Source organism: Mastigoproctus giganteus, chromosome 2 (genome assembly GCF_048544385.1).
Source record: "Mastigoproctus giganteus isolate SK-2022 chromosome 2, ASM4854438v1, whole genome shotgun sequence".
In the NCBI taxonomy this organism is placed as follows: Eukaryota; Metazoa; Arthropoda; class Arachnida; order Uropygi; family Thelyphonidae; genus Mastigoproctus; species Mastigoproctus giganteus.
In genome coordinates this window covers 184,773,386-185,046,574 of record NC_143576.1, presented here as the reverse complement: position 1 = coordinate 185,046,574, position 273,189 = coordinate 184,773,386, and the positions used below count along the sequence as shown (strand labels likewise).

Sequence of the window (273,189 nt, the reverse complement as noted above, 5' to 3'; positions counted from 1 at the left end):
TAATCTGGCGAGAGGTTGGCACACGGTATCACCCCGCAAACATCACTGAAAGGAATCGATATGGCGGTCGAGGTGTTCTCGTCTGGAAGGCGTTATCTTGGATGTACGTACAGAACTCCAGATATTGGAAGGCGGTACTGTACCCGCTGCACGCTACTGTACTGATGCAATCCTTCTTCATGTGCGTCTGTTCCGAGGTGCCATTGGCCCCGAGTTCATGTTAATGGATGATAATGCCACACCCCATCGCACTGCAGCTGTTGATATACTTTTGGAAAGTGAGGACATTGTCCGTATGGATTGGCCTGCCCGTTCAGTCGATCTAAATCCCATCGAACACTCTAGGGAGACACCTAGCGGCACGTCCACACCACCATAAAATGTTCACCACTGAATATGGCGCTGACAGAGAAATGGACGATATTACTGCAAGAACTTATCAACAACATTGTTCTAAGTATAAACAGGCAGTGCAAAGCCTGCATCGACATAAAGGATGGCCATATCTCTTACTGAGGACCACCTCTTCCCTTTGGTCCAACTTTGGCAGTGATGCATCTGTATCATGGCAACCAGTGCTATGTTGCCATTTTTGAATAAAGTCCCTCTGTACCGTTTTGTTTCCGTTGTTGTTTCCTTCATCATTTCTGTACCTCATGAGGTTCCTTTGGTATGCTTTTCCCAAATCCAGGCCACTCCTATGAGAAGCTACAGGCGAAAATCTGACTGGTCATTAAATTTTGCAAACCAGTGTATGTCCATAAATTGCATGTGTTCTTTTGTCGATTTGCCTGTTTTGCTGGACAAAAATTCCGACTTTTAGGAGGGCCTTGCTGTCCAAGAGACCAACAACTCATCCACGGAGGAATAAGCCCGTGACAGTTCCTCGCGTCATTGATGGTATTAGAACCAGCAAGCGTCTTCCACCAGGTGGACAGGACAGTGATTAAGCAACTAAGAATATGAGGCGTTATTATATTGTTTCTGTAATTTGTTTTTTCTATGATTGATTGGGTGGAGCAAAAATCGAGCTTCCAGGGGAAAAAAAACCATGCATCACTCTTCAGAGACCGACTAACTCAGCCACGTTATGAAAAAAGCAGGGGCTCACACCTGGTGAGTATGGGCTTGGCACGCCCATGGTCCTGAGCTGGATATCATCATTCTTCTCTTCTTGGTGATTCCCTTCTTCTTTTGACTCTCTCAAATATAATCACTGTCAGTTTTGACTCTCTGGATTTAATCACCGTCAGTGTGGGCTGACGGTGATTATATCCACTTTGCTATGCGCGAGGGCCCCCCAGTATTGCTGTGCTTGAGCCCATAGTAAACACATCTTCTTGTCTCTTGGCGACAGGAGTGGGAACCGGTTTGGTCATCTGCTTACGATACCCCAATCGTGACAGCGACGAGTTGTACGTTTTGAAATGCCTCTTCGGTTACCACTGTTGTATCGGATTGCGATTTGACTAACTGCAACCTCTCTGTTATTATGCATGAGTCTTGTTAGCCTCCATTGTTCTCCTGCATCGATGAGCTGTCTCCGACAAAGAATAAGCCGTTGTCTCGATGTTATTTAAATTTTAAATTTTCTGTTTATACTCTGGGACGACCAAAAGGTCACAGGAGTTCAAAAGATAGACAGAATGTCTATCTTTAGATATCTGTCTAAAGATAGATACCACGGTCTTGAACCCCGGTTTTGAACCCCGGTTACTCAAGGCACGCGTACTTATGCACCCGGACGCTTGACCACTCGGCTACGGGGGCCTTGGTCATTGCACCAATCGCAATATACTCAAACTATTATATTAGGACCACCCATAATTTCTTATATACGAGAGTAATTCAAAAAATAAGTTACACTTGACCATTGTAGCCCAAGAGACCTTTGTTGAGGTATGTTACGTTATGCAAAAGAAAGCACATACCTTACACTACTTTTCCACATAGGCATCGAGTTGGGGGAAACACTTCTCAGAACTTGTGACTAAAAACGTTCGATGCCCTGATGATAGAAATCCACACCTTGTTCATTCAGTCACCGTCGAACTACTGTTTGCACCTGTTCGTCGTTTGCAACTCGTTGTCCCCCTAGATGTTCTTTCAGCTTGCCGAAGATGTGATAGTCACAAGGCGAAAGATCGGAACTGTATGGCGGATGTTGCCATAACTCCCATCCAAAACTTTGGAGCGAGTGTCGTGCTGTGCGTGCGTTGTGTGGCGTGGCGTTGTCCTGAATGAGAAGTACACCTTTGCTTAACTTTCGAGGCCTGTTGTTTTTCATGGCTGTTCGCAAAGACCGTAATGTTTGGCAGTATGACGCAGCATTAATTGTTGTGTCTTTTGCCATAAATTCTGTGTAAACAACTCCTTCACAGCCGAAAAACACAGTGGCCATGACCTTTTCTGCTGATGGTGCAACTTTGAATTTTCTTCCGCACAGGCGATGCTACGTGTCTCTATTCCATAGACGCTTTCTTCGTTTCTGTGATGAAATGGTGCACCCACGTTCCATCGCTAGTGTTCATGCGGCGTAAGAAGTCATGGCCTTTCACAGAATAGCGTTGAAGGAAGGCTAGAGAAGACCAAAAATGTTGACCTTTGTGTTCGTCTGTCAGTGAGGACGTCACCGTCTTCCCCACACCGGGTGGAAAAGGCCAGGATTCGAATCCTGTCGATGATACGAGGAACTTTAGTGGATTTTTTTCACTACGTGGCTGAGTTAGTCGGTCTCAGGCGTAGATAGCAAGGTTTTTTCCCCATTAACTGGGGTTTTTTCGTCCATCAGAACAGGCAAATCAACCAGAGAACACACGCAATTTACAGACACGAATACGGGTTAATGTAGTCATTTACGGGTAACCCTAATATAATAATTTGGTTGTTTTTTTTTTTTTTTTGAACGAGAAACCTATTGTACACACAATTTGCGATAATCAAGATGTTCACGGACGATGGAATGAACACTGCCTATCGAAATAGCCAACTCCTTTGCCATTTCTGCGACTGTCAGTGTTCGATTATTGCGAATCATTTCATCAACCTGCATCACGTTGTTGGCAGTGGTCGACGTTGATGGCCTTCCTTTTCTATCAGCATCCGTTAAATCTGTGCGACCACTTTCAAACTGCTGGCACCACTTCACTATGGCTGGACGCGACATTGCATTTTCCCCATACACCGCCGTTATTTCAAGATGAATCTCGGAACAATTAACTACAAAAGATGTTTCGCCCACAAAAATCGTACTGTTCCGCGTACCTCGAACTTGGAGTAACATTCTAGCTAACATGCCATTATGAACGCTTGCTCCTACACAACTGTTACCGCTACGCCAACGAAACTCACCCACCAGGAGGGCACAATTATACCAAGAGATGGCGGCAGGTGTAACTTATTTTTTGAATGCCCCTCGTATGTCCACGTGGATATTATGTCTGTGAATTGCATGGGTTCTCTGTTTGATTTGCCTGTTTCGCTGAACGAAATAACCCAGTTTATGGGGGGAGAGAACCTTGCAATCTACGCCTGAGACCAACTAACTCAGCCACGGAGTGAAAAAGGCCCATTTAAGTTCCTCGCGTCATCGACGGGATTCGAACCCGGGCCTTTTCCACCTGGAGTGAAGAAGAAGGCGAGGATACCACTGTGCACGCGCAGACAATATCGATACACTGAAAAAAGTCATGCGTTTATGATGTAATGAAACTGATGAAAAAAAGCCGTGAATTAGGGTTGAAATTGAAAGTGTCTGCAATTCTGCCCAGACACGATAGGAGGGAGTATATGATGAGAGCCCTGTCAATCAATTCGGCCCTGGAAAGATTGTGCAGGGCTCAAGGGGTAGAATTTTTTTCAGCCTGGTCTGTACTTGTTAACAGGAGAGACTGCTTCTACAGGGATGGGATACACTTAAATAGAAAGGGTGCAAGAATGTTTGCTGATGCTATCGAGGCAATGTTAGGTGGGTCGGAAAACTGCTAGATTGGGGGGATACAAGGACTAATAGATTAACAGTAGCCACTGGCAGAGGTGAAAGTGATTCTTGCACTGCTTCTATTGGAATGAGCCGCAGCCTGGAAAATAAGATGCAGGATATTTCAGAGACTGCTGGGAATCATTGGGGTACAAGTAAACACATGGGTTGTGTTAGGGTAGCTAAGAAAAAGAACAGGTGCATGTATACTTGTGTGTACACCAATGCTAGGAGTTTAGTAAATAAATTTGATGAATTTGAGGTATTGCTCAAAACATCAAAGGCAGATATTGTGGGGATTTCAGAGACGTGGTGTCACACAGATATAAGAAATGCAGAACTGGAATTTGGGGAGTACAATGTCTACAGAAAGGATAGACAGGATAGGAAGGGAGGAGGGGTTATGCTATTAGTTAAAAAACACATAAAATCCAAGGAAGTGAAGCCAGTCGACATCGCTGGACAGTGCAGTGTCGAGTCAGTTTGGTGTGACATAAGCATTGGGAGATCAAAATTGAGAGTAGGAGTGTGCTATAGGCCTAATGACTCTGATGAGTATAATAAGAAACTGTTCGGAGAAATAGAGTGGGCCAGTAAATCAGAGAGTCTTATAATGGGGGATTTTAATTTCCCAGATATTGACTGGAATTTGGGGCCTGGTCACTCACACAGTAGCAAGGCTTTTGTGGATTTATTGGATGATTGTTTTCTACATCAGCATGTTCGGGAGACAACTAGAGGGAGTAATACTCTTGATTTGATTATCAGTAGTGATTCTTCATGCATTAAGAATCTGCAGATAAATGAACCACTTGGTGGCAGTGATCACAGTGTGCTGAAGTGGGAGTTACTCAAAGAGGTAACTACCATTAGGGGTAAAGGGAAGGGGTATTGCTTTCGTAAAGGCGACTACAATGGACTGAGACAGTATTTAAATTCTATACAGTGGGATCAACTGATGATATTGCCAACAGCAAATTCAAAATGGGAACCATTCAAAGAACTTATTGTGGAAGCTACTAGGCTTTACATACCAACTAAGAAATATTGTTCAAGGTTTAGGCCTAAATGGTTGTCAGATGAACTAATAAGGCATATGGCAGAGAAGAAAAATGCATGGGATACATACAAATTAACACGTGACACGGACGCCTATGATAGATACAAGTTGATCTGTAACCAAGTTACAAAGGAGGTTAGGCAGGCGAAGGCAGATTACGAGAGATCCTTGGCAAGGGATGCGAAGAAAAACAGCAAAGAGTTCTTTACTTATGTAAACTCTAGAAGGAAGGGGATGAATCAGATTGGTCCACTTGAGATCGATGGGTCAACTGTTGATGACCCTGCTCGGGTAGCTAACAAACTAAATGAATATTTTGCATCGACATTCACACATGAGGAGTTATTCAGCGAGGGGAATGCCAGAGGTGTATTCAACTCTAGCAGTAAGCTAGAGAATCTTGTAATAACTGAGAGCAAAGTGGAGGAGAAATTGTTGAAGATAAACACAAGAAAGGCACCTGGGGTGGATGGGATCTATCCAGTTATATTAAAGGAGGCAGCAAAGGAGGTAAGCAAACCCTTAGCCATAATTATGAGAGCTTCCTTGGACTCAGGGGAGGTACCCATTGACTGGAGATGTGCAAATGTGACCCCAATTCACAAAGGGGGATCAAAGGCTGACACAAGTAATTATAGACCTGTGAGTTTAACTTCTGTTCCCGGAAAATTAATGGAGGCACTGGTGAAAGAAGCACTGCAGGATCATCTAGACAAGACTTCAGTTATAGCTAGGACACAGCCTGGTTTTGTTAAGGGGAAGTCTTGCCTGACCAATTTGATTGGATACTATGATGCAGTCACAAAAGAACTGGATGCAGGGAATAACTTTGATATTATATACTTGGATCTTAGAAAGGCTTTTGATACTGTTGCACATGGAAGACTGCTGCACAAATTGGAGCAGTGTGGCATTGGAGGCAAGTTGCTGCTATGGATAAAGGGGTGGTTGAGGGGGAGAAGACAGAGAGTGGTAATCAATGGACACTGCTCATCGTGGACTAATGTTATTAGTGGAGTCCCTCAGGGTTCAGTATTGGGGCCTTTATTGTTTTCTGTATTTATAAATGATATTGATGATGGTATATCAGGCTTAATGTCCAAGTTTGCAGACGATACGAAGGTTGGCAGGGTTGTCAAGGACACTACTGACACTATGCTGCTGCAACAGGATTTGGAAAGGTTGAGCAGATGGGCTTCGAGGTGGCAAATGAAGTTTAACATTGACAAATGTAAAGTACTACATATGGGAAACAGCAACCCCAGAGCAACGTATCAACTCTGTGGTACTACACTGACAGTGGTAGAGAATGAAAGGGACCTGGGGGTGGTGGTGCAGGCAGATATGAAGTTCTCTGAGCAGTGAAGACGAGCTGCAAGAGTAGCTCATGGTGTATTGTCAATGATATATAGGAATTTTTCTAGCAGGGATAAGGAGGTGATTATTCCCTTGTATAAGGCAATGGTCAGGCCACACCTAGAGTACTGTATACAGGCCTGGAGGCCTCATTTCAGGAAGGATGTAGAGTTGCTGGAACGAGTACAGAGAAGGGCAACTAGATTGGTGAATGGGACAAAGGGGTTCTCTTACGAAGAAAGGCTTAAGTTTTGCAATTTACAGTGTCTGGAAACTAGGTACCAGCGGGGTGATCTGATAGAGGTGTACAAAGCCTTGAATGGTTTGAGCATGCTCAATGCTGATGGGATTCTTCCTCTAGCTCAGAAAAATCACCTGAGAGGGCATAAATTCAAATTGAGGAAAGACAGATGTAGGATAGATGTGCGGAAATTTGCCTTTAGCCAGCGGGTGGTTGGTGGGTGGAACAGACTTCCATCCCTTGTCGTGGAAGTTGATAGCCTAAATAAGTTTAAGGCTCAGCTGGACAGGTATTTTGAACGAACAGAGGGGTGAAGTGGAAGTGGTTATTTTTATTTATTTATGTTACGTTTTTTTTTTTTTTTTGGCTGATGCTGCATAAGCTTGCTTTCTTGCATCAAATGCCTCTACTAATGCTAATGCTAATGCTAATGCTAATGCTGTATGGGTGCATCCAGGAGGAGCTGCTAGGCTTTCCCATCCCCCCCCCCCTGTAGAGCAACTCGATCAAAATGAAAAAAAAAAAAAAAACAGTTATTTTCTCTATGCTATATTAAAGAGAATACTTCTTACCCCCCCCCCCCCCCCGTGGGTAGCACAATGAACACCTTTTGGAAAAGATTTGAGTTCGAGTTTCGTCGATGATGTGAGTAGTTTTTATGGGCCTTTTTCACAACGTGGCTGAGTTAGTCGGTCTCAGACAAGGATGGTATGGTTTTATCACCCGGAGGCGGGTGAGAAGAATCAAAATTTAAAAAAATCGTCGTATATATTGTGAATGCCCGTTATTATTATGCTGTTTATATGGGTGATTGGAACTTTTTGTCTCACTCACTGATCATGTGCATAATTATTTACGAAATTTGTGCAGTCGTTTTGAATTATTAAGATTGAGTAAAAGGAAATGTATTTTATATATATATATATATGTTGTTGGTTTATTTTCGTAATCTTTGTTCCTATCATTTTAGTTTCAGAGTACGAGACTTTGCTTTAAATCCGAATAGTAGGTTTATTTTCACGTGTTTGGGTAGTGAAGTAATTCTACTGTTATTTTCTCTCTTTTTTTTAAAATGTATTATTATTTCTTTAATATATATATATATATATATATAACTCTGACGGTTCTACTGTTGTTGAGACTAAATTAAAACAGCTGTTGAAGACACTTATTTTAATTCGGGAAATAATCCATCACTTTTCTAAAACTTTTACTGAAGTGAACATTGTCATGGCTGACGCCGGGTTAATTTGTAGGATAGGGCCGTCTATTTTAAATGCTGATTTATCTGATATAGCCACTGAATGTCAAAGAATGTTAGATAATGGTGCAGATTATCTACATCTTGACGTGATGGATGGTCACTTTGTGCCTAATCTTACTTTCGGTCATCCTGTTGTAAAATGTTTGAGACACAGAATTCCGAATGCCTTTTTTGATATGCACATGATGGTTGCCGATCCCGAAAAGGTGAGTTATTGTGTAATTCAGGTTACAGTCGTAAGTACACCACGAGGGATGGCTGAATATGACCATAAATCCCCTTCCCACCCAAAGAACGTTTTGTTTATATTTTATAATGTACCATCGCGTGTTGATGTTTATAAAAACGACCAATGTGCAACGTTTGAATCCCATAAAAAATGCCCTTGGAAAAAACATTCCCAGAGGAGAAAAAACACTAATAAAACTGCACTTGGAGACTAATAAATGAAACTGAATGGACAGTCAGTTATTTTATTGAGTTGAAATTTAAATTGCGAATGTGTGCCGAAATAAAGGATTGTGCAAGGCTCAAGGGGTAGAATTTTTTTCAGCCTGGTCCGTACTTGTTAACAGGAGAGACTGCTTCTACAGGGATGGGATACACTTAAATAGAAAGGGTGCAAGAATGTTTGCTGATGCTATCGAGGCAGTGTTAGGTGGGTCGGAAAACTGCTAGATTGGGGGGATACAAGGAATAATAGATTAACAGTAGCCACTGGCAGAGGTGAAAGTGATTCTTGCACTGCTTCTATTGAAATGAGCCGCAGCCTGGAAAATAAGATGCAGGATAGTTCAGAGACTGCTGGGAATCATTGGGGTACAAATAAACACATAGGTTGTGTTAGGGTAGCTAAGAAAAAGAACAGGTGCATGTATACTTGCGTGTACACCAATGCTAGGAGTTTAGTAAATAAATTTGAAGTATTGCTCAAAACATCAAAGGCAGATATTGTGGGGATTTCAGAGATGTGGTGTCACACAGATATAAGGAATGCAGAACTGGAATTTGGGGAGTACAATGTCTACAGAAAGGATAGACAGGGTAGGAAGGGAGGAGGGGTTATGCTATTAGTTAAGAAATACATAAAATCCAAGGAAGTGAAGCCAGTCGACATTGCTAGACAGTGCAGTGTCGAGTCAGTTTGGTGTGACATAAGCATTGGGAGATCAAAATTGAGAGTAGGAGTGTGCTATAGGCCTAATGACTCTGATGAGTATAATAAGAAACTGTACGGGGAAATAGAGTGGGCCAGTAAATCAGAGAGTCTTATAATGGGGGATTTTAATTTCCCAGATATTGACTGGAATTTGGGGGCTGGTCAATCACACACTAGCAAGGCTTTTGTGGATTTATTGGATGATTGTTTTCTACATCAGCATGTTCGGGAGACAACTAGAGGGAGTAATACTCTTGATTTGATTATCAGTAGTGATTCTTCATGCATTAAGAATCTGCAGGTAAATGAACCACTAGGTGGCAGTGATCACAGTGTGCTGAAGTGGGATTTACTCAAAGAGGTAACTACCATTAGGGGTAAAGGGAAGGGTTATTGCTTTCGTAAAGGTGACTACAATGGACTGAGACAGTATTTAAATTCTATACAGTGGGACCAACTGATGATGTTACCAACAGCAAATTCAAAATGGGAAGCATTCAAAGAACTTATCTTAGAAGCTACTAGGCTTTACATACCAACTAAGAAATATTGTTCAAGGTTTAGGCCTAAGTGGATGTCAGATGAACTAATGAGACATATGGCAGAGAAGAAAAATGCATGGGATACATACAAATTAACACATGAGACAGAAGCCTATGATAGATACAAGTTGATATGCAACCAAGTTACAAAGGAAGTTAGCCAGGCGAAGGCAGATTACGAGAAATCCTTGGCAAGGTATGCAAAGAAAAACAGCAAAGAGTTCTTTACTTATGTAAACTCTAGAAGGAAGGGGATGAATCAGATTGGTCCACTTCATATTGATGGGTCAACTGTTGATGATCCTGCTCAGGTAGCTAACAAACTAAATGAATATTTTGCATCGACATTCACACATGAGGAGTTATTCAGCGAGGGGAATGCCAGAGGTGTATTCAACTCTAGCAGTAAGCTACAGAATCTTGTAATAACTGAGAGTAAAGTGGAGGAGAAATTGTTGAAGATAAATACAAGAAAGGCACCTGGGGTGGATGGGATCTATCCAGTTATATTAAAGGAGGCAGCAAAGGAAGTAAGCAAACCCTTAGCCATAATTATGAGAGCTTCCTTGGACTACCCATGGACTGGAGATGTGCAAATGTGACCCCAATTCACAAAGGAGGATCAAAGGGCGACACAAATAATTATAGACCTGTTAGTTTAACTTCTGTTCCTGGAAAATTAATGGAGGCACTGGTTAAAGAAGCACTGCAGGATCATCTAGACAAGACTTCAGTCATAGCTCAGACACAGCATGGTTTTGTTAAGGGGAAGTCTTGCCTGACCAATTTGATTGGATATTATGATGCAGTCACAAAAGAACTGGATGCAGGGAATAACTTTGATATTATATACTTGGATCTTAGAAAGGCTTTTGATACTGTTGCACATGGAAGACTGCTGCACAAATTGGAGCAGTGTGGCATTGGAGGCAAATTGCTGCTATGGATAAAGGGGTGGTTGAGGGGGAGAAGACAGAGTGGTAATCAATAGACACTGCTCATCGTGGACTAATGTTATTAGTGGAGTCCCCCAGGGTTCAGTATTGGGTCCATTATTGTTTTCTGTATTTATAAATGATATTGATGATGGTATATCAAGCTTAATGTCCAAGTTTGCAGACGATACGAAGGTTGGCCGGGTTGTCAAGGACACTACTGACACTATGCTGCTGCAACAGGATCTGGAAAGGTTGAGCAGATGGGCTGAGAGGTGGCAAATGAAGTTTAACATTGACAAATGTAAAGTACTACATATGGGAAACAGCAACCCCAGAGCAACGTATGAACTCTGTGGTACTACACTGACAGTGATAGAGAATGAAAGGGACCTGGGGGTGGTTGTGCAGGCAGATATAAAGTTTTCTGGGCAGTGCAGACGGGCTGCAAGAGTAGCTCATGGTGTATTGTCGATGATATATAGGAATGTTTCTAGCAGGGATAAGGAGGTGATTATTCCCTTGTATAAGGCAATGGTCAGACCACACCTAGAGTACTGTATACAGGTCTGGAGGCCTCATTTCAAGAAGGATGTAGAGATGGTGGAACGAGTACAGAGAAGGGCAACAAGATTAGTGAATGGAACAAAGGGGTGCTCTTACGAAGAAAGGCTTAAGTTTTGCAAATTACAGTGTCTGGAGACTAGGCACCGGCGAGGTGATCTGATAGAGGTGTATAAAGCTTTGAATGGTTTGAGCATGCTCAATGCTGATGGGATTCTTCCTCTTGCTCAGAATAATCACCTGAGAGGGCATAATTGAAATTGAGAAAAGACAGATGTAGGATAGACGTGAGGAAATTTGCCTTTAGCCAGCGGGTGGTTGGCTGGTGGAATAGACTTCCATCCCTTGTCGTGGAAGTTGATAGCCTAAATAAGTTTAAGGCTCAGCTGGACAGGTATTTCGAACGAACAGATGGGATTCTTCCTCTTGCTCAGAATAATCACCCGAGAGGGCATAATTGAAATTGAGAAAAGACAGATGTAGGATAGACGTGAGGAAATTTGCCTTTAGCCAGCGAGTGGTTGGCTGGTGGAATAGACTTCCATCCCTTGTCGTGGAAGTTGATAGCCTAAATAAGTTTAAGGCTCAGCTGGACAGGTATTTCGAACGAACAGAGGGGTGAAGTGGAAGTGGTTATTTTTTATTTTTTATTTTTTTTATTTATTTTTTTTTTTTGGCTGATGCTGCATATGCTTGCTTTCTTGCATCAAATGCCTCTACTAATGCTAATGCTAATAATCTTTAAAATTCGAAAATTCACATTTCAATACACCTTTTCATTATTTTTGGCACTGAATTTTTAATCAAACTTGTAATGTTTCATATTGGTCTTCATTTTGTTATACAGGATACATTAATAGTATCCTGTATTGAACCAGTTTCATAACTGTGATTCCAATCAGGTCAGCCCCAAAATTTATGGGGCTCGTCAAGAAGAATTACTTGCGGGCCTTGAGCAAGTATAAAATAAAAATTACATTTTTAAATAACGTTCCATGTTGATATCAAACAAAGCATACACATTGAGAATGAAGTATATGCTCTACTTCTAGCAGTTTTCAAATTGACTTGCACAACTGCTCTTGGAGTGACGATAATATGGATAAGTAGATATTAAGACACTGGTAGGCTTGTTGATAGAAATGTGGAAAAGACGCAAATGATATTATTAAGACCATTTGAGCGCAGGGGCCATTTTCATAGGAGCTGGTTGAAATGTGGCTGGCCCTGGTTCCAATTTTCAGTTTGGTGATCTGTGTGATCTTTGTTTTCTAGTGTTGTTTCAAGTACATTATTGTTCTTCCGTTTCCTTTTTGGGGTAGGCAACATAGGAGCAGTTCTTTATGACCAAGTTATCCCATTATTGCTGTCTACTCTTAAGTGGCAGAAAAATATATGCTGTTGAAATAGTTTAAAGTTTTTCCATCTCCAACAAGAATATTTTAATTATAGTAATAAATATGCACATCCAGAGTGCTGGTAAAGCTGCCCAATATATTTTGTTTTATATGGGGAACCACTTGGTGGCAGTGATCAAAGTATATTGATGTGGGAGTCACTGAAAGATGTAACGACTCTCAAGGGCAAAAGGAAGGGCTTTTGTAAAGGTGACTACGATGGTCTCAGACAGCTTTTACAATCTACCCAGGGGACCAATTGGTGATATTAGCAACAGCAAATTGTAAATGGAAAGCAGTCACAGAAGTAATTGTAACAGCCACTAAACTTTTTATTTCAACTGAGAGATACTGTTTAAGGTTTGGACTTAAAATGGATGTCAGATGACTTGATGAGACTAGTGGAAGAAAATAAAAATGCATGGAATGCATATAAATTGTGAGAAGATACATAAACTCAATAGGTATAAACTAGTTTACAGTCAAATCACAAAATGGGTTAGGCAGGCTAAGACATATTAAGAGAAGCAAAGAACCTTTTGCTTATGTTAACATTAAAAGAAAAGGGAGGACCATATTGTCTCACTAGTTATGAACAGCATGACTTGGTGATCCTGCCCAAGTTCCCTGAAAAACTGAATAGATATTTCGCATCTATATTCAAGTGTGAGTGCACATACACACGAGAGAAATTTAAGGATAGGGAGCTGAATGATTTTTTTTTATAACTGAGCTTTAAACTGTGCTGAGGAAAGCATTGAAACTAAATATAAAAAAGGCACCTGTAGCAGTTGGGATTTCTCCAGTTATATTGAGAGAGGCAGCAAAAGAGGTCGAACACCTTTAGCCATAATTATGAGAGCATCCTTGGATTCAGGGGATGACCCTATGGACTAGAGATGTCTGAATTTTTCTACAATTCACGAAGGAAGATCACGTGGGTGAAGTGAATAATTCCAGACATAAGTTTGACTTCTGTTCCAAAGAAAATAAGGGATTCACTAGTTAAAGTAGTAATGTGGGATCACCTAGACTGCAGCCATGGCCACCAGAAGCATGGTGCAAGGTGGTGCAAGAGCACCACCTTTGGATTTCAAAGTACTACACAATTTTTAATATTTTCATTAATTTACTGAAACATAAGATATTGCATGTATTCAAAAATTTATTGAACAAAAAATTTATTCCCACATGCGCCACCTTACAAAATATCCAGCCAGCACCCATGACCACAGCATTAATTTGTTAAGGGGTGATCTTGTATAATTGCCCCATAACAAATTAATGGTAAAAGAGGAACTCAATGCAAAAAAATAATTTTGGCATCATATTCTTGCATTTCAGAAAAGCTTTTGATACACTTCCATATAAAAGACTCCTGTATAAATTGAAGCAATACGGCATTAGAGGCAAGTTACTGCTATGGATAAAAGGATGATTTTGCAGCACAATATAGTGAGTGGTTATCAATATGCACTGCTCTTGGACTAATATTATTGGTAGTGACACCCAGGATTCAGTGCTGGGCTCATTTTTGTTGTCAGTATTTAAATGATATTAATGAAGGCATATCACACTTAATGTCTAAGTTTGCAGATAATACAATGGTAGGATGGTTAATCACAGTAATCAGGGTATGCTATTGCAACAAGATCTAGAAAGGTTGGCAGGAGGGCAGAGAAGTGGTGTCTGAGAGTAGTTGAAAATGAAACAGGTTTGGGGATAATTGTGCTATCAGGCATGAAGATCTCTGAGCAGTGCATTCGGTTTTTGTCAGTTATATACAGGAATTTTGCTGCAAGCAGGTAAGTTTTCTGTTGTATAAGGCAGTTGCCAGGCCACATTTTGGGTATTGCAAACTGGGCTGGAAGCCTTTTTAGGAAGTATATGGTTCTGTTGGAACAGGTGCATAGAAGGCCAATGAGATTAGTGAGGAGAATAAACAGATATTCTTACCAAAAAAGGCTTCAGTTCTGCAAATTGCAGCATCTGGAAACTAGGTACCAGCAAGGAGACCTTATTGAGTTTTTTAAGACTTTAAATGGATTGAATAAATTAAATGCTGATAGCAGCCACGCCTTTCTCAAATGACATACATAAGGGGAATTAAATTTAAATTGAAAACTGTTGGTTGCAGGATATACATGCAAAAATTTGTTTTCAGCCAGTGTGATTGATTGTTGGAACAAAATTCCATTGTAGCTTTTTTAGGCTAAATTACTTTTTACTGCTCTGTAACTTTTGCATGCTATCTTTTGCTCTTTTAAACTGGTTAGCCCATTTATTTGCCTCAGTGTGCTATATATGGTAACAATACAAGAAAAGAGATGAACCACATTGATTCATTACATATAAACAACATAACTATTGATGATCTTATTCATAGTAGCCATCTCTATAGATGACTGCCACTCATTTTGCATTACGATTTGCAGAACCCAAGCCTCTTGCCGGGAGGGGCTTGGGTTCTGCAAATTGAGGCTCCTGGAGGCTAGGCACTTGCGAGGTGATCTGACTGAGTTATTTAAGGCTTTGAGTGGTGTGAGCAAGCTCAGTACTGATGGGATTCTTCCTCTTGCTCAGATTATGCACTTTAGGGGGTATAAATTCAAATTGAGGAAAGACCGTTGTAGAATAGATATGCAGAAATTTGTCAAAATGGCGAGTGATTGCTGGAACAAACTTCCATCTGTCATTGTGGAAGTTGATAGAGTAAATAAATTCAAGGAAGAACTGGTCAAACTTTTGGGGAAAATGGATAGGTGAAATGAGAAGGGAATATTCATAATAACTGCACAATTCTACGCCAACCATTATTAAATAAAATAAATAAATAGCATTGTGTTATATTAAAATAATAATGATGCAAATAAATGAAATAAATAGAATAATATAATTCCACCGGATAAAACTGATAAAAAGGTAACTGTCTGTACAATAAAATATGAAATTTTAAACTGCAATGAATAAATTATAATAAACAGTGTAGATAAAACACAGGATAATAAAAGCGCTAAAACACCGTAGCTTTCAGAGGCATCCACCTCCTTTTTCAACATACTACCCATGCTCCTGTAGAAACACGTGCTGAGAACCATGAGCCTGCTGATATTTAAGGACGTGTTGTACTATAAACCTCTGTTGAAAAAAGAGGCAGATGCCTCTGAAAGCTACGGTGTTTTAGTGCTTTTATCGGTTTTATTATCCTGTGTTTTATCTACATTATTTATTGTAATTTATTCATTGCAGTTTAAAATTTCATATTTTATTGTACAGACAGTTACCTTTTTATCAGTTTTATCCGATGTTTTTATCCGATATTTATTTCATTTATTTGCATCATTATTATTTTAATATAATGCAACGCTATTTATTTATTTTATTTAATAACGGTTGGTGAAATATTATGAATATTTCCTGCATCATATGCCACTACTAATCCTAATTTTATTCTTCCACTCGTTCAGACAGCATATGAAGGGACATGAATTCAAGTTGAGAAAGGATGGTTGCAGGATAGATGTGCAGAAGTTTGCCTTCAGCTAGTGGGTGGTTGATTATTGGAACAGGCTTCCATCTGTTGTTGTGGAAGTGGATGCATTGAATAAATTCATGAGAGAACTAGACAAATTCTTGGACGGTACGGATGAGTAAACTTTTTTTTTTTTTAATTTTTTTGGCTAATGCTATATAAGTTTGCTTTCTTGCATCATTTGCAATTACTACTACTACTACTTGTCTTTAAAGTAGTAGTAGGCATTTTTATATGTACAATAATTTTTAAAATCAATACATGGGGGAAGGTGTATCCTTTCAACAAGATTGAAGACAATTTGAGCTTAATAAACTAAAATTGAAGAAATTCGCTGAATAGCCATCCAAAAGTTGATAAAAGTGAATTAAATAATAGATATATAAATGTAGAGGATATTACGGCATAGAAAAAAAAAAGTAATAATTATGAGTTTCTATTTTTTTTATGATCTTTGTATATTTTAAAAGCATTAATGTACATTTTTTTTTTCAATTTTTCAAACTTTCAAATTAGCTACCATGTGTTACTAGCAAAGGTTACTAGAAGCAAAACTAATTTTGATATACTAAGATTTTAGTAAAGCTTTTAATACTATTACACATGAATCAATGTGGAATTATGGGCAAGTTGCTGCTATGGATAAAGGGTTGGTTGAATGGCAAGAGACAGAGCAGTAATTAATGGCCAAAAAAGTGTAAAGTGTATTCGTGTCTAGCGGCACCGGAGGTTTCCCCCAACTCCGCATTGCTTTCATTGTAGGTGTAACAGTTCACTGTAAAGGCCAGAGATTTAAAAGTGTATGGATTTTGTAAGTTTAGTGTTGTGTATCGTTGTTCTTCTGGCCATTTAGCCTCTAGACCCCTGCTGGGGCCCAACGTTGTCCACACTTAGCCTCGTGGAGGCAGACCAGGTACCCAGTAGTTGATATTTTACTCTGGCAGGCCCTGCCACCTAGTTTCCTGAGATTTCAGTGGCTAGGGCCTAAAAAAAAAAAAAAAAAAAAAAATAATAAAATAATCGCTGAAAAAGGTTTAAGCCGAAAGAGTTTTGCGTGCGCGGTTTCAATTTGGACATATTTTAATTTTTTAACATTGTGTGGGACGTTCGCTGGTGTATAGACAGAGTAGGGGAGGGAGACTAAAGACTGGGGGGAAAAGCCAGAAGTATGGGGACAATAGAGTAGGTGTCCCCAAAAGCAGTGGGGTAGGCCCATGCCCCACCAGAGGTAGAGAAGCGGGGAGTGGCAGGGGGAAAACAGGAAACCGTCTCCCCCCTGCCTGGGGATTGGGAATTAAAGGTGAATAGGACTAGGGAGTCCTATTCAGACCGCCATATGGCGTAATGCAAGTAGTTCCTGCATTTATGTCCAGTCCGGGCTTTTTGTCACTTGGTTTGTTTGCATGTACTCATCTTCGTCGGTTAGTTCCTATGGCTGTGTCTGACCAGGTTTCTTGTCACTTTGCTATTTTCTTGATCTTTGTAGGGTCCTGTTGGGTCCTTTGATCCATTTATGGCCTCACTTTGGTCGGGGTTGTCTTCTTCCACGCTCATTTTGATTTCCTCTAACTCTTTGCAGTCTTGTGGGGTGGTCGATTTTCTTCGAGCATGTAATTTACTTTCACTTATTGTGAATGGCAATTTCCGTTCTTCTTCGGTCGAAGACTTCTCGTGCAAATTGGCTGAAAGCCGCGTAGTCGTCTTCTGTGTCCAAGAGATGGTGTTCTTTATTTTTTGGTATGTACTGTATTTTAGTTATTAGCAGGCTTCTCTGTTCCTCATAGCACTCACAGTCGTGCATTATATGATGCCATGTTTCAGGCTCACCACAGGTGCAAGTTAGCTCCTCCGTTATACCCAGCATGTTCAATTTTGCCTTGAATGGGCCATGGCCCGTTAGTAAGTACGTTGCATTTAACCCCGGGTTAAACCACAGGGGGGCTTTTGGATACGTCTTGGCAACCAGTGGTATGAATCTCTTCGTCACTTCGCCTTTATTTGATGCTGTCCATCTGTCCTGCCACAGCTGTAGCAGGTGAGCCACGATTCTATGCTTTTCTGCTTTGCGGTTGTTGTTTGGTTCTAGGGTGAGTCCATAGATGGTAGTGGGTGTTCCCTTAGACAGGTGGTACATGAGCCCGCAGCGAGTCACCTCCAGGTCCAGTGGGAGGACTCCTGTCAAGACCTGGAGGGCGTGCGTGCTCACTGTTCTGCATGCACGAGAGATGATGAGCATAATGCTACGCTGGATTGTGTCCAGGTGTCTTCTATTTACTACTGTTCCTGCTTTTTTGTACCATATCGGGGATCCGTAGGTAATGGCTGGGATGAAAATTGCTTTGTAATACAGGGACAGGGTTTTTCTGTTTAATCCCCAGTCCCTGCGTGAGACTCTTGCTATTAATGCTGTGTAATTCCTTAGTTTTTCTTTCAGGTGGATGATGTGAGGGGTGAAGGATAAATTACTGTCGATTGTAATTCCTAAGTATCGTATTTGTTTTGCAAGTTTGATGGTTGCTCCTGCTATCTTTATTTGCGGTGGTCTGTGGATGTCAAGCACTCCTTTCAGTAGAACAGAGTTCGTCTTCGTGGGTGAGATCTTCAACATGTGTAGCTTTGCCCAATCCTGTAACACCTGTATTGCCTGGTTTGCATGAGTCTCCAGGCCCGATCTGGAGTCCGCCTCCACCATCAGGACCAAATCGTCAGCAAAGGCCTGGCAGCTCACTTCGCCCAAGTCCTGAGCCAGGAAGTCATCAAAGACAAAGTTCCACATGAGTGGCCCCAAGACTGAGCCCTGGGGGCAGCCCCTGCGGACCCATCGAGCCACTTTTCGAAAAGGTGTTACCACCTCAATTCTTCGGTCAGTTAGGTAATCCTTTATACACTTGTAGAGGTTTGTTGGGAGCGCTGCCTCCCGGAGCCGGCTGAGGACGCTCGGCCACCACAGGGTGTCGAACGCCCCTGCGAAGTCCACTGCAATGACTAGGAAGTACTTCCTGTCGCATTGGGTTGCTTTGAATATAAGGTTTTGGACTGCTTCTATGGTTGATAATCCCGGTTTGAATCCATATTGTTTTGGTGATTCTAGGTTTGCAGCTTTGTAGTGGTTCATAATTCTTTTGTGTAACAGCCTTTCGTATAGTTTACTCAGGGTAGTCAGTAAAGTTATCGGTCGGTAGGAATCCGGTTGTTCCGGTGGCTTGTTAGGGTTCTTCAGGATGAGTTTCAGATTTGCGGTTTTCCAGGAGGTCGGAAATTTTCCCGCTTGCAGGCAGCAGTTTAGAAGTTTGAGCAGGAGGCCAGGTATGTGTTCCACAGCCTTTTTGATCAGCTCCGGCTCCAGGAGGTCCAGTCCCGGGCATTTCTTATTTCGCATCTGTGCCGCATCATTTTGTAGCTCCTCCATGGTGAAGGGCGGCTCCATTTGTTGCGATGCGTATGCCTCGTAATGGCCACTGCTCTTCATGGCCTAATATTATTATGAAGTTTCTTAGGATTCAGGGATAGACCACTTACTGTTTTCAATATTTATTGTTGAAAGCTAGTTGAATGTCTAAGTTTGCTGATATAAAGGTTGGTAGAGTGGTTAATCATGGATGCTGCTGTTAACAAGCTCTAGAAAAATTAGGCAGACATGCTGAGATGTGGTAGTTGTGGTTTAATATTGATAAATGCAAGGTACTGCATTTGTATAGCAGAAGTTCCCTGTGACATAACTTTGGCACCTCATTAAGTCCATGCCCTGATAAATCCAGGCTGTTCTGAAGGCTAAAGGGACCTACTTGCTATAATCTATTATGTGGGCATCACCTGGCAAGAGTGTCATGAACAGTGGAAATGACATATAGCCTTGCCAATATAATGCAATAAATAACCCCACTATTCTGTATAGTTGGTAATGGGTGTTTTCAGTGGGGAGAAATGGGTTTGTCCACATTTAATGTCAGTCTATTGGACAGATTTTAATGAAATTTGAGGTGGATCAATCCCGCATCACAATAAAAATGTGGTTATATTATAGTCATAAATAAATTAAAAATACTGTATTTCTGTACTGGAATACTTGCAATTACATTGATCTGTGCTTTGTTTAGCACTGTCTTGCAGTAGTCATAGTTAAATTTTCCATTAATTTCTTATCAAATCATATATTATGCTTTAAGTGTAGTTTTAGTTTCAGAGAAAATACTAAAATCAGCATAAAATCAGAGGTTGATGAATGGGGATGAACTATGAGAACAGTTTTGGAAATCACGTATATGCTTATAAGGAAACCAGGACACAGTGTTAAATATACAACTGAGACAGTAATCAAGGTAAGTACCATCAATATTGAAACTTGAAACTGCAAATAAATGGAAAGTTTTTTTTTTTTTTTCTTCTCCCTTTCAAAGTTTAATCACTCCCCATTAGACATGGTTATTCTCACTTCACGAGCCATTGGCAAAATGTTAAGTGAAGTTTCAAAAATAATACTATAGTAAAAAACACTAAAAGTATTAATACAGTCACTCCCCGACTTACGTAAGGGTTGCATTCCATGGAATGCTATATAAGTCAGAATTTCCCTAAATGCTTATGCAGCACTCGCAAATTTGATTGAAGCAAAAAAGAAATGTTCGACGAACGTGTAAATAGAATTATTTATTCAATTTTTTTAACTTGTGCAGGAAAAATTACAAATGTGTACAAAATTAAACAAATTTCAAAATTACAAAAAGAGAGGAGACAGGCATAATGTCAGAAAGTTTTACCTTTCGACCATCATTGCCAGAATTAACTCTCCAGTTGATAAGCATGTTGCTGTGGAAGTGGCAACTTCTGCAGCAACAAAGAATTTAGAAGGGGTTTTTCCAACACATCACAATTTCTCTGCAGCTGCAGAATCGGCACTGGTGACTTCGCCGCATACTTTGGAAACCAGCACGATGCTTGAACCTATTAAACCACGTATTGCTTGCCACCAACTTGGCTTGAGGTTCGCCATACTTATCCTTAATGTCTTCATAAATACTTCTTGCTGTTGCTTGAATGGCCATTGGATCAGGGGAACTTGCTTCTGAATCTAATTTTCCATCCATATTATTAATAGCTTTTCCATCTTCGATATAGCACCTGAATGCTGTTTTGTGATCACTGTTGATCATAAATGTGTTGATCCTTTAATGTGTTCTTTTATACGTGCACTGTCCCTTAAAATAATATATTCACTGTTGAAGCAGCGAGACTTAATTCCGTGCAATAGATGACAACCTTTGTCGTACTTCTTAATTAATCATTTTCATTTCTAAATCAATTTTGTTTCGTTTCCTAGCACTGCCAGCACTTGCATTTCCGTTGGTCCCTTTCCCTTCACAATTGTAATAAGTAAATAGGAATGAAGAGAATATTCTTAAAATTTATTTATGTTTATTATATGATTGAAGATTTCAGTGAAGGGGTACTCATTTCACAATAATACCATAACGTAAAAACCCACAGAATTCCAGTTATCGGTATTATTGCAAATGCAATAAAATCAAGTTTACTACCCATTTTTAATAGATTGTGCTAACAGAAAAGTCCAATAAACCAGAAAGTGCAAATTGTTTTTGTTTTATGGTAGTGACCTCCAGAAATGTGTTTTAGAAAACTACCACAAAGGCATTCAAAATTGATTCTTATAATGGAACATATGATAATGATGAAAGCGTAATGCAATTTCTATTATAACAATTATCTTTTAGAGAGATAAATAGCTTAGTTATATAGCAAAAATTTCAACTTCCAAGGTCTTGGAATGAATTACCGAAAGAAAAAAAAGAAAAAACAAAAAACAATGTGTTATTGGGTTCACATTACGATATTTTAACGATACCTCCATTTATTCCTATGGGATGCAAATACATTTCCACAATTTTTTTTAAGTTTGCACCAGCCGGTAAAACTTACATAAAGTTGAATTTCCGTAAGTCGAGTATTACTTAAGCTGGGGAGTGGCTGTACTAACACTTGGTGGTAGATGACTCATCAACAGATTCATTACCAGCACTTTGCTTATTGGTGGCTTAGAAGTGGTGAGACCCATGTTTAGTCTTCCAGAGCAAACTTTCCAGCATCTGCTCTCCTCTCCCCATCTCCTTCAACTCATGCATGGTACTAAATACTATAGATTTTGATACCTTTCATGTTTGTTTTCAAAAAAATAAAAATAAAAATATATAGTTATTCCAGAATAACATATCAGTTGGATGTTACCATACTCAAAGTTTAAGGGGAAAAAAAAAAAGACCTGGGGTAATTATACAGTCTGACATGAAGTTTACCAAGCAGTGCCGACAGGCTGCTAGAACAGCCTCACAAGGTTCTATGAGTGATATACAGAATTTTGCCAGCCAGAATAAAGAGGTGGTGTATAAATAAAATCTAAGACAAAAGTAAAATCCAAGTAAGAGTAAGTCTAAGTAAAATCCAAGTAAGAGTAAGTCTAAGTAAAATCTAAGACCACAAGTTACAAAATCTTTAAAAAATCACTGTACATGTCAGGCATAGCCTCTTTCTGTACATAGCTATAAGCAAACTGGGTTTGCTATTTCATTGTTCTCATATTGTTAAGGCACTTTTCCACAAGTTGCCATGGTATTGCACTATTCTAAATAAAGGAAACTAATGTGTGTAGAGAGAAGCATATCATTTTATTTAAGGTGTATGTCGCTACCTCGAGATCCAGATTTTGTTTGGTGGGTAGGTAAGAATTGTGAAAGATCTAAACAACCCAGTGATGTTTATATAATGGAATATATTCATATGCAGGATGATGCAGTAAACAGTAGACATAGGTAAACCTAAGGCAAAAGCCCCAATCACCTATGAGATCCCTAAACCTGGATGCCATCAGCATTTAGTTTAATCAATCCATTCAAAGCCTTCAGTCAGCTCTCCTTACAGGTGCCTATGTTCCAGATGCTGCAATTTGCAGAACTGAGGTCTTTCTTGGTGAGGAGATGCTTTTGTTTCCTAACTAATCTCATTACTCTTCTCTGCACCCTTTCCAAAGATCCACATGCTTCCTAAAATGAGGCTTTCCAACTGGTATGCGGTACTCAAGATGCCGCCTAACCATTGCCTTTTACGAATAGAATAATCACTTCCTTGTCCCTGTTGAAAAATTTCTTGTAAATCATTGACAGTCTTACAGTCTCCTAGCAATCTGTTTGCATTGATTAGAGAACAAACATCATGGCTGACTACAATTAATCTCAGGTCTTTTTCTCTACCACCTTGAATGTAGTACCACCCAATTTGTATGATATTCTGGGATTACTGCTACCCTTATGTAGAACTTTGCATTTGTCAAGGTCAAACCTCAACTGCCACTTCTCAGTTCATTTGCCTAATTTTTCTAGATCTTGTTGTATTAGCATACCTGATTCCTGTCATTAACCACCCTGCCAGTATTTGTTATATCGGCAAACTTATTAAACTTGATATGCCTTCATCAGTATTGTTAATAAATATTGAAAACAGTAAGGGTTCCATTATACTGAACCCTGAGAGAATCCACAAATAATGTTCATCCATGAGGAGCAGGTCATTAACAATCATTCAGTCTCCTGCCACTCAACCATTCCTTTATCCTTAGCATTAACTTGCTAGTAGTGCCACATTGTACCAATTTGTACAGCAATCTTCCATATGAAACAGTATAAAAGGTTGTTGTGAAATCTAAGTATATGATATCAAAATTATTTTTTGCATCCGGTTTCTTTGTTACTATGTCATAGTAGTCAATTTTAATGATTAGACAAGGTTATCCCTTAACAAATCTGTGCTGTATAATTACATTCTCTCAAGATGGTTCTGCATTACTTTTTTAACTACAGACTCCACTATTTTCTCTGTAACAGAGTCAAGCTTACAGGTCTTATATTCATAGAAGCCAAATGAATTTACCATATATTCCAGTGGGTAAGTCAGCCTTTGAGGTGCTAAAAATCATCTGAAATTTTAAGGTCAGCTTATATGCTGAGTATAAAATCCTGAACTTGAACTAAAGATCCTTTTTTTTTTTTAAGTAACATATTGTGTATAATCGTAATAATTGTTTGTTATTTAATGTTTTTGTTTGAATATATATGTATATTTTTTCTTTCAGTGGATTAAGCCAATGTCAGATTCTGGAGCAAACCAATATACTTTCCATATAGAAGCTACTGAAGATCCTCTTGACTTAATCCGAAAAATAAAGGAAACAGGAATGAGAGTAAATTTTTTGTTTTATTTCCTTGTGCATTTTTAATTTATAATTAGCATTTACTTAATAGGATCTGTATTACAGAATACTTAGCCTGTTGATCAGGGCTGTGGAGCCAGAACCATGGAGCTGGAGTCATTAAAAAAAAACTGGCTCCTTGGCTCCAACTAACTTGGGCAGTCATAATCATGAGGTTGGCACATATGTTATATGCTTTGATGCTTCATGGTGTAGTTTCATTTCCCTATTGCCGACTGGGCTAGCCAGGTGGGTAAAGTGCCTGCCTGGCAACCCAAAGGTCGTGGGTTCGAATCCCGCCTCGGGCTTGGATCAAAGTACTGCAAAAACCTTGGGAGGTGCATTATGGCCACAGAAGCCGATGCCAACAACTACCAAAAAATAAAAAATAAATTCCCTCTTCTTTTTTTTTTTTTTTTCCTTTGTCTAAACCAGTGAGTGGTTTTCGAATAATGGAAACAGGAATTTTCAGATAATGCACATTTTATATTTTCAGAAATGTCAAATGTGTGTAAGCCCTCAACAAAGGATCTAGAACAAAGTCTAATGTATTCGAATATTTTACGGTCACTGAAGATGATAAATAATATATTTGCACATGCCAAGTGAATGACACTGATGGCGAGATTTTGACTATAACAGATGATGAAGTGAAAGAGATGAATCAAGTGTGAGACTCCAGAATTAGAACCTGATGATGACGTAGAAGCAGAACTGGATTTAAGTGACATCGTGGATGAAATTTAAATCCTCTCGAGAGTCCAGCACGTGCGTTATGGTGATCATACCTTACAGCTGGCAATTCATTATGGCTTAGGAAATAAACATGCAACTGCTCTTGTAAGTAAGGTGAGACAGGTTATACTAGCTGCTAAAAAGCCAAAAATAGAAGCAATAATTAAACGGCGTGCTGGAAAAGTAGCAACTTTGGATCAAGCTACTAGGTGGGGTAGCAGCACATATATGACGATGATGGACCACTTACTGGAACTGAAACTCGTGGCGTGGGCAGGTACTGGGAAGCAGCCTTCCTGGTGATTGCTGCTTCTTGATAGCTAAATGACCAGAAACAACTAAACAACACACACATCACTACACTCGTTTCTGGCCATTTTACAGAGTTTTGTATATCATCACATAGAACCATGGCTGAAATGAACTAACATAATGCCTTACATAAGACACAACACATGTCCACATATATTTATTGATGTGGCCAAATCTGAACTAACACTAACAGAAGTACTGTGGGACCGGTTGCAGAAGCTTAAAAACTTGCTTTATCAACCAACCACATACTACTACAAAGAAAATTCAAGGTGGAGACTTGACTTCTGATCAGTTCTTAAACAAATGGAAGCCTCTGATCTACTGCCTCTCCAAGATATATGGTCCCATAGCTGAAGGTGTCATTGACCTCCATGGAAGTTAAGGAAAAATCTTTATTGGGAAATGATGTAGTATTAGCTAGCGTTTATGCTGATCTCAAGTACAGATGTTTATTAACAGATGGAAAGCAAAGCAAAGGAAGCTTTATGTAGTAGTAGTAGTGGCATGTGATGCAAGAAAGCAAGCGTATGAGCTTATGCAGCATCAGCCAAAAAAAAAAAATTAAAAAACAATCCCCTCTAAATATTTGTCCAGTTCCTCCTTAAATTTATTTAACCTATCAACTTCCACAACAACAGATGGAAGTTTGTTCCAGAAATTAACCACCCACTGCTAAAGGCAAATTTCCGCACATCTATTCTACATCTGTCCTTCCTCAATTTCAATTTATGCTCCCTTAGGTTCGTAATCTGAACAAGTGGAAGAATCCCATCAGAATTCAGCGTGCTTAACCCATTCAAGGCCTTATACACCTCAATCAGATCACCTCACATGTGCCTAGTCTCCAGCTGCTGCAATTTGCAGGACTTAAGCCTCTCCTGGTAAGAGGATCCCTTCATTCTCCTCGCCAATCTTGTTGCCCTTCTCTGTACACACTCAAGCAAATCTACATCCTTCCTAAAATGAGGCCTCCAGATCTGCATGCAGTACTCAAGGCGTGGCCTGACCATTGCCTTATACAGAGGGACAATCACCTCCTTTTCCCTGCTAACAAAATTCCTGTATATCATTGACAACACCTCATGACCTGCCTTGGCAGCCTGTCTGCATTGCTCAGAAAACTTCATATCTGACTGTACAATTACTCCCAGGTCTTTTTCATTTTCTACCTCCTTAAGTGTAGTACCACACAGATGGCATGTTTCTCTGGGGTTACTTCTAACCATATTTGCAGTACTTTTCATTTTTCAGTGTTAAACTTCAGTTGCCACTTCTCAGCCCATCTGCCCAAATTTTCTAGATCCTGTTGCAGTAACACACTGCCATTACTGTCATTAACAACCCTGCCAACCTTTGTATCATCTGCAAACTTCGACACTGAACCTGATATACCTTCATCAATATCATTGATAAAAATTAAAAAAAAACAACAATGGACCGAACCCTGTGGGACATTAGTCCATGAAGAGCAGCACCCATTGATTACCACCCTCTGTCTTCTCCCACTCAACCATCCTTTTATCCACTGTAGCAACTTACCCTTAATACCATTCTGCTCCAATTTGTACAGTAATCTTCCATGCGCAACAATGCCAAAAGCTTTCCTGAAATCCAAGTTAACTGCAGCCATTATCAACCCACTGCAGGATGGAAACCTCCTCAACAATTCATGCTGAGGGAAATGGACCATAATCTTCAATGCTGGTCCAGTGCAGGTTGGCAGATCAACCGTATTTAGCAGTCAGGGGCTTGAACCCCGGTCTACTCAAAGAGCGTGTGCTACTGCACTGCCGCTCCTGACCACTCAGCTACGAAATCCAAGTATATGATATCAAAATTTTTTTCATCCAGTTCCTTTATAACCACACCATAATAACCAATCAAATTTGTCAGACAAGACTTTCCCTTAACAAACCCATGCTGTGTCTGAATTATTGCTGCAGTCTTGTCTAGATAATCCTGCAATACATCTTTAACCAGTGACTCCATTATTTTAACTGGAACAGAAGTTAAACTAACTGGTCTGTAATTACTCGTGTCACCCTTCGATCCCCCTTTGTGAATTGGGGACACATTTGCACATCTCCAGTCCGTGGGGACCTCCCCTGAGTCCAAGGATGCTCTCATAATTATGGCTAAGGGTTTGCTTACTTCCTTTGCCACCTCCTTTAATATAACTGGATAGATCCCATCCACCCCAGGTGCCTTTCTTATGTTTAACTTCAACAATTTCTCCTCCACTTTGTTCTCAGTTATTACAAAATCATTAAGCACCTTGCTACAATTTGATAACCTTCTGCCATTTTCAAACCTTAATAACTCCTCATGTGTGAATGTAGATGCAAAATACTCATTCAGTTTGTTTGCTATCTGAGCAGGATCATCAACAGTCAAAAAACCATTTATCAAGTGGACCAATTAGATTCATCCCATTTCCTTTTAGAGTTTATAGAAGTAAAGAAATCCTTGCTGCTTTTCTTAGCATCCTTTGCCAAAGATTTCTCGTAATCTGCTTTCGCCTGCCTAACCTCCTTTGTGACTTGATTACAGACTAGCTTATATATATCATAGGCTTCTGTGTCGCCTGATAATCTATATGCATCCCATGCATTTTTCTTCTCTGCCACGAGTCTCATTAGTTCATTTGACAACCATTTAGGCCTAAACCTTGAACAATATTTCTTAATAGGTATGAAACGTTTAGTAACTTCCACTATTAATTCCTTGAATACTTCCCACTTAGAATTTGCTGTTGGTAACATCATCAGTTGGTCCCACTGTACAGAATTTATAAATTTGGTTTTTTTTTTAGGAGCATTAGCAACTAAGGCCATATTGCTCGGGAGATATGCGGTGGTCATTCCCTGACCTTTCAGCATCCTCCGTATTTGGTCGGCATGGGCTTGAACCCTGGTCTAATCAAGAAGAGTGTGCTACGCACTGCTGCTCCTGCCCACCTGGCTATGGAAACGCCAATTTATTTAAAAACTGTCTGAGTCCAAATATAGCACTCAGAATAAGAAACCCTCGAGAATGCCCAGCCCCAGTAGATGAAATACAAAGCAATCCATCGTCATCATCTAATACTAATTCTGAAGATGAGTTTGACTTTAAAAAAAAATTATTGAAAAACAGCATAGCTCGAAAGGCTGTCGACTGGAATTAATAAAAGGCATACCACATGTTACTCCTATTAGAAAAAGACTAAATTCAAGTTAGAAGTGTGTCCCTCACTGAAGTTGAAAATATTGATCATCAATCAAAGATGTCAGTAAAAGATGCAATATTGAAATTGAATTGAAATCATGACTCAGACCAGAGCAGCATAGCAAAAGGCTCAAGCTAATGGGAGTGCTGTGGCTCAGGGGAGAAACTGAGAGGGGGGCAGTTGCCCTCTGAATCACAGCCTTTTAGCACTGCTTGCTTGACGTTTGTGGAGCAATCAGGTATGGGACATGATATTGCCAAGGGATATTGAATGTCTTTGTGTGTGTGTGTGTGTGTGTGTGTGTGAGATGTAAGGAGTGTGAGGAAATCAGGCAACAACTCAGTGTTGTTATGGGCCTATATAAGAGCTTGAAGGACAGGATTGATACCCTCAAAGGATCTAAATTGGGGGCCCATCAAGCTCTCAGCTGCCCACATCAAAGCCAGAGCTTGCACTTGATCATCACGCAACACAGCGGCAACCCCCAAGGCAGAATACACTGGTCCCACAGGAATTAGTAGTTGTTGGTGACTCAATTGTCAGGGAAATGGGGAACATGGTATGTAAAAAGGATAGGTGGAACAGGACCAGGGTATGTCTGCCAGGGGCAAAGGTTGATGACGTAGAGAGGATATCATCTTTTAAGGGCACAAAAGGTGATATTGTTGTACACGTTGACACTAATGATATTAACAGTAGGAGACTGGCAGAATTACTTAACAAGTACAGGTCACTGTTGAAAAAAGCCGTGAATTAGGGTTGAATTTGAAAGTGTCTGCAATTCTGCCCAGACACGATAGGAGGGAGTATATGATGACAGCCTTGTTGATCAATTTGGCCCTGGAAAGCTTGTGCAGGGCTCAGGGGTAGAATTTTTTTCAGCCTGGTCTGTACTTGTTAACAGGAGAGACTGCTTCTGCAGGGATGGGATACCCTTAAATAGAAAGGGTGCAAGAATATTTGCTGATGCTATTGAGGCAGTGTTAGGTGGCTCGGAAAACTGCTAGCTTGGGGGGATACAAGGATTAATGGATTAACGGTAGCCACTGGCAGAGGTGAAAGTGATTTTTGCACTGCTTCTATTGGAATGAGCAGCAGCCTGAAAAACAAGATGCAGGGTATTTCAGAGACTGCTAGGAGTCATTGCTGTACAGTTGCCAAGAAGATGTTATCTTGGCAGATGTACATCATGAGGGTGGATTGATGTACTCTTCTAATTTAATATTTTTTGTTATTAAATTAATTTTTTGATAACTGAGTTATCATTAGTAATTTTTCTTCTTAATAATTTTTTCCAAAAAAAAATATTATAATAAAATAAACAAGAAAAAAAATAATAAAAATTTAGTATTAGTAGTGGTGAATGGTGCAAGAACGCAACCTTATAAAGCATCAGCCAGAAAAAAAAAAAATCCCACATCACCTGTCTATTTCCTCCAAGTTGGTCTAGTTCTTCCTTGTATTTATTCAAACTACCCACTTCCACAACAACAGACGAAAGTTTGTTCCTATAATCAACTGCCTGCTGGCAAAGGCAAACTTACACACATCTATTCTGCAACCATCCTTTTTCAGTTTGAATTTATGCTCCATTTTGTGTGTAGTCTGAGCAAGAGGAAGAATTCCATCAGCATTGAGCTTGCTCAGCCCATTCAAAGTCTTAATATATTAAAAAAGCTTTCTTAATCTGTTAGCCTCAACTACCCACTGAAGTAACTTATTCCACTAATTAACAACTACTTTCTAAAAGAAAACTTATTGCAGTCTAGTATAAACCTCTTTACTTGTTATTTGAATTTGTAGTCCCTAATTCTGGGATCATAACAGTCAAAATTTCATTCATCTTACTATCTTTTCCTAGGCCTTTATAGACTTCAATCTGGTTCCCTGCCCCTGTATGGCTCACATATTTAAAGTCTTTCCTCATACAGCCATTATATTCATATATCTTTACCATTTGCAGATCTCATCAAGCTGGTTGCCTGTCTTTGGACCCTTTTGTTGTTATGACTTCTCTATATCTGCAAGAAAATTTAACGTGTGCTCCTATTTGGTTTCTGGATAGGTGATATTTGTTCTACAGGCATTTTCAGCCATTTCATTTTAATATGTGGAGAAACCACTTAATGTTAGGTGAAAAAACAAGTATTATTTTCAGAATTTAGAAACAGATATGTGTTATTTGAATCTCCTTCTGTATTTTGAAATCAGAAAAGAGAAGTATGTTTGCATTTTGCAGTTTGTGCTGATGTGCAACAAGTGTCAAGAAAAGTGTTATTGCCCACCATATTAATTATTATGCACATTTAATTATTAAGTCTTAATTATTACAGTAGAACAAACTTGTCTTTGTTACAAGTTGCGGTATTGCACCACTTTCAACCGATAACTCTAGCATATATTACAACTTTACAATTTGAAATACACCTTCACCTAAAATATTATATGCATCTACTTCTTTGTCTTTACAAATTGTAATGTTAAAATCTTAGTAAAATCAGTTATGGAACTTGCAGTACCATATATAAAATACAGTGTATAATGAAAGCTAGATATAATTGATTTATCTATCAATAAGTGAGCCTTTGTCATGCAGGACAGCTTTTTCAACCAATAAAATTTGTACCAAGACCGAATTGCTGCTAATAGTTTAGTGTATATAATAAATCATCATACTGCATTGTTGTTACAAGTTAAGCCACTGCTTTGCAAGACAGATCATTGTAGTCATTAAACAACAAAATTTGCCATTTAGTCTTGCTGTAGAAGCAAGATTGAGCTGTACGGTACTGGGCACCAGTCTGAATTTTTTAGGTGCCAAAGTGTTCTTTTGTTCAGGATTTTTTCTAGCTCTGCCATAAAGAAAAGTTATTTTTGCTATGTGGATGTTGTTTGTATATCTGTCATATAATTCATATCATGATTTTTGATGTAAAGCCTTTAGAAATTAATGTTCCTGCCTTTATTTGATTTAAGGCTGGTATTGGAATGAAACCGGGCACACCTGTTGACAAAGTGTTGCCCTTCATTAATCATGTGGATCTGATATTGATTATGACAGTTGAACCAGGATTTGGAGGACAGAGTTTCATGGAAGACATGATGTCAAAGGTATTAAATCTATTTTTTAAATGAATTAAAGATATTCATTTTTTGCTAATTTGAAGTTGATTTATTGAATTGGTTTTTCTTCATTTTGCATAAATGCTCACGATATAGTTTTAAAAGGATATTGTGCAGTTATACTACCCGTTGAATAAGAAAACTTTACAGTGTTTCTTATTCAACCACATTTGGGAAATGTTTTAATAAATAAAATATTAAATATCATATTAGAGAGATAATTTTTCAAAGATACCAATGTACATTTTAATGACAAATCAGGTCCTCAGTGGACTAAAACACAGGAGCAAATATTCAGATATCATATGTGAGCATCATGTGCAGATTTTTACAAAATTCATTGTGTTAGCACATCAACATCCACCAATAAATCCCCATCAGACTCTTTACTGTGTTTCATCCAATTATAATCCAGTATTGCAGGGCTTCAAGAGTTGGACCACTGAATTGTTTCCAATTATTTGTTTCCACAATACTCTATTATTTTTCGTAATTATATATTTTTCCATTATGATTAGCTAATTACTTTTGGTGATTTAATAAAAAGTAATTAAGTTATTAAACCATGATAGTGGTGAGTACTGATAAAATTAAGCTATCACTATATAATTTATTTCAGTAAATTCAGACAGTACTTTAACGTTATTAAACTGCCAATTACCTTCTCAGTGAGGGATCATAATGTGTGATATGCTTACACTTTTATGCAGGTTACTATTTCCTCCTTAGTTTTTTACCCCATTTGATGCTGTGGTTAGCATCATAATTTAGTGCCAGGGCACACAGTTCATACTGCACTCATACAACCTGATTTATTTCACTTTGCACTGGAACAGCTGTCCCATTTGTTCATGCTTTGAAACAGCCCTGCAGATGGTATTGTATTGCAGTTGACATAGGAAATGCAAGAAATCCTGTTTTCTGGGTCCATAAATTATATTAAATAACCAATTACCTTCCCATAAATTATATTAAATAACCAATTACCTTCTCAGTGAGAGATCATAATGTGTGATATGCTTACACTTTTATGCAGGTTACTATTTCCTCCTTAGTTTTTTACCCCATTTGATGCTGTGGTTAGCATCATAATTTAGTGCCAGGGCACACAGTTCATACTGCACTCTTACAACCTGATTTATTTCACTTTGCACTGGAACAGCTGTCCCATTTGTTCATGCTTTGAAACAGCCCTGCAGATGGTATTGTATTGCAGTTGACATAGGAAATGCAAGAAATCCTGTTTTCTGGGTCCATAAATTATATTAAATAAAATATATAAATAATGATATTAGTTTTTTTTTTTTTTTTTCCCCTATATAACTTATTTTTGCTTTTATATAATGCTAATAATTCCCAGAATGGACCTTAACGGCCCAATTCCTGTTTGTAGAGAAGTAGTAGTTAATAATTCTAGTATATATATCTTTTTAGACCTGTTGGTGGCATTTGCCACATGTCTGTTTCCAAAAAATAAGTGAGCTTCAAGGTAAAATTCCAATATTATATGTTGTCCTTTTAACAAATCTTTTACATTTATTAATTCAGAACTGAAAGGGTTAAGATTTGTATTAAATATGTGCTTGCTTTCATAAGTAACACTAGTTAGTTAATCATTTTGGCCTTTTTATTTGTTATATACACTAAAATATTCAGCCTCCTCTCAATGAATATTGTGTGCTATGCCAGAAGTCTCTGCATGTGTGTGTATATAGCAGCTCAGGCATACCAATATAAATCTGATAGATTTGCCTGTACAGTAACAGTACATTAGAGAATACCATGGATCACAAATCAGAACTTAGATTTTCAAGATGGGATGGTGGTTGGATGACACATCAGTAACTTTTCTGTGATGTAGTGCAACTGTGACTCATCTGAATCTCTCAAAGTCCACTGGCAGGTGTTATTCAAAGTACATCCAGTAATGTACAAAGACAAAGTTTTATTGGTACACTCCTAAAATTAATGGATGGATTTATCTGAAAATGCATAACTGCATATAGACATAAATAGTTATCATATCAAGCTATTGATGCAGTAGAATGTCCAGTAAAGTGTCTCTCATCATCATAACACAAATTTGAAGGTGCTAAAAAAAATGTATGTAAATGTTAGCAAGCTAACAAAACAGTGAGCAAATGGCCCATGTCTATCTAATAGTGTCTTTAACACACATAAGATGATGTTATGGACAGCTGACAGACTTTGAAAAGGGTTCAAATCATTGGGTTGTCAGAAGCTGGATTTTCAACGAGGCAAATTACTGTAGGATGTGATGCTTGAACAGTTTGTAACAGTGAATTCAGGAAAGTATTTGGACACATTTTGATGTTCTGGTGGCATCAGAAAAATGACAAGATAGGTGGTTTGTTTGTTATTTGGTTTTAGGAGCATTAGTAACTAAGGCCATATTGCTCTGAGGATATGCGGTGGTCATTCCCTGACCTTTCCACATCCACTGTATTTGGTGGGCACGGGCTCGAACCCCGGTCTAATCAAGAAGCGTGTGCTACGCACTGCTGCTCCTGGCTGTGGAAGCACCAAGATAGGAGGATTGACAGATACACCTAAAGATATACTAATGGCTATTTTTCCCTGGTTAAGTCCCTTACCCTAGAAATACTTTGGAATGGGGTGATTTATAAGATTAACTGCTCAAATTGTGATGTGAACTATACTGCCAAAGCAGAAAGATCTCTTAAGGATTGGCTGAGCCACACTCTGCCTCAAAGGTACAAGGAATCTTAGTACAGTTGAACTTGGTTATAACAAGCACGGAAATAAAAAGATCATGGCTATAATGAGCAAAAAGCCATAATGATTTTAATTTACGCATATTCCCATACAATCGCTCACTGTTATAACAAGCGTACTACATGGACATACTGTACAAATTTTGGTAACTTTGCAAACATTCTTAATTGTTCGGTGTCAAAAAAACCCAATTCTTGGAATTAGACAAAAAGAAAAGGGCAACTTAGCTTTTATGACCACCCGCATTGCATCGGATTAGCAGCTGGTTTATTGTATAACCCCATCCCCGAAAGGAGACAGGGGCTAAACAATAATGCATTGGCATTCCGCTTGTCGCATTACCCTATTTACAGATTGTCTTGTATTCACTGAACCATAAATTTATTTTGAGACTTCTAAGAATTTGTATGCATTTTGGGATTTCCAAGAACTTTGTATGCAGATCACTTTATTGTCATTTTAAATAAAATCAGTTAAAAATGAACCCTTCCTTCAGAAACATTTCTACTAACAAAAGAAAGTATCTCTCGATTCATGAAAAATCAAAATTATTCGTGCGTTAGAACGTGGTGCAAAAAATATTGAAGTGTAAAAAGTTTCTTTGTCCTCTTCAACGGTAATGACATTGTGGAAGAATAAACATGTTTACATATCAGCACTGGAAAGGAACATAAAACCGGGGGGGGAGAATTAGAAAGTGCGAGGTTACAAACGTCAATGAAGCATTGCTTCGATGGTTCATTACACAAAGAAGTGCTGGATTTTCAATAGACGACCCGATCTTGAAGGCCCGTGCAGAACAATTTGCTAAACAATTTGGACATGACAGTTTTTTTATCTAACAACGGTTGGCTGGATCAATTTAAAAACCAAATACAAGCAAGTTAATATAAATAATATGTAGGTATATATTAATATTATTTTTCTCTCTCTAATATTTCTTTTGTTTTTTGAATCTATCTTTTTATCAAGTTATTGAGAATTTAAAAAAAATAGGAGGTAGATTTAACTCATCACTGATATAGTGAGTAACAGTTATAATGAAGAAGTTTTGTCGGTCCCTTGATAGCTTTTACACAAAAGTCACAAATCAGTGTGTGTAGAAGAAAATTTACTTTATATTGATGATAAGTATTCTGCCCAATGGCAGGTCCCTAGACATTTTATACACGCTACATGCATTAGTTTCCTATTGTTTTCTATGCCAGTGGGTGCAGGTTTGTAGCTGTATGTGCTCAAGGCTGGTTTTCCTGTTTGTGGGGATGGAATAAATCCTATAATAACTTGTGGGGAAAATTCCACACACTTAAGACTAGCTAATTTGAATCCAAGGGAAAAGGCCATTGGTAATTTCTCCATTCTACCTAAGATTTCAGGTTACACTGGTAGCATGGAAGGTGCTAAAATGAAGTGTGTTATGTGACAATAGTAGGAAAAGTTTGAAATACAATTATGTGGTTGAATCTGCAGCTTAATATCTCTGTTCATTTGGTAGAAAAACCTTATTAGGCATATTCTTGTTATAGTGTTTTCAAAGGGATTGGTACCAAAGAGCACACTGTAAGCAAGATCCTCTTTTTGAAGGGTGTTTTTGATCAATATTTTGGTTGATATCATTGAGTTTTAGCAATTTTTGCAGTGTTTATGAAACATTGATTTATATTAAGTTGAAAATTTGCACACTTAATATATTACATTTGCTGTTCCTGGCATTTTCAACCTGTTTTTTTTTTTTTTTTACAATGAGAAGTTTTAAAAATATTTTAAAATTAAACTAAACATATGGAAATATGTTGAGCATTAAAAAATGTATGATGCTTTGTAAGATTAACTATTAACCTTCATAGGATGGGACCAGAAGAAAAGAGCATTAAAAATGAGACACGGCTATGAGTGGAAGTATGACAGGAGTTTACTGTGTCTATTTTTATTCTAAGCTTCTAAATCCACGTCTCAATTTGTATTTTTTCTTTCTTTCTCTTATTTTTATTTTCTAATTATTACATTAGTTATATATCAATTTCCCTATTTTATATTTTTATTCTTACTAAGTTTAGTTCTCAGGTTTTGCACACATTTGATTGATTGTAATTAAATTACATTATTTAACTACCATTTATGCCTTATATTTCTGAATGGCTCCTTTCATTTCTGTATGCATTTTCCTAAATGTGAATCATTTACCTTAAACCCTCTAACCACAAGTTAAAAACAAAGAACCAGTTCTGTTATTATCATTTCATGTTACATATTGGTGTAAGTTCATGTTAGTATCTATATCTATTTGTTTTAGGTTCAGTTTCTGAGAGCTAGATATAGAGATTTAGACATTGAAGTTGATGGCGGTGTTGGCCCAGACACAATTGGTTCATGTGCAGAGGTATGAATATTTTTTTGTTAGTGCTGTTTTTTGTTTTATATTGGATTTTGAATTAGTATTAAAATAGCATAATGATGCAGAAGAAGCAAACTTACTCTGCATTTGTCAAAAAAAAAAAAAAAAAAACCTCTCTCTCATATTATTCTACTAATCAAAAAGTGCCTGTCCAATTCTTCCATTAAATTTTACCAAACTTTCTGACTTAGCCACCCTTGTAAGTGACTTATTCCAATGTTCCACAACATGTTGCCTGAAAATAAACTTCATAAGACATAGTCTACTGTTCTTCCCTAAAATGTGATAGTTGTGACCTCTGTTCTTGTTTTACCTATCAGTGAGAATAGTCTTCCTTCATTCATTTTACTAATCCTCCTCAAGGCCTTATAACACTACATTCAGATCCCCCTTCCCAAATGTGTCTAGATGCATCTTCAAAGCCATTCCTCATGGGGATAATGCTTACCACTCTTCATCCAATGGATCTTCCCTGGAAGTTCTGTATCTTTAAATGTGCACCTGGATACAGTATTCCAAGTGTGGCTGCACCAGTGTCTGATTGCCATTTCAATCAAAGTTTGACTTATTAATGTAAGTTTTCATGACTACCAATTTTTATTTCCAAAACAACACTTAGTAATCAACTGTCCTGCACTTTAAAACTACTATTTAAGTTTATGGTGTTGTCGTTTATGTCCCATGATAGCTAGCTCCCAAATTTAGCTTATAGCAGTTGTGTCTGCTTTCATGTATGCTGTTAAGCATACATAACAGCAGAAAGTGCATTCTAAAATAATTAAAATATAATTTCAGTATAGAGATTTCTACAAGGGATAATGACCTCCTGTTTGCAAAATTCTGATAAACCATAAATTCCACATGTCCTTCTTACTGTCTGCTTACATTGCATGTTGAATGTCATGTCTTTCTGTATTGTAATCCCCAATTATTCTTTCTCATCCTGAATATACTTTAATTCCACCCCCAACTAATCTGTAAACTACACCTGAGTTTCTGTTCCCAAATGCAATGCCTTTACATTTGGTAGCACTAAACTTTAGCTACTACATGTCAGTATCATTTAAGAAGATAAGAAACAAGAGGAGGTCCAAGCATTGATCCCTGAGAGACTCCACTTGCTGCTCCAGTCCTCTCTGAAGAATATCTATTTATGACCACCTTCTGTCTCCTGTCCTTCAGCCAACCCCTAATTCTCCAATGGATATTCTCTATTATCTTGACTTTCTCCAGTTTGTACAATAAAAAAAAAAAAGTAAAGTGCAGCCATTATCAACCCACTGCAGGATGGAAGCCTCCTCAACAATTCATGCTGAGGGAAATGGACCATAATCTGCCACGCTGGTCCAGCGCGGGTTGGCAGATCGACCGTATTCAGCAGTCAGGGGCTTGAACCCCGGTCTACTCAAGGAGCGTGTGCTACTGCACTCCCGCTCCTGCCCACTCGGCTATGGAAAACCATATCATAAGCATTACTAAGATTCAGTTGAATAATATCAGAGTTGTTCCTAGCATCTGACATCATAATAATTTATCAGATTTTTCAAACATGGTCTTTGCTTCACAAAGCCATGCTGAGACCTATTTGGGACATTATTCTTGATGAGATGGTCTTGTCATCATCAACCATTTTCAATCTGCTGCAGGATGAAGGTCTCTCCAGAAACTTTCCAGTTCCTTCTGTTTTGTGCAATGGCCATCCATTTACTACCCACAAACTCGCGAATTTTATCTGTCCGTCTCCATTGTTGTCTTCTAGGTTTTCTTTTAGCTCCTGTTAGGTACCATTCTGTTATTTTCTTAATTTGTCATCATGTCTTCAAGCTATGTATCCTGCCCAAGACCATTTCAGTTCTTTAGTTTTGACTGATGGTCTTGTATTGTGCCTTCACAATTTTGACTAGATATAGCATTTTGACTTCAGCTTAACCTAAAATAGAATTTTCTGAAGCTACGATTGCAGTTATCTGTTTTCAGTACTAATAAAATCTTTGACATATCACAAACACTGAAAAATATGTTCTGTGATTTCCATCTGAAGGTGACTCTATAGTAGATAGTGATTATGATGCTTGCTGCCTATTTATAAGGGGGTTTGGATTCAAATACTGTTACCAACACAATAAGACTTAAGACTTTTATAATTGGGAATGAGTTAGTCATTCTCCTCAAGAAGAGGAAGAGTATAGTTTTTTCCTGAATTATTCTTCTCCACAAGTTAAATGATCTGGTCTTAGAATACATACTTGTATCTCCTGGCCTGAGCAATTTTGGCATAATACACAAAATTATTATGCAAAGTGTTCCATGACTTGTAATTGGCTATCTTGTGTATATCGCTCATACAAGATTCAGTCAAAAAGTAACACTAGTTTGAGCCATTAAAGTGTTTTACAATAGACTGAAATGTAATTTGATTTTTGGAGTTTTCTCTATACTCTGTGCAATCAGTTTATTAAATTTCTCTCCTATCATCAACCACCCCATCAGAGACAGTGTCCTGTTGCCATACTAGGATTTATAAAGAAAGTAGAGAGAGGGATAGAAAGAGTAGCACAATCTAAGTGACTTCACTGACCTGCTGGTTTGTTAACACAGTAGGATAGCTAAATCGTATGTATAGCTTAGCTTAATTTTCAGCACTCACCTCATAGTAATCCGCTTAGCTGGTGGAGAGTTTTACCACATACATAGTGGTTATAGGATTCTAATAACTTACAGGGATTATGGGTTTAAAACTAAGTTATGGGCTATAAAAAAATTTTTAAGAAAGGAAAGTTCCATTCTATGGTTGCCTAATTAAATTAAATTAAATTAGATTAGATGAAGAAAATAGAAGCTAATAGTCGTGCACGAGCGACTTTCGAGATTCCTCGTCTTCAATTAGCTACAGTGGGGGGTTATATAGTTATTATTATATAACCCCCCTATATAAGTTTTACATACTATATAACTGTATAACCCCCCTATATAAGTTTTACATACTATATAACCCCCCTATATTACTATATAAGTTATAGGTATAGTTATTACATTACAACACATAAGGACTCCTTAAAAAATCAAAAGACACAGTAGGATAGATATTGTGAACTAGAATGTGCTGAAAATGGTCCAACAGTAATCTAGTCAATGCTGCTTTGTGTAATTTGTTCATATAGGTTCAATAATAGGAAATTGTATAAAGAAGCATTTATGATTGGGGAAATAGAAAATAACATAAACAGAACAAGGGGATGCAAACAGACAAAACCAGGTCATCTGACATTGATTGGCTTTAAATGAGTACTCTGACATCCATATATAAGAAAGTCTTGAAAGAAACCCAACAAAAACAGTATTGTAATCAGGCAAAGCCCAGACAATGAGTCAGGAGATCCCAGTGAATAGCCTTGAGGCAGTCTGAAACCTAATCCTGAATCCCCAAGTTCTTTACCAAATCCTACTTAATCCCCAAAGAATTTCACAAAGCAGTCTACAACTTTGGAACCTGGAGATCTTTACCCAACCATTCTTAATTCCTTGGAAAACTGGCCTTGAGCTTCGGGTTGCATATCATACGATTTTCTAGCGACGGCTGACTAACTGAGTTAAAATAAATGTATTGAAATAAATAAATAATATATCCATAAAATACTAAAACAGAGATTAAAATAAAAGCATTAAAATACAATATGGTAGCATTAAAATACACAGTAGCTTTTCATACAAAGTGCCTCTTCATCAGCTTAGTCATGAATGGTGTACTCCAGTTTTGACAATAGCAAAAGTCAGCTGATCAAGATGTATCAAGAGTCTGGTGTCGGTAGAACAGAATTATATATATGCGATGATTGGCAGCACTCATTGCACTACAAAATAGTACTTTCCATAATGGGGTGCAAGTGCACTCCCCTAGTGGAATTCATTGTACTATTACTGCTAGCTATGTGCAGTGCCTCAAACCATGAGTGCTAGCGGTAATCACCTGAATAGTCGACGATTTCAATATCCCGTCAGGGATCAAGATTGTGCTGCTCAACCCAATAATGCTCGCCGACCACAGAACAGTCAAAATTAGTAGTTCGAAGAGCCACCTCATGTTCAGAAACCTGATCTTTCAATCTTCTGCCGGATTCACCTACATAACACCTCCCCCACCACAATCCGGACACGTAATGTGCTGTACTGAACCACTCCATAGGAGAGGAGGAACAGGTGTTTTCACCTTAGAAATAATAAACTCTTAATTTCTTGTAAAGTTGAACACTTCATATATGATGGAGACGCAAAATCATAACAAGATGTTCTGATACACCCAGATAATAGGGGATGTAGGCAGTAGAGATAAATTCATTGACACGAGGAGAGTTAGATTGTGCAACAAAACCGTGAGCCTGAAGCTCACATCTATCTAGAACCTGAGGTGAATAACCACAATTTGAAAGCTCTGCCCTAATTTTGAAAATCTCCAATTGCCTGTCACCAAACGAACTAGAGTGCATCCAAGTGCGGAAGAATAAGGGCTTAATACGATGAGCTTTGCACCGATGTGCAAAGCGCATCTGTGTAAAGTAGAGTGCTCTCTTACCCCTCAGCATGAAGTTTTCAGTCCTTCCTTATAAACCTCCCATCACACATTTGGGTATGGATGTTGAAATATCTCTCGACAAGCTACCTGAAGAGACTGCTAACATAATTCACTTTAAAACAGCTATTTTGCAACATGTCCAGCTTATCACTAATAACCTCAGAAGATGTCAACGAGAAGCTCTTTCTTCTTTGTGCAAAGACAACACTATTATAGTCTTGCCTGCAGATAAGGGATGGTGCACTGTTGTCCTGGACAAGTCCGAGTATATTCATAAAGGCCTCGCCCTATTGCAATGTCAGGAGGTTTATGAAACTGTGCAAGACTGTCCTGTCAAAGTGTTGGAGAAGTTGGAATCTAAAGTTAATAAACTTGTGCATTTTTGGTTTTTAGCTGTCAAGTTACCAGGAATGTTCGCTGGAAGCTTCATGTGATAGGTTGTAGATTCCCACAGTTTTATGGGCTTCCAAAGATCCATAAACCTGATATTCCTTTGTGGCCAGTTGTTTCTTGTTGTAATACACCTACATATGAACTTTCTAAATATGTTGCCAAGTTATTAGCATCCCTTGTTGGGAAAACTGTTTCCAATAGTATGCATTTTTTGCGTATTATTAAAAATTTTACTATTTCTGAGAGCGATATGGTCTCCTTTGATGTGGTTTCTCTGTTCACTTCTGTTTCTGTATAACAGGCTATTGCCTGTGCGAGACATCTTTTGAGCAGGGATATACCACATTGGGAGACAGAACTTTACTCTCTACAGATGACATTTGTACCGCTCTCAGTCTGTGTTTAAAGGGGGGGCGTGATCATGTTCGATGACTCTGTTTCCCCAAATACAGGGCACAGCTATAGGACCCATGTTAGTTCTATCGTGACCAATATCTCCATGGAAGAACACGAAAATCAGATTTTCTTGAACTTACCGGTTCCTATCACTCTTTGGTGTCATTATGTTGATGATATCTTCACCATTGTCCCTCAAGGATCAGAAACTTGACTGCTGCAATATATCAATTCCCCGTCACCTGTCATTCAGTTTACTATTGAACTAGAAGTTGATAATACTTTCCCTTTTTTGGATGTTTTAGTCCAACGCATGGGTTTGTGTTTTGTAACTTCCAATTTGCGCAGGCTAATTTACCAATTATGGGTCTGCGCAGATCCCTGGTCATTTGTGTAGCACTACTCGCAGTTTATTCTCCTGCACTTGGACACACTTGTACCGCTCTCAATCTGTGTTTAACGGCTCTAATCTGTTTAACTAGATTAGAGAAAGAAGATCATTTTCATATGATCTTCTTTCTCTAATCTAGTTCGATTGGTAATAGACAATTGGAGATTGAAAAAATTAGGGCAGAGCTTTCAAATTGTGATTATCCACCACAGGTTCTAGATAGATATGAACGTCAGGCTCACAAATTTGTTGTGCAATGTAACCCTCCTTGCGTCAATGAATTTATCTCTACCCCTTACATCCCGTGTCCGGATTGTGGGGGTATTATGTAGGTGAATCCAGCAGAAGATTTAAAGAGCGGGTTTCTGAACGTGCAACGGCTCTTCAAACCACTAATTTTGAACGCTCTGCGGTCACCGAGCACTATTGAGTTGAACAGCACAATCTTGATCCCGGTTGGGATATTGAAATCATCGACTAATTCACGTGATTACTACCAGCGCTCATGGCTTGAGACACTTCACATAGCTAACAGTAATAATATCATGAATCGCACTAGGGGAGTGCACTTGCACCCCATTATGGAATGTGCTAGTTTGCAGTGTGATAAGCGCTGCCGATCATCACATGTACGTAATTCTGTTCTACCAACACAAGATTCGTGATACGTGATCATGCTCAGCTGACATTTGCTATTGTAACCAACAATATAAACTGGAGTTCACCATTCACCGACTAAGCTGATGAAGAGACAATTCGTCTTGAACGCTAGTGTGTATTTTAACGCTTTTATTTTATTTTATATTTTATCTCTATTTTAGTATTTTATGTATATATTATTTATTTATTTCAATAAATTTATTTTAAATCATTTATTCTGTCGCTAGAAAATTGTATGATTCTTAATTCCTGCTAATTAGTAATTAGCACTGATTAGGTAATCCAAATATAATATAGCTGTAACCATATTACCATATGACATAGTTTGTCAGTTTGGTCCTTTGGTGTTTTTATGATTGTTCCAGCGGGATTATAAGTAAATAACCTCAGTATTAATTTGATTAATATTAAAGATAATTTTTTTTTTAATGAAAACCCTAAACATGACAGGTATTAGAACCTATAGTACTTAGTACCATGCATTGGTTGAAGGGTGAGAAGATAAGAGGGGTATGCAATAAATAATGAACATAATTATTTTTTTTTTTTTCAAAGCATGCCTTTATTAATCATCTGTATTTTGATGGTCCTTTTCAAAGTAGTCCCCTTTGATGAAATACATTTACTCTTAACATTTCTGCCACTCTTCAAAAACATGGTGGAAGCCATTTTTTAACATGCAGAATCAATCAATCAGCAGATATCAAAATTGAGCACGTGATCAATAATCACTGCAAAGAAAATGTCCCTTGGAGACAACTTGTTTTGGCTTCCAGGATGGGCGGAAAAGTATCAACTGAGTTTTACTGCTTCAAATTGTGTGGTTTTACATTTCAAAAATTACAACCACAAAGTAACTTATACCCTAGGAAGGTGAATTAAAGACAGTGAGGGAAGGCTGGATTTATGATCCAGGCAGATATAAAGTTGTCCATGCAGCGTAGAAAACAGCAAGGACAGCATGTAGTTGAGTCCTACTCATGACTTATCAAAACATGTAGCGATAAGGCAGTCATAATCCCACTGTATAAGGCCATGGTAAGATTGCACTTGGAATACTGTGTCGAGATGTGGAGACGGCACCACCTACAAAAGGGTGAAAGATCTGAAGACAATTTGTTTGGTGTGATTGGCTGAATAGTGCACATATGAGGAAAGACTCCATGTGTGTGGATTACAGAGTTCGGTAACTTGGGTACCTTAAAGAGGATCTGATGAGGTCTGTAAGGTTCTGAGAGGGAATAGTGAAATGAATGAAGGTAAAATTTTCATGATTATAAACGATCTTAAAACTAAGAACATTAAAGTAAAATTATGAGGAAGAGATTTAGACTGGATTGTAGGAAGTTTTCTTTTGGCCAGAACAATAAGGTCTACATTGTTCATCTTCTAAAGATATGGACTGTAAATGATTCAGTTATTTGTGCTGCTGATGCATGGCCAAAAATTATTCCAACTGCAATTCATTGGTTGTGGGGAAATTTTTCCAATACAGTAATTTATACCAGATGCAGAACACAGTTAATGAAAACGTTGCACTGAACCAGAGGTTCCCAAACTTTCTCAGTTTGTGGCACCCTTAGTGTCCCAGTAATTTTTTCATGGTGCTCCTAGGCCAAAAGAAATACTTTTTTTGTTGTAATTACTACTTCATTTTTACATTTTGATTATTATCTTTGTTTTTATCTATTAATGATTATTTATTATTATTTTATTTTATTTTTTTATTTTTTTTTTCTATTATAAAACAAAATCACTTGTATAAACAACGAATTGTAAGATTCCTCTGGCTTTCTGTGCAAGGAATCACTATTGTATAAAATTTATGTTAATAAAGAATCTTGTTATTATAGCAGTACTAAATAATCAACTATAGAACACCACAAAATTAAAAATATACGGTACAATAGATACCGTACACCTTTTTATAATGAAATAAATATATAACTTTCAAAATAATAAAATAAGTTGAAGTAACTTAAACCCAAATTACATGGCACCCCTAGAATGTTGCAGCACCCCGGTTGAAAATCACTGCACTAAACTCTCTTCAACTTATAAAAAATGTGGATGAATTGAGGAATTTGAAACAGATCTGGAAGAATAACTTGAGTATTAAACACATGGAACCACTCTGACACTGAGATCATCTTGAAATCATATCAAGTGTTGTAAGAAGCTTCTGAAGTTAATGGAGGGAATCTTCAATTTCATTGGAAAAAATTCGATTTACTCAACTTACAAAGTAACAGATGCAGTACTGAAATTTGTAAAACAATAAGAGCAATCTAAGTTGATCTGCTCCACATGCATAAAATATGTAACTTCATTCAAGCAAGCCGACCGGGCTAGCCGAGTGGGTAAAGTACCTTCCCGGCAACCCAAAGGTCGTGGGTTCGATTCCCGCCTCGGGCTTGGATCAAAGTACTACAAAAACCTTGGGAGGTGCAATATGGCCACAGACGCCGATGCGCCAACAACTACCAAATCAAAAAAAATCAAAATCATTCAAGCAAAATATTAATTTTAAAAAGATAATGTTTAATGACCATCTGTGTTATAATCATTTTCTTGTGAAGCTATTGTATGGTGGTGGTTAAATTTAATTAAATTTATTACAAGGTTCACTGTTTTGTTTTAATTTAATTTAAATGTTGTTATATTTTTAATTTTATAGGTGTTTTTAGCACATTGTGGTAAATAGTTCTTTAAACGTTTTTTTTTTTTTTTTCCACTGTGGTTTTCTCAGTTTATTTCTTATTGGCATATTGCAAGTGAAGTTTGTTTTATAACTGAGTTTCATGGAATTTCAGTTGTGTCAGTTTAATTTGAAACCATTCTGTTCATACAGGAATAATTCTCACTGCTTTCCAAGTTAAATGTTTGCTATTGTTTGTTTATTAAAAATTCTATAGATCTCTGTTAAATAGGATTAAAGTGACCCTCAAAGTGGTTAATACCTTGTGTATGATTGAATGCAGCTACTGGCAGGCTGATCTTTTTAATTGAGTAGGATATTGAATTTTTAATAATTTAAGATGCTTCTCTAAATTTAATACTGCTTCTGGTTGGTGCAATAATGTATATATTTTTTATTATTATTATTTTTCTTTCCCTAAATATATAGGCAGGAGCTAACTTAATAGTTTCAGGAACAGCTATAACAGGAAGTACTAATCCTGGACAGGTGATTACACAACTGCGGCAAGCTGTTGATGAAGCAATTTTAAGAGCTCAGGTTGATCGATAGCACATATTGTTTTAGGAGTCAAGTTTTTCAGAACTTATTTCACAAGTAGGAAGTACTAATCCTGGACAGGTGATTACACAACTGCTTCAAGCTGTTGAAGAAGCAATTTTAAGAGCTCAGATTGATCGATAGCACATGTTTTAGCAGTAGTTTTGCAGAACTTCACAGCAAAAATTTAAATGAGTATTTAAATTCTCTGCTATGAAATGATTTTGCAAAGTTGTCTCCTGATATTTAAGTTTCTTTGTTATATTCATTATAAATCTTGTATGACATAGAAGCTAGTACAATATCATCATTCTATACACAGTAAACCAACTGAAGTTGTGCAGTGGCATCATAACATATAACATCTCATATTTGAATTCCTTCACAAATGAGTTGCCTGTCTCGTTATACCTGAAATAAGTAATGCTTCTCCATTAGAGAATACTATTATTGCTTATTCTCAGTGGGTAGTGCCACCCAGACAGCCGTTGCAATTCCATTTGTTCCCCTCGTTGGTGAGTGGATAGGTACCCAGATGGTATAACAGCTGACAGCCCAGTTGTGAAATAATTCACAACTGGGTTGTGAATTAATTTTGATATGATGAATTAATTGTGAATTAATTTTTTATAATTTTGATATGAATTAATTGTTAAACCCAGTTGTGAATTAATTTCACAACTGGGTTTAACAATTAAAATCAGTTATACTATCTGGGTGCCTACCCACTCATTGATGAGGGGGCCCAAATAGACCTGAAACAGCCACCTGGGTGGTGCCGTGAGAATGAGTAACAATATCTTCTCTGCTGGAGAAGTGTTACTTATTCGAGGTATAACGAGACAGGCAACTTGTGAAGGAATTCACAGTATGAGATGCTATGTAATAATGCATGGCTGCACAACTTTGGTTGTGCAGTTGTATCATTACATTTGGGTTTCTGTGTATAGAAATTATGCTACAGTAAACTCTTTTCAGTCTGAGGCTTTTTTTAGCCCTAAATCATATGTGTATCATCTTGTCTGACATTATTTATTGTAAATATTACAACACCTAATATAAATATGATGTCCAGTTACCATATTTTCTTGAAAATCCAACTCCATTGAATAAACAACATGCTGATTTTTTTTTTTTTTTTTTTTATGATATGAAAAAAAATATATATAATTTTTATGTAAATTCATTGAAGTCTAAAAGTACACATATAGGTAAGTATATGTTAACTATTAATACATAGTGTTCTAATCTCCAAGTAAAACAAAATTAAAAACTCTACTGATACAGTTACTCCTCCACGGGTTTCATCTTTGTCATCAGCTGAACCCGTACAGTTAGAATCACTGTTATACACTAGTATTAGTCTTCAAGCTTATTATATATGCCAAACTTCATAATGCTGTTTCAACCAATTTGAAGAAAGTGCTCACACAAGCAAAGCAGTTCAATCTCCAACACTTGATTTTTCCCTATTGTGTGAACTTGTGCACCCTAGTAGTTATCCGTTGCATATATTGTCCTCTTAATGCCGCTTTAAAAGACTGATTTAGACAAACATCCGGTGGCTGCAGCATCAATGTTAGCCCTCCAGAGATGATAATGGTGGTCAGTATCTGTACTTTTTTGCTAATGCATTTTTCACTTCTGTTGTATGCCTATGGAAGATGTCTAAAACAGTGATTTATTGGTTACCCTCTACCCTTTGATCCAATATATGATCAGAGTGTATTTTGTTTGTCCCCTGATTCTTGTACTTTGAAGAGCACACTTTTCACTTTATCTTTTGGTGATGTTTTTCTTTTTAGGATTGTGTACAATGACAATTTTCTGTGGTCTGCTGTGATTCACAACAGTACAGTTAACTCTTCTTACCAATGGTATTTGCTGTTGTGTCAAGGATTTCAAAATACACGGATGTTTGATCAGCGTTATGAACGTGGAAAAGAATGTTCAAATGCTGCTACAAATTGGTAACATACCTTTGAAAACACAAGACTTCTCTTCATAGGCATTCAGAAGATGCTTATTTTTCTTCTAATGTATATGGTTGCTTAATAGAAACCCTAGTTTGCCTTGAATTCCTATATTCCATTTTCTCTGTCCAATACTGCAGCCTTTGACTCACACAATTTAGTTTAAGCTGCACACCTGAACTGCTACCCCTTGCATATTTGCAAAGCCTTCCTTCTATTTTGTAATATTTCACTTTCTGCGCATGAACCATGAAAAGCCCTCATTTTAACACTGCGTTATGCCATGAACTCTTTCTTCTTTCTCTAATCTGTTACATAACTTTTACTAAAGTCTTATTTTCTACCAGAAGCATTTCTGTTTTTTGTTCTGCCTTTTGACTTGTTTTCAGTTTTTCGCTAACTGATAGATCATAACTGCATATCTTTAGTATTCATGTTTAGCAGAGCATATATACAATACCTTACAGGTTACATTTTCTAGTAGAGATCACCAAACTTAAAAATGAGCTATGTGAAGTGGGCTAGGCAGTTTCTGTCACAAATAAGGGAACGTAACAGGAACGTGTGCCAATATCCAGTGCCTATGGGACTTTGAATATTGCACTACATAAATTATAATCTCTTTCTGAAATGAACGGTTTGGTTGCTTAGTAAATGAACATGATATATTAAAATATCAGGGTCGTGGTTTTTGACAAATGAAAAAGACAACACCAATATCATTTACTGCTTAGTGGAAATGATTCCACTAAGCAGTAAATGATAGTGGTGTTATGTCTGTTTCATTTCTGCCAAAAATCGTGTGATCCTGATATTTGAATGAATCATGTGCATTTACTAGTAAACAAAACTGTTCTTTCAGAAAGAAAACATAACTTATGCGGTGCAACATTCCAAGTCCTAGTTTAATACATGTCAACAATACATCCATACAGGTGAATAAAAATGTTGAAGTTTATAAATATTATTAGTGAAAATGTCAAAGTTATTAAAAATTGCTAGAAAAAACACCAATGTTAATAAAAATACAGCAACTTTATATACTTATCTTGCCATAACAGAAATCCCGAGCATTGGATTTAATTCACAAATAAATTGTGCATTTATTTGAGAATTAAATGTGATTAATTTTTTCAAAAAAAAAGTTAGGAAAAAAGTGACAGGATATTCAAGAAAATATGGTTAATAGCCATTGTGAATATTTTCGTTATTATTTCACTAAAGAGGATATATTTATTAATGATAATTGAATAGTTTGGAAGTAAAGTTCACAATGCACTGGTACGTGTAGAAATTTTAGGCCTTATATTCCTTAAATTTTTAAAGTACTCACTGTTATTCTATAAATTATGAATACAAATTGCATGTTATGGTCAAGTATTTTTTATTAAATTCTAAAAAATTAAATGTTTTGTATTTACCAGTTGTACCGTGATATATTAATGTATGTACTGTTTTTCCAAAATAATACTAATGAAGTGTGCGGATGTTTTGTATTTTTATATTTTTCATTCTATCGCTATTAAAATAATTTGCATTGATTAAATATGATGTTCAAATTAATCTCATATGCAAAATTTGTTATTTTATTAGCAATAAAATGCTTGAATAAAATAAGGGAAATGTGTAGTTTTTTTATTTTCTATGCTTCAGTTGCAATTCATATACAGGGTGTCTCAAAAATATTGGTACAAACGTTTAGGGGAGGTAGGTAACATCTGAAGGAATCTGAATCGCATAGGAACCCATAACCGGAAATGTCACCGTAAGTCGGTACACGGCACTGTTTATCAGTTCGAGAGGGAAAATTTCTAGTTTACTCATTCAAGCAGTAGTCGCTGCATGAAGAGCATGCATCGATATACGAACTATGAGCTGGCAGACATGCACCTGGTGTATGGATTAGCAGAGGGCAGTGGATGAGCCTCTCAACGAATTTATGGAGAACGCTTCCCAGACAGACATGTACCAGACCACCATTTGTTTGCATGTGTGCATCAAAATTTGTGCGATTATGGGTCATTTAGAGGTAACAGGAGTAGTGTGGGCAGACCACGTTTGACGCGAACTCCCGCCATGGTAGAAAGTGTTGAATGCAGTCCAGGATAATCCTACTACCAGCACACGTGCTGTTGCCTCTGCCTTAGGAGTGTCTCGTTGCAGTGTACAGTGTCTGGCACGACGATTCCTTACACCCCTTTCATCTCCAAAGGGTTCAGTTACTGCTCCCCCAAGCTCATCCTGCATGTGGCTTTTGCACAGTGGTTTCTCCAAGAAAGTGTTCGACTTGAATTTTCCAGCCTATGTTTTGTTCATGGATGAGGCTTATTCAATCAGCACAATGCTCATGTGTGAGCTCACAACAACCCACATGGTGTGTGCCTCCATGCGGCACAACATCGCTTCGCAATAAATGTGTGGGCAGGTATGGTCAATGACTGTTTAGTTGGCCCATATCTGTTACCATCCCGCATGAACTCCGCTAAATATCGGATCTTTCTTGAACAAGTTCTACCAGGGTTACTTGACGAAGTTACAGCAAATGTGAGACATTTGGTTTCAACATGACTGGGTGCCTGGCCCCCACGATCACCTGATTTATCGAGCCTTGATTTCTTTCTGTGGGGCCCTCAAATCGTGTATGAATCGCCTGTAGAGACGGAAATGGATCTCGTCTCTGCTGCTGCTACTGTCAAACTCCAGGTGTATTCGACCGTGTCTGCCAATCCATGCATCGCATCTCCTGGTGGAACCTTCAAGCATCTGTTGTAACTTGAAATGCATTCTTCTCATACTCCATTGTTAATATGTCAAATAAATGTTTGCCACTAATTACTGTCTTGTACCTCTGCTACTACTTTCCCATGATGTTTCTGGTTATGGGTTCCTATGCGATTCACATTCCTTGAGATGTTACCTTCGTCCCCTAAACGTTTGTACCAATATTTTTGAGACACCCTGTATATCGTGTGTGGAAGAATAAGAGAAGTTTACCTCAAAATGTAGAACACTTCCGTACGATACTCTCTTGAAATTAAAACGAATAAAAGATTAATGCAAAATGATTACAGTAAAAAATCAATTGAACACAATTCAAAAATTAACCAAAATTCAAAAAACAATTTAAAAAAATTAAGAAATCAATTAAAGTTAAACGGTTTTCCTGAAGCAGACAATCTTTTTTAACCTTGTGTCATGATCATGCGAATGGAAATTACAGTGTGTGAGCCTGAATCTTAAATAGATTATTTGTCCTCACGCATTCGCATGAAATGCAGCGATTATTTGCCTTTGTGCAAAAGACCACAAATCAGAGATGAGATGTGGAGAAATGTTAATAAAATTCTCATTTAATTTAATTTTAACAGTTTCTGCAATTAATAGTCTTGTATAATTATGTTGGATGCTAAGTATTTTGGCCTCTTTAAATTCAAATGTATGTTTTTTGCTAACGGCATGGAAGGCCAATTCTATCCCATTTTCCTCCATGCAGGGACCTGTATATATCTTGTTTGCAAATTTATAAAGTTCTCAGATTTATAAATTTGTTGTAACTAGAAGCAAAAGATTTTTTCAATAGTTGTAGTCTAATTTAAACATTATTTGCAATACCATTCATTAAGTTAATTTTAATTATATGAAACAGATTTTTTATTGCTTTTTATTTAAAGTATATTCCGCTACCCAGATCCAGGTTAAGACAGCGATTGGAGTCTCATCAGTGGGCAGACAGGCATTGTGATGACTTAAGCAACCCATTGACTAGATATATCCACAATATTGCTTGATTTTTGCAAATTACAGTGTCTGGAAACTAGGCACCTGTGAGGTGATCTTATTGAGGTGTATAAAGCCTTGAATGGTTTGAGCATGCTCAATGCTGATGGATTCTTCCTCTTGCTCCGAATAATCGCCTGAGAGGGCATAAATTCAAATAGAGGAAAGATGGTTGTAGGATAAATGTGCGGAAATTTGCCTGTAACCAGTGGGTGGTTGATTGCTGGAACAAACTTCCATCTGTCGTAGAAGTTGATAGCTTAAATAGATTCAAGGCAGAACTTGACAAACATTTGGAACGCGTGGACGGGAGAAATAAGGGGTTTTTTTTTTTTCGGCTGATGCTATATAAACTTGCTTTCTTGCATCATGTGCCTTTGCTAATGCTAAAATGTGTGATGGTGTAGTAAGTAAAGTAAACAAGCTAAGGCGAAAGGCTGAAGCTAAGAAAGCTATATGCAGTCACTGTACCTGTTAGGCATACCTTTTATGTTTATAGCTATGAGAAAAAAATTGGTTTGCTCCTTAGTGCATTGATCTACCATAGCGTGATGACACTTCAATTGATATTAGTAGTGGTAAATGATGCAAGAAAGCAAGCTTATTCAGCCAAAAAAACGAATGCTTCCCATATTACCTGTCCATCCTATCTAACGGTGTTAGTTCTTCCTTGAATTTAATCAAACTACTGTAAGATTAGATGGAAGTTTGTTCCAACAATCACCTATGCACTAGTAGACAAATTTCTCCACATCTATCCTCCAACAGTTTAAATTTATGCCCCATTGTGCATAATCTGAGTATGGGGAAGTATTCCATTAGCTTAATCCATTCAGAGCCTTAACACTTCATTCAGATATTCAGATGACTAGTCTGTCGACACTGTAACTAACAGAACAAGCCTTTCCTGGCAAGAGCACCTATTTTTTCCCGTTACTAATCTTTTTGCTCTTCTTTGCACCTGGTCCACATCCACAAATGAGGCTTCCAGACCTGTATTAGTATTACTTTAGATGTGACCTAATCATTCCCCTATACATTTGGATAATTATCTCCTCATTCCTACTGGCAAAATTCCTGCATACCATTGACAAAACCCCATGGGCTCTCTTGGCAGTCTGTTCACATTGCCTAGAGAACTTCATTTCTAATTTGCAAGAATGTTTGCTGATGCTATCGAGGCAGTGTTAGGTGGGTCGGAAAACTGCTAGATTGGGAGGATACAAGGACTAATAGATTAACAGTAGCCACTGGCAGAGGTGAAAGTGATTCTTGCACTGCTTCTATTGGAATGAGCAGCAGCCTGGAAAATAAGATGCAGGATATTTCAGAGACTGCTGGGAATCATTGGGGTACAAGTAAACACATGGGTTGTGTTAGGGTAGCTAAGAAAAAGAACAGGTGCATGTATACTTGTGTGTACACCAATGCTAGGAATTTAGTAAATAAATTTGAGGTATTGCTCAAAACATCAAAGGCAGATATTGTTGGGATTTCAGAGACGTGGTGTCACACAGATATAAGGAATGCAGAACTGGAATTTGGGGAGTACAATGTCTACAGAAAGGATAGGAAGGGAGGAGGGGTTATGCTATTAGTTAAGAAATACATAAAATCCAAGGAAGTGAAGCCAGTCGACATCGCTGGACAGTGCAGTGTCGAGTCAGTTTGGTGTGACATAAGCATTGGGAGATCAAAATTGAGAGTAGGAGTGTGCTATAGGCGTAATGACTCTGATGAGTATAATAAGAAACTGTACAGGGAAATAGTGTGGGCCAGTAAATCAGAGCGTCTTATAATGGGGGATTTTAATTTCCCAGATATTGACTGGAATTTGGGGGCTGGTCACTCACACACTAGCAAGGCTTTTGTGGATTTATTGGATGATTGTTTTCTACATCAGCATGTTCGGGAGGCAACTACAGGGAGTAATACTCTTGATTTGATTATCAGTAGTGATTCTTCTTGCATTAAGAATCTGTAGATAAATGAACCACTAGGTGGCAGTGATCACAGTGTGCTGAAGTGGGATTTACTCAAAGAGGTAACTACCATTAGGGGTAAAGAGAAGGGTTATTGCTTTCGTAAAGGTGACTACGATGGACTGAGACAGTATTTAAATTCTATACAGTGGGACCAACTGATGATGTTACCAACAGCAAATTCAAAATGGGAAGCATTCAAAGTACTTATCTTGGAAGCTACTAGGCTTTACATACCAACTAAGAAATATTGTTCAAGGTTTAGGCCTAAATGGATGTCAGATGAACTAATGAGACATATGGTAGAGAAGAAAAATGCGTGGGATACATACAAATTAACATGTGACACAGAAGCCTATGATAGGTACAACTTGATCTGTAACCAAGTTACAAAGGAGGTTAGGCAGGCGAAGGCAGATTACGAGATCTCTTTGGCAAGGGATGCAAAGAAAAACAGCAAAGAGTTCTTTACTTATATAAACTCTAGAAGGAAGGGGATGAATCAGATTGGTCCACTTGATATCGATGAGTCAACTGTTGATCCTGCTCAGGTAGCTAACAAACTAAATGAATATTTTGCATCGACATTCACACATGAGGAGTTATTTAGCTAGGGGAATGCCAGAGGTGTATTCAACTCTAGCAGTAAGCTAGAGAATCTTGTAATCTCTGAGAGTAAAGTGGAGGAGAAATTGTTGAACATAAACACAAGAAAGGCACCTGGGGTGGATGGGATCTATCCAGTTATATTAAAGGAGGGAGCAAAAGAAGTAAGCAGACCCTTAGCCATAATTATGGGAGCTTCCTTGGACTCAGTGGAGGTACCCATGGACTGGAGATGTGCAAATGTGACCCCAATTCACAAAGGAGGATCAAAGGCTGACACAAGTAATTATAGACCTGTGAGTTTAACTTCTGTTCCCGGAAAATTAATGGAGGCACAGGTTAGAGAAGCACTGCAGGATCATCTAGACAACACTTCAGTTATAGCTCGGACACAGCATGGTTTAGTTAAGGGGAAGTCTTGCCTGACCAATTTGATTGGATACTATCATGCAGTCACAAAAGAACTGGATGCAGGGAATAACCTTGATTTTATATATTAGGATCTTAGAAAGGCTTTTGATACTGTTGCACATGGAAGATTGCTGCACAAATTGGAGCAGTGTGGCATTGGAGGCAAATTGCTGCTATGGATAAAGGGGTGGTTGAGGGGGAGAAGACAGAGAGTGGTAATCAATGGACACTGCTCATCGTGGACTAATGTTATTAGTGGAGTCCCTCAATGTTCAGTATTGGGTCCATTATTGTTTTCTGTATTTATAAATCATATTGATGATGGTATATCAAGCTTAATGTCCAAGTTTGCAGACGATACGAAGGTTGGCAGGGTTGTCAAGGACACTACTGACACTATGCTGCTGCAACAGGATCTGGAAAGGTTGAGCAGATGGGCTGAGAGGTGGCACATGAAGTTTAACATTGACAAATGTAAAGTACTACATATGGGAAACAGCAACCCTAGAGCAACGTATCAACTCTGTGGTACTACACTGACAGTGTAAGAGAATGAAAAGGACCTGGCGGTGGTTGTGCAGGCAGATATGAAGTTCTCTGAGCAGTGCAGACGTGTGCAAGAGTAGCTCATAGTGTATTGTCAATGATATATAGGAATTTTTCTAGCAGGGATAAGGAGGTGATTATTCCCTTGTATAAGGCAATGGTAAGACCACACCTAGAGTACTGTATACAGGCCTGGAGGCCTCATTTCAAGAAGGATGTAGAGCTGCTGGAACGAGTGCAGAGAAGGGCAACAAGAGTAGTGAATGGAACAAAGGGGTGCTCTTAAGAAGAAAGGCTTAAATTTTGCAAATTACAGTGTCTGGAGACTAGGCACCAGCGAGGTGATCTGATAGAGATGTATAAAGCCTTGAATGATTTGAGCATGCTCAATGCTGATGGGATTGTTCCTCTCGCTCAGAATAATCACCTGAGAGGGCATAAATTCAAATTGAGAAAAGACAGATGTAGGATAGACGTGAGGAAATTTGCCTTTAGCCAGCGGGTGGTTGGTTGGTGGAACAGACTTCCATCCCTTGTCGTGGAAGTTGATAGCCTAAATAAGTTTAAGGCTCAGCTGGACAGGTATTTCGAACGAACAGAGGGGTGAAGTGGAAGTGGTTATTTTTTTATTTATTTATTTATTTTTTTTTTTTGGCTGATGCTGCATAAGCTTGCTTTCTTGCATCAAATGCCTCTACTAATGCTAATGCTAATGCTAACTACGCAGTTACCCCCAGATCTTTTTCGTTCTCCACTACCCTTAAGTGTGGTATCATACAATAAATTAATTTGGGACTTCTGCTACCCATATGCAGTACCTTGCATTTGTCAATGTTAAATTTCAACTGCCAAGAAGCATCAGTCCACCTGCCTAATTTAATTATATCTTATTGCAATAGCATACCCTGATTACTGTCACTAACCACCCTGCCTACATTTACATCTGCAAATTAGTAATATATGATGACCTATAGGATATATTCCTTATTCTTAACCAGAGGAAAAATAAAAAATGAAGGAAAATCATTTGAATTTGTACAGAAAGAAGATATAAAGTAAATCATCAATCAAAATCTTCCATAGGGTAATTTCTTTGGACGTAATTACTCTTAAGACTGAAATCCCTCTTTTGACAAACTTCTCCAAAATGGAATCAACTCTAACCTGCTCAGTAAAAGAGCCCACTCCTCCACAAAACTTCACAAAATGGAACCATGCCTAAATTGTTCCAAAAATAGACCATATCTAAAGTGTTCCAGAACGAATCTGTTCTGGTTAAAAATTTTGGATCTAACCCAGCATTATTTTGTTCTGTATTTGAACCCTGCTATAAGTATTTTGACTTATTATTAGCCATATGGTGCAAGGAAGCCGAAGGCCTATGCTGCAGCAGCCAAAAAAAAATTCCCGAGTTACCCTGAGAGAGAGAGAGAGAGAGAGAGAGAGAGAGAGAGAGAGAGAGAAAAGGAAAGGAATCACCAAGAAAGAGAAGAATAATGATATCCAACTCAGAATCCTGGGTGTGCCAATCCCATACTCACCAGATGTGAGCCTCTGGGAATACTTGTACATGTTTCAAAAAGGATGTAGGAATATGAATTTAAAGGTTTTTCAGAGTATCATTTATGTTCAGGTGTGTCAAGATTGGTGTTTATTATGTTCATCGGCTTATGAATACCAAAGTCCTTTGGTAATCATAAGTCGATGGGTAATTCCAAGATTGAACTAATGAAACAAAATGAAAAAAAAATTCAGTGCTGTTCTGAAAAGCAGCACAGGAGTTAACAATGCATGGTGCTTTGATAGGATTAAAAACAATCTCAGAGTTGCCCTGATTAGCATTAGTAGAGGCATGCGATGCAAGAAAGCAAGCTTATGCAGCATCAGCCAAAAAAAAAAAGAAAGAAAAAAAAAAAAAACACCTCTCAATTCACCCCTCCGTTCCAAATGCCTGTCCAGCTCAATCTTAAATTTATTTAGGGTTACAACTTCCACAACAAAACATGGAATCTGTTCCACCAATCAACTACCCACTGGCTAAAGGCAAATTTGAGCACATCTATTCTACAATTGTCTTTCTCAATTTGAAGCTGTGTCCCCTCAGGTTTTTAATCTGAGCAAGAGGAAGAATCCCACCCGCATTCAGCTTACTCAACCCATTGAAGGCCTTATACACCTCAATCAGATCACCTCGCAGGTCCCTACTCTCCAGGTGCTGCAATTTGCAGAACTTAAGCCTTTTTTGGTAAGATCACCCCTTTGTTCCCCTCAACAATCTTGTTGCATTTCTTTGTACTCGTTCTAGCAACTCTACATCCTTCCTAAAATGGGACCTCTAGACCTGTACACAGTACTCTAGGTGTGGCCTGACCATTGCCTTGTATAACGGGATAATCACATCCCAGTCCCTGCTAGCAAAATTCCTATAAATCGTTGATAAAACTCCATGACCTGCCCTGGCAGCCCATCTACACTGCTCAGCGAACTTCATATTTGACTGCTCAATTACCCTAAGTCCTTTTCACTTTCCATTTCCATGAGTGTAGTACCACACAGTTGGTACGTTTCTCTTCGGTTTTTCCTACCCATATGCAGTACTTTGCATTTGTCAATGTTAAACTTCAGTTGCCACTTCTCAGCCCATTTGCCCAACTTATCTAGATCCAGTTGGAGTAGCATACTGTCTTTACTATCGTTAACAACCCAGCCAACATTTGTATCATCTGCAAACTTGGACGTTAAACCTGATATACCTCCATCAATATCATTGAGAAATATACAAAACAACAATGGACCGAACAGCGAACCCGGCGGAACTCGACTAATAACATTTGTCCACGAAGAGCAGTGTCCATTGATTGCCACACTCTGTTGTCTTCCACTCAACCATCCCTTTATCCATTGTAGCAACTTACCCTTAATGCCATACCTCTTCAATTTGTACAGCAGTCTTCCATGCGCAACAGTATCAAAAGCTTTACTGAAATCCAAGTACTGTATATGATATCAAAATTATTTTTGGCATTCAGTTCCTTTGTGACCACATCATAATATCCAATCAAATTGATCAGACAAGATCTCCCTTTAACAAACCCATACTCTGTCCTAACCATTACTGCAGCCTTGTTTAGATGATCCTACAGTGCTTCTTTAATCAGTGGTTCCATTATTTTCTTTTAATTGGGGATACATTTGCACGTCTGCAGTCCGTGGGGACCTCCCCTGAGTCCAAGGATGCTCTATGCTCTCATAATTATGGCTAAGGATTTGCTTAGTTGCTTTGCCGCCTCCTTTAATATGACTGGATAGATCCCGTCCATCTCTGGTGCCTTTTTTATGTTTAACTTCAACAATTGCTCCTCCACTTTGCTCTCAGTTATTACAAAATCACTTAACTGCCTGTTACAGTTTGATAAACTTCTGGCAACCCCGTCATTGAATAACTCCTCATGTGTGAATGTGCGATGCAAAATACTCATTCAGTTTATCAGCTACCTGAGCATGACCATCAATAGTCAGCCCATCTACGTTAAGTTGTCCAATCTGATTCATCCCTTTTCTCCTAGAGTTTACACAAGTAAAGAACTCTTTGCTCTTTTTCTTAGCATCTTTTGCCAAAGATTTCTCATAAACCGCCTTCGCCTGCCTAATCTCCTTTGTGACATGATTACAGACTAGTTTATATCTGCCATAGGCTTGTGTATGCACCCCATACATTTATCTTCTCTGCCACGAGCCTCATTAATTCATCTGAAATCCATTTAGGCCTAAACCTTGAACAGTGTTCTTAGTTGGAATGAACAGCCTAGTAGCCTCCAAAATTAAGTCCCTGAAGACTTCCCATTTAGAATTCAAGTTGGTAACATCATCATTTGATCCCATTGTACAGGATTTAAAAACTGTCTGAGACCCCTGTAGTCATCTTTACGAAAGCAAAAGCCCCTCCCTTTAGCCTTGATGGTAGTTATATCTTTAAGTAATTCCCATATCAATACATTGTGATCACTGTCATCCAGTGGTTCCTTTATCTGCAAATTATTAATGCATGAATAATCACGGTTGATAATCAGATCAGGAATATTACTCCCTCTGGTTGCCTCTCGAACATGTGGTTGTCTCGAAGGATGTGCCTATCGAACATCTTGTTGCTTCTCGAGGTCTGAGTGAACGTAAAAAAATCTCTTTTGATATTAAATCATATACTGTGCATCACATCGCCCTGCCCCTAGAAAAACAGTTCAGATCCTACTCTACAATAACAATTGCAATGAAGTTTTAACCACTGTACTGCAGTTTGTACATATGAAAAAGGAAAAAATTTGTTTAGGTGCATTTTGTTCAGATGTTTGCTATCCGGACATTATTTATTCATTATTTATTAATAAATATGAAATACGGACCGCAGAAGTCAAAAGATGTTTAATATATTATCCACTTGAAACCACTGGCAATATACTGTGTTTGTACATTGTACTGTTTTTTTTTCGTGCAATAAAGATATTTTATACACAGGGTGATTCACTACCCGGACATTATTTATTCATTATTTATTAATAAATATGAAATACGGACCGCAGAAGTCAAAAGATGTTTAATATATTATCCACTTGAAACCACTGGCAATATACTGTGTTTGTACATTGTACTGTTTTTTTTTCGTGCAATAAAGATATTTTATACACAGGGTGATTCACTACCAGTGCGACAAACTTGCAAGAGGTGTAGGGGGCACAAAGACGAATCGGAATCACATAGCATTGCAGGGTCCGAAATGACTTCGTCATGCGGTAGAGGATGTTGAACGGGAGGTCGCGTGAACAGACATCCCGCTGGAAGTCAGCATTTGCGAACCGGTTCCCGACGCAGTAGGATGGACGAGTATTCAAACGTTGAACTGGCCGACATGTACATCGCGTATGGAGCTGCGGACTGTAACGGGCGTGCCGCTCTGCGCTTGTACCAGGAACGTTTCCCGCACAGGCGTGCTCCTAATCATACGATTTTCGCACGTGTGCACAGAAGGTTACGTGAGACTGGTTGTTTCACCACGAGGTACATGGTACCTCCATGTACCTCGATTCATGGAGGTACCATGAATCGAGAGCGAACGATGAGGACGCCAGACAATGAGGAGAATGTCCTACGTCTTGCAGAAGGCAATCCGAGTATGAGTACTCGAGCGATAGGCCAACGATTGGGTATTTCCCAATCCACTGTATGGAGGATACTGTCAACAAACCAAATGAGTTCATACCATCTGCAACGCGTCCAATCATTGGAGCCTGCGGATTATCCACCCCAGAGTACTTTTGCTACTTGGTTTCTTCAACAGAAACGGTTCGCAAATGCTGACTTCCAGCGGGATCGCTGTTCATGCGACCTCCCGTTCAACGTCCTCTACCGCATGACGAAGGCATTTCGGACACTGCAATGCTATGTGATTCCGATTCGTCTTTGTGCCCCCTACACCTCCTGCAAGTTTGTTGCACTGGTAGTGAATCACCCTGTATATACAGTATACACATGCACATTGAGTTGACTTTGTTCTAGGTACACCTACCTAATATCTCATTGGGCCATCTTTTGCCTGCAATACAATCCATACACATCTCGGCTTTGGCTCTACATAGTGTTGCAGGGTGTTCTGTGGTAATGCTACCGATGCATGGTACAGCATGTCTAGTAATACTTGTATAGTGTCATATGGATTAACATAGCATTGAACGTCCTTTTCCAGTATGTCCCAAATATACATTTAGGTTGAGATCAAGTCAGTTGAGTGGCCATGGAAACTGATAATTATTTGTTGTAGTAGTAGTAAGGTTTCAGTAACTAAGGCTATATTGTTCCGTGTATATTGCCTGTAATTATGTGTGTTCTGAGGTCGATTTTCTATTTGCTGGACGAAAAACCTGAGATTTTGGATAATTATTTGTCTGGTTCCTAAAACCAGTTAGCCAGCTGTCATGCCTTATGCAATGGTGTGTTATCTTGTTGATAGACGCCACAGTTGTCCGGACACACTATCATCCCGACGATGTGCACTTGGTAGTGACAGAAAGCTAGGAATTTCCAACGAGCCATTAATTAACGGTGATCAGAATAGCCAGTCTATGCGACCAAAAACCATAACACTTCCTCCTCCACCTTTCTTAATACCAACAGTGCTTCGAGGTGTCATGGCTTTATGTTGCTTTCTCCGAATGTGGAACCCCCCATCAGCATGATAGAGTTGAAAACTGGATTCAGCAGAACAGTCAACAGAATTCTACTTATAAGGCAATGGTCCTTATAAGTGGAATTCTGGGTGGTCAAGGTGTGGCCTGAGTACTGCATACAGGTCTGGAAGCCTCATTTTAGAAAGGATGTAGAGTTGCTAGAACGAGTACAGAGAAGGGCAACAAGACTGGTGAGAGGAACAAATGGGTGCTCTTACCAAGAGAGGCTTAAATTCTGCAAGTTGCAGCATCTGGAGGCCAGGCACCTTCGAGGTGATCTGATTGAGGAGTATAGGGCCTTGAATGGTTTGAGCTGGCTCAATGCTAATGGATTTCTTCCGCTTGCTCAGAGTAAGAACCAGGGTCATAGATTCAAATTGAGAAAAGTCACTTGTAGAATAAATGTGCAGAAGTTTGCCTTTAGCCAGCGGATAATTGATTGCTGCAACAGACTTCCATTTGTTATTACGGACGTTGATAGCTTAAATAAATTCAAGGCTGAACTAGACAAACATTTGGAGTGACCGGATGGGCTAAATGGGAAGGCTTTTTTTTTTTTTTTTTTTTGGCTGATGCTGTACAAACTTGCTTTCTTGCATCATGTGTCTCTACTAATGCTAATGCTAATATTGGTGTTCCATTTTGATGCTGAAATGCCAATTCCAGTTGCAGTTTCTTGTGTCTCACAGTGAGCATGAGTATCCGTGGTGGCTATCGACTGTCGTAGCCTATACTAGCAAATTGACAAATTGGCCATATGGATAAGTGTAAAGTGTGTAAAGTGTTCATTGTCTAACGGCCCAAGGGGTTTCCCCCATCTCCGTGTTGTGTACTCTGTTTGTGAAACACAAAAAGTGTAAGGTACATGTTTATGTTATGTAGTGTCATGTTGTGTTGTTCCTCTGACCTTTTAGTCGTTGGGCCCCTAGTGGGACCCCCCCCCGTTGCCCACACTTAACCCCGAGGAGGCAGGTCAGGCATAGAGGGATCGCATTAGAAGTAATTACTCTGGCAGGCCCTGTCACCTAATTTCCTAAGATTTCAGTGGCAAGGGCCTAAAAAAAAAAAAAATAAATAAATAAATAAAAAAAAAAAATAAATAAAAAATAAAAATAAATAAATCAATAAATAAAAAAAAAATAATAATAATAATAAATAAATAAAATAATAAAAAAAATTTAAAAAATAAGAAAAAAAAAATAAAAATAAATAAAATACATATTTAGTTAGAGTAGGGGTGAAGACTGAGGAAGGGGGGGGGGACAGATAGAAATATGGGGATGATAGGGAAGGTAGCCGACCGGGCTAGCCGAGTGGGTAAAGTACCTACCCGGCAACCCAAAGGTCGCGGGTTCGATTCCCGCCTCGGGCTTGGATCAAAGTACTGCAAAAACCTTGGGAGGTGCAATATGGCCACAGAAGCCGATGCGCCAATAACTACCAAATCAAAAAAAAAAAAAAAAAAAAAAAGATAGGGAAGGCAACCCCAGAAAGGTCAGTGGGGACTGGCCCCACCAGGTGAAAAAAGGGGGTAGCAGGGAGGGGGAGGAGACAGAAACCCGTCCCCTCCCTCTCCCTACCGGGGGAGGGGGTATTAAAGTGAACCAAGTTAGGGTACCTGGTTCGGAATGCTAGTTGGCCAAGAAAAGCAGTTGACATCTAATGGCACGCCGGTGGCGTTGTCAGTCTTTATCTAGGAGATTGTCTTATTCGTCACATCCGTGAGAGACAAGTCCAGAAGTATAAGAACCTTTTGTCTTTCTTAGATTGTCTTAATTTGTGGGTTGTCTCTATTCAAAGGTAGTTATTTGGTAGTTATCTTTGGTGGGTGACATTTTGGAGAATGTATGGTAGTTCACACCAATGATGGTAATGCTGGTCAAGTTTAGCTGCCTTGTTCCAGTACCATCAGGGTCCCTGGGTTCATTTAGTAGAGGGTTATCATGTTGCTGCAATTAGTTGTCTTCTCCTCAAGAAAAGCTGCTGTGCGTAGTTGGTGAGAGCTTGATACTCTTCCTTAGTATCCAGTAAGTGGTTTTCTTTGCCTTTTGGTATATAAGTCAGCTTTGTGATAAGCTGGCAGCAGAGGTCACCGTAGAGGGGGCACTCGTGCATGAGGTGATCCCAGTCCTCAATTCCTCCACAGGTGCATGTTGGGTCCTCTTCTAGGCCAAAGGTTGTTAGTTTTGCCTTTATTGAACCATGGCCAGTAAGCAAATACGTGGCATACAGGCCTGGAGAAAACCATAATGGGGATTTTGGATAGATTCTGCTAACATCTGGGATGAATCTCCTGGTGATTTTCCCCTTGGTTGAATTTGTCCAGCGGTCCTGCCACACCCGCTGCATGTGTGCTTGAAGTCTCCTCTTCTCAAATTTTTGGTTGTTGGTAAGATTCAGCTCGAATCCCAAGCAGGTCTGAGACACGCCCTTAGAAAGATGATACAACATTCCATTTCTCACCACCTCCAGGTCGAGGGGGAGGGCCCCCACCAGGACCTGGAGGGCGTGAGTACTCACAGTGCAGCAGGCACAAGAGATGGAGAGCAGGACCGTGCGTTGAGTGGAATCCAGGATTCGTCTGTTTACTGCAGTCGTAGCCTTGCCAAACCAAATTCCGGCTGCATACGTAATCACAGGGATGAAGATAGCCTTGTAATACAACGAGAGGGTTCGCTTGCTGAGACCCCAGCCCCGTCGGGATGTCCTAGCAACCATGGCAGTATAGTTTCTCAGTTTGGTTCTGATGTATTTGAGATGAGCTTGGAAGGAGAGTTTTCTGTCCAGTACTATGCCAAGATATTTCAGTTGCTCTGACAACTTTATGGTCTTGTTTCCAATTTTAATCTGTGGTGGTCTTGTAATACAGAGAGTTCCTTTAAGAAGCAGAGAGTTTGTTTTTGATGGTGATATGGTCAAGCAGTGTGTTTTTGCCCAGTCCTGGAGGATTTGGAGTCCATGGTTTGCCAAGGTCTCAAGCTGGGCCCTGGAATTTGCAGTCACCATCAGGATGAGGTCATCAGCAAAGGCTTGTGAACGAACCTCCCCGAGGTCAAGGCATAGAAATTCGTCCATCATCATGTTCCATAAGGTCGGCCCCAGGACCGAGCCCTGGGGGCAGCCACGGTGTATCTGTCTTGTGAGTTTCTGATAAGGTGCATTTACTGTGATCACCCTATTTGAGAGGTAGCTTTTCATGATATTGAACAAATTGTCTGGTACATTTGCTTGCCTGAGTCTGCGGAGGACGCTCGGCCACCAAAGGGTGTCGAACGCTCCCGCGAAATCAATTGTAATCATCAGGAAGTATTGGTCTTGTTGTATCTATATTGTACAGAGTAGTTGCCGGTCCACCATGCTGCATGGTGCCTCCATAATTGTTCCACGTTCGAAGCCGGAAAGACCTTGACATCAACTCTTTCTTCCTTGCATACACTTAAAAACTGTTCACCACATGTGCAACGTGTTCATCAGCCGTTCCAGAATTTTAGCCTTCAAATGTATCATTACCAGTACATTCCTACAAAAGGGTGCGTTGCTAATAAAAATTCAAATTCAAATTATTTTATTACTAGAGTCACCCAGAATTTCTTCTATATATCCATTTGTGTTTGTAAATTACCTGTTTTGCTGGACGTTGAAAACCTCAGTTTCTGTGGGGAAAAACCATGCTATCGACACCTGACACCAACTAACTCAGCCGTGGAGTGAAAAAATTGCGTTAGAATTCCTCGCGTCATCGACAGGATTCGAACCCGGGTCTTTTCCACCCGGTATGGGAGGACAGAGGTTACGATACCACTGTGCTACCGCGCAGACGATGTGTTGGTAATAGCGGAAATTTGGTTCCAGTGGTTTCCCTTAAACCACTCAATAGCAATATGAAGATGAAAGACCAGGGGCTCACATCTGGTGAATATGGGCTTGGCACACCCAGGGTCCTGAGCTGGATATCATCATTCTTCTCTTTCTTGGTGATTCCCTTCTACTTCTGACTCTCTCTCTCTCTCTCTCTCTCGGGGTAACTGGGAATTTTTTTTTTTTTTTGACTGGTGCAGTATAAGCCTCTGGCTTCCTTACACCATATAGCTAATAATAATAATAATAATAATGACTCTGCAAGACACAAGAGTTGGAGATAAGTGTTTGGTGTTGTTTGCGTTCATCTGTTTCCACTTAGTTACTGTAAGGTTCTCTCACCATGGATTAAGCCATTCAGCATCCGTCTACAGGCCGGGACCATAGCGAGATGACTGCTGGGGTATATACAGTCGATTCCGGTTATTTGGGACACATCGGGACTGTGCATTTTGGCCCGATTAAGCGGCTGCCCCAATTATCCGAAGTTTCATGTAAATAGTTAAAAATACAATTTACCCCCCCCCCCCTTTACAATTAGTTCACTGTACAATCAAATCACGTTACGACGAACTCAAAATAGTAAAGTACCGTTCGCTGTACGATGTGCAGTAAGCGCCGGTCATTATGATCACGTTTGTGAATTGAATTTTAATTCTATTAAACAGCGATTCTAATTAGCGAAAATAGGAGGAATATTATCCACAGGCTATAAAAGTAAAGATATATTAAGCACAAATTTACCCTTTATTACCTTACCAATTAAAAAATTAAATGATACGTGATAATCGGAATAATTAATACGTACTGTAATATGTACATACTAACTAAACTAGTTGACATTTCTGTTCACTGACATTTGTTGGTGGGGACTGAAATTTAAAACAATAAAAAGATAAGCAATCAATAACAAAGAACACGGCACACACAAATTGCAAGTAACACAACACGCGCAAGTGAGAACGGAGTAACAAATTAGGAAGCTTTAAAAATAGGAATGAAGAGAAGATTCTGAAAATTATTTTTTTTATATGATTGAAGATTCCATGGAAGTGTAAACACATTTTACCATAATAACCCACAGAATTCCAGCTGCCGGTATTATCGCAAATTCAATAAGATCGAGTTTACTGTCCGTTTATGATAGATTGCACTAACAGAAAAGCCCAAAAACAGGTGACTGCTAATTGTTTTTATTGTTTTATGGTTGTGACCTCCAAAAATCCGACCGAACTACGTGGTACGGTCGGAGACAATCGTAGGGTAATCTCCAGTGCTGAGGTCTCCTGCCCCGATTAAACGGCATTTTGTCCCAATTAAGCGAAGTAAACCCTGGCTATTTTCTCGATTGGTTTTTGTTTTTTAAGATTTGCCCCAAATAAACGGCTGCCCCGATTAACCGGTGGCCCAAATAACCGGAATCCACTGTACTTCTTGCAGAGCAAAAAGGGACCCAAGGAAACCTCTAGTGTTGGGGAAACCTGGAGAAGGATGGGGGTAAGGATTATCTGCGCGGTAGCACAGTGGTATCGTCACCGTCCTCCCCACATCGGATGGAAAAGGTTCGGGTTCGAAGCCAGTCGATGACGCGAGGAACTTTAGTGGGCTTCTTTCACTCCGTGGCTGAGTTGGTCCGTCTCAGGCGTAGATAGCAAGGTTTTTTCCCCCGTCAACTCGGGTTTTTCGTTCATCAAAGAAAGTTACTTTACTGTCTTTACTGCTTACCAGATGAGTAGGTTCTGTTCTGTTGGTGGTAGATTGCTAGATATGAGCAGCTGTTGACATAGGTCTATGTATATTGAACAGTTGCATATGAGAGAGTCCAGTCCTTGGTGGTCCCTGCATGGGCATTTGTCGCAGTAGCCGGGCCTATTTCCTCAAATTTGGCGTTGAGGGATCCATGCCTGGTAATAAGGCATGTCGTTTCAAGGTCGGGTTTGAAGCAGGTCAGAGTGGCTTCAGAAAGATGGTTGATGTCTGGAAAGAATTTCTTGGTAATCATTCCTTTGGATTCCTGGGGCCATCTGGTTTGTAAAAACTTGCATAATTTCTCGAGCCTTTTTCTCGACACCTTAATGTCCTGGTCTATTCTCGTACCAGTTCGTAGGAATTGGTACGAGAATGTGATGGCAATTTAGTCTGGTATTTTCTCTGCGTTATCCTTCCAGTTGATGGTTTCTAGTAATCCATATTAAATGAGAGAGTTAATTATGTCTTGTGTAGACACCTTCTGCCTGATCAGCTTATGAATGAGTCCCAAGGGGTTTTTGTTATATTCACTTTGTATAAGTCTGCACCATGTGTTCTGCTTCTGGTAATATATTTTGTTGACATAATTACATCGAAATTGCTAAAGATGCTGGTCATGTAGGTTGGGTTGACCAGGCTTGCAGCCCTTTGAAGTCGTTTTCCTGATTCTAAGTATGGTAAGTTGTGTTGTTGGCCATAGGACACTTTTCAGGTGCGTTTTATTTTGGTCATTGAGGCTTATAACTCGCGGTGTAGGATCTCAGTGACAAGATTAGCTTTTTGTGTGGCTGAGAGAGTTGATAATTGTTCTTGTTAATTGCTGCTGTAGAACTAGCAGGATGGTTCGAACAAAAATTTGCTAATTTTACAGTGAATCTTGCTTATCATAGTAATGAAGGGAAGAGTAAGTATACATGTACGTATATATACACTTCCCTACCATTAACATCCGGACACTCCTCCATGGATGGGGAAACAGGTCCCATGCAGGCAACATGTCACAGAACCTGATATAAATATGCACACTGGGCTTAGAACAGACAGTTTCAAAAGTGCTCATGTAAGATGACACGTTCAACAGAATTAACTCAACAAATGCTAGACGTCGATTAATATGATGGTGTAAGGAGCACGAATCTTGGACTGTAAAGCAATAGTGGAAAACAGTCCTATAGACAGACGAGTCGAGGTTCGCACTCCACTACTCTGATGGCCTTTCCTGGGTGTGGCGAATGCCTGGGGAACAGTTCCTTCCTGATTGTATCCTCCCAGCAATGAAGTTTGGTAGAGGCAGTGTCATGGTATGGGCTCCTTTCATGGTTTGGCTTGGGCCCATTAGTCGTTATCGACAAAACCACGAATGCTGTGCAGTACCAGGACAATTATGCATTTCCAACATTATGGCAATACATCAGCGAAGACCCATACCTGTATCAGCAAGACAACGCGCCATGCCATACTGCTCGGGCGTAACAGATTGGTTTGAGGACATGGGTGTGGAAAAGTTGGATTGACCAGCCCAGAGTCATGATCTGAACCCTATCGAGCACCTTTGGGATATATTGGATCGTTGGGTACGTGCACGTCGAAATCGCCCAAAGAATAAAGTCGAAGTGCCTTAAAGGTCGCGTGGAGGAACATATAACCTGACATTTATAAAAAGCTGGTTGTGAGTATGCCTCGAAGGTTGAAGACTGTTATAAACGCAAAAGGATTCAGCACAAAATATTAAATGACACAATAAAAGCTCTTTTTTTGTCTAAAGGCAGGTGTCTGGATATTAATGGTGGGGCAGTATATATAGTTAGGGAAGCTCCTAGAACGACCGCTCAAATCTGTCTCGTATCCTTGTAAATTAAACAGACTCTGCAAAACAGGCCAGACATGTAGTAGTGTAAGGTTTGCGTGGTTAATGCATGTTATGTTGTTCTGGCCTCTTGGCTACCCAGAAGCAACAATCACCTGGAGCGCTGCTTCTAAGTACTCGTCTACTCCATGGGAAGGTGGACCAGTTCAAGTTGATCGGAAGATAGGATGCCTAAGATTTCAGAATATGAGACAAAAAAAAAAAAAAAGCTTCAAGGGTCCACTACAGAAGGAAAGAAAAAAATTAGTAGATCTTCTAATTGTACAGCCATTAAAAACAACATCAAAACACATCTATCCCTCTGACCAAATGAATTTTATCAACAATTTACCACTGGAATCTTATTTTCCTTAGTTAAAACACTTCTTTAACAAATAGCTGAAACATTTGAAACTTACTATGGTCTATTAAAAATCTAGCTTCTTGGCCTGGAGCTATATGATTGTTATTTGTATCAACATGTCAGGGATGATACTAGAGAAAAGAATATCCTACACCTCATCATCACCCATGAATCAGAGGACATATCAGAGCTGACAGTAGAGGAACCAGTAGCAGGAAGTGATCACGGAGTTCTACAGTGGATGACGAAGAGAGAGAGGTAGCAGTAAAAAAGGCAAAGGAATGGGTTATAATATCAGAAAAGGTGCTACACGGTCTCTATTAACTGGGTAGATATCGCACAGAGAACGCATACAATTCAACTGTGGTATGCTTTTAAAACATTAATCACAGACGCCTTGAATGCGTACTTACCATTAAAAAAATACTCCACGAGTAGGGTTCCAAGTTGGATGAATATTGAAGTTGCCACATTACTTGAGCATAAAAAGGTGGCATGGAAACGTTACAGAGCAATAAAAAGTACTGAAGCTTATAACAGCTACAATATGATCTGTAATAGAGCCACAGAAAAGGTTCGACAGGCAAAGGCAGTTTATGAGAAATCGCTAGCAAACAGAGCAAAGAGGGGATAAGGAATTCTTCACATATATAAATGCTAAGAAGAGAAGGACAAACCAAATCGGACCTTTACGTAAGGGAAAGAAGATAGTATTAAATACACCAGCTGCCATTGCAGATAAACTCAACAGTTATTTTGCATCGATATTTACAGAAGAAAAACGTTTTGTGGCATTGGAAAATTATGGGAGCGAAGTTGAAAAATATGTAATTAATGATATTGAAATTTCGCAAGATTATTTAATGACAAAACTTTCTAGCCTACAGGCCTGTAAGGCTCTGGGAGTTGATGGAATATACTCTATAATCTTAAGGGTGGCAGCAAGTGAGTGCAATGAACCATTGAGGCTAATTATGCGAGCATCACTAGACTCTGGAGGAGATTCCGCTGGATTGGAAAAGTGCCAATTTATCTCCCATACATAAGGGTGGTTCTAAGAGTGAAATTAACGACCTGTCAGTCTGACTTCAGTGGTAGGGAAAATCATGGAGGTAATGATCAAGGGTGAAAAATAGCATCATTTGGCTCAAGGATACTGAGCATGGTTTTCTTAAGGAAAAATCATGTTTAACAAATCTGGTTCGCTATTTTGAATGGGTTACTCATGAGCTGGATTTAGGGAATAATTTCGACATTGTTTATTTATATTTCAGCAAAGCTTTTGACTCAGTCCCACATGAGCGGTTGCATTACAAGCTGGAAAAGGTTGGAATCACTGGGCAAATCCTGAGATGGAGAGCAGGATGGCTTCAGGGCAGGAGGCAGAGGGTTGTGATATATGGCTATGCCTCAGATTTGGTTGATGTAAGAAGTGGGATTCCCCAAGTATCATTATTAGGACCACTGTTGTTTTTCATTTTCATAAACGACATTGATGAAGGGATAGAGGGCGTGATCTCTAAATTTGTAGATGATGTTAAAATTGGTAGAGTAGTTAATGATCACTGTCATGCTGAGCTTCTTCAGAGAGACCTAGCTAGACTTCAGGAATGGTCAGAAAAATGGCAGCTATGCTTTAATCCAACAAATTGTAAATTATTACAATTTGTTCGATTAAATTGGAGACCAACAAAAATTTGTTGGTCTCCAATCACATAGCACCTGGGAAACAGTAATCCCAAAATAATTTATTCACTTGGTGGAGTTCAACTAACCCAGTACAGGAGGAAAGGGACTTGGGTTACTATAGGGTCGGTTACTATACGGTCGGACATGAAATTCTCTGAGCATTGTAATCAGGTTGCAATGAAGGCCCATGGTGTCCTATCGAGATCTATCGAACTTTTGCAAGCAGAGATAGGACGTGATAATCCCATTATATAAAACTTTTATTAAACCACACTTCGAATACTGTGTTCAAGTATGGAGACCGCACCTAAAGAAAGAAAGACATCGAGCTTATTGCTCTGTAACGTTTTCATGCCACCTTTTTATGCTCAAGTAATGTGGCAACTTCAATATTCATCCAACTTGGAACCCTACTCGTGGAGTATTTTTTTAATGGTAAGTACGCATTCAAGGCGTCTGTGATTAATGTTTTAAAAGCATACCACAGTTGAAAGGGTGCAAAGACGGGTAACTCGCCTGATGAGATCGGCAAAAGGTCGCCCTTATGAAGAAAGACTTCGAATATGTGGGTTGCAGAGTTTGGAAACTAGACACCTTAGAGGAGATTTGATTGAGGTGTTTAAGGCTCTGAGAGGCACCAGTAAAATGAATGAGGGTGAAATTTTCAAGATTATAATTGATGCTAGAACTAGGGGACATAAATTCAAGTTACAGGGGTAGATGTTAGCTTGGACTGCAGGAAGTTTTATTTTAGCCGAATACTGTGAGTTATAAACTACTGGAATAAGTTGCCTACATGGGTGGTAGAGGCTGCCAGTTTGGGCAAATTCAAAGGTCATCTTGATAGTACCTTCGGGTAAGGGAAACGCATAGGATAATAGGTTTAATTTCGTCTTCTTTTATCAATTATTAGTTGTTTTTTTTTATCATTCTTTCATTCCGTTTTTTTTTTTTTTTTGGCTGGTGCAGCATAAGCCATAGGCTTTCTTGCACCATGCAGCTATTACTCATACTAATCCTATACTGTCAAGAGTTTCACTTATTACTCTCCTGGCGTTGTCATATATTCTCCAATCACATAGTATATGTTGCCAGTCTTCCGTGGCCCCACAAAAAAAAAAAAAAAGAACCGCGTTATTCAGTCCTAATGTATATAATTTCTCATTGATTGATCCGTGCCCTGTTAATAAAGATGACGACTGTAAACTAGAAGTAGGTGTAAACCAATTAGCAATTGCTAACACCACGACACATGACTCTATGCCTCAACTGGGAGAAAGAACATCGACACTGTACCTTGAATGATTGGAGACGGGTCTCCTGGTTCGACGATTCCCGTTTCCAGTTATTTCGAGCGTACGGGAGTGTGCGTATCTGGCGGAAACTGCACGAAGCTATGCACTGGTCATCTCAATAAGGAACTGTTCAGGCAAGTGGAGGGCCGGTAATGATCTGGGGCTGCCTTAACTGGCACATGTTTGGATCTCTGGTACGTCTAGACGCATCTCTGAAAGGTTCAGGTTACGTATCCATCCATGCAGACCATTTGCATTCCTTCATGGTCATTGGGCATCCACAGGGAAATGGACTTTTCCAACACTGCGCCTCTGGACAATGCGCCTCTCCACTGAGCCGTGGTGACTAGAACATGATTCGAAGAGCATTCAGCAGATTTTACCACCATGGAATAGCCTCCCAGTTCATCGGACATGAACCCTGTGGAGCATTTTTTAATGCTGTGGAAAGGTCTGTTTGAGCTTTGGATCCTCCACCCAGGAATGCGACAGAATTTAAAACTGTGCTTATCTTCTGTAATGGTATAGCGTATAAATGAAGTAAGAAGTATGGTAATCGCCTGTTTTATTTCTTTCTCCCATTCATTCTTCCTTTATTTTTTTATTTATAATTTTTTCATGGTAGCGCGAGTTCGAAATGTTATGTGTAATTTCACGTGTTATAAGCTGTCACTGTGATTTCAATTTTTCCATGTCACAGTTTCGAACTGTGACATGTTCGGTGCAATGATAAAATCACAGGTTGTGATTTTATGACCTATTCCTTGATTTGGTGCTAACAAGTTAGGCACAGAGTAGTAACATATCTTACTTCTCTGTGACGTTAGGCTACTGGCTGTTGTCTTAGTGTTGTTGAGAACTTTTATTGATTATGGTAACATTTTTATATGATTACAATAGATGTTTGTTTAATTTTTTCTTTTGAAATATAAAGTTTGCCTTTATTTAAATTATATTTTTTTCATTTTCAACAGGCAGTTTTTTCTGAAGAACAGATGACAGGTATGTTTGTATTTATTGTTAGTACACAAATGATGCTCTTCTTTCTGAATTACTAGTTAGCATGTATATATAAAGTGAAGAACTGCACGTTGTTTAACGTATTGTAAATTTATATTAGTGAAAGTTTACGATTGATGTTTTTCTCTAAGACATTCAGTGACGTTTTTAAATGAGATTGATAAACAAGCTCCTTTTGAACTCATTACCAAACATGGTCATGAAAAGGCTTTTTTGTCCTACTTTAAAGCTAACTAAACAGATACTGTTGAAAAATTACGAATGAAAATGGATAGTAATGTAATCGCATTTAAATTATATCGAATTGAATAATTACGAACTATATTTATAAAAACATTAAAATTTTGAAAGGTTATGAAACAATTTATTAAACAAATCTGATTAGGTGATAGAATTAGGTTGTAAGCAGGGTGTGAATGAGGCGGCAACGCCTTTTCAGTTTAAAACAAAGCTAGAGCATTTTATGTGGTAAACGTCCCAACGGTTTTCCAGAAATGGTCATTGTCAATTACAAGTGCGAGCACATAAGTAATTTATCGTGGTGCGATGCAACTACCATAGCGTCGCGTGTGCATGGGGGGGGGGTTATATTTTTCAAAATACAGTAAAACTTCGATTTAATATATTATTATTAGCCATATAGTGCAAGGAAGCCTGAAGCTTATGCTTCAGGCTTCCTTGCACTATATGGCTCTCTCAGGGTACTCAAAAAAAATTTGAGTAGCCTGAGAGTGAGTGAGTGTATATGCATGTGTTTGTTTGTGTGTGTATGTTATTATTATTATTAGCTATATCATGCAAGGAAGCCTGAGGCTTATGCTGCACAAGCCAAAAAATTCCCGAGTTTCCCTGAGAGAGAGAGAGTCAAAAGTAGAAGGGAATCACCAAGAAGAGAAAAATGATGATATCCAGATCAGGACCCTGGGTGTGCCAGGCCCATACTCACCAGATGTGAGTCCCTGGAGATATGTATGAACACTGGGTTTTCTGAAAAGAAAATTCAAAGTTTTATGTGTGAAACAACTGAACTTTATTCCTAATTTTATACAGATATATAATAATAACTTTATTTATCATCAGTTTGCTATACATAGAATGAATAATTTGAAATATGTATACAATTATATATACTAATCGTATGGAAAATAAGTAATATTCTGTAACGAAATTCATTGCGATTCTATCAGTATATTTTTTAAGAAAATAAATACATATTACTTGATACCTTCTGAATGTTGGTGGACCCTCTGGAACTGGTCTACAGACCCCCAAGGGGTCCGTGGATCACAGTTTGGGAAATGCTGATGTAGGGTATGGCCTGTCTGTTAAGCCTGACAGCCCATTTAACTTGAAAGAAATAGATATAGTTATCAAAGTTGTCATTATGCCATTATAAAAAAGAAAAATACAGGGGTTGACAAAATAATGGAAACACCTGCTGTGAATGTAGTAGCACACAGCAGTACAGTATATACATATTTATATGTCGTACAGTAGTATGACATATTCATGAACAGGCAGTGATGATTTTTTTATTTGTTTGTTTCTTGTAGGTAGTACTGTGAAAGAAAGGTGATAAAAGCTGATATTTATTTAAAGGTGATATAAAAAGGTACATGCAGAAAAGGACTGACCTGTCTGAATGAAATCCAAAGAGGTCAAATTGTTGGTGCAGTGCACATTTAGCAGAGGCATTCATGACTAAAACTGCTGATCTGTTTAATGTATCCATATTAACTGAAAGTGGTGCCTGCATTTACCAAATGTGGAAAAACAAAATCTGATAGGACAATTGTGTCAGAAAAATCAGAACTGACTGAAAGAGACTGCTGGACACTGAAAAGGATTGTAGCCTGTGAAATATAAAACTACTGCATGAAAACTAACTGTTGAACTTAATGTCTTAAGCAAAACGGTTCAGCAAGAACTTCATAAAGCTGAAATTTATGGTACAACCACTATTACCAAAGAAAGGGGATGCAATAGTATAGAGACACAAAAACTGGACACATTATGATTGGAAATGTCATGTTTTCGGACAAATTGTCATTCACACTTTTTCCAACACCTGGGAGAGTTTATATTTGGCAAATGCTGCTAAAGGAAGAACATCGTTTTGACTGGAGGAGAATCAATAATAGTTTAGGCTGCAGTATCTTGGTATTCTTTAGGTCCTGTCATCACCCCGAATGGATGAATTTCTCCCGCTGTTTACTGTGATCTTCTGAGTGAGCGGCCAGGTTCATCATCAGCCATTTTAAATCCACTGCAGGATGAAGGCCTCTCCAGCAACTTTCCAGTTCCTTCTGTTTTGAGCACTGGCCATCCATTTACTACTCAAAAACTCATGAATTTCATCCATCCATCTCCGCCTTTGTCTTCCAGGTTTTCTTCTAGCTCCTCTTAGGTACCATTCTGTTATTTTCTTAGTCCATCTGTCATCATGTCTTCTAGCTATGTGTCCTGCCCAAGACCATTTTAGTTCTTTAGTTTTGATAAGAATGTCCTTTACTTGAGTTTGCTGCCTAATCCATGTGTTTCTCTTCTTATCTAACAGTCTGATTCCCAATATAATTCGTTCCATTCTTCGCTGTGTAGTTCTCAGCTTCTCTTCCATTCTTTTGGTGAGTGCCCAAGTTTCACTTCCATAAGTCATGGTGGGGAGTATACATTGGTTCGTTATTTTACGTTTCAGACAAACTGGGATATTGTTCTTCAGTATGTGACTATATTTCCTGAATGCTATCCATCCAAAATTTATTCTTCTCTTGACTTCCAGCCATTTATCATTATTACAGCGCATAACTTGTCCAGGATAAATATATGATTCCACCTTTTCAATTACTGCTCCTTCAATCATTATTTCCCTTTCCGTGGCATACTTGTTCATCATTACTTTTGTTTTAGCCATATTCATCTTTAGTCCAAAATCCTTACTAACTGTGCATAACTGATTAAGATTTTCCTCTAATTCTTTGGGATCGTGGCTTATGACCACAATGTCATCTGCAAATCGTAAATGGTTTAGGTACTCTCCGTTCACATTGACTCCTTTCTGCGACCAGTCTAATCTTCTGAAAGCTTCCTCAAGGGCAGCAGTAAACAGCTTCGGAGATATTGTGTCTCCTTGTCGAACTCCTTTCTCAATTTTAAATTTCCTACTGTCTTTGTCTAGTCTAATAAAGGATGTAGCACTCTCATATATTTTCTTCAAAATCATAATATATGGAGTATCTATGCCTTGTCTTTCCAGTGCCCCAAACATTGCCTTATGCTGTATGGAGTCAAATGCCTTTTCATAATCCACAAATGCCAGGCATAATGGTGTTTTATATTCATTTGCTTTCTCCATTAGCTGTGATATTACGTGAAGGTGATCCATAGTTGAGAATCCTGTCCTAAAGCCAGCTTGCTCTTTCGGTTGATTCTCATCAAGTATTCTTTCTAATCTGTTAGTAATGACCCTTGTGAACAACTTGTAGATATGGGATAACAAGCTAATTGGTCTATAATTTCCAATTTCTGATTTATCTCCTTTCTTATGCAGCAAAACTATGATTGCATTATTCCATTGCTTAGGCATCACACCTTTTCTAATGCACTTTGTGAAGAGCCTTGCCAGTTTTTGTGTTATGTCTCTTCCTCCCAATTTTAACAACTCTACAGTAACTTCATCTTCCTCCGGGGCTTTCTGATTCTTCATTTTCTTCAATGCATGTTCTACCTCATCAGGAAGAATATCGGGTATGTCGTATGTGTTGCTACTTTGCAATCCATCTTCCCCACTGCTGGTATCATTCCCTCGCTCCTTGTATAATTCTCTATAGTAGTCTTCTGCTATTTGAATTATGCCTTCTCTGCTGTTTATAAGTACACCATTGCTATTCTTCAGTTTCAGTATCATTTGTCTTTCTGTATTACTGCTCATGGCTGCTGATTTAAATCCTTTGTTTTCCCTTAATGCTTGTTCTACTTTTCTTGTGTTAAATCTTCTTATGTCCTCTCTGAGTCTCTTTCTAATGGCTTTGCATAACTCAGTATACTCAATTTTCTCCCTGTCAGTGTTTTTCTTGCTCTTCATTTGTCGTCTTTGGTTCATCATGACAAGTGTTTCTTGACTAATGTTTTCTTCTTTGGATTTCTGTTTCCCTATAGGTTTCTTGGGCTTTATCACTTTCAGAAAGTTGTAATATTCCTCTTCGATATCTTGGTCCTGAGCAGTCTGCAGAAGCTCAAACTTGTTCTTCAGTTCCAGTACATACTGCTTTTTCTCCTCCTCTGTTATTTCAAAGACCTTTGTATTATTTACTCGAATCAGTTTTTTCCTTTCCTTTCCTACATCTATATCAAGTGTACATCTTACCATTCTGTGATCACTTCCAACATTTACCTTATTCAGGACGGTAACATCATTCACAATATATCTTCTGTTAGTGAGGATGAAGTCGATTTCATTAGTTGTTAATCCATTTGGACTCTTCCATGTCCACTTTCTGTTCACCCTTTTCTTGAAAAAAGTGTTCATTACTGACATTCCTTGAGATTCTGCAAATTCCACAAGTCTTTCACCCCTTTTATTTCTTTCACCAATTCCAAAATTTCCTATAGTTCCTCTTTCTGCGCTGTTTTGCCTTTTTCCAACCTTAGCATTGAAGTCGCCCATAATAATAGTGTAGTGGGTTTTCTGCTCATCTAGAAGACTCTCAATTTCAGTGTACATTTCTTCAACCTCTTCATCATCATGGCTCGATGTTGGTGCATAAATCATTATAATCTTTAGCTTGTACCTCTTAGAAATCTTGAGTATTAGTCTTGACACCCTTGGTGATGTACTTTTGAATTCCAAAATGTTGTTTTTAAAATCTTTATGGACCAGAAACCCAACTCCACCTTCACTCCTTTCACTGTTTCCATTGGTGTACAGCAGATTTCCACTTGATAAACTTATAAGCGATTCATTTCTTCTTCTTGTTTCAGCCAAACCGATGATATTCCAATTCACATTTTCTAATTCCTTTTCCAGCTCTAATATCCTGTCTTCACCGATGAGTGATCGTACGTTATAACAGGCCAAGTTCAATTTCCGTGCATGGCAGCCTGGTCGTACCCAGAGATTCTTAGCACCCTCTGCTTCCACTCTGATCCTCTCGCTGCCGTAAGAGGGAGAGTGAAAGCTGCTGGGGACTGAGGGCCATTTGTATTGTTGTGCTCTCATTGCTGGAGGGTTTGGTCTTTTCCTCTTCACGCTGACCAGGCGTCTTGAAGAGAACCACTCTACACGTTCGTTGCCACCTAAGTGACGTAACAGGGCTTACCATCGAGAAGGTGTGCATGAGTGGATTTTAGGGAGGCAGGCCAACCGGACTTCTCCTAAATCTTCTGTAATAGAGAGATATTGGATCCATCAGTGTTTTAGGCTGAGTGTCTGATAACACACAGGATACCTGTTCCCCTAAGCCAGGTTCATACCATGGTGCAAATTGTTGTTGTTGTTGTTATTTGGTTTTTAGGAGCATTAGCAACTAAGGCCATATTGCTCCGGGGATATGCGATGGTCATTCCCTGACCTTTCCACATCCTCCATATTTGGTGGCTCACGGGCTCGAACCCCGGTCTAATCAAGAAGCGTGTGCTACGCACTGCCGCTCCTGCCCACCCGGCTACAGAGGCGCCAAGGGCGACTGTGGCACAACGGTTCAAATTGTTTCAAACGATTGAATGCATCTAGCTGAGTGTATTGGAGCATTATCATCCTTCAAGATGATAATGCTCCAATACACTTAGGCAGATGTGTCCAGTCATGGTTTGAGAAGCATAAAACAGACTAAGCATTCTTCTAAATGGACTTAAGTGCATATCTTTTATCAGACTTGAATGTTATTGAGCCACTGTGGTCATATTTGAAGAGGAGAGTGAGAAGCAGATTTCCTCCCCCTTCATCACTCAAGGAGCTTGAAACCTTCTTCCATGAAGAATGATCAAATATTTCTCTTATGACAGTTCGAGATTAAATTGAATTTATTCCATATAATTTATACAAGTTTTAAAACAAATTGCTTTAAAAGCAAAGGGTGGCCCAACACCATATTAGTGTATACTTGTAAATCTTATCACATGTGTTTCCATTATTTTGTTCATCCTCTTGTAAAGGTGCAAAATTTTGTACTACAACACATGATGGCAACTATAGAACACTACTGTAATGGGAAAAACTTTACACCACATGTGTTTTTGGCAAATTTGAATGAATTGCAGTATTTTGGGGGCATCCACTATGGCCAAACAGATAAAAATGCTGAAGTTGAAAGGTTGTAGGCTGTATGGCTTGTTGTGGCAAGTGGGTTGCAGGCCACAAGACAAGTATCTTACCATTAATTGTGCATTTTTCAAAATAGAATTTAAATTTTGTTATCTACATTTCTATTCACATTTTCCTTTTTTATGTTTAATAATTAAATACAAAAATCCATCAATTGTTATATAATACTAATAAACTTCCTGGGCGAAGGTAAAGAAAGCCTGCACGAGAACAACGAGAAACGTCGGATAACTTACGCGGAAAATTAGTTTGCCGATACGGCACTCTAGCGCTGCTCACTCGGTAAACAGACGGTAGGTGTTAACGGTCTGGAGCAAAGTCGAGAACGATATACTGATTGACAGGTAGGCGTGGCAAACGACGTGCTGATTGGTGCGCGAACACAACACACGATAACATCGGTTTAGTATCACTGTAGCAGCACTAATGGTAACTTGTCCTAATCGTACATGCCCTAACATTTACTGTAACGGTGAAAAAAGATCAGGTTACCTCGACTTGAATCCCATGGGAGCTTGAACCCCTCCCGAAGTGGAGGGGGTAACCTAACCTTTTTTCTTTAGAATCAGTCATATTTAGAAATACATTCATAAAAAAATAAATTTTTTTATGACCGTATTTTTATTTTCTTGTTCAATAATATGCCCTAATGGTGAAAATAGGTCAGGTTACCTCCACTTGAATCCCATGGGAGCTTGAACCTCTCCCGAAATGGAGGGGGTAACCTAACCTTTTTTCTTTAGAATCATGAGTGGACTAGCACATAAATTGTTTATTAATAAAATATTAATTTTTTTTATTAATGTACTTTTATTTTTAAAGACACTCATGCGGATACACACGTATCATAACGTCAATCAGCACCTTAATAGCTATTCAGTATACTGTATATATAAAGAATCTTTCTTTCTTTTTCTATTATTTCCCAACCTAACGTTTAAGTTTAGGTCGCGAAATACAAGGAAACCTTCTCTTTTATTTCCTAACCTACCATTTAAACTCAGGTTATGAAATACAACGAAAAACAAAGAAACCTTTTCCTTTTTTCGTAACCAAACCTAAATCAATAATACAGTAAAAGCACTCATCAACTCCAAAAATCTGCTTTTAATATGAGAAAAAAAAAAAAAAAAAAACACAATGAAGAACATAAAATGAACGGAACGAAACTTTCTCAGAAAAAAAATTCATGAGTACAAATCATACAGTTGGACCTGAATAGCTATTCGCAATTTGAGTAACAATATTGTGAAAAGTATCTTCATGATTTTTCCCATAAATTTGACGCCACATATATTCATTAATGTGACCCATCAACATATGTTTACAGCTGCCATTTACTCCTTTAGTTACACTTTTTAGTTTCTTCCACTGGGCTTCGATATTATTCGTATGTGCTCCTGTATGTGGATCTACAAAATGTTCCTTGTGTTTCACCGTTAAATGTTTGTACTTCTTTTTTTCTAAGGCCGTAATACGGCTATATGCACGCCATTCATCTGTTATGATGGTAGTATTTTTCTTCACTACTTTTCTAATAATGCGCAAAAGAGTTTTTGCTTTCCGATTTTTTATCAATTTCATGAAGACGAATTTAGATTCTCTTTCGAACACACCAAACACCCATTTCTTCTTAGCAGTTAAATTTCGTCCTCTGTGATGTTTTGGTTTTACCAGTACAGTTTCGTCTGCTTCTACAATTTTCCCCGATCCACCCAACTTAATGGGTTTTTTTATTAACTGCAATCCGCAAATATCTCTTAGTTTCTTATAAAACTTAATTGCTGTCACTTTCGAAATTTCCAGATGGAATGCTGTCTTAATTACTGGCATGCACGTTGACCAAAAGTATATAATGTACATTATCTTTTTCAATGAAACTTTTGTATTTTCCATAAAACTATGTTTCAATAAAGAAACTTGTGAAGAACATTTTTTGCAAAACCACAACTTTCCACATGACTCTGTTCGTGATTCAATTAGTTTAAAATAATCATTGCACTTAAAACAGTACAATTTCGGTCTTATCAATTTAGTTTTCATCAAAAAATCGAGCAACGTTTCATTTTCCTTGCAAATTTCTTCCATCTTTAAAAGATTCATCGCTACTATTACCTGTTCACCATTTATTACAAAACTATTATGCACCGTTCTTTACTGGTAAATACACATCATAATGCCAACCAATGACTACACAGTACCTTGTCGTCTGTCGCGCCCACCACCGATCATTTCATTGTTTGCCACGCCTACCTGTCAATCAGTATATCGTTCTCGACTTTGCTCCAGTCCGATAACACCTACCGTCTGTTTACCGAGTGAGCAGCGCTAGAGTGCCGTATCGGCAAACTAATTTACCGTGTAAGTTATCCGACGTTTGTCGTCGTTCTCGTGCAGGCTTTCTTTACCCAAGCCACTTCCTGTTCTGAGGAAGTTACATAAAACATGAAAGCAATATAGAACAGGTTAGTTAATGTACACAGTGTGATACATGGCAGGTGCATTAGCAAACAGTAATAATTCATGATTTATAACAAGAAAACAAGCAAAAAGCAACAACTTTTTAGGCACAAAGTAACAAAATTTTGTTTCTGTGCATCTGTCATATTGCCCATTCACTCTTCCAACTAGTTCATAGCAACAAACATAATATCCAAGGCTAAGCTAAAACATAGTTTTAGCCCATGTAATACATGTTAAAAAAATATGTAACAACTTGACTCCCAGTCGATGGATTTTCATTAAATTTTACATTTGGGCATTTTAAGAAGACTTATAGAGCTATCCCAAACTTAATTAAAACTGGAATAATAGAAATCCAACAATTATTACCTTGTCCTCTGTCCTCGCGTAATAACTTGACTCCTAATAGATATGTTTCCTTTTCACGAAATTTTATATTTTGCTCTTTAGAATGATTTGTTGACCATTCCAAATTTTATTAAAATTGAACCAAAAGAAATTTGGACTGGCTCAATAAATCTTTTTTAAAATATCTGAATATAAAATGTTAAAATCTATCCATTGGGAGTAAAGTTGTTACATGCAGATGGAAGACATGGTGAAGATAATAGGTGTATTGTGCATATGTTCTACTGTACTTAAAAATAAGATATTATTAAAAATGGATATTTTCAAAAGTATCTATAATTTGTGACATGCTAGTTTAAAACTTGGGGGTATCATAATACTTAAAGGTAGCCCATGTGGATGTAGGCCACATAGGGTGAAGGAATGGGCCACAAGTTGGGCATCCCTATAGTATTGCATATTAAGTTCACTTGAGAGGAAAAATTTTTCTTTGCATGCTTCAGTTTTGCCCTAAACTGGACATTTTCCCATATTATATGAATTTGGGCTTGTTTATAGTTTCTATATAATAGAAGGAACAGTAGACATAAATTAGATATGCTATTTCAACAAATTACATCAATGGCTATGAAAGAGAGCAGATGCTAAATACTGTATTTTGTTTTTTTTTTTCATCTGATTAGTGGATACTGTACTGGTAATTGAAAGCAAGGCCAGCCACCTCATTAGCTGTAAGTTAAATTGTTTTATTGTGAAAATAATTTAACTTATCGTAAATACCATAAGACTAAAGCAGTTACGTCACTGGGTCCTGTACAAACAAAAGACTTAGTTTTGTGGGTGTTGTCAGTTATTCTAGAGCAGTTATTTTATTTAACTGCTGGCTTAACCTCTGACCATAACCCATCAGTAGTTGCTGGAAAATTTTAAACTGCTCTCTGAGTGCAAAAATTTATAAAGAATATATAAATATATATTCTTTATATATTTATATATTCTTTATATTTCCACCTAGAAATCAGCAAAAAATAATTCAAAATTGTACATTTGTTTTATGCCCCTTATTATTTCAATTTTTTCTGAACACAACTGTGAAAAATCCATGTTCTATATTAAAAACATTTTTGATTAATTTTTGAAAATTAAAACTTACTTTAAACCTGTTGGAGAACCGCAGATTTAAAACTGCACCCTTCATCCTACACTTTGGTTCATGGAGAGTGTGTCAGTAATAAGCTCTCGTTGCATGAAACCTAGTGCACACATAAAGAGTTTGATTCTGGATTTCTAGGTGGTAGATAATTCATAATCTGGTGCAGTGCCACCACTTTGCTCATTGGTGACTTCGAGTGGTGGTTGTGGTTGTTATTTGGTTTTTAGGAGCATTAGCAACTAAGGCCATATTGCTCCGGGGATATGCGGTGGTCATTCCTTGACCTTTCCGCATCCTCCATATTTGGTGGCTCACGGTCTTGAACCCCGGTCTAATCAAGAAGCGTGTGCTACGCATGAAACCTAGTGCACACATAAAGAGTTTGATTCTGGATTTCTAGTTGGTAGATAATTCATAATCTGGTGCAATGCCACCACTTTGCTCATTGGTGACTTCGAGTGGTGGTTGTTGTTGTTGTTATTTGGTTTTTAGGAGCATTAGCAACTAAGGCCGTATTGCTCCGGGGATATGCGGTGGTCATTCCTTGACCTTTCCGCATCCTCCATATTTGGTGGCTCACGGGCTCGAACCCCGGTCTAATCAAGAAGCATGTGCTACGCACTGCTGCTCCTGGCCACCTGGCTACGGAGGCGCCTCTCAAGTGGTGGAACCCATGTTTAGTCTCCAGAGCAAAGCTCCGGCAACCCCCATCCCATCAATTCCATCATGCAGTATGATTGATATCTTTTGAGGTTATAATGGACATCATGGTGAGATTCAATCTTCCTTACATTTCGAGGGTACAGCTCTAAAACAGTGTTCGCAGGCCGGCTGTTAGATAGTTCACCAGACGAAACCTATTGGTAACTCTCTAGGAGGTTTCTGGACCAGCTAGTGTATAATCTCACTGCTTCTATTCTGCCAGGTAGCGACTGGAGGGAGGGGGGGACATGGTCGAGGCAATGTTGTGACAAGGAGTTGGCTATATACTTACCATATGTATACCATATCCAAAAATTTCATTACTTCATACAGCATGTCATCACCACCATCCACCAGGCGCCTCCGTAGCCAGGTGGGAAGGAGCAGTAGTGCGTAGCACACGCTTCTTGATTAGACCGGGGTTCGAGCCCGTCACCACCAAATACGGAGGATGCGGAAAGGTCAGGGAATGACCACCGCATATCTCGGAGCAATATGGCCTTAGTTGCTAATGCTCCTAAAAACCAAATAACTAACAAATAACACCACCATCCACCATTTCTTCTGAATACTTCTGAATTAATTATCAAAATAATGGAACAAACTGATCTGCGAAAAGATCTGAACATCCCAAACACCTAGTTAATTTCACAAATATACATGGTCTCAGTTCTAATCTCAATGTGTCCATTACCACTTACAGTCTGCTAAGCTCCATGTTCCTTTTCTGGCAGAATCTCAGTTATCAGTTGATTCAACAACTGCTCATCTCAGTTCTCCAAATTATTCACTGTATGATTCCTTTTGCTTCGAACGTGGTACTTGTGCATATGTCTGCTCTGATAATCACTGTCAGAGACAGTAATTTGGAATTTCCTCATTTTGATCTTCTCTGGCTTAAAATCTCTTTACCCCATTCTATCAAATTCATCTGTTGCCTCTATTGTTCTCCAACTTCACTAATCATTTGGAACTTTTTGACTTCCTCTCTTTGAAACTTGACTTTCTCCAGTCCTACTTTCATAACAGTAAGGTAATTTTCCTTGATGATTTTAATGTTTACAACTCCAGCTAGCTTCCTTTTTTAAGTTACATGAACACAGCTGGTTGTGATGCTAAAGTTTTGGCAATTACTAATGACCTTGCACAAATTGTTTATTTACCTACCAGAATACCAGACAATCCTAACCACGCTTAATATTTTTTTCACAAACAACCCTAAGTACATGGTCGAAGGAGTGGCCCTCTAGGCACCTCAGATCACAACTTGTGGTGATGGTCTCTTCTCCAGTGGAGCCTTTCTCTCATGGTCATTCTCAGCCTTGTGTTGTTTGGCATTACAAGAATGCGAAATGGGATGATCTGTGATATTTCTTTTCCTTGGTTGGATTACTGCTTCAAATCATCAGATATCAATGTTTGCTCAGATCATCAGTGAAATTATTATTGTAGGGATGAAATCCTTTATTCCACACTCCACCTTAAAATCTTATCCTTTATCTAAATTTTGATTTTCTAATAAATGTGCTAAGGCTGTTCGAGATAAAAATGTTGCATATAGTAATTAATTTGTATCGAAATCTACATGTTCATTTTCTACCTACACAAAAGCTCTCAACATTTGTAAAGCAGTTATTAATCAGTTTGAACAGGCTAAAAGTAGAAAACTTGCTTCTTGTCGTAATGGTAATTGAGTATTCTGGTGTCTTGCCAAAGCTATTGGCCGCAGCTTATGCCCATCTCTGTTGCCACCTCTGTCAGAACCAGATGGTTCTATTGCCACTTCAGCCAAAGGTAAAGCTGTCTTCTAGCATACTATTTTTTTTTAACTCGTATATTGATGATCTTGATAAACCACCTCCCACCATTCCCAGTACACTTCATTCAGTGCCTCCTGTGGTCAAGGATGTCAGAAGGATTTTGAAAGATCTTAATGCTCATAAAAAATCTTCAGGTCCTGATGGTAACACGCACTCACACACAGTGTATAATATATTTTTGTAATATTAACTTGCATGCTTATTCTTTTATTATTCAACCAGTTAATGTAACTGTTTATTTATTTATGATAGTCATTCTGTGAGAGTATGTTTTTTCTTTGAATATAAAAATCAGTTATGTGGAATGTCTCAATATCTATTAATTAATTATTTAATAGATTTTAAAGTGCAGCAACTTGAAGTTTATAAGAGACGTGGGTTTATGTGTTCACAATTCTTGAATTCTAAAAATATGTAAGCTCTCAGTAGCACTCAGTTTTGAAAATATTTATACAACTACTTCTCTATTAATTTTGAAAAATTTGAATAATTGAATAATATACATTAGTATTAGTATTGATTAAAATGATCCAAGAGACAAGCTTATGTAACATTTGAAATTGCATCTTATAATTATGGTCCACAACGTTAGTTTTTGTTTATACTTCAACAAGACCACTAGGACAGAAGAGTTTACATTAATTATTTTGACAATGAACGTGATCATTAATTGCATTTAGCAGTCACAGGAACTCGAACTGTGGTCCACTCAAAGCACATGTGCTTTGCATCCTTGTGCCTAACAACTCAACTACATCCGGCTGAAGTGCAAAAGTTATTATGAAGTGACATAAGTTGCATCTAGTAATATAGCTCTATGCAAAATTACATTTGGAAACTGTAAAGGGGGAAAAATAACATCAAATTGCATTTATTCCGTTTCTAGATTCCCTTCACCATTCAACTTATTTTTTAAGTTGACTGGTGAGGGGAATCTAGAAAGGGAATAGAACCACAGGATATCCTGTGTTTCTATTTCCACAATTATATGGAAATATTTTATTTAACAAAATATTTTGATATCTTTCTGGTTAATTTGTATGCGTGCATGACAATGCTACCCTTGAGTCTATAATGTTGACAGAGCTGATATTCATGTCCCACTTGAGAGTTAAGGATCAAATTTTGACGAATTGTGGTCGTTTTGTGACAAACATATTCTCTGCATTCACCTTTACAGTTTTGGGGCTGCCAGTAATTCAGGATATATTTCAAGGCCTATTAGACTGGACCAGGTGTTCAACAATATGGCAGGAGCTCAAAGTGTGGCACCCAAAATTCTAGATTCCCTTCACACTACACAGAGGAATGGGTCAAAAATTTCATTAATCCATACATGTTCTCTTTTCCCCACCAAAATTTTACCTCAGTACATCATGAATAGTTATACTAATAGAACAAAATTATCTGTGAAAATATATAAACCTCTCAAAAAAAAACTTTAATTCAACAAGTATCTTCTCTCATCTCAACCTTTAACCCATGCACAATACTAAGTATTCTGGGTTTTAGCACCCTTTTTTGTTTAGAGGTTTCATTGAAAAAAAAAAAAAAAAAAAAAAGTTTGAATTCTTATCTTTGTCCATTGCTCCTTATGATCTGCCAAACCCAACTTTTTCTGGCAAACTCAGTTATTCATTGCCTCAACAACTACCCATCTCATTTGTTCTAATTATTTTCTCTGTGGTTTTCCTTTTGCTTCAGAGGTGGTACTTGTGCATATGTCTGCTGTGATATATTTTGTCAAAGACTTCCTAATTTTGCCTTTAGCCAGTGGGTGGTTGATTTTGTTCACAATATTAAATTAATACACCAACCGTTTAAATTAACATAGTTTAATATTTACAAAAATAATGGATATTATAAAATAATCTATTTACAATGACTGACTTACTATACATTATAATAAAATAAATTGCAATAAAATAAAATAAAAGTAAAAAGTTAAAATACAATAAAATATAAATACTTAAAAGCGTTAAAACTGTGCAATTGTAGCTTTTGGGGTGCCTGCCTCCTTTCTCAACAACACAGCACATTAAGCAACACATCCTTAAGTATCAGGTTCATGGCACACGTGGTTGACCAGGCACATGAGCAGTATATTCTTTGTGTGTACTAGAACCGGAAGTGGCTCGGGGGCGTGGAAGGGAGAAACGCTCATCTTTTGCCAAGATTACAGCCTTGAAAAGGGGGTGAAGCCGAACACCCCTATCTCTATTCATAGTATTATTTTCAGATGAACCAATCCACAAACTGTCGAGCCACTTGCGGTCCCAGAATTTATGTGCCCGGTCAAGGATGACAGCATTCTCTGGGGAGACCTGGTGTTGTTTTTCCCAAAAATGCTCAGCAATAGCGGACTTGCTAAACTCTGCGGTCTGTATAGCCCTCGTGTGTTTCCCCAGACGATCTTTGAGCTGCCGTCCTGTTTCCCCCACAATCCAGGCATTTGATCTCGTATGTGACCCCACTGCTGGAATCCCTTGCAATGGGGTCATTAACCTGCGACACTACTGTGTGCAACCTCTGACCTGGAAGCTGCACACAGCGTGCCTGGTAAGTACGGAATATCCTTGCAATACATTCTGAAAGGCCCGGATAGTAGGGAATATAGGCTGTGGTGACTGGAACGGACGGAACTCTATGACCAGGCTCCACACCCCTACTATATTTATCTAAGATCCTCTTAGGGTAACCGCATTTCATAAGATCCGCCAAGATTTGTTCGATTTCTTTTTCTCTTTCCTCAGGGGTACTACAATGCGTCCCAGCCCTATCCAGAAGTGCCTTAGCGACACTGTTCTTACGCTGTAAAGTCTGCACCGACTTGTAATGGGTGTACTGGCTCCTATACATTGGTTTCCTATATACTCTGGTCTTATTTCTAGAGCCTTCTCTGTACACCATTACATCCAGGAATGGGAGGGCACCATCTACTTCTACCTCTGAGGTAAACTTTATGAATGGAGAGAAACCGTTGAGAAAACAAAGCACATCCTCTTCTCTCCCCTTCTGAACAAAGGTGAACGTGTCATCCATGTATCTCTTCCACTTCCGCATAGGGAACTCCAATCTTTCAAAGATTCTATTTTCTAATTCTTCCATAGCTAAGTTCGCAACAATGGTGCTAGTCGGAGAACTCATATCTGTGCCGTGAACCTGCCTGTACATCACCCCTTGAAATACCATAGTGGTACTTGAGAGGAACAATTCTACACCACAACAGATATCCTCCATATTTAAATGAGACCTAGCACTTAAAGTGTCATCTTTCTGCAGGGCCATTTTAACACATTGGACTCCATGATTTATAAGGATACATGTAAATAATGACACTACATCTAATGAAATCATAGTCTCATCATTGGACGCCTCCGTAGCCAGGTGGGAAGGGGGAGCAGTACGTAGCACACACTTCTTGATTAGACCGGGGTTCGAGCCCGTCACCACCAAATACGGAGGATGCGGAAAGGTCAGGGAATGACCACCGCATATTCCCGGAGCAATATGGCCTTAGTTGCTAATGCTCCTAAAAACCAAATAACAACAACAACATAGTCTCATCCCCCCCCCATAGTTTGGCTCTTCACAAAATTAACAAATTCTTTACTATCTTTAACCACACACATAGACCATCCCACTATAGGGGAAATCAGCTTAGCCAGAAATTTAGACATAGCATAGGTAGGGCTACCAATGAAAGAAACAATGAGTCTTAGTGGGACATCCACTTTGTGCATTTTCGGTAGCCCATAAAACCTGGGAAGTTGACACCCCGTAGCATGCATGGACCAAAACATCTCTTTAGAAATCTTCCCTGTTTTCAACCAATGCTGCAAAATCTTGATGTGTCATTCCAGGTTGGCTAATGGATTTCTTTGTAGTACCCCTCAGGAGAGAGAAAAAGAAATCGAACAAATCTTGGCGGATCTTGTGAAATGCGGTTACCCCCAGAGGATCTTAGATAAATATAGGAGGGGTGTGGAGCCTGGTCATAGAGTTCCGTCTGTTCCAGTCACCACAGCCTACATTCCCTACTATCCGGGCCTTTCAGAACGTATTGCAAGGATATTCTGTACTTACCAGGCACGTTGTGTGCATCTTCCGGGTCAGAGGTTGCACACAGTAGTGTCGCAGGTTAAGGACCCCATTGCAGAGGATTCCAGCAGTGGGGTCATATATGAGATCAAATGCCCGGATTGTAGGGGGAAACAGGACAGCGGCTCAAAGATCATCTAGGGGAACACACGAGGGCTATACAGACCGCAGAGTTTAGCAAGTCCGCTATTGTCGAGCATTTTTGGGAAAAACAACAACAGGTCTCCCCAGAGAATGCTGTCATCCTTGACCGGGCACATAAATTCTGGGACCGCAAGTGGCTCGACAGTTTGTGGATTGGTTCATCTGAAGATAATACTATGAAAAGAGATAGGGGTGTTCGGCTTCATCCCCTTTTCGAGGCTGTAATCCTCGCAATAGATGAGCAATTTTGCCTTTCACGCCCCCGAGCCACTTCCGGTTTTTGGTACACATGAAGAATATACTGCTCATGTGCCTGGTCAACCACGTGTGCCATGAACCTGATACTTAAGGATGTGTTGCTTAATGTGCTGTGTTGTTGAGAAAGGAGGCAGGCACCCCCGAAAGCTACAATTGCACAGTTTTAACGCTTTTAAGTATTTATATTTTATTGTATTTTAACTTTTTACTTTTATTTTATTGCATTTTATTTTATTATAATGTATAGTAAGTCAGTCATTGTAAATAGCTTATTTTATAATATCGATTATTTTTGTAAATATTAAACTATGTTAATTTAAACGGTTGGTGTATTAATTTAATATTGTGAACATGAACTTTCCCAACCTTAGAGGCCTTTTTGAAGGGTGGTTGATTGCTGAAACAAACTTCCATCTGTCGTTGTGGAAGTTCACAGCTTAAATAAATTCAAGGCAGAACTAGACAAACATTTGGAATGAATGGGTGGGTGAAATGGTAAGGATTTTTTTTTTTGGCTGATGCTGTATAAGCTTTCTTTCTTGTATCATATGCCTCTACTAATGGTAATATGAAATCTCCTCTCACTTTATCCTCTCAGCTTAAAATCTCTCTACTTCATTCTGTCAAATTCATCTGTTGCCTCTGTCATTCTCCTAACTCTAGAAATCACTCTCAGAAATTTGACTTCCTTTCTTTAAAACTCTGCTTTCTCCAAACTAACTTTTTCTAATAGTGAATTAATCTTTCTTGGTGACTTTAATATCCATAATTCCAGGTAGCTTCAGTTTTCTGCTTGCAGGATCCATCTTGTTGACATGGGGAAGCATTTGTGATTACTATTGACCTTGCACAATTGTCAGGTATTGTAATATGTAAATAAACAATTGTTCATTTACCTATTAGAATCTTTTCTTGGTGCAGTATAACTGCAGTTGATTTTGCACCAGTAAAATCAAAACCAAACCTATTAGAATACCTGACCCAACCTTTTGATCTTTTTTGCACTAACAGCCATCCAAAGTACACAGTTAATGGTCCTCTGGGATCTCAAAAACTTGGTGATAGTTTCTTCTCCAGTGGAGACTCTCTTCCATAGCCATTCTCAACCTAGTACCATTTCACAATACAACAATGCAAAATGGGATGATCTGTATTAGTTTTATTTGATTAGAGATAATGTTAGTGAAACTATTTTTGTAAGAAAGAAATCCGGTATTCCTGATTCCATTCTGAACTATTGCCCTTTTTTGAAACCTTGGTTTTCCAATAAATGTGCTAAGACTGTTCAGACATGACATGTCATGTCATAATTGGCTTATACCCAAATCTCAACCATCACTTTCTGCTAACGCTCTCAACAGTTGTAAAAATTTATTAATCGGTGCAAACCCTATTTCGAACAGGCTAAGAATAAGAAACTAGCTTCATACTCAAATGACTATGGAATCTTCTGATCTCTGGCCAAAACTGTTGGATGAAACTTCTGTCCACCCATACTCCCCCCCCCCGTTATAATCTGCCATAAAAAAAAGAAAAACTCATTCTACTGAATACTTCTGATATGAATCCTAATCTTCAAAGAATCCCAAACAATCTTGCCAAGAGGTCTCCAAGCCTTGATATAATTTCTCCACTTGTTCTCAAAGCCCATTGCTTCAGTGCTTATTCCTGTTTTGTGTTGTCTGTTTTTTACACTTTCTTATTCTACTGATGGTTTTCCTTCTGCATAAAAGTTTGCTTGTGTTCAACCAATTCTTAAAAAAAAAAAAATATCAATCCCATCCAGTTTTTGTCCCATTGCACTTTTCTGTACTGAGTACTAGAAAAGGTCTGTCTGTGGATTTCTATAATACTTTTTAAAATAGTAACTCTTTAAAAAAGTATTATAGAAATCTATAGACTGCCAGTTTTTACATTTCCCTGAAACTGTTCATGATAAATGATTGCCAGTGTGCATTCTTCAGTGTCTACCAGCTGGCGATATCTTGACTTATATTAGTATTAGCTGTACGGTGCAAGGAAGCCCTGTGATTTTGATGTGCCAGTAAAAAAAATAAAATAAAATAAACAAACTACCTATATGTTTCCTTCCTCATGTAAGTATCTATCTAGCTGACCTTTGAATTGCCCAAGCTGCCAGCCTTAGCTACTTACAGAGGTAATTTATTCCAATAATTAACAATTCTCTAACTGAAAGAAAGCTCAATACACTGTGATCTAATACTTTTTCCCCTGTAATTTGAATACATTCCTCCTAATTCTGGAATAATTTATAATGGTGAAAATTTTATATTCATTTTATCCTCTGACAGTCTTATAGATATCACTCAGGACCCTTTAAGGTGGGTTGTCAGTCTTTCTACCCTTTTTTTTTTTTTTTTAGGTGTAATTTTTAAACTTGATCACAGTATTCCATGTGCAATCTTATAATTGCCTTGTATAGTGGGATTATGACCCCCCCAACCCATTGTCTCTCTACAAACAGATGTTTGATACATCATGATAGGATACTGTGTGGCCCTCTTTGTTATCTGTCCATCTGCTTGGAGAATTTCATGTCTGTCCATATCATGACTCTAGAATCCTCTTCCTCTGCTGTTTTAAATTGAATCCCACTAAGTGTACAGGCTATTTTGTATTGCTATTTCAAGTATGAGACTTTGCATTTTGCCCTATTAAAGCATAGCTGCCACTTTTCTGACCATCCTTTAAGCCTATTGAGGTCCTCCTGAAATAGCACTTTTTGGGACTGACCATTAATCCCTCTACTAGTCTTCACATCTGCAAAAATTAACATCATACCCTTTGCACCTTTATCACTGTCATTTATGAAAAGTACAAACAACTGTGGTCCCAGAACTTATCTCAGGAACTGCATTTCTAATGTTAGACCAATCTAAAGAGTAACCATTAACTGCTATCCTCTGCACCCTGCCCTGCAACCATCCTGTGATCCATCTCAGAATCTTATCCACGATCCCATTGCATTTTAGCTTATATGGTAACCTCTTATATGAGGAAATGAGTCAAATGCCAAATGACAGTTCGGTGAAACTCAAGCACTGCTTGCTCTTGGCATTTCTCTTTTGATTGCGTTTTTACAAAACATGATCAAAAGATTTAAAAAGGCCAAGAGCAAGTGCTTAGAGCAGTGTTTCTCAACCTGTGTGCTGCAGAAAATGCAGATTAAAAAAATAATAATAATGAATCCAAGTTTTATAATAAAAATTAATCCAAACAAACAATTCATTTATTTATGCTGTGCCTTCTGGTGGTCAGTGATTTTGATTCCTTATACTAGATCTGTTCACCTATACTATACAAATAAGTGTATTATTAAATATACCCAACAGAAATAACTTCCCATTTGTGAATATATTAATATAGTAGTGATGTAGTGTGCTGCAAAATTTTAGCATCTTTAAAAGTGTGCTGCAGCAATGAAAAAGTTGAGAAACACTGGCTTGGAGCATGATCAGCATCAGTTCACTATGGTATCTCAACGTGTTGAACTAAAACTTGTAGTAGTAGTGGCATGTGATGCAAGAAAGCAAGTGTATGAGCTTATGCAGCATCAGCCAAAAAAAAAAAAAAAATCACACCATTCCCTCCAAATGCCTGTCCAGTTCCTCCTTAAATTTATTTAACCTATCAACTTCCACAACGACAAATGGAAGTTTGTTCCAGCAATTAACCACCCGCTGGCTAAAGGCAAATTTCCGCACATCTATTCTACATATGTCGTTTCTTAATTTGAATTTATGCCCCCTTAGGTTCGCAATCTGAACAACTGGAAGGATCCCATCAGAATTCAGCGTGCTCAACCCATTCAAGGCCTTATACACCTCAATCAGATCACCGCGCAGGTGCCTAGTCTCCAGCCACTGCAATTTGCAGAACTTAAGCTTCTCTTGGTAAGAGGATCCCTTCATTCCCCTCACCAATCTTGTTGCCCTTCTCTGTACACGCTCAAGCAAATCTACATCCTTCCTAAAATGAGGCCTCCAGACCTGTATGCAGTACTCAAGGCGTGGCCTGACCATTGCCTTATACAGAGGGACAATCACCTCCTTTTCCCTGCTAGCAAAATTCCTATATATCATTGACAAAACCCTATGACCTGCCCTGGCAGCCTGTCTGCATTGCTCAGAAAACTTCATATCTGACTGCACAATTACTCCCAGGTCTTTTTCATTTTCTACCACCTTAAGTGTAGTACCACGTTTCTCTGGGGTTACTTCTACCCATATGCAGTACTTTGCATTTGTCAAGGTTAAACTTCAGTTGCCACTTCTTAGCCCATCTGCCCAAATTATCTAGATCCTGTTGCAGTAGCACACCGCAATTACTGTCATTAACAACCATGCCAATTTTTGTATCATCTTCAAACTTCGACACTAAGCCTGATATACCTTCATCAATATCATTGATAAATAAAAAATGGATTAATACAAAACAACAGAGGACCCAACACCGAACCGTGGGACTCCACTAATAACATTAGTCCATGAAGAGCAGCACCCATTAATTACCACCCTCTGTCTTCTTCCACTCAACCATCCTTTTATCGATTGCAGCAACTTATCCGTAATACCATTCTGCTCCAATTTGTACAATAGTCTTCCATGCGCAACAGTGTCAAAACTTTTCCTGAAATCCAAATATATGATATCAAAATTATTTTTTGCATCCAGTTCCTTTGTAACCACATAATAATATCCTATCAGATTTCTCAGACAAGACTTTCCCTTAACAAACCCATGCTGTGTCTGAATTATTGCTGCAGTCCTGTCTAGATGATCCTGCAATGAATCTTTAACTAGTGACTCCATTATTTTACCCGGAACAGAAGTTAAGCTAACTGGTGTGTAATTACTCGTGTCACCCTTCGATCCCTCTTTGTGAATTGGGGACACATTTGCACATCTCCAGTCCGTGGGGACCTTCCCTGAGTCCAAGGATGCTCTCATAATTATGGCCAAGGATTTGCTTACTTCCTTTGCTGCCTCCTTTAATATAACTGGATAGATCCTATCCACCCCAGGTGCCTTTCTTATGGTTAACTTCAACAATTTCTCCTCCACTTTGTTCTCAGTTATTACAAAATCATTAAGCACCCTGGTACAATTTGATAACCTGCCATTTTCAAACCTTAATAACTCCTCATGTGTGAATGTAGATGCAAAATACTCATTCAGTTTGTTTGCTATCTGAGCAGGATCATCAACAGTCGAACCATCAATATCAAGTCTTCTTCAATCCTTTTTTTTTTTTTTCCCCACACAACAAGTGCATCATGACAGAAAAAGGAGACTGCACTGCTTCCTTGATATCACAGAGCTGGTGAGTGTATAAGTGCAATTTAACTCCTTATATGTATGTGTGCTGTGGGTATATGGTAACCTGATAGACCAGATAGACAGATGATAGAGCTTTGTCACATCTGCATTGCTGGACATGATTGAGAGATTGTCTGCATGCATGTGTGATGTGTGACAGGTGTACATGATTTTCTATGTTAGGGGTGTCTGTTCCCACAAAAAAGGATATGAGTGTGCAAGTGTATGTGTATGAAAGTGTTGATGTATATGAATGGGAATACCTGGAAAAAAAAAAATTTATCAGTGCTGTCTTATTCAGGGTACTGTACTCAGTGGAATAAGCATGTGTAAATGATGATTGAATGAGACTGTCATATAAATGTTAACTGTTATGCCCTGAATGTGTCACCTGTGTAAACTTTGTGGTGATTGAGTGAATATTATGGTTAGTATAAAAAAAATTGTGGCCGTCTAATTAGTTGTTTACATTTAGGTGGCACTGGCATCCTGTTTGTGTATAATGATGAACGTTAGATAGTGAATGGGAGAGTGAAAGTGGTGCTATGTGCTGTTTACAGTTTGTCCCCAAATACGTGACATAAAAAAAATTACTTGTGCAAGTGTGCATATGCTAGGTGTCAGATAGACCGAGGGGCAACCTAACTGGAAACCCCTCCTGCCTTGCTGATATCATGTCCCACTTTTGAGGCAAAATATGGGATTAGCTGATGCTGGCTGCAGCTGGTCCATCAGGTGTGGGATCACAAAACAGAAAAGCACTTTCCACAGTATGATCCTCCCACATAGGGTATCTTGATCCTATGACTTCTCATCCTTACAATCCGTGCATCCCCTCCCTCACCTTCCACTCCAAGCCCTTTGCCTAGTGGACTCTGCCACCAGTAATCGTTTACTGCTCTTGACAGCTTTCCCCTGTGGTGGGCAAGCTCCCTCCACAAGAGTGCTCATCTATACCTTTAAGTTACTGCTTCCAGGTGGAAAGCCTTCCTATCATCCACCACTCAGAGTGTGCCCCACCGAGAGTGGGGCAAACCCTGGATGTCTACACTTACTCCCTGCCTACCTCCCCGAGGTATGGACTGGTAACAGGGGATCCCACTAGGAGCCTTGAAACCTGGCATTGTCCTTTCCTCTTTGGCAATGTATGTTCGATCCGGCATTTTTTTCCAATACAGATCAGTCTTGTCAACATTAAAAATTTGCTGTGTTGAATAGTCACCTTCATCAATATTTTTTTCCAACACATCACAAAATTTCTCTGCAGCTGCAGAATTGGCACTGGCAACTTCACTGCATACTTTAACATTGTGGAAACCAGCACGATGCTTGAACCTATTAAACCACCTGTTGCTTGCCACGAACTTGACTTGGTGTTCGCCTTACTTGTCCTTAATATCTTCATAAATACTTCTTATCCCATAGGCGTTCAAAAATTGATTCTTATAACGGAACATATGATAACGATGAAAGCGTAGTGCAATTTCCATTATAAAAATGACCTTTTAGAGAGATAAATAGCTTAGTTATATAGGGCAAATTTCAACTTCCAAGGTCTTGGAATGAATTACCACAAAAAACAATGTGTAATTGGGTTCACATTACGATATTTTCACGATACCTCCATTTATCCCTACAGATGCAAAATATGTTTCCATATTTTTTTCACTTTGCACCGGCCGGCAAAAACTTATGTAAAGTCGAATTTGCATAAGTCGGGGAGGTCCTGTACATGTTTAATGTATGTGGTCTGCATAGTGTAGTGTTGGGTTATGTTGGTCTGTTGTTCTTCCGGCCATTTAGCTATATAGCTCCTAGTGGGATCCCCTGTTACCAGTCCATACATTGGGGGATAGGCAGGGAGTAAGTGTAGACATCCAGGGTTTGCCCCAGAGTGGGGCAAACTCTGCAAAATATCACACTCTTATCTTCTCTAACAGGTCTGCAACCTGTATTTGGAACCTTAGCTTAGGCTAAGGTTCCAAATACAGGACCAAGAGGACTCCCAAGGAGGAGTCCTCTTGGTCCTGTATGGTCTTGGTCCTGTATGACCTCTTGGTCTTGTTTTTCTTGGCCATATTCTTTCCTTTTTAAGTCACTCCAAGTTCAGCTCTTATGCTGATGACATTTTCCCAGATTTTCTGATCCTTTAAGACCAAGTATCTACCATTTGTTCTTTTGACCATTTCCTCTTTCCTACAAGTTAGAATCCAGTCTAAATTAATTCCCCCTGTAAATCAAGTTAAATTTTTACAAGTGCATTGGGATTGCACGTTTTCTCAGTCTCTTGCACGAAGTTTTTGTCTACCATTCTAACAGCATTTTGGTTTATGCAGTGTGAACTTGCTCTCATTCATCTCAATATCTGAAATTCAGGCCATCATGTTGGCCAGATATTTTCTCATTAGATGGTTAACGCCAAGTATTGGTATCCTATTGTGTCATCTTGATATAAAGTGGACCAACTGATTGAAATAGTGCCCATTACTTTTCACTGGCAATACAAAGTGATTCAGTGTTTTGTAACTGTATTTCATTTACTCATATCAAATTCTTAAATTTTTCAGACTTGTTATCTCCAGTTTCATTGAGCTTCTTACATTTTTATTTTATTTCTTCATTAAAGCCAAACTTGCCAATTTCATGTATTGTTATCGTCAGTTGATTTATGTAAACTCCTTTAGCTCGGCTGTACTGGTGTATTGCCCTTACTTTATTAGATGACAATAAATGATTTTTTATATACATATATGTAAAGGTCTTTCTTGTAAAGAAGATTCTATCTAATGGTCTGCTTTTGTTTGTGTTTCAAGTTACCATTAAAAAAATAATAATAGTCTCTGTGGATGATAGCTTTCTAATTGCAGGATTTCAGAACTACAGCTTGAATACAGTTTCATGTTATTATAATGTTATTACAGAATATCAGGATGCCTTCTCCTTATTTGACAGTCGTGGAGATGGAAAAATTGTTGCATCACAGCTGGGCGATGTGCTAAGAGCCATAGGACAGAATCCTACTGAAGCTGAAGTGAAGAAATGTTGCCTCCAGTTAAAGCCAGGTAGAACATTTTCTGTCATCAACTGTATAACTGCATACATCTTTTCTTATTTCACTGTTTACTCATATGTGTATAAATTTTTTTTTCCATCTCTCTCTCAGATGAACGCATAAACTTTGAGGTATTTTTACCAATCCTCCAGACTGTATGTAAAAACAGAAGTACAGATACAGCAGAAGATTTTGTAGAAGGTTTGCGCCATTTTGACAAAGACGGGAATGGGTTTATTAGTTCAGCCGAACTTCGTCATTTATTGACAACATTGGGTGAGTCATTGATAAATCATTTGTATTTTATATCATTATATTAAATTTATAAACATAGCTGTTAAGTTCTGCAGTTTTTTATTGTAGTGCATTTTTTGAAAGTTTTATTTTTTGTTTACCTAATGCCAATATCTGATAGAAAGAATGAAAGAAAGAAAGAAAAATGTTTTAAAGCTTTAAACATAATATAGGAGTTGAGTTTAAAGCTTTAGGAAAAAGAAGGAAATGGAAATAGTTAAATTATTAAACAGTTAAGATAGTAGTTTCCCTCTTAGCATGTATAAGAATGTTTGTTAAAATTACTTATTGGCTGTGCATGTGACATTTAAATTGAATAAAATGTCATGTGCACTGAAGAAAATTAAATGAGCTTTGATTTCTCCTTTAGAGATTTTTTTCTCATTTTCAGTTTTTGTTATGAAATGTATAAGATATACTATCATAATAAGTAATAATACTATAAGTAATAAATAAGATTGGCTATCGTAATAACTGATGCGGCAGTTATTCCAAGCATGGCATATTTTGATTGCAGTCTGTAAAACCAAGAAATTTCATTAAAATTTTTAGATGCTTACTGTCATCATCTTCTTCAGCCATTGTCAATCCACTACAAGACAAAGGCCTCTTCAACACATTTCCAGCAGCTGTGGTCTTGTGCTTTCTGTTGCCATTGTACACCAGTAAATTTCACAATTTCATGAATCCCTCTAATTTGTGGTCTTTTATTTGGGGTTTAGAGTCAAGCAGTATCCATTCCAAAATTTGTTTGGCCCATCTATCATCAGTTCTTCTTGATATGTGACTTGCTGATTTCCATTTTAAGCACTTTTTTCCTTTCAATGTCAAAGACCCTTGTTTGTTGGCAAATCCATGCACATGTTTTTCAGTCATTTGGGTTATGTTCAAAATTTGGCACTCCATACTTTTCTGTGTGACCCTCAATCTTTGTAAAGCTTTGGCATTCAATGACCACATTTCACAACCATATGTTGGACAGGGAGGATACATTGATCAAAAACTTTTATTTTGAGACAGAGTGATAAGTTTGTATTGAAGACTATATTAAGCTTTCCAAATGCTTTCCATCCCAATTTTATGTGCTGTTCAGTTTCCATCTGTTGAAATTTCTTGTCCGAGGTAAACTTACCTTTCCACTTCTAGTTCTTGTCCATCGGCCATTATTTTCTTTGGTCCTGTAAATTTGTTGAACCTAACCTGTGTTTTGATGTTCACCTTCAAACCGAACTTCTTTCTTTCATGCTGCAGTTCTGAATCATTGGTAAAGAGAATGATATCATAATTGTAAGTGATTTAGATAATCTCCATTTATCTTGAGGCATTTATTGTCTAAATTTAGCTTGTAAAAAATTTCTTCTAAACAGGCAGAAAACAGTTTTGGGTAGATTTTGTCTCCTTGTTGGACACCTTTTTTTATGTTTATCTAAACTTTATCATTGTTGACCTTGATGCAGTCACCTTTTTATATATTGATTAGAAAATATTGATGTAAACTCTGTCTACACCTTGGTTGATTACTGCTTGTTTTGTGATTGAGCTGAATGCTTTATCATAGTCAACAAAAGCTATACATAATGGAAGAGTGTATACATTGTGCCATTCTATTAACTTGCTGCACTGTTTGGAAGTGATCCATTATACTGAGTTCACTTCTGAAACCTGGTTGTTCTTTGGGTTGTGTCAAATATTGTGCCTATTCTTGAAAATATCTTTGTGAAAACTTTGTAGATAATTGGCAATAGCCTTATTGGTCATAGTTTTTTAAATCTGCCTTGTCACCTTTTTTGTGCAGTAGGATGGCTTCTGCATTTTTCTATGCTACAAGTACTTGGTTAAGTAAAGGCATTTTGAAAATAGTCTAGCTAGAGCTTTACGTACCAGCTAGCATCCACCTTTCAACATTTTGACAGTGACTATTAGGTCCTGCTGCGCTGCTATTTCTCTTTGATTTTATAGCATCTTCTTCTACTTCTACCAAAATTTCTGATACAGCTTCTGCATCTGGTGTTGGATCCAGTTGTTGTCCTTTATCCTTGTAAAGATTTGAATAAAATTCTTCCATTCATTTTAGTACTTGTGGGATTTTTGTTTTTCTACCATCCTCAAGGTTCAAAGCAAATACTTGGATCCTATGCATAACAATTTTGCTTTCTTTAGCCCTTGATTTTCTTCTAGTGTTCTTCTGATGAGATCAATGTTGAACTTGCACTTTTCTTCTTTTATGTGTTTTCTTATGTTACCACTTTGTTTCATTTCTCGTCACTTTTTCCATCGTGGCATTTGTTTCTTTTGATATTCTATTTGGTTGTTCTTGTTGTACAGTGGGTGCAAGTGCATAGGCAGTGTTTACAATAGTCTTAATGACTGTCATTATTGGTTGAAATATCTATGTATTGAAAAACAGTAAAAACTCTGAACTAGAACTCTCCAATCGTTTTCACATGCTGCAAGACCTTCTTGCAGCATGTGAAAACGATTGGAGAGTTCTAGTTCAGAGTTTTTACTGTTTTTCAATAGTTGGTTAGTGGCGATCTTCTTTACTTTAGTTGACTTGACCCATTTCTTTCATTCTTTCTTACAATCAATTTCGATTTTTGCTCTCAGTAACCGATGGTCGCTTTCAATGTTTAAATTGTTCAAGACTGAGCAGTCAGTGAATATTGTTTGTCAGTATGAAGTCAATTTCACTATTATTTCCAAGATGGCTCTTCCGCATCCATTTTCATTGGGTCTTTTTCATTTAAGAATGAGGTCATGACGAACAAATTTTGACCCTCCACAAATTGTTTACTGTACAATTTCATACATTGGCATAGGATAATCATATCTGCTTAATGTAGCATAACAGTTTTACAGACATAGTCCTCCTGATCTATTCAAAATTTGTCAATCCCTAAGTTTTTTTTTTTAAAGATTCATTTGATGCTAATTAAATTGCGGTCAGTAGAAAAGTCAAAGTGCAGATTTTTCTCCCCTTTTTAACCAACTCTCATTAGTGAAGATTCAATATCTTGTTGAATATTAACTCCAAACATGAAAGGTTTAACCCAGTGCTGGTCATGTAGGAACTGACTGGTCCTCTTTAAAATGTTGTTGTGCATTAACCATTAATTAATGATTAAAATCTGAAAAATTCTTGCTTTCCTACCTTCCTAAATATAGTCAGGATTATTTGAGCAATAGCATCTGCCAGGTCCTGTGTGTGTGTGTGTGTGTGTGTGTGTGTGTGTGTGTGTGTGTGTGTGTGTGTGTGTGTGTGTGTGTGTGTGTGTGTGTGTGTGTGTGTGTGTTGTTTTTGTCTCCCACTTCTACATGCTAATTGCAGTTATAGTATAGGTAAATAGTAGTTGATGGCTGTTGAACAGAAATTAGATGCTCTGTTTTGTGTTTCACTAGTGTATAAAATGTGCTTTTTATCTTGATTCTTATCAACATAAAAAGATGCTAACTTTATTTTGTTTTTTTTTCCCCCAGAGCTCTGCATAGTTGGCAGGTTCAGAAAATTTTCAATAAAAACAGTCTTTGTAGCTTAATATATATTGTTTGATGACTTTTTTTTTTTTTTTTTTTTTAAGATTACAAACTAATTTTGCTTTCTGCTGTGTTACAGGAGAAAAACTAACAGATGATGAAGTAGAACAGCTGCTTGTAGGTCAGGAAGATACTCAAGGAAATGTACATTATGAAGGTAATTTTATGCAGGATGTTCATAATAGAACCAAAACAATGAAAATTTGTTTAGCATTATGTAAAATTTAAGGATGTTTAATTTCCATTTATGTAAAATATTTAGTCTTATTTTAAAACTTTGCCAGCCATGATAAACCAAAATGGATGCAAAATTTTTTATATAATACTTTAAAACTGTATCTGAATAAAAAATAAAACTGAACAAAATTAATAAAATTATTACAAGCATTGCTTATTATTATATACAGAAATTTTATTAGCAGGGATAAGGAGGTGATTATCTCTTTGTACAAGGCCATGGTTAGGGACCACATCTTGAATATTCCCGAGTATTGTATACAGGTCTGGAGGCCTCACTTTAGGTAAGGATGTAGATCTGTTGAATCGGGTGCAGATCCAGTAGATCTATATCCTTCCTAAAGTGAGGCCACCAGAAGAGCAACCAGATTGGTAAAGGGAACAAAAAGAGTGCTCTTATGTAGGAAGGCTTCAGTTCTGCAAATTGCAGCTTCAGGAGACTAGGCACCTGCAGGGCGATCTGATTGAGGTGTTTAAGGTCTTGAATGGATTGAGTAAGCTGAATGTGAATGGCATTCTTTCTCTTGCTGGGACTACACACATGAGGGGGCATAAATTTAAGTTGAGGAAGGAATGTTGCAGGATGGATGTGTGTGGAAGTTTTCCTTCAGCCAGCTGATGGTTGATTGTTGGAAAAGGCTTCCATCTGTTGTTGTGGAAGTGGATGGTTTGAATAAATTCAAGGAAGAACGACAAATTCTTGGAGGGTATGGATGGGAGAAGTGTGTAGGTTTTTTTTTGGCTGGTGATAAATAAGTTTGCTTTCTTGCATAATTTGCCATTACTACTACAGTCAGTTCTGCTGTAATGCGGTACATGTATTCCTAAAAATCTTCATGTTATGGTATTTCACACATTAAAAGCAACAGAGCTTATGGGAAAAATAAGGATAGGGGCAGAGCACTCAAAAAAAAATGTTCAGGCTGGTAAGTAAAACATTAAAAAGGTTAGAGTTTAAGTAAAACATTAAAAATTGTTAACACAGGTTTAAACATCTTAAATTTTTTTTTTTTTTGGATTGTAAAAGATAAGCAATCAATAACGACGAACGCGGCATGCACATATTGCACAAGTTTACAAAGCTTGAAAAACAGGAATGAAGAGAAGAATTTGTTTTTTATATCATTGAAGATTTCATGGAAGGGGAGACACGTTAATACACCATAATAATGTAAAAACCCACAGAATTCCATCTATCTATATTATCGTAAATGCAATAAGATTTGAGTTTCTGTTTGATTATTTGGTTTTTAGGAGCATTAGCAACTAAGACCATATTGCTCCGAGGATATGCGGTGGTCATTCCCTGACCTTTCCGCATCCTCCGTATTTGGTAGTCACGGGCTCGAACCCCGGTCTAATCAAGAAGCGTGTGTGCTACGCACTGTTGCTCCTGGCTACGGAGGCGGCGATTTGAGTTTACTACCCATTTATAATTAGATTGCACTAACAGAAAAGCCCAATAAATCAGGAACTGCAAATTGTTTTTTTATTGTTTTATGGTAGTGACCTCCAGAAATGTGCTCCTCTGCTCACAAAATTTCTTTTCGAACAGAAAAAGGTGAACTCTTGAAAACATGAGTCAGCCTACAATGTCACCTGTTATCTTGTGAATACGGAAAATGACAACTGTGTATCTCCGACCAATACAACTACAATAAGTGGGAAATATATTTTTTAATCTTAACTTGTGTGTGTTGCTACACAGGTCACTACGTTCAGCTTAGTGTCAGGTTTTGCGTTCACCTGATGTTACTTTCAGATGAAATCGCGCATGAGCCAACGCGAAAATCACATTATACTCGCATTGTTCCCTAATCCTAACATATCAGTTGCGTTGGAGCAAATTCACATTGCAAAAATGCACGATATTTTACAACTGGCTGTCCTTACTACTTTTGGTATCATATCCTATAAGGGGGGGGGGGGGGTTCAAAAAAGATTTGTATTTACCCAGAAGTAGTTGCGATAGAAGGTTGAAACAAACACCATATATTACACTTTTTTCAACATAGCCACCAGACAAAATTACATATTTTTGCCACCTATCAATACACTTCAGCAGACCAGTTTTGCAGAAGTCCTCTGACTGTCCTTCAAATCACGACTTGGCAGCAGAAATCCCTCATCAACATCAGCAAAGTGTTTTCCATGAAGAAAGGACTTCAGGCTGGAAAGTGGAAGAAATCTGAAGCTGCAAGTTTGAGGGAATAAGCAGGATGTGGCAGTATTTCAAACCCACATTGGTGAGCACACCTCACTGCAGCATGCAAAGAATGCACAGGGGCATTATTGTGGAGCAGGCACACACCTTTTGACAACTCTCCCTATCTTTTTTCTTTTATAGTAGCATGTAGTTTTATGATGTTTGTTTGTTTGTTTGTTTGTTATTTGGTTTTTAGGAGCATTAGCAACTAAGGCTATATTGCTCCGAGAATATGCGGTGGTCATTCCCTGACCTTTCTGCATCCTCCGTATTTGGTGATGACGGGCTCGAGCACCGGTCTAATCAAGAAGCATGTGTTATGCACTGCTGCTCCTTCCCACCTGGCTACGGAGGCACCAGGTAGTTTTATGAGGAGCATGGAGTAATACTTCACCGTCACAATACAGCCCTTTTGAAGGTAATCTGTTAGTGTTACATTATGCTGATCTGAAAAAAACTGACAGCATCACCTAGCTAGCACTTTGTTGCATCTCTGCCTTTTTTGTGATTCTGTATACTTTCATTGTTTTTACATTTGTTTACTTTTGGGATCGTAGTTATGTATCTATGTTTCATCCATGGTGACTAGCTGTGAAAAAAAAATTCTTGCTTTTCCTGGCACATCAACAGCATTTCATGTGCACATTCTACACCCATCTAGCAAACACTATTCATGTGTAACTGTTGATGGATGATGTTATCCACAGACCCTCTAATTTGGAGCTCAACAGCTAGTTCTTTGATACTAAAATGGTGATCTACCAGGATTAAAGCTTCAATTTTTGCAATACCCCTTTCTGTTATAGCAGCGGTTGGGCATCCTGGGATTTCTTCATCATGCACAGGGGTTCTTCCACATTTTAATTGTTTATACCAACGCAACACCACTAACACTGCAATCTTCTGCATAAACAGTGACCATTTCTTCGGGAATTGTTTTGTGTCTTCCCCCTTGCAGAACGAGTAACCCTATCGCTGATCTGTATTCCATTTTATTCATTATGACACTTCAAACCTGACAGCATCAGTTCAGTTCATTCAGCACTGCAAAGAAAAAAAAAATTAATTGTCAGATTGAAACCAACATTTGTGCGGTTGCTATAGAGATTTCAAGATATTAAAAAAAAAAATCATCTTTCTATCACAACACTGGGTGAATACAAAACTTTTTTGAAACCCTCTTGTATTTCCTTCATTAGTGATGCAAATCACAAGATACGCACCAATCATCAGCCTAGTCAGTTAGGTGCTCTAATGATCCTATTTTATCAATTATTTTTAGTCACTCCCAAGTTCGGAATTTTAAAGGAAGTTGAAGTAATCTGTTTAGCCAACCATACAGTAATTTTTTTTTCTGATTTATCTCTGTGTACAGTGTTGTCCATATATTGTACTTAGTGAAATAAGAAAAGACAAATGATGTGTGTACATATAGGATTTCTCCTTTCCGAGATGATTTATGGCTTTGAGAATGATTGTGACGAGTGCAGGTGTGTGAACAGAAGGGAGAGTGGTACAGGTAACAAAACAAGTTGCATGTTTAAATATGCACTAGGGTAAAAATTTTATTTCTTTTTATTATATCACTATTATTATTCTAATATCTAAACCTGTCAAACATTTCCTCATTTGTTTCACAAATATGTTCAGTTCCAATCTCAATGATGTCCATTTCCACTTGCAGTCTGCCAAGCCCCATGTACTTTTTTGACAGAATCGTAATTATCGGTTAATTCATCCACTGCTCGCCTCAATTGTACTAATTGTTTGCTGTATGATTCCTTTCGTTTCATAGGTGGTACTTGTGCATATGTCTGCTCTGATATTCACTGTCAGACTCTTAGTAATTTGGATTCTCCTCGTTTTAATCTTCCCTGGATTAAAATCTCTCTATCCCATTCTGTCAAATTCATCTGTTGCCTCTACTGTTCTCCCAACTACACTAATCACTCAGAATATTTTGACTTTCTCCAGTCCTACTTTCATAAGATCCAGCTGGTTGAGATGCTGAAACTTTGGCAATTACTGATGACCTTGCACAAATTTTTCATTTACCTACCAGAATGCCAGACAATTCTAACCAGGCTTGATCATTTTTTCACAAACAACCCTTCTAAATACATGGTCGAGGTGAGTGACCCACTAGGCACCTCAGATCACAACTTGTGGTGATGGTCTCTTCTCCAATGGAGTCGTTCTCTCGTGGCCATTCTCAACCTTGTGTTGTTTGGCATTGCAAGAATGCAAAATGGGATGATCTGTGAGATTTCTTTTCCTTGGTTGGATTACTGTTTCAAATCATCAGATATCAATGTTTGCTCAGATCATCAGTGAAATTATTCTTATAGGAATGAAATCCTTTATTCCACTCTTCACCTTAAAATCTTAATCTTTATCTAAATTTTGATTTTCCAGTAAATGTGCTAAGGCTGTTCAAGGTAAGAATGTTGAATATCACAGTTGACTTACATCCAAATCTCCAGGTTCATTTTCTGTTAACGATTGTAACAATTGTAAAGCAGTTATTAATCATTGCCATCTCATCTAAAGATAAAGCTGTCCTGCTAGCATCCTACTTTTTTTTCTAACTTGTGTATTAATGATCTTTTTAAACCACCTCCTACCATTCCCATTACACTCCATTCAGTGCCTCCTACAATCTTCAGTCAGAAGAATTTTGAAGTCTTGGTGCCAAGAAAGTACTAGATCCTGATGGTATTTTCCACATATTCTCAAAACCTGTGCTCCTGAGCTTACTCCTACTGTGTTCCACCAGTGTTTTGCATTCTGCTTGAAAATTTGCTCATATCCAGCCAGTTTCTAAAAAGGGTGACAAATCCCTCCCATTAAATTATTGTCCCATTACACTTACTTTTACTCTTTCTAAAGTAATAGAGAAATTCATTAATTGGCAACTCCCAAAATATCTAGAAACCTTTCATCTAATCAGTGATTGCCAGTATGGATTCCATCAGTGGACCTGGCTGGTTGAGATGCTGAGGCTTTTGTTTATCCTCCCACACACATAGGTTTTTTATTTACCTACCAGAAAACCAGACATTTATAACTATACATCTTTTTATTAAAAACAAGCCTTTCAAAATACACAGTGAGTGGTCCTCTGCACACTTCAGATCACGACTTAGTAATGTTGCTTTTCCAATTGCCTTTAGTTGCTTTTCCATTGGAGCCTTTCTCTCATGGCCATTCTTAGCTTCATATTGTTTGGTATTACAAGAGGGCAAAATGAGATGATGTGCAAGATTTCTGTTCTTTTTATCCTGGTTGAATTACTGTTTTAAATCTTTGGATGTCAGTGCTTGATCAGATTAGTGATTATTTTTGTAGGAATGAAATCTTTTTTTCCACACTCCACCTTAAAACCTTGTTCATTATCTAAATCTTAATTTTTCAATAAATGTGTTAATTCTGGGTTTAATTTTTCACTGAATAAGGGCTACTGTTGTGCAGATTTATTGCATCAATAGGCTGATTATATTTGTCAGCTGCTGTTCAATGTGTTGATTTATGCTATGTACCCACTGATTTTTGCCTTTCTTTCTTTATTTTGTTTTATTGCTTTTTGTTGTTTTTCACAATCTGTTAATTTGTGTATTGTTCAAAATGCAATGTTTCAGCAGGTATTGTTGTCCTGCAGCCATCTGATGAAATAGGGCTGTATGGTTGTTCTGATTTTAATTTTAAGTTGTTTTATTTATTGTCATGTTGTTGGGGGTTGGTTTAAAGTATTAAAGTTGTGATATTTCACATTATTTGGCTTTGGTGTTTTGAGGGAACACCTGTCTAAATTTGTATAATTGGCTTGTAAATTAAATTGTATTGGCTGTTTAAAGTATTCAAAAAATTTTAGGTGTATATTCCTTCCACAACACATTCTTCCTCTCAATTCAGTTACCCTCTCCCCTTCTGTTCTCTGCAGTGTTTTTATATTTAAATACTGGTTTTTGTTGCATTTGCTTCTTACAGAACTTATCCATTCTGCTGACCTATTTTAATTTACATTATGTTTCAGGCAGCATGTTAGTTATGCTATGTACCCACTGATTTTTGCCTTTCTTTCTTTATTTTGTTTTATTGCTTTTTGTTGTTTTTCACAATCTGTTAATTAACTGTACTTTTAATTTATGAGTATATAGGTAATAAATCAATACAGTATATCTTTGTTAATTCAGTATCAGATTATTCAGATTGTTATGTATTTAAAAATTGTTATTGTTCCCCAACTAATGATATAGAGTTTTATATTGCATTTTGTTACAAATAGTTTGAGATACATCTGTGGTGAAACTGGATGTCTGAATTTGGTCCCATAACTTGCAACCCAAAGTTTTTGCCAGTCTTTTCAAATTATTTGTCTAATTTGCAAAGACTAGCAAAGCCAGTTACTGGAAAAAATCGTTATAATGAAATTGAATGTCGGTAATGAAAATTTACTACTGCATGGATGTCATCTTTAGAGTTTACATTTCTATCTACTTCCAAGAATTGCATGCAAAAATATGTGAGGAATTTTTGTACTCTAACTCGCATTACATCCTAAACTATGGTCACTAATGATGCAAAATTTCCTGCCCTGGGTGCTCTCCATATTTGTCACCACATGTATGCTGTCAGTATGAGAGAGATGACAATAAATGTGATTCAAAGAAAAAATACTTTACATTGTGGTTTATTAAAAAAAAAATTACTAGGTTTCTTGAGGAATTCACAATTCCTCAAGAAACTTTTTTATTTCTTAGTTTCTTGTACATAATGATGCTAAGTTTTTTTGTACAGCTTTATATGTATGAGCTTTAAGATTTAATGGTTAAAAAAGGTGTTAAAATAATGTTAACAAGTTCATTCATAATGCTCTATATGTGTGGACTTTTAAAATATTGATTAGTACAGATTCTTCACCACTATCTAATGTCAGAGAATCTTTCCTTTCTCACTTTAAGTTTCATTTTGATGCTGTGGATTAAAACCTTGCATTTCATTGCACTTAATCTTAATTAACCATTTTACAAGCACATATATATATCTACATTTTTCATGTGTGGGATCTTAGGAGTATATACGTAGATCTGTTTTTTAATGGTCATTTCAAGTACATTTCAGATGATTTGTCCATTTATGTATGAATTGTGTTGAAATATGTCCAGTGTGTGCTGTAGTCGCTTATCTCTGTTTTGAACTGATAGACAGTTTTAATAGACAGCAGCACAAAAATATATTTGAAAATCGGCGGAGGACATTTCAGCTGTTGGGCATTATTGTCTAATTTTGGTTTATAAAAGTTGAAATGGAAGAAATTCTCTGGAATTCAGATCTAGTTATAGAAAATTTTCATTGATATAAAAAAAAAAAGTGGGTTAGTCTTTACAACATGGTACTCCTGATCGATTGTTCCAAGTAGCAGTGTGATTGACAGGCCTAGCCTCTCCTACCCATTGCTTTCCTCACAATGATTGGAAGCTCTGATTTCAGTATATGGTACCCATTTTAGTTAGTATGTTTATTCCCCCTTACTGCTGTTTTAAAATTGGAAAATAAGTTCCTGATTTAAAAGAGTGGGGGAGGGGAATTCACTCTAGTGCTAAGTAAAAAGTAACTGGTGGGGGAGGCTAGGCCTGTCAATCATTGCTACTCACAACAATCGATTGGAAGGGGTACTGATTATAAAGACTAACCAAAAAAGTGTTTTTTTTAATAATTTTTTATAGTTTTTTTTTTTTTTTTTTGATATTTTAATATTGTTTCATTTTTGACAATTTTACTCAAATTCTGAACAGTCAAATCAAAAGCAGAAAAAAAATAATATTTTAGAAGCATTTATTTGCAAATTTTTCATTTTATCTAACTTCAAAATTTCATGAAGGAACTCTGTGGAGGCCACCTTATCAAAATTTGACTACCGAGAGCCTACACACATTCACACAACTCATTTGTGAAAGGATTAATATTGCTTAAACAAATCAAATTGTAATCATTGTTTTGATTCTAACACCTTGCTATTGTTTCTTAAACTTCAATTCTTTTTTTTTTTTTTTTTTTCAGATTTTGTAAGAATGGTGATGAGTGGATAAAATGACGGCTTCTACATCACTTATTATCCAGAACACAACCTTACAACTTTTATTTTTATATATTTGTATTTATTAATAGATAATCATGTGCTAAAAATAGATATAAATGTTTTTGAAATGCTTAGTGTAATTTATTTACCACTTATTTTTTGGGGGAAAGAAGGAAAAGAAATAGCTTAAAATGGGGAACTTTAAAATTTTATTCTTAATTCTGACATTATACTATATAAGATAAAAACCGTCATTAAACAAGCCTTGTATCCAATTAAAAATATATTTCATGACAAATTTCATAGTAGTGAAATAGACAAAGGAAGAGAGAAAAAAAAAAAGAGGAAACCAGAACTATGGGAAATCAACAAAGGAATGGGTGGTGTTTTTTTTTTTTTTTTTTTATAAACAGTGCCATAAATAATATTTTTTTTTACATTCTGCTGGCTATCATTTCCTATTAAAAAAGAATTAATGATGCAGATTAAAAGTGACTATCACACTGGAAGAATAAATTCATAATGATGCAGAATAAATTCATAATAATAGATATTTAAACTTATAATTTTTACTTATTTTGGTGATACTAAGTATATCAAGATAACAGCTGGATGGTTAACTATGTACATTGGCAATATGAGGTAAGCCAGTACATAAAGTTTAAAATAATAATTATAGGGAACTTCTTTGAAAATAACTCACTTCAAAATAGTTCCTAAATAATTATTAAAAATGTATTGCATATTTTTTTATACACGGATAAAATAAACAATAATATGCTACAAAATATATAAAAAAATTAATATAAGTACAAATAAATTTAGTTTAACAACCAGTGACTTGTGATGGTTGTCAACATTTTGCTGTTTTACTGGTTTGCTACCACTGTTATGTGGACCATTATCAGAGGGTTCCACTGGCTTTTCCATTGACAGTTTCGACCCAGGATGCAAAACGACGGGATTGATTCAATCTGAATTGGAGAGGGCAGAAAGCAGAAGCATTTTTGGGCCTTCTCACCATGACTGAATTAATCAGCCTCCAGTTAAGGTTGCTTGACAAAAATAACTTGTTTTTCTTCTGTCAGCTTGGAAGAAAATGTTCTTAAAGTACGGTAGGTTTCCCTCCAAGTGAATTCAAATTTGAAGCCATATATTTACATTCAGGAAGCAGTGAACATGTTGAGTTAATTAATTTGTTCAAGTGATATTGCAAAATAATAATAAAAAAAACTACAAGTTTGCAGCACCTGCAACCTAGTAGTTTTAATTTGTAGTTTCTTGTGTGTTAAGCACGTTGAACTTGATTTATTCAAAATTTAACTGTACTACTTTTTTTTTAGAAAAAGCATATCCATGTAAGGTAATAAAACTTTTATTCATTCATCTTGATGTTATCATCTATTTTACATAACTATGTGTATACAGTAGAATCTCAGTTAGGGCTGAGGATGATCAATTTTAAATGCATTCCATCTACAGTATAAAAGATAAGCAGGGGGAAAAAATTAGTGAACAGAAATTACAGTAATTTGCAGTTAACATTATGTAACTGTGCATGTTTATGCACCTTTAAAGTAATTAGGAATATCTTCTTCTTGAAAGATGTCAGTGAGTGGTTTTTCCACTGCTAAATTCTGTATTTTCTTCAGATATTAATTGGTTCTCATTCATTTCTTTTTTTGTGATTCAGTCCTTCAGATTGGAACTTTGAAGGGTGTTAATGCTTCACTAGCTGTTGGTCCCTGTACTATATATTCATCATAATGTCCCTCTTTATTTTCAATTTTTGGCTTATGCAGTTTAGTATTTAATGATGAAACTTTCATCATCCATCATGTGATAGATTGTCTATGCCTTTATTTAGCCATAATTTGTTTAATTATATAAATTGACTATTACATGATTTATTTTCAGTAATTTTTGTACTGGCAAATTTTTAGCCTTTTTTTTTTTTTTACGATGTAAAAAATGTTATGCATTGTATCAGTGTGATTGGCATTATACATGAAATGACACGGATGAGATTTACTCTTCTTTGCTTCATTCATAATGTTCTATATGTGTGGAATCATGATTTTATTATATTTGTGTGAAAGCTTTACCTCTTACAGTTAATTATTAAATGTGTCAATTTCTTGGAGTGAAATTAGAGAGCAATATGAAAGTGAAAAAAATTCAGTTAATTGAAATTTATGTGACTAGTATTTAAATAACTGCAGTTGTGCTGCTTTTCGAATGATATTATAACTCTATAAATATAGAGCTAATATGCTTAAAGTTACATAACAGTTATATACATAAATGATATTTTAGCATTACTTTTATATAACAATATTGTAACATATTCCAGTTTATTCAAAATTAAAATCATTAAAACTTTATTTTTAACTTTCATGACTAATATTTGGATAAATCAGTTTTTGTCTCTGTCTGTAGACTTGATATTCAGATAAAGCATTGGTTATGATATACAAGGTTGAGTATTCATGAAAAAGTTGACTGTTAAATGTTGATTGTTAAATATTCAGAGTTTTTAGCTAACTGTTATTATACCTGAATAAGCTGCATAAAATATTTTTGATAGTTTCAGGCTTGTGATCTGTGAAAAGATTTATGTTTATGAATATGTGGATGACAATGAAGCACCTTGCTACTCTATAAAAATTGGTTATCAGCCAAAACACATTACAAGAATGCAAAAAAAATATATGGTTATTATCAGTAGCATTTTCTAAAATAGAGAAGTGCATTATATACTATATTGTATATACAACATTTGATCAAGAAGTTCAGTGAATGATCTTAAAATTCTGGAACACATAGCAGTAGCTAAAAGGTTAAGCGAAGCATAGAATGAAACCTTTAGAGCATGTTTACAACAATTTTAACTCGTCTTTATGCACTAGTCTAGTGGAACGCTACTCTGAGTGAACACTTAGTTTTGTCATTTGTGTGCACTTAAAATTATGAAATTTAAACAATGTATAAATGCTTGTTTTTGTTGTAAACTTGGAAAGTTAGCCACAGAAATGCATGACATGCTCATATAGTTTATAGAGATGATTCTATTTAAAAAAAAAAAAAGAAAAAATGTGCAGTATTCAAAATCACATGGAAAGTCTTATTGTTTGCATATTTTGACAAGGAGATAAAATTATCAGAATTGGTTTCATGAGGTGACATTGGTAATGTAGCTTAGCTTTCTACCAAGAAGCTTTAAAATAGCTTGGAAGGCACAATCTTTGTAAAAAAAATGACAAAATATCATGGGGGGGCACGATTTGGCATGTGTGACAAATTAAAAAAAAAAACATAGTTTGATCAAAAAATTTGAATGTTGTAAAAAATGTATTTTATTCAGTGGTAAATGTTTGCATTGTTAATAATCTGAAACCACATCTGTTTTCTTTGTGAATGATTTTAGGCAGTCCATTGTGTTTGATTTGATTTCTTTTCTTGAATTCAAATTGTTATCCTCTTATGCCCTGTATTAATTCTGAGAATAGCTAAAAGTCGTGGAGTGCAAAATCAGGTGTGGCAGATGAGTGACGTTTGATACAGCACATTGTCATGGTGAAGGAGTCAACCATTTTAAAACTTCTTGATAGTAGACTGCATTAATCGTAGCACCTCACAGAACTAATTCTAATAACATCCTATCATCAAAAAATGCAATTGGCACAACTTTCATATATAATTTTGACTGCTCTACTTTTTTTTTTTAGGCAATTAGCATGTGTGCATAAAATGCCTATTCTCTTCAGCATGTCCATCCTTCCATGTGTAATAACTCTACTACTATTAGATGGATTTTCATTATTTTTTATAATTACTTTTTTTAGAAATATTTGTTATGCCTTCCTAAGTTTCATTCAAATTGGAAATTTAATGATTATTATTTTGTTGTTTGTTCACATGTAATAGTTTGACTCTGAACTTTGTGAAAATCCATCTTGGTGGATTTTCACTATAACAAGCATTTTTTCCCATTTCTGTGGCTGACTTTCCAAGTTCACAACAAAATGTAATGTTTGCACATTGGTTCTAATTTCATCATTTTCAATGACAAAAGAAAAAACTGTTACCTTAAAAGTGCATGCATAACAATAAATTAAAATTTGGAGTGTGCATGCCTAAAAGAGGCCATAAATTCCATTCACAATCTTTTTAGTTACTGCTACATGTTCAAGAATTATAAGATCATTCACTAAACGTTTTGCTCAAACTTTGCATGTGTATTTTTTTTTTTTTTTGTTTTGAATTCAAAAATTTTATCAGTGTGTATTTGTAACCAATGTTTAGCTTATGAATAATTTTGTTTGATAAAATTCAAACAGCATATAACTAATTTCTTTATAAAGTAAAACTCATAAGTTCCTAACAGGTTGAGTACATTTATTCCCTATATTGTTTGAATATAATTACTTCTTTAATATCTGTAACATTAGAGTTCTGCTATCTGTTATTGAATGTATGAAATTTTAACAAATTGTTATATTATAAAATAAAACTTTCTGTTTACTATTTCTCTAAATCAGTGCTTTAATCTGGCCACAACTTTAAGTGTATAAATAATTTGAAACCATTTTACATACATATATCATCCAGAAATTTCTCTCACATTTAAAAAAAACTAAGCACAGTACATGATTGATTGAATATTTTCCGTTAATTGAGGAAACATACTTGTGCTTATGCTTATCAATTGAACTGTTTCTAATTATGATTAAATATTACTTTAAAATTGAGTTAAACCCTAACTTGCATTTTAATTGTAATAATTACAAATGGTTCAAATGAAGGTTATTTTGCAATTTGCAAAGTTTAACTTTCCAAATTGTGCACTCCTTGTCTCATAAACATTCAATTTCTGTGGCATGCCTTTGCTATAGATACTTCCAAGGGTACTGACCTTCTGAACTGACATCAGTAATCCCTCCCCCACTTTCATCCCATCTAGTGTGAATACATGCCACAACTAGTCAGCATCCATTTGCAGTACAATTGTCAAACAAAAAGAACCAACTTTTTCTCTTCCTTGTTATATCTGTTCTACTTCTGCTTTAATATTAGTAGTAAAAAATTATGCAAGAAAGCAAGCTTATACAGAATCAACTAAAAAAAAAAATTCACACATTATCTGCCCAACCCTCTAATATTTTGTGTAGTTCCTCCCGAATTTCTCCAAACTGCACAACTTGCTCAATTAAACTTTTGCTCCCTCATGTGTGCAGTTTGTTTAAGAAGAAGGATCCTATCAGGATTTAGCTTACACAATCCATTCAAAGCCGTAAACACTTCAGAAATTCCTTGCAGTTGTGTTGTTTCCAGATGATGCAGTTTTCAGAACCGAAAGATGACTTTTTTGGTAAGAGTACCCTTTTCTCCCCCCTCAATAATCTCATTGCCCTTGTCAGCACCCATTCTAGCCTTTATACTTTCTAAAGTGGGACTTGCACACCTGTGAAATACTCAAGATATGGCATAACCATCATTTCCTTATACAGCAGAATAATTGCCTCCTTATCCCTACTACCTTTCCCGTATGTCATTGACAAAACCCCATGAGCTGCCTTGGCAGTCTGTCTTCACTGTTCAGAGAACTTTGTCCAGTTACTCCTGGGTCTTGTTCATTCTTCACTACTCTCAAGGTAATATTTAAGTAGCAGTTATGTCAGAACATCATACCACACAGTTGGTATGATGTTCTGACATAACTGCTACTTAAATGCAGTACCTTGCATTTTTCGATGTTAAGCTTTATCAATTCTCAGTCCATCTGCCTAATTTTCTTAAATCTTGTTGCAGTAGCATACTCTGATTCGCCCTGCTAACCTTTGTATTATCTGAAAACGTAGACTTTGAGTCTGATATATCTTCATCAATATCATTAATATAGAAATCTGGGCTCAGTGCTGAACCCTGGGGGTGTTTCACTAATAACATTAGTTCAAGAAGAATAGTGTCTGTTGATAACCACTCTGCCTTCTGCTACCAAACTTTTCTTTTATTCATAGCAATAATTTGAACCTAATGCCATGCTGCTGTAATTTGTGAGGCAGTGTTTTATGTGGAATGGCTTCAAAAGCTTTTCTTAAATCAAATATATGATGTCAAAATTATTTTCCATCCAGTTCCTTTATTACTGTATCATAGAACCCATTGAGGCTGGTCAGACAAGATAACCCCTTAACAAATCTATGCTGTGACCAATGATTAAAGGAGTATTGTAGGACCTAGGTGGTAAATGCATTTCTGCCTAGATAGTCCTGCAATATTTCTTTAACCAACTCCATTATTTTCCTTGCAACAGAAATCAAACTGACAGGTCGGGAATTACACATTGTGCCCTTTTATCCCCTTTGTGAATTGGGGATACATTTGCACATCTCCAGTACACAGGGATGTCCCCTGAATCTAAACATACTCTCATAATTACGGCTAAGTGTGCTGTACTCTTTTGCTGCTTGTTTTAATGTAATTGGATAGATCCCATCAGCCCTTTGTGATCCTGTCAGATCCCTTCATGCCAACAATGATGTTATGATTCAGAAAGTGCGACCCTTGATGTCATTGGTAGCACAATTCTTTGAAGCAATATGAAGCAGCCTATGTAGGAATGCCTGTGGATGATCAAGACAAATTGGAGCACCTCAGATGCCTGTTCAATTAAAGCAACCACATTTCTCTAATTAGTAAGAATTGCTTCTCTTAGTGAGGGACATATGTCTAACCAAATTCATGCAGAGCTCCTGACAACTGGTTTAAAAACTATGGGACACAAATTAAAAATAAGGATGGCATTTTGCATAGAGTCTGAATTAAGCAGTTTGAAAATAGTTAAGGAAGCTTTAGATTGTTAGGGGAATATATAGATTTTTTTTTTTTTTTTTAGTTGATGCTATACATGTTTGCTTCCTTGCACCATTTGCCACTACTAATACTAATGTTGTTTGTTTGTTATTTGGTTTTTAGGGGCATTAACAACTAAGGCCATATTGCTCTGGGGGGATATGCGGTGGTCATTCCCTGACCTTTCCGTATTTGGTGGTCACGGGCTCGAACCCCGGTCTAATCAAGAAGCTTGTGCTATGCACTGCTGCTCCTGCCCACCTGGCTATGGACGTGCCTAATACTAATGTGTTAGAGAAGATAAAAGTATGACCACTATATATGGGAAGATCAGTACTACAGCAGAAAAGATGGTCTACTTTTATTGAGTTTCAGTCTAGCATGCAATTTAGTAAACAATTCCCTTGGTTCCAAGAAACTTCTTGCTTCCATTACTCTATACCAAGCTGGAATTGATCAATTTGTTAAAGCACTGGATTCTCAAGGTGTGACCTTCAAGCATATACGCAGGAGCTGCTCATTGGTAGGCACTGTAGAACTGCAGCACTCCCAACTTTTTAAATCTAAATATACAGTCAATGGAGTTATAAAATTTTGTGAAGAACAATGCAATGCAATGAATATTTTTATTAACAGGTCCCGCATATAGTGTACTCATCCTCCACTTCCAATAATAAAAATATAATAATTGATTTATTTAATACAAGTATTAAACAGAGCCCGGGCCAACCATAGCCTAAGACCTTTGGTTAATGGGAAAATAACTATTTCCAATAATCACTAATAAACAAATAAAAACAATCTTTTTGAAGTTTTACCATAGGTGGAGCTGCACTAGACAGTTTCACATTTTGGTCCCAGTGGTTGAGTCAATGCCTGGTCAGTGGGTTGCCAATACATGTATATCTGTTAAGTCAATGCTGAACATTCAAAAGTAATTATGTGATTACAGCTTAATTGCAAATTGACATTGAATTTGATAAGTTGAAGTGTTATGAGCAGCACCCCCATACATCAGAGTCACAAGCTGTCACTGCCTATACATTTCCAAAATTGTCCGATACAAAACTGAAAGTTGACACTATTCTACAAGCTCAGAAGAACTAGAAAACAAAATGACATGCTGAGCAAAATGCATGGTAGTCATTTCCTTTTGTAGAGATTGGCTTTCTTAGTAACATGAAGAGTAGATATTAAAAATAACCAATTGACAAGTTATAAAAATAGAGTGCAAAATGTCAAGATCCATTTAGTTGTATTCTCACTTCAATTTTTTTTTCAGTTCAAGTCTGGACAATGTTAGGGAAGAGTATGCTGTGATAGGTGGCAATACTGTATCTTTTTTTGGTTTGGGATGATCATGTTGATCACAAAAAATATATTCGAATCTACATTTGTAATGAATGTTTTGGATTAACATAAAGTTTGGGTATCCACCTAATTGTGATTTTTTTTAGCTTGCTGTTATCTTTGTAGCAGTGATTAATGTTCAGTGCACAGAAGTTAAATATTGTTAATGGCATTGATGAGGAGTACAGGGGAAATTATCAAAATTTATTGATAATTTAAAGGTAGGAAGAATTTAAAAACCAGCCTATTATGCTTCAGGTCAATTTAAATTGGTTGCAGATATGGCAAACAATGTTTAATGTTCCTGAATGTAAGGTTATGCACTTAGAAACAAATAGATACTTATAAGCTTGGGGGAGGTTGGAGAGAAGGAGCTAAAAGTGAAAAGACAGGACTTTGATTCAGACTTGAAATTTTCCATGCAACTAGAAGAGCACCTGCAATCCTGTCTGTGTTAGACGAGGTGCTTTTTTTTTTTTTTTATGAAAACCCCAAACATGAAAGGTATCAAAACCTATAGTACTTAGTACCGTGCATGGGTTGAAGGAGAAGTATGGGGGAAGGGGGATGCCGGAAACTTTGCTCTAGAGACTAAACATGGGTTTCACCACTTCAAGCCTCCAAATAAGCAAAGTGGTGGTATTTCACCCGTTGATGCCCAAAAGTATCTGAAATATATTTATTAGTATTAGTAATGGCCGCATGGTGCAAGAAAGCCTATGGGTTTATGCTGCACCAGCCAAAAAAAAAAAAAAAAAACGAATAAAACAATGATAAAAAAACCAAATTAAACCTATGCATTTCCCTCACCCGAAGGTACTATCCAGATGACCTTTGAATTTCCCCAAACTGTCAGTCTCTACCACCCATGTAGGCAACTTATTTCAGTAATTTATAACTGGCTGGCTAAAATAAGACCCTGCAGTCCAATCTAAACATCTCCCCACCCCCTGTAACTTGAATTTATGTCCCCTAGTTCTAGCATCATTTATAATCTTGAAAATTTTGCCCTCATTCATTTTACTGATGCCTCTCAGAACCTTAAACACCTCAATCAAATCTCCAAGGTGTCTAGTTTCCAAACTCTGCAAGCCACATATTCGAAGTCTGTCTTCATAAGGATGACCTTTTGCCGTTCTCACTAGGCGAGTTACCTTTCTTTGAACCTTTTCAAGAATCTCGTATTTCTTTAGGTGCGGTCTACTTGAACACAATATTCCAAGTGTGGTCTAACAAAAGCCTTATATAATGGGATTATCACGCCCCTATCTCTACTTGCAAAAGTTAAATAGATCATCAATAAGACACCATGGGCCTTCCTTGCAACCTGTTTACAATTCTCAGAGAATTTCATGTCTGACCGTATCGTAACACCCAAGTTCCTTTCCTCCAGTACTGGGTTTAGTTGAACCCCACCAAGTGAATAAGTTATTTTTGGATTACTGTTTCCCAGGTGTAATACCTTACAATTTGTTGGAGTAAAGCATAGCTGCCATTTTTCTGACCATTCTTGAAGTCTATATAGGTCTCTGAAGAAGCTCAGCTTGACAGTGATCATTAACTACTCTACCAATTTTAACATCATCTTAAAATGTAGACATCACGCCCTCTATCCTTAATCGATGTCGTTTAAGAAAATTAAAAACAACAGTGGTCCTAATACTGATCCTTGGGGAACCTCACTTCTTACATCAACCCAATCTGAGGAATAGCCATTTATCACAACCTCCTGCCTTGAAGCCATCCTGCTATCCATCTAAGGATTTTCCCAGTGATTCCAACCTTTTCCAGCTTATAAAGCAACCGATCATGTGGGACTGAGTCAAAAGCTTTGCCGAAATCTGAATAAACAATGTCGAAATTATTCCCTAAATTCAGCTCATGAGTGACCCTTTCAAAATAGCGAACCAGATTTGTTAAACATGATTTTCCCCTTACAAAACTATGCTGAGTATCTTTGAAAATTTCAATTCTATCCAAATGATCCTATTTTTCACCCTTGATCATTGCCTCTATGATTTTCACTACCACTGAAGTCAGACTGACAGGTCGATAATTTTCCACTTTACTCTTAGAACCACCCTTATGTATGGAAGATACATTGGCACTTTTCCAATCCAACGGAATCTCCCCAGAGTCTAGTGATGCTCGCATAATTAGCCTCAATGGTTCAATGCACTCACTTGCCGCCTCCCTTAATAGTATAGGGTATATTCCATCAACTCCAAGGAGCCTTACTGGCCTGTAGGCTCGAAAGTTTTTTCATTAAATAATCTTGCGAAATTTCAATATCATTAATTACACATTTTTCAACTTCGCTTTCACAATTTCCCCATTGCCATAAAAGGTTTTTCTTCTGTAAATATCAATGCAAAATAACTGTTGAGTTCATATGCAACGGCAGCTGGTGTATTTAATGCTATCACCTTTCCCTTACGTAAAGGTCCGATCTGGTTTGTCCTGCTTCTTAGCATTTATATATGTGAAGAATTCCTTATCCCCCGTCTTTGCTCTGTTTGCTAGCGATTTTTCATAAACTGCCTTTGCCTGTCGAACCTTTTCTGTGGCTCTATTACAGATTATCTTGTAGCTGTTATAGTCTTCAGTACTTTTTATTGCTCTTTAACTTTTCCATACCACCATTTTCTGCTCAAGTAATGTGGCAATTTCACTATTTATCCAACTTGGGTATTTTTTTAATGGTAAATACTCATTCAAGGCGTCTGTGTAAAGCATACCACAGTTCAATTGTATTCGTTCCTGTGCGATATCTACCCAGTTAATAGAGGCCATGTAGCACCTTAAGGCTCGTAATTTCCTTTTCTGAAATTATAAACCATCCCTTTGGCTTTTACTACTGCTACCTCTCTCTTCATCATCCACCGTAGAACTCCGTGATCACTTCCTACTACTGGTTCCTCTACTGTCAGCCCTATTGTGTCATCTGATTCATGGGTGATGATGAGGTCTAGGATATTCTTTTCTCTAGTACTTTCCCTGACATGTCGATACAAATAACAGTCATCTATTTGATTTAAAAATTTTGTTCCCCGTGTGAGTTTCCTTCCCGTTTTCTCCAATCAATTAGAGGCAAATTTAAATCACCAATAATAAGACATTGACGCTTACTTGCCCATTCCATTTGCATGTAGAGGCTTTCGTCATAATCTTCACAATCACCTACTCTGTAGATTAGTCCTACTCGCATTATACCTTTTTTTCCAACTATCTCACACCATACAAATTCTATACTGGCACGTGAAACGTCTGAATCCGGGAAAGCTATCGTCGCGCACAGACTGCTTCTGATAAGAAGCATTACCCCATCACCCCTTCTGTCTCCCCTATCCTTCCCAATTACATTATACAAGCCGTACTGAAACTCATCATCCCCTATTTCCGGGTGGCATCATGTTTCCGTAAGCCCTATTATGTCCGCGTTACTTGTTTTAACCAGTAGTTCGAATTCGCTCATTTTATTGACGACACTTATAACATTACAATATAAACACTTAAGAGTTACTGTTCTTGTATATTTAACAACATTAACACAGCCCTTGAAGTTTTTTAGGCTCTCTCCCCTGGAATTAGCTACCTGCTCACTTGAAACCTTTCTGTCCCCTGAACATCTAGATAATATGTCCAGTTGGGGAAACAGATAAGAACTGTTGAGGTATGTGCAAGAGTTAATTTGACCAATATTATCAGATAAACGCGTGTCATTATTACCCCCTAACTAGCAGTTTCCCTGAACTTTTAAGGTATCCTCAATAATACTGGCAAAAACGTTTGCACCACCTTTGTTTAAGTGTATCCCGTCTCTACAAAACAATTTCCTTCTACCTACAAGTGTGGGCCAAGCTGATAGAAATTTCCCCCCAAAAGCCTTGCAGAGTCCTTCAACTCTCGAGTTAATGCACAAGGCTTTTAACATATAATCCCTCCTATCATGTCTGGGCAGAATAGCAGACACATAGAAATTGTGGCCTAGCTCGCGGCATTTCCTCAGTATGGTCCTGTATTTTTCCAACAAATCGTCAGATCGTGTACGTTTAATGTAATTAGTCACCACAATTAGTACCCCCCCGTAAGATCTGACAATCTGTTGGTGACATCATTAATAGTTGCTCCAGGCTGACATACCCTGGTTCTACTCCACCTATCCTTATTACAAAAAATATTCCCCGTTTCGTTTCCCTGAGAATAGAGTCTCCTAATAAAATAAAGTACTTTTGAACCAGAGTAGTTTGCAATTGGTTTTTCTGTTTTGAGCGGGAATCGGGAGTGCATCACTTGGTAGATTGCTGGAGTCTTGAGTCCCTCACGAGCTCCCAGATGCATTATTCTCGAGGGCAAGCACCCGTTTTTTCAGTGACTCAAATTGTTCCATCAGTACACCAAATTGTAATTTAAGATCGGTGCATTCCTTACATCGATCACAAAGAAAAGAATCCCCAGGTGAGCTATGATTATTCACTAGGTCGACCTTGGAAAACATTCCACAGGTTCCACAACGGATTAAATCATGACTCACCCGTAAATCGCCATCGGCTATTTCTGTGTGAGTCACGATACCCTGTGACGTGTTTAAGGCAGATCTCGTAATTACCATTATAAAATTAGCTAAATATCAATGAAAATTAACTTTAAAAAATTATATCTATAATATTATTAAAATCAAACTGTTACAGGAAAACCTATAACAAAATAATCCAACAATATCTAAATAAATCAAATATTTAAAAGCACTAATCAACAGTAGTCCAATCCACTTAACCGAGGAGCCCTGACGAAGCGCATCTGCTCACCTCGAATGCCAACACTTGAATGGGTATGAAATAAAATAAAATAAATTAGACTCACCCTGGGTCTTATTTGCCACTGTCACCTTAGTAGTCCTATTGAGAGTATATTTACTGATCCCAGCACTTCTCCCATGATTTGAATGCGTCCTGAAGGTCCTTCGTCGTAGTGTTCAGCACCTCCTGCGATTCATTTAGATATCCTCTATGCTGTCATATCTTTGCTCCTTCAGCTTGATTTTCATTCTTTGGAAGAAGTGGCAGGGGGCAAAGTCTGCCAAATAAGGAAGGCACGAGTGTTATTGTCATGTTGGATGCCAAAAACTGCGTACAGCGAGGGATGTGCGGGCTGTTATATTGTTATGTTGACGAACCTACTTCTTTGTGCACCACTTCTCTGGACGTTTCTTCCTGATGGCTTCCCTTAACCACCTCAGGACATCACAGTAGAACTTTACATTGATGGTATGGTCAGGAAGGACGAATTCCTTATGGATAATCTCGTCGACGTCCAAAAAAACAGATCAGCATGAACTTCACATTGCTCACTTGTCGGACTTTCTTCAGTCGGCGCGAAAATGGACTCTTCTGCTGGGATGATTGTTGCTTGGTTTCTAGGTTATACCACAATCCTTCTCATGTTCAAATCGTCTGACAAAATTCACTGACATGTGCCGTACGGTAGTCCTACAATGCCACAAATGTGGAAGGTCCGCCTGCGGTCTTCACGGATCGCCATTTGCGACATTTTCCGGGGTGGTGCTCGACGATGGACGCCCAGAGCGATCATTATCATCAGCCGATATTCGACCGTTTTTAAAATGGTTAAACCAGTAGTAGGTCTGCATCTGGCCTAAAGCATTGTCACCAAAAGCTTGTTTCATCTTATGGGTTTCCGCTGTATTGTTAAGAAGGAAACAAAACGATGCATGCACGTTGCTTTCTCACACCAGCTATCGCAAACTGCGCGAAACACCACCAAAGAACCGCATAAATATTCAATGATTCTATCCAGCCCGACGCCACATAGCACTAATTTATAAAGGATGCATGCAGTGTTACCTAACGCTACAAGTCTGTACTAGACGTAGTTCCTGTGCAACATTCAAATTTCGGGAACATTTGGGTATCACTCGTATAGGACTGTCACAGGAAGGGAAAAGTATGTCCGATTTTATAAGACAATGTTGAGACCACATTTAGAATATTGTGTTCAGTTGGGGAAGGCATACCTCAAGATGGTTGTCTTTACCATTACGCCCCATGTCTGTGACCTACAGAGAAAAAACACCCACAAAATTAGAATTCAAATATTATTCCATCAATATAATTTCTCAAATTAATTTTTAAACACATATCCAAGATCAATTCTTCAGCTTTTTCTGTTAGCAGCATCATCAAAGTTTGTATTGCAAATAAGTTGGTAGAATTTATATGGAAATAGTTCCAAACTTAAGTTCATAGAAATGGTTTAGAATTTCTTTAACGACAAAAAAAATAAAAATATATATTTAATGATTTTTAATTACTATAATGATAGATTTTAATGCAAGGACATTTTAATATGTTTGATATAATGGAAGGACTTCATCCTCCCCACACCAGGTGAAAACGACCTGAGTGACCTGAGTGAAAACGCCTTGATGATGTGAAGAATTTTTATGGGCCTTTATCACGGCATGGCTAAGTTATCCAGTCATTCAAGAGTATCATGGCTTTTTCTGCTAGAAACTGGTATTTTCTTCCAGCAAAACCTACTTGCAGTGTGTTCAGGCGTTGTTCTGCTAAAAAATGGTGTTAGGCAGCCCAGTAAGAAATGGGAGAATGTTGAGTTTCAAAATCTCGGTGACAGTAGTGAGCAATCAGATTGCCATTGAGGACTCCAACGATGACAGACTATCAACCTAATCACTCTACGTTATAACAGCGACAGGTCATGCAGTATGGTGTTAAACAATGGCACTAAGCTTATTGTCGTCACCACACAGTTATTCAGAGACTTCATTGGATCCCATGCGGAAGTGGGGTTTATCGCTAAACACGAGGCCATTCTGTATCCCAGGTGGCCCTTAGGCGGCACCATTCCAGATACTGTTGTTGATAGACAGCAATCAATGCGAATCGATGCAATGGTCAGTATGTGCAGTGGTCCTCTTCTGCCAGTCGGTGGGCAATGGTTCGAGCAATGGGGTGACAACCACTTGATGGCATCACAGCTAGGGTTTTAGGTGTGGTGTAAACCTGCCAATGTATAAGATGAGCATCAGGTTCTGTAGTCCGTCATGCTCCATTACCCATTAGACGGGCAGTCGAACCTTCCAGCAGTCACTATTGCCAATGTCTGTGCACTGTGGCATTGTCATAGCTCACACATTCCACTACATGATGAAATGACCATCCAGCCTCTTGAAGGCCAATATTCTGCCCTCTTGAACATGCCAAGTTGGTGATATTAGTAGTAGTAGTGGCATGTGATGCAAGAAAGCAAGCGTATGAGCTTATGCAGCATCAGCAAAAAAAAAAAAAAAAAAAAATTACCAAACAATCCCCTCTAAATATTTGTCCAGTTCCTCCTTAAATTTATTTAACCTATCAACTTCCACAACGACAGATGGAAGTTTGTTCCAGCAATTAACCACCCGCTGGCTAAAGGCAAATTTCCACACATCTATTCTACATCTGCCGTTCCTCAATTTCAATTTATGCCCCCTTAGGTTCGTAATCTGAACAAGTGGAAGAATCCCATCAGAATTCAGCGTGCTCAGCTCATTCAAGGCCTGATACACCTCAATCAAATCACCTCGCAGGTGCCTAGTCTCCAGCTGCTACAATTTGCAGAACTTAAACCTCTCCTGGTAAGAGGATCCCTTCATTCCCCTCACCAATCTTGTTGCCCTTCTCTGTACACGTTTAAGCAAATCTACAACTTTCCTAAAATGAGGCCTCCAGACCTGCACGCAGTACTCAATGCGTGGCCTGACCATTACCTTATACAGAGGGACAATCACCTCCTTTTCCCTGCTAACAAAATTCCTGTATATTATTGACTCCTAGCATTGTCGCTGTTGTGGGTATTATTGCATCAGGCAATCATGTATCCAATCACTGCCTGCAATAAAGACAACACCCCATGATCTGCCCTGGCATCCTGTCTGTGTTGGATGTTGAACTTGAAGTTTCGACATTCTTTACAATCGTCTTGCAATCTGAAGGGGATTTCTGCAAGACAAGCCTGTTAACTGCATCACACACATGTTGCTTTGAACTCCACGATCTCTGTGTTCCTTTTTTATATTAGCCGAAGCTGCCTCCTGATTCATCCCGTATTTTAACCACTTTTTTATATCTTGGAGCAGCTCATCTGCTACTGATTTGCATGCACTTCCAATCATTCCTTCTGGGGTTACTGCAGTTTCAATGTCACATCTTGTATATGAATTAAAAATTTAAAATAGAAGTGTTCCAAAATATAAAACGTTTATACCCATGACAATTGCCATAACTATAAAATTATTTAATTTTTTTAGTAATAAGACTTTAAAATTATTACAACAATAAATAGTAGAGAGATGAACATTACATCTCAGAAGCCATGCTTAAATTAAATTATACTGTACCAGTACACAAGTCGCTTTGTTTAGAAGAAATATCAAGCACTGTATTTTAGCACAGTGACTTTTGTTTGTGTATTGAGAGTGTTTATATACAGGGTGATTCACTACCAGTGCGACAAACTTGCAGGAGGTGTAGGGGGCACAAAGACGAATCGGAATCACATAGCACTGCAGGGTCCGAAATGCCTTCGTCATGCGGTAGAGGACGTTGAACGGGAGGTAGCGTGAACAGACATCCCGCTGGAAGTCAGCATTTGCGAACCGGTTCCCGAGGCAGTAGGATGGACGAGTATTCAAACGTTGAACTGGCCGACATGTACATCGCGTATGGAGCTGCGGACTGTAACGGGCGCGCCGCTCTGCGCTTGTACCAGGAATGTTTCCCGCACAGGCGTGCTCCTCATCATACGATTTTCGTACGTGTGCACAGAAGGTTACGTGAGACTGGTTGTTTCACGAGAGGTACCATGAATCGAGAGCGAACGACGAGGACGCCAGACAATGAGGAGAATGTCCTACGCCTTGCAGAAGGCAATCCGTGTACGAGTACTCGAGCGATAGGCCAACGATTGGGTATTTCCCAATCCACTGTATGGAGGGTACTGTCAACAAACCAAATGAGTTCATACCGTCTATAACGCGTCCAATCATTGGAGCCTGCGGATTATCCACTCCGGAGGACTTTTGCTACTTGGTTTCTTCAACAGAGTGCGGCAGACAGCGCATTTGCTGCGTCCGTATTGTTCACAGATGAGACAAGTTTCACAAGAGAGGGAACCTTCAATCAACATAACGCCCATTTGTGGGCTTTGTAGAACCCCCATGGTACCGGAACACGTGCAACTCAACGCCGTTTCTCTGTCAATGTTTGGGATGGCATTGTTGGAGACCACCTCATTGGACCGTACGTTCTTCCCCCTCGTCTGGACGGTAGGGCATACTTGATCTTTCTACAGCAAGTCCTGCCCGAACTTATTGATGAAGCACATGTTCCTAAGTCGTTGCGCCGCTCAATGTGGTTCCAGCATGATGGGGCTCCCCCACATTACACCAATGACGTCCACCAACACCTAAACGTTACATTTTGACAGCATTGGATAGGTCGTGGTGGTCCAGTTCATTGGCCTGCTAGATCGTGCCTGGACTTCTTCTGCTGGGGTCAAATGAAGACATTGGTGTACGAGACCCCCGTTGATTCAGTTGAAGACCTCGTCGCTCGCATCTCTGTAGCTGCCGGGGAGATTCAAGACACGCCAGGAATCTTCCAGAACGTTAGCGATTCCATGCGGCGGCGCTGTGAAGCCTGTTTGACTGCTTCTGGTCGAACTTTCGAACACCTTCTGTAGCATGGCTTTTTGCCAATGTAAAACTTGTCATTAAAATGATTTCTGTTACACTAACGAGTTGCTGTTTCTGTTCTTTTTCTTTGCTCCTTTGTTCACGCGACCTCCCGCATGACGAAGGCATTTCGGACCCTGCAATGCTATGTGATTCCGATTCGTCTTTGTGCCCCCTACACCTCCTGCAAGTTTGTCGCACTGGTAGTGAATCACCCTGTATAATTTAAATAGAAATAATGGCAGCATAACACTTTTTCATACAGTGTCGCAACATTACTTATTCTGGCTACAATTATTTTATTTTCATTTTGATTCCCTTTCCTCCCTCCCCCTAATGGAAGGTGGGCCCCTACTACTGCAGCACCACTTGAGTGATTGATTATTATTATTATTATTAGCCATATGGTGCAAGGAAGCCCGAGGCTTTTGCTGCACCAACCAAAAAAAATTCTCAGTTACCTGAGAGAGAGAGAGAGAGAGAGAGAGAGAGAGAGAGAGAGAGAGAGAGAGAGAGTCAGAAGTAGAAGAAAATCACCAAGAAAGAGAAGAATGATGATATCCAGCTCAGGACCCTGGGTATGCCAAGTCCATATTCACCAGATGTGAGCCCCTGAGGTAAATATGTCACTGCATGCTTAGAATTAGTCAATCCCCAGCACCCTATGAAAGCATCTGTTTTGTATACTCACTGGCCAAAAAGAGTTAGAAACTGCTATACAATAACTTAAAGGATCGCCTTTTGATCGAATTATAGCCCGTACACCTTGTGGCATGAATTCCACTAGGTGTCTGAGGGAGTCTAGCTCCAGATTTGACAATCCTTTTATTAGAATATTTACAAGTGCTGTATTTAGCAAGTGGTAGATGACTTTCATCAACCGGTGAAATACCACCACTTTGCTTATTGGAGTGGTGAAACCCATGTTTAGTCTCTAGAGCAAAGTTTCCGGCGTCCCCCTCCCCCCATACTTCTCCTTCAACCCATGCACGGTAGTAAGTACTATAGGTTTTGATACCTTTCGTGTTTGGGGTTTTCATAAAAAAAAAAAAAAAAAAAAATTTAAATCAGTAGAGAATTGCTAAGCCGAACTGCTCTTCCCGACATATCCTAGACATTGTCAAATAGATTCCCATCTGGAGAACTAGGCATCCAGGATAGAGTTAGAGATCTTGGGAATGTTTCTCAAACCATTTAGATACAATTTTTCGCATTAGTTGCACTATTATCTTCAAAGAATCCATCGCAATCAAGGTAAAAATGAAGCATTTCAGGGTGAAGTTAGTCCGTTGCGACAGAAAAATATCATGGAGTTAATAAGACCTAACGATATGAGCGCACCCAGTGCGTACTAAACAGAATATACCATGATACCACCAGCTGGCACATTATAGCCATAGTTGCTGTTGCGCCAAAAAAACAAACAAAACCAAAACCCACCTCCAGCCAGTTGAATAATGAACTCGAGATAATGCAGATGAATGGTCTGCGCGGGTAACACAGTGGTATCGTCACCATCCTCCCCACATCGGGTGGAAAAGGGCCGGGATTCAAATCCCGTCACTGACGCGAGGAACGTTTATGGCTTTTTTCACTCCGTGGGTAGGTTAGCCGGTCTCAGGCGTAGATACCAAGGCCCCCCCCCCCCAACTCGGGTTTTTCGTCCAGCAAAACAGGCAAATCGACCATCCAAAGAGACGCAATTTATGGACATAATACACAATCACGGCAGATGAATACAAATATTAGGGTGGCCTAATATGATAATTTAGTCCAGATGAATGACTTCATTAGGTTTTCTTCACATTTTCACCCTACCATTTCTGCAAAAAAGTGTAAATTGAGCGGAGCTTAGTAAGCGGGGCATAGGGGTGCCAACGTCTGGGGACACCGAAATGGAAAATTTTTATTATAATAATATTTAATAAAAGTATCTCAAGTGCACCAAATACATTTCTGCCTATGTGCGCCAAAAACCCTAGGGCTACTTCTAAAATTGAGACTCGCCGGATCACGGATTCTTTTTTCCACTGTTCCACCGTCCAGCCTTGTCTTTAGTGGGACCGCTGCAACCAAGTCTCGATTTTTTACAGAAAATGACTTTTGTATAGGCACACGTGATTTTTTCGCAACGCAGCTGAGTTATTCGGTTTCAGACGAGGGTTTCGTGATTTTTCTTCCAGAATTTCGTATTTTTCGTCCAAATTTTCAGAAGATCTTCCAACAAACAGTAAATCGATCAAAAATCGATCAAATACACGACATAATATACTAGCACCTGATAGCCTTAATTTCTTTGGAACTTAATACTCACCAAAGAGATGCTATTTGATGACTGAGCAATGGTTTGCTTTACACTATACTGTTGTATTCGACGTGGCACCAGTGATCTTAGTTCGAATCCCATCAGTGACGGGAGCCTGATAACATTGGAACTTTTATGGGGCTTTTCCCAACGTGGTTGAGTTAGTCGGACTCAAGCGAGAGTAGCATGGGTTTTTCGCTCCGGTTTTTAAGTCCAGTAAACAGAAAATCGACCACAGAACACACAAACCAAACCAATTTATTATATTAGGGTCGCCCGTTTGATTACATCTACCCATATGTATTTTGTCTGTAAATTGCGTGTGTTCTCTGGTCGATTTGTCTGTTTGCTGCACGAAAATAATCCCCAGTTTCTGGGGGAAAAACCTTGCTATCTACGCCCGAGACCGACTAACTCAGCCACGGAGTGAAAAAAAGCCCATTAAAGTTCCTCGTATCATCGATGGGATTGGAACCCGGGCCTTTTCCGCCTGGTGTGGGAAGGACGGTGACAATACCACTGTGCTACACGTGCAGACCAACAGAACACACAATTTATAAACATTATATACTGCACAACATGGCTTAAGTTGCTAATCCGCCTAAAACTCTACAACAACCCTCGTGGGTAAGATCGCCGTCCTCCTCACACTGGGTGGAAAAGACCTCAGGTCGATGACGGGAGGAATTTTTATGGGTGTTTTTCAACGTGGCTCAGTAAGTCGGTCTCAGGCGACACACAATTTACAGACATTATACACGGAGCAACATGACCTTAGTCGCTGATGCTCCTAAAACCCAATAACAACAATAGAAGAAGAAGAACTCTTTATTGCATACAAAACGCACATGCCGTACACAATACCCTTCACGGCTAAAAGCCAGCGGTTTACAGTAAACTACAATCTACAACAACTGTAACTATTAGCTTGTAAAAACAATATGAAAAAAATGCTAGAGGTTTAAGGAGATAAGTATTTGAAGATAATTGAATTTTGAAGATAATTTTAACGTGAGAACATTTAAACCTTTTAAGAGCAGCTGAGGAAGTCCACAAAGAATCTGGTTCGATTTAATCGTATCTTTAAAAAAAATCTGGCTCATTTCCAGAGAATCTTCTTGGGTCTTTTGCAGAAGGCCTATTATTATTATTATTATTATTATTATTATTATTATTATTATTATTATTATTATTATTATGTCTAAGGTGGCACCTAGACTTCCGTCTATCTCCACCTGATAAAGTTGACTTCGTGCAGAACCTCTGCAAAATAGACCTGTATGGAAGGTCTCTTCGCCATCAGGGAGAAGCTGTCACCTGCACAGCCGCTCCCCGTTGGCGAATAGACCCTAATGGCCGCCGATATTCACTTGGTGCTGGGCCTGGTCTTCTATTTTAAGTGCCTCATGCACAAAAATCCCGCACCCACCGGAAGTAGTGCTATACCGGTGGGTGCCAGCAATCCCGCTCCCAGGCTGCCCACACCTGAGAGCCAGCAAAAAAAAAAAAAAAAAAAAAAGAAAAATAAATAAATAAAATACATATATACAAATACACACACACATAATATAAACAAACTAAAAGAAAAAAAACCACAAATAATCAAAATGTATATAACCAAATCTTAATTAGTAATCATTAGATTATTCCAATGTCTTCTCCGTTGAAAAACAGTTACACAGAACTCTTGCAGTGCTTGAAATTTATCCTGATTAGCAATAAGGGCACTTTCACAGCCTCTAACTAAATTACCAATCTTCACTTTTAGCCTTTCTCTATGTTCAAACATACAAACTACAATCATATAATAAATGACTCCAAGTCTCAGGTTGACCGCAAGTGCATAAAGGAGAGCTGACTAGACCAAAGTAATGTAGTTTAAAATTTAATGAGCCATGGCCAGTTAAAATAAACGATGTTACCATAGAAGGAAAAAATCATTTGTTGTTACTATCATAAGTAAATTTAACTGTTGGAATAAACAATCTAGTCACCTCCCCAGTTGCACTAAGATCCCATCTCTGTTGCCACATACCAATCAACTGTGTTAGAACATTTTTCTTAACTTTAGCTATCTCTATAGTGACATCAGATGTAATATTCATGAAAGAAACCACTATGCCTTTTTTTAAGTAATAACAAAGGGCCCGATACACAATGTACAAGTCTAGAGGCAAATGCCCGGCCAAAACCTGCATAGCATTCGTTGAGACTGTTCTGCACAAATTAGAAATGACATAAAGCATTGAGCGCTGAATCGATAACAATTTCTGTTTAAATTTAACGTTAGTAACTCTGAAGTACCACACTGATGCTCCGTACGCAACTATGGGTAAGAAGACTGCCTTGTAGTATAAATTTAAAACTTTCCTTTTCAACCCCCAATCTGACCGTGTTAATCGAATTATTGCTGCACTAAATTTTTTAATTTTTTCGTGTAAGTAATTTAAATGTGGGAAAAACGATAATCTATCATCAATTCTTATACCTAGATATTTCACCTCAGATACTAGGGGAATCTGCCTCCCCTTATTAAAGCTTTTGGCGGTCGCGCATAATTTAGTTTCCCCTTAAGAAGCATCATAACAGTTTTAGTTGTAGATATCAATAGCTTATGCAGATCAGCCCATAACACTAGACTTTCTAACACCTGGGCCACTCTTATTTCAAGCACAGACCTGGATACACCAGTAACACATGAAACCAAATCATCTGCATAAGCAATCTTATGCAGATTTTCAGCCGATTGTTTCAGCCATAAATTAAGTACTAAGGTCCAAAAAAATTGGCCCGATACAGACCCTTGAGGACACCCTCTCGAAAGATTCCTATTAAACTGTAGATGCTTAGTTTAAGTATAATTTTCCTACCATACAAATACTCTGTATCGTTCTATACAATAAGTCTGGACATTGCATACACCTTAATGCAGACAGAATACTCTCATGCCACACCATGTCAAAAGCTCCAGTAAAATCTATAAAGATGGCTAACACATACTTATCCTCTGCCTGGTTGGTGAAATTCATGAGATCATTAATGGCATCCTCCGTAGAATGCCCTCTCTTGAAACCATACTGATAAGGCAGGGTCAATCCATTTTTATCCATGAGATTGGTTCAATCTTAAAAATAACAATCTTTCAAAAACTTTGCCAAGATTGGCCAATAACGAAATTGGTCTATACCCTCTTGGGTCATTTGGTTTTTTACCCGGCTTAACTAACAGCTTGATCAAACCAACTTTCCAGATCCCAGGAAAGGTACCTTAAAGTAAGCATTTATTATACAAGTTTAACAAGATGTTAGGATAAAGCTCAATCATTTTAAGAACAGCGATATTCTCTACTAAATCGATTCCTGGGGCTTTGGAAATGTTAATTTTCTTAGAAACGGCTCTCAATTCCTCTAAAGTAAATAAGCTAATATCAACAGACCCAAGGTATGTTACATTAGAGTCCTTGATGCCTTCTTGCTCTGTTGTCTCCCCCCCTTCTTCCTCATGAGGAAACAACTCCGATGTTATTGCCTGCACTGTTGTAATCCAATCAGTTGTTTCCACTCCATTGACGATTACAGTATTCATTATCTCTCCAGGTCTTACTTTTTTCATACTTAGTTTATAAATTAATCCCCAAGGATCTGTATTGCCCACACTAGTAACTAGATTTCTCCAAGCCTTTAATTTTCTCTCATAAATAGCCCTATAATAAATTTTCTTTTTATTCCTATAACATGCATGATAAAATTGAGCCTCATTCAGCCCCCACCGCCTATACCTCTGATATGCCTTCCTACATAAAAATACTTCTTTTCTTAACCTGGATAATTCCGCATTCCACCAATTAACAACTCGCCTCTTAACTCGTTGTCTTTTTGAGGCACAACTGAGGGCTCTAAGCAATGAAGACTGAACGAAAGCAGCATACTCACAAGCATTTAAAAAATTCAAATTAACCATATTGTCTCATATTGCAGAAGGCCTGGGAGATTCTTTGGAATTAAACCACATTTTTAATAGATAAAAATAAAAAAGAAAACAGTGATAAAATACACGTACAGGCTGAACCGCCCTTTATCAGGTAAGCAGCAGAATGCCAAGATCGTACGGAAGACGCAATTGTTACAGAACACCTTAAAATGTCAAAAATTTGTGAAAGAATTTTTTTTTATTTGGGGCTGGTGCAGCATAAGCCTCAGGCTTCCTTGCACCATATGGCTAATAATAATAATAATAATAATAAACACAATTTTACGAGATTTTGTGTCTGATCAGGTGTTAAATAGTGTGGAATCCAGCGAGAGAGAGAGAGAGAGAGATGCTAATATCGCTTGAAAGACGCGGTGAAAATTTCGTAGTGGCATAGCGACTGGTCATTACAATTGATCAATTATTATAATCTGGAAACCTTTACTAAACGGTTCACACTTACAGCAAATAACTTAATGGCACTTTCGAACTGCCAGAACAACATACAGGAAGGCCTCGCATAACGCGAGTTCGATTAACGCGAATTTCAGTTAACGCTATTTGAAAAATTATACCACTTTTCACTTTAGACGATGCAAATTTACAGTTAACGCGATCTTTTTTTTTTTATGCGATAGTTGAAAAAGATTTGAATCGCGCGTTAAGCTTACCGCAAGTAGTACGGTCAATAAACAAACGTTTGCCTGCTGCCCGCCTCGGTGTGTTCCATCGGAAGAAGACGTGTTACTTGTTAGTCTCCTGCTAATAAAGTCAATGCACACTTGCATAAAAATTCAAATTTTTAAGTGAGCCAGATGAAAATGTTACCGCGAAGGAGATAACGGTAAAAGAATTAGATGAAATCTTTCGTATCGCATAGAACCTCAAACAAAAGGTTTGAGGTTCTCTGCGATATTTATTTCGCCAGGGCCCAGAGAAGATTGTTGTCGGCTATCGGAAATTGATTGATGAAAAGAGAAAGTCAACACTGTTCAAATATTTCCGCAACAGTCATTTCTTCATTGTGTATTTTATGTCAAAGGTTCCCAAACTTTCTCGGTTCACGGCGCTCTTAGTGTCTCAGTAATTTTTCAAGGCGCACTCAGACCAAAAGAAATACCTAACAGTTCCTCTTAGTAGTTAGGTCCAAACAACTTAATAAGAAATGAAACTGTGAACTACCTCGAGCTAGTAGTTCGCGCGGTGTCCGACAGATGTCGAGTATCGCTGTGTTTCCCTCGAAAATTTAAAATATTCCGCGGCGCGCAGTTTGGGAACCGCTGTTTTACGCAATAAACATTTAATTCCATAATTATTTTTATTATCTTTTACATTGTATACAGTTAAAAAGTTATTTAAAAGGTATTTTTAAAATTCTTTATGGGCATTCCAGAAGGTCAAGGACCAATTATAATTTTTCCTATTGGTTATTATATTCGATTAACGCATTTCCGTTTTGCGCGATGTGCTCGCGGGACGAATTAATCGCGTTAATCGAGGCCCTCCTGTACTACGTATATCTGGCAACTGTGTCAGCATATTCTTGGACATATATTCTCCTGCAACCTATCGGCCATTTGCCGAAACTTGAGTGGCCGTACCGTAACATTGTATAAATCATTAGTCTGTGTACATTCTATGGTAAGCTCGTTTATTTAATCCAGGACACTCTTTCAGTTTACATTTCTAAGTGCGCATGACAGTCTTCCATTACAGTAGTTTATATAGGATCTGCTGTTCCTCACTGTCCCGGTTGAAGAGGTGTGAATTCGAATCCTGTGGGAAACAGGAGGATGTCTTGAAGTTTGAAGCTTGAAACGCAACACAGCGGCAGTCCCCAAGGCAGCATGCGCTGGTCCCAAAGGAACTAGTAGTTGTTGGAGACTCTATTGTCAGGGAAACGGGAAACATGCTTTGTAAAAAGGATAGGTGGAACAGGACCAGGGTATGTCTGCCAGGGGCAAAGGTTGATGACGTTGTAGAGCGGATATCATATTTTAAGGGCACAAAAGGTGATATAGTTGTACACGTTGGCACTAATGATATTAAGAGTAGGAGACCGGCGGAATTACTTAACAAGTACAGGTCACTGTTGAAAAAAAGCCGTGAATTAGGGTTGAATTTGAAAGTGTCTGCAATTCTGCCCAGACACGATAGGAGGGAGTATATGATTAGAGCCCTGTCGATCAATTCGGCCCTGGAAAGACTGTGCAAGGCTCAAGGGGTAGAATTTTTTTCAGCCTGGTCTGTACTTGTTAACAGGAGAGACTGCTTCTACAGGGAGGGGATACACTTAAATAGAAAGGGTGCAAGAATATTTGCTGATGCTATCGAGGCAGTGTTAGGTGGGTCGGAAAACTGCTAGCTTGGGGGGAGACAAAGACTAATAGATTAACAGTAGCCACTGGCAGAGGTGAAAGTGATTCTTGCACTGCTTCTATTGGAATCAGCAGCAGCCTGGAAAATAAGATGCAGGATATTTCAGAGATTGCTGGGAATCATTGGGGTACAAGTCAACACATGGGTTGTGTTAGGGTAGCTAAGAAAAAGAACAGGTGCATGTATACTTGCGTGTACACCAATGCTAGGAGTTTAGTAAATAAATTTGATGAATTTGAGGTATTGCTCAAAACATCAAAGGCAGATATTGTTGGGATTTCAGAGACGTGGTGTCACACAGATATAAGGGATGCAGAACTGGAATTTGGGGAGTACAATGTCTACAAAATGGATAGACAGGATAGGAAGGGAGGAGGGGTTATGCTATTAGTTAAGAAATACATAAAATCCAATGAAGTGAAGCCAGTCGACATTGCTGGACAGTGCAGTGTCGAGTCAGTTTGTTGTGACATAAGCATTGGGAGATCAAAATTGAGAGTAGGAGTGTGCTATAGGCCTAATGACTCTGGTGAGTATAATAAGAAACTGTACAGGGAAATAGTGTGGGCCAGTAAATCAGAGCGTCTTATAATGGGGGATTTTAATTTCCCAGATATTGACTGGAATTTGGAGGCTGGTCACTCACACACTAGCAAGGCTTTTGTGGATTTATTGGATGATTGTTTTCTACATCAGCATGTTCGGGAGGCAACTAGAGGGAGTAATACTCTTGATTTGATTATCAGTAGTGAATCATCATGCATTAAGAATCTGCAGATAAATGAACCACTAGGTGGCAGTGATCACAGTGTGTTGAAGTGGGATTTACTCAAAGAGGTAACTACCATTAGGGGTAAAGGGAAGGGTTATTGCTTTCGTAAAGGTGACTACGATGGACTGAGACAGTATCTAAATTCTATACATTGGGACCAACTGATGATGTTACCAACAGCAAACTCAAAATGGGAAGCATTCAAAAAACTTATCTTGGAAGCTACTAGGCTTTACATACCAACTAAGAAATATTGTTCAAGGTTTAGGCCTAAGTGGATGTCAGATGAACTAATTGAGACATATGGCAGAGAAGAAAAATGCCTGGGATACATACAAATTAACACGTGACACAGAAGTCTACTATAGAACAAGTTGATCTGTAACCAAGTAACAAAGGAGGTTAGGCAGGCGAAGGCAGATTACGAGAAATTTTGGCAAGGGATGCAAAGAAAAACAGAGTTTCTAGAGTTTACTTATGTAAACTCTAGAAGGAAGGGGATGAATCAGATTGGTCCACTTGACATCGATGGGTCAACTGTTGATGATCCTGCTCAGGTAACTAACAAACTAAATGAATATTTTGCATCGACATTCACACATGAGGAGTTAGTTAGCGAGGGGAATGCCAGAGGTGTATTCAACTCTGGCAGTAAGCTAGAGAATCTTGTAATAACTGATAGTAAAGTGCAGGAGAAATTGTTGAAGATAAACACAAGAAAAGGCATCTGGCAAGGATGGGATCTATCCAATTATATTAAAGGAGGCAGCAAAGGAAGTAAGCATACCCTTAGCCATAATTATGAGAGCTTCCTTGGACTCAGGGGAGGTACCCATGGACTGGAGATGTGCAAATGTGACCCCAATTCACAAAGGAGGATCAAAGGCTGACACAAGTAATTATAGACCTGTGAGTTTAACTTCTGTTTCTGGAAAATTAATGGAGGCACTGGTTAAAGAAGCACTGCAGGGTCATCTAGACAAGACTTCAGTTATAGCTCAGACACAGCATGGTTTTGTTAAGGGGAAGTCTTGCCTGACCAATTTGATTGGATACTATGATGCAGTCATAAAAGAACTGGATGCAGGGAATAACTTTGATATTATATAGTTGGATTTTAGAAAGGCTTTTGATACTGTTGCACATGGAAGACTGCTGCACAAATTGGAGCAGTGTCGCATTGGAGGCAAATTGCTGCTATGCATAAAGGGGTGGTTGAGGGGGAGAAGACAGAGAGTGGTAATCAATGGACACTGCTCATCGTGGACTAATGTTATTAGTGGAGTCCCTCAGGGCTCAGTGTTGGGTCCATTATTGTTTTCTGTATTTATAAATGATATTGATGATGGTATATCAAGCTTAATGACAAAGTTTGCAGACGATACGAAGGTTGGCAGGGTTGTCAAGGGCACTACTGACACTATGCTGCTGCAACAGGATCTGGAAAGGTTGAGCAGATGGGCTGAGAGGTGGCAAATGAAGTTTAACATTGACAAATGTAAAGTACTACATATGGGAAACAGCAACCCCAGAGCAACGTATCAACTCTGTGGTACTACACTGACAGTGGTAGAGAATGAAAGGGACTTGGGGGTGGTTGTGCAGGCAGATATGAAGTTCTCTGAGCAGTGCAGACGGGCTGCAAGAGTAGCTCATGGTGTATTGTTAATGATATATAGGAATTTTTCTAGCAGGGATAAGGAGGTGATTATTCCCTTGTATAAGGCAATGGTCAGACCACACCTAGAGTACTGTATACAGGTCTGGAGGCCTCATTTCAAGAAGGATGTAGAGCTGCTGGAACGAGTACAGAGAAGGGCAACAAGATTAGTGAATGGAACAAAGGGGTGCTCTTACGAAAAAAGGCTTAAATTTTGCAAATTACAGTTTCTGGAGACTAGGCACCAGCGAGGTTTGTTTGTTATTTGGTTTTTAGGAGCATTAGCAACTAAGGCCATATTGCTCCGGGATATGCGGTGGTTATTCCCTGAATGACCTTTCCGCATCCTCCGTATTTGGTGGTGACGGGCTCGAACCCCGGTCTAATCAAGAAGCGTGTGTTACGCACTGCTGCTCCTTCACCAGCGAGGTGATCTGATAGAGGTGTATAAAGCCTTGAATGGTTTGAGCATGCTCAATGCTGATGGGATTCTTCCTCTTGCTCAGAATAATCACCTGAGAGGGCATAAATTCAAATTGAGGAAAGACAGATGTAGGATAGACGTGCGGAAATTTGCCTTTAGCCAGCGGGTGGTTGGTTGGTGGAACAGACTTCCCTTACATCCCTTGTCGTGGAATATCCCTTGTCATTGAAATTGATAGCCTAAATAAGTTTAAGGCTCAGCTGGACAGGTATTTCGAACGAACAGAGGGGTGACGTGGAAGTGGTTATTTTTTATTTATTTATTTATTTATTATTATTATTTTTTTGGCTGATGCTGGATAAGCTTGCTTTCTTGCATCAAATGCCTCTACTAATGCTAATGCTAATGCTAAAATTTTGTTCTTGATATAGCCTAGTTGAATTGTAGTTCCTACAGACTGGTTCTGCCCTGAATTATTTCGTGTGTTTCAGCTGCATTACATTCAATCTAACCAAGGGCTCACATCTTGTGAGTATGGATATCCTGAGCTGGATATCATAATTTTTCTCTTTATTGGTGATTCCTTTTTACTTCTGACTCTCTCTCTCTCTCTCTCTCTCTCTCTCTCTCTCTCTCTCTCTCTCTCTCTCTCTCTCTCTCAGGGTTATTCAGAATTTTTTTTTTTTTTTTTTATGGCTGGTGCAAGCCTCAGGTTTCCTTGCACCATATGGCTAATAATAATAATAATAATAATAAAATAATAATAATAATAATAAACTCGGTGTAAACACATAATATAATCTCAAGTGTGTATATAATATGCAAGTGTTTATACAATATAATATAAACTCGTATATAATCGTATATATACTAAAGTATACCTAAATATACTAATATGTATTTACGTATACACGTAAATATATACTAAATCGTATATATACTAAAGATCACATTAGTATCCAACGAATTAGACATACTATGCCCAGAGTAGTCGACGTTCCAATGAATTTCGAGACAAAATTACATGCTTCCTAAAGGATGCGCACAGGGCACACCACCAAAGCGGTTTACATACAACCAAGTATTAAAGCTGTTTTTTTAGTTATTTTTTCCCCATTAAAATACACGGACTTATGTCAGTTACACTCAGTGATCACTGAATTATGATCACCAACCTAATATCGTGTTGGGAATTAGGCAGGTAGTCAGTACACACGCCGTTTGCACTGATAACACTATTTGCATAGGCATTGACTCCTCTAGATGTCTGCAGACGTCTGCCTGCAAGGGTTTCCACAGTATCAAGGCAGATGACGGTTGCATGTCCATACGCCCCAATCCCGCTCCAGTATATCCCACAGGTGTTCAATTGGATTGAGGTCAGGTGAATTTGGAGGCAAATCCAGCTGAGCGATTGTGCAGGCAGATATGTTCTCTGAGCAGTGCAGACGGGCTGCAAGAGTAGCTCATGGTGTCTTGTCAATGATATACAGGAATTTTTCTAGCAGGGATAAGGAGGTAATTATTCCCCTGTATAAGGCAATGGTCAGGCCACACCTTGAGTACTGTATACAGGTCTGGAGGTCTCATTTCAAGAAGGATGTAGAGCTGCTGGAACGAGTACAGAGAAGGGAAACAAGATTAATGAATGGAACAAAGGGTTGCTCTTACGAAGAAAGGCTTACGTTTTGCAAATTACAGTGTCTGGAGACTAGGCACCGGCGAGGTGATCTGATAGATGTGTATAAAACTTTGAATGGTTTGAGCATGCTCAATGCCGATGGGATTCTTCCTCTTTCTCAGAATAATCACCTGAGAGAGCATAAATTAAGATTGAGGAAAGACAGATGTAGGATAGATCTGCAGAAATTTGCCTTTAGTTGGTTGGTGGAACAGACTTCCATCTCTTGTTGTGGAAGTTGATAGTCTAAATAAATTTAAGGCTCAGCTGGACAGGTATTTATAAAGAACGGAGGGGTGAAATGGAAGTGTTTTTTTTTTTTTTTTTTAGCTGATGCTACATAAGCTTGCTTTCTTGCATCATATGCCTATGCTAATGCTAATGCTAATATCTTCACTGTGTTCCTTGAACCGCTCGTGCACAGTGCGGGCCCGATAACATGGCGCATTATCGTCTTGGTGGATCTCGTTTCTGTCCGGAAAAATGCAACGTGTCAGGGTGCACATGGTCTCCCAACAGTTGTCGGTAGACTTCACCAGTTAAACCTTGATCCATATGTATCAGGGGTTCTAGTTCTTTACAGCAAAGCATGCTCCATATCAAGCAACCACCGCCACTTACCTGGATAGAGGACATCATGTATGATGGGTACATGGACTCGTGTAGCTTGCGCCACACACAGAGGCGTCTAATGGCGTGTTACACACACACATAAAAAATAAATAAAATAATAATAATAAAATATATTATATTAGGGTCACCTGCAATTCATTACATTTGTGTCTGTAAATTGCGTGTGTTCTTTGGTCGATTTGCCAATATTTCTGGACTAAAAAATCTTGCTATCTATGCCTCAGACCGACTAACTCAGCCATGGAGTGAAAAAAAACCCATTAAAGTTCCTCGCTCATCAACAGATTCGAATCCGGGCCTTTTCCGCCTGGTGTGGAAAGGATGGTGATGATACCACTTTGCTCCTGTGCAGACGGCATGTTGCACCAAACAAACAAACAAACAAAAAAAAAAAACTATTATTTTTAGGCCACCCAAATAATTAAATTCATCTGCCGTGCTGTGTCTAATGTTTGTTAATCATACCACTTGACCTGCATGTTGTGTTTAGAGGGCTTTGCTTTTACATCCGCATAGTCATTTCTACGGAATTTCAGGGAATCATCGTTTACCCTCAGGCTGATCCCAAAACTGAATGAACCCGATGCTGGAATTTGTTAGTGAACACCTGGCAGAATAGATGGAATTCTACGGAAAAAGGAGCTATTACCAAAAAATTCGTTCCCGACGTAACTGCACTACTTTCATCATCCACCAGAAAATGGTTTTCACCCTCACTGTTTACTCCTACATACTAACTGGACATGGTTCGCTCAACGCAAAACTCTACCAATTCAGAATTTCCAATACAGTCTCCTGTCCATGTGGGCTACCGGAAGATTCTCCTCACGTACTTTTTGAATGCTCCATTTACGAGGATCTAAGATTGGCTCTTAAGGCAATATTCCGGAGGTGAGAAGATACTCATTTCTGTCAACAATTTCCAGGCCCTTCAAACCTTCTGCAATGCTGCTTTTAATCGCAGGAAGGCTTTCAACCTCAATGTTAATTCAAGAAATCAAACTGAAAACACATCATAAATCATAATACAGCCTGTTGCCACGTCTGTCGTCCTGATGACGTCATATAGAAAATTGTTGTGGTTTTCAAGAACACGCAAAGGTTTTAACAGATGCCGCACTTTTCTGACTCATCCATTATCAAGACTCTCTGCAACTAAATCCTTTCTCTACTCATTGATACCCTCATCAACCAGTGACTTCTGATACCACTCAAGATTAACAGAATTATATCTAGAACTTGTTCCTGCTGATCTTGTTTGAATGACATACTACTTTTGTTTGACAGTACACCTTTTCTCTTTGTGGACTACTTTGGGCAGCACTGCATAAAGACGTGGGCAAAAACATGGATAAAGATTTTATTTATTTATATTTTTTATTTATTCATTATTTTTTTTTGGTTTATGCTATTCTCTTCCTTATTTCTTCCTCTTCTGCTGTCTTGTCTCCTGGGAATGACTGTGTGTGTGTGTGTGTGTGTGTGTGTGTGTGTGTGTGTGTGTGTGTGTGTGTGTGTGTGTGTGTGTGTGTGTGTGTGCGTGCGTGCGTGCGTGCCATTCAAAAGAACCCCGTGCGTGCGCGCGCACGGGGTTCTTTTGAATGGCTCCAAACTCTCTTTGGACATTTAGCATTAGTAGAGGCATTTGATGCAAGAAAGCAAGCTTATGCAGCATCAGCCAAAAAAAACCAAAAAAAACCCACTTCACCCCTCTGTTCGTTCAAAATACCTGTCCAGCTGAGCCTTAAACTTATTTAGGCTATCAACTTCCACTACAAGGGATGGAATTCTGTTCCACCAACCAACCACCCGCTGGCTAAAGGCAAATTTCCGCACGTCTATCCTACATCTGTCTTTCCTCAATTTGAATTTATGCCCTCTCTGGTGATTATTCTGAGCTAGAGGAAGAATCCCATCAGCATTGAGCATGCTCAAACCATTCAAGGCTTTATACACCTCTATCAGATCACCTCGCTGGTGCCTAGTCTCCAGACACTGTAATTTGCAAAATTTAAGCCTTTTTTCGTAAGAGCACCCCTTTGTTCCATTCACTAATCTTGTTGCCCTTCTCTGTACTCGTTCCAGCAGCTCTACATCCTTCTTGAAATGAGGCCTCCAGACCTGTATACAGTACTCTAGATGTGGCCTGACCATTGCCTTATACAAGGGAATAATCACCTCCTTATCTCTGCTGGAAAAATTCCTGTATATCATTGACAATACTCCATGAGCTACTCTTGCAGCCCGTCTGCACTGCTCAGAGAACTTCATATCTGCCTGCCTGCACAACCACCGCCAGGTCCTTTTCATTCTCTACCACTGTCAGTGTAGTACCACAGAGTTGATACGTTGCTCTGGGGTTGCTGTTTCCCATGTGTAGTACTTTACATTTGTCAATGTTAAACTTCATTTGCCACCTCTCAGCCCATCTGCTCAACCTTTCCAGATCCTGTTGCAGCAGCATAGTGTCAGTAGTGTCCTTGACAACCCTGCAAACCTTTGTATCGTCTGCAAACTTGGACATTAAGCTTGATATACCATCATCAATATCATTTATAAATACAGAAAACAATAATGGACCCAACACTGAGCCCTGAGGGACTCCACTAATAACATTAGTCCACGATGAGCAGTGTCCATTGATTACCACTCTCTGTCTTCTCCCCCTCAACCACCCCTTTATGCATAGCAGCAATTTGCCTCCAATGTCACACTGCTCCAATTTGTGTAGCAGTCTTCCATGTGCAACAGTATCAAAAGCCTTTCTAAGATCCAAGTATATAATATCAAAGCTATTCCCTGCATCCAGTTGTTTTGTGACTGCATGATAGTATCCAATCAAATTGGTCAGGCAAGACTTCCCCTTAACAAAACCATGCTGTGTCCGAACTATAACTGAAGTCTTGTCTAAATGATCCTGCAGTGCTTCTATAACCAGTACCTCCATTAATTTTCCTGGAACAGAAGTTAAGCTCACAGGTCTATAATTACTTGTGTCAGCCTTTGATCCTCCTTTGTGAATTGGGGTCACATTTGCACATTTCCAGTCTATGGGTACCTCCCCTGAGTCCAAGGAAGCTCTCATAATTATGGCTAAGGGTTTGCTTACTTCCTTTGCTGCCTCCTTTAATATAACTGGATAGATCCCATCCACCCCGGGTGCCTTTCTTGTGTTTATCTTCAACAGTTTCTCCTCCACTTTACTCCCAGTTATTTCAAGATTCTGTAGCTTACTGCTAGAGTTGAATACACCTCTGGCATTCCCCTCGCTGAATAACTCCTCATGTGTGAATGTCGATGCAAAATATTCATTTAGTTTGTTAGCTACCTGAGCAGGATCATCAACAGTTGACCCATCAATATCAAGTGGAACAATCTGATTCATCACCTTCCTTCTAGAGTTTACATAAGTAAAGAACTCTTTGCTGTTTTTCTTTGCATCCCTTGCCAAGGATTTCTCGTAATCTGCCTTCGCCTGCCTAACCTCCTTTGTAACTTGGTTGCATATCAACTTGTATCTATCATATGCTTCTGTGTCATGTGTTAATTTGCAAGTATCCCATGCATTTTTCTTCTCTGCCATATGCCTCAATAGTTCATCTGACATCCATTTTGGCCTAAACCTTGAACAATATTTCTTAGTTGGTATGTAAAGCCTAGTAGCTTCCAAGGTAAGTTCTTTGAATGCTTCCCATTTTGAATTTGCTGTTGGTAACATCATCAGTTGGTCCCACTGTATAGAATTTAAATACTGTCTCAGTCCATCGTAGTCGCCTTTACGGAAGCAATAACCCTTCCCTTTACCCCTAATGGTAGTTACCTCTTTGAGTAAATCCCACCTCATCACAATGTGATCACTGCCACCTAGTGGTCCATTTATCTGCAGATTCTTAATGCATGAAGAATCACTGCTGATAATCAAATCAAGAGTATTACTCCGTCTAGTTGCCTCCCGAACATGCTGATGTAGAAAACAATCATCCAATAAATCCACAAAAGCCCTGCTAGTGTGTGAGTGACCAGCCCCCAAATTCCAGTCAATATCTGGGAAATTAAAATCTCCCATTATAAGACTCTCTGATTTACTGGCCCACTCTATTTCCCTGTACAGTTTCTTATTATACTCATCAGAGTCATTAGGCCTATAGCACACTCCTACTCTCAATTTTGATCTCCCAATGCTTATGTCACACCAAACTGACTCGACACTGCACTGTCCCGCGATGTCGACTGGCTTCACTTCCTTGGTTTTTATGTGTTTCTTAACTAATAGCATAACCCCTCCCCCCTTCCTATCCTGTCTATCCTTTCTGTAGACGTTGTACTCCCCAAATTCCAGTTCTGCATCCCTTATATCTGTGTGACACCACGTCTCTGATATCCCAACAATATCTGCCTTTGATGTTTTGAGCAATACCTCAAATTCATCAAATTTATTTACTAAACTCCTAGCATTGGTGTACACTCAAGTATACCTGCACCTGTTTCTATTCTTAGCTACCCTAACACAACCCATGTGTTTACTTGTACCGCAATGGCTCACAGCAGTCTCTGAAATATCATGCATCTTGTTTTTCAGGCTTTTGCTCATTCTAATAGAAGCAGTGCAAGAATCTCTTTCACCTCTGCCAGTGGCTACTGTCAATCTATTGGTCTTTGTCTCCCCCAAGCTAGCAGTTTTCCGACCCACCTAACACTGCCTCGATAGCATCAGCAAATATTCTTGCACCCTTTCTATTTAAGTGTATCCCATCCCTGTAGAAGCAATCTCTCCTGTTAACAAGTACAGTCCAGGCTGAAAAAAATTCTACCCCTTGAGCCTTGCACAATCTTTCCAGGGCCGAATTGATCGACAAGGCTCTCATCATATACTCCCTCCTATCGTGTCTGGGCAGAATTGCAGACACTTTCAAATTCAACCCTAATTCACGGCTTTTGTTCAACAGTGATCTGTACTTGTTAAGTAATTCTGCCGGTCTCCTACTCTTAATATCATTAGTATCATTTAGTGCGTGACTGTTGAGGTTGGCCATGGTACATGCGTAGTTGTGGCCTACCTCCCCATGGTGTAGACGGACACTGGACAGGCTTTCCAGGTGATCGCCTGCCTGGTAACAAAACGGCTAGAAACAACTAAACAACACAACGACAACAACAACACACTCTGCACGAACATAACATTACACACATTTCTAGCCTGTTACAGTGTTCACGGTGCTCTGTAACCATCACAGTGTAAAAAGACAGTTGAACTTTTGTTCAGATGCTGTTCTACATAAGATACTATACATACATGTCTACATGTCTGTTAATTGCGTGTGTTCTATGGTCGATTTGTCTGTTTGCTGGACGAAAAACCCCAGTTTTCTGGGGAAAAAACCTTGCTATCTACGCCTGAGACTGACTAACGGAGTGGAAAAAGCCCATTAAAGTTCCCCGCGTCATCGACGGGATTCGAACCCCAGTGTTGCACCAGGTGTATGGACTCATCCCACCAATACATTCGTTTCTAGTTCTCTAGTGTCCAACCAGCGTATATTTGTTGACACCACAGCTTTCGCCGTCAACGATCAACGTCAACGTCAACGTGATGAGAGGGTCTCATTTGGGTAGTCTGCTGTGGAACTCAATGCGTCTGAGTGTGCGGCATATCGTCATTTGGGATATTGTTCTTGCATTTCCCATACTGTATTGCGATGTCAACTGTCGCACATTGACCTACCGTTGAACCCATACTACGCGCTAAACCCTTCGCTCACTACGCACATCCACCTTGAGTAATCCTTTACAGTTTTGGAAGCATCGACATGGAAGAGATCCGACGCACGAGTTCCCACAATCATGCCGGTTTGAAAGTCCATGATATTTTTACTATGTTCCAAAACTATTACTTTATCACTTTGATTTGCACGACGAGATGAAAATTACCATTGCCCTAGCGTACGAAGTTGTTTGGCTTTTTATACTGCGAGCTATGCCGTATAGCCCATTTATTATTATTATTATTATTAGCCCTATGGCGCATGGAAGCCTGAGGCTTTAGCTGCACCAGCCAAAAAAAAAAAAAAAATCTTAGTTACCCTGAGAGAGAGAGTCAGAAGTAGAAGGGAACCACAAGGGCAGAGAAGAATGACGATATCCAGCTCAGGACCCTGGGTGTGCCAAGCCCATGCTCACCAGATGTGACCCCCTGGGTGGGGTGGTCATAATTCGGCGATCACTGAGTGTATGTCTTTGTAAGCTATGAGGATATTATTGGCTACCGTAAATTCCGTATTACAAATACGTTCGTATAAAAGTTTGGTTTCCAATATTTGATCGCAAGAGTCACTTTCGGAGGTTGGCGCACATCTGTTAAACAATCATTCAAATGCCAAATTGTAAACCTATCAGTGTAAGCAACAAGTATAGCCATAAGAAATTCTTTATAAATTTTTATTATTTCCCTAGAATTTATTTGTGGTTGTTTAAAACTAAATTTTTTCTCTCCCTTGACTTCACCGTCCCCTTTTATCTGAATTTAAAAACCGGACCGCTAGGTGTAAACGTGGCAGGGAAACACCACGTCGAAACTGTTGATAAAGAATGTGTTCCTTCTTATATTTATTTTTAAAGTATTAATTCGAGGTTTTTTGTAGGAATTTAAGGACACAAAACAATTTCGGATGTCAGTGTGTTTTACTTTAATAACTGTGTGGAGAAATCATATCATTAGATCATCCACGCTTTACAAAAGATATAAGTTTGGCAACATGGAAATACACTCAGAAACTTTTGCACAATCGAAGATACCGAAATTTTTAAGGTAAAGTAATCATAAATATTAAAATTCAATTTTAAAATTTTTATTTTATTTACTTGAAAATTTTTTAAAGTAGGGGAGCGAGAAAATCGACAACTGAACCGCGAATGGAAATAAATCCCTCGTTGATGATTGGTCTTTACATGTATCGTGTGTGTACAACCTTTTTATAGTCCACCAAACGCGTAAGATATTGCAAATACGCATGATCAGTACTATTCAGTTTCCTGGGAACTAATAAACTTTTGATAAGCTAGAGGTTTGGTGTGATGTGTTATTTGATACCTTACAGTAACTAAGTTTTATAAACGTTCATCATTGAGTAGAATTTGGCGCTCGATTAATAAAATTTTTTGTCGAAAAATGATATTATTATTATTGTCATCATCAACCTGGCACATATTCAATTTAATGTGGTTTGAATAGTAAATGCATAAAGTACAGCAAATGTACATAAGCTGCTTACAAGTGTTATATCTGTTTGTTCTTTGGCTGGGACCACTTCTCCGCTTTAGTTGATCTATCAAATTAGTGCCTGTTCGACTAAAGCCTTTTCCCTATATACTTACAAAAAAAAAAAAAAAAAAAATTAATTAATTAAATAAATAATAATAATTCAAAAAAGCCGCATACAGGGCTCTCATGAAGATTAGCACTGTACTATATTAGTGTTAACCACACAGTGCAAGAAAGCCACCGGCTTTGGCTGAACTATCAAAAATAATAAATAATAATAATAAATAAAATAGAAATAATAAATAATTATCTTAAAATAAAATATTTAAAACTTTAATGCTTTAAAAATTAATAAAATATTACTATAAAATGACACTTGTTAATTATTGCTAGTAGTTTTGACATTACCATTCTAGCCACACAGTGGTTAGATTAGGTTACACTTCTTTGGAAGTCGAACCTAACCAGTCTAGAGTGGTGATATCAAAAGTACTTTCAGGAGGATAATTAACAAGTATGGAAATAACGAAATAATTAAAAAAATAAATCATATTAAAAAAAAAAAAAAAAAAAGCCTCTGTTTCCCACCTCACAGCCAGCTGACTTGAATTTCCTCCAACTACTCATAGAGGTAACTTTATTTCAGTAATTAACAACACACCAACTAAAAAAATTTCCTACAATCCAGTCTAAATCTAAAGAGATTTAGACTCTTTAAGACCAAATTTTGAATTCTCTACTCTAAAGCAAATATTCAATAAACCATCGATAGGATACCATGGGTCTTCCTTGCCAGCACTCTGCACTGCTTGGAGAACTTCATGTTTGCCTATATTGTAACTCCCAGAACCCTTTCTTCCTCTACTGTTTTTATTTAAACCCCACCAAGTGTATAAGTTTTGGGTTGTTATTCCCCAAGTTTGCTGCATTAAAACATAGCTGCTGCTTTTTTTGACCATTCATGAAGCTTATCAAAATCATCCTGAAGGAACAATGCTTAACTCTGATCACCACACTCCCAATATTTACATCATTAACAAATTTTGATATGCCTCTTGCATCATTGATATCATTTGTGAAAATCAGAAACAACAGTGGTCCCAGAATCAAACCTGGTTGACTCCACTTCTAATGTTAGATCAGTCTTCAGAGTAACCTTTAATCACAATCCTCTGTTTCCTACACTATAGCCACCCTGTGATTCACCTTTGAATCTTACCTGTGATTCCAACATGTTCCAGCTTATTTATTATTATTATTATTATTATTATTATTGGCCATATGGTGCAAGGAAGCCTCAGGCTTGTGCTGCACCAGCCAAAAAAAAAATTCCCGAGTTACCCTGAGAGACAGAGGGAAGTAGAAAGGAATCACCAAGAAAGAGAAGAATGATGATATGCTTTGCTAAATTACAAATGAACAATGTTAAAATTATTTCCTACATCCAGCTCTTGAGTAACTGTCAAAATAAGTAACTAGGTCAGTTAAACATATTTTTCCTTAACAAAACTTCTTGGAAGAAAACTTTCTTGTTAAATTTTGCTAAAAAATTCACAAATCCTTAGAGGGTATGGATGGGTGAAGTGTGTAGTTTTTTTTTTTTTTTTTTTTTCCGACTTATGCTTTATAAGCTTGCTTTCTTACATTGTTTTCCACTACTAATACTAAACCATGTCTCATGTAGTTCTCCGAATTCCATTTTTGTGTAAATGTCCTTGTATAGCACTCCTCAACACTGCCTCCATAATTTTCCCTACCGCTGAAGTCAGACTGACCAGTCTGTGAATACCTACTTTACTCTGAGGAGCACATTTATGTATGGTAATACACTTACACTTCTTGTATAATCAGTAAACGTAAAAATGTACCAAACTGTCAACTTCAGTAAATTTCTACCCAACCACATGGAACAGCAAGACATTGCTTTTACTGACAACGAGCTGCTTCAAAATTTATTTAGTACCATTTGCAGAAAGCAGACTAAGGGAAAAAGCAGATTTCACTGTTTTTCACAAAATAACTTTTAAAATCCTTTCATGCTGTAGTGTTCTTTTAGAAATATAAATACAGCATGTATGTAAATAAATTTTAATTTTAATTTTTTGAATTAGTTGTAAGTTTGATTATCCTGGAATCATTGGGAGTCTGCTGTACAGATTAGAAATAAACAACACTTCAATCTTTTGTTTCTGTTTGTGTAAAAATGTAACACTAAACAGTCAAGGATTTTGATCCTATCTGAATAACAATATGATGGGGGAGAGGCCCAAGGCTACACTTCCTTGAATGAGTGGAGAATGTTTTCTCCATCTCTTTAGTATACCTAAAAATTTTCATCACTTGAGATCCTTCATCATTTAACTTCTGTGGCGCTTCCGTAGCCAGGTGGGAAGGAGCAGCAGTGTGTAGCACACGCTTCTTGATTAGACCGGGGTTCGAGCCCATCACTACCAAATATGGAGGATGAGGAAAGGTCAGGGAATGACCACCGCATATCCCGGAGCAATATGGCCTTAGTTGCTAATGCTCCTAAAAACCAAATAACAAATTAACTTCTGTGATCACAAAAATCTAATTAAAAGTGGTTTGCCACAGTGGGGCCATATTATCCTCATGTTATCACTAGGTTTTTTCTGGAGATCTCATGGTCTGTCTGGTTGATAACTATAAGTATTGTTACTCATAACTATTGGGATTTCATTTGACTTATCTCTTTGGGGTTATTATTTTTTCATTCCAAGTTTTAATATACTATGTGTTAGAAGATTTACAAGTTTTAAGTTTAAGAATTACAAAAGTTAATGGAACCAGTTAACCAAACAAAAAAACAAAATAAACACACCAACAAACCTAAATTCATTTCACATTTATATGAAGCATGACTATTAAGTAATGGGACTGATTTTTAATAAATATCCCATCGTCCAAATGAATTGGATTTTGGATGATGATAAATGTTATCGTAATCATGCATTAGGAATGTGGGATCAAATTGACCCCACACAATATTTCAGCAATTTGTGCTCTTTATCTACTCCATTCATACAGCTGAAACTACTAATAACTGTTTTTGAAAATGTTCTTTTTGATTTCTCCATTTAAAATTTCAGAAATCTCTATTATTTATAGCACAATTACGAAAAATTCAAGAATTAAGTTAAACTTAATTATATGCATGTGTTGATTGGCATTTGTAAGAGTCAAACTGCTGATGTGCATGCTTCATATTTTATACAGTGGGCACTCCTGTTACTAACAGGCTAGCATCCAATTGTAAGCATTCATTGAAGCATGCAGGGGTTTTTCAGTTTGCATTTTGCTTGCTGATAGGTCTAAAGGGAGTTTTCATTTCAAAAATTATTAAAAATAAATGTTTTTAATATAAAAAATGTTTTTTTCACAGTTGTGTTCAGAAAATATTGAAAATAAAGGCAGCATCAAAAAAGTGAACAATTTTTAATTATTTTTTGTGAATTTTTCAAATGTAGGTGCCTTCAGTGTTTCACTATTGCTCAAAATGTTTGAGCATTAGTGGGCAGAGTAGTGCCACTACTCTGCCCACTACTCTTGCATCACATTCTTTTAAATATCTTCAGTGATGGCTAATCTTAATTTTTGAGGGTAAAGTTGATTTTTTTAGGAAGTAACAATTATTCACATCAATAATGGGTAATATCATTTTTAAAACTGTTTCATAGAAAACAGCGCACTGAGACAAACCATTATCATAGTAATGAAGTTAATTATTGGGCCACAGTTCACTCCTTTTGTATCTCATAAAATCTCTCAAATATTTCAGAATTTCTATATAAGCCTGATTGACTGATCTTGTGGGATAAATTCTTTGGGAATAATGCTGCTTCTCAGTGGTAAAAAAATCATCTGAACTGAAATGATAAGATTCACTTTGCATGGAATTGAAAAAATTAAAAGTAATAACAGTTTATTACTAAAATACAGAATCAGATTGGTCAACTTACCATAGATGGTTCGATTATTGATGATCTTGCTCAGGTAGCTGATAAACTGAATGAATATTTTGCATCTACATTCACACATGAGGAGTTATTCAACGAGGGGAATGCCAGAAGTTTATCAAACTCTAACAGGGAGCTAAGTGATTTTGTAATAACTGAGAGCAAAGTGGAAGGAGAAGTTGTTGAAGTTAAACATAAAAAAGGCACCTGGGGTGGATGGCATATATCCAGTTATATTAAAGGAGGCAGCAAAGGAACTAAGCAAATCCTTAGCCATAATTATGAGAGCATCCTTGGACTCAGGGGAGGTCTCCATGGATTGGAGGTGTGCAAATGTATCCCCAATTCACAAAGGGGGGTTCAAAAGATGATACAAGTAACTATAGACCTGTTAGTTTAACTTGTGGTCTGGGGCAAATAATAGAGTCACTGGTTAAAGAAGCATTGCAGGATCATCTAGACAAGACTGCAGTAATAGTTAAGACACAGCATGGGTTTGTTAAAGGGAGGTCTTGTCTGACCAATTTGATTGGATACGATGATGTGGTCACAAAAGAACTGGATGTACAAAATAATTTTGATATCATTTACTTGGATTTCAGGAAAGCTTTTGATACTGTTGCACATGGAAGACTGCTGTACAAATTGGAGTGGTATGGGATTAAGGGCAAGTTGCTACAATGGATAAAGGATGGTTGAGTGGGAGATCACAGAGAGTGGTAATCAATGGACACCACTGCTCTTCATGGACTAATATTGTTAGTAGAGTTCCCCAAATTTTGGTGCTGGGCCCATTGTTGTTTTGTGTATTCATCAGTGATATTGATGAAGGTATATCAGGCTTAATGTCTAAGTTTACAGAAGATACAAAGGTTGGCAGGGTTGTTAATGACAGTAAAAACAGTATGCTACTGCAACAGGATTTAGATAAGTTGGGCAACTGTAGTTTAACATTGACAAATGCAAAGTACTGCAAATGGGTAGCAGTAAAAAGGTAAACTGCAGCCATTATCAACCCACTGCAAGATGGAGGCCTCCTCAACAATTCATGCTGAGAGAAATGGACCATAATCTGCCACTCTGGTCAGTGCGGGTTGGCAGATCGACAGTATTTAGAAGTCAGGGGCTTGAACCCCAGTCTATTCAAAGAGCGTGTGCTACTGCACTCCCGCTCCTGACCACTTGGCTATGGATGGTTCGATTATTGATGATACGTCTAAAGGGAGTTTTCATTTCAAAAATTATTAAAAATAAATGTTTTTAATATAAAAAATGTTTTTTTCACAGTTGTGTTCAGAAAATATTGAAAATAAAGGCTATGGGTAGCAGTACCCCAAGAGAAACGTAACAACTGTGCCTTGCTACACTCAGGGAGTGAAGAATGAAAACAACCTGGGGGTAATTGGGCAGTCAGATAAGAAGTTTTCTGAGCAGTGCAGACAGGCTCCAAGAGTAGCTCATGGGGTCTTGTCAATCATATACAGGAATTTTGTTAGCAGGTGATTATTCTTTTGTATAAGGCAGTGGTCAAGCCACACCTTGAGTACTGCATACAGGTCTGAAGGCCTCATTTTAGGAAGGATGTAGAGCTGCTGGAATGAGTACAGAGGAGGGAAACAAGATTGGTGAGCACAACATAGGGTTTCATTGGTAATCTCTTAAGAAGAAAGGCTTAAATTTTGCAAGTTTCAGTGTCTGGAGACTAGGCACGTGTGAGGTGATCTGATTGAGTGTATTAAGGGGAAGTCTTGCCTGACCAATTTGATTGGATACTATCATGCAGTCACAAAACAACTGGATGCAGGAAATAACTTTGATATTATATACTTGGATCTTAGAAAGGCTTTTGATACTGTTGCACATGGAAGACTGCTACACAAATTGGAGCAGTGTGACATTGGAGGCAAATTGCTGCTATGCATAAAGGGGTGGTTGAGGGGGAGAAGACAGAGAGTGGTAATCAATGGACACTGCTCATCGTGGACTAATGTTATTAGTGGAGTCCCTCAGGGCTCAGTGTTGGGTCCATTATTGTTTTCTGTATTTATAAATGATATTGATGATGGTATATCAAGCTTAATGTCCAAGTTTGCAGACGATACAAAGGTTGGCAGGGTTGTCAAGGACACTACTGACACTATGCTGCTGCAACAGGATCTGGAAAGGTTGAGCAGATGGGCTGAGAGGTGGCAAATGAAGTTTAACATTGACAAATGTAAAGTACTACACATGGGAAACAGCAACCCCAGAGCAACGTATCAACTCTGTGGTACTACACTGACAGTGGTAGAGAATGAAAGGGACTTGGGGGTGGTTGTGCAGGCAGATATGAAGTTCTCTGAGCAGTGCAGACGGGCTGCAAGAGTAGCTCATGGTGTATTGTCAATGATATATAGGAATTTTTCTAGCAGGGATAAGGAGGTGATTATTCCTTTGTATAAGGCAATGGTCAGGCCACACCTAGAGTACTGTATACAGGTCTGGAGGCCTCATTTCATGAAGAATGTAGGGATGCTGTAACGAGTACAGAGAAGGGCAACAAGATTGGTGAATGGAACAAAGGGGTGCTCTTATGAAGAAAGGCTTAAGATTTGCAAATTACAGTGTCTGGAGACTAGGCACCAGCGAGGTGATCTGATAGAGGTGTATAAAGCCTTGAATGGTTTGAGCATGCTCAATGCTGATGGGATTCTTCCTCTCGCTCAGAATAATCACCTGAGAGGGCATAAATTCAAATTGAGGAAAGACAGATGTAGGATAGACGTGCGGAAATTTGCCTTTAGCCAGCGGGTGGTTGGTTGGTGGAACAGACTTCCATCCCTTGTCGTGGAAGTTGATAGCCTAAATAAGTTTAAGGCTCAGCTGGACAGATATTTTGAACGAACAGAGGGGTGAAGTGGAAGTGGTTTTTTTTTTTTTTTTTGGCTGATGCTGCATAAGCTTGCTTTCTTGCATCAAATGCCTCTACTAATGCTAATGCTAAAAAAATAAGGCCTTGAATGGTTTGAGCAAGTTGAATGCTGATGGGATTCTTTTTCTTGCTCAGATTATGCATCCGAAGGGCTATAAATTGAAATTGAGGGAAGACATTTGTAGAATAGATGTGTGGAAATTTGCCTTCAGCCAGGGAGTGGTTGATTGTTGTAACAAGTTTCCATCTGTCATTGTGGAAGTTGACAGCTTAAATAAATTCAAAGCAGAACTAGACAAACTTTTGGAGTGAATGGATGGGTGAGATAGGAGGTTTTTTTTTTTTATGTAATGTTGTGATAGCTTGCTTTCTTGTATCAAATGCCTCTACTAATGCTAATGCTAAAGACTGCAGTTATACTTCAGATTCAGCATGGGTTTGTTGAGGAGAAATCTTGTGTGAACAACCTGATTGGATTCTGTGATATGGTCACAAAGGAACTGGATGCAAAAAAATAATTTTGATATCATGTATTTGGATTTCAGGAAAGCTTTTGATACAGTTGCAAGTAAAAGAATTGTACAGCTTGCGGTAATGTGGCAGTAAGGGATGTTGCTGCTATGTATGGGATGGTTGTGTGGGAGAAGACAGTGAGTAGTAATCAATGGACACTGCTCTTTGTGGATTAATGACTCAGCATTGGAGTCACCCAGGGTTTGGTGGTGCGCCATTGTGATATCAATGAAGGCATATCAGGTTTAATGTCCAAGTTTGCAGATGATAAAAAGATTGGCAGGGTGGATAATGACAGTGATGTTGGTATGCTACTCTAACAGGATCTAGAAAAGTTAGGCAGATCGGCTGAGAAATGGCAAGTGAAATTTAACATTGACAAATGGAAGGTACTGCATATGAGTATCAGTAATCCCAATGCATGCAGCTGTTCCAGCTGCATACACTGGGAAAATGTTCCAAAAATAGTTCCAGCAGTTTTGCATCCTTCGTAAAATGAAGCTTCCATACCTGTATGCAGTACTCAAGGTGTGGCTTGACCACTGCCTTATACAAGAGGATAATCATTGTGCAGTCAGATATGAAATTCTCTGAGCAGTGCAGACAATCTGCCAGTACAGCTCATTGGGTTTTGTCAATGATATACAGAAACTTTGTTAGCAGGAAGTGATTATCCCTTTGTACAAGGCTATAGTTAGGCCTAGTTAGGCTGCATCTTGAACATTGTATGAAGGTTGTATATCTGCTGGAATGGGTGCAGAGAAGAGCAACCAGATTGGTGAAGGGAACAATATCTTTGGGCGTCTATCACAGTCAGGTATGATTGTCAAACTGGTAGACAATGCGCTGTGACTCATTACACTGAAATACAGCTTTCCATTGGTGTACAGTCCAAGTACAGTTGGCCTTCCACCAAGCTACATGGTGTCTAACATTATTCAGGGTGATTAGTGGCTTGTGAACAGATGCACTTTGTGGTGACTCACATCATGCAGCATCTTATGCACTGTACTGATGATGACATGGTGTCCCAGTCATCCCACTGAAGTATAGGTGCTGTAACAACATTGACCTGTGTTCTGAGCAGACAGTTCTTTGTAGACTCTCCTGTCTTGTTCTGTCAGCTTCGGGTTGTTTTGTGACAATTTCAGCTCCAGTCCACTTCCATTTGGAGATCACATCACCAATCATTGACCTAGAGATCCTCAGTGTCATTGAAATGTCATATACAGTTGATTGCTTATGTAGCACCCTGTTATCATTCCATGCTGGAGTCTCCATTAACTCCATTGATTGCAGCATCTTATATCCACAATGAAAGGCCTATGAGCATATTTATAGTTATGTCTGACACATTGATACATAGTGCTTTGGTAGGACATGACCAACTATCAATGGAGGAGTATCTGGATATTAATGGTGGGGCAGTGTATTTTATGCAGGTTGTAAAGATAGTACTAAATTTCAATTGCCATTAATTTTTTTTTTTTTGAAGTGAACATATCCAGATCATAGTGATTTATAGCATCCTTAGATTTGATATTATTTGAGACCCAGTGGATACTGCAATGTGGTCACAGCATGTAACCACATTGCAGTATCTTAGTTCTCTCTCTCATTTGAGAAGAGGGCTCGGTTATTATCACATTTCAGGGTTATTTTTGTAAAATATAAACTTCCAGAATGCTGAGGAAGTTCCCATAGAAAGAGGGGGAGGGAGATCTGGTAGTCTTCTCCCTGGAAAATTTTTAGAAAATCATGGTGCCAATGCATTAGTAATAATAAATAATTTTTATTTTAAAATAAATATTTTTTAAAATTTAAATATGATTTTTTTTATTTCCACTTTACTTCTGGAATGTTATTCCAGTACATTCCAGCAGGAAAAAAAGCCCTGCTGATAGTAGACTCTAGCACAGCTCCTTGGCCTAGAAACTTCTGTGTCTACATCCACTGTAAAACTTCATCTTAAACAAGCAGGACTTCATGGTCATGTGTCGGTCTGAAAACCCATATTATAACTGGAAAATCAAAAGAAATGGTTGGCTAAGAGCCATCAACATTGGACAATTAAATAGTAGAAAAACATACTGTAGATGGATGAATCCAAATGTGAAATATTTGGATCCAAGCACAAAATTTATGTGAGACAATCAATTGAAGCAAAAATGGTGCCACATTGTTTAGTTCCTACAGTCAAATATGGTGGTGGTGGTTCCATCATGATTTGGAGTTGCTTCTGTTTTTCTGGAGTGGGTGACATCATCAGAATTGAAGGAATTTTAAGAACAGAGCTATAAAACCATTCTTGAACAGAGTGAATTATCCTCTGGACTTTTGACTTTGTGGAAGAAATTTTATATTACAATGAGACAATGACCTGAAACACAGCTCTAAGCTGTGCAGGGACTTTCTAGCAACTAAACAACAGGTGGGAGATATTGAAACTATGGTGTGGTCACCTCAGTTGCCTGACTTAAATCCAATAGAGCTTTTATGGGCTCATCCAGACTGTCAAGCCCATGAAATTTGCCCATCTTCACACAAAATTTATGGGGAACCTTGCAGATCACTTGGAATAACATTAAGACACTAATAAAATTAATTGCCAGAATGCCACAACAGTGATAAAATCTCATGGCGGATATTTTAATGAAAAATCACTATAGTTGTTAATAATTTCAATAATTTTTGCAGAAAATTTGTCAATGTTTAATAAAAAAAAAATCTTAAAATACTTTGTAGTATTGCTACAAAGCTAATTTTAAAAAAATTAACAAAAACTTTGTCATGTGCTGTGATTCCACATTTTTGGGCAGGAGTGTACATACTACTCAATGTTTTCTTTAAATTAGTGATAGCTATTGATTATGTAGTTCAAACTCTTGTTATATGACATTAAAATATTAATCAAGAACAGTAAGGCAATAGAAATATAGATCTAGATAGAGGCAGGCAACCATATTTTGCTACATCCCATTTGTTTAAAAAAGTCTGCATTCCAATTGTGTACTCGGGAGGGGAAATTTTTCTAGTTTTTTTTTTTTTTTTTTGTGAAGCGAAGGTGAAATATTCTTTGACAATTTGACTTCTTGGCACTTTGGGTTTTGCATCCTGCAAACAAGAAAATCCATCTTGGTTTAAACGCCGTGACATATGGTTGCACATACTGTAATATCTTGCCTTTGCGAAACATCTGTTGAGTAGGAACATGTTCTAATAAACAAATAAATATTATTAGTAAGTTCTGAAAACTTTTTCTCTCCAAGAATTTTTCAGAATCGAGGAAGTGCCACCGCGCGAAATTCCAAAGAATTGCTGTACTCTTAGTCTAATTACTTAATTTATGATGCATACTTCAAATAATCCTCAAGACTTTTAGGGTTCATTTTAGTTTTCATTTATGGTGAAGAGGCCATTTTATTTTGCAGACGTCAATCTTTCAAGAGTTATTTGACAAAGCCACAAAGCAAACGAGGCATCTTGTGCCACCTAATATACGTTCCACCTAGCCAGCTACTTGTGACCTGCTTCTTGTGGCTACTATGGTAACCGTGGATCGATATTACCGTTGTGGACGGCATTATTGCAAATTATCGTGCAATATGAAGTATTCATTCTCCTGCATCTTTTAAATAGGTAGCCCGTTTTATGAGTTATTAGCTTCAAAGCAGAGGCAGGGTACTTCTCTGTGGACTGCGTTGTATTTCTCTGCAAGATAGGCAGGAGAATTTTTTATTTTTATTATTTATTATTTTTTTTAACAAAACTGCCTTAACGACCCAATTAATATTTCGTTATAATGATTTATTGAAGTGTCCGTGCGACGCTTTTCACAGGAAAATCCTTTTGATGGTTTCTTTCATTATGGATCCAAAGGAAACCTTGCACGAGAGCTCACAGAAGATGCTAATTTCGCTGTTATTTTTAGAAACAAAATGCAGCTTTAGAAACTATAAGTGGAAGAGCAGCGATTTAAAATGTGATAAAAATTAAACTTTTATTCTCATTTTTATTTTTAGTATATTCGTAAAAGAAACTGGAGCGAAATTTTCTTCCACTGACAACGGAAATTCCACTGAAAATAAAAGTGTAAGCCTCCGACCCCCTTCTATTGTAAAATTGGCCAATTCGGGTTGAAAGTTGGCCAAAAAATAGCACAATAGGGATGCACTCACTCAGAGATGTTCGGGTTAATTTTGTGGATTTTCGATTTTTGTTCAATTGTGCTGAAGTTTTGTTGGCTGTGTGGTACTTTATGATATCTCAACATAATCATTACTGCTGGGAACCACACTATTATCACGTCACGGGACTCTCGTCATATCGCTGTTTAGTGTAAACTGTGAAGTCGGTCGGAGAAGAGCATCACTGTAACGTAGGGTGACCAGATTAAAAATTTGATCTCGGGGTACTCATGCTTATGTTTGGGGTATTCATTCCTCGTTTAGGGGTACTCGCATTATATCTTAAGAAAACCGAACAATTTTAACTGGTTCACCTAGCGCGAAGACACTAAAGTATAATTTGAATTTGGTGCTTTCTACCGAAGTTCATTTCCCCTTGGCGCCATTATTTCTCATATGGTAAAATCAGGGGCTCACATCTGGTGAGTATGGGCTTGGCACACCCAGGGTCCTGACCTGGGTATCATCATTCTTCTCTTTCTTGGTGATTCCCTTCTACTTTTGACTCTCTCTCTCTCTCTCAGGGTAACTCGGGAATTTTTTTTGGCTTAAGCCTCAAGCTTCCTTGCACCATGTAGCTAGTAATAATAATAATAACTGTTTCCTATCGTAATGAGCACAGAGTACGTGCTGTTCTACTCTGTAGTAATGAGCAACTTATCTATGGTTCTGTTACACGGTCGCGTAGCCACGTGGTTCGTATAGTGTTCTTTGCTGTTTTTTCGCCTGTTTCTGACAGTTGTTTTACTGTATTCAGGGGAGAGCCGTCCCGAGGGTGAAGGGCGCACTGCACCCGGGCGTCTGAAAACCTGAAACTTACATACACATAAAAAAAAATTTAAAGGGGCGTAAAATGTCAATTGCCACTTGGGCGCCACAACCCTAGGAACGCCCCTGACTGTATTGTAAAGTACAGTAAACCTCCATTTAACGTATTATTATTATTATTATTAGCTATATGGTGCAAGGAAGCCTGAGGCTTATGCTGCACCAAAAAAAAAAAAAAAAAAAAATTCCCAAGTTACCCTGAGAGAGAGAGAGAGAGAGAGTCAAAAGTCAAAGGGAATCACCAAGAAAGAGAAGAATGATGATATCTATATGGAGATAAAACCAATACGCTTAATCCTGTTATCCGTAGAATAAAAAAGTGCTGTGTACTATGAAATAAAAACGTTAAATGTTGTAATACTTTATTTTACTGCAATTATCAATTGTATGGAGTAAAAGAAGGTAAAAGTCCAAATCTAATAGGACAGTGGAAATTGATTAAAGTTTATTCAGAGTCTGCAATGCTCTGGAATACCTTTGCTGGAGGTTCAACTGACTTCCTGCTGATTTTGGTGCCTTCGGCAGGCTGATAGAAGGCAATGATATGGGGGAAGGGGGAATTTTAACACCATTGCATTCTCTACGAACTGAATCTTGTGAAGGCCTTAGGACATATGAATTTGGCTTTGCTTACAATTTATTCATAACAGCAGTTGTAAATACGACTTAAGTATAGTATTTCAACAACAGGTTACTTCAGTCTTTATAAAAGTTAAAAATACGTACTGTTTAGTTTTTCTATCTGGTTGTCCGATAACTGTATCGATAAATGAAAAAAGACCCGCCTCCTCACTGGCTATGAGTTAATGTTTCGGCTGGTGGTAAATACGATCAGAACGAGACATTTGCTACTGGGTCGCGTTCGGTCAAAAATCCTGATTCATTGGACACTATTAATTATTTCCAAAGTCCGTTAATTCGAAGGTTTGTTGTATTTAAAGATTGAGGATTTAAGCATGGAACAAAAAAAAAAAAAAAAAAAATCACGTCAATGCAAACGAGATGGGCGGGCGTATTTTACATTTTTTTTTCTTCAAAAAAACTAAGCGTCTCAAAAAAAATTCAAACAGATGATGGAGTACGTATTATGCTTATTAGGAACTGAACGATTTTTTTTTTTATGATAAATAAAATTTGAACTACTGAAACGACGCAATTAAGGCGGAAATTTTATATTTACAAAAGCGGATATGGCGCCTCCGTAGCGAGGTGGGCAGGAGCAGCAGTGCGTAGCACACACTTCTTGATTAGACCGGGGTTCGAGCCCGTGCCCACCAAATACGGAGGATGCGGAAAGGTCAGAGAATGACCACCGCATATCCCCGGAGCAATATGGCCTTAGTTGCTAATGCTCCTAAAAACCAAATAACAAACAACACCAACAAATAAAAGCGGATACGTTGTTATAACGCTCCTGCCTTATAACAACGTGTACCACTTTAGATGCCAGATCTGGTATCTTTAGATATGCTAGGTATCTGTAATACATTTGCCACTACATGTACTTTTGAAAAAATTTCTAACACCCTTTTGCAAACATTTTATTCGTCATTATTGACGAATTGTAAACAAAGTAATACAGGGTTATCAAGAAAAAACAATTTGATTGTCTATATTTTTTGATGTACCGTTGGATTTATAATGTATTTTGATGTTTGATAGCACTAAACATGTAAGACTCCCCCCCCAGGTTAACAGTACACCCTAGTGATGAAATTCTGTATAAGTAGCATGTGTTTTGTGTGAATTATTATTTTTTATTTTTTTGTAACGAACTGACTGTTACAGTGCAGCATGAGTTTAAAGTAAGATTTGATTTCAGTAAAGGTCCAGAAAGATGAACAATTTCGAGGTCAGGGCAGTCTAGTTCCGTGATAGTCAGGACAATGAAAAGTGCGAAGGAGGTCCCTGAGAACACTTGAAAATATTGCGCTTGTACAGGATACGATTATTCGCTGCCCAAAGGAATCGATTGTTGCAATAGCTGGGTTTGGACATGTTAGGCACTTCCTTAAAAGGCGCCTCCAGGACCGAAGTCCATATGCGCTAATTTCATTCACGAAACTTATTACTACCGAAGATTATTTATAAATTAAAAAAAAAAAAAAAAATATATATATTTTATTTTATTATTATTTTTTTTTTTTTTGGTCCTTGAGGATGTCGCAGACATTCTCTCAGATACGCCAGACAAGCTGCACTGGCTACCTGGGAGTCTAAAACGCTGATGGAACTGATATTCGGGTGACATTCAAGTCAAGTAGACCCAATTTCGGCGAAGTCCGGACGGTCTGTGACAGCCAAATCCTCTGCTTGCACCTTCACGATGGTGGGACTTTTAGTAATCCTGGGTATAACCTCCAAGCACTAGTACACTGTGGGGTATCCAGGTATGAACCAACCTAAGCAGGGGTCGAGATGTGGTGCCCACACCACGTGGAGGAATGCCGCCCCTCTGTGTTACCAGGCAGTACTAGGTGGTAGATGACTCTCATCAACCGGTGCAGTACCACCACCATTGGAGGCTTGAAGTGGTGGAACACATGTTTAGTCTCCAGAGCTAAGTTTGGATCAACCCTTCCCCATCTCTTCCATCGTGCAGTATGACTGATGACTTTTGAAGTTATGATGGACATCATGGCGAGATCCAGTCTTTCCTACATTTCGAGGGTACAGCTCTAAAACGGTGTTCGCAGGTCGGCCGCTAGTTAGTACACCGGACCGAACCTATTGGTAACTTTTTAGGAGGCTTCCGGATCAGCTAGTGTATAATCTTGCTACCTCTACTCTGCCAGATAGTGACTGAAAGGAGTCCGAGTAGGGGGGAGGGCATTGTCGAGGCCACGTTATGTCAAGGATCTGGGTATATTCTTACCATGTGTACGCCATATCCAAAAATTTCATTACTTCATACAGAATGTCCCGCCCCCACTTTTTCTTACTATTGAATACACCATGAATTGTCAAACTAAGGCCGCCGTAGCCTAGTGGTCAGGCGCGCGGGTGCATAAGTACACGTGCCTTGAGTGACCGGGGTTCAAGCCCGTGACTGCTGAATACGGTGCTGTTTCTTGTATTCTGTCTATCTTGTTAACTCCTCTGACTGTTTGGTCGTCCCGGAGTATAAACAGAAAATTTATTTATTTAATAGAGTAAGCTTATCTGCCAAAAGATCTAAACCTCCCAAACACTTCCTAGTTCATTTCACAAATATACGTGGTCTCAATTCTAATCTCAACGACGTCCATTTCCACTTGCAGGCTGCCAAACCCCATATACTTTTTCTAACAGAATCTCAGATATCGGTTGATTCAACTACTGCTCATCTCAGATGCCAAAATTATTCACTGTATGATTCCTTTCGCCTCAAAGGTGGAACTTTGATACAGTGCATATGTCCGTTCAGATATTCCCTGTCAGAGAATTAGTAATTTGAAATCTCCTCTCTTCGATCTTCTCTTACTTAAAATCTCTCTACCTCACTAAGTCAAATTCGTATATTGTCTCTACCGTTCTCCCAACTCCACTAATCACTTGGAGCTCTTTGACTTCCTCTTTTTGCAACTTGACTTTCTCCAGTCCAACTTTCCTAACAGTGAGGTAATTTTCCTTGGTGATTTTAATGTTCACAACTCCAGCTGGCTTCCATTTTCTAGTCACACCGACCCAGCTGGTCGAGATGCTGCAGCGTTTGCAATTTCTAATGACCTTGCACTGATTGTTCATTTACCTACAAGAATACCGGACAATCCTAACCATACAGCCAACACGCTTGATCTTTTTCTCACAAACAACCCTTCTAAGTACATGGTCGAAGTGAGTGGTCCTTTAGGTACCTCAGATCACAATTTGGTGATTGTCTCTTCTCCAGTCGAGCCTTTATCTCATGGCTATTCCCAACCTCGTATTGTTTGACATTACAAGAATGCAAAAGGGGATGACTTGCGAGATTCATTTTCTTCTTTTCCTTGGTTGGACTATTGTTTCTAAACTTTTGATGTCAACGTTTGCTCAAATCGTGTCAGTGAAACTATTCTTGTAGGAATGGAATCCTTTATTCCACACTCCAGTCTAAAATCTCGTCCTTTATCTAAACCTTGGTTTTCCAATAAATGTGCTAAGGCTGTTCAAGAGAAGAATGTTGCATATCGTAATTGGCTTGCTTCCAATTCTTCAGTTTCATTTTCTGCCTACACCAAATCTCGCAACAATTGTAAAGCAATCATTTACCAGTCCAAGCTAGACTTTGAACAGGCTAAGAGTAGAAAACTTGCTTCTTGCCCTAATGGTAGCCGATCATTCTGGTCTCTTGCCAAAGCTATTGGCCCCAACTTTTGCCCATCGCTGCTTCCACCTCTGTCAAAACCAGATGGTTCTGCTGTCACTTCAGCCAAGGATAAAGCTGACCTGCTAGCATCCCATTTCTCTTCCAAGTCATGTATTAATGATCTTGGTAAACACCTCCCACCATTCCCAACACGCTCCATTCAATGCCTCCTGTGGTCTTCCGTGAAAAGAATGTCAGAAGGATTTTGACGAATATCGATGGTAAAAAATCTCCAGGTCCTGATGGTATTTCTCCACTTGTTCTCAAAACCTGTGCTCCTGAACTTACTCCTGTTCTTTGCCGCTTTTTTTCACTTTCTTATTCCAAAGGTGTTTTTCCTTCTGCTTGGAAATTTTCTCATATCCAGGTAGTTCGTAAAAAGGGTGATAAGTCCCTCCCATACAATTATCGTCCCATTGCAATTACTTCTACCCTTTCTAAAGTAATGGAGAAATCAATTAACAACCTACTGTTAAACTATCTAGAAACCTTCTGTCTGATCAACGTTCGCCAGTATGATTTCCATCAGTGTATGGGCACCTCCGTAACCAGGTGGACAGGAGCAGCAGTGCGTAGCACACGCTTCTTAATTAGACCGGGGTTCGAGCCCGTGACCACTAAATACGGAGGATGGGGAAAGGTCAGGGAATGACCACCGCATATCCCCGGAACAATATGGCCTTAGTTGCTAATGCTCCTAAAAACCAAATAACTAACAAACAAACCCATCAATGTCGATCCACTGGTGATATTCTGGCTTATGTTACCCATCTATGGACAAATTCAATGGAAAAGTTGGGTGAAACAGAAGCAGATGCTCTTGACATCTCAAAGGCTTTCGATCGTGTTTGGCATGAAGGTCTTCTAAACAAACTTCCATCTTATGGTTTGCCAACTGTTTTTAGTAATTTGTTGTCCAGTTTTCTCTCTGATCGCTCACTGAGGGTGATGGTAGATGGCTCTCAGTCTTCTAACTTCTCCACTAATGCCTGTGTCCCCCAAGGTTCAGTTCTTTCCCCCACTCTTTTCCTCTTGTATATTAATGACCTTCTTCCATTGACTGGAAATTCTATCCATAGTTTTGCCGATGATAGCACATTGCATTCCGCTTTCCATTTTGAAAAACCTTGCCCTGCTCAATCAGCTTCAATTTTTCGAATATCCGCTACCAATTCCTTACATGCCAATCTCCAGGTAATTCTCCAGTGGGGCAAAGACAACTTAGTTGATTTTAATCCTTCTGAAACTCAGGCTTGTCTTATATCTCGCAAAAAGAATTCTTCTACTTCTATGCTTATCTTTGGTGTCACTCCGATTTCTTGGCAAAATGATAAACCTCTTTTGGGGATTACGCTGACTTCTAATCTCTCTTGGCACAAGCACATTACAAATATTGCTTCCTCTGCATCTAAAAAACTTGGTTTTCTCTTTCGCTCTCGGCGTTACTTTTCTTCCAAATAGCTGTTCACTCTGTACAAATCGCAAATCCGCCCTACCATGGAATATTGTTTCCACATCTAGGGCGGTGCTTCCAAAACCTCTCTCAGGCTTTTAGATTCCATTCAGAAGAGGACAATCCTAACCATACAGCCAACACTTCTTGATCAGAAGAGCGCTATTAGGTTAATTAATGACCCCTCTCTAACAGAGTCTCTCCACTCGCTGTTTCATAGACGTACTGTTTCTGCTGCATGCCTTTTCTACAGATACTTCCCTGGGCACTGTTCCTCTGAATTGGCTTCTATAATTCCCGCACTGTCTTTCAAAACATTCCGAATACGTGCCACCACCAGCCAACATCCATTTACTGTCCAACTTCAAACTTACAGTACCAACTTTTCATCTTCCTTGTTTATTCATTGAACTGCCGTTTTCTGGAACCCTCCTTCATACGTATTTCCTGAAAATTACAGTCTACAGAAGTTCAAGTCTAATGTCAACAAATTTCTTCTTTCGTGTTCTGAACCTCCAACCCAAGCACTGTACTAAGTACTATAGGTTCGAACACCTCTCGTGTTTGGGGTTTTCATAAAAAAAATAAATAAATAAAAATAGTAGTAGTAGTAGTGGCATGTGATGCAAGAAAGCTTATGCAGCATCAGCCAAAAAAAAAAAAAAAAAAAAATCACACCATTCCCTCCAAATGCCTGTCCAGTTCCTCCTTAAATTTATTTAACCTATCAACTTCCACAACGACAGATGGAAGTTTGTTCCAGCAATTAATCACCCGCTGGCTAAAGGAAAATTTCCGCACATCTATTCTACATCTGTATTTTCTTAATTTGAATTTATGCCCCCTTAGGTTTGTAATCTGAACAAGTGGAAGGATCCCATCAGAATTCAGCGTGCTCAACCCATTCAAGGCCTTATATACCTCAATCAGATCACCGCGCAGGTGCCTAGTCTCCAGCCACTGCAATTTGCAGAACTTAATCCTCTCTTGGTAAGAGGATCCCTTCATTCCCCTCACCAATCTTGTTATCCTTCTCTGTACACGCTCAAGTAAATCTACATCCTTCCTAAAATGAGGCCTCCAGACCTGTACGCAGTACTCAAGGCGTGGCCTGACCATTGCTTTATACAGAGGGATAATCACCTCCTTTTCCCTGCTAGCAAAATTCCTATATATCATTGACAAAACCCCATGACCTGCCCTGGCAGCCTGTCTGCATTGCTCAGAAAACTTCATATCTGCCTGCACAATTACTCCCAGGTCTTTTTCATTTTCTACCATCTTAATATATATATATATAAAACATTTACAATAAAAATACGGGTAAATATAATAAATATGTAACAATATACAATATTTAAATTTCATTCAATATTTACATTTCATTCATACTGTAGAATGAATTATATTTACAATAATTGTTAAATTATTAAATATTAAATTTACAATCTAAACGACAATATTAAAATTTTAAATAAAACCGAAGAAGTGCATAGCATGAACAGTAAAGAAGAGCTACGCAGTTCAGCCTGAAGGAGATGAACAGTGTATTGCTCTGTTCAAAGAGTTCAGTTTCCGTCCAGACCTCGCGGAGGTATGCCGTGTGTAGGCAGTTTCGGCTCTTCTTTTAAAAACCTTATTTATAAACTCTAAAAACAATTTAAATAAATTTTTATGAAAAAAAAAGAATTCTGGAAGAGAACCATCATTTAATATAAAAGTACTTCTTTCTAATTGATCGAATTTGTAACAAGACACGTGTATAATGTCCATTCAAATGTATTTACGCTTCTGTGGCCCTCCAATAATTGCCACATATCGTTAATATTTACGTTAATGGCACGAGCCGACGTGTACTTATTTTGAATTCGTTAAATTTTTCGCTTGAAAAGATTTGTTCTTAAGTACCGTAAAGGTCAATTAGTAAGCTCATTAGAATGCTATTCAAAAAGAATGCAACAAAGCCCGAGAACTCTCTAATATTGCACACTTCAAAGTGTTGAATGTACCAAATACTTTTAGTTTCTACTTCGATATTCCAATAAAGATTAAATGCGATAATAATTCTCAGATATTTATAATTAATTAGGCGCTTTAATAACAGCTGGGTTTAAAATAAGTATTGTTCGACGTGACTTAAACTTGCTTTACAAATTGCACAATAGTCAATGACCGCTGACAAAGAAAGACGATTCGCCATTTTTTTATATTAATTTCGTCAATATTTGAAAAACAAAGCAATAGTTATTCACCATATATGGTTCACCGAGGAAGCGTACTTCTACTTTAGCGGCTACGTCAATAAACGGACACGTGGACATGTGTTATTGAAAGGGACAGCTCCTAGTTCCAAGTCTTCCTCGCAGGGCCGTACTTATGAACATGCATATGTGGCGCTAGACTCGGGTCTCACCATATAGGGGGGGGGGGGCTCTCATGCCTCTGCAATCTCAAAACTTTAAAGCGATTTATTATTTAACGCCCTAGGGCCCACTTGTATCTACCATGTAAACAAAGACAAGTGAAATTTACTGAAAGTGTGGATGACTCATTTCTGCGAAAGAACAGATAAATTTCCAGAAAGGAAAATCACTCTCTCCTAATTCTCTAATAGGGTAACAGTAGAACACGGGTTGACCACGGCATATTATTCGCGTCGGGAATATCCCTTAATATTTTCCACTGGCTATGAACACTAGAAAGCAGTTGACCAGCGCGACTTCTCGGTACAGTATGTGGGAGTCGGTTGGTTGTAAATGTATTGACACCATTAAATTGTGGAATGTTCGTTTAGTTCTTAATTCGCGCATTCTACAGCAGCAGCTCTATTGCCTAAATGCCAGAGGTGCGAACAATGCTTACCCTGGTCTCTCGAAATCCGTTCGTTATATAGAAATTTTATTCGTTCTACAGAAACTATTTGAAATGGACCACCCATAAATTTCATAATTTATGTAAGCTGAGATCCGAAAACTGTGAAATTTAGTTTCATTTATGATAAAGGTTGATAACGCAGAGAAAATACGAATCTGGAACATCTAAACGAAAGAGGCAACAAGAAAAGATCAAATTCGAAAAGAAAACAGATCGGTAAAAATAATTATTTTTTTCTGATTATATTTATATATGCAAGGTTTTTTTTTTTTTTTTTTTTTGGGCTGTTATCTTTAAAGGTGGCCCCGCAAGAGCTTAGCGCCTTGGGTCTCGAGAAGTGTAAGTACGGTCCTGCTGCCTCATGTCCCTGTGAAGTAGTCTACTGTCAGTGGGCCAGGCGTGTGTTTTAGAGTTTATGTGTATAATTTGTGTTATGTTTTGCTGATCACTTGGCTACCCAGAAGAAACAACTGGAAAGCGCTCGTCCACGCTACTGGAAGGTGGGCCAGCCCAGCAGATGGCTCTCAGGGTCTCATTTTTGAGACGAACTACATCCACAGGAATTAGTGCCATACCAGTGGGTGAAGCAGTACATTCCAGAGGGGGTGGTCCGGTTGTGAATTATGTATACATTTATACATAATGTGTATAATTTATACATTATACACATTTGCACAGGAGTGCTCGTACCTGTTCTGTTTTTAATTTTCGCTGCATGAGGACCACCGCTATTCAAGTCCTCTGAATTGGCGGTTCGATCTGGGGATCGGGTGGCGGACTGATCTTTCGATCGACTCGCCTTTGCGGCGATTTGTCTAGTGATCGAAATGCAGCGATTCCCTGACCATTATTGGCCTTGTGGTCCTCTGTTGAGATGGGGCGTAATGGTCAGTCTATTTTTGGTTTATTTTTGTTTTATTTTATACTGTAGTGGTCTAGATCTGTTGGTGATATTTCACATAAATTTGGACCTGGTGCCCGTCAGAGGGGGCACCGTTAAATTTCTATTGTAATTGGCTTTCAAAATTTAATGAATTATTATTCTTATAATTAGATGTTTTAAATTATCTTAGATTTTCTGCTGCAATATTTTTACTCTTGTTACCCTTCTCTTCCCTCCCTGTTTGGTTTGAATTTTAAGTTTAATTTCGACTATTTTCGCTCTTGTCGTGCCATATTGCTGGCAATATTTTATTTTTAACTCAATTCTAATTTATTTATATGGTTATATTTCAAGCATCGTGTAGAGGAATATGCTTTTTGCTGCCTCTGATGTTTGCTGTATCTTTTTATTTTATTTTTATCATGAAAGATTCAGTTTACAACTATTTTAAACGTTATTCAAATATATGTATAACTTATAAGTGTGTGTGTGTATATATATATATTGTATAAAAAAATGCTTGTATGGGAATTTCATCAGCTCTGATCGTCTGTTTGTTGTAGGGTTTTAGGCACATTAGCGACTTGGGCCATATTACGCTTGTATATTATGCTTATGAATTGCGTGTGTTCTGTGTCAATTTGCATGTTTGCTGGACTAAAAACGCGAGTTTCCAGGATTGTGAAAAACCTTGCTATCCTCGCTTGAGACCAACTAACTCATCTGCGTTGTGAAAAAGGTCCATAAAAATTACTCACGTCATCGACGGGATTCCAACTGTGTTACCGCGATGGCTCAATCGGAACCATTCTTTCTGGATAGGGGACAGTTAATGTGAAATGCCACTTACAACTCTTGAAAGAGTTGTAAGTGGCAGCAACAACAACCCTTTCAACATGCATTTCTTCCAGTTTTTTTTAAAGCATGGGAATCAACATGGAAGAAACGTTTTCCCAAGAATATGGACAAAACAATATATGCAAATGCGGTTCTTCATTACTTGATGGAACGACACCTTGCATGATAGATGGAATCCTATGATTATTTCCTGTGGGGATTGCTGAAATCATTGCTTCATATGAACAATGATTTCACCTCTCGATTTTTCAACACTATATATATTTTTGCTCTTGTGAAGGCCATCTCTGAAACACTAGCAGTAGTTATGTTAATAACTATAACCAGTGTTGCTCAGAAAACTTCGGACATGTGGTTTTCTCAGGGCTGTTAGAATACCTGATGGGATTTTGCCAATGATGTACAGGAATTTTTTTAGTATGGTTAAGGAGGTGATTTTCCCGTTGTATAAAGCAATGGTTATGTCACATATTGAGCACACTGCATACATTCTGGAAGCCCCATTTTGGAAAGGATGTGGAACTGTTGGAAGGGGTTCAGAGAAGAGCAGCGAGGGGAACAAAAGGGTACACATACCAAGAAAAACTAGTCCTGCAAATTGCAGCGCCTGGAAACTAGGCACTTGCGAGGAGATTTGATTAAGACGTTTAAGGCATTGAATGGATCAAGTAAGCTAAATGGCGTTAGCATCCTTGCTCGAACAAGACGTGCGGGGCATAACTTTAAATTGAGGAAGCATGGTTGTACAAAATGGTTTGTATGTAAGAAAATTTGCTTTCAGCCATCAGGTAGTTGCTTTTGAAATAAACTCCTATCTCTTGTTGTGTTGTGGAATTGGAAGAAAATTTAAGGAAGAACAGAAATAGACGGAACTAGAATGTACAAGTAATGTAGGTTTTTTTTTTTTTTTGCTGATGTTGGATAAGCTCGCTTTCTTGAATTAATTCCATAAATTCTTCGGAATTCGGACTCAGGCCTTTACCACTCAGTGTGTGAGGACGGCGAACTATTACTGAAGGAAAGAGGGTTGTGTTCCAATTAGCAAATGTTATTTTGCCACAGAATATGTCAGTATGCCACAGACTTATCCTCTGGGGAGAGAACGAAAGATATAAAATCGTAAAACGAACCAGAAAATTTCCCAAGGACCAACAAAACGTAGATTGAAATTTGGCCTCGATACGACTTTTCTTTCTAGAGTTAATTCACGAAATATACTTTCATTTATATGAATAGATTTCTGTGTTTGGGGAGGGGGGGGGAGCAGGGGAGGCTTTGGTTGATTTTAAAAGATTTCCTGGGACCAATGAAATTCAATTTACGCCGAAAATGTGATATTGATTGAACTTATTCTTATTAAGTTATTCCTGGACCGATAACATCCATCCGTTAACATACTTCCATTACAAGTTAGGTAATGTATGCAGTGCGATGCATTTCAGGCGCATTCTATTTTTTTCTTAAAATTAACTGGATATCTTTTTTCTTTTTCTATAATTTACTGAAGTGAAGAGTAATTATAGTTATCTTCGTATCAATTAATTACTAAAATTGCAGTGTTAAAATTAACACTACATTTTATTTTAACACTACAGCTAATTTTAATACAGTACTACAATTAATTGCAGTGTTAAAATTAACTCGCTTAAATCAATACTGAAGAATCATTGAAGTCTTATAACTTTACTGTTTTTTTTTTTCATAAAAAATACTTTAAACCAGTTTTATTTTCAACTGTTCTTTTATGATTTAGATTTCTGCATTTTAGAATTCCATCTTCTCCCCCCCCCATTCTTTGTGAGCGACTTTTAACTGCATTTCGCGAAGAATCACAACTAAAGAATAAGTTTAAATGAAACTTTTGGCTGCTGTTTTATCATAATTCTTATCAAGAACGGGTTATTGAATTTTCTCGGACTAAAAGTAGAGTCGACTTAAGAGCAAGGCTTTACTTAATGGCGTTTTATTATGAATGACTATGCATTTTTAATACTTCTTTTTGATAGGAACATTTCATCTCATTTAGGGATGCTGTGTGTTTCGTTGGAATGATCAATCTTTTCCCTTCAATCAAATGAAATGCTAGGGAAATTTCATTGTCCAACCTGAAGCATGTTTGGGAAAAATGGAAGAAATGTGTACAGCTCGATGAATCCAATTTGTGACTACTGTGAAAAGTAAAGACCTTAATGTCTAGTGTTCCTAAAGAGATTTTTAGATGCTATTACTAGTTGGCAGTAAATTTTTTGTGCGAAGGCATTGGGCCTCCGTGAAAATTCCATTTATCAGTGTTTGTATAGTAAATGTGATCATTGTTTTGAGTGAAAAGTTTCTTTACGATTGTCCTGGGACATAACAGGTTGGATACTTAATGTGCTGTTTAGCTTTGAATTGGGACAAAAGAAATGTATCCTTAATTTTTAAAGTTCCTTTTTAGAAATTTATTATTTAAGCAAAGCATCTGTCACAAGTTCATCATCAACAAGTTAATGTATACGGAGTACTTTACATTTCAAGCACGTTGGTAAATAATAATTCATGATTTATAACAAAAAAAAAAAAAAAAAAGCAGAAAGCCAAGACTTTTATGCGTTTTTATTTATTTACTATTATTATTTTTTCGTTTCTCTACGCACAGTTATATTTCCAATTAATTTCCAACAAACATAATAGCCAGCTACGATATACGGTATGTGGATAGCCTGTGACATGAAAAAAGTACCGGATTTCTATTAGCCAGCCTGATTTTAATGAAATTTGGTGAGACGGAATAAGTCTAAAAGAGCAAAATATAAAATTTCTTGAAATTCCATCCACTGAGAGTCGAGTCATCACACAGACGGACGAACAAAGAAAAAAAATTGCCACTTTATATTGGTTCCATTTTTAATGAAATTTGGGGTGGCTCGACAAATGTTTCTAAAATGGCGAAATATAAAATTTCATGAAAATCTATCACTAGTAGTCGAGTTATTACATGAGAGACGGACGGTTGGTTGGATGGAGAGACATGGCTTTATGCATATATGCTAACTCACCTAAATATGTCTCAAATTGTTGTCCTTTATCAGTCACATTTAGCTGGAAAATGCTAATTCCCCCCCCCCCCTCCCCCGTGAGTTATTGTGGGTTTTGCAGCCCGCACCCCATGCGAATTGGCCTGTTATCACACTTCTTCAGACACAATACACGCATGCGGATATGAGTTACGTTCGGGGATCGTTAAATTAATTAATTGATTACTGCTGGATGTTTTATTTAAACGTTCTTAAACTGCTGGATGTTGTGCCAACATTGAAAAAGTGTACCAAAAGAAATAACCCGCGCAACAATTTTAAATTTAGATAAAGTATTATTTTTTATAATTTTATAAATAGAATTTATTATCCAGAATTTATTATTTATTAATATAGAATTTATTATCCACCGAACTATTCTCTTTTTCCCCTTTCCCTCTCCACTTTTTTTTTTTTCCCCCTTCTCCTTTCTGGCGTTGTACTTGAGGTGGAATTTTGCTGGGGCCCGTATTGGGGTGCAGCAGAATCCATTGGGCTGGTCACACACTCCAATGGATTTTTATTTATTTATTTATTTTTTTCCTGGATTTGTGCTTCCTGGGTATGAAATAGCTGATATCCATGATCTTGCATTCCACCAGTGGATACGGGACTTATTTTATTATATTTTTAAAATGGCTTTGTTTTTATTTTATTTTTATCATATTTCTAATTAATTAATTATTTAATTTCATTTTATTATTATTATTAGTTTTTCAATGGAACCCAAGTCGCTTTGGGCATTCAGTACGGGATAGTTAGGTCCCACAACGATTCACGTTTAGTTGTGGCCCACCTCCTCGTGGTGTAGACGGACACTGGGCAGGCTTTCCACGTGATCGCTTTCCTTGTGACAAAGTGGCCAGAAACAACTAAACGACTCAAAAACACACTGCACCAACATCACACACATTTCTGGCCTTTTAAAGAAATCTGTAATCATTACAGTGTACGAAGGCGGAGTTGAACTGACGTTCGGGTTCCCCCCCCCCTCACATAAGATTCAATACATGTCTGCATGCACACTGGACCTTGTATTCTGACGCACAATTCATTTTAAATTCCCGTGGAAAAACAAAAGTAATCACACACGCGAGCCTGTGATTACTTTTGTTTTCTCAGTTGTGGAAACTTTTCATATAGTCGTTTTGAACACACCTGTGATTACTTTTGTTTTCTGAGTTGTGGAAACTTTTCAGATAGTCGTTTTGGACACACCTGTGATTACTTTTGTTTTTCTCAGTTGTGGCTCCTGCTAAATGTGCTCCAATAAAACATCTTTCTGAAAATCGGAACGATAACTTGTCTTTCACCTTATCTGATCCCCTTACCATAGAACTTGTGATTATGCAATGACTTGTGATTATGACAATTTACATTTTCATACCGTTCGTTTGATTATCTGCTGACGCCAACTGCAAAAGGTCTCTTTTTGACCAGTGAGTGTAGTTGCAGTAGATAAATGTGCTACCTGTATGAAACATTTCTGGGATGTGGTGGAACGCAGCAATTACCAGTCCACGCCGGTGCCTCGCACCGTTGCCGAACTGTGGGACGTCCTTCTGTCCAGTATACCTGAGGACACCTTCCGCGGTGTCGTGGTGCCTATGCTGCGTGCCAAGTGCAAGAGGTTTTCTCGGCGAGAGACAGCCCAACACGCTGTTAGGTAAATGGTCATATTATTATTATTATTATTAAATCCGTTTATTAAAAATAGCAAGTGTTTGCTTTCACCCCTTATACACAGCCGACCGGCTAGAAGGGTGTACAAAATGCAAGAACTGCAATTATATACAATATGAGAAGGGTGTACAAAAAGCAAAAATTACAATTATTTACAGTATTTACAATATAAGAAGAGTGTACAAAAATGCACGAATACAATTATTTACAATATTTACACAAGTGCGTATATTTACAATATTGTTTACAAATTCACTCATTGTCAAGATTATTGTTGAAGTAAGATGTGCGCTTCTGAGATGCTCTTCACTCTGTACTGCTTGCTTTCGGAGTATTTCACAGGGTCTATTGTCAATGAATTGAAAAGGTTCACTGCGTTGTTTGGGAAGAAATTCTTCAGACAGCACAGGTTGCACAGTATAGAATGCAACGGTAGGTAGGGACTGTCATTACTGCGTCCAGCACGTGGAGTAGAGATAAGTCCTCGAAGACTGGTGACGTCAATCACACCGGTAAGCATCTCAGAAAGAAGAAGAATATTCCTGGATGCAATGTGAACTCTCCAGGGAGTGATATTTAAGTTGGTATATAAAATAGCCCTGGAGATGGTGAAAGCATTGCCCGTGACCCTGTTCATCCAATTGCATTACCCAGTACTCGACTGCGAGGAATCTATTTATATACGACGTCGGGGCAGAAGACCAGATTGGTGATGCATACAGTGCAATAGGTTGTAGGCACCGCTGGACGTATCCACCGACTACATCGACGTGCAGTAACCCCATCAGCTCTTGTCGAATTGCCCACATCGCCGAGAAAGTCTTAGTTTTCATGGTCGAGAAATGGTTCTGAAAAGAGAGGCCCTCGTCCCAAGTCAAGCCGATGTCGGTGTGAGACTTCACTTTCCTTATCTGCACTCCGTTGTGATAGGCTGTGATGTCATTTGTTAATCTCTTTTTTGTAAATGTGATTTAGGCTGATTTAGATATGTTTAGCTCCAGACCTATCTGCAGTAGATAGGTTACAAGGCTGTTGATCAGGACGGCGACTCACTGATTTATCAGGTGGGTTTGTTCAGGGTCTTTTGATTTTATATATACTTTGAGGTCATCTGCATATGATGAGAAATCAGTGTACCTTGCGAGGAAGGGTTCAAGGGCAGGATAAGACTGCAGCAATAATTCAGACACAGCATGGGTTTGTTAAGGGAAAGTCTTGTCTGACAAATTTGATAGGATATTATGATGTGGTTACAAAGGAACTGAATGCAAAAAATAATTTTGATATCATATATTTGGATTTCAGGAAAGCTTTTGATACTGTTGCACATGGAAGACTATTCTACAAATTGGAGCAGAATGGTATTAAGGGTAAGTTGCTACAATGGATAAAAGGATGGTTAAGTGGGAGAAGACAGAGGGTGGTAATCAATGGGTGCTGCTCTTCTTGGACTAATGTTATTAGTGGAGTCCCACAGGGTTCGGTGTTGGGTCCACTGTTGTTTTGTATATTTATCAATGATATTGATGAAGGTATATCAGGCTTAGTGTCGAAGTTTGCAGATGATACAAAGTTGGCTGGGTTGTTAATGACAGTAATGGCAGTGTGCTACTGCAACAGGATCTAGATAATTTGGGCAGATGGGCTAAGAAGTGGCAACTGAAGTTTAACCTTGACAAATGCAAAGTACTGCATATGGGTAGAAGTAACCCCAGAGAAACGTACCAACTGTGTGGTACTACACTTAAGGTGGTAGAAAATGAAAAAGACCTGGGAGTAATTGTGCAGGCAGATATGAAGTTTTCTGAGCAATGCAGACAGGCTGCCAGGGCAGGTCATGGGGTTTTGTCAATGATATATAGGAATTTTGCTAGCAGGGAAAAGGAGGTGATTATCCCTCTGTATAAGGCAATGGTCAGGCCACGCCTTGAGTACTGTGTACAGGTCTGGAGGCCTCATTTTAGGAAGGATGTAGATTTACTTGAGCGTGTACAGAGAAGGGCAACAAGATTGGTGAGGGGAATGAAGGGATCCTCTTATCAAGAGAGGCTTAAGTTCTGCAAATTGCAGTGGCTGGAGACTAGGCACCTGCGCGGTGATCTGGTTGAGGTGTATAAGGCCTTGAATGGGTTGAGCACGCCGAATTCTGATGGGATCCTTCCACTTGTTCAGATTACGAACCTAAGGGGGCATAAATTCAAATTAAGAAAAGACAGATGTAGATTAGATGTGCGGAAATTTGCCTTTAGCCAGTGGGTGGTTAATTGCTGGAACAAACTTCCATCTGTCGTTGTGGAAGTTGATAGGTTGAATAAATTTAAGGAGGAACTGGACAGGCATTTGGAGGGAATGGTGTGATTTTTTTTTTTTTTTTGGCTGATGCTGCATAAGCTCATACATTTGCTTTCTTGCATCACATGCCACTACTACTACCTCCCTGTGGTACTCGTCTCGTTATAATGCACTGCTGTTGGAAGCATTTATAGCTGATGATGAGTTGTCTTAGTGTAAGGATGCGGTTGATGGTTTTTAGCAGGTTTCCAGTAATGCCAAAGTACTTTTCCAGAATGTAGATGAGAGCGGGAATTGAGAGCTTATCATAAGCAGATGAAATATCCAGGAAGATGACGTCCAGCTGAGATTTACTCTTGAGAGCAGTTTGAATTTTAAATAGGGTATCCAGTAGGTTTGTATATGTAGATCTTTTGGGGATCACGGTATGCAGATGTTTCGGTCTGTGAGAGAAGCATTGGTCGATCAGTGCTGATAAGATAGCTTTCTCAAACACTTTTAATAGAGAGCAATCCACTGAGATCGGTCTCAAGTCCTTAGGTTCCTTTGGGTTTCTTCTTTTGGGTATGGGTTGTACCCTGTAGTGATTCCACATTGTTGGGATTGATCCGGACTTCAATATGCGATTAAAGATTACAAGAAGGGGCTCCACAATGAAGGTACTGCACACTTTAACCATGAAGAGAGGGAAGCCGTCAGGACCAATTGTAGATTTATTAGGAAGTCTATTGATGGTATTTATAAGGTGTTGTTTTGTTAGCGTTATAGTTGAAAGGGGCTGTCTGGAGTGCATGATGAAATCACTTAGGTTTGGGGTTTTTGGGTCTAATGGCAACTCGTTGAAAGTCAAAGATACCCATTCCTGAAATACCTTCTCATCGATATGGAAATCTTTGTTGCATTTGAATGTAATACGTTTCAAGCAGTTTATTCTGTTGAGTGCCAGCTGCCGGATTGCATTTCGTTTACATTTGAGGAAGGTTGCCCGCTCTTTCTTGTACATCTGGTAGTCAGCTGAGTGATGGTACTCTTTCCATATTCTGAATGATTTTTGTTTCCTCTTGAATGCTACTTGGACTTCGGCATTGAACCATTTATTGGATCTATCAGAGAGTTTTAATTGTTTGGAATCTCCTTGGGAGGCAATTTCAAGTAACTGGTTAGCCAGGTTAGATATAGCAATGTCTATTGATTCTTGCTGTAGATCCTTCCAGTTTATTTTTGTGAGACGTGCAAGGATGATCTCTGGGTTTAAATATTTGATGGAGAATACTGTTTCTGTTTTGGTAATCTTCTCGTTCCTGAGAGCTTCACCAGCGTTTGAGTTTACAGTGACGTTGAACTCAAACGTGATGGGAGAGTGATCAGAGGAGAAGCTGTGGTGTTCAGTGGTCAGACCTAGGAGTGGGAGATTGTGGAATAATAGATCCAGCATCTGGTTTCCCCTGGTAGGAGGTATGGTTTTGTGAAATAAGCCAAATGTGCCAATGGCTGATATGAGATCCTCAGTGGCCTCATCATGTCTAGGCGTAGGCATGTTGAAATCGCCTATAATGAAGGTGGGGATATTGGGGGCTAGGTTGGCTGCTATCCATGCTATCAGTTCACTTCGTGAATCTTCTGTGTGGTCAGGGGGTAGATATACAAGACAAATTTGGAGTTGTATGGCACCCTTTCTTAATGTGGCACATAGGGCTTCGAATTTATCTGATTTGGTCACCTGAAATCTGGACTGATTGAAACTGGATGAGTACAGTAACGCAACACCTCCACCGCGTCTGCTATCCCTGGAATTATGGAGGCTGAGGTAATCAAGAGGCTGACCTATGACATCCAGTTGCCTTCCGTGAGATAACCAGGTTTCAGTCAAGCAGATGAACTGATATTCAACTAGTAACATGATGGTTTGTAGGGGGTGTAGTTTATTGCTGATACTGCGTACATTTTGGTAGAAGCATTTAAGGGGAGTTATTGAGACAGATTGGCATGAGGCTGACGTTGGTTGCTATCCCTGTGTTATTGTCGATCTTGTGCGGTAGGATGTGGAAGATGTCCGTTCTTTGTGCATTTTTACTAGAGTTCCTGGCTGTCAGGTGCTGGTATCTAGCACTTTTAGTTCATCCTGTTTTTCACAAGTAATTGTGAATGAAGAATAGGAGGGATATCTTGTTTTCACAGGTCTCACAGCCACCTTGATCCCTATTTATTCCTCAAAGAATTTAGATATATTTGCATCGGTTGTGGACGGTCCAAGTCTCGATATGAAGATTTTCGATTTTGTTTGGATGGATGTTATATTGTATATTTTCTCCAATACGTTGGATTGGTTGACTGGTTTGGCTTTGTTGGGGTATGCTGGTGATGTTTCTTGAGTGGGACCGACCCCCCTGGGCTACCAATCTATTTACAGAACTATCTTGGTGAGAAGTTGGATCATTGACCGGACTCGCGTGTGTGTATATCTCTTCACAAGTGACATCACATTAATGTCCATGAGTCTTACATAACAATACACCCGAAGCGTGCTTCTACTGTCTAAAGCTAAAAATACCGCGTTATAACTACATTTAATCTATGAATTTCTTTCTTCCATACAGATTGTATGGAAAAAAGAAGTAATAATTGCCGTATTTTTATTGGTCCGATTTTAATGAAATTTGGTTTGGCATGACAAATATTTTTATCAAACCCAAATGCAAAATTTCATGAAAATCCACGAAAAATACAATAAAACAGCTGTTTTTTCGGTAGGCAATGCCCCCATTAACATTGATGGGAGATACAAGGTATACCCATAACGACCTAAAGTATACTACAAAAGTTAAGTATGAGTAAGTATCATTGATTTTTGCATGCATAGTTTAATATTTTTTGTAGTCCGTGGCCTCTGCTTCAAATATGAAAGTGATCCGTGATTTCCATCTCAAATATAAAAGTGGTCTATATCTGAAAAAAGTATTGGGAAACTTATTATTATTATTATTATTAATATCCATATGATGCATATGGAGGCTTATGCTGCAACAGGAAAAAAAAAAAAAGTTCCCAAGTAACCCTGAGAGAAAGAGAGAGTCAAAAGTAGAAGGGAATCACCAAGAACGAGAAGAATGATGATATCCAGCTCAGGACCTGGGTGTGCCAAGCCCATACTCACCAGATGTGAGCCCCTGGGGTTCTAGGTGATCAGAATAAAGCATAGGCATCATGTTATTTGTACAGCTTGTTCAAATGGATTACATGACCACTTTCAACCAGTCACGTAATCCATGTACATGACTGGATTGAAATCAGTCACGTAAACGACATCAACTTTTTTCCTTTTGCTCACAAAAATAAAAAAAAATCTGTACCATGGACATAATGTGTCCTGCTGCCAGCATATTTAACGTGTCATCGGCACGTTAAATATGCTAGCGGCATTTAAGAGTCATCAGCAGGCGTTAAAAACGTTTTAATTTTCAGATATTAATAAAATTCATGGATAATAATATAACGATGTTTTTATTTTATTAATAATAATTACATATCGGTTACTGAAAGTATTGGTCTGTGATCACTAAAGTAGGATATATAATTTTTACATTGAAGAGTTCACGACTAAATACACCATCTATAGTTGTTTCATTACGTGTAGCATTTATCGAAAGATCTGATGACATGTCCAAGTTGAAGAATGTTTTCATAATTGTGGAGAACTCTTTTGCAGCTTCAGAGTTTAATTGTAAAGAAAAAAAATTACATTCAATCTGAAAACACCAGGTGACTTGAAACCAGATGCATTTTCGAATTAACGCATTTCCCAGTTTTCGAAAGTTTTTTATGTATCTTAAAACCTTAATATTTCTGTTTTTATCTTAAAACCTTAATATTTCTGTTTTTGTTTACGTGTATATGTCTCACGTAATAATGTGGACAATTCGTCCACATTATTACGTGAGAAAATTTCCTTGATCACATGTTCATATTCAAATGGCTTTGTGGAAATTTTTTGGGAAACTCATCACTCGTTTACAAAGATTTGGGTTCGAGTTCCATCGATGACTGGAGGATTTCTAGTCCTTTTCAATCAAGGCTGTAGTTAGCCGTTTCTCAGGCGGAGGAAGTAGGGCCCTCACCGTGAGTTATTGTGGGTTTTTCAGCCCGCACATGCAAATCATCCCATTAACACACACTTCTACAGACACAATATACCCATATAGATATGGGTTTCGCTCAGGGATCGTTAAATTAATTAATTACTGCTGGACGTTTTATTTAAATGTTCCTAATATACTGCTATACTGCTGGATGTTGTAACAACATTCCGGAAAAAGTGTACCACCCAACAGTTTTAAATTGCACATACGAGTACAATATATATTTTTTACTGTAGTGTGCTGTGTTACTTTAACTGTGTGTATGAAGTGTATTGGGTTAAAACTGTAAAAGTGATTTAAAAAAATGCATTTGTAACCAGTGTCGTGTTTTGTATTGATAATATCAGTACAGTAGTCGTATTACGAAAACTGCATGTGCTAGAAAAAACCCTATAACCTATTTGAAATCAGCGCGGAAAACTAGTTCAAAAAAGTGTGTTTATATCTTTGATGAGAAATAAGTTTCATTGTTTTTGGAAGATAATAAAGCTTGGAAACCAACGTTGGTATAATTGTGTGTATTTTTTGAATTGGAAATATGCACATAACGGAGTCAAACGTTTCGTGGTATTTTCTTACCACTTCAGTGACAGCTGTCTTTGCAATATAACCGTCACGAATGGTCACTCCGGTCATAAGAGCAGGTTCTTGTGACCGAAGTGAGTAGTTTATTATCTTCAAACAACTCAGTTTACCTGTGCACCATGCCGCTTATGGAATGCCTTAGATGTTTCATTTTGTTGAACATATTGCTCTTCATCTGAAAGAGATATAGCATAACATGTAACGCTACTCGAAGCAGTCCAGTATATTGTATAGTGTGTTTAGGGTCTAACGGCACCAGGGGTTTCCCCCATCTCCGCGTAGTATACATTGTGGTGTGATACAGAACACGGTAGAGGCCAGAGGTTTAAAAGTGTATGGATATTGTGATGTGTAATGTTTTGTACCGTTGTTCATCTGGTCTTTTAGCCGTTGGGTCTCAAATGAGATATACCGTTACCCACACTATACCTCGTGGAGGCAGACCAGGTACACCAGTATTTTAGAGATTTGCTATTTACTCTGGCAGGTCCTGCCACCTAATTTCCTGAGATTTCAGTGGCTAGGACCTAAAAAAAAGGGGGGGGGGGAGAAACGCTAGAAATTGGGTCAGGCCGAAAGAGATATAAGTTATGCGGGGTAGAGTTAATTTTCCCTTTTCCTTTTCCTTTTTTTTTTTTTTTTTTTTTTTAGTGTGGGGCTTGTGTAGTTTTGACAGGGGTCAAACGCTAGTCCAAGATAGCTAGAGAGGAAAGGGAGACTGAAGACTGGGGGGGGGGGGTGAAAGACAGAAATATGGGGTCAATAGTGAAAATAACCCTAAAAGTCGGTGGGGCAGGCCCATGCCTCACCAGATGAAGATAGGGGATGGCAGGGGGGAGGGTACAGAGTAACCATCCCCCTGCCAAGGGAAGGGAATGAAAGTGAACCGAGTGAGGGTACCCGGTTCAGATCGCCTAATGATGTTTCGGCAGCAAACTGCACAATGTCTTTGTCAGGTCTTCGTATGCCATTCCTGGGACATGTTGTCCCGTCCGTGTGAGTGGTCAAGTGAAGATAATGACTCCAGTTTAAGCCAGTCGTCAGATACAGGTTAAGTTAATGATTAGTTGTTCTTCAGATTGTAGCTGTTAGGTTTTTGTTTGGTTGACACATCTAAGGATCTTTATTCTGGATGACGAGTGGTTGGTTTGTAGGAAAATTCCTGCTAAGGTTGTGGGTATGTTCTTCTTCTAGTAAAATGATCCTGCGCAAACTGCGTTAAGGCTTTATAATTGTCCTCGCTCTCCAGGAGATATTGCTCTTGGTTTATTAGCGAGAAACGTATTCTGGTTATTAAGAGGCAGCGGAGGTCTTCGTATAGTTGGCAGTGGTGCATGAGGTGCTCCCACGTCTCTGGCTGTCCACAATGGCAGAGAGGGGTGTCACTCAAACCGAAACTGGAGAGTTTTTCTCTTATTGCGCCGTGTCCCGTGAGTAGGTAAGATGTCAGCAGTCCCGGTGAAAACCAGTTTGGGCTTTTGGGAAACACTAATTGATTATCCGGTATGAATCTTCGGGTGACTTCCCCTTTTGTCGAAGTCGTCCAGCGGGTTTGCCAGGCCTGCTGTAGGTGGGTGAGAAGGCGTTTTTTCTCGAGTTTACGATCGCTCGCCGGATCAGTTGTGTAGTCTAGGCAGGTGATTGCCCTGCCTTTGGATAGTTGATAAAGCAACCCACAGCAGATGCAGTACATCAAATTTTAAAAAAATCAAATTACTATATTAGGGTTACCCGTAAATGATTACATTAACCCGTATTCGTGTCTGTAAATTGCGTGTGTTCTCTGGTCGATTTGCCTGTTTTGCTGGACGAAAAAACCTGTTTCTGAGGAAAAAAACCTTGCTGTATACGCCTGAGACCGACTAACTCAGCCACGGAATGAAAAAAGCCCACCAAAGTTCCTCACGTCATCGACGGGATTGGAACCCAGGCCTTTTCCACCCGGTGTGGGGAGGACGGTGACGATACCACTGTGCTACCCACGCAGACAGTAGATGCAGTACATGTATGTATTTAACTGTCGAAGAGTGGCACCCGGACATACATCCATCTCCACCAATTTATCATATAATATCACATTCTCATAATGGCCTGTTAGTGTAAGTGTGTGTACACGTGTGTGTAATGTGTTATAAGTCAAACAGGCTACTCTGCCACCAGGTGATAGTCCATTGGGCAATTACCACCTGGTGCCCATCCCTGGCACGAGGAGCTATGCCTGGATCTATTAACTCTGACTGTGCATATTGCACCTAAATCCCGCACCCACCAGTAAGGGTGCAAGACTGGTGGGTGCAGATGCAGTACAGGTAGCACTCGTCAATGGAATCACTTGACTAGTGCCCTTTCCCGTTTTCAGATATGGGCACAAGGGGAATATATCTGCTATACCCGCAGGGTTGTCTAGGTAATATTCACTGTATTCCTAATGTTGTGAATATCCTCCCATGCCTTTGTTTAAACGGGTATGAGGTATTGAGGGTCTAGCGGCTCCTGGGATTTCTCCCATCTCCGCGAATGTTCTATGTATCGGTGACAGTACCCTGTCAAAGCCAGAGATTTAGAAGTGTGTGGGTCATGAGTAGTGTTATATGTTGTGCCCATTGTTTATCCGGCTTATTGGCCGCCAGGCCCCTAATGGGACCAGACGTTGCCCATACCTCGCCACTTGGAGGCTAGCCGGGTGTTACCATTGAGTCAATTGTACTCTGGCAGGTCCTGCCACTTGCTTTCCTGGGATTTTAGTGGCTAGGACCTAAAATAAAATTGGAACGACCGCGGTTGATTTTAAATCACTTACATTAAAGCACTAATATGGGGTTTGACGCTGAAAGCCTGTTTCTAAAGTGCCTAAAAGGTTGGGCGAAATTTTTTGGTGTATTTTAAATTTGGACGTGTAGGGCTATACGCTGTGCAAGAAAAAGTGCTGGGAGGGGAGAGTGAAGGCTGGGGGGTGAAATAGGAAGAAGAGGGTCGATAGGGTAGGTGACCCCCAATTTTTCAGTGAGGCATGCCCATGCCCCACCAGAGGGAAGAAATGGTGTGGCAGGGAAGAGAGGCGACAGCAAGCCGTCACCTCTCTCCCCTGCCGGGAGTGGGAGTAAAAGAATTGCACTGCACAAGAGAGTGCAGAGCATAGAGCCAATATGGCTCCGTTGAGGCAGCAACTTGGAGTTTCTCTATCTTCGTTGGTCTTCTCTGTCATTGATAGCCATATTTTTCCTCAGCTATGAACACTGGTCAGGTCCATTGTTGGTCTGTTAGCTATGGCTGTGGTTCTCTTCATCATGGGAAGATCCGCAGCTCCATGGGGTTATTCTTGCGATCGCTGGTTTTAGATGATTAGTAAGCAGGTTCCTGGGCGAGGTTCTCCTTGAGTCCTCTCCACGCGTGTTCTGTGTCTCTCTTTTTTTTTTTTTTTTTTATCTTCTTCTGTAGATGGCTATCAGTGTTTTACGCCTACCAAATAGTTTTTGGGCATATTCCTTTAGCTCCCTGTATTCCTCAAGTGAGTCCAATAGATGTGATTCCAAGTTCTTGGGGAGGTAGTGTATTGCAGTGATCAGTCTGCACCTGAGGTCCTCATAATGGGTGCAATCATACATAATGTGCTCCCAGCACTCAAGCTCCCCACAGGCACAGCTCGGATCCACCTCAATCCCCAGCGCTGCCAGCTTGGCTTTAAAGGCCCCGTGTTTAAACGGATATTGCGAAAGGGAAGCAATGATAATTTCTTGTTTCATTCACTTTTCGATTTTTAAACTAGGGCATAGGGGACATCTCTACAATTCTCGCCAGGCTGATTGGGTAACATTAATTATATTTCGAATATCGTGAATATGCGATATCCACTATATTCATAATATAGTTAATATATCCCTCTATTCCCTTGTTTAAAAATCGGAAAAGTGAATTAACCAGGAAATTATCAGTTACCCTTTTCGTACTGTTACCAGCAATCTTTTGAGGATGTAGTAATCTTAAAAGCTAATCTTAAAAAATTACCTTAAGAGTTGTCTCATTTCACTCTGTTAAGCTGATTTCTCTGTCTGGATTTGTCTGTGTCTGTCAGAACGGATTCCAGATGCAATTGCACAAGAAAATACTTCAAGAAATGTTTGTGTAGATTATCCTGACACGTTATGTAATTCGAAGTGCCGTGAAAGCTTACCATATAACAACAAATAAGATATTAACATATAAGTTATTTAATCATTAGTTTATGGTTTTTGTTTCTTATGTTTATAGTTCATATTTTTATATACTAAAATTTGTGAAGACAACTTTCCTAAAAATATAAAGTATTATAAATTAGTGGTTTTTAAAATTCACCTTCATCCATTTACCAAAACAAACTTGCAAATGCTAGGATTTACCGTATCACAGCGGTAAAAGTCTGAAATAAAGTGAAAAAATCTGAATATTTCAGATTTTTTACCAACACAAACTGGCAAATCCTGGGATTTTTCAAATCGCTTTGATAAAAATCCGAATTCGGGCTTTTTTTTTTTTTTTTTTATGTAAATCCCACACACGAGAGGTATTAGAACCTATAGTACTTGGTACCGTGCTTGGGTTGGAGGTTGAGAAGACGAAAGAAGATATTTGTTGACATTGGACTTGAACTTCTGTAGACTGTAATTTTCCGGAAATACGTACGAAGGAATGTTGTTCCAGAAAACGGCAGTTGAATGAATAAACGAGGAAGATGAAAAGTTGATTCTGTGAGTTTGAAGTTGGACAGTAAATGGATGTTGGCTGGTGGCGGCACGTGTTCGGACTGTTTTGAAAGAGAGAGCGGGAATTATAGAAGCCAATTCAGAAGAATAGTGCCCATGGAAGTATCTGTAGAAGAGGCATGCAGCAGAAACAGTACGTCTATGAGACAGCGAGTGGACAGACTCTGTTAGAGATGAATAATTAATTAACCTAAGTGCCCTCTTATGAATGGAATCAAGAAGCCTGAGAAAGTTTTTGGGGGCAACACCCCAGATGTGGGAACAATATTCCATGGCAGGGCGGATTTGCGATTTATACAGAGTGAGCAGCTGTTTGGAAGAAAAGTAACGCCGAGAGCGAAAGAGAAAAGCAAGTTTTTTAGATACAGAGGAAGCAATATTTGTGATGTGCTTGTGCCAAGAGAGATTAGAAGTCAGGGTAATTTCCAAAAGATATATGTATCATTTTGCCTAGAAATCGGAGTGTCACCAAAGATAAGCATAGGAGCAGAAGAATCCTTTTTGCGAGATATAAGACAAGACTGAGTTTTAGAAGGGTTGAAATCAACTAAGTTGTCTTTGCCCCACTGGAGAATTACCTGAAGATCGGCATTTAAGGAATCGGTAGCAGATTTTCGAGAAGTTCAACCTGATTGAACAGGGCAGGGTTTCTCAAAATGGAAAGTGGAATGCAATGTGCTATCATCGGCAAAACTATGGATAGGATTTCCAGTCAATGGAAGAAGGTCATTAATATACAAGAGGAAAAGAGTGGGGGAAAGAACTGATCCTTGGGGGACACCGGCAATAGTGGAGAAGCTAAAAGACGGAGAGCCATCTACCATCACCCTCAGTGAGCGATCACAGAGAAAACTGGATAACAAATTACTAAAAGCAGTTGGCAAACCATAAGATGGAAGCTTGTTTAGAAGACCTTTATGCCAAACACGATCGAAAGCCTTTGAGATGTCAAGAGCAACTACTTGTGTTTCACCGAACCTTTCCATTGAATTAGTCCATAAATAAGTAACATAAGCCCGAACATCACCAGTGGATCGACACTGACGGAATCCATACTGGCGATCGTTGATCAGACGGAAGGTTTTTAGGTAGTTTAAGAGTTGGCGGTTAATTGATTTCTCCTTTACTTTAGAAAGAGTAGAAGTAATTGCAATGGGACGATAATTGGATGGGAGGGATTTGTCATCCTTTTTAGGAACTGGCTGGATATGAGCAAATTTCCAAGCAGAAGGAAAAACACCTTTGGAATAAGAAAGTGAAAAAAAGCGGCAAAGGATAGGAGTAAGTTCAGGAGCACAGGTTTTGAGAACAAGTGGAGAAATACCATTAGGACCTGGGGCTTTCTTAGCATCAGGATTCCTCAAAATCCTTCTGACATCCTTTTGACGGAAGACCACAGGGGGCATCGAATGGAGGGTGTTGGGAATGGTGGGAGGTGTTTTACCAAGATCATTAATACATGAGTTGGAAGAAAAATGGGATGCCAGCAGGTCAGCTTTATCCTTGGCTGAAGTGACAACAGAACCATCTGTTTTGCACAGAGGTGAGAGCATAGATGGGCAAAGTTGCGGCTAATAGCTTTGGCAAGAGACCAGAATGATCGGCTACCATTAGGGCAAGAAGCAAGTTTTCTACTCTTATCCTGTTCAAATTCTAGTTTGGACTGATTAATAACTGCTTTACAATTGTTGCGAGCTTTGGTGTAGGCAGAAAATGAAACTGAAGAATTAGAAACACGCCAATTACGATATGCAACATTCTTCTCTTGAACAGCCTTAGCACATTATTGGAAAACCAAGGTTTAGATAAAGGACGAGATTTTAAAGTGGCGTGTGGGATAAAGGATTCCATTCCTGCAAGAATAATTTCACTGACACGATCTGAGCAAACGTTGACATCAGAAGTTTTGAAACAGTAATCCGACCAAGGAAAAGAAGAAAATAAATCTCGCAGGTCATCCCATTTTGCATTCTTGTAATGCCAAACAACACGAGGTTGGGAATAGCCATGAGATAAAGGCTCCATTGGAGAAGAGACAATCACCAAGTTGTGATCTGAAGTGCCTAAAGGACCTCTCACTTCGACCGTGTACTTAGAAGGGTTGTTTGTGAGAAAAAGTTGGATATAACCTTGGGTATAACCTCCTGGGTATAACCTCCATTCACAAGTACCATGTACTTGTGAATGGAGGTTATATCCAGGATTACTAAAAGTCTCACCATCGTGAAAGTGCAAGCAGAGGATTTGGCTGTCGTAGACCGTCCGGACTTCGCCGAAACTGGGTCCACTTGACTTGAGTGTCACCCGAATATCAGTTCCATCAGCGTTTTAGACTCCCAGGTAGCAAGTTGTCTGGCATATCTGAGAGAATGTCTGTGACAACCTCAAGGACCCAACAGTAGCATTTACAAAATTTTAATATTGGAGTGAAACTCACAGAAAAAAATGTCAAAGTTTCAATTTCTGTTTGTAGTTTGCCGTGAAGCTGTAGTCGTAACAGTTACTGTGAAGGAACCCAAAGCTGGTAGTGTGTGGTGGGGGAGGGGGAGATTCACGCTTGCATCTGACTGTGTAACTTTGACAATCCTAATCATACAGCGTGTTGGCTGTATGACAATCCTAATCATACAGCGTGTTGGCTGTATGATTAGGATTGTCCGGTATTCTTGTAGGTAAATCAAAGTTTCAATTTCTGTTTGTAGTTTGCCGTGAAGCTGTAGTCGTAACAGTTACTGTGAAGGAACCCAAAGCTGGTAGTGTGTGTGTGGGGGGGGGGGGGGAGATTCACGCTTGCATCTGACTGTGTAACTTTGACTATATAACTTAAGTTCAAACTTTATAAAGCCAAAGTTCTTTTTTTTTTTTTTCTATCGTGGGCAAACCTAACGCGTCTAGCCTTCTTTATTTTTTTTCCCCTTTTCCCCTTCCTGTCTTCCTCAAATTATAGAGACCTCCTGCACTTTGGAAGATTTGGCTAATAGGCTTGGACTTAGCCATCAATGACTTTTGATATACTCATTTTTTCTTCAGATAGTTTATCGACGTCTGCAGTGTTTTCACATTCGCTTTCAGGGATGTCAACGTGTTAGCGGTTTCCATAAAGTAGTCAACACTGTCACTGTGTCAAAATTGTCAAAAACTTACACAGTCAGGTTCCGCATTTGATGGTTGTTTGAACTTAATATTACGACGTCCACTTTTATCTTGCAATTCTCGTGCATCGCAAGTCCCAGAACGTTCAGGATTTCGCATTCCAAGAGAGTCATGAGAATATAGAATACTTTTTGATCACAGAAACATAAACCGCGTCGACTGAATGGAGTTAACGGCGAAGATTATGGCCTCTTGCGGATATCTGCTTATCATTTCCCTTTGGCCATCTCTGCTTGAGACGCACGTGCAATCCCCCCATACCCCCCCCTCACCGAACTTTCAGGTTCTCCATAGTAACTGCTTTAATTACAACTTCACAGCATATCACGAACATAAATTTAAATTAGGGCTTTTTTTTTTTTTTGAATACTTATACTCGGTATTGGCAGATTAAAAAAAGTATTACTTTTAAAGATCTGTAAGTGAGCAAAATCTCAGGTGAGGTTTCTAGATGAAAAGATTGACGGTTTCCTTGTAGATCGATAGTATAATAGCGATGTTTCTCAAAGTTGTCAGCGATTACCAATACAGTATAAAACAGAACTAAAATTTGAAATCGCAAAATGAGCACTGTTTCTAAAGCGTGTGGTTGTGTCTAAATATTTCTGTGACTATATTTTTGTATCTCACTGACTGCGCTTCTTTTACTATTATTATTATTATCATCCCTGTAGCCTTTATAGGCTATCCAACTCTTAAAGAATGCATAATCAGTGGAGGAACTTATTTTTAGTATTGTAACATCTGCTGTATCCATATCGCTTCTCCAGTTCAAATGTTTTCCCAGTATTGGACTTTCCGTATTGCACTTATAAATATATAATTATCTTTTCTCCGTATAACTCTTGGTAGGCGAATTTTTTTATTTTTTTTAATCGCAACGTTAACATTCACTGTTATTTTGGTATTTCAAATAAAGTTACGCGCATATTATAGCTTTTGCTTGCAGTTCTGGCTTTCTGTATTTTCTTTCGTATTTCTCCTTTGCCTTATTGATTTCTTTTAGTGGATCGTAGTAGGATATTGTATCGTTATCTTTTTAGTATCTTACTGAATATTTATTGTGTATATACTGAATGTATATTTATTGTGAGGGCTTATAAAAAAAAAAAAAGTTGAGACTGCGCAATAACACACTAGTAGAATTAAGGGTGATTATTTTAAATGGGAACCCATGAAAATGCAAAAAAGCGTCTAGTATAGATGATCTTGAGACACAAAATTTACAAGTAACGTTCTTTATTCTGTGCATGGTGTCGCAATCTGTCGATAACCCCTAAAATTACAAATGCCCATGCTCAGTGCAAACAGTAAATGAACTTGGCATTCAGCCATTGAGAAGCTTGCGTTCATTGTGGAGCATAACTCAAAACAGTCATTTAAAACTACTCAACATGATTTTTCGTAGACAATTATGATGTTGTAAAGGCGCCATCAAAATCTGCAATATAGAAATTTTTGAAAATCTTCAGAGAGCCTGGGAAATTTGAATGCTTCAAGTCACGTTCTCATATCAACTTATGTGAACGCGAATCGTTTAACACGGGATCGTATCAAAAGCATTACTGATGTCAAGGTAAATAATGCAAAATTTTTACTACCTCATGCTGTAATCTATTAAGGATGCCACTACTATCAAGATGAGCCTGTACTGCATCCTTAACTACGGGCTCCATGATCTTTCCCACTACTGAAGTCAATCTCACTTGTTTATAGTTGCCCATCACGATTTTTGCACTTTCTTTGTGAATTCGGAGACATTACTGCTGCTCTAGTCAATGGGGAATCATCCCGGAGTCTAATGACTAATTAGCATATCCCTAATGGAATGATATACTCACGTACTTTGTTAATCCACTTTTCTTTCTTTCTATCTTAAGCGATACCACATTCAAGAGTCTTACATAAAAATACCAAAGAAGCATGCACGGACTGTCTGAAGCTAACAATACTGCATTAAAACCACGTTCGATCTATAAATTTATTTTTTACATACAAAAGAAATAATTGCCGGATTTCTGTTTGTTCGCTTTCAATTAAATTTGGAATGGAGTGACAAATATTTTTAAAAGATCCAAATATAAAATTTCATGAAAATCCGTCCACTATGAGTCAAGTTGTTACTTGCGGACGGATGGACAGACAAATAGACGGACGGACATGCTGAAGACAGTAGGCTGATATACATATATGAGGTGTGGCAGTAAAGTTCCCGGGCTGGTGCAACGAAAAGAACACAAAGTGAAGGTGCTCCAAAATGGTTTTATTTTTATTCAAAGTAATCACCACCTTATTTGAATGTACTTATTTTATATCGTTCTAAAAGTTTCTGAAAAGAGTCAGCGAAGACGTCCAAAAAGATGATGTTTGGTTCAGCGGTTACGTTTTTTTTTAGTGCCCTCAACATCCTGAAATCTTTTCTTTGAGGGTGTCTTTCACCTTGGGAATGAGGAAGAAGTCCGATGGCGCTAGGTCAGGAGAGTACAGCGGATGGTTAAGCTGGACAACTCCGTGTTTCGTCAAAATGTTTTCACAACAAGTGCGGAGTGCGCGGGGGAAACTGTCGTACAACAAGAACCAGCTACTTTTTTCTCGATATTGTGGCCTCACCTGGGAAATGTGCTTCAATAGTTTTTACATAGAACGCAGCATTAAGACCCTTCAAGTACAAATTCCCTTATGAATCACATCCTTTTGTCAAAAAACATGATCAACGTCGTCTTGATCCTGGACTTCTGTAACAGAAACGTTTTGGACCTTGGTGATGGTTTTGAAGTCCACTGCATGCTTTGATACCTCATCTCTGGGTCGAAGCACGCAGCACTCGTCTCTAGCGACAATGTAGCAGAGGAAATTTGGATTGTTTTGACAAGCCCGGATGAAGTCTTCGCATGGCGACTCCCTTCGTTGCTTCTGCCCATCCGTGAGGCTGTGAGGCACAGATTTTGCACAGACCTTTTCCCTAAATGTTCATGCAAAATTTGATGAATCATCTCCTAATTCATACCAAATCTCATCAGCCACATTCTGAGGATCAAACGACGATTTCTTGCCCAGTTTCCCGAACTTTGTCCTTATTTCGAGAGTTTGACGGACGCCCACTTCTTCTCTGTTCCACCATCTGTTGGAGAAAGTTTTGAATTACAACATACCACTTCCGTTTATTTTCAAACTCAGCGAACATAACAGCACCAGCCCAGGAACTTTATTGCCTCGCCTCATATATATATGTGTGAATGCGTCTAAATAGAAAATAACTTCTTTATAGCATTTTCTAATTAAGCAGGTAAGCATGGTAGTATTTTCTAATTAATACTACCATGGGCTTATTGCCCATTGTAAACGTCAGCGTTCTTCTTCATTAGGAATTTTCCAATGGGTTTTCCTCCACTTTAAAAAAAAAACTTCTATTGTTATAGCCTTTTTCGACACAGTTCTCTGTTTTCTCTACCTTCCTCTCTCAGTCCTCGTCTTTCCTTACCTTTTTGGAGTCATCCATCCACCCTCCCCCTTGGTCTTCTTCCTGGTGCCATCCAATTCATAATCACTTTTGAAAGTCTGTCCTTCTCTATTCTTCTGGTATGTCCATACCACCTTAGTCTTTTTGTTTCAATTACCTGGATTATATCAGGTTTCACTTGCATCATTCGCCGAATCTGTTCATTTCTTATTTTCCTCAGTCTCGGTTTTCTTGCTGCTCTCCTCCAGTAGTCCATTTCTGTTGCAAGAAATTTCCCCTGTTGTCTTTTATTCACCGTCCATGTTTCTACCCCATAGAGTATAATGCTCTGTACTATTTTTTGGTAGATTAGCATTAGCATTAGCATTAGTAGAGGCATATGATGCAAGAAAGCAAGCTTATTCAGTATCAGCCAAAATAAAAGAAAAAAAAAAAATAAAAAAAAAAATAAAACAACCACTACTCCCATTTCACCCCTCAATTCGTTCGAAATACCTGTCCAGCTGAGCCTTAAATTTGTTTAGGCTATCAACTTAACAACAAGCGATGGAAGTCTATTCCACAAACCAACTGCCCGCTGGCTAAAGGCGAATTTCCGCACATCTATCCGACATCCGTCCTTCCTCAATTTGAATTTATGCCCTCTCAGGTGATTATTCTGAGCAAGAGGAAGAATTCCATCGGCATTGAGCATGCTCAAGCCATTCAAAGCCTTGTACACCTCTATCAGATCACCTCGGCGATGCCTAGTCTCCAGGCTCTGTAATTTGCAAAACTTAAGCCTTTCTTCGTAAGAGCAACCCTTTGTTCCATTCACTAATCTTGTTGCCCTTCTCTGTACTCGTTCCAGCAGCTCTACATCCTTCTTGAAATGAGGCCTCCAGACCTGTATACAGTACTCAAGGTGTGGCCTGACCAATGCCTTATACAAGGGAATAATCACATCCCTGTCCCTGCTAGAAAAATTCCTGTATATCATTGACAAGACACCATGAGCTACTCTTGCAGCTCGTCTGCACTGCTCAGAGAACTTCATATCTGCCTGCACAATTACCCCCAGGTCCTTTTCATTCTCTACCACTGTCAGCGTAGTACCACAGAGTTGATACGTTGATCTGGGGTTACTGTTTCCCATATGTAGTACTTTACATTTGTCAATGTTAAACTTCATTTGCCACCTCTCAGCCCATCTGCTCAACCTTTCCAGATCCTGTTGCAGCAGCATAGTATCAGTAGTGTCCTTAACAACCCTGCCAACCTTTGTATCGTCTGCAAACTTGGACATTAAGCCTGATACACCATCATCAATATCATTTATAAATACAGAAAACAACAATGGACCCAACACTGAACCCTGAGGAACTCCACTAATAACATTAGTCCACGTTGAGCAGTGTCCATTGATTACCACTCTCTGTCTTCTGCCACTCAACCATCCCTTTATCCATAGCAGCAATTTGCCTCGAATGCCACACTTCTCCAATTTGTGCAGCAGTCTTCCATGCGCAACAGTATCAAAAGCCTTTCTAAGATCCAAATATATAATATCAAAGTTATTCCCTGCATCCAGTTCTTTTGTGACTACATCATAGTATCCAATCAAATTGGTCAGACAAGACCTGCCCTTAACAAACCCATGCTGTGTCTGAGCTATAACTGAATTCTTGTCCAGATGATCCTGCAGTGCTTCTTTAACCAGTGCCTCCATTAATTTTCCTGGAACCGAAGTTAAACTAACAGGTCTATAATTACTTGTGTCAGCCTTTGATCCTCCTTTGTGAATTGGGGTTACATTTGCACATCTCCAGTCCATGGGTACCTCCCCTGAGTCCAAAGAAGCTCTCATAATTATGGCTAGGGGTTTGCTTACTTCCTTTGCTGCCTCCTTTAATATAACTGGATAGATCCCATCCACCCCGGGTGCCTTTTTTATGTTTATCCTCAACAATTTCTCCTCCACTTTCCTCTCAGTTATTAGAAAATCATCTAGCTCACTGCCAATGTTTACTTCACCTACGACATTCCCCTTCCTGAATAACTCCTCATGTGTGAATGTAGATGCAAAATACTCGTTTAGATTGTTAGCCACCTGAGCTGGATCCTCAACTGTTGAACCATCAACATCCAGTGGACCAATCTGATTCATCCCTTTCCTTCTTGAGTTTAAATAGGTAAAGAACTCTTTTCTGTTTTTCTTTGCATCCTTTGCCAAGGATTTCTCATAATCTGCCTTTGCCTGCCTAATCTCCTTTGTGACTTGGTTACAGACCAACTTATATCTATCATAGGCTTCCACGTCACCCATTAATTTGTATGTATCCCATGCATTTTTCTTCTCTGCCATATGTCTCATTAGTTCATCTGACAACCATTTAGGCCTGAACCTTGAACAATATTTCTTGGTTGGTATGTAAAGCCTGGTAGCTTCCAAGATTAGTTCCTTGAATGCTTCCCATTTTGAATTTGCTGTTGGTAACATCATCAGTTGGTCCCACTGTATAGAATTTAAATACTGTCTCAGACCAGCATAGTCTCCTTTACGAAAGCAAAAACCCTTCCCTTTACCTCTGATGGTAGTTACCTCCTTGAGTAAATCCCACTTCAGCACACTGTGATCACTGCCACCCAGTGGTTCATTTATCTGCAGATTCCTAATGCATGAAGAATCACTACTGATAATCAGATCAAGAGTATTACTCCCTCTAGTTGCCTCCCGAACATGCTGGTGTAGAAAACAATCATCCAATAAATCCACAAAAGCCTTGCTAGTGTGTGAGTGACCAACCCACAAATTCCAGTCAATATCTGGGAAATTAAAATCCCCCATTATAAGACTCTCTGATTTACTGGCCCACTCTATTTCCCTGTACAGTATCTTATTATACTCATCAGAGTCATTAGGCCTATAGCACACTCCTACTCTCAATTTTGATTTACCTATGCTTATGTCACACCAAACTGACTCAACACTGCACTGTCCAGCGATGTCAACTGGCTTCACTTCCTTGGATTTTATGTGTTTTTTAACTAATAGCATAACCCCTCCTCCCTTCCTATCCTGTCTATCCTTTCTGTAGACGTTGTACTCCCCAAATTCCAGTTCTGCATTCCTTATATCTGTGTGACACCACGTCTCTGATATCCCAACAATATCTGCCTTTGATGTTTTGAGTAATACCTCAAATTCATCAAATTTATTTACTAAACTCCTAGCATTAGTGTACACGCAAGTATACATGCACCTGTTTCTATTCTTAGCTACCCTAACACAACCCATGTGTTTACTTGTACCGCAATGACTTCCAGCAGTCTCTGAAATATCCTGCATCTTGTTTTTCAGGCTTCTGCTCATTCCAATAGAAGCAGTGCAAGAATCTCTTTCACCTCTGCCCGTGGCTACTGTTAATCCATTAGTCTTTGTCTCCCCCCAAGCTAGCAGTTTTCCGACCCACCTAACACTGCCTCGATAGCATCAGCAAATATTCTTGCACCCTTTCTATTTAAGTGTATCCCATCCCTGTAGAAGCAGATAAGTCTCTTAAACTTGTGTTTATTTAGTTAACTAGTATTGTTCAGGACTGGTTTCACTGATTTCATTACTTTCACCGACCCGACCACATCATGCTGTGAATGGTTTCGGTTCCCGCCTCAAAGACAAGTTTCTCTTTCTTTCATTTGTATTTCAAACAAAAATTTATGTGTTTGGAAATTGTATAATTGACAACAGTGTGACTGAAAAAAAAGTGATATATATTCCTGCCTCGCTATATACAGAAACATAACACTTTTAGTTGCTGATCTGTTATATAAGGTAATCTGCTATCTGTTTGTGTGTGTGTAATAGAATGAAGGGGTATGGATAAGTTTGTCTTAAACTGTAGCATTAACAATCACTCTGACTAGTAGTAGGATATACATGACATTTATTAACGCTTGTTAGAGTCCGGCAAAATATATTTTTATTTGTTCCGAATGATTGTGATGTTATACTGGCGATATAAATATACGCTTTAAGTTTAGTTTTATGCAGAGCTATCAGCAATATTTTTAAAATTTAGCTCCGACTGTGCTGCTTTTTTTAACCTTTATTATTATAACCTTTGAATTTCTTTAATTAAATCCCTCGGGAGCTTTTTACTTGTTATAGTACTTGTACATATACAAACATTAAACCGGTATTCAAACATTTTATATGTACATAATTAGCAACTTAATGATTCATCCTGTGTCTCTAAAGGTCACGGACTTTATTTTCATAAATATGGCTTATCATATTGTTGTCTGATACTGTCCATGTATGCAGAGAGGAAACCTCTGTAGTGCCATGAATATCTGCCACCAGTTTGGAAAATAATTCAAATAGCAAATATTTATTTGCTATTTTTGGAAAATAGCAAATATTTTTTTCGAGTCACTGTAATGCATGTATCTTATGTAGGACGGCTTCCGAAACGACGATTAGTTCAACTTTGTAGTGGTACACTGATGATACAGAATTCTGTAAAGTGGCCAAAAATTAGAGCCGCCCTACATAAGATACATGTCCACAAATCTGGCTCGCGCGCCAGATTTGTGGACATGTATCTTATGTAGGGCGGCTCCGAACGCTAGTTCCACTTTGCCATCGTACATTGTGATGATAAGAACTCCATGAAATGACCATAAATGAGTGAAGTGCTGTTTGTGTAGTGTTTAGTTGTTTCTGGCCACGTCACTACCAGAGAGCAACGATCACCAAGAAGGTTGCTCCCCAGTATGTGTCCACGCCACGAAAAAGTGGGCCACAACTATACACGTACTATTCTTAAGGACCAAATCCAGCATACCCAGGCAGTATTGCAAGTCCTGTGGTGCTGGCGGTCCTGTACCATTGGTATCTAACTAATGGTACCAGCGGACCTCGAATCAATGGCAGTAGCAAAGAAGGACTCAACTTAAAGACAGCAACGTTTCTATCTCCTCCAAGATCGGCACTACATCAATGCACACAGAGAATTACCGCCAATCATACAAGAATAGAAGAAATTGAAAAAAAAAAAGAAAAGAAATAAAAGTGTGAAGAACAACAGAACATAAAATTATCCTGCACCAAACAGATGTTTGATGCTAACAGTCCCACATCAATATGATGCCTGCAGGTTTCAGAGTGAGGTCATGATATTCTGCTCATAACGTCATAATGTCCTTAATCTCCATCTGAGAGTGCCTACACAGTCTCTGGTAGAGATTTAGGGCTTTCTGAGTTTCTTTATTCCATAGACAGAAGTGAGAGCACACGCGGCATTGACGACTGATGGCCGATGACGACTGATGACCGAAGTCTTGTTGCTAATTTCAACCACTCAGCCTTTCTTTCTGGCATTCAAGCCATTAATTTGTTGTTTTTATTATTAATATTATTGTTATAATAAGCATATACTAAATATATAGTATTACGTTTTGTTATTTTTTATAATTGTTTTTTTTTTTTTTTTTTTTTGCAGTTCTTGTTTCGATTGATCCAAAATCGTGGTGATTTATTTCTCAATTGGAAGTAATCTGCGAAATCTTCGACTCTATAACAACTGTCATATTTGATATTTTCACTTAATTCCATAAACGTATTTTTACTATGTGATTTTGTACTAATGATGGCCATTTAAAGACCATCGTTAGTACAAAATTAACTTGCGCATTATTAGAGTATTGTTACCGATTGCTCAAAAATAGCATGCTTGTTACAGTTCTGTTCTTTGTGAAATCGCGCTACTTTTAATTTTCACATGACTCTTTTGTGCCTCAGTACTGTATAATGGAAATTGTTATCAACTTTATTTGAACAGTAAATATTTAAAGTCAGGAAATGGGATTCCGGTGGCTTTCTCGATTTTCTTTTTGTTTGTCGACAAGAATTATTTACCATTACAGTATTAATTAATCATGCTGTTTATGATTTATTTCAAATTAAAGGTTAATTTCTCCACTGACTCATAATGTAAATAGACCAAAAGGAGCTGCAACTTTATTTTCGAGTTGTATGCTGGGCTTCCGATAAAACGCAAGTCATTCTTTGTAAAAATCGTTTTCCGATATGAACGATTTACAGTACGATTAAAACCATTCTCTGGAAAATAAAACGCTTGCGGAAAGAAGACGTGTTAGTTATAACTGAGCATTCCGCCTTGTATTATGAAGGAACAGTATTTTTAAATGTTATTTCTTGACTTTCCCTTCCACTTCGTCCTTCCCGTTTGCAGATTATCCTATTAGCCATTTATAGTGGCACCACGATGTTTTTCTGAATCTCTGCTATCACATCCGGACACCCCTTCTCCTAGTGGGTTGGAGATTCTCCGGCAGGGTAAGTGGCGTCCTGTTGCCATGCGACAGCGTGGGAGGTACATGGTTCTAGTGGCTGCCACGTCTAGAGGCGTTTGCTTACCAAACTAAACTTGTCTCTTTCGTAACGTGTATTTTGTCAGCTGTGGTGTGTTAAGTCACTACGAATCTTCTGATTTACAGTTGCAAATCCAGGGACGTTTTCATATTCTTTACACTTTGAAACTATTTCATCAAGGACATATAATCCAAACATGGAAAAAGGCGAAAAGAAGGGTACCAGATTTTTCATTCCGGCGTCGTCCGAAGAGTATCAGCGTAGATCGAGGAAGAGGAGATGGTTTAGAACCTGCGGTACTATTGGCAGCAGAAAACATGAAGTATTTGAGGTAAGGTTTTTGTCGCAGCTTTTCTAGCCTGAGTCCTCATGCGTCCGCCCTGCGGTCAGTCTGTGACAGTCACCAACGCTGCAGCAGCACGCGTAGTGCTAGAAGGGAAATAAAATAATAGTTTCTCTGTGAGACTGCCTAGCTTGTCAGTGAAGCTGAGCATAAGCTGATCATTTAGAACAATTTTATATTAAACTAAACATATTTAATCGTTATCTTTATTTTGGTGAATATAACTTTATTATTCTAGTTACCTCCACAAATATATACTTTCTGGTTTCAGTAATCGTACTATGCGGTTACATATTTTCATGACATATTCAATGAAGCTGTTTAATTCAAACGTTATCCATTCAATAGTAGAGTACGATCTGTGCTATTGATTTCTATATTATTGTTTCCACATCCTTCTACACAGGACTTTTAATGTAAAAATTTAGTGTTCAGTTTACTCTGCAACAAAGTTCCAAAGTCCTTACTGGCATTATTCATTACTCATCCAATAATCGCATCATTGAATGAGATGGTGATTTAATAAATACACTGGTCGTTTCCATTGAATTTTTCCAGCTTAGAAATATAAACCAATACTCTGCTGTTTTCGTTTAGAACGTCATAATGAATTCATTTACCTGAACATTATATTAATTGTCAGATTATAGCATATGAAACAAAAGTTGGGTGTGGTCATGGAGGTGTTTTCCTGTTCTAGTTAATCACTTCGGACATTCTCAAACGACTTAGTGCCCCTATTAATATAAATTCTCATTCAGGAGGCTGAATCACTGGGGAAAATCTATGATGCTGAAAGCAATGAGCAGTTGCTCTTGAGGCTTGAAATATTAACAGTGCTTCTACTCTTCTAATTTTTTTTCTTATATTTCTTGTATATGTTTCCTATCCTTTTTGATCCAATATAATATTAATTTAGATTAACAGCAGTATTTGCCTGTTAAGTGATACACCGTTTCTTGAACCTTCATTTGGCCTCCTGGAATTATGTCTTGTGTTTTCTGTATCGTTCTATATTTTTGGATACTGCGTCCTATATTTCTTCAACAATTTGTTTTATTTTTAATTATATGGCTGGCATCAACTCTGTACTTAGTTTTTAGTAATGTTTCCCAACCTTTTTCGAGTCGCGACCCCCTTTTATAATAGCCAAGTAACTGCGACCTTCGCCACATTTGCATAAAAAGGCATTTTTAATAGGGTAAAGAAAACACATTAAAAATAACAGATATTTATTTAAAGTATACCCAGTAAAATAAAATAAAATAAAATATTTTATTTTATTTTATTTTATATTTTATTTTATATTTTATTTTATTTTATTTTATTTTATTTTATTTTATTTTATTTTACTGGGTATACTTTAAATAAATATCTGTTAAACTATGGACCCCAGTACTCCAGGCCCATTTGTCACATTAAAAATAGATTTTTCAGAATATAATTCTAACCTAACCTAATATTTAATGCGATGGTTGTACTTGCAACTGGGCAACCAGTTTTAAAATTCGCGGCTGAGCATTTTTTAAAGCGGACCTCATGTCATCCTCAACATTCAGTCTATTTCTTGCCTTTGTTTTGATATGAAGAAGCGTTGAAAATCCACTCTCACAGAGATATGTAGAGGCAAATGGAAGTAAAACTCGAAAGACAAGCATGGTAACATTTAGATATGACTGATACATAGCACACCAGAACTGAGTTAGAAATTTTTCATAAAACAAATTGCGTGCCGAGGAATCGTTCCGCAGATCCAAGAATTCATCCTGTACTTCATCGGGAATGCTGGCTACATTCAGGGAAGCAGAGAATGGGTTTTGTACTAGTGCAGCTTCTTCTTCTTCTGTAAGCTCAGGGAAGTACCGCTGAAATTCCTTTTCTAGGGATTCAAGGTGCCCAGTAATCTCCTCCTTCAGATTCTCGTCCAGTTCACCTTCTGATTCCTCTACCACACTGCAGAGTTTCTCAAACATGGCAAAGTTTCCAAGATTTACTTTCCGACGCCGGTTATGCAGCTTGGATACAAATGCCTGAAGATTGTCTTGAAATTGGATAATGTGTGTTTTCTTTCCCTGAAGTTTCAGGTTCAGCTTATTTAGCTGGTCTAAAATGTCTGCTAAGTAAGCAACTCTTTTCTTCCAAGCTTCATCATTAGAATAAGCCACAAGGACATGTTTCCCATGCACTTCCAGGAACAACTTGATTTCATCTTTCAACTCAAAGACACGATTGACAACATTTCCTTTCGATAACCAGACCAGCGTACAGCAGTGTAGAAAAAAAGAACTCCGTGATCAGAATTCATGTCTTTACAGAGTTCTTTAAACAGACGGGTATTGAGGGCTCCAGATTTGATTTAATTCACAATTTTGATCAGATTAGAGAATCAAGTACCTCTTGCAGAGCAACTGGAAGAGTCTTACTAGCAAGACTCTTGTCAGTAAGTGGCTGGTTTCTATCATGGCACCAACTAAAGGTGGTTGACTATTGGCGAATTAAGTTCGCGCCAGTTTGCATTAGACTTCCCATCGCGGACATTATTGAATTACATCATTGCAAACATGGCGGCGTCAGCAAAACATACGGGGTGATCTTCAACTGCCTTAAGAGAGCAAATCATGTTAATTCGACGGTCCTTATTCGACAGTCTTATTCACACATCGAGACATCGATTAAGTATCCGCTGCAGTGGGCCTTCACTTCCTTTCATTTATCAAAAATCAGTGTTACAACCACTAGTAGAATATTGCAGTGTAGCCATATTGAAATTAAAAAAAAAAAAGTGTTGAAAACCTTCGTGGTGAAATTCCCTATAAAAATAATTGTAACTAAAAATAACCGCGGCGACTCTCCCAGAAAACACTTTGCGACCCCCTTGGGGGTCGCGACGCACAGGTTGGGAACCGGGGTTAGAGAATCTGTCGAAAAATGATTTGCAAATATTATGAGTTATTAGCCAATATATTAGAAAATTGCTGTGGAGCATTAAGAAACTTGTTTTTTGCCTAAGAAGATTGCAAAAGTCGCAAATCATAAAAGTACTAATTTTCCAAATTTTCTAGCCGTCATGTTTTTTTGGGGGGAGGGGAGAAGTAAGACGGATCAGTTAAAGGCAGACCCATCTTACTTTCTCCATGTTCCCCTTTTTTCCTGAAAAAGTAACAGCTTAGGAAATTTGTTATATTTGTAGCTAGTATAGAAGCTGACCAAGCTTTTGGAATACTTGTAGGAAGTGATCATAATCACCTCCTACAAGTCACTTTCATCACTTTTCCTTGCATCCTCTCCTGTACCTCATGCACTTGGAATTTCAGTTACTCAGAAAGAGTCGCCCAATTTGTGAATTATACGAGGGCGGTCAATGAGTATCTCTACCTTTTACCTAGAAATATTGAGTTAGAGATTTGAAACTTGGCTGTCAATTTCATCCTTCTCTATGATGCTACCTTCTAGAGATGGGAAAAAGAGCTACTCTTTTTTTTTCTCATCTCTGGATAAAATATTTCAGGCCTCTTGAATAGAACTTCTCACTTTTAGCATAAAATCAAGGTTCCACTTTATTAATTTGAGGCCCCTTAATGGTTTCATGCTAAGGAGAATAAAGAAGTCTAAAGGTAAGTAATCGAGAGAATAAAATGGGCGCTGCACATTGTCAAAGCCACACCTGATTGTAATGTCCACTGTAAGAGCAGTCTTGTGAGGGGAGCATTGTTGGCTGAGAGGCGGACACCTTTGGATAGCTTCGCGCGTCCTTCTCTTTAACTTGATAGCTTCTCTTAACTTTTTCAGGATGTTTCTCTAGTGCCCCTACGATGCTGTTACTTTTTTGAGAGGTAATTTATAAGTATGATACCTTTTTAAAGTCCCAAAAGACTGACATCTCCTTGTTGGCAGACAGTTGAACCTTGGCTTTTATGGGGATTGGCGAAGATGAATATTTCAATTTTTTTCCCTCATCTGGTTTGTTTCCGGGTCATAGTGATGTACCCGTCATTCATTCATCATCACAATTTGGTCAAAACTGCTTCATGACACACATATGGAGGTAATTGGCACGGTTATCTGAATAACCAGGAAACCAGCGCCGGGATTTCTCTCTGTTGGATAATTCTGTTCATTTAATTAGTTACCGAGGATTATAATGATATATACACACACAAAGTCATTTAATTTTCGAATTCTAAACATTTAACATACATTACGTTAACAAAAGTATTCGGATATTCATTCATTTAATGGTCTCACCTTCTCTAGTGAGAAGGTGAGAGCAGTAAGGAGCACTGAAGAATTATCCCGTAATCTCGAGGTCCTATCTCCGTCTTCCACTATGCAGCAACGACAGCCGCAGGAGTAATCAGTGGAAAGATCAGGCTTCTTATTAATAATGATAATAAAGAATACGCATTGATTTTTAAGACGCCTCCGTAGCCAGGTGGTCAGGAGCAGCAGTGCGTAGCACATGCTTCTTGATTAGACCGGGATTCGAGCCCGTGACCACCAAATACGAAGGATGCGGAAAGGTCATGAAATGACCACCGCATATTCCCGGAGCAATATGGCCTTAGTTGCTAATGCTCCTAAAAACCAGACAATAACTGATTTTTAAAGGCACTGAAAAAAAAAAACGGAGTTCCCCGGTAAAAATCCTGCTTTTGAAACGTGTATGCAGCCATTCTTTACTATAGAGACACATTTCTAACGTTCAGTTTCTGTGGAGGGATCGTGGGGATCTTCTGAAAAGTAGTGATAAATAAAAAAAAAAAAAAAGTCAGGAATCGCCATCTGCAGCGTCTCAACCACGAACCTTACAGGAGTTCAAGATTCTGCTGGTTACATGTTGGTACCTGATACCACAAGACACATTTAGAAATCTTGTAGCGTTCATGCCTCGCCGGGCACGAGCTGTTTTGGCTGCACGTGGAGGACAACATCATTTTAGGTAGGTGGTCATAATATTTGACTCATCGGTGTATGATTATTGTATATTTTAATAATGTACTGTATTATGTTGGTATGATTTTATAATAATTATAATGCTTGTGATAATGTATAGGAAAAAGTGGGTAAAGAATGCCTTGATTTTTTTTAAAATGGGTTCTGTCGAATTTCTTATCAGTAAATTTTATTCAACTTTTAAGTCTTGTTAATTTGAAAATTAGCATGAAATGACAGCTTAAAGTCATTTAAAGGTCACTAAAACGTCATCTTTGTCCTTTACAAATCTTTATAATCTTTTTCACAAAGGATGCTCATCAGTTTAAATGAAAAATAATGAAAATTTTAAACAATTTTGTTTAAAACATAAATTTTACAGTAATATTATGACGTCGGAAAAACAATTACAAAATACGTCCTGCGTGACAGTATATACAATCAGTGATCACTGAATTATGACCACTCCATCCTTAATGGACTATACTCCATAGCCGTCAGTACAAAAAAGCCGAACAGCTTCATACGATAGAGCAGTGGTAATTTGTATCTGGTCGTGAAAGTCCAAGTGATAACGAAGCAATTATGGGACGTAGTAAAGATATTACCGAGTTTCAGAAAGGACGGAGCTTGTACGTCGGGTGCTTCCATATCGGAAAGGGCACGTCTTGTCGATTGCTTACGCCCCGCTGTGGTTAAGATGTACAAAGAATGATATTATTATTATTAGCTATATGTGCAAGGAAGCCTGAGGCTTATGCTACACCAGCCAAAAGAAAATTCACGAGTTACCCTGAGAGTGAGAAAGTAGAAGGGAATCACCAAGAAAGAGAAGAATGATGATATCCAGCTCAGGACCCTGGGTGTGCCAAAGTCCATACTCATCAGACGTGAGCCCCTGAGGTTAAATATCGAACGGATCAAACCACCTCCCGCAGACAGAACTGTAAAAAAAGGACAAGGGGACGTTCTTGGTGAACGTAGGGTGCATTACGTTGTACGAGCTCAACGGCAGATCACTGAGCGATAGTTAACATCGTAATATGTGGAATGCAAGAATATCCAAAATGACGTTCAAATGTATGGTATTCCAAAGCAGACTACCCAAGAGACACCCTCTCCTCACTGCTGATCATCGCCAACGACGAATGCTGGTTTCAACAACATGCTGGTTGGATATTGGATGACTGGAAACGAGTGTGCTGGTCGGATGAGTCCAAAATACCTAGTGCAACACGCCGACAGACGCTTTCGTGTGTGGTGCAAGCAACGAGTCCATGGACCCATTGTGCATGGTGCTCACTATCGAGGCAGGGGACAGTGATTGCTTAATACGAAGCATGTTTTTCTGGCAAGGACTATAACTCACTATTCGTATAGACAAACGTTTTAGTGGTGAAGTCTATCGGCAGCTCTTAGGAGACCATGTGCACCCTGCCATGTTGCATTTTTTTCCGAACAGAAAAGGGGTCTTCCAAGACGCCCTGTCGTCAGGCTTACACTGTGCACGAGTGGTTCGAGGAACACGCTGAAGATACACTTATCTTGATTTGTCTCAAAATTTGCCTGACTTCAATCCAATTGAACGCTTGTGGGATGTTTTGGAACGGGAAGTGAGGCGCATTAGCATTAGTTGAGGCATATGATGCAAGAAAGCAAACTTATACAGCATTAGCCAAAAAACTTCCCATTTAACCCATCCGATCACTCCAAATGTTTGTCTAGTTCAGTCTTAAATTTATTTAAGCTATCAACGTCCACAACAACAGACGTAAGTTTGTTCCAACAATCAACTACCCGCTGGCTAAAGGCAAACTTCCGCACATCTATTATAAAACTGTATTCCCTCAATTTGAATCTATGACTCCTCAGGTTCTTACTCTGAGCAAGCAGAAGAATCCCATCAACATTGAGTCAGCTCAAACAATTCAAGTCCTTATACACCTCAATCAGATCACCTCACAGGTGCCTAGTCTCCAGATACTGCAACTTGCAGAAATTAAGCCTCTCTTGGTAAGAAGACCCTTTCGTTCCTCTCACCAATCTTGTTGCCTTTCTCTGTACTCGTCTACATTCTTCCTAAAATGAGGCCTCGAGACCTGTACGCAGTAAGGTATGATCTGGTCATTGCCTTATAGAAAGGGATAATCACCTCCTTGTCTCTGCTAGCAAAATTCCTATATATCATTGACAAGACTATAACCTGCTCTGGCAGCCTGTCTGCACTGCTCAGAGAACTTCATATCTGACTGCACGATTACTCCCAGGTCTTTTTCATTCGCCACTACCCTGAGTGTAGTACCCCACAGTTGGTACGTTACTCTGGGGTTACTGCTACCCATATACAGTACTTTGCATTTGTCAACGTTAAACTTCATTTGCCACTTCTCAGGCCATCTGCCTTTTCTAGATCCTGTTGCAGTAGCATACTGTCTATGCTACTGCAACACTGAATTATGACATTAGTGATCACTGAATTATGACAACCTGCATAATACGTGTTGGGCCACCGTTCGCGCGGATAGCAGCCTGTATTCGCCTAGGCATTGATCCCATATTAGATATATTTATTTATTTATTGCTGACTGTGCTGTGCGTATTGTCCTCTCGAAAATCGATCTAAGAATCGGATTATTGAGGTTTAATTATTCCTAATCAGCTGGGATAGCTTCTGGCAACTTCAGGTACTACCTAGTAATTTTCTACAGACTAATATGAATTCTTTATCGATAAAGCTGTGAAAATAGTTTTTCTCTCTTCTAATAATGGTGCCGAAAATGGTGGCCATGGTGGTGGCATAAGAGATTTTAGGTGGACTGCAATATTGCAAGAACAGTTAAAATTTTGTAAGGAATATATTTCCTGGAATTGCGTTATAACTACATGTAGATGTAAAATACTCATTTAGTTTTTGTTAGCCACCTGAGCAGGATCATCAACAGTTGAACCATCAATATCCAATGGCCCAATCTGATTCATCCCTTTCCTTCTAGAGTTTGCACAGGTAATGAACTCTTTTCTGTTTTTCTTTGCATCCTTTGCCAATGATTTCTCATAATCTGCCTTTGCCTGCCTAATCTCCTTTGTGACTTGGTTACAGACCAGCTTATATCTATCATAGGCTTCCATGTCACCCATTAATTTATATGTATCCCATGCATTTTTCTTCTCTGCCATATATCTCATTAGTTCATCTGACATCCATTTAGGCCTAAACCTTGAACAATATTTCTTAGTTGGTATGTAAAGCTTAGTAGCTTCCAACATAAATTCTTTGAATGCTTCCTATTTTGAATTTGCTGTTGGTAACATCATCAGTTGGTCCCACCGTATAGAATTTAAATACTGTGTCAAACCACCGTAGTCACCTTTACGAAAGCAAAAACCCCTCCCTTTACCCCTGATGGTAGTTACCTCTTTGAGTAAATCCCACTTCAGCACACTGTGATCACTGCCACCTAGTGGTTCCTTTATCTGCATATTCTTAATGCATGAAGAATCACTACTGATAATCAGATCAAGAGTATTGCTCCCTCTAGTTGCCTCCCGAACATGCTGATGTAGAAAATAATCATCCTATAAATCCACAGAAGCCTTCTAGTGTGTGAGTGACCAAACCACAAATTCAAGTCAATATCTGGGAAATTAAAATCCCCCATTATAAGACTCTGTGATTTACTGGCCCACTCTATTTCCCTGTACAGTTTCTTATTATACTCATCAGAGTCATTAGGCTTATAACACACTCCTACTCTCAATTTTGATCTCCCAATGCTTATGTCACACCAAACTGACTCGACCCTGCACTGATGGGACCCGACGTTGCCCACGCCGCGAGGAAGTTAGCCAGGTGTTACCAATAAGGAATCAATACTCTGGCAGGTCCTGCCACCCACTTTCCTCAGATTTCAGTGGCTAGGACGTTAAAAAAAATTGCTTTAATTGCTGTTGATGCTTTTATTTGGTCATAGAGATTTGCTTTAAGAGCGAGAAGGGATTGTACGCTGGATGAGTTTTATTTTTGACCGAAAAGGATCGGGCAAGCAATTTTGTTGTAGTTACAATTTTGAGATGTGGGGCTGTGAAGGTAGACAGATTTGGGTGGGGAGAAGGAAGGCTGAAGGGTAGAAGAAGAAGAAAGGGACCGATAGAGAAGGTTTCCCCTAAATGTTCAGTGGGCATGCCCATGCCACACCAGAGGGAAAGTGGGTTTTGGAGGGAGAGGAGTGGACAGGGGTGTCTCCCCCCCGCCGGTAAAAGGAGATAAAGCAGGCCCGGCAAGGTGTCGGACCTGGGTCGCCATTTGGCTAGTTGGCAGCAAGGCTGCAATCTAAGTCGTTATTTTGACTCTCCAGGTGGTGGAATTAGTCTCGGCAGAGGTCAAGGTGCGTCATCTGCACGTGACAGGCCAGCTATATCTAGGTCCCAGTGTTTGGTCGCATCCAGTAAGGACTTAGTTGTCTTTCAGTTGTTGTAGGTTGTCACCGCCTCTTGTGTTCAAGTCCTGTAGTCACTCTGCTGGTCTTCAATGGCCAGTTGTGTTCTTTGTGTCTATTAGGTGGTCCAAAGTCTGAAATTTGCTTCAGGGTGGTAGAAGTGCTCCTTGCCTCGCGAAGAGATTTTGAGCGAAAAGCGTGAAAGCCTTATAGTTTTCTTCTTCCTGCAGCACTACGTCTTCCTGATTTATAAGGATGGAGCGTAGTTTGGTAAACAGCAGGCCACGGAGGTCTTCACAGATATTACATTGCTCCCAAGATTCTTCTTGTCCGCATCTACAGTGTGCTATGTCCGAGATTCCAAAATCGTGTAGCTTCTTCCTGAAGGAGCCATGCCCTCTCAGCAGGTAAGTGGTATGAAGTCCAGGAGAGTACCAGGTCGGGGAAATAGGGTAAACATCGAATGTCTGGTATGAAGCTTCTAGTTATGCGGCCTTTAGTGGAGCCATTCCACCGATTCTGCCACACTGTTCTCATGTCTGTAAGACGTCTTTTTTCTATCTAATGTGAAAATGCATTATGTAACTGCAGAGAAAGATTTACCACTCAGTGAACTGTAGCAAATATTTAGGTGTTACTCTAGATGATCGCAGAACTTTCATGCCACACCTAAAGTCCTTGAAAGAGAAGGCCAAAAATTATATCAATATGCTTGCTCGCTTCACCCGCAAAGACCGGGGTCTTAAGAGACCTGCACTCCACCTTCTTTATTCAGCTGTTTTTGTACCGTTCGTAACATACGGTGCTGCCGTATGGTTCCATCGTTTGTCCATCATCAGCACTAGGAACGTTATCCTGCAGGTACAACGGTTGATGTTATTAAAAATGACTCCGGCTTGTAGAACGACATCAACAGCAGCACTACAAGTATTAACAGGCTGTATCCCCTCCTTGACCTCCAAGAGGCCTTCACAGGGCTTTCCCATGCTATTGGAAAGAACTAAAAAACTGAACTCCTGGGGACATAAAATATTCTCGATGCAGGTCCAAAACAAAAACGCCGGCGTACTTGCAAATCCGTTGGGATTTGCAAGCGACTTCAGGATTTTGGGCTTGTAAACGATCTCCATTGTGTATGTGGAGAACTGGAGGACTCGCACCACGTAATGCACTCTTGTAACATCTATCTGGACCTACGTAATCAACTGTTACTGGATCTAAATTTAATAGGTTTGTTGCTCTCCGGACTAAGCACATTTAGTCCGGAGAGCAACCTGTTAAAATCAAAAGAAGCGTTTTTAGCTTTTAGTAGGCATGCCTCAGCAGTCTTCAAGAGGCGTTGGTATCATCTCTCCACGTCTGATCCTACAACCAGACCAGACGGTCCTGAAACCGCTACGATCTCTTCTCGTATCTGCTCTTCCCTCATCACCGGCCACAATCAGAACTGAATGAACACCCAACTGGACATCCTCCTTGTAGGAAGGACGACACTGAACTTAAAGCAATCAAACTCACACACTTCCCATTGCACCTACCAAACATTGCAGACCTCTCTTGTTCTGCAAGCTGTCTTCCTTTCCCTGACCTTCGGAGGGCTCCAGACCAGGAGTGAGTCCTCCTTCTTCCTTCCTACCTCTTCTTTCCGCTCGAGGATGCCTTCTTTCCTCATCCTCCTTCTTTTGCCTACTTTGACAACACCACTTGTACTATCTTCCGCGCCTCTCCCCCCCCCCCCCTTTTTGTCTCCGTCTAGAAAGCTCAGGTGGAGATTAGCCAGATGAGCAGCCTGGCTCACCTCCCAGTGGTGGTGGCGGGAAACGTAGGGTTCCACTAGGGGCCTTGCGGCCAAGTAGCCAGACACAGAACATAACACAATAGTGCATTAACCAGACACTACACTTTTTCCTGGCTTATGTAGCAATTCTGCATTCCATCACAGAGTACATACGGCGCAGATGTGGGAAACCACAGGTGGCGCCTAACCATAAGTACTGTGCCACTATGCAGCAGATTTTCTGGATTTAGTTGTGAATCTAAAAACTGTATCTCATTTAACTTATTCAATTGAGAATTCATTCCTATCTAAATTCTTATATTGTAGATGAGTATGGATATTCCTGTAATTCTTCTACAATTTTAGCCTAATTTAAATCCTTTGGAACGTCATAAATTATGATTGATTTGTTGCTTTTCTTAGGAACCCCCGTAGTTATCACTATAGATGATAAAGAATCAAATGTTGAGATACTTACTAAGTCCGATTTTGATGCATTTCAAGTAATACACCTTTGTTACGCACAAGTCTTAATGATTTAACTTTGACAGTTTTAAATTCAGTTTTTAAAGTACTGTATTTGTTAATACATTCTTTACGTTCATACCAGTTTTAAGCTCACTGCTTATCTGAAGCTCTAGATATTTTTGGTATTGAATTTAAAACGGTGGAGGAGTAAGGGATCTGGAAATTACGATACAGGCAGATATGAAATTTTCAGTGGCAGCCAGGAAAGCTATTACATGGTGTCCTATTGATGATTTAAAGTACGTTATCCTGTAGAAACAGAGGTCATAATACCAATGTATAAGGCAATTATAAGATCAAATTTGAAATACTGTGTTAAGTAAAATAAAATAAATAAATTTTCTGTTTATACTCCGGGACGACCAAATGGTCAGAGGAGTTCACAAGATAGACAGAATTTAGCATTCACGGGCTTGAACCCCGGTCACTCAAGGCACGTGTACTTAGCATCCTCGCTGACTACTCGGCTACGGTACGAAGACCTCATCTGAAAAAAAAATGATATTGAGCTTCTTGAAAGAGTCAAAAGACGAGCATCTCGAATGACGAGATCAGCAAATGGACGACCGTACGAGGAAAGACTCCGATTATGTAGGCTACAGAGGTTGGCAACCAGCCACCTCAGAGGTGACTTCATTGAGGTTTATAATGTTCTGAGAGGGATTAGTAAGATTAATGACGGTGGAAATTTCACTGTTATAAAGAATTCCAGAACCTGGGGCCATAAATTCAACTTATAGGGGTTGTGGCTTAGATTATATTTAAGGAAGTTTTCAGGTAATTCAGGTGACAGTTTGAATAAATTCAAAGGTCAACTGGATAGTTCCCTGTGTAAGAGGGAAACATATAATTTGTATTTACTTATCTACTTAGTGTCTGTGGTTTTTTTTTTTTTTTTATTTGCCAGTGTAGAAAAAACCTGTGGCTTCCTTGCACTATATGGTGAATACTATTACTATATCATAATATTTTCCCCCTGAACTGGTTACTCTGTCCTCAGCCTGAAGACCACCAACACGCATGTGTACACTGTTATTTTGTCCTATATTTATAGATATCGAAGAAAAGGTTTATTACCTTTTCTAATAAATGTGCTCGTTTAGTAATCTTATTATTAATATAGCCTTCAGTCTTTCATTCTCTATTAATAATGCAGTTGTGACAATCTCTAGGTTTGACCATTTATCCATGATTATATCGCCTGCTTTTTTGGTTATTTGTCTCTCCTCCCGTAAGGAAGCTCATAAATATCCTTTTACATTTTCGAAATCTCATCATACAGAGATTTCGAAAATGTGAAAGGATACCCAAGTCATCTGTCATTTTATTTGCCTCAATAGTAGGAATAGTTCCTACCCCTGCAATTGCAAATAACCCTTCATTGATCTTCTTGTCAGGTGCTGATTGCAACACAGTACTTCCACATGGTCTTAATTGCTCATGAATAAGCCCTCTTGAGTGCATAAACTCTCCAAATTTCCTTAATTCAGACTGTGGTAGGCTTAAGTGGAAGTAAAGGCGAACTATTCTATCCACCTTCCGATCCAGCTGTAGGTTTTTCTAGCGTTAGGATTTTTTCCTTCCATAGTAATTTTCAGTATTAGTAGAACATATTGAGTATTACAGCTCTGATTCATACTATATAGTAATTTTCAATAAATTCAGTTATTTATACAGTACAAAGTATTGTCATTTAATCAAAATACAGTACTATAAAAAGCCTCCTCAACAATCTAAAGAACAGTGGGGATGAAGAATTTCACTGGTATTGTTAATTAGAAAACCGCAAATTTTATTAAGGTTAATAACGTTCACAAAACTCAAAACTGTTAACCTGCAATAAGTGAAAAATTCAAATAATTTCTAGTTTTGAACATCTTAACTTCGTTAGTTAGCATCCATACAAGACACCTAATTCTAAACTATCGCTACTAGACAAAATAAGTAATTCTACTTCTTATCCTGTAGGCTATAACACTATACTGTATTTGAATCCAGCAACGTCCAATCTACAAGGATCACTCTGAATTTTAACAGGGTGCAAATTTTATTTTTTATTTATTTATTATTTATTTTTTTTGCCGACCAGTGTCGTCAGTGATAATTCAACACAAACTTGGCTAGAACGTGTGGCATTCCCAAATACAGTATTGTGTTAAAATTGATTGCCATGACCCTTACGAAATACTAATTCTTTCGCCTAGCAACTTCTCTGATACGTCAATTACTTCTGATCAAATCACGAACACGAGCGGATTGAATCATTGGTTTTTGGAGGGCGGCCAGAGCGTAGATCACCTTCGATGGGCAACCGGAATTCTTTCTGTGATGAAATGAAATTAAAAATAATAATATTCACAAATAACTATAAAAGATGTATAAACACTTGAAACTCATTGGTGAAAACTGAATTAAAAACTGCTTATTTTTACAATTATAAATCACAAGTAATTGATGGTATTTAAAATATTTACAAATTGATAAAGATTAATATAAAATAAATGAAATTATTGATATTGTGATGTTAAAGTACAGCATACGGATTGAATGAATGAACTAAATGAAATAAAAGGATTGTGACTTTTGTATAACGTTTATATTTAAAGTATTCAGTGAATCAACGATGTCCATTTCCACTTGCAGTCTGTCAAACCGCATGTACTTTTTCTGACAGAATCTCAGTTATCGGTTGATTCAACTACTGCTCATATCAGATGCCCAAATTATTCCCTGTATGATTCCTTTCGCCTCAAAGGTGTACTTGTGCATATGTCCGTTCTGATATTCCCTGTCAGAGACTTGGCAATTTGGAATCTCCTCTCTTTGATCTTCTCTGGCTTAAAATCTCTCTACCTCATTGTGTCAAATTCATCTGTTGTCTCTACCGTTCTCCCAACCGTTCTCTCAACCCCGGGGCTCACATCTGGTGAGTATGGGCTTGGCACACCCAAGGTCCTGAGCTGGATATCATCATTCTTCCTTCTCTTGGTGATTCCTTTTTACTAAATCTCTCTCTCTCTCTCTCTCTCTCTCTCTCTCTCTCTCTCTCTCTCTCTCTCTCTCTCTCTCTCTCTCTCTCTCTCTCTCTCAGGGTAAGTCAGAATTTTTTTTTTTTTTTGGCTGGTGCAGCATAAGCCTCAGGCTTCCTTGCACCATATGGCTAGTAATAATAATAATAATAATAATAATAATAATAATAATAATAATAATAACTCCACTAATCACTTTGAGCTCTTTGACTTACTCTCTTTGCAACTTGACTTTCTCCAGTCCAACTTTTCTAACAGTGAGGTAATTTTTCTTGGTGATTTTAATGTTTACAACTCCAGCTGGCTTCCGTTTTCTAGTTACACGGACCCAGCTGGTCGAGATGCTGAGGCTTTTGCAATTACTAATGACCTTGCACAGATTGTTCATTTACCTACAAGAATACCGGATAATCCTAATCATACAGCCAATACGCTTGATCTTTTTCTCACAAACAACCCTTCTAAGTACACAGTCGAAGTGAGAGGTGCTTTAGGCACTTCAGATCACAACTTGGTGATTGTCTCTTCTCCAATGGAGACTTTATCTCATGGCTATTCTCAACTTCGTGTTGTTTGGCATTACAAGAATGCAAAATGGGATGACCTGCGGGACTTCTTTTCTTCTTTTCCTTGGTTGGATTACTGTTTCTAAACTTCTGATGTCAACGTTTGCTCAGATCGTGTCAGCGAAATTATTCTTGCTGGAATGGAATCCTTTATCCCACACTCCACTTTAAAATCTCATCCTTTATCTAAACCTTGGTTTTCCAATAAATGTGCTAAGGCTGTTCAAGAGAAGAATGTTACATATCGTAATTGACTTGTTTCTAATTCTTCAGTTTCATTTTCTGCCTACACCAAAGCTCGCAACAATTGTAAAGCAGTTATTAATCAGTCCAAACTCGACTTTGAACAGGCTAAGAGTAGAAAACTTGCGTCTTGCCCTAATGGTAGCCGAGCATTCTGGTCTCTTGCCAAAGCTATTGGCCGTAACTTTTGCCCATCTCTGCTCCCACCTCTGTGCAAACCAGATGGTTCTGTTGTCACTTCAGCCAAGGATAAAGCTGACCTGCTAGCATCCCATTTTTCTTCCAACTCATGTATTAATTATCTTGGTAAAACACCTCCCACCATTCCCAACACGCTCCATTCGATGCCCCCTGTGGTCTTCCGTCAAAAGAGTGTCAGAAGAATTTTGACGAATCTTGATGCTAAGAAAGCTCCAGGTCCCGATGGTATTTCTCCACTTGTTCTCAAAACCTGTGCTCCTGAACTTACTCCTATTCTTTGCCGCCTTTATTCACTTTCTTATTCCAAAGGTGTTTTCCTTCTGCTTGGAAATTTGCTCATATCGAGCCAGTTCCTAAAAAGGGCGACAAATCCCTCCCATCCAATTATCGTCCCATTGCAATTACTTCTACTCTTTCTAAAGTAAGGGAGAAATCAATTAACCGCCAACTCTTAAACTACCTAGAAACCTTCCGTCTGATCAACGATCGCCAGTATGGATTCCGTCAGTGTCGATCCACTGGTGATATTCTGGCTTATGTTACCCATTTATGGACTAATTCAATGGAAAGGTTCGGTGAAACACAAGTAGTTGCTCTTGACATCTCAAAGGCTTTCGATCGTGTTTGGCATAAAGGTCTTCTAAACAAGCTTCCATCTTATGGTTTGCCAACTGTTTTTAGTAATTGGTAATCCAGTTTTCTCTCTGATTGCTCACTGAGGGTGATGGTAGATGGCTCTCTGTCTTCTAACTTCTCCACTAATGCTGGTGTTCCCCAAGGTTCAGTTCTTTCCTCCACTCTTTTCCCCTTGTATATTAATGACCTTCTTCCATTGACTGGAAATCCTATCCATAGTTTTGCCGATGATAGCACATTGCATTCCACTTTCCATTTTGAGAAACCTTGTCCTGCTCAATCAGCTTAAACTTTTCGAAAATCTGCTACCAATTCATTAAATGCCGATCTTCAGGTAATTCTCCAGTGGGGGAAAGACAACTTAGTTGATTTCAACCATTCTAAAACTCAGTCTTGTCTTATATCTTGCAAAAAGGATTCTTGTGCTCCTATGCTTATCTTTAGTGACCCTCCGATTTCTAGGCAAAATAATATATCTCTTTTGGGGATTGCCCTGACTTCTAATCTCTCTTTGCACAAGCAGAAGCACATCACAAATATTGCTTCTTCTGCATCTAAAAAACTTGGTTTTCTCTTTCGCTCTCGGCGTTACTCTTCTTCCAAACAGCTGCTCTGGCGCCTCCGTAGCCAAGTGGGAAGGAGCAGCAGTGCGTAGCACACGCTTTTTGATTATACCGGGGTTCGAGCCTGTCACCATCAAATACGGAGGATGTGGAAAGGTCGGGGAATGACCACCGCATATCCCGGAGCAATATGGCCTTAGTTTCTAATGCTCCTAAAAATCAAAATAATAATAACAATAACAAACAGCTGATCACTCTGTATAAATCGCAAATCCGCCCTGCCATGGAATATTGTTCCCACAACTGGGGTGGTGCCCCTAAAACCTCTCTCAAGCTTCTTGATTCGATTCAGAAAAGTGCAGTTAGGTTAATTAATGATTCATCTCTAACAGAGTCTCTCCACTCGCTGTCTCATAGACGTACTGTTTCTGCTGCATGCTTCTTCTACAGATACTTCCATGGGCACTGTTCTTCTGAATTGGCTTCTATAATTCCCGCTCTCTCTTTCAAAACAGTCCGAACTCGTGCCGCCACCAGCCAACGTCCATTTACTGTCCAACTTCAAACTCACAGAACCAACTTTTTATCTTCCTCGTTTATTCATTCAACTGCCGTTTTCTGGAACAACCTTCCTTCATACGTATTTCCTGAAAATTACAGTCTACAGAAGTTCAAGTCCAATGTCAACAAATATCTTCTTTCGTCTTCTCAACCTCCAACCCAAGCACGGTACTAAGTACTATAGGTTCTAATACCTCTCGTGTTTGGGGTTTACATAAAAAAAAATAAATAAATAATAGAAAATTGGGCTTTGGTTTCCACAGCTGGTTCGATTCTTTACGAAAAATGAATAATTGTTTCTGCAATTAAAAACAGGAGTATAGAAAGCGATTTAAACGTTTTGAACCAGCAAAAAATCTTCTAACGACGTATAGCTTCTTCTCCCAAAACCGTTTTTATTGTTTCTGGGGTTTTTGTTGCCCTTTTACTTTTATTTGAAACAAAATTTGATGTAAATTCTCTTCTAAAAAATCTCTAATTTTAAAATGTGACAAAACACAGCAAATACGTTTAACTCTGGCTAATTCTGATTTCCTGTAGATAAACGGGTGATTCATGCCTTAATATGTAGATGAACAACCTTTTCACTTGCTATGATGCCGCAAGTTCAAGATACAGCATCGTCCTCCCAGCTTTCTGATCATATTCCTTAGATTGCTGGTGCATGCAAACTTGGGCAGCAGCGCTTAAATCTTGAACTGTGTATAGCATCTGAAAGGGTAGGAATCAGTTGGATAAATGTATTATCTGCCATGGAAAAAGTGAAGGGAGGGTTTGCTGTCAGTGTCATCAACAGAATTCTCAGTGGCGCGTTATACCTTAAGGGGGACCAAGGCAAAATGGAATTGGCGGACCCATCTAAAGAAAAGGGGGCCCCATTAACATTAAATATTGAGTGACAACTAAATTCAGCTCTCCGTGTTCTTCTGTCACTCAATATTTAATGTTCCTACACTCGTTTATTTAGATTTCTTACACTCATTAAAATCAAAAACTGCTGAATTATTCTGCTGCACCTCAGTTCTGCTTGGACTGGTTGATAAGATCGTGGCTACCTTCTTTCTGCTACTGTACTGCCTTAAACATAAGAGCGCCGGTTACATACAAGGCAGTCTATTTTTTCAATTAACTCAACTATTTCAGGAAGAACTAAATATAAAATTTCATCAAAATTGGTAAAACCATTTTTGAAAAAAAAAAAAAAAAAAAAAAACGTAATTTTCGAATTAATCTTCAAGTTCATTGACCTTGGCAGGTAGAAAGTTCAGTTTCCGATAAAAATCACTTAAAAATATTATTGAAAAACAGTAATGAGTTCTTGAAACAGTGATTTTGGTGCCTCCCTCTGATCGGGGCCTGGGCAAATCTCTTTTTTGCCTATAGGGTAACGCGCCACTGAGAATTCTCCAGCAGCAAAGTTCCCAAATTGACAGAATAAATAAATTTTAAATAAATAAATTTTCTGTTTATACTCCGGCACGACAACGAAGTCAGTAGAGTTTACAATAAATCGTCAATACAAATATTTATCGTATTTAGGAGTCACGGGCTTGAACCCCGATCCACTCAAGGAACGCGTGCTATGCATTCTTGCTCGTGACCACTCGGCTACGTCAGAAATGATTGTAACTAGTTTTAAGATATCGATTATTCTCCGTTGTTGTTTTGGTTTTTAGGAGCATTAGCAACTAAGGCCATATTGCTCCCGGGATATGCGGTGGTCATTCCCTGACCTTTCCGCATCCTACGTATTTGGTGGTCACGGGCTCGAACCTCGGTCTAATCAAGAAGCGTGTGCTACGCACTGCTGCTCCTGCCCACCTGGCTACGGAGGCGCCTATTCTCCGTTGTGGTTGGAACTTGAGTTTCCGGTTTTCGCACTTCAGGAACCATAACTGGACAGCGAATAATGGCTTGGCTGTGGTTGGGGCAGTAGAAGCCGAGATTTTAGCAGCATAAGGCAGAGATAGGTGAAGAATTGTCCTGTTGTCATCAAATCACGGATGTACAAAAGGAAGGTGCTGGATTAGCATTAGCATTAGCATTAGTAGAAGCATTTGATGCAAGAAAGCAAGCTTATGCAGCATCAGCCAAAAAAAAAAAAAAAAAAACCCACTTCCACTTCACCCCTCTCTTCGTTCAAAATACCTGTCCAGCTGAGCCTTAAACTTATTAGGCTATCAACCTCCACCACAAGGGATGGCAGTCTGTTCCACCAACCAACCACCCGCTGGCTAAAGGCAAATTTCCGCACGTCTATCCTACATCTGTCTTTCCTCAATTTGAATTTATGCCCTCTCAGGTGATTTTTCTGAGCTAGAGGAAGAATCCCATCAGCATTGAGCATGCTTAAACCATTCAAGGCTTTATACACCTCTATCAGATCACCTCGCTGGTGCCTAGTCTCCAGACACTGTAATTTGCAAAACTTAAGCCTTTCTTCGTAAGAGCACCCCTTTGTTCCATTCACTAATCTTGTTGCCCTTCTCTGTACTCGTTCCAGCAGCTCTACATCCTTCTTGAAATGAGGCCTCCAGACCTGTATACAGTACTCTAGGTGTGGCCTGACCATTGCCTTATACAATGGAATAATCACCTCCTTATCCCTGCTGGAAAAATTCCTGTATATCATTGACAATACTCCATGAACTACTCTTGCAGCCCGTCTGCACTGTCAGAGAACTTCATATCTGCCTGCACAATCACCCCCAAGTCCCTTTCATTCTCTACCACTGTCAGTGTAGTACCACAGAGTTGATACGTTGCTCTGGGGTTGCTGTTTCCCATGTGTAGTACTTTACATTTGTCAATGTTAAACTTCATTTGCCACCTCTCAGCCCATCTGCTCAACCTTTCCAGATCCTGTTGCAGCAGCATAGTGTCAGTAGTGTCCTTGACAACCCTGCCAACCTTTGTATCATCTGCAAACTTGGACATTAAGCCTGATATACCTTCATCAATATCATTGATAAATATACAAAACAACAGTGGACCCAACACCGAACCCTGTGGGACTCCACTAATAACATTAGTCCACGAAGAGCAGCACCCATTGATTACCACCCTCTGTCTTCTCCCACTTAACCATCCTTTTATCCATTGTAGCAACTTACCCTTAATACCATTCTGCTCCAATTTGTACAGTAGTCTTCCATGCGCAACAGTGTCAAAAGCTTTCCTGAAATCCAAGTATATGATATCAAAATTATTTTTTGCATCCAGTTCCTTTGTGACCACATCATAATAACCAATCAAATTTGTCAGACAAGACTTTCCCTTAACAAACCCATGCTGTGTCTGAATTATTGCTGCAGTCTTGTCTAGATGATCCTGCAATGCATCTTTAACCAGTGACTCCATTATTTTACCCGGAACAGAAGTTAAACTAACTGGTCTGTAATTACTCGTGTCACCCTTCGAACCTCCTTTGTGAATTGGGGATACATTTGCACATCTCCAGTCCGTGGGAACCTCCCCTGAATCCAAGGATGCTCTCATAATTATGGCTAAGGGTTTGCTTAGTTGCTTTGCCGCCTCCTTTAATATAACTGGATAGATCCCATCCACCCCAGGTGCCTTTCTTATGTTTAACTTCAACAATTTCTCCTCCACTTTGCTCTCAGTTATTACAAAATCATTAAGCACACTGCTACAATTTGATAACCTTCTTCCATTTTCAAACTGTAATAATTCCTCACGTGTGAATGTAGATGCAAAATACTCATTCAGTTTGTTTGCTATCTGAGCAGGATCATCAACAGTCGAACCATCGATGTCAAGTGGACCAATCATATTCATCCCCTTCCTTTTAGAGTTTATATAAGTAAAGAAATCCTTGCTGTTTTTCTTAGCCTCTTTTGCCAAAGATTTCTCGTAATCCGCCTTTGCCTGCCGAACCTCCTTTGTGACCTGATTACAGACTAGCTTATATCTGCTACAGGCTTCTGCGTCGCCTGATAATTTGTATGCATCCCATGCATTTTTCTTCTCTGACACGAGTCTCATTAGTTCATTTGATAACCATTTAGGCCTAAACCTTGAACAATATTTCTTCATCGGTATGAAAAGTCTAGTAGCTTCCACGATTAATTCCTTGAATGCTTCCCACTTAGAATTTACTGTTTGTAACATCGTCAGTTGATCCCACTGTACAGAATTTAAAAACTGTCTGAGACCACTGTACTCCCCTTTACGGAAGCAAAAACCCTTTCCTTTACCCCTGACGGTAGTTAACTCTTTGAGTAAATCCCACTTCAGCACACTGTGATCACTGCCACCTAGTGGTTCCTTTATCTGCAAATTCTTAATACACGAATGATCACTGCTGATAACCAGATCAAGAGTATTACTTTCTCTGGTTGCCTCTCGAACATGCTGCTGCAGAAAACAATCATCCAATAAATCCACAAAAGTCTGACTAGTGTGTGAGTGACCAACCCACAAGTTCCAGTCAATATCTGGGAAGTTAAAATCCCCCATTATAAGACATTCTGATTTACTGACCCACTCTATTTCTTTGTACAATTGTTCATTGTACTCATTCGAGTCATTAGGCCTATAACACACTCCTACTCTTATTTTTGCTTTCGCAGTGCTTATGTCACACCAAACTGACTCAACAGTGCACTGTCCATCTATATCAACTGGATGCACTTCTTTTGATTTTATGTTTTTCTTAATTAACAGCATAACACCTCCTCCCTTTCTGTCCTGTCTATCCTTTCTGTACACATTGTACTCCCCAAATTCCAGTTCTGCATTCCTTATATCTTTGTGACACCACGTCTCTGCTATCCCAACAATATCCGCCTTTGATGTCTTGACCAACACTTCAAATTCATCAAATTTATTTACTATACTTCTAGCATTGGTATACATGCAAGCATACATGCTCTTATGCCTATTCCTTGTTACCCTAACACATCCCATATACCCAACTATTCCAGGATGACTGCCATCCGTCCCTGAAACCCCCAACACCCCTCGCTCCAGGTCGCTTCTTATTCTAATAGAAGTTGTGCAAGAATCACCTTCACCTCTGCCTGCGGTTACTGTTAAACTATTAGTCTTTGTATCCCCCCAAGCTAGCAGTTTTCCGACCCACCTAACACTGCCTCGATAGCATCAGCAAATATTCTTGCACCCTTTCTATTTAAGTGTATCCCATCCCTGTAGAAGCAGTCTCTCCTGTTAACAAGTACAGTCCAGGCTGAAAAAAATTCTACCCCTTGAGCCTTGCACAATCTTTCCAGGGCCGAATTGATCGACAAGGCTCTCATCATATACTCCCTCCTATCGTGTCTGGGCAGAATTGCAGACACTTTCAAATGCGACCCTAATTCTCGGCTTTTTTTCAACAGTGACCTGTACTTGTTGAGTAATTCTGCCGGTCTCCTACTCTTAATATCATTAGTGCCAACGTGTACAACTATATCACCTTTTGTGCCCTTGAAAGATGATATTCGCTCTACAACGTCATCAACCTTTGCCCCTGGCAGACATACCCTGGTCCTGTTCCACCTATCCTTAAGAACTCTTTAAGTAAAGAACTCTTTGCTGTTTTTCTTTGCATCCCTTGCCAAGGATTTCTCGTAATCTGCCTTCGCCTGCCTAACCTCCTTTGTAACTTGGTTGCATATCAACTTGTATCTATCATAGGCTTCTGTGTCATGTGTTAATTTGTAAGTATCCCATGCATTTTTCTTCTCTGCCATATGCCTCATTAGTTCATGTGACATCCATTTTGGCCTAAACCTTGAACAATATTTCTTAGTTGGTATGTAAAGCCTAGTAGCTTCCAAGATAAGTTCTTTGAATACTTCCCATTTTGAATTTCCTGTTGGTAACATCATCAGTTGGTCCCACTGTATAGAATTTAAATACTCTCTCAGTCCATCGTAGTCGCCTTTACGGAAGAAATAACCCTTCCCTTTACCCCTAATGGTAGTTACCTCCTTCAGTAAATCCCACTTCAGCACACTGTGATCACTGCCACCTAGTGGTTCATTTATCTGCAGATTCTTAATGCATGAAGAATCACTGCTGATAATCAAATCAAGAGTATTACTCCCTCAAGTTGCCTCCCGAATATTCTGATGTAGAAAACAATCATCCAATAAATCCACAAAAGCCCTGCTAGTGTGTGAGTAACCAGCCCCCAAATTCCAGTCAATATCTGGGAAATTAAAATCTCCCATAATAAGACTCTCTGATTTACTGGCCCACTCTATTTCCCTGTACAGTTCCTTATTATACTCATCAGAGTCATTAGGCCTATAGCACGCTCCTACTCTCAATTTTGATCTCCCAATGCTTATGTCACACCAAACTGACTCAACACTGCACTGTCCAGCGATGTCGACTGGCTTCACTTCCTTGGTTTTTATGTGTTTCTTAACTAATAGCATAACCCCTCCCCCCTTCCTATCCTGTCTATCCTTTCTGTAGACGTTGTACTCCCCAAATTGCAGTTCTGCATCCCTTATATCTGTGTGACACCACGTCTCTGATATCCCAACAATATCTGCCTTTGATGTTTTGAGCAATACCTCAAATTCATCAAATTTATTTACTAAACTCCTAGCATTGGTGTACACGCAAGTATACCTGCACCTGTTTCTATTCTTAGCTACCCTAAACCCATGTGTTTACTTGTACCGCAATGGCTCCCAGCAGTCTCTGAAATACCATGCATCTTGTTTTTCAGGCTTCTGCTCATTCTAATAGAAGCAGGGCAAGAATCTCTTTCACCTCTGCCAGTGGCTACTGTCAATCTATTGGTCTTTGTCTCCCCCCAAGCTAGCAGTTTTCCGACCCACCTAACACTGCCTCGATAGCATCAGCAAATATTCTTGCACCCTTTCTATTTAAGTGTATCCCATCCCTGTAGAAGCAATCTCTCCTGTTAACAAGTACAGTCCAGGCTGAAAAAAATTCTACCCCTTGAGCCTTGCACAATCTTTCCAGGGCCGAATTGATCGACAAGGCTCTCATCATGTAGTCCCTCCTATCGGGTCTGGGCAGAATTGCAGACACTTTCAAATTCAACCCTAATTCTCGGCTTTTGTTCAACAGTGACCTGTACTTGTTAAGTAATTCTGCCGGTCTCCTACTCTTAATATTATTAGTGCCAACGTGTACAACTATATCACCTTTTGTGCCCTTAAAAGATGATATTCGCCCTACAACGTCATCAACCTTTGCCCCTGGCAGACATACCCTGGTCCTGTTCCACCTATCTTTTTCACAAAGCATGTTCCCCGTTTCCCCTGACAATAGAGTCACCAACAACTACTAGTTCCTTCGGGACCAGCGCATTCTGCCTTGGGGGTTGTCTCTGTGTCACGCGATGCCCAAGTGCAAGCTCTGGCGTTGATGTGGGCAGTAGAGTGTAGAGTGTGTTTAGTGTCAAACGGCACCAGGGGTTTCCCCCATCTCCGCGTGCTATACATTGTGGGTGTGAAACAGAACACTGTCAATGCCAGAGGTTTAAAAGTATATGGATTTTGTATTTGTGTAGTGTCGTGTACCGTTGTTCATCTGGTCATTTAGCCGCTGGGCCCCTAATGGGACCCAACGTTGCCCCACTCCGCCCCGTGGAGGCAGACCAGGTACACTACTTAGTTATTTACTCTGGCAGGTCCTGCCACCTAATTTCCTGAGATTTCAGTGGCAAGGACCTATTAAAAAAAAAAAAAAAAAAAAACACGCTATAGATAGGGGTCAGCCAAAACAAAGGGAGTACTAGCTGGGCGATTTGATGTTGTTAAGTTTTTGGATGTAGGGCTCAAACAATTTGGGGTTGATTCAGACACTAGTTGTAAGTTAGAGAAGGGGAGGGAGACTGAAGACTGGATGGAAAAGACAGAGATACGGGGTACATAGGGAAGATGACCCCAAGTCAGTGGAGCAGGCCCATGCCCCACCAGAGTGAAAAAGAGGGGTGGCGAGGGGGGGGAGGACACCAGGGATGAACTCCCCCTCCCACCAGGGATGAACTCCCCCTCCCGCCAGGGAGTGGAGGCAAAGGACCACGCAAGGGAGCGTGGCTAGGGAGGCCTAAAGGCAGCAGCTGAGCTGTGCTGGTGAAGGTTCTGTCACTCCTGGGACGAAGGAAGAAAGGAGTGTTTTTTTTTTTTTTTTTTCCCTTCTCCTCAGAGGACTGTCATATCCAGGAAGTTTCTTACTTTGATCTTCAGTGGGTGGTGTTTGGGTGCCTAACCCGTCTAGCAGTGAAGACAGACTGCGCAAACTCGGTAAAGGCGGCATAGCGCTGCTCGTCCATTATAATCAGGTGCTCACAATTCCGGGGATTTCCTTGCATTTTAGTGGCAAACCTTAGCCGGAACTCGTCATATTCATGGCAATCGTACATCACGTGATCCCACGTTTCTTCATCCCCGCAGCGACACAGCGGATCTTCTTCAATGCCTAGGGATGTCAGCTTCGCTTTAAAGGGTCCGTGGCCTGTAAATAGAAATGTAGTATGGAGGCCTGGTGAGTACCAGGGAGGAGGCTTTGGACTGATGAGGTTCACAGAGGCAATGAACTTTTTGATTATCAATCCTTTGTTGGTGGTGTCCCATGTCTCTTGCCAGGTCCTGTACATAATTTCAGAGATTCTCTTCCTTTCCTGTTTGGGATTGTTATCAAGGTTAAGAGTGATGCCTGCTGTTTCGGTGGGAATACTCTTCTTCAATCGTTGATATAATCCTCTTCTTATTACCTCTAGGTGTAGGTAATAATAAGTTGATGTGGGCAGCTGAGAGCTTGATGGGCCCCTCAATTTAGTTTCTTCGAGGGCATCCACCCTGTCCTTCAAGCTCTCATATAGGCCCACAAGAACGCCGAGTTGTTGCCTGATATCGATACACTCCTTGCATCGCGCACACACAAAGACAACCCCCTTGGCAGTATCATGTCCCGTACCCGATTGCTCTGCAAACTAAGCCATAGCACTAAGCCTAAGCCACTGGATGCTAAGCCATAGCAGAGGCATATGGTCCAGATGGTTGGAGAAGGGAAGTTCGGAGTCAGGTAATACAACCCAACGATCTGTGCAAGAGAGACAAGACACGAGGATGAGAGAAGGCTGTATGACAGAATGCGGATGGAGTAAAATCATGAACCCAGTTTTGCTGCGTTGATGTTTAGTCCAAATTGGATTGGTATATGGCTGTTCCATTGAGGGTTATATTTGTCAGGAATTTTATTCAGCATAGATCAGTAAGTCTAGGTCATTTTGTACAAAGGATGTAATGATGGTAGTGAATCGGACCTGAGAGGACATATCCCCCCCCTTGCGAGACACTCACATGAACCACACACCAATGATTGCAACTGTTGGCAAAGAGCAAAATTCTTCCGTTGTAGAGAAAGGGCAGGCAAAATATTTCATCAAATGCAGAGGTGGTGTTATTATTATTATTATTATTATTATTAGCCATATGGTGCAAGGAAGCCTGAGGCTTATGCTGCACCAGCTAAAAAAAAAAAAAATTCTTTGAGAGAGAGAAGAAGAAGAAGAAGAAGAAGAAGAAGGGAATCACCAAGAAAGCAAGAAAGAAAAGAATGATGATATCCAGCTCAGGACCCTGGGTTTGCCAAGGCCATACTCACTAGATGTGAGCCACTGGGGATTGGAAAGAGGATGGATCTGTGGAGCACTTCTTGTGAGAGCTTCCAGGTCTTTTAAAACTTATTGCAAGTAGAAACCTGTATTGAGCCCTGAGGGCTTCCCCGGGTCTTCGAGAAGAGAGAGATAGTTATCCTTTTCGATGGAGCATATTTTGGTAGTGGTGTTGATTCAGCACACAGTTTTACATTTTTACATTTCCATTTGACATGACATGATTACCATATTCCCGTGCTGTGGACAAGAAAGCGATTCTGCTTCCTTTAGTAGTCTTCTCCCGCTTCACCTTCCTCTCATACTAGATGACCAACTTGAAATACGGGGTGTGTGTGTTCAGAGTCTGATTTGCATGTTATGCAGGTGGATAAACCCGTAATAACCCACGGGGGAAAAACACTACTCTCAGACTGTGATCGACTAACTCCATGATTGAAGAGGCCTAAAGAATTCTTCAGTTGCAGACTCCCCAAACGAGTGGGAGGAAGCAATGTACCGTACTGAAGAAACTGCCACGGAGTACACATCATCACTGAAGGGCCTATTTCACAAATTACCTAAGCAATTTTTGCATTTTTCGAACTCCTACTCCAGTCTGCCCCTTTAAAACTTCGTTAACAGGAGACCCTGCTTCCCATGTAACGAATTATTATTATTATTATTATTAGACACATGGTACAAGGAAGCCTGAGGCTTATGCTGTACCAGACAAGACAAAGAAAAACTTTCTGAGTTACCCAGAGAGAGAGAGAGAGAGAGTGTCAGAAATAGAAGGGAATCACCAAGGAAAAGAAGGATGATGGTATTCAGCTCAGGACCCTGGGTGTGCCAAGCCCATACTCACCCTGGGAAATAGTCCAGTATATATAGTCCAGTTATATATTTTATGAAAAACTCTGTTATGTAACTCATGCACTCCTTCAACCCATAACATTTCACGTAATTATCCTTCTCTCTTATGCGTTTGTGTATTAATTAGCATATCAATAAAGCTCTTGGAATTTTAATGAATACGTTGAAGTCATTACGAAACGCGACTGATGCGTTATTATTATTATTTTACACCATTGAATTGTTTGAAATACGGAAATGCTAGTGAGCAGTTACACCGCTTCAAATAGAATGCGAATTGTTTTCCCTTACATTGGTGAACGTTTATAAAATCGGTGCTATATCATGTTTTTGTTGATTAGGAATATGTGCCGGATATTAAAATTGTTTCATGTGTGTGATTATTAAGTTTCCTAGTCCATCGTAGATGTAAAATTCAGTTATGTTTCCAGTGTACGGAATTTGATGCCAGTGTATTAGTGTCAGACTTTCTGTCTATCAGTGCTTTGTACCGGTTCATGTATCGTTTGTCATCATACTATCTCCATGGTAACGCTGCCACCCCAATCCATTTAAAACGTAACCCAGTTTAGCTGTTACTTTAACGTGGAAATGAATTCATCTTCTTTTGTTTTCTTCGTGCCCGTTGGGACGGAAATTGCGACTACGCCGAAAGCGTTGTCAATGATTATGTGATAACATTCACTATGAGATGTCGGGAGTAGCAGTTTTATGTTTTGTTCAAGTTTATTCACAGCTGTTTCACATTACATTAGTGCAAATAGTGAATTAATATGTAAAAAGTGCATATATTTAGTTTCATTTTCATTCATTAAAATGGGATTCAATTAATTTGCTGAACATATAATTGCAGATTCTTCTGTACATATAAAACAGATGAAAATCAACAGATCTGTTCTACATGGACTAATGTTATTAGTGGATTCCCCCAGGGTTCGGGTGATGGGCCCATTGTTGTTTTATGTATTTATCAATGATATCGATGAAGGTATATCAGGCTTAATGCCCAAGTTTGCAGATGATAAAGGTTGGCAGGGTTGTTAATGACACTAAAGACAGTATGCTACTGCAACAGGACCTAACTTTTCTAGATTCTGTTGCAGTAGCATACTGTCTTTAGTGTCATTAACAACCCTGCCAACCTTTGTATCATCTGTAAACTTGGACATTAAGCCTAATATATAGATGGGCTGAGAGGTTGCAACTGAAGTTTAACATTGAAAAATGCAAAGTACTGCATATGGGTAGCAGTAACCCAAGAGAAATGTACCAACTATGTGATACTACACTCAGGGAGGTGGAGTATGAAAAAGACTGGGGGTATTTGTGCAGTCAGATATGAAGTTCTCTGAGCAGCTGCCAGACAGGTCATGGAGTTTGGTCAATGGTATATATGAACTTTGTTAGCAGAGACGGAGACAAAAATTATTAAGGGGTGATTATCCCCTTGTATAAGACAATGGTCAGGCCATACCTTGAGTACTGCATACAGGTCTGGAGGCCTCATTTTAGGAAGGATGTAGAATTGCTAGAACAAGTACAGAGAAGGGCAACAAGACTGGTGAAAGGAACAAAGGGGTTCTCTTACCAGGAGAGGCATAAATTCTGCAAGTTGCAGCATCTGGAGACTAGGCACTAGGGCTCACAATACCGGTCAAAATCTTAATACTGGTATATTTTTAATTTATGAAACTGGGATAATGGTATTAATACCAGTATTTCAAAAAAAAAACATTTTTCGCAATAAATTTTTATGACAATTAGGCACAATAAAATAAGGAAAAAACAAGTAATTACTTGAATTCACGTTTTAAATCAAACTTTTATTACAATAATAAATATTCTAGCAAAAATTATTAAACATACAGTTATTCTAAAAACATAAAAATAAGCATCCACACTACCTGTCCGAATAAAGTGAGCTCTTAAGAAACTCAATTATCGTTTGAACTGTTATCATTTAAACTGGATCTAATTTTGGTACATATTTAATTAGCGGCAGAAAACGTCCTTTTGGATTCTGTGCTGGTTGGTGCTTTGTACTGAGATAGTCGTAGACGAGTTGCAGTTTAACTCCCCCACCCCTTATTCCCTCATCTACAATGGCAATATACCCGTATTGACCTTCCACATACGGTGGTCACGGGCTCGAACCCCAGTCTAATCAAGAAGCGTGTGCTGCTCCTGGCTACGGAGCTGTCAGTTTCTCAAGAGCAATGACACAAATGTAAAACAAAAGTTATTTATCATACAAATCTACTTACAGTACATAACTGGTGTTCATTTACATCTAATCCATTAATTTTTCTTATTTGATCTGTTAATATATGGTATCATTTCCATAAAATTTCTCTCAATTAACAGTCTCAACTCTCTCTACAGCTTCAACACTATAAAAGGTAAAGAAGTGCAGCTATTATCAACCCACTGCAGGATGGAAGCCTCCTCAACAATTCATGCTGAGGGAAATGGACCATAATCTGCCACGCTGGTCCAGTGCGGGTTGGCAGATCGATTGTATTCAGCAGTCAGGGGCTTGAACCCCGGTCTATTCAAAGAGCGTGTGCTACTGCACTCCCACTCCTGACCACTTGGCTACGGAGGCCACTTCAACACTAAACTAATTCAATCTTAATCACTTCCTCATATTTCTCTTAATCACCAATATCAATTCTTTTCACAACAGCAATCCATAAGTTGCTAACTTAATGGTGCTCGCACCTTATTTATTTCCTTCTCATTAATTTATTGCAAGTTATAATCGCCCCTTGTACTACTTTTTTGTATGCAAGCTTATGTGCAAACCCAAGAGGGGTTTGCACATAAGTTTGCATATAAAAATGTGTGCAAATGCCAGAGGGGTTTGCACGCATTTACGTATCTCCCCCTATATAATTTAAACCTGACCCAATCAAGGTGTTATTCTCACTATTCTTCCTTTGGTGGGAAAAATAATCAAGTTTATCCCACACAACGAAACACTTTCATCTTTTACCTCTAGATCACCTGTTCACAATACCTTTTGAACTGCTCCATACGGACACCCTTTCCCAAAATGCACTAAATGTTGCTTGTCACATCCTCAAGTAGATGTGTAATAAAGGGATTAAACTATTGTTCAGAAGCTTTTAATTTTAACCCTTCTGTACCGGCCATATCATTGTTCACCATATTTCTTAATTGCACTACCAGGCTTACTCCCACTAATGGAAATATTTCCGTAATGATGTTTTCGTTATTCCTTAAGTGCTTTACTTCCACACACACTATACTTACAAAGAGAAATATATTTGTAAGATTTTGTTTTACAGTTTCATGACGTTTTCAGGTTTCCGTTGCTGTGTATAACAATCCCTCATTTACAAATTCAACAGTATTAATGATTTATTGTTGTCGATATTATAACCTTTATGTGAATAAATCATGGGTAATTATTTTTTAAATTAGTACCGAAAAACCGGTATTTTTGTTTCAATACCAGGATTTAAATACCGGAAAAAAATTACCGGGATTCCGGTATTCAGGAGCTCTCGGTATTGTAAGCCCTACTAGGCACCTGCGAAGTGAACTGATTGAGGTGTATAAGGCCTTGAATGGTTGGAGCAGGCTTAATGCTGATGAGATACTTCCGCTTGCTCAGACTGGGAACCCGAGTTAGCATAGATTCAATTTGAGGAAAGACAGTTGTAAAATAGATGTGTAGAAGTTTTTCTTTAGCCAGCGGGTAGTTGACTGTTGGAACAGACTTCCATCTGTTGTTGTGGAAGTTGATAGCTTAAATAAATTTAAGGCTGAACAAGATAAACATTTGGAGCGACTGGATTGGTGAGCAGGAAAGGTTTGTTTTTTTTGCTGATGCTGTATAAGCTTGCCTTGCTTTCTTGCATCATATTAGTATTAGTAATGACCGCATGGTGAAAGAAAGTCTATGGATTATGCTGCACCAGCCAAAAAGAAAAAAAAAAAAAAAATAAAATAATAATAAAAGAAAAGGAAATTAAACCTATCATTCTATGCACTTCTCTCACCCGAAGGTACTATCCAGATGACCTTTGAATTTCCCCAAACTGTAAGCCTCTATCACCCATGTAGGCAACTTATTCCAGTAATTTATAACTCACTGGCTAAAATAAAACTTCCTGCAGTCCAATCTAAACATTTCCTCCCGTAACTTGAATTTATGTCCCCTAGTTCTAGCATAATTTATAATCTTGAAAATTTCGTCCTCATTCAATTTACTGATGCCTCTCAGAGCCTTAAACACCTCAATCAAATCTCCTCCAAGGTGTCTAGTTTCCAAACTCTGCAATCCACATATTCGAAGTCTGTCTTCATAAGGATGACCTTTTGCCGTTCTCACTAGGCGAGTTACTTTTCTTTGAACCTTTTCAAGAATCTCGTCTTTCTTTAGGTGCGGTCTACTTGAACACAATATTCCACGTGTGGTCTAACAAAAGCCTTATATAATGGGATTATCACGTCCCTATCTCTACTTGCAAAAGTTAAATAGATCATCGATAGGACACCATGGGCCTTCCTTGCAACCTCTTTACAATGCTCAGAGAATTTCATGTCTGACTGTATCATAACACCCAAGTCCCTTTCCTCCAGTACTGGGTTTAGTTGAACTCCACCAAGTGAATAAGTTATTTTTGGATTACTGTTTCCCAGGTGTAATACCTTACAATTTGTTGGATTAAAGCATAGCTGCCATTTTTCTGACCATTCTTGAAGTCTATATAGGTCTCTCTGAAGAAGCTCAGCTTGACAGTGATCATTAACTACTCTACCAATTTTAACATCATCTGGAAATTTAGACATCACGCCCTCTATCCCTTCATCGATGTCGTTTATGAAAATTAAAAACAACAGTGGTCCTAATACTGATCCTTGGGGCACCCCACTTCTTACATCAACCCAATCTGAGGAATAGCCATTTATCACAACCCTCTGCCTCCTGCCCTGAAGCCATCCTGCTATCCATCTAAGGATTTTCCCAGTGATTCCAACCTGTTCCAGCTTATAAAGCAATTGCTCATGTGGGACCGAGTCAAAAGCTTTGCTGAAATCTAAATAAACAATGTTGAAATCATTCCCTAAATCGAGCTCGTGAGTGACTCTTTCAAAATAACAAACCAGATTTGTTAAACATGATTTTCCCTTTACAAAACCATGCTGAGTATCCTTGAGAATTTCAATTCGATCCAAATGATCCTGAATTCCACCCTTGATCATTGTCTCCATGATTTTCCCTGTCACTGAAGTCAGACTGACAGGTCAATAATTTCCCACTTCACTCTTAGAGCCACCCTTATGTATGGGAGATACATTGGCACTTTTCCAATCCAAGGGAATCTCCCCAGAGTCTAGTGATGCTTGCATAATTAGCCTCAATGGTTCAATGCACTCACTTGCCGCCTCCCTTAAGATTATAGGGTATATTCCATCAACTACAGGTGCCTTACTGGCCTGTAGGCTTGAAAGTTTTTTCATTAAATAATCTTGCGAAATTTCAATATCATTAATTACATATTTCTCAACTTCGCTCCCACAATTTCCCATTGCCACAAAAGGTTTTTCATTTGTAAATATTGATGCAAAATAACTGTTGAGTTCATCTGCAACGGCAGCTGGTGTATTTAATACTATCCCCTTTCTCTTACATAAAGGTCTGATCTGGTTTGTCCTGCTCTTCTCTTGGTATTTATATATGTGAAGAATTCCTTATCCCTCCTCTTTGCAGGCGCCTCCGTAGCCAGGTGGGCAGGAGCAGTAGTGCGTAGCACACGCTTCTTGATCAGACCGCGTTCGAGCCCATGACCACCAAATACGGAGGATGCGGAAAGGTCAGGAATGACCACCGCATATCCCCGGAGCAATATGGCCTTAGTTGCTAATGCTCCTAAAAAACTAAATAACAAAATAATCCCCTCTTTGCTCTGTCTGCTAGTGATTTCTCATAAACTACCTTTGCCTGTTGAACCTTTTCTGTGGCTCTATTTCAGATCATCTTGTAGCTGTTATAGGCTTCAGTACTTTTTATTGCTCTGTAACCTTTCCATGCCACATTTTTCTGCTCAAGTAATGTGGCAACTTCACTATTCATCCAACTTGGAACCCTCCTCGTGGAGTATTTTTTTAATGGTAAATACGCATTCAAGGGATCTGATTAATGTTTTAAAAGCATACCACAGTTCAATTGTATTCATTCTCTGTGCAATATCTACCCAGTTAATAGAGGCCATGTAGTACCTTAAGGCATCGTAATTTCCTTTTCTTAAATTAAAACCCATTCCTTTGCCTTTTACTACTGCTACTCTTAAATTAAAACCCATTCCTTTGCCTTTTACTACTGCTACCACTCTCATCATCATACACCTTAGAACTCCGTGGCTGACGAACAGGGCTGACAGTAAAGGAACCAGTAGCAAGAAGGGATTCCTTTACTGTCAGCCCTGTTATGTCATCTGATTCATGGGTGATGATGAGGTATAGGATATTCTTTTCTCTAGTACTTTCCCTGACATGTTGATACAAATAACAGTCATCTAGTTGATTTAAAAATTTTGTTCCCCATGTCGAGTTTCCTTCCCATTTACTCCAATGAATTAGAGGCAAATTTAAATCACCCATAATAAGACATTGACGCTTACTTGCCCATTCCATTTGCATGTAGAGGCTTTCGTCATAATCTTCACAATCACATGGTCTGTAGATTACTCCTACTCGCATTATACCTTTGTTTCCAACTATCTCCCACCATACAGATTCTATACTAGCACGTGAAACGTCTGAATCCAGGAAAGCTATCGTCGCACTCAGGCTGCTTCTGATAAGAAGCATTACCCCACCACCCCTTCTATCTACCCTATCCTTCCTAAATACATTATACAAGCCGTACTCAAACTCATCATCCCAATTTCCAGGTGGCACCACGTTTCCGTAAGCCCTATTATGTCCGTGTTACTTGTTTTAACCAGCAGTTCAAATTCACTCATTTTATTGACGACACTTCTAACATTACAAACAATTAAGACTTACTGTTCTTGTAAATTTAACAATCCTAACACAAACCTTGAAATTTTTTAGGCTCACTTCCCTGGCATTAGCTACCCACTCACTTGAAACGTTTCTGCCCCCAGAACATCTAGATAATATGTCCTGTTGGGGTAACAGATAAGAACTGTTGAGGTATGTGTAAGAGTTACTTTGACCAATATTATCAGATAAACACGTGTCAGTATTACCCACATTCCCTCTAACTAGCAGTTTCCCTGAACCTTTAAGGTATCCTCAATAATACTGGCAAAAACGTTTGCACCACTTTTGTTTAAGTGTATCCCGTCTCTTCAAAACAATTTCCTTCTACCTACAAGTGTGGGCCATGCTGATAGAAATTTCCCCCCTAAAGTCTTGCAGAGTCCTTCAAGTCTTGAGTTAATCCACAAGGCTTTTAACATATAATCCCTCCTATTGTGTCTTTGCAGAATTGCAGACACAGACATTGTGGCCTAGCTTGCGGCATTTCCTCAGCATGGTCTTGTATTTTTCCAACAAATCATCAGATCGTGTACGTTTAATGTCATTAGTCCCCACATGAATTATAATATTCTCTTTACCCCTCTTAAAATCTGACAATCTGTTGGTAACATCATTAATAGTTGCTCCCGGCAGACATATGCCTCAACTAATGCTAATATATATATTTATATACTGCTGTTATTTATATATTAAAATTGTGATGTTTAACAGAAATAACACCCTGTGTCTTAAATTTTACCATCAGTATTATCATAGATTAAGCATATCAGATTTTCACAGGTTTCTTATTAGTAAAATTTGACCATTAGCAAAAATTAAATTAAAAAAATGCTTTTAAACTTTATATACAGTTATAAATATTAGGTTATATATATATATATATATATATATATAAGGTGACCCAAAAAAGTACCTTTCCCATTTGAAATTAATAATTTTTTTTAATTTTAAAATTAAAAAAATATAATAAAAATAATTATTTTTATTATTTATGTGCTGCAGAAGACTATTTTTAAAACCTCTTGTCATAATAATCATCATTATTTTCACTTAATTTTTATTTTATTTAAACAAGTAATCTCTATTTTGATGTGATCCCCAATTCATGATTCATGTAATGGAGTATGCCATTTGTCTATACTGTTATTTCTTTTGAGACTCTATATTGTCTATTCATAAATATTAAGATTTTTTTTTTATCATTATTGCAAATATAAAGGCATGATGCACTCTCTCTCTCTCTCTCTCTCTCTCATCTTTCAGTAATATAGCAAGTTTTCTAAAAAACATTGTCATCTCCAGTTGTATTTCTCACATAAAATCTGTTTTTTTGTTGTGTAATGAATATTTCCATTTTTGTAATGTTTAACCAACAGAGTTCATAATATTTAACTGACACTTGCAACTTGCTTAACAATTCAGTAATGAAATATGAACATCTTTTCATTCTCTTTTGAGTAAGAAAAACCTTTCTGATTATTTTAATATTAAATAAAGTCATAAAAATAAATTTTTATTTCATTCTTGAATATTTACTGTAAGTGCACAAACTGCATTTATAAAGATGATGTGACAGAAACAGCAGTCATATCCTCATTAAATTTTATTTAATGAGTGTATCACTCCTTTAGATTAAAAAATGCTATTATTTTGTTGTTATTATTTATTGTTATTTGATTTTTTTTTTGGGAACATTAGAAACTAAGGCCATATTGCTCCGGGGTATGCGGTGGTCATTCTCTGACCTTTCCGCATCCTCCGTATTTGGTGGTTACGGGCTCGAACCCCAGTCTGATCAAGAAGTGTGTGCTACGCACTGCTGCTCCTGCCCACCTGGCTACGGAGGTGTCCCATTATTTTGCATATGCAAGCATATATGCATAATTGTGAATTTATCAGTAGTAAATTTGCTAATATCAGTACATGTGTATAAAAAGAATTAAAAATTTTAAAAATGTATATAATATTGAAATAATTATGTCATCCTTGTTATAAGAAGTTATTCTAAGCACACTGAGAAAGAAAGTAATTTTATTTTCATTATTAAGTGAAAGAATTAAATTTTGTTTTTTAAATAAATAATTTTTGAAGCAACAAAAGTACCTTTCATTAAAAATTAAGTTCACACAAATCTGCAGAGAATCATTCATTAATTTTTAGGTGCATTCACAAATGTGCAGAGCACCTGTTATATTCACCATGTCTGTCTTTTCCACATAAAATTTCATGAAAATGTGTCCACTGACAGATCTTCATGAAATTTTATATATGAGTGTTTTAGAAATATTTATCAAGTCATCCATCCATCAGTCTGCACGTAATAACTTGACTTGAAATGGATATTCATGAAATTTTATATTTGGCTCTTTTAAAAAGATTTGTCAGGCCATTCCAAATGTCATTAAAATAGGATTAATATAAACCAGCAATTACTATTTCTTTTTACCATACATATCATATATTGTAGCTTAAGCGCTGGATATTATGTTTGTTGCCATGCACAGCTTTGAGGAATGAATGGGTAATATGGCAGATGTGCAGAAACAAAGTGTTCATGGTTCACGTATAAAAGTTGTTTCTTTTTGCCCCTTTTTTTTTTTTTGTTAGAAATCCTGAATTATTACTGTTTGCTAACACCCATGAAATGTTGTGCACTATGTACATTGAACAACTTGTTATTTTATTTTATTTTTTTAAATCATAAAATCTTGAATTGTCACTGCACATAAATGGAAGTATATTTGGGCATTATTTGACAAAGAAATGTCAGTTTGGTGGCAGATTTTTAGGATATGTTCTATTAGTTTCTAGGAAGGTTTTGGGGTCATTTCATATTCAAAATATCTGTACCCCCCATAAAATTCTGTATTAGTTTGGGTGGTTGAGCATTACTTCAGAAGAAAATGTTAGATTAACACCAAATTTTCAGCATATATTTTTTTGGTTACTTTCCCACTGCATCCATCTCACTTCATAGCTACCCAACAGGTCATGAACGTTGTGTGGTGAGATTTTCATAAACATTCCTCGAGTACAGTATAGAAAATTTTTAGGCACATTATCTAATAATTGAAATGTAACACAATATCTACCTAACTTGTTAAAGTTAGGAGGAATATTTATTATTATTATTATTAGCCTTATGATGCAAGGAAGCTTGAAGCTTATGTTGCACCAGGCAAAAAAAAAAAAAAAATTCTGAATTGCCCTGAGAGAGAGATATAGAGAGAAGTAGAAGGGAATCACCAAGAAAAAGAAAGGCACCTCCGTAGCCAGGTGGGCAGAAGCAGCAGTGCATAGCACACGCTTCTTGATTAGACTGGGGTTCGAGCCTGTGACCACCAAATACAGAGGATGCAGAAAGGTCAGGGAATGACCACCGCATATCCCCGGAGCAATATGGCCTTAGTTGCTAATGCTCCTTAAAACTAAATAACAAACAACAAACAAGAAAAAGAAGAATGATTATATCCAGCTCAGGACCCTGGGTGTGCCAAGCCCATACTCACTAGATGTACTTTGATCCTCCATGACTAATGACAGCTCTTTCAAGTTATCTAAAACAAACAGATATTTCTCACATTGTTGCCACAAAATGAGAAACTGTAGTTTGACAACAGGTGGAATGAGAAATTTGTGTTAGCCCTACATAAATTAAGCTTTGAGAATTTGTGTTAAAATAATGAAATGATTTGATAGAAACAAACAGTTTCTTCTCCTTTATAATCTAGAGCAGGGGGTAGCTACTTATGCTTATTGCTAGCCACCTTCACAATCCACTATGGCCTGTGCAGTGATTCCAGGTGGATTGCAAATGCATAGTATTTTCATAAAAATGGTTGAATATTAATTGAGATTAATTTTACACCTTAATTAAGTGGACTGCAAATTTCAGGAAAAAATGAGTGGATTATGCTGTCCAAAAATCTACTCCAGTCTTGATCCAGAGGGTCAAGTAAGAGGAAGTTTTGTGCTCAGTCAATGCAGGCTAGACTCTTAGAAACCAAGAGGCTTTTGGCCTTACAAAAATTAATGCTCTTCTGATTATATAATTGTACATAACCCTTTTTGTCATCATGTAGAGCAGCATTTCCCAAACTGGGATCTGCAGACCCCGTGGGGGTCCATATACCAGTTCCAGGGAGTCCACAAAATGGACCCTCTGGAACCGGTCAAATTATTTGTATAGCAAATTGATGATAAATGCAGTTAATGTTCCTTATTTTTGCAAAAATAAGAATAAAGTTGAGTTGTTTTAAACATAAAACTTTGAATTTTCTTTTCAGAAAACCCAGTGTTCATACACAGAGAAACATATGCATATATATAGGGGTCCACAAACTTTTTTTGATTTTTGAAGGGGCCTGTAAACATTTTTCGGTTTTTGAATGGATCTGTAGATCTCAGTAGTTTGGGAACCACTGATGTAGAGGATTAAGCAGAAAGATACAAAACAAAACATAGGTTGATAATATCTAAGAAACATTGGCACTGTACTAGCATTAAATGTTGATTTGTATAAACTTAACTAAGGCATCTTATCTAAATATACAACTTTATATATAGTTAAAGATTATTTATTTTTCTTATGTAGCCAAGAAGAAGCAGTCAAGATAGATGAAGAGCTCTTCAATGAGTATGCTTACAGTGTTGATCAGCTGATGGAATTAGCAGGTTTGAGTGTAGCTACGTCTGTTGCAAAAACATATCCAAGGTCTAACATGACGAAAGGAGGAACCATTTTAGTGTGTTGTGGCCCTGGTAACAATGGAGGTGATGGACTTGTTTGTGCAAGACATTTAAAATTATTTGTAAGGAATTTTTATATCTTTCAGTATTTTTTTTGCAATTTGTGTGATTAATGGGCTCTCTTTTACTGTAGAAATTATAAATATAAGATATTTATAATTTCAAATTGAGGCAGTCCTAGGATGAATTTTAGTCATGCTTTTCAGTTTGTATCTTCACTGATATAATGCTGTTGTTTTTTTCTGGAATCCCCTTCCCAATCATGGCTTTGTTTCAATAATACACATATTCAAATCTGTGATGAGCCCAGATGTTTAGGCATTGAAGAGCAATAAAAATACACAAACAACAAGCAAAATAAGAATTCAGATTAGGCTCTAAAACTCCAGAAAAGGTATTTATGGCACTTTAGTGTAATAGTGTATATGAGACAGTACATTATATTTTGGTTAAGAACCAATTATTAATACCTGAAAATATTATACAAAAATATTATTGCAGCATCACATGAGAGAGACAGAGAGAATTATTCTTTCTCTTCAACTGAGACAACTGGATCACTTGAAACACTGTATATTTTCTTATATAATGTGACCCTTATTGTCTGAAGCACAACCGATTTCAGTCATGATACCAGTAAATACATGCAATGATTTCACCAAAGCCTCATCCCTTTTTTTAAGTGATATTACGGCATCTGGTAATTTGAAAAGTGAGCAACAACCAATAAGAGATCCAAATATAAGAAAGGCAGAAGGTCAAAACACAGGGATTGCAGTTATTTATGTTTACACTAACACTGTTGCTTACAAAAGATTTAGAAATTTCACATCATTGAAACATCACCAAATGCTAGCTGGGATAACTTTGTCTCTTTGGATTTACTTTTTAAGCAGCAGTTATTTCATGATGCATATTGAAAACACAACTTCATCCAAACCTTGAGAATGCTTTTCTCATATCAAAAGTTTTTGTATTAAACTGCAGTAACAATCCATGCCTCCCTAGACAGAGTAGATTGTCAAGTCAATGTTAAATACAGATGAGATATCCTTGAATGACAGCATAATGGTGTTTTTCAAATGCAGTTCCCCAAAGATGCGAGGAAACTTTCAGATTCAATTCCCTGAAGAAGTGATGGAGCTTTCACAAAAATTTGTCATTGGACACTAATAAGCTGACATAAAAAAATAAACTGCTTACCTTCTCTGGAACTCTGAAGTGCATGTACTAAACAAGTCATGAAGTAGTGAAGGAAAAATAATTTTAAGAGCTCTTGCTGCTTTATTCGTGTAAGGAGCTATATTGATCAGAAACAGCAGAATGTTGTTGTGCTTAATTATATCTAACCCAGAAAACATGGAAATATAAAGAAATAAAAAGAGCACTTGTAAAAAAGTTGAGTGAGAGTTGAGCTATTTTCTATTTCAAGTATTTTGGATAGAAGTAAATACAGTTTTGAGAGATCAGTGGCTTCGGTGATTCCAGTGATTGGACCAGAACCACAGAAGTAGTATATGTTTGGTTTTCTCATCACTAGAAATCCAAATTTTTCCTGGAAACCTCATACCTAGTCTTCTGAAAAACATGAGTGTAACATGTGTCCGTATAATTTTTTTTCTTATTGTACACTCATTCGAAGCACGTCACTTTGTATTTTCATAAAATATTCTCGAAAAGAGTTGTTTTCCACTTTCCACAGAAGAATGCTGGCATCTTGAAATCTTGACATAAAAAAAAAAAAAAAAAAAAAAAAAAGACAGACAGACTGCTGGAAGCTACAGAATACATAGTAAGTGAGCACATCTTGTCGTCATTCTTCTGAGTTGCAGCTGCCTCTGTATAGAAGTCTGTAAACATTGAGAAACAAAACAAAGAATGAATTTCTTTGAAATTAAACAAATGAAAGGAATAAACATAAGTAATAAAATTCTTACTAGAATTCAGTGTCGTTTTTCTATACTTTACAAAATCACGCTATAGATAATGTGTCACTGATTTAAATATCTGGTTTAAATACTCTGCTCACTTTTTTGGTATTCTGATTTTCCATGAAAACAGGTGACTGGTTAAGTAAAGAGTGCTGGACAAATGTAACAAGAGTGGTCAAGTCAGCTTGACATTGAATTGCACGTTGCTCATGGCATCAACCATGTGGTGTGAAATACCACATGGGTGATGTGGTATTTCACATTGAAACATCACCAAATGCTAGCTGGGATAACTTTGTCTCTTTGGATTTACTTTTTAGCAGCAGTTATTTCATGATGCATATTGAAAACACAACTTCATCCAAACCTTGAGAATGCCTTTCTCATATCAAAAGTTTTTGTATTAAACTGCAGTAACAATTCATGCCTCCCTAGAAAGAGTAGATTGTCTAGGGAGTAGTAGATTTATTAATAAATTAATAAATACTAATAAATACATAAATAGTGGGGAAGAATGTAGAATTTATATAGTATTCACCATACTTTTCATGCTAGTGACAATAAATGTAACATAAAGAAGGCTTTCCTGTTTTCTACATTCACTATATACAGTATTAAAAACTGCTTTCCAAAACCTCAGAAAAGTATCTGAGAAACACACTTTATCAATCAAGTGAAAAATAGATAGATTTCTCTTATAAAAATATATCAGTATAATCAGAAAACAGTTATAGACAATAAAATATTAGAACAAGTAAAACATTTTTAATATCTAGGATGTGTTCATATCTTATTCGACATATGATGTCGAATAAGATATGAACTAGAAATTGGTGAAATTTGAAAATATATGTGGAACAATAAAAAGTACTTTGGCTAAGAAAACAAGGAAAGAAACACAATTGAAATTTTACAAAGTAATGGCAATACCAACACTTCTTTATGGTTCTGAAACATGGATACCAAAACAAAGAGACATTAATAGAATACAAGCTGCAGAAATGAAATTTTTAAGATATATTAAAGGATGTACAAAATTAGATAAAATACCAAACGTAAATATTAGAAAGGAATTAAAGATATACTCAGTTAATGGAAAAATTATAGAATATAGACAAAGTTGGAAAGAACATGTAGAAAGAATGGAAGATAATAGATTCCCTAAATTAGCTTACACATATAGAGGAAAAAGAGACAGAGGAAGACCGAAGAAAAGATGGGCAGACCTCTTTGAGATCGGAACAGGTGGATCGCCTAATCTGTGAAGGAAGACAAGACAATAATCAGAAAACAATGATTTGTGTGTTTATTAACATAATTAATGTCTTAATTTTGTTTCTGCTTGGAGGTTTCCCTGGAAAATCGACGTTAATTCAAATACATGAGGGAAAAATATGTAAAATAATGGAGGAAAGGCACTTCATGACCTAAAAGGCATTATAAGTGTAAATTCATTTATTCTGGTAGAGTTGTAAATTACCTTCCAATAGGTGCAAAAATTAGAACATTTTATGAATACTATAGAATACAAGTTTAACCTGATGCAAGTGGGTGAAGGATGCATTTGACTTCCCCTAAAATTCTGCCAAGATGATTTTAATACACTTGGATTGATACATTTTAGAGATGGGAGAGAATGCTGAAGAATAGTAACATTATTTCTGCTTCATATTTTTATCATTAATTCTGTGCTTTTTTTGCAAAAAAAAAAAAATATTTTTTTAACCTATGCTCATCTTAGACCCAAAGGTAAATGGAAATATCCTGTTGTCTTGTAAAATTAGAAAACCTGATGTGAAATGAACAAATTGTTTCTTTTTTCGAAACCTACTATATGCATAATTAAGAACAAAAATTAAACTTTTGTAGAATTTTGTAGATTTCTTAGAAGACTGCTTTCTACAACAGCATGCTAATTAGTGAGGCAACAAGAGGAAGCAATACTCTTGATTTGGTTATCAGCAATGATTCTACATGCATTAAAAATCTGCAGGTAAAACACCCACTGGGTGGCAGCAATCACAGTGTATTAAAGTGGAATTTAATTAAAGACATAACTAAAGGAAAAGGTTTTTGCTTTCATAAGGGTGGTCTCAGACAGTTTTTAAATTCTAATTCTATGCATTGGGACCAACTAATGATGTTAGCAACAGCAAATTCAAAGTGGGAAGCATTCAGCGAAGTAATCATAGAAGCTACTAGGCTTTTTATACCAACAAAGAAATGCTGTTCAAGGCATAGACCTAAATGGATGTCAGATGAGCTAATGAGACACATGGTAGAGAAGAAAAGTGCACGGGATGCATATAAATTATCCAGTGATACAGAAGCCTGTGGTAGATATAAATCTGTAATTAAGTCATAAAGGAGGTTAGGCAAGCTAAGGCAGATTATGAGTAGTCTCTGGGGTGAAGGCAAAGGAAGCCTGCACGAGAAGCACGCAAAAGTTTGATGAAATTTACCGGTAAAAGTATTTTGTCGTAACGGCATTTGTATTGTTGCTTGCTCGGTAAACAGACGGTTGGTGTTATCAGTCAGGAGTAGAAATTGAATCCCATGGGAGATTGAAACCCTCCCAAAGTGGAGGGGTAACCTGACCTTTTTTCTTTAGAATCAGTGGTGGATTAGTGGATAAATTTGTTTATTAAGAAAAAAAAAAGGGCAAAGGAAGCCCACACGAGAAGCACAGCAAACTTCGAAAATGTTTGCTGGTGAAACTATGTTACGAACATTTTTTACGACGCCAGAACTTCCAATATGACTCTGTTCGTGATTCAATTAGTTAATTCAATTAGTGATTCTAAAGAAAAAAAGGTCAGGTTACCCCCTCCTCCTCAGGAGGGTTTCAAGCTCCCATGGGATTCAACTTCTACTCCAGACCGATAACACCCACCATCTGTTTACCAAGTGAGCAACAATACAAATGCCGTTATGGCAAAGTACTTTTACTGGTAAATTTCATTGAACTTTTGCATGCTTCTCGTGCAGGCTTTCTTTACCTTAGCCGTCTCTGGTGAAGAATGCCAAGAAGAGCAGCAAACACTTCTGTGTTTATACTAACAGTAGAAGGGTTGAATCACATTGGGCCACTTCATGTCAATGGATTAACCATTGACCCTGCTCGAGTTGCTGACAAATTGAATAGATATTTTTCATTTACATTCACATATGAAGAATTCTTTATGGGAGATGTCAGAAGTTTATCAACTCCAATGGGGAGCTAAATGACTTTGTGATAACTGAAAGGAAAGTGGAAGAGAAATTGTTGAAGCTGAACATAAAAAAGACACCTGGAGAGGATGGAATTTATGCAACCATATTAAGGGAGGCAGCAAAGGAGGTGAGCAAACTCTTAGCCATAATTTTGAGAGCATCCTTGGATTCAGGAGAGGTCCCTATGGACTGGAGATGTGCAAATGTATCCTCAATTCAATAAGGGGGATCATAAGGTGACATGAGTAATTACAGACCTGTCAGCCAGAGGTGTATTGCTAAAAAAAAATAGTACCGGAACACCCATCGGTTAACTACAAATAGTTACCTACATCTTTTTCATTTGCAAAAATAAATAAGTCAAAGATTAGAATATTTGCTCAGTATTTATTTATAACTATTAAATAAAAATTTCAAAAGTAACAACAAAAAATTTAAAAAAATCAGAAAAGAAAAAAAAGGAAAACAAAAACTCCAAAATAATAGAAAAAATACTGTTCAGAAGAATCATAGAAATTCCCATACAGGATTGATTATGTATTCTTGTGTGACTGCCCTTTTTGTTTGTTGGTCAACAGCAGAACGATTAGACCGCAACCAAGTTTGGACATAAAAATTTGGATTTCATAATTCTATGGTGAACCATGTAGTTTAATAAACAACAAACATTTAGAAAAAAGTACTGGAATGTTGTTCCAGCCCGAATACACCACTGCAATATCTGTTTCAGGAAAAGTAATGGAGTCACTGGTTAAGGAAGTGATGACGGACCATCTGGACAGGAATGCAATTATACTGCAGTCATAGCATGGATTTATTAAGGAGCGGTCTTGTCTAACCAATCTGGTAGGTAACTATGAAGCAGTGACTAAGGAACTGGATGTAAAAAATAATTTTGGTATCATATGCTTAGATTTCAGAAAGGCTTTTGTTACTGTTGCACATTAAAGATTGCTGTACAAACTGGAGCAATGTGGAATTAAGGGAAAGTTACTGCTATAGATAAAATGATGGTTAAGTGGAAGAAGACAGAGAGTGGTTATCAATGGGCACTGCTCTTCTTGAACTAATGTTATCAGTGGAGTTCCCCAGGGTTCAGTGCTGGGCCCATTGTTGTTTTCAGTACTTATTAACGATATTGATGAAGGTATATCAGGCTTAATGTCAAAGTTTGCAGATGATACAAAGGTTGGCAGGGTGATTAACAACAGTAATGACTATATGCTACTGAAACATTATACTTAGGATTTAGGAAAATTTGGTCAATGGGCTGAGAAATGACAGTTGAAGTTTAACATTGATAAATGCAAGGTACTGTATATGGGTAGAAGTAATCTCGGAATAACTTATCAACTATGTGGAATGACACTCGGTAGTGGAAAATGAAAAAAGACCTGGGGGTAATTATGCAGTCAGATATAAAATTCTTTGAGTGCTGCCAGAACAGCTCCTGAGTTTTGTTAAAGATATACAGAAACTTAGCTAGTATTGATAAGGAGGTGATCATCTCTTTATACAAGGCCATGGTTAGGCTACATCTAGAGTTTTGTATACAGGTTTGAAGGCTTCACTTACAGAAGGATGTAGATCTGCTGGAATGGGTGTAGAGAAGGCAGCCAGATTGGAACATAAAAAGGGTACTCTTACCTAGAAAAGCTTCAGTTCTGCAAATTGCAGCATCTGCAGACTAGGCACCTGCATGGTGATCTGATTAAGGTGTTTAAAGCCTTGAATGGATTGAGTAAGCTGAACTTGAATGGAATTCTTCCTCTTGCTGAGACTGCACAAAAGGGGGCATAAATTTGAAGAAGGATGGTTGCAATTAGATGTGCAGAAGTTTGCCTTCAGCCAACTAATTGTTGATTATTGGAATAGGCTTCTATCTGTTGTTGTGGAAGTGGATGGTTTGAATAAATTCAAGGAAGAACTAGAGAAATTCTTGGAGGGTAAGGATGGGTGAAGTGTGTGTGTGTGTGTGTGTGTGTGTGTGTGTGTGTGTGTGTGTGTGTGTGTGTGTGTGTGTGTGTGTGTGTGTGTGTGTGTGTGTGTGTGTGTGAGATGCTATACATGCTTGCTTTCTTGTATCATTTGCCACTATTACTACTGTTAGTACTACTATTACATTAGAATATTAACATATTTGATAGTACCCCAGAGCAATGGTAGTCACATTCCAAACTTTTAATATTTTTCTTCAATATACTTTTTACTTTTCTTAGTTTCTAATGTTTATTTGGGGGGGGGACTCCCTCCTACTTTTCTATTTCTTTTCACCTTCCAACTTCTGCTTCACTCACCCTCTATGAATTAATGCAATGAAACTTTTCATTAGACCATGGAATGGTCACTGCTTGTCCTTTGAAGGTGGTATTCTGAAAAGCTGTTGTCATGCTTCGGGTCAGCTTACATCTTTTAACTTCCTTAAAATAGTTTCTTTGGTTATGGGAGTTTGGAGGATTAAAATTTTATATTCCTGGTTGAATAACTTCTTCATTAAATGTTTTAATCTGTATCAATGGGAAAATTTTAGGGATCTTCAATAGTATGTTATGTTTTATAAACGTTTCCTTTTTTGTCTTTTTTAGTGGCTTAAATGAACTTGTGTAATTTTCTATAGAATGAATATGTTGGTTTGTCTGTCAATTTTATAAATTAGTCATTCACAGTTTTCATAAATTAATTGTTCATAACAAGGGGTAAAATATGCTAATATCCTAATGTAAGTTGTATTTGTTTTGAAAAAGAAAAGAAATTTTCTCATTATACGTTACGCTATGCTCACTTTTTGATAGTATTCATATATCCATAAGAGATTTTTCTACTTTGTGTAATGTACCATAACTTATAAGCTTTCTTAATGTAAATGCAACACATTATACCTTCCTCAGCATTCCAAAAGAAAAAGGTACCTTTGCTACTTCACTTCTGTGAATTGAAAGTTCATGCTGCATCTGGATTACTGAGATAATGTGGCATGGAGTTGACATGACAAGGAAAGTGGCACAAGGAAACTGGACATATAACAGAACTGGCTGCATTGCAGTAATGTGGGTAAAGGATTGTACAGATGAATGTGCCTTTCCAATTAATTTTACAGATGCTCAATGGATTGAGATCTGTGTTTGGGCTGGCCAGAGCACATGTTTTTGAAGCCGTCCTCATGTTCCTCAGATAACTGCAAACTGGATGCTAGGACAGCTCATAGGGTTCTGAAAGGAATTTTGCCAACAGAGGAGCTGATTTCCCACTGTATATGGTCACATCAAGAGTATTGCATACAGGCCTGAAGCCTCATTTTAGGAAGGATGTAGATCAGTTGGAATGGGTGCAAAGAAGGACAAGATTAGTTGTGGGCACCAAAGGGTACTCTTGCCAAGAATGACTTCAGTTCTGCGAACTGCAGAAACTGGAAACTAGATATCTGTGAGGACATCTGATTGAGATATTTAAGGCTTTGAATGGATTGAGGAAGCTAAATGCTGATGGCATCCTTTCTCTTGCTCAGACTACACATATGAGGGCGGGGGCATAAATTTAAATTGAGGAAGGATGGTTGTAGAATAGATGAATGGAGATTTTCCTTCAGTCAGCAGGTAGCCCTTCTTCTGTCTGTCGTAGTGGAGGTCAACAACTTAAATAAGTTCAAGGCACAAACTAGTAAAGCATTTGGAGTGAATGGATGGGTGAAATGAGTTTTTTTTTTTTTTTTATTTGGCTGATGCTATATAAGCTTGCTTTCTTGAATCATATGCCTCTACTAATGCTAATGGTAGTTGATTGTTGGAACAAACTTCCATCTGGTGTTTTCAAAATGAGTACAGTCAGTTCTGTTATAATGTGCATTTTGGCAAAGCGAATTTGCTCCAACACAACTGATATATTAGGGAACAATGAGAGTATAACTCAATTTTTGCATTGGCTCATGCATTAGTTGAACGCAAAACCCGGCACCAAGCTGAACCTGCGCAGCAATACATACAAGTTTACTATATAATATCGGTGTAGATACACCATAGTTAACCCATAAATTTGAACTATGTAAGTAGCGTAAAAGGCATCGTTTTAATTGTATCTCATATTCTCTAGCTTCTCTACTAGAGAAGCTAGAGAATAATGCTTCTTTAGTAAAGACTGCTGTCTTCTCTACTAGAGAAGCATTATTTATTTGAAGTAGTGCAATACCAGCTATCTCGTTGTGAAGGCACCCACAATATGAGATACAATTAAAACGATGCCTTTATACTACTTACATAGTTCAAATTTATGGGTTAACTATGATGTATCCACACCAATATTATATAGTTAATTACCAAAACCCATAAGAATTATGCCTTGTGCATTTCGTTTTCAAATACAAGTTTACGAAGCTTAAATGTCAAACATCAAATGTGGGAAAGCTATATTTCCTATTTGCTGTAGTTGTATTGGTCAGAGACACACTGTTGTCATTCACTGTATTCACAGGTTCACAAGATAACAGATGATATTGTAGACCAGCTCATGTTTTCAGGAGCTCACATTTTTCTGTTTGAACAGAAATTCCATGAGGCTTGAGTGGAGGAGCAAGTTTCTGGAGGTCACTACCATAAAACAATAAAAATAATTTGCGGTTCCCAGTTTATTGGGCTCTTCTGATAGTGTAATCTAATTATAAATGGGTAGTAAACTCGATCTTATTGCATTTTCAATAATACTGATTGCTGGAATTCTGTGGGTTTTTACATTATTATGGTGAAATGTCACCTTCCATGGAAGATTTCCCTTCCATGAAATCTTCAAACATATAAAAAAACATAAATAAATTTTCCGAATCTTCTCTTCATTCCTATTTTTTTAAGCTTCCTAATTTTAATGCTTGAAATTGTTGCTGTGTATCTCACTTGTGCAATTTGTGTGTGCCGTGTTCATCATTATTGATTGCTTATCTTTTTTTACTGTTATAAATTTTACAATAAAAAAAAAAATGTTAGTGAATAGAAATATCAATTAGTACAAAGGGTACTAGGAAAGTTTTGCAATACAGCTTTGTTTATTTAATTTTTTCAAAGTAATTTCCTCTACATTCAATACACCTCTCCATCCTCCGAAACCAATCTTTAAACCAGTTCTGCCAAGTTTCACTAGGGAGTAAAACACACTCGTTGTCCCAAGCCCGTAGAAGGTCCTCATCACTGGAAAACCGCCTCCCTTTTAGCTTCATTTTCACATGCGGGAACAGTGCAAAGTCGCAGGGAGCAAGGTCTGGACTGTAGGGAAGGTGCTCGAGAAGTTTCAGTCCTGTCGTGGTCAAATATTCGGTGCAGGCTTTGGCGCGGTGAGCTGGAGCATTTTCGTGATGGAGGTACCAGGTGTCCATTCTTGACTTTGGCCGCAGGTTCTTCATAGATCCAATGACTTTAGGCAGGCATTGTTCAGTATACCACTTAGCTGTGACTGTCTTCTGCGTGTCCAAAACGACACGTTCCACAATTCCACTCGATTTGAAAAATACAGCTATCATTTTCTTCTTTACAGATCGGGATTTTCTGACAATTACGGGTGTGTCGTCGTCATCAAAGACCCAAACTTTGTTTTGAGCCTTGGTCGGCAGATCGTAATAGTACAGCCAAGTCTCGTCACCTGTCACGATGTTGTTCACATACCGAGATTGTCCCTTATCAAACTTTTTTAACATCTCCCGGCACCAAGTCACACGTCGTGTCATCTGCTCTTCAGTCAGTTGATGCGGCACCCAGAGAGAACAAAGTTTCTTCACGTGCAAATGATCTTGCAGAATCGAACGAATTGCTGGTGCATTTAGGCCCAAAGTATCCTCTATCTGTTGGTAGGTCACTCGCCTGTTTTCATCAAGCATTTTCCTCACAGCAGTAACGTTTTGCTCCGTAACTGACGTTCGTGGCCTTCCCGGCCTCTCAGAATCCTCCAGAGTGAAATTTCCCCTTTGGAATTCTCTATACCACCTGAATATTGTTGTACGATGTGGACAATCATCATTTAGTGAAAGAGTCATTTCTTCTAAGCACTGGTCTATGGTTAAACCACGCACGAAATTATACCGCAAAACTGTCCTTATCTCATTTCGTGACCACGATGCCATCGCAAGCACTTTACACTCTCACTACTAATGAATAACTGAGCCCATCGACTTGGCGCGGCGGCTATTATGCACGTATGAACATGTCTCAACATGCAGCAACAAGCAGCTTCCTGTGATTCATTGTTGCGTCATATTGCAAAACTTTCCTAGTACCCTTTGTATGTATATATTACAGTGACAAACTGTTAGAGGGAATGGACAGGTTATATGAGAGGGTAAAGTGAAATAGAACAATTTTTTTTTCCACTTTTCTCTCAGTTATCACAAAATTATTTAGCTTTTGGTTAGAATTTGATAAACTTCTGGTATTCCCATCCCTAAAATATTCCTCATGTGTGAATATAGATGCAAAATATGTATTTGGTTTGTCAGAAACCTGAGCAGGATCATCAACAGTTAAACCATTCATATCTAGTGGACCAATATGATTCATCGCCTTCCTTCTAGTCTTTACATATGTAAAGAAGTCTTTGTTGTTTTGCTTTGCATTCTGTACTAGTGACTCCTAATCTGCCTTGCCTTACCTAACTTCTTTTGTGACTTGTTTGCAGACTAGTTTATATCTGCTGTAGGCTTCTATATTGCCTGATAATTTATATGCATCTCAGTTACCCAAATCGTGCACTTCAGATACATAGGGTAAACAATAATTATAAATAAATAATGTTATACTTCCCAGAAGGGGAAAGTATATTGTTATTTATTCACAGTTGAATGACACCACCCAGATGGCACTATTTCAGAGATTGTCTCCTCATTGCTTGGTGGATAAGCACTGATTTTAAGAGCCGATGATGCAGCTGCGACTTGACTCTGCAATATTAGCATTAGTTAGCATTAGTAGAGGCATTTGATGCAAGAAAGCAAGCTTATGCAGCATCAGCCAAAAAAATTAAAGTAAAATAAATAAATAAAAAATAACCACTTCCACTTCACCCCCCTGTTCATTCGAAATGCCTGTCCAGCCGAGCCTTAAACTTATTTAGGCTATCAACTTCCACAACAAGGGATGGAAGTCTGTTCCACCTACCAACCACCTGCTGGCTAAAAGCAAATTTCCGCACATCTATCCTACATCTGTCTTTCCTCAATTTGAATTTATGCCTTCTCAGGTGATTATTCTGAGCAAGAGGAAGAATCCCATCAGCATTGAGCATGCTCAAACCATTCAAGGCTTTGTACACCTCTATCAGATCACCTCGCTGGTGCCTAGTCTCCAGACACTGTAATTCGCAAAACTTAAGCCTTTCTTCGTAAGAGTACCCCTTTGTTCCATTCACTAATCTTGTTGCCCTTCTCTACTCGTTCCAGCAGCTCTACATCCTTTTTGAAATGAGGTCTCCAGGCCTGTATACAGTACTCTAGGTGTGGCCTGACCATTGCCTTATACAATGGAATAATCACCTCCTTATCCCTGCTAGAAAAATTCCTATATATCATTGACAATACACCATGAGCTACTCTTGCAGCCTGTCTGCACTGCTCAGAGAACTTCATATCTGCCTGCACAACCACCCCCAGGTCCCTTTCATTCTCTACCACTGTCAGTGTAGTACCACAGAGTTGATACGTTGCTCTGGAGTTGCTGTTTCCCATATGTAGTACTTTACATTTGTCAATGTTAAACTTCATTTGCCACCTCTCAGCCCATCTGCTCAACCTTTCCAGATCCTGTTGCAGCAGCATAGTGTCAGTAGTGTCCTTGACAACCCTGCCAACCTTCGTATCGTCTGCAAACTTGGACATTAAGCTTGATATACCATCATCAATATCATTTATAAATACAGAAAACAACAAAGGATCCAATACTGAACCCTGAGGGACTCCACTAATAACATTAGTCCACGATGAGCAGTGTCCATTGATTACCACTCTCTGTCTTCTCCCCCTCAACCACCCCTTTATCCATAGCAGCAATTTGCCTCCAATGCCACACTGCTCCAATTTGTGCAGCAGTCTTCCATGTGCAACAGTTACAAAAGCCTTTCTAAGATCCAAGTATATAATATCAAAGTTATTCCCTGCATCCAGTTCTTTTGTGACTGCATCATAGTATCCAGTCAAATTGGTCAGGCAAGACTTTCCCTTAACAAAACCATGCTGTGTCTGAGCTATAACTGAAGTCTTGTCTAGATGATCCTGCAGTGCTTCTTTAACCAGTGGCTCCATTAATTTTCCGGGAACAGAAGTTAAACTCACAGGTCTATAATTACTTGTGTCAGCCTTTGATCCTCCTTTGTGAATTGGGGTCACATTTGCACATCTCCAGTCCATGGGTACCTCCCCTGAGTCCAAGGAAGCTCTCATAATTATGGCTAAGGGTTTGCTTACTTCCATTGCTGCCTCCTTTAATATAACTGGATAGATTCCATCCACCCCAGGTGCCTTTCTTGTGTTTATCTTCAACAATTTCTCTTCCACTTTACTCTCAGTTATTACAAGATTCTCTAGCTTACTGCCAGAGTTGAATACACCTCTGGCATTCCCCTCGCTGAATAATCCTCATGTGTGAATGTCGATGCAAAATATTCATTTAGTTTGTTAGCTACCTGAGCAGGATCATCAACAGTTGAACCATCGATATCAAGTGGACCAATCTGATTCATCCCCTTCCTTCTAGAGTTTACATATGTAAAGAACTCTTTGCTGTTTTTCTTTGCATCCTTTGCCAAGGATTTCTCGTAATCTGCCTTCGCCTGCCTAACCTCCTTTGTAACTTGGTTACAGATCAACTTGTACCTATCATAGGCTTCTGTGTCATGTGTTAATTTGTATTTAAAATAAATAAATGCACAAGGCATAATACTTTAAGAGTTTGGTATCTATATATGATATCGGTGTTTAGATACACCATAGATAACTCTTAAGAAACTACAAAGTAGTTGTTGGCGGCATCATTTGCTCTTTCTCATATTGTGCTCTGCCTTCACGACGAGTTGCCATGATATTGCACTACCTCGAATAAGTAACGCTTCACTGATAGAGAAGACTATTGTTACTTATTCTCAGTTGAGTACCACCACCCAGACAGCACTGTTTCATGGCTATTGGCCAATCATCAGTGGGTGGGCAGGTACCCTGGTATTGCAGACATGACGACCCAGTTGTGAAGTTAATCACACAATATGAGAGATGCCAATAGGTGTAGATGTCAATATTTAAAATAAATAAATGCACAAGGCATAATACTTTAAGAGTTTGGTATCTATATATGATATCGGTGTTTAGATACACCATAGATAACTCTTAAGAAACTACAAAGTAGTTGTTGGCGGCATCATTTGCTCTTTATTGGTTAATTTGTATGTATCCCATGCGTTTTTCTTCTCTGCCATATGCCTCATTAGTTCATCTGACATCCACTTAGGCCTAAACCTTGAACAATATTTCTTAGTTGGTATGTAAAGCCTAGTAGCTTCCAAGATAAGTTCTTTGAATGCTTCCCATTTTGAATTTGCTGTTGGTAACATCATCAGTTGATCCCACTGTATAGAATTTAAATACTGTCTCAGTCCATCATAGTCGCCTTTACAAAAGCAATACCCCTAATGTTAGTTACCTCTTTGAGTAAATCCCACTTCAGAACACTGTGATCACCGCCACCTAGTGGTTCATTTATCTGCAGATTCTTCTCTGCAGATATTATAGATATCAAAGAGTGAAGTATGTTTAATTTTATAATTGTGTAGAGCATAAAGTTTCAATTATAGCTTTAAACTTTATGCTCTTAAACTATATTCTATAAATATATTTATAAAAGTAAATATGTTTCAAGTTATAAACATAGTTATAAAAGTGTAATTAGCACATTAGTTTGTATGTAGTCATAAATTAAAGCAAATGAAGTTTGCACAAAAAGGTATACAACATCTCAACTAACTAGCACTTCACTTTTGGGGAAGTGCTATTAATTTGAAGTAGTTATGCAGAGAAACTTGTGAAAGAATTCACAACATGAGATGTTGTATAATGTTGATTTTTTATTCAAATTTTGTTTGCTTTATTTAATGACTCTGTACAAACTGATGTTTTGTGTTACCCATGTGTTAGTTATAAATATTTCCATAGCCTGAAGCTTTATTATAGAATTATAAAAAAAATAATCTATATGTTCTGAGATGCATGGTAAATAAATATCTGCAAGCTGTTCTCTGTCAAAGCTAAAGTTAAATTAAACTAATTAAATTAATTAGTTTAATTTAATTTAATAAAATAAAATTTTATTTTTGTTTACACAGAAGAAAAGTTTATCCATCCAACAATTTAAATTTTTTATAAGATATACAGCTGTAAACTAGAAATTCATTGCTGTTAATGATAGCAAGGTTGTTATTATTGATATTTAAAAATAAATACTGCTGTGTTTTTAAGTAATTTTAATGTGCTCCCTATTTATTTTAAGATATTTTATTTCAGGGTTATGAACCATCCATTTTCTACCCTAAGCAGCCAAACAAGCCACTTTTTAAAAATCTTACAAAACAATGCCAAGAGATGGAGATTCCTTTCCTTTCATTTCTTCCTGATTCCCAGCTGATAACTGACTCTTATAATGTTGTTATTGATGCTCTTTTTGGATTTAGCTTTAAACCTCCTGTTCGCTCAGAGTTTGTTGATGTTTTAGATAAATTAAAAAAGATTCAGATTCCATTATGCAGTGTTGATATCCCTTCAGGTATGCTTTAATATATGCACGTTTCTTATTTAGTATAATTTACATATATTAGTTATCTGATAAATGAAGAACAAGCTAAAGTGATTTAAAGTTTGAAGTGCTTGAAATTGGCTTAGTAACATAACCTCACATTGCCCACAGTCAGTTCTGTAATGTAAGTGCATGTGGGATAAATTTCTAACTCAACAATTTAGACTTTTATTGTGCAGCTGTTTTTGAATGAATGGTTTTCATGAATTTTTCCCCACTTGGCATCTAGCTTTATAAGACTATAATCAGTTATCATAATAATTACCATCAATAGTTATGTTTTTAAATGCTGAATTTTTAAAATTTATTTCAACTTTTAAAAGCATAATAACATAGCAATCAGTAGAAAATTGTTGCAGGATTTTTATTTTTTTTTTATATAGTAATATATAAAATTTATTTTTTACCAACATGTGGTGAAAATAAAAATCACATTTGTAGCAGAAAATATTATTATTATTATTATCATCATTATATTTTTTAAATTTAAGTTTAATAACATAAGCAAACTTGTGGGATAGTTCTCTACATAAAATTGAGTTTCTTCTAATGCAAATACTTATAAAATGTTCATTATTTTTGTTTATTCGGGAAGCATTACTTATTTTAATAATAATTATTAAAATAATTTCAGTCAGCATGTCAAGAAATTTTATTATTGATGTGATCCCCTGATCTACAAGGTCTTTTTTCTATAAGAGAAATTAGCTAAAAGACAAAATTATATATTTACAGTTCCACACAGTTTTTTTAGATCTGTGGAGTTGAGAGTTGGATAAGAAATAATGGGACTGAACAGAAATTCATGTTAGAAAGGAGATTAGCTAATCAGATATTCAAAGCAAAAATGACTGGTAAAAAGCCCCAGAGGTAGACCAAGAGAAAGGCAGATTAACTATGCCAAGCAAGCATTAGAACAATGGCAACTGGGGCGCCTCCGTAGCCAGGTGGGAAGGAGCAGTAGTGCGTAGCACACGCTTCTTGATTAGACCGGGGTTCGAGCCCGTCACCACCAAATACGGAGCATGCGGAAAGGTCAGGGAATGACCACCGCACCGGAGCAATATGGCCTTAGTTGCTAATGCTCCTGAAAACCAAATAACAGCACAGCTACAATGGCAACTGAAGTTTAACATTGACAAATCCAACTGCTGTCCATATGCAATGGGATTACCTCATATTGGATCCCATATGTGGTCCCAGGTAACATATCAATTGTGTGATGCTACACTCAGTGTAGTGGAAAATGAAGACTTCACAATTGTGAAGTCTGATATGAAGTTTTCTGAATAGTGCAGACAAGCTGCCAGAAGAGTTCATGGGTTTTGTCAATGATAATACAGGAATTTTGCTAGCAGGGATAAGGAGGTGATTATCCCATTGTATAAGGCAATGGTCAGGCTTCACATCTTGAGTACTGTGTGCAGGTTTGGAGGCCTCATTTCAGTAAGGATATAGAGCTGCTGGAATGGGTAAAGAGAAGAGCAATGAGATTGGTGAGGGGAAAAAAAAGGTGCTCTTACCAAGAAAGGCTTTATTTCTGAAAATTACGGCATTTGGAGACTAGGCATTTGCAAGGTGATCTGATTGAGGTGTTTAAGGCTTTGAATGGCTTGAGCAATCTCAGTGCTGATGGAGGGGATGTTGTTTGTTGTTTGTATTTTAGGAGCATTAGCAACTAAGGCCATATTGCTCCAGGGATATGCGGTGGTCATTCCCTGACCTTTCCACATCCTCCTTATTTGGTGGTCACGGGCTCAAACCCTGGTCTAATCAAGAAGCGTGTGCTACGCACTGCTGCGCCTGCCCACCTGGCTACGGAGGTGCCTGATGGAGGGTACTATGCACACGAGGGGACATAAATTCAAATTGAAGATGGATGGTTGCAGAAGTATGCATTAAACCAACAGGTGGCTGATTGCTGGAAGAACAAAGTTCCATCCATTGTTGTGGAAGTGGATAGTGTGAATAAAGTCAAAGAACTATACAAACAATTGGAGGGGATGAATAGGTGAAATATATATATATTTTTTTTACTGATGCCTTATAAGCTTGCTTTCTTGTCACTATTAATACTAACACTGGACAGGTCTAAGTGGTCATGCTAAGTTACAGTTTAAAAAAATATTGGGATGGTGTGCTGCTTAAGATCCACATCTGTTTGGCCCTTTTTACTTCACCGAGACTATAATGTCAGAGCATTGCCATAAACATATTACACAGTTCATTTCTTTATTGAATGAAGGAAAATATATTGCTAACAGCAACAGGATGGAGAAAAGAACTATATCCTTCCTAAAATGAGGCCTGCAGATCTGCAGTACTCAAGGTGTGGCCTGACCATTGCCTTATACAAGAGGATAATCACTTGCTAGCAGAATTACTGTATATCATTGACAAGACACCATGAGCTACTCTTGTAGCCTGTCTGCCTGCGTAGAAAACTTCATATCTGACTGCACAATTATCCCCAGGTCTTTTTCGTTCATCACAACCCTGAGTGTAGTACTGCACAGTTTGTATGTTACTCTGGGGTTATTGCTACTCATATAGAGTACTTTGCATTTGTCAATGTTAAACTTCAGTTGCCATCTCTCAGGCCATCTGCTCAACTTTTCTAGATCCCGTTGCAGTAACATACTGTCTTTAGTGTCATTAACAACCCTGCCAACCTTATGTATCATCTGCAAACGTGGACACAAAGCCTGATATATCTTCATTCACATCATAATTAAATACACAATACAACAATGGGCCCACACCCGAACCCTGTGTGACTCCCACTAATAGCATTAGTCCACGAAAAGCAGTGTCCATTGATTACCAATCTCTGTCTTCTCCCAATCAACCATCCCTTTATCCATAGCAGCTGCTTTCCCTTAATGAACTGCTGCTCCAATTTGTATAGCATTAGCATTAGCATTAGTAGAGGCATATAATGCAAGAAAGCAAGCTTATTCAGCATCAGCCAAAAAAAAAAAAAAAAAAACAACCACTACTCCCATTTCACCCCTCCGTTCGTTCGAAATACCTGTCCAGCTGAGCCTTAAATTTGTTTAGGCTATCAACTTCAACAACAAGTGATGGAAGTCGGTTCCACCAACCAACTGCCCGCTGGCTAAAGGCAAATTTCCGCACATCTATCCGACATCCGTCCTTCCTCAATTTGAATTTATGCCCTCTCAGGTGATTATTCTGAGCAAGAGGAAGAATCCCATCGGCATTGAGCATGCTCAAGCCATTCAAAGCCTTATACACCTCTATCAGATCACCTCGCCGATGCCTAGTCTCCAGGCTCTGTAATTTGCAAAACTTAAGCCTTTCTTCGTAAGAGCAACCCTTTGTTCCATTCACTAATCTTGTTGCCCTTCTCTGTACTCGTTCCAGCAGCTCTACATCCTTCTTGAAATGAGGCCTCCAGACCTGTATACAGTACTCAAGGTGTGGCCTGACCAATGCCTTATACAACGGAATAATCACATCCCTGTCCCTGCTAGAAAAATTCCTGTATATCATTGACTAGACACCATGAGCTACTCTTGCAGCTCGTCTGCACTGCTCAGAGAACTTCATATCTGCCTGCACAATTACCCCCAGGTCCTTTTCATTCTCTACCACTGTCAGCGTAGTACCACAGAGTTGATACGTTGATCTGGGGTTACTGTTTCCCATATGTAGTACTTTACATTTGTCAGTGTTAAACTTCATTTGCCACCTCTCAGCCCATCTGCTCAACCTTTCCAGATCCTGTTGCAGCAGCATAGTATCAGTAGTGTCCTTAACAACCCTGCCAACCTTGGTATCGTCTGCAAACTTGGACATTAAGCCTGATACACCATCATCAGTATCATTTATAAATACAGAAAACAACAATGGACCCAACACTGAACACTGAGGAATGCCACTAATAACATTAGTCCACGTTGAGCAGTGTCCATTGATTACCACTCTGTCTTCTGCCACTCAACCATCCCTTTATCCATAGCAGCAATTTGCCTCCAATGCCACACTTCTCCAATTTGTGCAGCAGTATAGTAGTCTTCCATCTGCAACAGTATCAAAAGCTTTCCTAAAATCCAAGTATATGAAATCAAAATTATTTTTTACATTCAGTTCCTTTGTGACCACATCATAGTACCCAATCAAATTGGGCAGACAAGACTTCCCCTTAACAAACCCATGCTATATCTGAACTATAACTCCAGTCTTGTCTAATTAATCCTGCAGTGCTTCTTTAATCAGTGACTTCATTAATTTTCCCAAAACAGAAGTTAAACTAACAGGTCTGTAATCTCGTATCATCCTTTGATCCCCTTTATGAACTGGGGATACATTTGCATATCTTGAGTCCGTGGGTACCTCCCATGAGTCCAAGGATGCTATCATAATCATGGCTAAGGGTTTGCTTGCTTCTTTTCTTGCCTCCTTAAATAGAACTGGATAGATCCCATCCACCCCAGATGCCTTTCTTATGTTTAACTTCAACAATTTCTCCTCCATTTTGTTCTCAGTTATTACAAAATTCTTTAGCTCTCTGTTTGAGTTTGATAAACTTCTGGCATTCACTTCTCTAAATAACTCCTCATGTGTGAATGTAGATTCAAAATACTCATTCAATATTTCTCCTTCATTCATGACTCATTCAGTCATGCACTTTTGTTTTACCTGCTTATGCAAAGTCCTGGAGGTCTGGGCAATTAACCATATTATTTAAGAGCAAACATGTTCAAATTGTGTAGAAACTTTGAGAATGGCAGTAACAGAATTGTATAGTGCTCCAAAGGGGGGATTTAATGATGAAAATTAGTCTCCCCAAAGATTCCCAGTTGCCAAGTTGTATAACAGTTGTAATCTCCTCCTTCCTTTTTTTAGATGCAGAGGGTAAGTCATTGATAAAACACTGTATGAGTCCTGCTCAATAGGTTACACCACGTGCTAACAGTATCATAACCTTGAAATCTATTTCTTCATTTACACCATTCAACTCTATCCCACATAGTGTATAAGTTATTTTCTTTTAAAATACTTGATGTGGGGAAAGTGAGGCAATGGTCTCAAATTCTTAGCAAATTCTCAAAGGCTTAATTTCTGCAAATTACAGTGTCTGGAGACTAGGCACCTGTGAGGTGATCTGATTGAGGCATATAAGATCTTGAATGATTTGAGCAAGCTCAGTGTTGATGGGATTCTTCCTCTTGCTCAGATTATGCAGGTAGCATGAATTAAATTGAGGAAAGACTGTTGTAGAATAGATGTGCAGAAATTTGTCTTTACCAGTGTGTGGTTGATTGTTGGAACAAACTTCCATCTGTTATTATGGAAGTTGACAGTGAATGTATGGGTGAAATGGGAAGGGTTTTGGTTTTTGGCTGATGCTCTATAAACTTGCTTTCTTGCATCATATACTCCTACTAATGCTAATGACTGTAGTCACACAGTGCCATCTGGAAAACCATCACAGTGCATCATTAATTGGTAGGAAGGATCAATATTTTTTGGGTGGAAAATCTTCTTAAATATCTTATTTGAAACAGCAGATGCTAACTCAGACCAGAAAGAAAATTACTGGACCTCAACTTTCGCACACATATTAGTAAAAATACTGTTGAGACCTGCTTCACCTGTTGCAGGCAGCTAGTTAGTATACAGGTGATATTTAGATATTGCAGCTCTTAAATAAAAAGAACATTAACATGCCTACAATCACACAATATTCTTTGATATAATGTGTACAGTATGAGTCAATGTGCAGTATACATTAGCTAAAACAAAATGAGTTTTAGCTAAATTTTCAATGCCACCTCCAAGTTTATCCTTTCTCTCTTTAGGAAACAAACCATACCCTTGAGTAAAAATTATTCAGAAACTAATCAATAGTCAGCCAAGTTTCTGAAAATTATAAAATAGAGACATAGCAGCAATGTACCTTAAATAACTCAGTTTATTTTCCAAACTTTTCATGTTCTGACAAAAGAAAAACAAACAGCACTACTTACAAATGTACTGAACATTTGTAAATGGAAAAATAAACATCTTTGAAAGGTAATGAACTCCTTACTCTCTCCTAACTCTCTTCACAATTGTAGACTTTTTTTTTTTTTTACCTTTCGTAAATGATAAAATTGACTTGAGAAGGACCTGAAACAAGAATGCAAATCTGGAACAAAATATGAGAGCATTACTGACTGCAAATAATATTGAAGTGTAAGGTGTAAGGTATATTGTGGTATATAGACTGGGCGAAGATTATTTTTGGGCTAGATTAAATTTAGTGTGTAGGGCGCTTGCATCATGTATAGATAGAGTGGGGGAGGGTAGGAAGAAGGTTGGGGGAAAAGTCAGAAGTATGGAGGACACAGAAGAGATTCCCCCCAGGTGGTCAGTGAGGCATGCCCATGTCTCACCAGAAGGAAAGGTGGGGTAGCAGGGGGGCAAGGCGAGTCCTCCTGCCAGGAAGGAGTATTAAAGGAGAGCCAGGTTAGTGCTTGGCTCAGGCAGCCAGAACGGCTGCTATTCGTCCTTCATTCAGATTTTTTGTCTATCTTCATGATGGTTGCTTGGTAGGTCATCTTTGGTGTTATGCACATTTTGGCTTCTAGCCATTATGTGGCTAGTGTGCATTCAGGTACCGTCTTCTTCTGTACAAGACTTCAGCGAACTTTGAGAAGGCAATATATTCCTGCCTCCCATCCAGGAGGTGTTGTTCTCTATCTCTAGGAAAAAAGGTGATCCGGGTGATGAGCTGGCAGCGGAGGTCATCATAAAGCTGGCATTCATGCATGAGGTGGTGCCAGCTCTCCACAGCAGCAAGTAGGGTCATCTGTAATGCCCAGGGCTGTAAGTTTAGCCTTAAAGGCACCATGTCCTGTTAGCAGGAAGGTCGCGTGGAGTCCCGGTGTGAACCATGCTTGAGCCATTGGATAGAGTTTTCCAACGTTGGGGAAGAATCGTTTGGTGACTTCTCCCTTTAGGGAATTCTCCCATCTGGTTTGCCAGGTTTGCATGAGGTGATTTGTAAGTTTCTTTTTCTCAGTCAAACGGGTTGTGGTAAGATCTGCGTCGAAGTCGGCGAAGGTGCAGGCTCTTCCCTTGGAGAGTTCATATAATACTCCAGATTTAGCTAATTTGAGGTCTAAAGGTAGGGTTCCCGCCAGCACCTGCAGTGCGTGGGTGCTAACTGTGTGCAGGCCCGGGTTATAGCGAGCAGCATGGCTCTATGGATAGAGTCGAGGATTCTGCAATTTACAGCCATGGTGACTTTGGGGTACCATGCTCCGGAAGCATAGGTAGCTATTGGCAGGAAGGCGGCTTTGTAAAACAGCTTGAAGGTCTTCTTTTTCATTCCCCAGTCCCTTTTTGCGACTCTGGTAACAAGGGCTGTATACCCCTGTATCTTCTTACGGATGTATTTCAAGTGTGCCTGGAAGGAGAGAGTGGGGTCCAGTATTACTCCCAAGTATCTAAGTTCCTTGGACAGTCGTAGTGTGATACCATCAATCTTAATCTGTGGGGGGTCTTCTGTAATCTAGGGCACCCTTGAGGAGAATGGAATCCATTTTGGTTGCAGAGATCCTAAGGAAGTGGATATTGGTCCACTCTTGTAGGATTTTGAGGGCATGATTTGCCTTTCTTTCCAGCTGGATTCTGCTGTTTGCCTCTATCATCAGGATGAGGTCATCTGCAAAGGCTTGTGAAGACGCCTCTCCAATATCGGTATTTAGGAATTCATCCAAGACGATGTTCCATAACATAGGTCCTAAAACGGAGCCTTATGGACAGCCGCTGTTGATTTTTCTGGTGAGTATTTTATATGGAGCATTCATCATGATGAGTCTACTGGAGAGGTAACTTTGGATTACTCAATAGAGGTTGCCTGGCATCCCACTCCCCTGGAGCCAGGCCAGGACGCTTGGCCACCAAAGGGTGTCGAATGCCCCAGCAAAGTCGATAGAGATAGCCAGGAAGTATTTGTTTTCTGTGGCAGCTGCACGTGCAAGGACGTTCTTCAGGGCATCTACAGTCGACGTTCCCGGTCTAAAGCCGTACTGGTTTGGGGAGATTAGGTTTGCCTGTAGTTAGTGAGCCTGTATTCTGGTTAGCAGGAGTCGTTCTAAGAGTTTACTGCAGACTGTTAGTAGGGCTATTGGTCTGTAGGAAGTCGGTTGGTCTGGTGGTTTTGTCGGGTTTTTAATTATGAGTTTAATATTTGCTTTTTTCCAGTCCTTCGGATAGGTCCCAGTTTGGAGACATAGATTTAAGAGGTTCAGTAGCATATCGGGGGCTATCTCCACCACCTTCCTGATGATTTCCGGCTGCAAGAGGTCCGGACCCGGACATTTCTTACTTTTGATAAGGTGCACAGCCGCTTGTAATTCCTCTATTGTGAAATCCAGTTCCCTGTCTTATGTTCGGTAGTCATCATTCTCTGTGCACATCTTGATTTGTTGGGGTGTCTGTGGGTCTACATCAGGGTGGAAGGTTGCGTCCAAAATATTGTTAACAGATGCCTCCCAAGAATTGGTAGCATCTCCCTGTGGTGTTATGGTGATTGAAATTACCTCTTCCCTGGGGAGTTTATTAGTGGTTACTTTGTAGACCACCTCCCTGGGGAGTTTATTAGTGGTTACTTTGTAGACCACCTCCCAGGGGTCAGTGTTGCCAGTGGTTGCGACCATATTTTCCCATGAAAGTTGACTTCTGCATACGAGCGAGGTGTACTGGTTTCTGGCCTCCTTGTAGATTTCCCACGGTGCATCCACTTCAGGGGCAGACCAGGAGCATCTGGTTCTCTGGAATGCTTTTTGTTTGTCCTGGACTTCTCTTGGGAACCTCTGGAGCTCCGGACCATGGTACAGCACCCGAGGAAGGTTTTCTTCGTTTTATGGCAGCATTCGCTGCTTTAGTAGTGATTGCTGTGACTGTTTTTTGGAGTTGGTCAGGGTCTTGGTTTGTTTGAATTGCAGCTTGCTGTGTATCTTTTTCTGCTATTAGAGTGTCTCTGAATTGGTTCCAGTTTGCAGTGTTCAGTGCATATCTCTGCAGCATTTTTCTCTCAGGATATTGGTCTCTGTTGAGTTGGAAGGTCAGGACCCTGTGGTCCTGACATCCTGAACCATCCAGTCTGTTATATTGCCAGCAATGTTCCTAGTGGCTAGGGAGACATCGATGGTTGATTCCCATCGTATGTTGCAGTAAGTCTGTAGTTGATTATGTTGGTTTAGCACTGTTATCGTTAATGTTGCTAGGAATTCCTCCAGGTGTTGCCCATTCCTTGTCCCCTGCCTGTCCGGGGTATGGCTGTACCAAGCTGGTGACCTGCAGTTCATGTCCGCTCTTATTATTAGTTTCTGGTCAGGGAGGATATTTGTTACGTGTTCTAGGTACCTTGTAGCCATCATTATGTCCTCTCCAGGGCGGCAATAAAGGGCTATGACGTAGAAGGCTCCCAGTGCTGAGATAAGATGTGCACAGACTGCCCAGGCCGTGCAGAGGTGAGTGATCCTGGTAACTGTTATATCTGGGTTTCTGACCACAATAGCGGCCCAGGGGATTTCATTTTCAGGCTGTATGATCTTGTATTGTAGGAGGTATCCCCTTACTTGATTGGCAGCTGCGTATAGTTCTTGGAGTATGATGATATCTATATTTTCATTGTCGGCTTTCATCCTGACCTGGTCAGCCACTGCCCTGGTTCTATGAGTGTTTAGCTGGAAGAATTTGATTACTTTAGTATTGAATTGTTTATGGTGTGGTGCCATAATCTGTTCTGGATTGGGTCAAACTCTTGTATTTTTGGTATATGGGACACATGCTGTCTCTGAGGGAATGGGAGGCATCCATTTTCTGACTTCTGCAATTAGCACAAATGGCGTCTGTGCTCTTATTTTGGCAGTCGGTGAAGTTGTGGCCCTTGCCAGTGCAGTGGCCGCAGGTTCGCACAGCCTGTGCGACATGTGTCCAAACTTGCAGCAGTTGTAGCATTTGATGATAACCACATGTTCGTGGAATCGGTGGCCACCCCAATGTATATAAACTCTAGTCTGATTTATAAGTATTTGCCAAGCTACTGGGCTCAGTTCTACAGACCAGTTGACTGTGCTTGAGGACTTGGTCTTGATGGTGTGCTTGGGTGTCACATGATCATTTAGATTTTGATCTGGCAAATGTTTGGACAGATTTCTATCAAACAATTCTCTTGCGACCTCCTCGGGTTTGATATCCTTATCTAGGTCGTATATAAGGATGGAGGACCCCTTCCTTCTTTGGGGTTCAGCTCTGAGCCCCAGGGTTGCCATCTTGGGGTTGGCTATTATTTCATTTATTTCCTCTGTGGTCTCTGTTTCGATGACCACGCCTGGATTCCTTGTCTTTCGTACCGATTTTATTTTCGTGGTCCTTAGGTCATCAGAGAGTTGATCAATTATTGCCTGCTTAATGCCTTCACTAGAATGTTTGTCCTCTTTATTAAGGGGTCTCAACACTACAAGGTTAGGTGGCCGAGTGGTGGATTTCTCCTTGGCTTGTATTGGTGGGGTGGCTGTGTGGTCACACTGTCCTCAGCGCATCTGTATAGGAGGGAGTGCGCTATGGCATATTTTTTGCTCCTCCTTCCTTATAAGCCTCCAGTTTAGCTGTGGCTATTTCAGATTCTAAGTATGTTTGGAATAAAATGGACTCCATTTTATTCCATAAAGTAACAATTTGGCCACTGAGGCCTGCAGAGATTCTGTTGCTCTGGTCCCTAAATAGGTCTTCTAGGGCTGTCTTGAGAGTGCATGCTTGATCCAAGGTGGAACCCTCTGGGAGTGCAGGGTCCAGGGGGGGGGAATCCTTCGGCTTGGTTTCAACTTGTTTTCCTGGTTGTAGGGAGCCAGGATCATCATGAGCGTCCTTTGGTTGGCTCTGGCTTCTAGTTGCTCTGTCCGAATTAGAAACTATTTTATTTTTATTTTTTCTTTTAGCCAAAGGTGACGGTTTAACTTCTTGAGTATGGAATTGGTATTCAGGGTTAACTTGTTCACAGTCAGAGTCAGTCTTTTTCGTGTGGTTCTCCCACCATGTTTGTATCCATTTCGGATTTTCAAAGTTATCCGGATTAGTGAGTTCTAGACGCGTTATTTTGTTTCAGGGCTCTGAGAGCTGTTGGAGGAGATAAACCACTAGTCCGTGGGTATATTTGTTGCCGTGTGATCTGCAGGCGAAGATTTGGGCTCTCCCCCACTGTCAGTATGGGGGGGAACAGCCTAGTATATAAGTGGTCCTAGGAAAACGGGGTTACTTTATCTGGGGGTTTTTCTTGGCGTCAATAACAGTGGTGATATCAGTTTTTGCACTACATGTATGCCGACCGGGCTAGCCGGGTGGGTAAAGTACCTGCCTGGCAACCCAAAGGTCGCGGGTTTGAATCCCGCCTCAGGCTTGGATCAAAGTACTGCAAAAACCTTGGGAGGTGCATTATGGCCACAGAAGCCGATGCGCCAAGAACTACCAAAAAAAAAAAAACTACATGTATATTTGCTAAGATCCATTCTGTCCACAGTATGTCTATTGCAGAGGGGGGGGGGGAAGACACAAAATACATGTTTCACTAGCACAGTAATGGTAATTCAGCACAGATGATGGAACGTTCTTGCAGCTCAGGTTTGGCACAAGTTGGGGGCACCTCCCAAAAAATGCAGGGTATTTATGTGGCCGCCGCTTTATATTGGTGCCTCTCTATATCCTTGCTGCCAGCCACATGGTGACCATTGTGGTCTCGCAAACAAAGGATATAGATGAAGACGCAAATAGCCTGCTAAATTCCCAGTTGAAATTTAAAAATTTCTTACCATGGGACTCCACTAGTTGACTTCTTTAGGTGAGAACACTTTTTGGGGCAATAACTATTATTAAAATGCATATTTAAGCACATTTTTCTTTAGTGTTGATCAGCATGTCCGACTAGTAAGGCAGCCCTCTAGTGGTATAATATTGAAGTGATGGTCAATGACCAACTTACTCAGTTGCGCTGCCCAGGGCTGTGCCGAGCCATTTTAGTACCTGAGGCAAGAATGAAAAATTGCGTCCTATTGTTGACCATGGCAACTATTTAAGCTTTCTTTTGGCGCCCCTTTCAGCTTTTAATCTGAGACAAGAGCCTTGTTCGGCTCACCCTCGGCACGGCTCTGGTGCTGCCCCAGTCTTGAGTTTCTTTGTTGATAAAAAGGTCATAGATCATATTAATTACTTACCTGAGATTATATTTTAATTTTATTAGTTATTTTTCTGATTGAATAACTGACTTAAAAGTAAAAAAAGAAGAGCTCTATATAAAACTCTTAAATATTTTGTTTATCTTACAGGTTGGGATGTTGAAAATGGTGATCCTGAAGGCCTCCAGCCAGAATTTTTGATTTCACTGACTGCTCCCAAATTATGTGCAAAATTGTATAAAGGCAAATACCACTGGCTTGGTGGCCGCTTTGTGCCCCCAAGTTTATGCTCCAAATATGAACTTAATTTACCACCTTATCCAGGTACAGACTGTTGTGTTCAACTACCACTGCCATCAACATCTTGAAGTTTCTTTTTTAAATCAGAATTAAATTTATCTTGCTTTGGAACAAAACCGTACAAGGCATATAGCATGAGATAAAGTGCTTTCCTATAGCTCTGAAACTAAAGGTTAATAGGGTTTCTTTGATAATCAAGAATTTGATATACAAGGAAAAACATGATTAATCCCACTTTGATGTTGTAAAAGTTAAGACGCAAACAAACTCTTAACTAGTTGATATATTTTTGGTGATTCAAAGCTACTCATGTATTATTTAGCATTAAATCAGAACACCTCTGATTAATAGCTTGTATGAGGGTTTCAGTGATTAATTCATTCAGGATTATCATGTGCCTTCTATCATTACTTAATTTCATTTACCTCAGCAGAAAAACATAGATAACACTTGAACAATTTCTCATAATTCTTTCTACAAGAGATAGATTGTAAATATTTTGTGTTAGAGTTATTAACTTCACCTAGAAGCAGTGGTTAATATTTTTGCATTTCTGTTTTTATTTCTTTAAATATTTGAGATAGATAATATTAATGTTATTCCTTTAGAGAAAGAGAAATTAGGTAGAATACTTCTAAAAAATGCAACACAATAAATTGCCTTTTTTTAGGTTGGTTTTATGCCTTTTTTTTTTATTTCCAAAGAATTGTTTATAAAACAATTCTTTTTTTTTTTTTTTCCATGTTATTTAAAGTTGTATCTATTACTCTAACCACAGCATCCATTTATATATTTTATGCGTATTGTACTTAAAAATCTATCTTTGCGTTGCACAATTCTGGTGATACCAAATGGTATCACCAGAATTGTGATACCATTTGTGATTCCCAACCTTATTTACATTTTTTTAATAGAATAAAGAGAAATTACACTTAATTTCCTGTTATTCTATGGGTTTTCTTGAAATAGTAAATTACTCTAATCACAGCATCCATTTATATGTATTTTACACATATCTCACTTGAACTTCATCTTTCAAGCTGAACAGCTTATATTGTGTTCAACCATGAATTTATCTTGCAGTGATGAAATGCTCAATAATGTTTGATTGTTTTATTTTGTTTCTTTTGTAGTTTGAGGCTTTCAACGATATTTTATTAATCTAAACCAGCGGTTCCCAACCTTTCTTTTGACTCGCGAACCTCTTTCAACATAATATTTCTAAAGTGAACTACTAAGCCTATATTCTCTGAAATCGTATAATATTTCTGAATTTTTATTACAAAATATTTCCAGTACTACGTTTTTATAAGCAACGTAGCATAATAATAATTTTTATTATTAAGTATCATTTATACACTGTAAAGCAGTCCAAATTTTAAATTAATCAGTCCAAACTAGATTTCAAACAGGCTAAGAGTAGAAAACTTGCTTCTTGTCCAATGGTAGCCAACCATTCTGGTCTCTTGCCAAAACTATTGGTGGC

General features: G+C 38.6%; 3 protein-coding genes across 4 annotated transcripts; all 3 read left to right on the top strand.

Moving 5' to 3' along the window:
* Positions 1 to 7,802: 7,802 nt before the first annotated feature.
* Rpe (ribulose-phosphate 3-epimerase) lies at positions 7,803 to 46,646 on the top strand. Its single transcript, XM_090368844.1, has 5 exons — positions 7,803 to 8,106; positions 24,167 to 24,274; positions 31,518 to 31,652; positions 36,715 to 36,801; positions 46,354 to 46,646. The coding sequence occupies exons 1-5, from the start codon at positions 7,867 to 7,869 to the stop codon at positions 46,474 to 46,476; spliced, it is 693 nt and encodes a 230-aa protein (XP_090224970.1). The 5' UTR covers positions 7,803 to 7,866; the 3' UTR covers positions 46,477 to 46,646.
* A 26,891-nt stretch (positions 46,647 to 73,537) lies between these two features.
* Positions 73,538 to 111,981, top strand: LOC150089832 (myosin-2 essential light chain-like). Its single transcript, XM_090368843.1, has 6 exons — positions 73,538 to 73,652; positions 73,753 to 73,780; positions 99,367 to 99,507; positions 99,609 to 99,773; positions 103,405 to 103,482; positions 111,829 to 111,981. The coding sequence occupies exons 1-6, from the start codon at positions 73,650 to 73,652 to the stop codon at positions 111,855 to 111,857; spliced, it is 444 nt and encodes a 147-aa protein (XP_090224969.1). The 5' UTR covers positions 73,538 to 73,649; the 3' UTR covers positions 111,858 to 111,981.
* A 38,209-nt stretch (positions 111,982 to 150,190) lies between these two features.
* Naxe (NAD(P)HX epimerase) lies at positions 150,191 to 271,805 on the top strand. Of its 2 annotated transcripts, none has more exons than XM_090368841.1 (4): positions 150,191 to 150,434; positions 243,112 to 243,328; positions 258,924 to 259,182; positions 271,554 to 271,805. In XM_090368841.1, the coding sequence occupies exons 1-4, from the start codon at positions 150,295 to 150,297 to the stop codon at positions 271,769 to 271,771; spliced, it is 834 nt and encodes a 277-aa protein (XP_090224967.1). In that variant the 5' UTR covers positions 150,191 to 150,294; the 3' UTR covers positions 271,772 to 271,805. The 2 variants fall into 2 exon arrangements, with proteins under 2 accessions (XP_090224967.1, XP_090224968.1); XM_090368842.1 differs by lacking the exon at positions 150,191 to 150,434 and adding an exon at positions 203,212 to 203,509.
* Positions 271,806 to 273,189: the final 1,384 nt, after the last annotated feature.

Bases quoted from the DNA above. Each gene is read 5' to 3' on its own strand.
- Rpe (XM_090368844.1), top strand. From the start codon at position 7,867: ATGGCTGACGCCGGGTTAATTTGTAGGATAGGGCCGTCTATTTTAAAT. The intron at 31,653-36,714 runs GTATTAAATCTA...TATTTGTTTTAG, and splicing joins TGGAAGACATGATGTCAAAG to GTTCAGTTTCTGAGAGCTAG. The intron at 36,802-46,353 runs GTATGAATATTT...CTAAATATATAG, and splicing joins CAATTGGTTCATGTGCAGAG to GCAGGAGCTAACTTAATAGT.
- LOC150089832 (XM_090368843.1), top strand. The intron at 99,508-99,608 runs GTAGAACATTTT...TCTCTCTCTCAG, and splicing joins TTGCCTCCAGTTAAAGCCAG to ATGAACGCATAAACTTTGAG. The intron at 103,483-111,828 runs GTAATTTTATGC...TTTTTTTTTCAG, and splicing joins AGGAAATGTACATTATGAAG to ATTTTGTAAGAATGGTGATG.
- Naxe (XM_090368841.1), top strand. From the start codon at position 150,295: ATGTCAGTGTGTTTTACTTTAATAACTGTGTGGAGAAATCATATCATT. The intron at 150,435-243,111 runs GTAAAGTAATCA...TTTCTTATGTAG, and splicing joins AAGATACCGAAATTTTTAAG to CCAAGAAGAAGCAGTCAAGA. The intron at 243,329-258,923 runs GTAAGGAATTTT...ATTTTATTTCAG, and splicing joins CAAGACATTTAAAATTATTT to GGTTATGAACCATCCATTTT.